Raw genomic sequence first — 226,697 nt, forward strand, 5'->3', positions numbered from 1 at the left:
GGGAGACTAATGGCAAAATTGGGTATAATTGGACTTGACAAAAGAGTGACTGAATGGGTGGCTATGTTTCTAGAAAATATAATTCAGAGAATTACAATACGCGAAGCTTCATCTGTGCCTGTAATAATCAAGAGTGGAATTGCTCAACGCAGTATTATTGGACATTTAAGTTTTCTTATATATATCAATGATTTGTGTAAAGAAGTGGAATCAGAGATAAGGCTTTTTGATGATGATGTTATTCTATTCAGAGTAATAAGTAAGTTACAAGATTGTGAGGAACTGCAAAATGACCTCGATAATGTTGTGTGATGGACAGTAGGCAATGCTATGATGATAAACGGGATTAAAAGTCAGGTTGAGAGTTTCACAAATAGGAAAAGTACTGTCAGTTTCAATTACTGCATTTAAGGGGTAAAAGTTCCTTTTGGGGATCATTTTAAGTACCTAGGTATTTATATAAGGAAAGATATTCATTGGGGTAATCAAATAAATATGATTGTAAATAAAGGGTACAGAATTCTGCACACAGCTATGAGGACATTTAGGGGTTGTAGTAAGGATGTAAAGGAGAGGGCATGTAAGTCTCTGGTAAGACCCCAACTAGAATATGGTTGCATTGTATGGGAACATCACCACGATTACTTGATTCAAGAACTGGAAAAAATGCAAAGAAAAGCAGCTTGATTTGTTCAGGGTGATTTCTGACAAAAGAGTAGCGTTACAAAACTGTTGCAAATTTGAACTGGAAAGGCTTTGGGGAAAGGAGACGAGCTGCTCGACTAAGTGGTATGTTAAATGTAACTAATCTCATGATTAGACCCGTATTGAAATTTGCTATAAATGCTTACAATATAGTGATTATTTTAATCCACCTATTTAATACAAATTGGTTTTGTGTTGCTAGTTCATAATATTACAACACAAATTTACAGGGACATGTTTCGCTTTATTTACAAGCATCTTCAGCCTACATAATTGTCTCAAGGTTAAGACCTGTCATATTTGGATTGTTTTTACAAATTATTTTGCTTGAGTATAAATCCATGTTTAGTAATAATATGTAAAAAACATAGAAATTATATACACATTAAAAGTATGACAATATGAATTACAATGTTGAATTGAAGTAACCCTTAATTCTAAAATACATTGATGTCCAAAGCATATCAACTACAATTTAAATTTTTTTTTTATAAAAATTGTTTTTACAATTACAATGTTGAATTGGAGTAACCCTTAATACATTGACGTCCAAAACATAGTACCTACAGTTTGAAAATTTGGCTAAAATTGTTTTCACAATGCTGTGGTTGATTGAATCAACTGTAATATGGCTTTAAATTTGAGTCATAAATATAAACTGAAGGTTCAAATATATAGGAGCCATTTTTTCTAAAATCCATTGATTTCTGGAACACAGTAACTTCCGATATTGAGAATTTGGATAATAATTGTGAGCTCCAATGCAATTGTTTAAAAACAACTATGATTTGACTCCATGTGTAATTTGAGTCAAAATGACATTCTAAAAATTAAAATCTTGGAACCGTTGGAGACCAGCTTCTAGAATTTTCGAGGCTTACTGCAGTTTGGTGATTTGATCAGTGAAGTATTAGAATAATTAGTTCTTGATTTATTGCGACTTGAATATCCATTGGTAGCAGATTGTATTAATGTAGTTGTAGTTAAAAGGAGGGGCTTCTATTCAAATCTTGATTAGCTGTTTAGGTTTCTTTCGAGGTAATAGAATGAGTGAAGCATCTGGAACTAATGGAGATTAACTTGAATCCTGTTATGTGTTGTTGTGCTTGTAATGTGAGTTTGGTGTTATATTTTTTTCACTTACCCCTTTGACTCCTGCTACAAATTCTTGTGGTCTTTCTTACGTTACTGTGACTAATGTCTGTTGTGGTTCTACTCCTTGTGTTGTACGTGTGGAGGGGCTGTTGTGAGGGGCACGTAGGGGATTGAGAGGGATAGATGTTAGGTGGGGCATTTGCTATTGGCGTACCATGTGGTGGGGAGTTCTAATCTGTTGTCGAGGTGCGGGTAGGGGACGATCCTGCGGGCGGGACGTTAAGCTTTGGCGTATTATGTAGAGGGGAATTCGTTGTCGAAATAGTTTCTGTTGTGAGTGTTTTTAGATTAAATATCCTACAGAATCTGCTTTTATCTGATTTGAAAGTTTGTAACAATGTTGGCAACTGTTCTATTAACGGGCTTTTTATTTCGGCCATGTCGTTCAAATTTTTATCTTTATTAAAATATTGATCCAAATAAATATATATGTTTTCAAACTCTGTCATTAGCTTCCCCTTTTTGATCCTTTTGATTATTGTAAGGTCTTTGTCTATTGAGGTATAATGATGGCCGGTTTCTTAACCACCATAATAGCGGAATCAGAAGTAAATATAGGGAAATTGCCAGCAGAAATACAAAAGGACATTAAATATGAAATAAAAAAGAAATTCCCAAGTTTAATAAAAGAAATGAAAAGCAATCCCGACCAAGCCCTCCTAAAACAAATAAAAGAATTAAAGACAAAAATAAGGGATAACAACGTTATCATAACTAAGGCAGATATTTTAATCAAAAAATTTCTTTAAATTGTAGTTAATATGTTTTGGACGTCAATGTATTTTAGAATTAAGGGTTACTTCTATTCAACATTGTAATTCATATTGTCATACTTTTAATGTGTACATAATTTCTATGTTTTTTTACATATTATTACTAAACATGGATTTATACTCAATCAAAATAATTTGTAAAAACAATCCAAATATGACAGGTCTTAACCTTGAGACAATTATGTAGGCTGAAGATGGTTGTAAATAAAGTGAAACATGTCCCTGTAAATTTATGTTGTAATATTATGAACTAGCAACACAAAACCAATTTGTATTGAATAGGTGGATTAAAATAATCACTATATTGTAAGCATTTATAAGTGGTATGTTCCGAGCTGTCAGTAGAGAGATGGCGTGGAATGACATTAGTAGACGAATAAGTTTGAGTGCTGTCTTTAAAAGTAGGAAAGTTCACAATATGAAGATAAAGTTGGAGTGCAAGAAGACAAATTGGGGCAAATAATCGTTTATAGGAAGGTGAGTAAGGGATTGGAATAACTTACCAAGGGACATGTTAAATAAATTTCCAGTTTCTTTGCAAGCATTGAAGAAAACGCTAAGGAAACAACAGATCCGTAGCTACCAACCCACTCTCCCAAGTTTACAGTCTCTTCATACAACAGACAGAGGATACTGTTAGTGTTATCCTACTCACAGAGCGTTTTAACTGGGTGGTTTGAGCACTGGGAGTCTTCAGCCAGTGCAGTTCAGCTCAGCACATTGAAGGTAAGGGAAGGTCAGAGGCTGCAAGCAGCTCACAGTGTTTAAGGTAAGCGGCTAAATATATGTTTAGATTGGCTTAACGTGTCCTGGATTAGCCTCCACAGTACAATGGTTAACAGTGGTGTGGGTTCCATTCCCGGTACTGCCATAAAAGAGCCGCATAACTTCGGGACATCTCCATCTCCACATTTCAGCAATATATGTAATGGCAGAATTTAAGTGTTGAGAGGGATGAGAATTGAGAAGTGGTGTTTGTTTGAATAATTGTATTGAGTTGTGTTATGAGGTGGAGTTGAAGTTGTAATTGGTATGTAGTAATGTAATTTGGAATTGATCTGGAGTGTTAAGTCTAAGTGAAAGATTGTGGAGTTGAGTGTTGGTATAATAAGTATAGTCAATTAATGGAGTAAGTTGTAATTGGAATGTAGTAAGGTTATTTGGAATAGATTTGGAGTGTTAAGTGTGAAGTGGCAGTATGATATTGGCAGGTTGATGTAGTATTGGTGTCTGTATAGTGAATTTGGAGTGTAAATGAATGATTGTGGAGTTGGATGGAGTTTTTGGTAGGTAATGAAGTATGTGTTTGTATAGGGAAGTTAATGGTAAGATGTGTTTGGAGGTATGTGGAGTTGGAGGTAGGTGTATGCATAGTGAACTCAACAGTGATGGTGGTATGTGTTGGTATAATAGGTATAGTGAAATGGGAATGTTAAGTGTAAGTGAATGATTGCAGAGTTGGATGGAGTTTTCGGTAGGTAATGCAGTGTGTTTATTTATTGCTGAAATGTGGAGATGGAGAAGTGGTGGTATATGTAATGGCAGAATTTAAGTGTTGAGAGGGATGAGAATTGAGAAGTGGTGTTTGTTTGTAAATTTTCGTTTGGTGGACATGGTGGCAAATTTAATGTGGAGTATGGCTTGGTATTTAAATTGATTAAGCATGGTTGAATATGATGTGCAGGAACAGATAAGTTGAAACGTGAGCAGAATACGTAATGGCAGAATGTAAGTGTAGCGAAGACATTATGATGAGGTACACATACCCGGCTGGTGATGTAAGTCTGGACTCAGCAACCCCGAGTGGGTCAAGTACAAAAAAGGTACGAGGAATGGAATGTGCAAAGGATTGCATGTCTAGTCAAGAGGGGCATGAAGGTCTTTGACATTCTTAATACCGTTTATTTTATTTCAACCTTATTATGTCTTTTAATTATATTTTATTTAAACTGCACATTCTGGAAAGACAATAGAAATATTCAGGGGAGACGTTGGACGTAGCATGAAAGGGCCGAGGATGACTGCCATGGTGACTCTCACTTTGGGGGTTACGTTTCCGGAGTATCTGAGGAATTTCATGGCATGTCCAAGGAGTACGTTTGATTATTCTTCTTCTTATTATTTTGTTTGTTCATTTCTGTTTATTGCGTGTATTACTTTTCTTTTCTTTTTTCTGTACAATATGTGGAGTTTGAAAGAGTGAATTTTGGCATAGGCTGGACATTGTTATTTTTCTCATTTAACGGATCAAATGGGTATTTGTTACTGTAGATCTGGAGAAAAATAATAAAGTATCATGGATCATGAACTTCGGGACAAGAGTTTACTCTTACGTTATGCTGACCATGCGTCAGTAAGATGGTTGCTATCGTAAAGTGTGGGCTTCAGTGTCAAGGTGTTTGCGCAAACTTTATACATGACTTGTGCTCTGATTGTTTTAGAACTGCTGTTTTAACTGTTAGTGTTAACTGTTTATTTTGGCTTGAGACACAAATATGTAATAATAATTTCTGGCTCAGTGAGGAAAGCTTTGGGCTTAACGATATGCCGACCTTACTTTCGACCTTTCATCTCTTCATTGATATCTAGACCAATCTCTCCTAGAGGTAGAACTGTTACAGATCCATCCACCTCCGTGTTTTTTATTTTATTTTACCCTTAAATGTTTAGGTAAGACATATAGTTCTGGGTGAGCTTGATATGTAATAGCAACTTGTAGCTCAGTGTGCAGTTAACAGCGACGAACCCTCAGTTACAAGGAAGTAATGTTTAGTCAGAATATATTTTTTTTTAAATGTAAGGCACTGGTTAAAATTTATATAGGCAACGTAATTTCCCTTCATTTAACCACTACAATCCTTGGAGCTATGGATTATCTTAGAAGTCTCAAGTGAACTGAATTCTACCTGAAAAATCACCTCTTACACACAATATTACATCTCTAGTGGCGCATGTTACCATTTAATTATCATTCCTTCTTCTAAGTTATTATACAACTCCTCACGACAACCCAGCGGTCAAGTTTAATTTCTATGTTAGTCCTAGTTTTTCCATTATTGTACTTTAATGGAGGTACACTGCCTGATCAAAAGTATCTGAAGTTGCGAAGGGCGCGTACTGGGCAATCACCGATCTTTGTTAAATTCTTAACACATGTTAAATGAGCTAAGAATAACACAACGGCCAAAACATTTCTTTCTAAAATCAATTCATGCTAACTACAAAAACGTTTATGTTTGAATTGGCGCGCCACAGAGTAGTATACCGCGTGTGCGGTTTACTCGTCCAAGGGCCGCTACTTCTCAACGGGTGTACGATATACTGTAAGTAACGAGGCATCATCAGGAACACATTGTCGGAAATATGATTCGAAAATCTTCTGACTCTCAGCACGTTACGGATTTTATGAAAAGCATTACGTCTCAGAATTATTTTCCCATCCTTTGTAACTGTTTCTGCATATGTGGCTCAAAGTGGGTTCCTAGTGAAATAAAATAACATGCTGATCAGTCCAGTCAAACTGCATTGTGGATACTTAGATTACCTTACGAAATGTATGTTAGACTTACGATGCTTCAGTAGGAGACCACCCTGGTCCTTTAAACATGGCAGCCCATTACTTTCTCTGAATTGGGTCCCTGGGAAATACCTTCATGATAAATCCTTTCTCTGTCCTGTTGGTACAGCCGAAAGCACAACAACCCGGCATTTTCACCAACTCTGTGAACTACGACCTCTATCAGAAGGTGTTTACGATACAGTGCTAGAGACGAATATGGGGGCTCAAGCGCAATTCCAGGTACAGCCAATCAGAAATCAAATGGAGTTGGATACACTGTATCTATATAATCGCTGTAATCTAGCCCAGACTCATCCTAATGGTAGAGCTGTTAAAGATTCAGCCAACTTTTCAAATAAGCATACGTATTAATTTACCCTTACCTTTTATTATGTAAAACAAAGTTTTAGAAATTTTGGGTTGGCTTCATATATAATAACAACTTCTAGTTTAGCGTGCAGTTAACAACTTTGACTTTGACCAGGTAAAACATCTTTAATTGAATAACTCGTACAATGTTGATAAAATCTATTCTTAAGTCTAAAATTTAATTTTTAACAAGATTAACTTACCCACAACTTGCTTCCTATCGGTGTAAAAACATTTTGAGTGGACTCGCTTTTTTCAACCTCTCATAGTAACATAAGTAACAATTATACAAGTTTTTCTAACCGGACAGTAAACTGTTGCATTTTTAGGTGTTATCTGAATGAATAATATATTATGTTTCGCATGACATCAGCAAATAAATGGCAGGGGTGCTGAAGATAATGTTTCACAAGACAGCAGCATGTGTAGACTGAATTCGTATGCATTCTCTCACTCTTATGTCTTACCTAAGAAAAAAGATCCGACAGCTCTCTTATCAGTAGTAAAGAAAAACTACTTCGTATCCAGTTTGCTTCAGAATGTATTGACACTATGCATTATGACGCTTATATGTGAGTATATATAAAGAAATCTTGGAGTATATTTTCAAATTAAAGAACCTAGTTGCTGCTTGACGTACTGGTCCTGCTGGTGTTTTATTTGACAAGTAAGTAAATATTTTACTGTCTACAGCAATTCAGTAATAGTCGTAACATTATTGTTTTTAGAGGTGGAGCGCCACTTGAAACTAATAATGCACTCAAGCAAACCCTCATACGATAGCAGATAAATGATCTCAATTCAGCATTTCATTTTCACATGTGTGCGGTTTTTATTCTTTCAGATTTTTGAAGTTAAGTGGACCTGAGCAGATCGTTTCAGGGTCCAAGGCGCTGCTTGGTGTACTGCTTCTGCTAGTGTTTTCTGTTTCAGGTAAGTGAAGATTTAAATTCAGAGATACGCTTAACATTAGTGTTTACGATAATCAACACTTGACAGATGTACACATATATAACCTTATACAAGAGTAGAAATAAGCTCATATTTTGCGTTCCATTTTAACGTGCGTATTGACGAGTGTACACTTCTTCTCTTATAGTCTGGTGAATTTGAACGTGTTTGAGGAGATCGCTTCAAGAAAGTACAAGGAGAGACCAGACCCTGTGGCTAAAGTGTCTTCAACGAGCTTTAATGTACATATGGGAGCTCCCTCAACAGTAACTCTTGTAAAATGGTTTAAAGTCAATACGCTTTCGTTTTCGGAAGAAATGATGGCAAATATCATGATGCACGATCTGCTTTGAACCATGTGGACATGACAGAACACTAGAAGGCAAAGACATTACACCTAAACATGTCAGGTGCGCAACCTAATGTTTAAGTCAAATGTGCTCTCCTTTTAGTGTTCCATCACCTCCACTTGGTTCGAACCAGAACCTGCTCATGACTCATGTCCTCTTTGTTTTTTTCGAAACGAAAGCCTATTGACCTAAACCCTTTGCACGAGTTACTTTTGAGTGCTCTCCAATCGGTGCATTGGAGCTCGTTGAAATCGTTTGGAAACAGGGTCTGACCTCTCCTTGTTAGTTGCTAATTGGTGTACTTCTGCTAGTGTTCCTGTTCTCAAGTAATTAAAGATTTGAATTTAGTAATGCGCTTGTCATGATTGTTTTTTTATAAGTTCAACAGTGATGATGTACCCAAACATTAATTTATGTGGGAGTAGAAACAATCTCATTTCTTTCATGCATATTAACAAGTGTGCATTTTTCTTTCAGATTTTGGACAATGCAGAAAATTTGGCCGTGCTTGAGCAGATTGTCTGCGGAACTGTGAAAAACCTGTCACAATTACCGGTAGACACGCCACTTCACGTGATTTTAACACCCAGTATTGAAGTAGCATTGTGGCTACCTGCCTATAGGTGAAGTTACAGTCTTTAACTTTTACATATAAATCACTCACTGATGAAGGTGTCAATAAAATGAACAGCCTTGAGCATATGTATGTAGGCGTGAAAAATAAGCAGAATGCATGGAATTTGTATAAGCACATGCTGTGTGTGGATAATATTTTACTTTTGAATAGTAACTATCTGTGTAGGTTTGAAATGGGTCCAGACATTGCGGTCAATGAGATATACTTGTGGCCTTCCACAGTAATTCCCCAGCAGTCATAGAGGATTTGCGGTCACTGCAGTAGGGGGTACTAAAATATTTTGCAATCAAAGCGATCTTGCCAGACATAAACGTTCTCAGCATAGTAATAATATGTTTCCATGCAGCCAGTGTGAGGCTACATTCAGAAGACAGGATTACTCATGTATAAGGTTGTGTTTGAATACATCTACTAGTTTCGACTACTGCAGAACCTCTAAACACAATAATGTTAAGCGTATTGCTAAATTCAAGTGGACAATAAAATCTTTACTTACTTGAGATTAAAACGCAGCAGCAGTACAACAAACAGCAACTAGGATCTTGAATGTAAAATGTACTTAGTTATAAGCGTGAGAATGCATAGTGTTAGCACATTCTCAAGCAAACCCGATACGAAATATTTTTTACTTAGTGTTGAAAAGAGAGTTATCAGATCTTCTTTCTCCGATGAGTGAGGAAATGCATATGAATTCAGTTTAGTCTTGCAAAACATGATCTTAAGCACAACTGCAATTTAATAGTTGATGTCATGCAAAACAAGTGTGAGAAAGCACGACTGGTGTTGGTGATTATTGTTTTAAGAGGAAGTACAACTAAGCAACCATCCCTTATATAACACAGATCAGAAAGAAATATTGTAAGGGATCCGACACTTCTAGAATTGAAGATATCTGTCAAAGGAAGACAATGGCCACGAAGGCCTCGACTGCTCTAATACCATCGGGGTCAGAGAAGAACATAAGTTGACCAAAGGAGGTCGGATAGATGAGCGGGAAGAGCCTGGGACAAGTAAGTGGAAGAAATGCCAGGATTGTCAAACCAATCACGGGCAAGTTCAACCTATTAAAGGAAAAATTTTAGACGTATTCTTTTGCAACTAATGGCTAAAGTGTTATACAATTAAGAGTTGTTTTTTACTTAGTCAAAGTCGTTAAGTTCTTATGTCCCTGTAGTTTCTAAACTGAACTAGAAGTTGCTGTTACATATCACGCATACCCAGAAATTTCAAAGTCATTATTCACTCAAAACAATTAAGGGTGAATTAATATGTATATTTGGTTGAAAATTTGCTTGGACCTTTAACGGCTGTACCTTTTGTATTGTCCTGGTCTAGATATCAATGAATAGGGGAAAAATGAAAAGGAAGGTCAGCATTACGTTAAAACCGTTGTTTTTCTCACTAAGCCAATATTTGCTACTACCTATCAGTCTCTCAAGCTGTAATGAACAGTTTAGGGCAAGAATAACAGTCAATATTCAGCCCCTAACTGTGCATCCCTAAAACAATTATAGCACACATCATGTTAAGGTCACACATACGAGGTCATCGAAGCCCGCACTTTATATATAGGAACCATCTTACCTACGCATAATCAGCGTAGCCTTCGTATGCTCAGAGTCATGTAGAAGTAAACTCTTCTCCTGAAGAAGAGGAGCTGCTTTCTGGCAGCACCGAGTCACTGCTAACCAATACACAGGTTATGTAGAAGTAAACTCTTCTCCTGAAGAAGAGGAGCTGTTTTCTGGCACACGTGAGCCGCACGTACTATGCCAGCATTTCTTCAATCTCTGGCAGCACCGAGTCACTGCTAACCAATACACTGGCGTAGCATATCACATGACTGTCACATCACGACCACATGCTCTTGTTTGTAAACATAGCGACGTGCTTTTTTTGACAGCTGTCATCTTGACGAACCCTAACCTCACTTTTAAGGACAATAGAGCATCGCTTACCTAAGTGCTGTCATCTTCACAGCGCTAAACCTCATATGCACATTGTAGTGCTGAATTTTAAATCCAACAATAGCAAAACATCGCTAACTTCACTGTTGCCATCTTGAAAAGTTCAGTGTTCCAAGCACTAAAAAACTATCAAGCAGATACCGATTTCTGTTGGAGAAACGCAACTCAGTGCACTGCTAATAGGTCGGGATTTTATTCTTTATTAGGTAATTCTAATAAGACATGACCCGTCAGTTCCATTCCCTGTTATGTGTAGCATGAACTTCTTCGGTTCTGAACACAAAGTTTTAAGTCATGATCATTAGCACGGTAACCTTTTTCTCTTTAAGATGAAACAGTTATCAGTTTTCCGCGTACTTGTAGTAAGAATATTACAAATGTTAAGCAGTTCAAGTTGTGACTACTCATAGTAGAAGGACTATAACAAAACCATAAGTCTGGTATATCATTCAATGCAGTTGTTTATTGAAGAATAACCACAGATATACACAACACGAATAGATTACATTACTGTAAGATACAGCTAATAACACTAACCGTTACGCTATGGAGGCGGACAATTTCCATGTTTGCGATAAGAGAACAAGGTTTGAATCTATTTTGTTCTACTGTAACTAAATCAGAGTTCGAAATCTACACAGATTTTTTTTCTTGTTGCATGTGTTTGAATCCTGCAAAATTTATCTCCTTAAGACAAATGTTTCCCCCCCTGCAAAGTAGTAAAATCAATAGGCAACATGTTTCGTCTTGTTCTACAATCAATTCTAGTGTGTGCTAATTGTAACTTGTCTTGATAAATCAAAGTTTCAGGAGGTATTACAATTTCGGAAGCATGCTACCTCTTCGCAGGAAGCCGTTAAGAAGCATAGCAATCTTGTCAGCAGCAAAACGAAAACTGGTGTAGTACATTGTGAATAAATAATTTTATTGCATTTGAAATGTTGTACTTATTGCATTCCTTTGCCTCCTTACACCTACTCATTCTATCTATTAAGGTTTGAGAAAATGAACGAGGCTAAACATGTATAACTATGATGACATCATCGCTGCAGGTTAATAACATGAGCTCACTCTAGCCTTCGCGATGCACGTTTAAACTTGTTCGATAGCAATGCCTTGATAAAGGAGGAAGAGGAGAAGGTCATAACAGCTTATGTATAGCCGCCATCTTGTGTTGTAGTCTCTAAGCTAGGTTTCTTCATAACAGCCTGTGTATAACTGCACAGTAGAATGCATATTTAAACTTGTTTGATAGAGATATGCCTTGACAGAAGAGGAAGTCATAAGAGCCTATGTATAGCCTCCATCTTGTGCAGTAGCCTCTAAGCTACCTTTCTTCATAAGAGCCTGTGTATAGCCACCATCTTGTGCAGTAGGCCTCCTCAGCCAGCTTTCTCCATAAGAGCAGTCCCCATCTGGTCTATATGAATAGAGTATAGCTGTTATCTTGCATAATAACCCTTGCTTCATTTCTCAAATTTCAGGCTGATCAAACTAATAGGTTATAAGTTACAAGATGTGAGCCCCTGAGGCGATTCTCTAATTAAGGTCGATACGAACAGCATAGTAATCCTTACCTCAGTCACTTGAAAGTTAGGCTGGTAAAATTAATAGGACCGAGCTCGATAGCTGCAATCGTTTAAGTGCGGCCAGTATCCAGTATTCGGGAGATAGTAGGTTCGAACCCCACTGTCGGCAGCCCTGAAAATGGTTTTCCGTGGTTTCCCATTTTCACACCAGGCAAATGCTGGGGCTGTACCTTAATTAAGGCCACGGCCGCTTCCTTCCCACTCCTAGCCCTTTTCTGCCCCATCGTCGCCATAAGACCTATTTGTGTCGGTGCGACGTAAAGCAATTAGCAAAAAAAAAAAAATTAATAGGTCACAAGATACAAACTGTGAGCCCCTGAGGCAGCCCTCTAGTTAAGGTCTATACGAACAGAGTATAGCAGTCATCTTGCATAGTAGCCATTGTCTCATTTCTCGAATGTTAAGCTGGTCAAACTAATAGGTCAGAAGTTACAAGTTGTGAGCCCCTGAGGCAGCTCTGTAGAGTTAGGCCTATAAAAACAATGTATCGCCATTAGCTCCTAGTCCAAAGTTAGTCTCATATAACCAATGTATAGCAACGATCTTGCTTCGGGGTCCGTAGCACTAGGAAGTTGTACGCGGCTGCCATCTTGCGCAATCAGCCTTAGGCCATCACCTTAATTCCTATGTCACCCCGGTGCCAGGTTTCTCCATAAGAGCCTATGTATAGCCGCGATCTTGCTCTGACCCAGGTTCTAGGAGTTAGCCTCATAAGAGTCTGTGTATAGCCGCTATCTTGCACAGTAGCCTCTAAGCTAGCTTTCTCCATATAAGCCTCTGTATAGCCACCATCTTGCTCAAGCGCCCTTAAGCCGTCTCATAAGAGCCTGTGTATAGCCACCATCTTGTGCAAGCACCCTTAACCCGTCTCATAAGAGCAGCCGTCATCTTGTGTAGTAGCCTCTAAGCTGTCTCATAAGAGCAGCCGCTATCTTGTGCAGTAACCTCTAAGCTAGCTTTCTTCATAAGAGCCTGTGTATAGAAGCCATCTTGTACCCATTTATGCCTTACACCATCTTCCTAGTACCATGTCAAGTCCTGTGAGGTTAATGCATGGTCAGCGCAACGTTAGGCCTGTGTAGTGAAGTGTAGGTAGGGATTTTATTCCGTATTTGGGGAATTCTGATAATACGCAAAATTCTGCTGAGCAAGTCCTGGGAGGTTAATGCGTAGTCAGCGCAACGTTAGGCCTGCAGGAGTATCGAACGTAAAGAGCTAAAATTCCAGCGCCACATTAGGTACTCAGTATGAAGATAAGTTTCTGCATGTATGTACTCTTGTCGCAAACATGTACGAACAATGAACTTTGTGTCAGCAAAATACTTCCAACTGGCCTGTGCAGTTTTAGCATGCTACGTAAAAAACAATGAACTCGCTATTTCATGTCTTCACACTTTTCCTGTTACAACTTGACAAGTGCCCCCAACGAGACCCGATGTAATATCTGTGTACGTCCTAAATTTAGCCCCGCAGTAGTTCAGACTCAATCTCCCAGCACCAAAGTCCCTTGATCATATCTAGTTAGCTTCAGCCTCAAACTTGAGACTGTAACGCCCTTTAGCGACAAATGAGTGGGTTAACCTAGCACTCTTAACTATAATCACGTTAGTAGTTAGCTTTCTAATGTTAGCAGCCATCTTGCACAAGTGCCTATAGCCGTCATCATTTTCTGTAAGAAGCCGTGTATAGCCGCCATCCTGCGCAAGCGTCCCTAGGGCGTCTCATAAGAGCCTATGTACAGCATCCATCTTGTGCAATTAGATAGCCACCTAATTGCACAAGCGCCCTTAAGCCGTCTCATAAGCAGATGTACATAGATGCCATCTTGTGCAATTGGTGTCAAGAAGGGCATCCGGTCATAAAACTGTGGTTAGGCTCCTCCATGAGGTTAGGTGTGCCCTCTTATGCTAATCTCCATTGCCCGACTACTCAAATAACGTCTCGAGAATACCCATGGGCCTACTTCTCAAAAAAGCGTCGGGAATGGCATCCGGCTGTAAAACTGAAGTTAGGCCCTTCCAAGATAGCGGATCTGTGGTTAAGCTTGCTGTCTTGCACGTAAGAAGTTAGATTAAGCCCCTCCAACATAGCGTCTGTAAGGTTAAGCTCGCTCTCTTAGGCGTCAGTAAGGGCATCCGGCCGTAAAACTGAGGTTGGGCCCTTCCATGAAGTTAGGCTTGCTCGCCTATGCATCAAAAGTTAGGTTAAGCCCATCCAAGATGGCAGATGTGAGGTTAAGCATGCAGTCTTAGCCAGCACAGTCAGTGTGGAGGAGGCCTCTGCGGAGGGCCTGTGGAGGTGGAGGCCGCCGAACCCGTAATTTATACTATTGCCCTGGAAGGATTACCCCATCCTGTTGAGGCTGGAGCACATCATAGAGTACGGAAAGAACGAGGATGCCTGTCGTCCGGTAATGGCCAATATCGGAAGTACATTCATTTCATTTTTACTGAAGAGAATAACTATCGGCTTAATGGTGGGGAAAATACGACATGATAATACCAGGCTCCGAACTTCCACTTCGTAGTATTGCCTAAACCAAACAACAAATATCTACACTGATGGTTCATAAGGAATAACACTAAGTTAGTACTAAATTATACAATCTCGCTACTTCTTATATAAGCATAATAAAATGATTTATCTCTAGTTAACATTTTGAATGCTATATGTTTCTGATTAATATAACCTTTGAATTATGCCAGGCCCCGCATTGTAGTGGTAGTGTGCCTGACCCTTACCCAAAGGCTCCGGTGTCGATTCCCAGCTAGCTCGAATTCCACTCAGCCAACGTTATTACAATTGAGGAGCTATCTGATGATAAGATAGCGGCACCGCTGTAGAAAGCCTAGAATAACGGGCGAGAGGGGCCTTCATGAGGACCACACGACACCTCAAAATTTGCAGACGTTCAGGCTGAGCAGTGGTCCCTTGGTAGGCCAAAGCTGTTCGGAAATGTGGCGCCATGGGGTTTGGTTTACATTCGATGAATATTTAATTATACACGACCGCATTGTATTCTAAATAAACCTTTAGTATATTAGGCCATGTTCAGAAAAAATCGAACATATGGCCAAGATGACAATAATGGGATACAAACACACAACCTGCCGAGTTCTCATCAGATGTCCTTACCCTTTTAGCTGTGGGGGTCTATTCTATTATCAAATCACTCACACAGGTGATAAGGACAACCTCAATATCGCCCCATTAGTCACCTGGTGGGCTGCAGTTGATCATTTATATTATTTGACACTAGCAGTTGTACCCGTTTTTCGCATGGGAATTTGCAGTGTTTCCTTCTGGAATTCTTGCGAAGTAACTCGGATCTGTTCACACGTTAAAGAGACATTTTCCTACGACAGCCTGTGGCACTTACGGGGAACATGATGAAGCTGAACAAAGTCGAGAGAGAATGAGGACGATCTCAGAATTTATTGTACGGTACAGTTCGTGGTCCATGGGTCTCATGTTGCATATTGTACTACTGACCACTGGCATGATGTTCTGACGTTGATAACACCTCCCTTAAAATTTGTCCTTTCAAAAGGTGTAGAATGGCTCCTTAATTTTTCCCATTGCCCACCTTGAAGCGACATTCACGACATGTCCCATGGGACTTGGACTGCAAATACAATTTTTCGCAACCATCTGCGTTATTACACGTCGTACGATAAATACGTACAAGGTGTATAAAGGAACTAAAATAAAATATTCTTGAAGGTTTGTTACATACAGTCTTTTGATAGGCCTAATGTTAACGAAAATATTTGAAAATAATCTTCCTGTAAATACCCACTCCATGTGATTACCAGATGCCATATGCACCTGATACATCTCTGAGTGAGTAGATTCCAAATACATAGTTTGGTTTAAGTACGTCTAGTAGTTTTCCACTTTTAGGAATATACAAACAGATAGACGGACACCAAAGGAAAAGTTCTACCTCAAGTTTCCTCGGCGTTCAGTTACATTAGGTGGGGTTAATTTTTAAGCCGAGATAAATATCCTCTGATTTTTCCTGTTGTGGATCCTTCAAATGACTGTGGACTTGCGAGGGGGTCCGTCACTGGCTGCAGAGAATATTATTATTTTCTCCGTCATTTGAAGAGTAAGCAGAATTATGTACATAACAAAGGTTATTGATGATGACGATGCTTGTTGTTTAAAGGGGCCTAGCATCTAGGTCATCGGCCCCTCAAAGGTTATTTAAAATGAAGGGGCGGGTCATATATAGTCCACATATTTTACATATAATCAACAGTGTAAGATTAAATTTAAAGAACTCGTTTGTTCTTCTTATGAATCCCCCGTCTATTCCGCAATTTTTAAAACATATGAATATCGAAACCTGACCATGGATGATTAAGATTTTATATATGAAGTTTTATAGAGATATAGTCAATAGTGTAAGAGGAAACCCCAGACTGTTCAGAGATTCTTGAATGATATGAATATCGAAACCTGCCTCTGATTGAGTTCACTCTAAATACAAAGTTACGTTGAGATATATCCAGCCGTTTCACCGTGATGTTTGAAAAAACAAACAAATAAGCAAACAAACATATAGGGAAGCTAAAAACCATTGACACAGCTTGAGTTGACCTTCAATGGATAAATATATCAAAATAAGGTAAATAAATGAAACTGCAGACAGCAGAGCCCTACAATATTATTTACAAAATGTTATGTTGAAATGTTTAATATTTATCAGCCATACTACTACAAGGGAAATGACACCAAACAATACATCATTTAAGGAAATGGAACAATTCACTTTGACAATGTCTTACTTGTACCGTATTGCTATCACCGTATTTTGTTACATTTCATTATGTAAACAATTACATTACACTTTCATTCTAGTCACAATGGTACCATAGACTATTATGCTTTCCAGCGTTCAGTCTGCAAGCCTCAGTGAATTTACTAACCACCACAAGCCTCTATTTGTAACTAGTGTTTAGGCCTTGTTTCTTTCTATACCTCATATCCTCCAATCATTACGAACTGAATCTAACCATCATCCTCTTGGCCTCCCTCTACTTCTCTTACCTTCCATAACAGAGCCTATTATTCTCCTAGGTAACCTATACTCCTCCATTTGCCTCACATGACACCACGACCAAAGCAGGTTTATGCATACAGCTTCATCCATCGAATTAATTCCCAACATAGCCTTTATCTCCTCATTCTAAGTACCATCCTGCCATTGCTCCCACCTCCTTGTACCAGCATTATTGCTGCTACTTTTAAGTTTGTTTTTGTTACCTCTAACTTCTGAATAAGATACCCTGAGTCCACCCACCTTTCAAAGTTGGTCTGAAAACAGACAGATGTAAGGATAGTTTTGTTCGGGAGCTGATTTCCCTCCCACAGAATACTGTTGATTGCAACTGCGAACTCACTGCATTATCTTTACTGCAGCTTCATTCAATCTCAATTCCTGGGGGAATATACATTCTAAATACTCAAACTTATCTACCTGTTCCAGCTTTGTATCCCCAATCTGACATTCAATTCTCTTAGATTTCTTACCTGCTGACATGCATTTTTATTCTTGGAAAGGCTAATTTCCATAACATACTCATTGCACCTATTTTCAAGTTCCAAGATATTAGTCTGCAGACTTTTAGCAGAATCTGCCATTAACACCAAGTCATCAACATAAGCCAGACTGCTCACTGCGTTTTCACCGAACTGATCCTTCCATGCCACTTTATACCTTTCAGCAGATGATGCATGTAAACTAGAATTTCTATTATAATTATTTCTTTGACGAAATATTTCACGCAGGGGGTCCTCGCAACTTAACATTTATGTAGGTGTGTGAGAAGTTTTATTATTCCCTGTATTGTTTTTTCATTTTGGCCAGGACGTGTTTACACAATTCCTGGTGTTCAGTATTGAGCCCTTGTTGAAGTTCTCATTTAATTAATCAGTCATCTATTCGAATGTACAAAGAAAATTTTATTTTATTAAGCACTAGTAACTGGCAGGGAACTCTACATTCAGCAGCCCATGTCGCAATTTCTGCAGGGAGTTTTTAGTTCGGGTTTAATTTGCTCGCCAACTAAGTTTAGGAAGAGGAATTTCAACATGAGTTACACAAAGCAGAACAAAGAATCAATAGAGCTCCAACGGCCAGACCAACAGACAACATTCCTGAGGCCCCGCGAGAGCCAACAGGAGCTGGAAATATAGGTTTGAAGTAAGCATCAGGAGCACGATGCGCTGGACCAATGATATGACAGCATCACCATCAATTTGGCTACGCATTGGTTTGTGTAAGTGACGGCCCCGATCAAGGATACAACGGCGTCTTAGAGGACGAATTGATAAAAGCGATAAGTGCATGCACTAGCTGCATTATTATTCAGCGAGATTCATGCAGGTAACCTCTTGAGAAGAAGTTTCCATTTACATGAGTGATCGCGTGGGGGCTTTTAATTTTATTGGATGACCCTCAGCCTGCATTTAATCTATTCAAGTTTTCAAGTATTGCAAGAATGGCATTTAACTTTCGATTTCCAGAGGGAGAGAACAGTTTCATTTAATCATTTCTAGTGCATAGTAGCCAGCCTGTGTAATAGTTCCCGAGGGCATAAACTTTACAATTTCCAGACTTGCATATACATGGAAAATATCTGATCTAGTTGCGGTGAGATAGGAGGACTTGTTCCGCTAGGCTGAATGAGAACTGGTTTCATGGTGAGTGGAAATGACCCCAGCCGTTGTACTCTAGTAACCGGCAGGTTAATCTTGACCTAGTTTCTATGTCATGAACGAGGTGATGTTTTAGACGACATTCAGAAGAAGACACAGCAACGGAAAATACGACATCATGTTCCTACGCCAGGATGGAGACCAATGGATTGATCCAAGTCTTTTATGAAGGCATCACCATCGATATGGCCGGTTGTTTCGGAGGCTGGCGGCTAAATGAGTCACCAAATAGATGAGGATATAATTTTCAATGTAATTATGTGAGTCTGAACGTGTTTTAATATTACAAAAGGAGATCATTTTTTAATATTATATTTCAGTAAATTTAGCTTTTGTCTGGTAGGACTATGTATTATTTAAAATAAATGTTAGGAAACTTGTTAACGTAAATATAATTGTAACGTAGATGTGGACCATTTGCATAAGGTCACAATTTGCTTTCTTTCCATTTTATGCAGATTTTTATCTGACTGTTGGCGTCACTTCTTCCAAGAGTCAGTTTCTTATTTTACCTCATTCATTTTGATTTGTTTCGCTTTGATGTTTGAGACGTACTGTACGTGTCAGCGCTTAAATGTAAATGTAAATAAGGATTAAAATTTAAGTCAGGAAAGACTTGATTAAAGTATTATTAATGGTAGCTCAGAGTGTATGGAAACATGCCGTCACGGTTTCTGGGTTTTCTTGCAGGATGTGTGAATGAGTATGTGTGAGAAGTTGGAGTCTGGATCCACAAATTTTGATAGAGTCATCTTCACGACTATTTGAATATCAAGATGTGTGTAAATTAGTGTTTGATTCACGAGTTGCTCTAACCCAGATTCATATTCCAAGTTCCAAATAATTAGAATCAATTTTCTATTAATTTATTTTTATTATTATCACTAATGCGAGTTTCTCCAGGTGTAAGATGGAGATATTTCAGTAACTTTCCGAAGTTCGAACATGATCAATTATCCATGTGGCAAATTCCTAGTTTCAGATTATTATATTATTACAGAGTTGGCCACTGTATTACCAAGTTTAACTTTACGAGCGCGAATGCTTTGATTGGTGACCAGTGCGGTCTTGTTGCTTTTCATGCGAGGGAGTGTTAGACGACGCCATTTATATTTCTAGTTTTCGGCTATTGTAAAACAAGTGATATGGCTTAGTATGATTTTGAATAAGAGGACACATTCCTCATTTGAAAGGCTTGCATCTTCATATTTTTGTGACTTGCCTCAGGTAGACTATTGAGCAGCGTGTGTAAATGGTTGGACCCTGTGTTTTTATATTTGCTGCATTAATTTTTGAGTCTAAATCTCTGCTTTGGGTATTTCTGCCGTGTGTTGGCGAGGGTGATATGTGCGTCTACCGAGGAAAGTTTATTTTAGCTGCCTATGCATCGTGATGATTTTATTGGTTTTGGTCCATGTCCCTGCGTTTTGCAGTAAACTAAATGTTTTATATCGCAACGTTTCGTTTGGTTTCTCTTTCATGATATAATCGTACTGAGGAATATTTTTGTCTCGTGATCTTTTACAGGAACCAATGTTGAAATATGCTTTGAAAGTTAAAGCCTACTCTGTCATTTTTTCTATGAATTTGTGTCATGTAATTTATTTCAGGAGTCCACGTTGATTTGTGTGTGCCATTATGAAGTCCACCAGTTGATTGATTTTGTGTCATATAATTTATTTAAGGAACCTACATTGAATAGGAAGTGTTGCTTAAAGTGTAAATTTATCTCCTTATATTTTCCGTAGATTCTTTGAGTGAGTGAGTGAGTGAGTGAGTGAGTGAGGATTGCGTAAATGCCGCGTGATTTTCTTAGTGAGCTCTGGAAAATATGACATCATGTTTTTGTTTCCTTGAATGTGTATATTTGCATTTTATATGATTGTATTGTGTGTGGTTCCAACACACAGTGTTCTGTTGAGCTCATGACTGAGGTGTATATATTTGTACGTAGCATGTTTTACCAATCAGCGTGTTATATATTGTACATTTAGTTTAGTTTCCGTCTCCCCTTTGCGCATTAAACCATGTCTCTTCTTAAGGTTAGGGACCCCACTGCAATGTCAAGTGTGCAGAAAAGGGAAACGTACTCATCTAGAGTTAAAAGTGTTAACAAAAAGTAAAGCCAGGAGCGTGGTGCGAGCATCCAAGCCCAAGGTGAAAAATTAATGAAACTTCAAGGTTTGATTTGATATGTTAAGTATGTGTGTCGGCATTCATTGTATATTTGTAATATATTTTTGATTCTCAAGATGGACTTCATCAAGCTGAAATAAAAATTCTGAGTCATGTAAAAATTGGTATCATTTGATATTTTTGCTATTTTTATATTTTCCTTGTTTATTTTAATAAACAGATTTTCCTCCAAGACTGACGTCATGCTTCGCCTTGCTTTATTTCTAGTTTTAGTTGACCTTACTGTGTCCATATTAGTTATATGTCCACCATCATATCCAAGGTGTATGTAATTTTAGGGTTATTTTTTAAAATCATAGTTCGAACTGAGCACCCCTGGGAAGAGCTGACTAGTGTGGGGCAAATTACCTTGATGTTAGAAACGGGAACAGTATCCAGGAGATGAAGCTAGGAGCCAACCAGCAGTGCGACACTCCCAAAATGCAGTGGGAGTACAAAAGGACGTGCGGCTCCGAGGAGCATCTTCAGAACCTGTGTGGCAGCAAGGAAGACCACGGTCGCCCTCAAACCTATGCAGATCCCTACTTTGATAACTGTAGTAAAAATGTAGAATGTTTAGATGTTACCGTTCTTAAGGATAAGTAAAGGCTATTGACGATAGTGTAAATAGCTTCATTTCATACACAGTAATGCCTGGAGATGGGAATTCTTCTCGCTCAAGAGTCTCAAGGACAGCAGTCAGAGACAACAGTGCTGCACTCTCTACTATGATCGTCTGACGGGAAGTCGCATGGATGATGGTAAGTATAGCTGTTGCGCATGCGTCTATCTCAAGTCTCAAGGGGTGATGAAAACATCTGTTTAATCATAATACCATACATACATACATTATCATTATAGACTGTTATGCCTTTCAGCGTTCAGTCTACAAGCCTCTGTGAATTTACTAAATGTCGCCACAATCCTCGATTTGCAACTAGTGTTGTGGCCTCATTTAGTTCTATACCTCTTAATTTTAAATCGTTAGAAACCGAGTCTAACCTTCGTCGTCTTGGTCTACCTCTACTTCTCTTACACTCCATAGCAGAGTCCATTGTTCTCCTAGGTAACCTATCCTCCTCCATTCGCCTCACATGACCCCACCACCGAAGCCGGTTTACGCTACAGCTTCATCCATCGAGTTCATTCATAAATTAGCCTTTACCTCCTCATTCTGAGTACCCGCCTGCCATTGTTCCCACCTGTTTGTACCAGCTATTGTTCTTTCTACTTTCATGTCTGTTACTTCTAACTTATGAATAAGATATCCTGAGTCCACACAGCTTTTGCTCCCGTAAAGCAAAGTTGATCTGAAAACAGACCGATGTAAAGATAGTTTCGTCTGGGAGCTGACTTCCTTCTTACAGAATACCGTTGATCGCAACTGCGAGCTCACTGCATTAGCTTTATGACATCTTGATTCAATCTCACTTACCATATTACCATCCTGGGAGAACACACAACCTACATACTTGAAATTATCGACATGTTCTAGCTTTGTATCATCGATCTGACATTCAATTCTGTTGAATTTCTCACCTACTGACATCAATTTAGTCTTCGCGAGGCTAATTTTCATACCATACTCATCGCACCTATCTACAAGTTCCAAGATATTACACTGCAGGCTTTCGGCACAACCTGCCATTAAGACCAAGTCGTCACCATAGGCCAGACTGGTTACTACATTTCCACTAAACTGAATCCCTCCCTGCCATTTTATACCTTTCAGCAGATGATCCGTGTAAACTACAAACAACAAAGGTGAAAGATTACAGCCTTGTCTAACCCCTGTAAGTACCCTGAACCAAGAACTCATTCTACCATCAATTCTCACTGAAGGCCAATTGTCAACATAAATGCCTTTGATTGATTTTAATAATCTACCTTGGATTCCATAGTCCCCCAGTATGGCGAACATCTTTTTCCTCGGTACCCTGTCATGTGCTTTCTCTAGATCTATGAACCATAAACACACCTGCCTATTCCTCTCGTAGCATTGTTCAATTACCTGGTGCATACTGAAAATCTGATCCTGACAGCCTCTCTGTGGTCTGAAACCACACTGGTTTTCATCCAACTTCCTCTCAACGACTGATCGCACCCCCCCCCCCTTCCAAGATGCCAGCGAATACTTTGCCTGGTATACTAATCAATGAGATACCTCGATAGTTGTTGCAATACTTCCTGTTTCCTTGCTTATAGATAGGTGCAATTACTGCTTTTGTCCAATCTGAAGGTACCTTACCAACACTCCACGCTAATTTTACTACTCTCTGAAGCCATTTCGTCCCTGCCTTTCCACTATACTTCACAATTTCAGGTCTAATTTCATCTATTCCTGCTGCCTTATGACAATGGAGTTTATTTACTATCCTTTCCACTTCCTCAAGCATAATTTCACCAACATCATTTTCCTCCTCCCCATGAGCTTGGCTGGTTGCAACACCACCAGGACGATTTCCTTTTACATTGAGAAGATGTTCAAAATATTCCCTCCACCTCTCGAGTGATTCCCTGGGATCTATTATGAGTTCACCTGAATTACTCAAAACGTTGTTCATTTCCTTTTTTCCTCCCTTCCTAAGATTCTTTATTACTGTCCAGAAAGGTTTCCCTGCTGCTTGACCTAGCCTTTCAAGGTTGTCACCAAAATCTTCCCATGACTTCTTTTTGGATTCAACAACTATTTGTTTCGCTCTGTTTGTTTCATCTACGTACAAATCCCGGTCTGCCTCGGTCCTTGTTTGGAACCATTTCTGATAAGCCTTCTTTTTACGTTTACAGGTTGCTCTCACTTCATCATTCCACCATGATGTTCAACTTTTCCCATCTTTACACACAGTTGTTCCTAGGCATTCCCTTGCTATTTCTACTACAGTATCCCTGTATGCCACCCATTCACTTTCTATATCCTGAACCTGCTTACTGTCTACTGTTTGAAACTTCTCACTAATCATATCCATGTACTTCTGTCTAATTTCCTCGTCCTGGAGGTTTTCTACCCTTATTCGTTTGCAGACAGATTTCACTTCCTGAATTTGAAGTCTGTTAAGATATGGTCTATTATGGATCTGGTACCCCTAGCCTCCCATGTGTAGCGGTGAATAGCCTTATGCTTGAAGAATGTATTCATAACAGCTAAACCCATTCTAGCACAGAAGTCTAGCAAAGGCTTCCCATTCACATTAGCTTCCATATCTTCCCCACATTTACCAATCACCCTTTCGTATCCTTCAGTTCTATTCCCAACTCTCGCATTGAAATCGCCCATTAGCGCTATTCTACCCTTGCTGTTGACCCTGACCACGATGTCACTCAATGCTTCATAAAACTAGTCAACTTCATCCTCATTCGCACCCTCACATGGTGAATACACGGACACAATTCTAGTCCCAATTCCTCCAACTGACAAATCTACCCACATCATTCACTCATTTACGTGCATAACAGATACTATGTTCAATGCAATGGTATTCCTGATAAAGAGCCCTACCCCAACTCTGCCCTTCCCTTTCTAATACCCGTCAAGTACACTGTATAATCTCCTATCTCTTCCTCGTTATCTCCCCTTACCCGAATATCACTTACTCCTAGCACATCCAGATGCATTTTCTTTGCTGACTCAGCCAGTTCTACTTTCTTTCTTCCATAAGCCCCATTAATATTGATAGCTCCCCTTCGAATTCCATTTCGTTCGCCAAGTTGTTTCCAAGGAGTCCGTCGCCTGTCAAATTAGAGTGCGAATCCGTTACTCCCATAGGTTGGCTTGCTTAAAATGTTCTGAGCTCGGTAAATTGATGAAGCAGGATGCTACCCTACTTGCACATAGTCCAAGTGAGGATCTCTCCTCTAACGAGTTATGGACCACCGGTGAATTGTATAGTCCTAGCCGCCTGAGCAGAAGGAGGGCCATGACTCAGAATATGTCCGAGATGCCCACTCCCATTGCATAGCAACTGGTATCCCGACTCTCAGGACCACTTACTAGGCCTCTCAGCGGTTGCCCATGGTTCACGAACTAGGGCGTGACTACAGTAACCCACAAACATGAACAATTAATAATAATATTAATAATGATAATAAAATTATAATAATAATATTTGAATTTGGTTTGACGCAGGGTCTGGCCTCTCCTTGTCAGCCTCATTTATAGCTGTGACAGTATGAGAGATGAATTACTAAAAGCACTGTTCATTTCCTTTTTCTGTCCCTTCCTAAGATTCTTTACTACTGTCCAGAAAGTTTTCCCCGCTGCTTGACCTAGCCTTTTGAGGTTATTACCAAAATCTTCCCACAACTTAAGAACTATTTGTTTCACTCTGTTTCTTTCATTTATGTACAATTTCCTGTCTGCATCGGCCCATGTTTGGAGCCAATTCTGATAAGCCTACTTTTTACGTTTACAAGCTGCTCTCACATCATTATTCCACCAAGATGTTTGCTTTTTCCCATCTTTACACACAGTTGTTCCTAGGCATTCCCTTGCTATTTCTGTTACAAGTGAACTATGTAGTGTGAGTGGAATGTATTTTTTTTTTAAGACTTTATTGGCGAAGTACTATATAATGTTTTGTTTATTATGACCTAACCTGTACTGTTATTTGTAGAGCATAAGATAACGTAATGACCTAACCTGTACTGTGTAAGATTGGTGACGTGCATTTGTAAATAGTAGAATTCTGTTCTATAACCTGTACTGTTATTTGTAGAGCATAAGATAACGTAATGACCTAACCTGTACTGTGTAAGATTGGTGACGTGCATTTGTAAATAGTAGAATTCTGTTCTATAGTTCCTGGAAAGATCCGGAATGTGACATAACTTTTGTACAGGGTGTGTTACTTTGTTTGTAATGTATTCTAGAAAATATTTCTGACTGTTCTGGAAATACGACATTCGCGATCAGGCGTATTCTAGAATGTTAGTCAAAGTTCGCGATCGACAGTAAGGTTGTGATTGGTGAGTCTAGGTGGCGATAGGAAACTCGTGCACGCTGATTGGCCGCCTCCAAGGCCGGAATTTCCTATGTATAGTGAGCGAGGCAGTGTTCGAATTAATTCTGTATCCTGAAATCTGTCGGTCTTGGTCTATCTGTCTGCGAGCAGCCTATCTGGTTGACGTCCCCTAGTTTCCGGGATGGCACTCTCCTCGGGTAAGCACTCTTGAATTCTGTTCCTGCTAAAATTTCTGTAATGTTCCGATTTGCTTTTCATACAGGAGTCTTCCCTAACCTCGCCTAGATTCACCAAATTAGTTACTTATGACGCCTTAGTTTTTCAGCTGGTCTTACCTGTTCGTTTCCGAGGCATTCCCATTTCTTGTTTCACTAAAATATGTAGAATGTAGTTTAATATTATTTCCCTTGGGGTTTGCCTCTGGTAGTTCTGTATCACTTTAGGTACGCTAAGTTTTGGATAACCTTTTTCACATCACTGTATATATCATTGTACAACTGCATTGGTAAATAGATGTATAGTTGATTTGAAATTTGAATTTACACTGCTACGAAATAAGCTATGTATATCACTGAACTTATAGCTCGTAACTTGAAATTGTATTTGGAATGTATTTGTAAAATTATTTTGTAAATAATATTTTTCAAATCCAAGGATCACGGCGATTTATTTTCGGAATCCGCTATCTAAGCCATGTCCATGCCTTTGGTAGGTTCCCAGCCTTTTTCATCTTCCTGGTTTGTTGTTCACTAGTTGGCCCTACTGATATTTACGTACATGTTTTTGATGGAGATCCGCTTAATGCCAGCTAATGTTTTTCCGAGTGTGTAGTGATTTCTGATATTGTGCTCTTACCTTCCCCTTTTAACTGTGTTTGTGCCTTGTTTTGTGTTACCACTGTAGTAGAGGTAACAATTTCTACTACAGCATCCCTGTATGCCACCCATTGTCTTCCTATATCCTGAACCTGCTTACTGTCTACTGTTCTAAACTTCTCACTAATCGTTTCCATGTACTTCTGTCTAATTTCCTTGTCCTGGAGATCTTTTACCCTTATTTGTTTGCAGACAGATTTCATTTTCCCCATCCTAGGCCTAGAGATACTTAGTTCACTACAGATCAGACAGTGGTCTGTATCATCGAAAAATCTCTGGAAAACTCATACATTCCAAAATGACTTCCTGAATTCGAAGTCGATTAAGATACAGTCTATTATGGATCTGATAACCCTAGCCTCCAATATGTAGCGGTGAATAGCTTTATGCTTGAAGAATGTATTTGTAACTGCTAAACCCATACTAGCACAGAAGTCCAGCAAATGCTTCCCATTTCCCATTAGCTTCCATATCTTCCCCACATTTACCAATCACCCTTTCATATCCTTCAGTTCTATTTCCAAATCTCGCCATGAAATCGCCCATTAGCACTATCCTATCCTTGCTGTTGACCCTGACTACGATGTTACTCAATGCTTCATAAAACTTGTCAACTTCATTCTCATCTGCACCCTCACAGGGTGAATACACTGGAACAATTCTCGTCATAATTCCTCCAACAGCCAAATCTACCCACATTATTTGCTCATTTTTGTGCCTAACAGAGACTATGTTGCGTGCAATGGTATTCCTGACAAACAGCCCTACCAGGCGAGTTGGCCATGTGGTCAGGGGCACGTGGCTGTGGGTTTGCAACCGGGAGATAGTGGGTTCGAATCCCATGGTCAGCAGCCCTGAAGATGGTTTTCCATGGTTTCCCATTTTCACACCTAGAAAATGCTGGGGTTGTACCTTAATTAAGGCCACGTCCGCTTCCTTCCAACTCCTAGGCCTTTCCTATTCCATCATTGCCATAAGACGTATATGTGTCTGTGCAACGTAAAGAAACAAAATAAGAAAAAAAAAATCAGCCCTAACACCCGTCAAGTACATTTTATAATCTCTTATCACTTCCTCGTTATCTCCCCTTACCCAACTATAACTTACTCCTAGCGCATCCAGATGTATCTTCTTTGCTGACTCAGCCAATTCTACTTTATTTCTTCCATAAACCCCATTAATATTGATAGCTCCCCATCGAATTCCAGTTCATTCACCAAGTTGTTTCCAAGGAGGCCCTCGCCTGTCAAATGGGAGTAGGACTTCGTTACTCCCATAGGTCCAAGGCTTGCTTAAAATGTTCTGAGCTCGATAAATTCATGAACCAGGATGCTACCCTACTTTCACATAGTCCAAGTGAGGGTCTCTCCTCTAACGGGTTATGGACCACCGGTGAATTGTATAGTCCTAGCTGCCTGAGCACAAGGAGGACCATGACTCAGAATATGTCTGAGATGCCCACTCCCATTCCATAGCAAATGGTACCCCGACTCTCAGGACCACTGACTAGGCAACTCAGCCGGTGCCCATGGTCCACGAACTAGGACGTGACTACAGTAACCCGCACTATGAACCATGAGTGATTATACAATTAAAATAATTTAGTGTGTCACTACACAGTAAGAAGAGACTGCCAGACTGACGAATGCGCAGCAAGCGGGTGAATCATACCTCAGTGTCCATGACCTTGGCTGCTAGCGTTCCTCACAGCACATGCAAAGTCTCCACTACTTGCTGTGATGCTATACAAATTGGTTAGCCGGGACGAACGACACTTTGTGCATATTTCTGCTAATAATTTTTTATTAATTTTTAAGATGAACGAAAGAATTAGCTGAAAAGGCAATAGGGCTTGTACAAAAAGCTGGTTTTAATAATTCCTAGTTTCAGCTGGCCAAAATGAAATAAAAATGTAATATTTTCTCCAGAAAGTGGGGGAGGGGGGAGAGGAACTGCCCCACCTTATCCCCCTTAACCACCGCTACTGCTATACGTTACTAGTTGTATGCACCAATATGGTCAATAGAAAGGTGTGATAAGCTGAGAGTTGGAATTTAAATCTATTGTGTTACTAAATGTATTTGTAAATTGGTTTGTCATAACTAGAGACAGGAATTTGCCTATTTGATTACTGTGTTCAGAAACGTAGGCTTTTGAGATATAAATACGTTTTAGGGTGTTTTTAGCTATATTTCGTTGGTTTTATTGTGCCTATAATGTCACCAGAAATAGTTCTAGGGAAATTTCCATCAGGAGACACAAGGCAACAATTTGGCCTCGAAGCCATCAACCCCTCCAACCTCCTAAGTACCTAAGACATATGTGAGAATCAGTGAATGTCGAACTATGTTGCACAACCCATATGCCCTGTACCTCCCTTTCAATGCGAACTGTTGTACGCGTACGCTTTATGTTCAGAACGTGTTGTGATTTATTGTGAAGTGGAAGAAGAAAATGAAGTATGTTTTGCGGCAATACCCAAAGAAACAGTGCATCACAGGGGACCCCAATTTCACTACGGATGGAAGCGTAGTCTGTCAAGCTTGCAGTAAGGAGGTAAGTTCGTTTGTTCCTTTTTTTTTTTTTTTTTTTTTTTGTGATTGAGAACTATGATCGCACTTTATTGTAGCATATGTAGGCCTATTAGTTTATGTATTGTGGCAATTTGTTTTGTTGCGATGCTGTATTAGTGGTGAACTTTCAATTATTCTTTTATATTGCTAAAATGTAAATCATTAAATTATTGAACGAGGAGTTAGAACGCCGGTGGTTTCTTGTCACAGAATGGATGAAAATTAAATCAGTATTTTGAACTGTGATTCATTTTCTGTGAAAATAGAGCTTTAAACTGAAAAACAATTCTTAAAACTCCCTTTAAAATTGTGAACAGAGTTCGATAACTGCAGTCGCTTAAGTGCGGCCAGTATCCAGTATTTGGGAGATAGTGGGTTCGAACCCCACTGTCAGCAGCCCTGAAGATGGTTTTCCATTTTCATACCAGGAAAATGCTGGGGTTGTACCTTAATTAAGGCCATGGCCGCTTCCTAACCATTCCTAGCCTTTTCCTGTCCCATTGTCGCTGTAAGACCTATCTGCGTCGGTGCGACGTAAAGCAACTTGCAAAAAAAATAATCGTAAATTCTATTAAACTTCTGCTAAGTCTTTGCGAAACACAGGTTGCAGATCCAATGTAGCCCGGCTGGTACGATACCACAGCGTGTTTTACAAGGTTGCCAAGATTATCTTTACAAGACCAGGCCAGCGAAAAGACCATTGGTCTGGATAGGTGAGGTCCGGTTAGTAACCGTTGTGCTTGTGGGGGGGGGGGGGGAGGGTGAAGCAAAGAGAGTCTGAGGGGCGTAAGCTCCCAGGTTGACAAGCCTCTAGCATCCCCTCAAGAGTCTTACTAAATTGTGACAAAAATAAGTTTATGGGCGCTGTCAAGATAATTTCAAATTATGCGGTTTTTAATTTTCAACGAGGGTGGCGGCCTTGTGGTCAAACATGATGCAGGATCTATTGCAGGCAACAGAAAATAGCCTTCATGACAGCTGACCTGGCTGACCAAAGCTGGCGAATAGAAACAAATAAAATGTTCACAAATTTGAGATTTGGGTGCCTCCGTTTTCATTCTTGTTCTTCTTGTTTACGAATCTGGCCGCCTATGGAGCGCATTTAACCTAAGTCTTTCTCTTCTTCTTCTCCCAGAACCTCTTCATCCTTTCACTTCTAATCTTCCTTTCTTTCTCAGGTATGACCAATTTAGGCCTACATTTTGGTGGTTTCTCCTGGAATGTTTTGATGCTGTACACTCGGCTTCTAAATTCTTTCCTGTTTTGAATCATATCCATTGTAAGTCCACTTTCTATTGCATCTCTTTTTACCTCTTCTACCCAGTTCGTCAAAGCTTTCAGTCCCATACCTGCCAACTTTACAAAACCAAAAATCAGGAGATTCTGATGTGAAAATCGGGAAAAATCAGGAGAAATCAGGAGCTACAATTGGTCAAAACTGCTTATTCTACATGACTTGTGCAATACAGTACTATGATATATTTATAACACTTATAGTCTCACAGCCCGACTGCTGCTATACGAGACTACAAGGCTAAAAATTCCACATCTCTATTACCTCACAGAAAGTATGTGAGTGAGATGATTGGCCTCTGATAAGCCTTCCGAAAATAGTATGAACTCATGTTCCACACGTGTGAATCAGTCATGCACTCAGATGCCATTACTCAGTAAATGCATAGATTACGGTATATTGCATCAAGTGCCTGCGCGATCATGTGAAGCTCAATGCTATTTGTATCAAATAACTAGCTGTTGTACCCGTGCTTCGCTACAGTATTCTCAGAAAGACTATCCTTATAGTTTTCCCAACTGAAGTCAACATAGGTCAATACAATAACGTCAGTACAAATGTCACGATTAAAAGTAATGCTGTCATATGGAATATTCGATAAAATGGAAAACAGCATATTTTCTCACTTTTAACAAAAAGTACTACGGTGTCGATCTAACAGATGAAAGTTCCAGAGCTAGAATGACCAGGCCGCAGACAGCCGCAAAACACTCCTGTGTCATTATTGCATTGAAGTATGCACACTGCTCATTCCAATCACTGCCTCAGAGAAGGGATCAAAAAGCTGGAATACTATGACGATCCAGTGTGTTATGTACCAGCAGTATCAGAAAATTTATGAACCAGAGGAATAGCATGCTTAAGAAGAGAGAGATCTAACTCCCCAGCTACTTCCCGCCAATATTCAGGCAGGCTGTTATACTCGATACGCAGCAGTAATATCGGAGATAAATGCAAGCAGCAGTGGCGTATCCTGGAATCTCCACTGAGGCATGCAACTAGTAACCATGCAGTTAACACAATGTATTAAGTAAATTTCAATTCTACTCACCCTAATTACATGTAGGTGAACTCGAGCCAAACAGTTTTACTGTAAGTTTCTGGATTGAACGTGCGTACACAATTCTTGTTTTCTGTTTTTAAATTTACGAGGGTCCGCCTCTGTGGTGTAGTAGTTAGTGTAATTAGTTGCCACTCCCGGAGGCCCGGGTTCGCTTCCCGACTCTGCCACGAAATTTGAAAAGTGGTACGAGAGCTGGAACGGGGTCCACTCAGCCTCGGGAGGTCAACTGAGTAGAGGTGGGTTCGATTCCCACCTCAGCCATCCTCGAAGTGGTTTTCCGTGGTTTCCCACTTCTCCTCTAGGCAAATGCCGCGATGGTACCTAACTTCAGGCCACGGCCGCTTCCTTCCCTCTTCCTTGTCTATCCCTTCCAATCTTCCCATCCCCCGCAAGGCCCCTGTTCAGCATAGCAGGTGAGGCAGCCTGGGCGAGGTACTGGTCATCCTCCCCAGTTGTATCCCAGACCCAGAGTCTGAAGCTCCAGGACACTGCCCTTGAGGCGGTAGAGGAGGGATCCCTCGCTGAGTCCGAGGGAAAAGCCAACCCTGGAGGGTAAGCAGATTAAGAAGAAGAAGAAGAAGAAATTTACGAGGGAAGGTAGAGGTCTCGCGGCTTTAACTATTTGCATCTTTTCATCAAACGAACGGCCAGTAAATGGCTTTTCACACTGATTTACAATTATATCCGTTTTAGACTCATCCATCGTTAATACCACATGTGCGCAAAATATAATAAAACACCGAAAACGACGATTAGCACAGGAACAGCACACACAGAATGAACTCACTAATCAGCAAAAACACACAATGAATTAACTCACTAGTTAGCCACAACTAAGCACTGGAGGTAAGTCACCCCAGTGGGACTGGTCAGTTTCGTCACGTTGAGTTCTCGCTGGGGAGTAATCTGTGTGTCCCGTTCGCTGTAAACATGTCGACTTCTCCAAGTTGCTAACAGATGGCAGAGGGTAGCACGGGTATGGGGTGACAAATTCTGACCAAGTTTCAATTGCAGCGAAATCGTTCGGAGGGTTTCAGAACTACGTCTGCCACTGAATGCAATTTTAAGATTGAATGCCTTACGTCCGTAACTCCTACATTTGCTGTCTCTTTCTTCCGAGAGTGGAGTAGACGGCGAGACTACACCAGCACCACACGTAATCAAGCAACGGAACTAGTACAGTTGCGCGTACCTTTTCAACTTCTGAGAGATGGAATCGTTAATATTTGACCTGAAACAACCTAAAGTCGTAAATGAGACAGTTCTTTGTGTTATCATAACGCATGCAATGAATGCCTTGCATTCAAGGAGAATACGCCCCTGGCCAGCAGAATACACAAAGCACATCATCACAAATAATGGTCAATGTAATGTTATTGTTGATCAATTTTATGAGCTTTCTGTATTGCAGGTCTTCACATTTAGTTATCTTCCGACTCTGCGATATTACAGCATCTTATGTAAAGTGAGTCCTTTCTTTATGACTTCATGTGTTATTATTTAAGTAATCGTTCCTTCATGACGTTTTTCTCATTCTTATAATCATCTTCACAATTTAATCACCATCACCACCAATATTATTATAGTCGGTGCGATAAAACTGAATAAGACATAAATAACCAGACATTGTACTCTCTATAACTTTTGTTATGTAGTAGTTTTCAATATGGCCAATAAGATAGGTAATTAAAAATTAAATTTTTGGCACCTTCCCCTAAACTACCATTTCAAGCAGGGTGAACAAAATTATTTATAGCGTAGACTGTAGTTCCTCACTTCCTAACTTCACATACCGATTTTCATTAATTTCTGTTCACCTATTTTCTCGTAGTTCGGCGCTGATATGGACTTGGTAACAAAAATCCAAATTCATGAATATATCTTATCATAGCCGGTACGGTAAAAATGTATAAGTTAAGACGTAAATGATAGGAATTTTCATAACTTTAATGAAGTAGTTTTTATTGATAGGGCCAATAATAACAATATTTGAGAATGAAATTTTAGGCCTTCCCCTAAACTACCATTTCATTCAGTATAAATACAATTATTTATGGCCTAGATTGTAGCGACTTATTCCCCGACTTTATATACCGATTTTTGTTAAATTCTCTTCAGCCGTTTTCTTGTGATGGGCGTATATACATACATACAGACAGACAGACAGACAGACAGACATTACGGAAAATTAAAACGTGCATTTCTCCTTGTTACTGTGGTCACGACCGGTACAGAAATATTATTCTTTTTAAATTCTGAGCAATGTACAGACACTCTTATTTATATTGAGATAAATTAAAATTTGTCGGAAATGTCTCCTAAAATCTCTAGAAAAGTTACTAGTCGTTATCATTGAAATTCTGTTACTAAATTACTAAAAATGAAACCATATCTAGCGACTAGAATCTGAATCTCTAGAATCGACTAGACTGATGTGAACGAACACGAACATAGCACGCGAGAACGAGAGATTGACAATCGATATACGCGTCGCGATATACAGATTTCAATAATCATCACACATTCGCGCACATTTCTCCCATTAATAAACGTCGATATTTCGTTTGAAAGCGGCCAATGAGCGAAGGACTGCCGGCCACTGGCGTAAAAAAAAAGCTGAAATGGCGGGATTTGAAAACAAATTTTTGAAGTTCACCAAAAAATAAGCAAAAATCGGGAGAAATAATAAAATAATCGGGAGGCGGGAAAAACTGTGGAAAATCGGGAGTCTCCCGCCTAAATCGGGAAAGTTGGTAGGCATGCAGTCCAGTGATGTACTTGAATATTTTCTTAATTATTCATTTCTCATCCATTCGTTCTAGATGCCCATAGAATTTTAGCCTTCGCTTTCGCATGGTGTCAGTGATTTTTCCGGTGTATTTGTTGAGATCATCATTTTTTCTATTCCTCCACTCCCCATCAGCATTTTTCTGTGGTCCTAAAATTTTCCTTAAGATTCTCCTCTTCTTTTTTTTGAGATCTTGAAGCTCACCCTTTTTATTCATTGTCAGGGTCTCTGAAGTGTAGAGACCCTCTGGCTTTACCACTGTGCTGTAGTGTCTAAATATCGCTTTCATTCCTCTATATAAATAAGTATACTGCCAGGGCCATTTTGGTGGGTCCTTGGCAAGCATAAAGGTTGAATCTCTCCCCTATGCTACTCCGGTATCGTTGCACATCTATTTTATTATATTTTTCACCCGGTGAACTCGATACGATACTGCCAAATTATAACTGAAAATCCTTGAGGACATATTTCCAAGTAAATTACTAATTCCCTTGTTCCTACTTTAAAGTTTTGTACTTCTAGAAACATCATCTCTAAAACTCTTTTTTTTTTTTTTAAGTCCAACTGTAGAAATTTAAGATACAGGGACAATGCACTTTATGTCAATTTTATTATTTTTCAGATCAAATATGAGAAAAATACCACATAGATCAACTTAGAAATACTGCGATGCATCTGATATGAGTACAGAAATCTGTAACAATGCAGCCTTTCTACCAGTCCGCTTTGGGCAGCGACCAACAACCATTTTCTTCACACCAACGCACTGCAATGTTGGAAGGTAATACGCCCCCGCATAAACCGGAGCATCTTCAAATTTCAACAAGCTACCGGGAGCAATCACCAAGTTGGAGAAGAGTGGCATGCCCCTGGAGGAGTCATTTAGGACTGTAGAAGAAGTCAGGGGAAGTTTTGCCCAAACCTCTGGGAAGGCAGCCGTTGTCAGCGAAATAAAACCAGATGGAGTGACTTCACTGAAGTTTTGTCCAATCAGTTCATGTGATGTTGAGAGATCTTTCTCGAAAAAGATTACGCACGAGAGGAAAAAAAGATTGTTAACGCAAAACATTGAAACGTTGCTTGTAAATTCCTTTTATAGTTATTGAGTGTGTTATTAAATTATGAGTACTTTTTTCATGCCTATTTTGATGTCTATTTTACATGTTAGTGCCTATTTAAATGCAGATTTTGGCTAATTGCCTATTTTAACCGTTTTTAGTGTATCTGCCTCCTCACACTGTCCATTGCAAGCCTGAAGTTTCCTGTAGAATCCCGTTCGATTCTCTTCTTCTAGAGATGTGAGCGGTCGAGTGGAAACTTCGGCTGTTCGGTTCAATTTGATTCCACTAGGAGAGAGCGAGCCTTGACAATCCCAATAGTGTCAAAACAGTTCAGGTTTCATCCACATGTACAATACGAACTGATGATTGCAGACGACCACTAAAATCGCCCAAAGATAACCTTCTCTAATTCAAGGGATAAACCCTTTTTCTGCACCGTTGTTTACTTCACCTCCATGTACATAGCTCCAAGAGCAAAGCAAGTGATATTTGGAGTAATATGAATTCCGTTACCACGTTGTTAGATTCCATCGAGGTATTAAAACATAAAACTGCAAGATAACCTAAAACATGACTTCCGCATAAATAACGTAGCAGTGTGTTGACTGGCCGCTGTGTACTCTTTACGTTCATGTTAAGCCACGTATACACTTGAGCATTCGTCCCGAACGAGCATGCATTTGCCCAGTTTTGCTCAGATGAGTACAGGGCGAACCGATTGGATCCCCATGCCTCAGCCCGATCCGAATGTTGTGAGCACGTGCTCTGTTCATGCTCAGTGTGGACGGTTGATGACGAGTGGGGTAGCCCGAACAGTATGAACCAACTGCTTCCGCTATCACTATGCATATGCGATCTCGCTCGTGCAAGTGAATGAAGGAAAAGTGTGAAAGATAATATCAAGTTGAAATGGAATTGTCCCGGGATAATTCTCTTATCTCCTGGGGTACTACCACAAGTATCCCGTTCTGTGGAACCCCAAGGACGAGTTCTATTACAATACCTTCACATCATCCTTTAAGCCAAATGGCTTGGCACACTTCAGGTATGATTCTGCCAATGGCTTGTTTTGAAATTTTGAAGAGGTACTGCAAATTCGTGGAAGAGTCTCCTGTAACCAGAAATCGCAGTGTCACAGCTAGGCGTTCCTCGGCAGATATGTTGTGTCCTCTCTCTCAATCGTAGCCCTGATACTATGCAATGTCCATTCAAAATCCTCGGATGACATTCTCGTAAAATTTTTAAAATTGTCATCTGTTTCATGTCCGATCGTTTTTAACAATTGAGCATTGCATCTCTCTTCACACAGTTTTCTTTGCCACCACCGCTTTCTCCTTTTTGTTTTCAAGGAATGCAATAAATACATACAACAATAACTGGCGACGATCAATTTTCGATTCACCATTGTAGCCTCAGCTCAGGCAAAACACTACACTACACCTAAACACAGACGAGGTTCTCGGTCCGCACGAGGTCCGAACACAGTGGAAATTTGCTCAACAGACTGGCATGCGGGTCGTGCTTGTGCGCTCCCGCATCGGCAACGCATGCTCACTCGGGGCGAATGCTCAAGTGTATACGCGGCTTTACGTTCCTCCGTTGTGAACACCACTAATTTTACGGTTACGTTTGAATTGTGAACATTTCTTCGCCAGTATCTACGGAACCTTTGCAACAGCGTACCTAATTTCTCTGACCCGCCTAATTTGGTGGGCGCTACACCAGTCGGCCGTGCAATGAGCAAACCGTTTAATTCGACTGCAACGTATCAACGGTTGCACGATTCACAATTCAACAGCAATCTCTATTGCTGCAAGACGATTATAACATTAAAACATATAGACCTACGGTATCTCGCAATATCAATTAACATTTAAAAATAATACGTAAAAACTATAGGAAGAATCGCTTCTAGCAAAAATCTCCTCAAAAATAGCCTTGTATCATAGATAGACCCGTGACCCAAAAATTATTGTTTTACATGCCTTATAAACTAGGCACTGATGACTTTAAAATCATTCAAAAATATTCTATTAAAAAATCTAACATAAATGCTATATTCTAAATTTACTTAGGAGCAAAAGTTTTGAACAATTTAATATTTTAACATAACATTTAATATATATATATATGTCAAATATATCATTTCGTATCAATTTTATCTAAATAGCTATACAAAAATTATTTTGACTGATGCAGTTTCCAGCAATAAGCACTAGTTTGATGTTACTTTTTATTTTCTCTTAGTTACACTTCATTTAAGTTTTCAGAACTGAATATCTGACGATTGGTGTTTACACATCGAAAACGCTTTTTCTACCAGCAACGAAGCGGTAGTAGCGAACTGATCCCTTGAAAGCTTGACCGTTCTGTGAGAACAGGTCGATCACTAAAAAAGCCTTTAGGTTATGAACTTAATGTGAACTGCTAGTTACTGTGTAACAGTTTGTCACTGACTACTGACGGTAGAGTGCAGTAGGCAACAACTGACTAGCGTAGTTTCAGAATGATGGAAACATAGACGGAAGGAAGTATCTCTACGAATCAGCTAATGGCAAAGTGAAAGTTAGATGGAAATTAATGTAGGACGAACGTCATATTAATTGATTATTAATATCGGATTCTTCTCACAAAAAGAGGAAGAAAAAGAATCACGTTGAAATCAACGAGTATTTCACGGATGTTTACCGAAGAGTTTTGTGTCACTCTTTAGAATGGTGTATTGCTGTGTACCGTTCTGTAAAGCTCAATATGGAAAATACTGTGGAGTTTCATTCCATGAAATTCCTTCCAACGACGAATTGCGTGAAAAATGGCTAGATGCTATATCCAGAGAAGGAGAACAGGAAGGAAGCAGATGGATTCCCGGGGATCGGTCTCATGTTTGTAGTCTACATTTTCGAAATGAAGACTTCAAGGAAAACTGCAAACGTAGGATGTTAAAGGGAGAGGCTGTACCTAGCCTGTTTCCGGCTTATCCGGTACCCCTGCAACGATCTGTGAGGATAAAGAAGAAGAGAAGAACGTCTGCACAGGGAACATTGTTTTCAACATCCTTTGAAGAAGGTAAATAACACTCATATTTTCTTATCAAAATTTTTGAGGGGATAATTGCATGTTTTAATGGGGTGAATTTCCTAACCTAGCCATTACTGTAATAGGGGTCTAGTTCTACTTGAAATCATGCGAGATTGGTTCCTGAAAAAACACATTTGGTTCCCGTAATTAAGATTTATCATTGCTGCCAACTTGACTAGTAGTAGAACTTTAGGAGACCACCTTAGCTAAATATACAGAGACCTGGTTTATTCAACCTCAGTTAACATTTAGCTACAGGTTAAAATAATTTACGCCTAAATAAGACTAACAATCTGTTAAACTATAAGGCCCTGTTTAGTTAGTCTCAGTTAAAGTGACACTAACGCTCTCTTTGTAAACATAGTGTTAAAAATTTAGCAGCATTTATCCAAACATTTCCTAGGAACTGTTAGCAACACAGTGTTAAATCTCACAAGAGTCACAATCAGTGATAAACTAGAAGGCAGTGGTAGAACCATGCAGTTTTTGAACATGCTCCAATGTGCCTTTGTTTAAAAACAGCTGTAAACCAAGGCGCGCAAAGTCAAACATTTATTCAGATTTTTCGTCTTGCCCGTAAGTCTTCCGTTACTGTATAGATCAATATCCCATGGGGGTTTCCTTACCTGTTCCCCTATCGGGCACATCCCAGGTGGCGGATAGGGGGGCCCCCTCGACTTGTCTGGAGGGTCTGAGGGAAATAAAATACTCTCTTGCAGACCAAAAACAGGTATTGCCAGAAATCTTCTTGAGGCATTGTGATTGTTACTAGCCCAAGTCAAGTCTTCGAAGTGGAGGCCTTGTCCACACATGCTAGAGAGGCATCCATGGTTCCTTTACATGAGTGATACGGTGGTTCAGGTGAAGTGGGGCTGGTGATTGAGGTGAAGGCTCACTGCGGGGTGCTGGAACCAACACATCACTTTGTTCTGCGTACCCTGGACGAGCCGCAGGTTGGGAAAGGGGCGATCTCAACCTAGGGGGAAAATCATGGCTTTGAACTCAGTCGTGATAATGCCAAGTGGAGACCACGTGAGTAGGCCTACTGAAGGCTAGGTTCGGACCAGGGGCGGTCCGCTGGAAGGGTGTCTGAGAGGCGTGGTCTCTGCTATGGAGAGCCTGAGTTGTGCGAGGAAAATGTCTGGCTGTATGCCTCACTACAGATGGTGGGAACGACGCTCAGGACCCTAGAAGGGACAAAAACCCTGTGATTGATGCTTATAAAGCTTATAAAGAACCAATTTAAAAAACTGCGACATCGAGGGAAGCCATGTAATAGATAAGAAAAATGTTCCACATTGAATCCAATCAATACGGAATATGAAACTTATAAATAATAATACGGAAGCCAACCAGGCAAAACGTAATGCATACAAATACCAAAACCTAAAAATCAAGCTAATGAACGCAACCAAAAGCATTGCCTTCTTGAAGGAATGCCTTTCAAACAACTTAACACCGAAATTTCTCCAGAAATACAATAACAAACATAGATGAACTGCTCAGACACGCAAAACACTAAACAAGACTAATGAAATTTGGTTAAAAGAAGAAATAAAATTCCAATATCGTAAGAAACAACATCTCAATAATGAACTTTATTCAACACATCTCAAAGTATCCCATGAACTCCCACATAGCTATTGGAATTACTTCCAACAAATTTCTAGAAATAAAATAGAAGATTTAGCCATAAAGAAACAAAACACATTAAACAAAAAACTGGAAACACTGAAACAACAAAGCAAACCGAAACCACTAACCATAACTGAAAATAAAGATCCTTCCCAACATAAATTCCATCCACCCGTAAAAAATCACACACTAACCGTATTTGACGATCTAGAGACGGCCATATTGAGCAAGGGACCCAAACATAACTGGGGTAATGCATCATCCTATCAGAATATAATAAATCCCGTTACTGAAACAGAACTCGCTTTACAGAAAATTCCGTACGATATACGAGACGAAGTTAGACACAAAATCAGTAGAAAGATCCCGCAATATATCAATAATGTTCACAATAATAACCTAAACATGAATACCGCCAATAAATCGAACCTAAACAAACTCAAAAACAAAATAAAACAGAACAATCTACTAATAACAAAAGCCGACAAAGGCAACACTACGGTCATTATGGATAAGAGTGAATACATAACTAAGACTAAAGAATGTTTCCAGGACAACACTTTTACAATTAAACGCCGAGATCCTACCAATAATATACAAAGAAATTTAAAAAATCTACTCAAGAACACACACTTTATTCTTACCGAAACAGAATCTGCTAAACTTATAACTATGAACCCCCAATTACCATCCGCAAGGGCCTACCCTAAAATACACAAAGAAAATGTACCCATGAGACCGATTATAAATTATAAAGCCAGTCCAACCTATAAGTTATCACAATTCATTCAGAAATTTTTGAAAAAGCATTATTTATTTTTAGCAAACAAAACAATACAAAACTCAATAGATTTTTGCAATAGAACCAAAGAACTAAAGATTGAAAAACATCATACCCTTACTTCATTTGATATAACAAACATGTACCCTAACATTCCTATTAAACAGTCAAAATAATTGAATCTAACCTAAAAAAACATAGTAACTTGAGCACCTTAGAAATAGAAGAGTTCGTGATTCTGCTTAAATTCGCCTTAAACAATAACTACTTCAAATTTCATGATACCATATATCAGCAACAAGGATTACCAATGGGATCACCTGCTTCCGGAATATTAGCAGAAATATATATCGACCACTTAGAACACACGTCAATTAATAAAATAGATAATATATATTTTTGGTGTAGATTTGTCGACGATATCTTCGTAATTATAGATAATAGATTCACTGACGCAGATACTATACTAGACAAACTTAACAATTTAGACCCCCAAATTAAATTCACTAAAGAAACAGAAAATAACCGTACCTTGAATTACTTGGACTTAACAATAACCAGACATGACACTCACTTATTTTACAAGAGCTATAGGAAACCCACACACACTTTAAATACCATAAAGAATGACTCCGTTCATCCCAACACACATAAAAAAGCAGCCTATTATAGTATGATACATAGAGCCTTCAATATCCCAATGACAATAGAAGATCGAAATAATGAATTAAAAGTAATCCACGACATAGCCAAATACAATGGATACAGCAAAGAAATGGTCAACAAAATCATCCACAAAATAAAATCCCAACCTAAAACTAAATTAATTAAAACAGCCAAACCAAAAAAAAAAAGATTATGTTTTATTTACCTTCAACAACACCAACATATATACTATAACTAATATCTTTAAGAAGCACAACCTGAAAATAGCATTCAAAACCACACACAACAGCACCAACACTATATACAACACCAAAACAGTCAATAATAATAATAAATACAACCAATCAGGTGTCTACCGCATCAAGTGTAACAACTGTGACACAAGCTACATTGGACGTACAGGTAGAAACTTCACCATCCGTTATAATGAACATGTAAATGCAGTAAAGCACAACCATTTCTCATCAATAGGCCAACATGTTGAAGAATCTAAGCACAACTTCACAGACATCATTAATGACATGATGATATTAAACATAAACTCTAAGGGCCCCCTGCTCAACATAACCGAAGATTTCTATATTACTTTGGATCAATACGCTAAGCCCAATCATAACATTAACGACATTACAGAGAAATAATACCAATGTAAATGGTCCGTTATTGGACATTATAAATTTTCCAGCTAACTCATTCCTGGTTGCCAGCGTTTCGCCCTCGTGTGCTAGGCTGGGCTCATCAGTTGGTACCTAGCACACCTACCAAGACGCATGGCTAGTGCATACCGTGGAGGCCACTGCGTAGGCCAATTGTAGCCACCGGCAGTGCCAATGCACTATGAGACACTCTGTCTCACTACTAAAAATTGATGCCTGCTTGGCCATCAGATAATACAGATGTTGATTGCCATAGGGAATCTGTAATATTTGTTCCGAATGAGTAAATTTATAATACCACTGATGGCCAAGCAGGCATCAATTTTTAGTAGTGAGACAGAGTGTCTCATAGTGCATTGGCACTGCCGGTGGCTACAATTGGCCTACGCAGTGGCCTCCACGGTATGCACTAGCCATGCGTCTTGGTAGGTGTGCTAGGTACCAACTGATGAGCCCAGCCTAGCACACGAGGGCGAAACGCTGGCAACCAGGAATGAGTTAGCTGGAAAATTTATAATGTCCAATAACGGACCATTTACATTGGTATTATAAATTTACTCATTCGGAACAAATATTACAGATTCCCTATGGCAATCAACATCTGTATTATTACAGAGAAAACCAGTATCATTTTTGACAAAGTCATTCCTGCAATAAAAAACGACTATCTCAAATTAGTAAACACACGTCATAACAAACCGACGAATCACAAACCGAACCCCGCCCCTACCTTCACAATAGCCACTCCTCCATCCCCTCCACCAACATCCATCCACACAGCTCACATGAGCCCCAGGCGTACTTGCAGCAGAGCACAACAAATATCCAAACAAATCGGTACACAACCTCCACAGCAACAACAGTAAGTACCTTTTTTCACTTCACACATACACCCAGGCATTCCTTCATACATACGCTATACTCATATTAGCTTTTCTTTACAGATTACGACCATATAACGTGCATAGACTAGAGAAGTGTCACCACCAACTACTCTGATATTAAAACCTATCTTGCTACATCAACTTAATTTTCAAATTTTACTGACAAGAGTTCTGATAACATACTAATACAAAGTATATCAACCATAGAACATTCTCGATATTCAACTTAATCAACACAAGAACTACAAGAGGATTGAAGAATGAATGCAACGCAATATGAACTCAAATTTTAATAGACGTTTTTAAAATATACCATGTTTTAATGTGTTTAATGTGCTATATTTTTAATGTCTTATGATGTGGCATATATATTTTAATGTGTTTATGTACTCATGTCCATGCTCTATCAATAGGTTTTAGTTTATTCTAACCATCACTACTTTTAATCAGAGCTATTTTAACGCAACATACTGCAATATATTTTACTATTTTTTATCAGACATCCGGATGCTCTTAAGTAACTTCTTTGTAATTTAACCCATGACTGTAAATTTGTGTGCTAGCTGATGATGGCCAAGATAGGTCGAAACCGGTACTAGCGTAATAATTCATCCACAATAAATGTATTGATCGGTGGAACATTTTTCTTATCTATTACATTGAATCCAATCAATACGGAATATGAAACTTATAAATAATAATGAACAGGGATCAGCGAGAGGCTATCCCTCCAACAACACCCAAAAGGCCAAGGTCCGGCGATAGTACGCCATCAAGTTCGGCTACGAAACTGCCTGCCAAGAAACAGAAAGAAGAGACGGTCATGCCTTTTTTGGAAAGACTAACTTCAATCAAGGTAGCAATAATACCTAAAAGCTTTCCAGATGGGAAACTGCAGGAGGAAGACATGAAGGAACTTTCATCTGTTCTGATAGCGCAAATGAAACCTCTGTCAGACGGATGCCTTTCAGTCTCCAAGACTGGAAAGTGGAGCAATGGTACTTATCTGTGGAAATTCAGAAACTAAAAGCTGGCTGGAACACACAGTGGCCAATTACAACCCTTGGAAAGGGAAGAATTTGGAGGTGGCGGAAGCCAAGAAGGTGCTGCTGAATACTACACAGGTCATCACCAAGTTTCCTCCTCCATTTGGCAAGATGAAGATTGATGATGTGCTTGTCAGGATACATCAGCATCACACCAAACTTCCGATGAAAGAGTGGAGAGTGCTGAATGCAACAACTACTGATGACACGGGAAGGACAATTATTTTGGTCCTTAATAAAGGAAATTTTGAAGAGCTCAAGAAGAGAGGCCTTAAGGCGAAGCTTGGACTTGCGCAGATCAAATTTGAAGTAATTAAGGGAAAAACAAAACCTAGCATTGGCAAGGATGGTACTGAACAAGAGCCATGGGTAGTTAAGGGCAGAGTAGCAGGACTGGCGGAATCTGGAGGTAAGCTAATGTACGATATTACATCGAATATGCCTAGAACATGTTTACTTGTGAGCTGAAAACTCAAATGCCTTCTGTTGCAGGAACATTGTTCAAAGGACTTAGTGACGGCCAAGATAAAACTTGGAAATTGGGAAGGTCCCAGAGAAATAACCATAGGCTCTGTATACCTACCATATGACTCGACTAATCTGCCCCCCATCAGAAGAAGTTGAGAACCAAATTTGCAACGCAAAGAGTAAAGACGAACACCTAGTCCTTGGAGCAGATGCAAATTCACTCCACACGACATTGGGCAGCACAAACTGCAATGCAAGAGGTGAGTCTTTACTAGAGTTTATTAATGGAAATGAGTTGACGCTACTAAACCTAGGAAACGAGCCTACATTTATAAATAAAAATCTTAGGGAGGTAATAGACATTACACCAAGCACTAGGCATATTGCGAACTTTATTAAAGACTGGAAGATTCTGGAGGAACAATCATTGGCAGACCTCCAGCACATCCAATTTGCAATACATGCGAGACTATGTGGGATTGAGATGTACAGAGACCCAAAAAGAGCTAACTGGGATAGATACAGAGAAGTTCTAGGGAAGGCTGTACAAAAAATTCCAACTAACATGAGAGGATAGAAAGAATTGGATGAGGCAATGTAACTGTTAGAAGAGGCCATTATAGACTCATTCCACGACAACTGTCCTCTCAAAGAAAAGGAAAACGCCAAAAAAGTAAGGTGGTGGAACAACAAACTAGCCAAAATGAAAGAAAGAGGTTAGGATATTGTATAGAATATCATATGGAAATGGTATGTGGGGCGTATATAATAGGAAACTCATTGAGTATAACCTAGAGGTACGGAAATAAAAAAGAAAATCTTGGAGAGTGTTCTGTGAGAAAGTGGAATCACACAATGAAACACCAAGGCTCCAGAAGGTTCTTAAAGCAACTCATATAAATCAGGTGGGGACACTGGGGAAACCTGATGGCTTATATACTCAGGTGGGGAGGGACACGTTGGAGATGCTAATGGCGTATCACTTTCCTGAGGCTGAGGAGATGACAGAAGAAGAAACGGTTGGAACAGAGGCCAGAGCTTGAAGAGCAGACTGGAACTGTGCCAACAGAATAATAAAACACAACTATGTAAATTGGGCAGTCGACGCGTTTCACCCTATAAAGGCTCTGGGGCCAGATGAGATACTTCCGATACTCCTACGGGAAGGACTGGAGATACTTGTCAATGCCCTGATGGACCTCCTGAGAGCTAGTCGACCTTTAGGGTACATGCCGAAATCATGGTCTGAAGCGAAAGCAGTATTCATACCTAAACCTATAAGGGCAAAACCATGCCCAGGCCAAAGCATACAGACCATTATGTTTAACCTCCTTCATGCTGAAAGCAATGGAGAAAATTCTGGGTAAATATATCAGAAGAACGGTGAATCTGAATTCAACGTTACATGAAAATCAGTTTGCATATAGACCTGGCAGATCCACTGAAGTAGCACTCCACCAGTTGGTTTGTAAACTGGAGGAAAGCGTACAATATAAAGAAATTGCACTGGCAGCATTTCTAGATATAGAAGGAGCCTTCAGCAATACAACCTATGACTCTATGATTAGAGCAAGGTGAGTAAATCCGTCGTCAAATGGATTAAATCCACGTTAGACGGAAAGAAGATAAAAGCAACCCTGTTTGACAAAATGCTGACGGTTAGGGCCACCCGAGGCTGTGCTCAGGGAGGAGTTCTTTTGCCACTGCTGTGGAACCTCGTGGTGAACAAAATCAAAGCTATGCTGAACGAACAGAATTTCTATACACAAGGATACGCAGATGACCTAGTGATTGTGGTACGACGTAAGGTGATGAGTGTTATCCAGGACCTCATGCAAAGATTACTCAACCTTGTGGAGAACTGGTGTTGGAAGAACAACTATCAGTCAACCCAAACAAGATAACTCTGGTCCCTTTTACAAGAAGGAGAAAATTAGAGGGAAAGAGATTACTGAAGCTCTTTGGGCAAGATATATATATATGGAAGAACAGGCACTGCACCTAGGTGTAGTGTTAAATAAAAATCTAACCTGGAATCCACATATAGAAAGGAATATAACGGGGGCCAAGAACTTGCTGTATGCATGTAAAAGAGCCGTTGAGAAGACATAAGGCCTAAGATCATCAATGGTATAATGTGGATATCACAATGATAGACCGTTGATGGCCTATGCTGCAATCGTCTGGTGGCAGAATGTAAGTGAAGGAAATGCCGGCAGTAGATTTGATAGCCTACAGAAAATGGCATGCATAGCCATAACTGGGTCTATGAGAACTACGCCACTACGCCAACAGAAGCCTTGAATACTTTACTAGACCTCCCATCACTATGCAATTCCATAAAAGGATAGCCCAGAATGAGTTCATATATATTGGCACAGTTAGAGTGCTAGAATGCACAAAGACCCAATCTAGGACACTGTAAAATTAACAGAGTATTAACAGAGTAAGTTCTACACATTCCTTCTGCTCATATGATACCAAAGTACAACTTTGAAAAACTGTTTGAGACCCAGATAAAAAAAGAAAAGAAGACTGGGATATCAACAAATGAAGTACTGAAAAAGAAGATATAGTGATATAGTGTGGTGGACTGATGGCTCAAAGACTGTGGATGGCACAGGAGGAGGGATCCATGGGGGAAGACCAGAGAGATCAATCCAGATGAGCCTGGGCAGACACATTACAAGCTGAAATGATAGCTATCACAACATGTCTTGAAGAAAATCTGAAAATGAACTATAGGAATAAGAACATTTTCATTTTTACGGACAGCCAAGCGGCCATTAAGGCACTAGAGGCAGTCCGGATAATATCCAGAATTGTATTGCAACTCACTTCTCCTGAAGCTCTCAAAGTACATTGTCAAAATAATATGGGTACGAGGGCATGCAGGTATAGAAGGAAATGAAAAGGCAGATAAACTGGCCAGGAAAGGGGCGGAAACACATTTTGTACGCCCAGAACCTTTAAAAAAGTATGTGTGACTTGCTCTATTGGTGGAAAAATATCTAATTCCCTCCTTGGAAACTTAGAATTTCCTTTCAGAACTTGTATGTGGGATTTCCTATGGACAAGCCCACTACTAGACAGGAAAATGGGTACAAAAGAAGCAAATGGAAAACTGGAAAAATACTCCAGGTTGCAGGCTTGCAAAGGAACTGATAAAAGGACCAAATAGGAAGCATACTTAAAAACTGTTGAAACTCAGCAGAGAAAATATAAGATGGGTAGTAGGGCTGTTGACAGGACACTGCCATCTGAAAAGACACCTACATAGAATTGGAGTAATAAGAGACAGTATATGTAGGAAATGCAATGAAGCAGGGGAATCATCTGAACACATACTTTTCTAATGTGAAGTGCTGGGTAGAATCAGCTTCTCCACTCGAGGACTACCAAGTGAAGAGAGAGAAAAAATCCAGGAAGAACAACCTGCAGCTTTGTGAAGGGAGCAGATATATCTGGGTGGGAATGAAGGAAAAACTTGGTAGCAAATGATTTTAGATGTCAACGCTAATTAGGAACTAATATTCAGAGGCCCCATGAAGAAAAGAATAGAAGAAGAATAGATCACCGGGCGACTTGGCCGTGCGGGTAGAGGCGCGCGGCTGTGAGCTTGCATCCGGGAGATAGTAGGTTCGAATCCCACTATCGGCAGCCCTGAAGATGGTTTTCCGTGGTTTCCCATTTTCACACCAGGCAAATGCTGGGGCTGTACCTTAATTAAGGCCACGGCCGCTACCTTCCAACTCCTGGGCCTTTCCTATCCCATCGTCGCTATAAGACCTATCTGTGTTGGTGCGACGTAAAGCCCCTAGAAAAAAGAAAAGAATAGATCAATATGAAAAACAAAGCTGTGGTTCAAATTTCTCTTCTTTTGAAAATTATTTCCCATTATATACCAACTGTTCTCCCTAAGAACTTCTTAACAAGTGCACCACCCAGCTAACATTAATACATATTTGAGTTAAAGGGTTTTCCAAATTATAATTTAAATAACTTACTGTAAAACTGTTTGTTTAAATGATTAATTTTCCGGTGTTACGTGATGATGAACGAGCAATAGAACATGAGAAGTTCAAAATATTATTTTGTCTTGTTTGTGACAAGAACACTAAAATAGTTCAATTTTGCATTTAATGTTTATCTGTCTGATATTACTGTATTGTTAATGCTCTGAGGGGTATAAACTGAAATTTGATCATATTAATTTTTAACGTAGTATTTTCCGCCCAGCTGGCGTAAATTTCAGAGGAGAACACTAAATAATCTGTTATAGAAAGTAAGCGAACTAATGGAACTGTGCTCAAAGCTAAAACGGACACTTAGCATAAAATTTGTAGTGAATTCAACCTACATACCAAAGTTAGTCAACGTACGATCAAGCAACTGAAACAATTCTATGAAAATCATCTCTTCTCTTTGTAACTCTTTCTGGAAAAGGCTATCATATTTCAAATATTCAAGATACAGAAGTTCTGCATCAAACGCACTTGCAATATTTTGAGCTAACAGAAAATTTAACTGCTTGAACGTGGGCAGAATATTCAAGGTCAAAACAAAAAATTGAATAAATGTTGGCTTCGTGCGGCTTGGTTTATAGCTAACAGTTCCCAAGAAAGGTTTGGATGAATGCAAGAATCTTAACATGCTGCTAAATTTTTAATGCTATGTTAACAAACTGAGGTTGAATAAACCCGGCCTGATAGTTTAACAGATTGTTAGTCTTAGGCCCAGTTTATTCAACATAGTTAATGTTCAACTGCCTGTTACAATAATATAACAGTGAACTTAACCAAATTAGCTCTAAATCAACATAGGTTATGACTAAAACTCTGTTAAACTCTTAGTTAATTTCCTCTTGCTCTATAGACAAATATGAAAGAAAAAAAAATGAAAAAAACGGAGAAAGGAATGCGTTGCTGAAATTTCTTTTCTTTTGGAAATTATTTCCAAGTATATACCTATTATAGAAAGAAAGCAAACTGATGGATCTGTGTTCAAAGCTATAAGTGATACTTGGTAGAAAATTTGTAGTGAATTCAATGTGCATACTGTCGTTAGCCAACATATGATAAAGCAACTCAAAACAAGATTGTAATATCACGATGTAATATGAAAGATCCTGAATCCCTTACTTATGATCTGGTCACGTTTGTGTGTTGCAGTAAGGTGCGGTGATAGTCACGCTGGCATGTAGATGTAGAACCCTGTGTCCCTCTGATAAATAAATGTAAATAACAAATGTATACTTGTTAATAACCGTAGAATGATATAATATTCCTAATTATGTAATAAATGAACAACTTCTCCCACTAAATATTTCATATTTCCTTTTATTAGTTTTAGTTTTTGGTTAGTAATACTTAAATCAAACCAGTGACTGGATGTAGTGCACAAGCAAAGTCCAAAAGCATATGAAGAAGAAGAAATATATGAAATTCATCCCTTCCATTTCTCTTTCTGGAAAAGGCCTACCATATTCCAATTACACAAGTTCTGCATCTAATGCTCTTGCATATTTTGAGCTAACAGAGAATTTAATTGCTTGAGCCTAGACAGTTAGTTAACTGAGAGTTTAACAGATTGTTAGTCTTAACCAATGTTAATGAAATGCTAATTTGGTTAACATGCAGTTAAATGCTAGCTGAAGTTTAATAAACCGGGCCTCAGATAACTTAACTGCTCAAGTTCAAGCAGTTAAATTCTCTGTTAACTCTAGATATGGCAAATGCATTGGATGGAGAACTTCTGTATCTTGAATATTTGGAATATGATAGGCTTTTTTTCCTGAAAGAAAAACAGACTCTTCTAGATTCTCACTGATCGTGATTCTTGTGAGAGTTAACTAACAGTTCCGAGGAAATGTTTGGATAAACACAAAAATCTTCACATGCTGCTACATTTTTAATGCTATGTTAACAAAGAGTGCATTAGTGTTCCCACTCTGATGAGTCTAGTGTCAGAACTAAGATGAAACACTGGTTAATAGAGCAAACGCCTGAAAAGCCTTACATCTTATCTGTTTTTTGACATGCTCTATTGGTGGAAAAATATTTAATTCCCTCCTTGGGAACTTAGAATTTCCATTTGGAATTGCTGGGCGGGCAATAATTCCATTGTGGAGTTTTATCTCCCGTATGCAGTTATCAGACTGTGCCTCTTATATAGGGCTTATGTTAAGTTCACCTGCATACACCCCAGCATCAGTGGGTAGGGTCTGACACATCCCACTCTGATGAGTCTAGTGTCAGACCTAAGACGAAATGCTGGTTAATAGAGCAAACACCTGAAAAGCCTTACATCTGAACTGTTTTAAGATTTTATTATCCACTACTCAAGCTTAATGACATTGTAACAAAGTTTAAATGATCCAAATCTTACCTGGAATTTCTTGTAGAGGAGAGATGTGTTCATTACAACAGCCAGGGACCCGCCAACCCACCCGCAGAAGTACACTTACTTTTATAACCTAATAAAATGTGGCATGCACCATTGTCCCTTAGTTCAGCAGCTACCACCACTGTCATTGGCTGAGATATAAACAGAAATTACATCATTCCCACAAATCAACACACATAGATTCTGTTGCCAACCCATGCAGAATTAAGTCAGGAGGTTAATAAAAGCTGTAAAGAAAACAGTGAGTAATACAGAAGACAATATTTTCCTTGAAAACTTACCTTAATGCACCCTCTTGTCTAACGAGATTGCTGTTTTGATTGGGAATTCTGCGAGGTACCTATAATTTAGTATTCTTTCTACCAAATCGTTAGGCATCACTGCTTGTCCCTTTTTGCCATTGTTGAATGTAGAATGCGCTGCTGCCACCGTAAAGAATTCTTGAGATCTGTTGCCTGGTTCAGAGCCCTGATCTGGGGTTTGTGGCCCCAGGCTCCTTTTGCTCCACCACAATGCTTTTGTATTAGCTGGATCTAACAATGTAGACCAGTGGTGCTGTCCTTATTTCCTAAGTTGGCAGGCGTGTGCAGTCATGGTGTCCAAAAATGTAAACATAGACAGTCATACCGTGCCTAGCCTCCTTTGTGAACCATGTGATCTTACTGCTGTAGGGAGGTTTGTAAGTCCCATTGAAGCAGGTAGCTGAGCGTGAGGTTTACCAATATCATATGTGTATCTGTTGAGAGACCATACTAGTGAATGGTTCATCTAAAGGTGGGTAGCAGCCTTTCAGAAGTTTCAAGGGTGAGAGTCTGGATAATTGACTGTGATGGCCTTGTAATAATGTTTAACACAGCTTAGCTATCTTGACACTGCTAGCTGTGCCTAACTCCCCAGGACATGCAGCTCTCTCTGTTTGAATGAATGATGTACTGATGATGGCTTGCTCCAGGATAAAATATTCTGGAAATAAAATAGTTTGCCATTTGGATCTCCAGGTGGGAACTACACGAGAGGGATAATCGTCAGGAAGAATACTGAGATTCTGTGAGTCAGAACATAGAATGTTAGAAGTCTGAAACATTGTGATAGGTTAGAGAATCCAAAAAGGGAAATCAATAGACAAAAATTGGATGTAGTTGGTAGAAAGGGCAGGATATTTTGTGAGGCAACTACAGAAATATCAACACAAAATCAAACAGGGGAAATGCAGGGGTTTGTTTAATAATGAATAAGAATATAGGCAATGGGTAAACCACTATGACCACCGTTGTAAATGATTATTGTTGTGAAGTTAGATACCAAACTGATTCCCTCCATAATAGTGCAGGTCAATGTGTCTACTAGTTCAGCAGATGATGTAGAAATTGAAAGAATGTGGACGATCCAATACAGTATGAAAAAGGAGCTGAGAATGTAATCGCGATGGGAGACTGGAATGCAGTTTTAGGTCAATGAAGAGAAGGTAATATAGAGGGAGAAATCAGGGTGGGACAGAGAAATGGAATAGGAAGTTGTTAATACTTGGTTCAAACACCACAAACGTGTATACGTGGACAAGACCTGGAGACACTGGAAAATATCAAATAGACTCTATTGTGATTAGGAAGAGATTCAGAAACCAAGTGTTAGATCGCAAAACCTTCCAGAAAGCAGACATGGACTCTGACTCTTTTGGTCATGAAGTGCCATCTGAAGCTGAAGAAATTAAAGAAAGGAATGCCAGGAGATGAGATGTAGACAAGTTGAAGGAGAGAAGAATTAGGCATTATTTCAAGGAACTTGTTGCACAAGGACTAAATGAAAAAAGCCGAAGGAAACACAGTAGAGGAAGAATGGATAGTTGTGAAGGATGTGATCAGCAGGGCTGCTGAAGAAAGGTAAGATTAGGTACGAATCAGTGGATAAGTGAGGAGATACTAGACCAGGCTGGCAAATAGTGAAAGTACAAGATTGCAAATCCAAGGAGTGAAGAAAAGATTTGAGGAAATTGAAGAATGAAGTAAATGGAAAGTGCAGGAGAGCAAAAGAAGAATGGCTGAAAGAGATGTGTAAAGATGTTGAAGTTTGTATGATCCTAGTAAAGGTAGATGTTGCATACAGGAAAACCAAGGAAACCTTTGAAGAAGGGAAAACTAGACAAATGATTATTAAGAGTTCTGGTGGAAGACCACTTCTATGGAAGGAAGACGAGGCAGAAAAATGACGGAATTTATTAAACAATTGTATCAAGGGAAAGAGTAGATGATAAAGTTGTGGAACAAGTAGAGGCTGTCGATGCTGATGAAATAGGTTACTCAACTTTGAGGTTGGAATATGACAGAGCTTTGAGAGACTTATATAGGAACAGGGTACCTGGAATTGATAACAACCTCAAAATTGCTATCAAGAGCCTTAGGAGAAACCAGCCTGGCAAGATTATTTCAATTAGTGTGATACAGGAGTAGCAGCATCCGATTTTAGGCAAAATGTTGTTATACCTACTCCCAAGAAAGTAGGTGCTGACAAATGTGAAAACTACTGCACCATTAGTTTAGTATCTCATGCTTGCAAAATTTTAACATGTACAGAAGAATAGAAAGACTAGTTCAAGCTGAGTTGAGAGAATGTCAGTTTGGGATCTGAAGATATGTAGGAACACATGAAGCAATCCTGACTTTGTCTGATCTTGGAGGATCAATTTAACATGCTAGCTGCAAGGAGGTCTGACCAGATCAACACCCGAGGTAAATATAAAACTTCCCACCAGTCATGACCATGTCTCCTGAATTCACTTGGTGCAATCTAGTAGAGCTTATGAAAACTATGATAGCAGTAGAGATTTTGGGCCATGTCAGTGACACCGAGGGAGTCAACAAAATATTCCGCTTCCAGAATGACACCATATGAGACATACTTGTGCTGGCCCAATTGGATGGGCCATACAACTTTACACAACATTATTATTATTATTATTATTATTATTATTATTATTATTATTATTATTATTATTATTATTAATTTTCCATTAATTGTAGGTACAATTTAGGGATGGTGAATGGAGAAAGGGCACAGCCTCACATACGCGAAAGTGCCTCCATCACCACTTGAAATTACAATATTCAAACATACAATTACATTCTACATAGTGTGCTTATTTACAGTTATCGTATTTACATAAGCATATTTACATAATACTCAAATAATTACACTCACACACACAGACTCTCTATCTCTCTCTCTCTCTAGAATCCCCACATATACTTTAGCTAGGCCGGCTCACTCATACCCGCATACAGTCTCACTTACTCAGGATCCCATAAACTTTCATCTGTCCTGTGACAGAATTAAAGTTAAAAAAAACCCCTCCCTTATTATGCTTTTTGACTTGGTAATCTATATCTTTGAAATTGGTGAAACTGTACTTTCGCCAAAGCATTGGCTAAAATTATTTAATCAACGCTTGCGGGCCTGTTATGCTCTGCACAGTCTCGGAACAGTTATGTACTCACCATCTGATCGCTTATCCTTGGTGCGTGTGCGCATGCAACTTACCTGGCCTGCCCAGACGATTTTAAGCATGGCTTGGTAAAGGGAAGGTTGTTGATCGCCGACTAGAGAAGATGGAGGTTGGTTGTGCTTTGTACTCACACTTTCACGTGAACTCAAGAACCACGATGGACAAAGGATAGAAGGAACTATCCTTCCGGGGCATTTTCCGGAGGTTTGTTTTAATTTCTTCTAGAGTATTTTGGTAACTGATACATCCTCCAAAATTTATTTTATTATATATTGGAACATGTGATTATCTCATAGCCTCGTGGTCTCCTGTATTGGATATCTCATCAGAAACTTCAAGACTGTAAGTTCTGCATTATTTGTTAATCTGGGAGTTGCTTTGAGCTGGGAACCTTGCCTCTTCAACTGCAATTGATCTCGTTTTAAAAGGATTGATTTACGTTTGGTTTTCAAGAAGTTCCAAAACAGTGTTTTGATTCTGGGAGAAATGACTTTCATTTAATCACTAATGTTTACGGAATTCTGGTGTAGAAGCTATGCCTAACATGTTTCTAACCTGTTAAAAGTTTTTTTAAAGGGTTAATGAATTTTATGTTATTCTTCGTTTATATCTTAACTACATTATGATTTTTCTGGGCATTTTAAATTCAAAAATAATAATGTTAATTTTGCTGTGAGGCAAAATAGCGAGGAAGTTCTCACAAGGACTTTGTAATTGCAATTTTTTTCCCTGTTCCTTTTGGGGTTTTATGGTTTTTCTTCCTTATTTTGTCCCTTTTTGGGTTCCTTACTCATCCGTTTTTCTTTTGTTTTTCCCTATTTGCATTGTCGTGCTTGTGTCTTGTGATTGGGTTTTCCTAGTAGGCCTAGTTATGGCGCTGCCCTGGCGGTTTGGTGATGATTATTATTTTGGTGTCGCGTTTTGCATTGTGTTGACTAGATACCCGGTTTGGTGTTCATTAATTTTTTTTTTCTGTTCGATTCCTTGGGGGGTTTATTTCCTTCCTGTACCTTTTTGCTATTTCTGTGGTTATTTGGGATGAGTTTCCTTGTGAAAACTCCTTGAGTAGTAAGTCTCTAATCTAGTAAATATCAGTTTATTGTAAAATGTTAAACTGGTGTACCAAGGATAAGAGACCTTCAAAGGGTATTTAATATGCAAGACCAAGGTCTGTGAATGTGAACAAATTGTTTAAAAGGGTTGTTTAAAATCTTGCAGGGGTATCGGCCGATTCCTGCGCACGCTCGTTAACTGTTAAAAAAAAAAAAAAAAAAAAAAAAAAGATGTTTTGAGGATGTTCAGTTTTAAATTTTGCTCAATTATGTTCCTAAATAAAATCTCATTCTTAATTTAAATGGTATTGTGTTGTTCTTGGAGTAGTTAATCAGATTTTTTTACAGTAACCACGTTCCATGGTTTGTTATCACCTGCACTGTTCATGGTAAGTTCCTTTTAATTTATATTCTTTTCCTTCTTGTTGTGCTGTCTTGGTGATATGTGCTTCTACCTTTGGTTTATTTATTGGCTGTCCGGTCTGGGCGATTTGGGGAGATCGTAGGACTGGTACAGTCCTTCCACTCATACTCAACATTCACACAGTAGAAAAATTACGTTATGCACAGAAGGTTTCGTTATATATACAGCCGTTTTACCATTACATACATACATCTTCATTACAGACTGTTATGCCTTTCAGCATTCAGTCTGCAAGCCTCTGTGAATTTACTAAACGTTGCCACAATCCTCAATTTGCAACTAGTGTTTGGCCTCATTTAGTTCTATACCTCTTATCTTTAAATCGTTAGAAACCGAGTCTAACCATTGTCGTCTTGGTCTACCTCTACTTATCTTACCCTCCATAGCAGAGTCCATTATTCTCCTAGGTAACTTATCCTCCTCCATTCGCCTCACATGACCCCACCACCAAAGATGGTTTATGCGTAGAGCTTCATCCATCAAGTTCATTCCTAAATTAGCCTTTATCTCCTCATTCCGAGTACCCTCCTGCCATTGTTCCCACATGTTTGTACCAGCAATCATTCATGCTACTTTCATGACTGTTACTTCTAATTTATGAATAAGATATCCTGAGTCCACCCAGCTTTCGCTCCCGTAAAGCAAAGTTGGTCTGAAAACAGACCAGTGTAAAGATAGTTTCGTCTGGGAGCTCACTTCCTTCTTACAGAATACTGTTGATTGCAACTGCGAGCTCACTGCATTAGCTTTACTACACCTTGATTCAATCTCACTTAGTATATTACCATCCTGGGAGAACACACAACAATACTTGAAATTATCGACCTGTTCTAGCTTTGTATCACCAATCTGACATTCAATTCTGTTGATTTTCTTACCTACTGACATCAATTTAGTCTTTGAGAGGCTAATTTTCATACCATACTCATTGCACCTATTTTCAAGTTCCAAGACATTAGACTGCAGGCTTTTGGCACAATCTGCCATTAAGACCAAGTTGTCAGCATAGGCCAGACTGCTTACTACATTTCCACCTAACTGAATTCCTCCCTGCCATTTTATACCTTTCAGCAGATGATCCATGTAAACTACGAACAGCAAAGGTGAAAGATTACAGCCTTGTCTAACCCCTGTAAGTACCCTGAACCAAGAACTCATTCTACCATCAATTCTCACTGAAGCCCAATTGTCAACATAAATGCCTTTGATTGCTTTTAATAATCTACCTTTAATTTCATAGTCCCCCAGTATGGCGAACATCTTTTCCCTCGGTACCCTGTCATAGGCTTTCTCTAGATCTAGGAAACATAAACACAACTGCCTATTCCCCTCATAGCATTTTTCAGTTACCTGGCGCATACTGAAAATCTAATCCTGACAGCCTCTCTGTGGTCTGAAACCACACTGGTTTTCATCCAACTTCCTCTCAACGACTGATCGCACCCTCCCTTCCAAGATGCCAGTGAATACTTTGCCTGGTATACTAATCAATGAGATACCTTGATAGTTGTTGCAATCCTTCCTGTTCCCTTGCTTATAGATAGGTGCAATTATTGCTTTTGCCCAATCTGAAGGTACCTTACCAACACTCCACGCTAATTTGACTACTCTATGAAGCCATTTCATCCCTGCCTTCCCACTATACTTCACCATTTCATGTCTAATTTCATCTATTCGTGCTGCCTTATGACAATGGAGTTTATTTACCATCCTTTCCACTTCCTCAAGCATAATTTCGCCAACATCATTTTCCTCCTCCCCATGACCTTGGATGTTCACGACACCACCAGGATGATTTCCTTTTACATCGAGAAGATGTTCAAAATATTCCTTAATGGTTATGAATTTCATGTTTTTGGTCCATATTGAATAATATATGAGTAATAATAATAACAACGTAAACGTTTCCACCTTTTCAATACTAAAATATATTCACAAAATTATAAATTACACGGTACTAGTTTCGACCCATCTAGGGGTCATCATCAGCCGTATTGGAGCAAAGATCACTTTTGGCGAAATCCTAAGAAAATGTTATTTTAAAGAATAACAAGTGAAATGAGATGTTATTATGGTAATAGTTAATAAAACAAGGAATATACATACTAAGAGGTTTTTAACAAAGAATAAAGTATAAATGGGGTGTTGTAAAAATTATAATCATGGAAATCAGTAAGTTCTTGTATTGAAATGACATATATAAAATTATATGTGGCTTAGGAAGAGGGCTTAAGGTGGGGCTGAAGGGTGCGGGAGAAAGTGTAATTGTCTTGGAAAAGTACCTTTGATTAAATTTAGGATTGAGTTTAGGTTGGCTGCATTATTGTTTCTGAGGAAAGTGATAAATAGATCGAAGAGTATGTTGGGTTTCTCTGAGATTTCATTGAGATTGTGACTGGCATTAAAGTATTGGTCTAGGTGTATGTAGTAATTTTCCATTATGTTGAATAAAGGGCCCTTGTTTGCTAATACGAGGATGTCCATGTCTTGTTCAATATTGGTGACATTATGGTTATAATCTTGCATGTGTTGGCCGATGGCTGAAAACCTGTTGTATTTTATTGCGTTAGTGTGCTCGTGGTATCTGATAATGAAGTTTCTCCCGGTTTGCCCGATGTAGGTTTTTTTACAGGTGGAACATTTGATCCTATAAACTCCTGATTTTAAAAAACTGCTGGTCTTGTTGATGTGTGAAGTATTGTATAAAACGTTCATGTTCTTATTGTTGGTTTTGAAGGCTATTTTAACGCCTTGTTTCTTAAAGATGTTGGTTAACTTGTAGATATCATTGTTGAACGTGAAGGTGGAAAATGTTAGAGGTTTGGTTATTTCTTTTTTGAGGGTAGTTTTTGGGCGATGTTTGTGTTTATTGATTATCCTTTCTATAAAATGATTGCTGAAGCCGTTGAATTTTGCGATTCCGCGGATTGTGTTGAGTTCGTTTTTTAGATCTTTATTGGACATAGGTAAGCTGAAGGCTCGGTGAACTAGGCTGTTGTATGGGGCTCGTTTGGGGGACTGGGGGTGCACTGAATCTTGGCGAATGGTGAAGGCTGTTTGAGTGGGTTTTCTGAAAATTTTATAACTGAAAGAATCCGAGTTTCTAGTGATGGTTAAATCTAGAAAGTTGATTTTTTGATTTGATTCGGATTCTAGTGTGAATTTGATATGAGGATCAATATTGTTGAGTCTTAAGAGGGTGGTGGGTGCGTTAATTGATTTCTCATTCATGATTACAAAGACATGTCTTCCGAATCAAATCAAAAAATCAACTTTCTAGATTTAACCATCACTAGAAACTCAGATTCTTTCAGTTATAAAATTTTCAGAAAACCCACTCAAACAGCCTCCACCATTCGCCAAGATTCAGTGCACCCCCAGTCCCACAAACGAGCCATATACAACAGCCTAGTTCACCAAGCCTTCAGCATACCTATGTCCAATAAAGATCTAAAAAACGAACTTAACACAATCCGCGGAATCGCAAAATTCAACGGCTTCAGCAATAATTTTATAGAAAGGATAATCAATAAACACAAACATCGCCCAAAAACTACCCTCAAAAAAGAAATAACCAAACCTCTAACATTTTCCACCTTCACGTTCAACAATGATATCTACAAGTTATCCAACATCTTCAAGAAACAAGGCGTTAAAATAGCCTTCAAAACCAACAATAAGAACATGAACGTTTTATACAATACTTCACACATCAACAAGACCAGCAGTTTTTTTAAATCAGGAGTTTATAGGATCAAATGTACCACCTGTAAAAAAACCTACATCGGGCAAACCGGGAGAAACTTCATTATCAGATACCACGAGCACACTAACGCAATAAAATACAACAGGTTTTCAGCCATCGGCCAACACATGCAAGATTATAACCATCATTTCACCAATATTGAACAAGACATGGACATCCTCGTATTAGCAAACAAGGGCCCTTTACTCAACATAATGGAAAATTACTACATACACCTAGACCAATACTTTAATGCCAGTCACAATCTCAATGAAATCTCAGAGAAACCCAACATACTCTTCGATCTATTTATCACTTTCCTCAGAAACAATAATGCAGCCAACCTAAACTCAATCCTAAATTTAATCAAAGGTACTTTTCCAAGACAATTACACTTTCTCCCGCACCCTTCAGCCCCACCTTAAGCCCTCTTCCTAAGCCATATATAATTTTTTTATATATGTCATTTCAATACAAGAACTTACTGATTCCCATTTATACTTTATTCTTTTTTTAAAACCTCTTAGTATGTATATTCCTTGTATTATTAACTATTACCATAATAACATCTCATTTCACTTGTTATTCTTTAAAATAACATTTTCTTAGGATTTCGCCAAAAGTGATCTTTGCTCCAATACGGCTGATGATGACCCCTAGATGGGTCGAGACTAGTACCGTGTAATTTATAATTTTGTGAATATATTTTAGTATTGAAAAGGTGGAAACGTTTACGTTGTTATTATTATTACTCAAAATATTCCCTCCACCTCTCTAGTGATTCCCTTGGATCTATTATGAGTGCACCTGAATTACTCAAAAACACTGTTCATTTCCTTTTTCCCTCCCTTCCTAAGATTCTTTATTACAGTCCAGAAAGGTTTCCCTGCTGCTTGACCTAGCCTTTCCAGGTTGTTACCAAAATCTTCTCATGACTTCTTTTTGGATTCAACATATATTTGTTTCGCTCTGTTTCTTTCATCTACGGACAAATCCCTGTCTGCCTCGGCCCTTGTTTGGAGCCATTTCTGATAAGCCTTCTTTTTATGTTTACAAGCTGCTCTCACTTCATCATTCCACCAAGATGTCCGCCTTTTCCCATCTTTACACACAGTTGTTCCTAGGCATTCCCTTGCTGTTTCTACTACAGCATCCCTGTATGCCACCCATTCACTTTCTATATCCTGAACCTGCTTACTGTCTACTGTTCGTAACTTCTCACTAATCATATCCGTGTACTTCTGTCTAATTTCCTCGTCCTGGAGATTTTCTACCCTAATTCGTTTGCAGATAGATTTCACTTTCTCTACCCTAGGCCTAGAGATACTTAGTTCACTACAGATCAGATAGTTGTCTGTATCATTGAAAAATCCCTGGAAAACTCGCACATTCCTAACAGATTTCCTGAATTCGAAGTCGGTTACGATATAGTCTATTATGGATCTGGTACCCCTAGCCTCCCATGTGTAGCGGTGAATAGCCTTATGCTTGAAGAATGTATTGGTAACGGCTAAACTCATAATAGCACAGAAGTCCAGCAAAAGCTTCCCATTCCCTTTAGCTTCCATATCTTCCCCACATTTACCAATCACCCTTTCGTATCCTTCAGTTCTATTCCCAACTCTCGCATTGAAATCGCCCATTAGCACTATTCTATCCTTGCTGTTGACCCTGACCACGATGTCACTCAAAGCTTCATAAAACTTGTCAACTTCATCCTCATCTGCACCCTCACATGGGAATACATGGACACAATTCTAGTCCTAGTTCCTCTAACTGACAAATCTACCCACATCATTCGCTCATTTACGTGCCTAACAGAAACTATGTTGCGAGCAATGGTATTCCTGATAAAGAGCCCTACCCCAGATTCTGCCCTTCCCTTTCTAACACCCGTCAAGTACACGTTATAATCTCCTATCTCTTCCTCGTTATCTCCCCTTACCCGAATATCACTTACTCCTAGCACATCCGGATGCATCCTCTTTGCTGACTTGGCCGGTTCTACTTTCTTTCTTTCATAAGCCCCATTAATATTGATAGCTCCCCATCGAATTCCATTTCGTTAGCCAAGTTGTTTCCAAGGAGTCCCTTGCCTGTCAAATGGGAGTTGGACTCCATTACTTCCATAGGTCCGAGGCTTGCTTAAAATTTTCTGAGCTTGGTAAATTCATAAAGCAGGTTGCTACCCTACTTGCATATAGTCCAAGTGAGGATCTCTCCTCTAACGGGTTATGGACCACCGGTGGATTGTATAGTCCTAGCGGCCTGAGCACAAGGAGGGCCAGGACTCAGATTATGTCTGAGATGCCCACTCCCATTCTATAGCAACTGGTATCCCGACTCTCAGGACCACTTATTAGGCCACTCAGCCATTGCCCATGGTTCACGAACTAGGACGTGACTACAGTAACCCACAAACATGAACCACCACGTTTTACTTATTTACAAAAATTTTCAGCAGGTAATTCTTTTATCTGTGGTGGGAGTTCATTCCACAGCCAAGCAGAACAACTAAAGAAGCCTCTTTGATATGATGCTGTTCTCTCAAATGGAGGAAAAAGGGACACACCTTGACCTCTTTGAGCGGAGTGATAGTTCAGCTGTAAGCGGTTGAAAGGGTTGATATGAATGTTACCTGTGAGGGATTTTCTCAGGAAAGCAATATCTGTTTGTTTACAGAGAGTTGTTATGGAGGGCGGTGACCTGGCTTATTTAAATGACCATGTTGAGTAATTAGTCATTCTGCTCGGCATTGAACTCCCTCTAGTTTCATTATGTTCTCCACTGTAGTAGGGTGCCAAGAAGGAAACCCGTACAACAGTATTGGCCGTACTAATGACAAATAGGCTGTCTGAACTGCTTTCTTCCTGGCTCCCAGTAGAGATCTGCGGATGAATCCCAGGACTCTGTATGCTTTGCACCTTATTTCCTCAACATGCTTTTTCCATTTTAAAATGCTGCGAATGTGAATGCCAGCAATTTTATTGAGGTGCAAGGCATCAGGTTTTTACCACACAGTGAAATTTGGTGTTGTAACTGTGATCTTGCTCTAGTTAAGCAGATATATTTACATTGTGATATATTAGACTGGTCCAGGGAATGTTGCCACTCATCAGCTCGATAGCTGCAGTAGCTTAAGTGCAGCCAGTATCCAGTATTCGGGAGATAGTAGGTTCGAGCCCCACTGACAGCAACCCTGAAAATGGTTTTCCATGGTTTCCCATTTTCACACCAGGCAAATGCTGGGGCTGTACGTTAATTAAGGCCATGGCCGCTTCTTTCCCACTCCTAGCCCTTTCCTGTCCCATCATCGCCATAAGACCATTCGTGTTGCTGCAACGTAAAGCAATTAGCCACTCATCAGTTACTGTTATTAAAAGTGTAGTACAGGATCTTCCAGGCGTTCCGTGCATTTACATAAACCAGATGTAATAGAGATTGGGCAATAGTTGTCTACATTTTCCTGTCACCGTCTTTGAATGCGGGAATGGCATTTGCATTCTTCCATTCTTCTGGCACAGTTGCACTGTTCATTGAAATTTTAAGTATTGCACAAAGAGAATGTGCTAAAGATTCTGCGCAGCAGCAGAGAATTCTGGCCAGCACATTATCGGGGCCATTCGCAGCATGATGTCTAGTTCTCTGAAGACTTGTTGTGACCTCGTTAGCAGTGAAGTACAAGCTAATTAGGGGCAGAAAGGGAGGGGTTGTCCTTGTGGTGAACATGTCTTCATCCTTGTCAGCAGTGCTGAAGTTATTTTTAAATTTACTGTTAAATGTGTGTGCTGTTTCTTGGGGAGAGGAAACTGATAGTCCGTTATACTTGAAAACGGATGGAGCACTGTTGCTGCTTTTATTTCTGATGAAAGTCCATAGCTCTTACTATTGGAACTAAGGCTGTAGATATATGAACTGTAGGCATCACAGATTAATGATTTGAGTTTGTTCCTAGCCAGTTTGTACTTCTCCCAGCTACTGTCACTTGGGTCTTCCTTCCCTCATTATTATGTTTTATAGGCAACATATAGGGATGGCAAAACAGGTATGAAAGGAGAGGGGAGCCAAAATTGGTTCACAGCTAAAGTGCTAGGAAGGGCAAGCCCACATGCATGGCATTTGTAAATCTAAACAATGTTTGGATATTTGAGAGATGTTGATTGGAGACTCTGAAGGTGATTGGAATTAGATTCTGGGAAAGGAGGATTATCTAAAATCTGCATAAAAATCAGTCTGCAGTGATTAGGGTTGAGGACTATGAAAAAAGAAGTAGCAATCCAGAAAGGAGTGAATAAAGGTTGCAGTTTGTCCCCTCTCCTTTTCAGTGTTTATATAGAACAGGCAATAAAGGAAATCAAAGTTGAATTTGGAAGGGGAGGTCACAATCCAAGGAGAGGATATCAAAAGTCTGAGATTTGTCTGAATCTGCAGAAAGTCTGGAGAAATGGCTGAATGGTACAGACACAGTCTTGGAGAAGTAGTACAGGATGGAGGGCAAGGTCGGGTGATGCAGGAAATGAAGTCTTAAGGAAAGTAGGTGAATGTTGTTACATGGGTAGTAGAATAACTAAATGGCAGAATAATGACATAAAATGCAGACTAACACCAGCAAGCATGGCCTTTTGTAAGAAAAGAAATTTGCTCACTTTGGATATTGATGTAGGAATTAGAAAGATGGTTTTGAAGACTTGTCTAAATTGTGGCATTCTATGGAAGTGAAACATGGAGAATAATGAGCTCAGAAACAAAGAGAACAGAAGATTTTGAAATGTGGTGTTACAGAAGAAGTCTGGAGGTGGGATGGATAGATTGTATCATGAGAGAAGAGCCAAAATGGTGAGAGGAGAATGATAGGGCACATCTTAAGGATGTGCTCAGTTGGTTTCTGAGGGGAGTGTAAACCATGATTATGACAAACAGATTAGAGATTGAGGAGTGGCAGTGTAAAGGTTAGCACAGGACAGGGTGGCTTGCAATCTGCATCAAACCAGTCTAAGGACCTATGACCCAAACAACTGAACTTCAAGAGGTGCCTGCCGATATTAAGCTAATGTAGTGTAGTAAAACTTTGCCTAACATATGCTAAAGATAATTCATTGGTGATAAATTTTGAAACCCTACATGCACTGTAAAGGAGCTAATGGTGAAATATTTCAAGTTCATTAAGTTTCATGGGATTAACATCAATAGTTGGTAGCATTGTCCTCCATTCCTGTTGCAGTGTTTTCTGATAGATCTAGTTCAGGGCACATTCTGAAGTGCTACTATTTATGAATATGCAAATTTCGACAGATACATCTTGATTTTATGAATTTGAAATGTTTCCTGAACTTAGCATGTATCTGTTCTTCTTTCTTTCTTTTGCTTGAATTTGTTCTTTAATTAACAGTGAGCAAGATTTTTAAACAGAATTTCAGCTTGTAGTCTGCTTAAATCTTCAAGCTTACTGCATTAGGCAACTTTAGGAATCCTACAGGGACAGTAATAAGTCATACTATGTCTAGAGAAGGTAGGGTGATTGCTTCACTTCATTATTTACATCTCTCATTTGTGAGAAATGTCAAAAACCAGCCTCAGATATACTGGTGCATAATGGTTCATTGGGCTTATAATACTAACTGGGGTATACTACCTCATAATTATTAGGACTTCTATCAGAGTGTAGCCCAGTTACCTGTACTTGATCTTCATTTCTTCAATTACTGTATATGCATAGATAAGAACATCATGTAATTTCACAGAAGATATTTCACATTATTGAACAGAAGTGTTGCCTTAATAATAATATGCAGTAAAACAGAAATAAATGGTTAAGGATATGTAAAATTTACAATATGAATACCTTGGAAAGGACCAGTTTTGAATTGCTACCCTCCAGAAATTGTATGATTTTTAATGGTTTCTGAAATATTTTCAATGGAAAGCAATGATTGTACTAATGTATGGAATATTTAGAAAGTTTTGTTTAAAAAGGAAGCTATATTTTCCAGTGTTGACTTTGTCAAATGTAACTTAAAAGTTTTCCATTCTGTCAAACACATGATTTCAATAAAAATTATAACACTATAACATACCTGTGAAACGAATACACACTATTAAATAAGCAAAGACATGTTTCATTCTACAGATTCTATCAAATCACTTAAATCATGCACATATATATGTATAGTATTGTTTATGATGCGTAAACTTGTCATTGATTGAAAGTCTGGTTACTGCTTCCAGACTGTCCAGAAGCAGTGCTTGTAAACAGCACACAGTGGTTCGGCAGATTAGATAGGTACAGTAGTATTTCATTAAGTTAAGACATGAACAATCATTGACAAGTTTGTGCAACATAAACAGTATTGTACATATTTATGCATGATTTAAGTATTTGATAGAATCTGAGGATGTTCTTGTAGAAAGAAACATGTCATTCTTTGTTTAATAGCATGTTTGACAGACTGGAAAGCTTTTAAGTTATATTTAGAAAGATTACACTTTCCTCTATAAAAAATAAATTTAAATAATCATACAAATACACAAAGCAAGTTGGTCATGCAACTGTGAGCTTGCATTCAGGAAACAGTGGGTTCAAACCTCACTGTTGGCAGCCCTGAAAATGGTTTGCTATTTTCATACCAGGCAAATGCTGGGACTGTACCTTAAGACCATGGCCACTTCCTTCCCACTCCTAGCCCTTTCCTATCCTGTTGCCTGTCAATACATACTAAGATCTAACACTATAAAACTGTAACTTTCCCAGGAACCACTAAAGCTTCTGAAACTCTGTTCCAAATTGAAAATGAAAGGAGGACTGATTAGTTCCCCAAAACTGAAAGAAGATTCATCAGAACTTGCATAGATAACATCAGGTCAAAGGAGTCTGGAGACTACTTCCTAATGAAACTTTCGAGAGAATGACCAATTTATCAGCACAGTGAAGAAGAAAAGAATCGTATTTCTTTCACAACTTGTGACAACAAAAATTGATGAATCTTAAAAAGAAGACAGGAGGGGAATGGATCTATGAAATCCAACAAACTTTCAAAGCCATTGGAGTCAAGGCAGCAAATCCTGAAAATAATACAGATTTTTAGCAGAAATGATGCATAGAAGGGCTATATTGATTTCAGATAAATTGAGAAAATTACTATCACAACAAATCAAAAAGTACTGGGCAGATCACAATAAACAAGCAGTACAGCCTTCAAAGAGAAATTGAACGTGGAACAGCTCAAGTGGTCCAATGTGGCCAATGAAGCTAATAATAGTAATAATGACAGACTTACAACCCTAGATAGTAAGAAAATATTAATATGTTTTGTTGCAAAATGCATCAGTAGTGACTTTAATAAATAACAGTATGAAAGTTAGCATTTGTTAATCCTGCAAATCACAAAATAATTGCAACATGCAAAACCAAAGATAACTGCAAGATGTTGTGTTAGCAGGCAGAGTTTCTTCAGTGTATGGTTAGCAATGTGGACTGAAACCAACAGTTGGAAATAACTATAAGCCACTAGCTTCTGTGCCAACGGCCGTAGCCGTGTTGAAACACCGGATCTCGTGAGATCTCCGAAGTTAAGCAACATTGGGCATGGTCAGGAGTTGGATGGGTTGCCATGCGCTGTTGGTGGGGGGTAAGGGAATGGAGGAGCGGAAAGGAACTGGCCACCCTACCGCACATAAACTCCGGCTCAGGAATTCCTCTGCGGAGGTTCGGACCTGCCTTCGGGCAGAACAACCGTTACCTACTAGCTTCAGTAGTAACCTAGATGTTAGGCCCCTTTAAGCAACAACCATTGTGTGCTTCAAGTTATAGTAACAGCCATGAGCCATATATGCTGCCTGCCCAGCAATTATAATAATAATAATAATAATAATAATGCTATTTGCTTTACTTCCCACTAACTACTTTTTGAGTCTTTGGAGATGCCGAGGTGCCGGAATTTAGTCCCGCAGAAGTTCTTTTACGTGCCAGTAAATCTACCGACATGAGGCTGACGTATTTGAGCACCTTCAAATACCACCGGACTGAGGCAGGATTGAACGTGCCAAGTTGGGACAATTCTAATTGGATGGTACAGTAACTGGATCTCTATTAAGCAGTCTATGGTTGAGTTTTAATTGATATTGTCATATGTCATTACACAACAAGGAGTATTAATTAGACTGTTTGTTTTCACCCTTCAGAAATCCATTGACCTCTGCCAAGTTTGAACCTATGATCTTAGGATTCAGAGTCCAACAATCAATCAGTATTCTTGAGAAGGAGCTGTTATTTAGCGATTTCTCGAGATCTTTTGTGGACTCGGATGAATTAATTTTTTTTTGCTAGGGGCTTTACGTCGCACCGACACAGATAGGTCTTATGGCGACGATGGGATAGGAAAGGCCTAGGAGTTGGAAGGAAGCGGCCGTGGCCTTAATTAAGGTACAGCCCCAGCATTTGCCTGGTGTGAAAATGGGAAACCACGGAAAACCATCTTCAGGGCTGCCGATAGTGGGATTCGAACCTACTATCTCCCGGATGCAAGCTCACAGTCGCGCGCCTCTACGCGCACAGCCAACTCGCCCGGTGATGAATTAATATAAACAGCAAATCAGTACCTCACATTGGCCTGTGATTCCTCTTTGATTTAGTCTTGTTTTTAGAATTACTAAACAAATACAAACACATTAACATTATTTAGGTTCACATTGTAAATTCCACATTTCAAAATGACATTTCTTACTGTTGCTGTCCACTTGTAGGTTCTAAAGCTAGTACGGAGGAAGTTGTCTTCATCAAATGTGAGCCAGGATTATCGATGGATGAAGAAGATTCATCAAATTTTGTGAGTGGATATTTGACATTATGAAACTTACATTTATAAGATAAGGGAGATCAGAAAATTGAAGTTTGTGATTCATTTTATATTTTGACTTTTAATGGAGTTTTTTACTAAAAGCAGCAGATGGGAATCCATTGGAGCTTATGCATATTCAGAACTTTGCATTTATACATATCAAAGATCCAAAATTTAACTGTTATATTACCAAGTGACATAAAAATTTGAACTTCATCTTATGTCCCGATGTGGAAATGAAGGTAACCAAACAACATTAAGTGCAATTTTTGATCTGCTGATTTATTGTCATATCATAAGTTTAGTACTGTGACCATATCTGCTAGACATTTTCATACCTTAGCGCTGCTCTCTGTTGTAAAGTAAAACAGTAACGGTCTTTATGTGTTTCCCAGGGTACAAATGTCGAGTTGCCACAAGTAAAGGCTGAACCAGGTTTCGAGAATGAAATTCCAGGCATCATCAAAGAGGAACAGAATAATGTGGTAATCCAATCTCTTCCCTGTTAGCTCTCTGTTTTTTTAGACTAGCTATTATTATCTGTGTTTAATTCTTTTTTTATTGATATGCTTGATTTCTCCGTTTAAATATTCACACTGCAACACTTGTTAACAATGAATGCCTCATTGAATTAAGAATTTAGCTATTGATTCCTCCATTAATATCTATGAAGGTCTTTTCTTCATTTGTGATTCTTTCAGCCCCGTTATCTATCATCATCATCATCATCATCATCATCATCATAGGAACCATACTGCAGTACTCAGGTGTTCACAGTATTTAGTATCAACGTTAATTATGATAAAGTATCCATTTATTTATTTGTGGTCCTTTTCCAATTTTATAATACTGTATCAAGATAAGTTTGCAAGAAAGGAACTAGTGATAATGCATAAATTAAAATCTCTCTTAACATACTCTTGTCAAACAGAACATGCTTCTATGTCTAATTACCAGCCATGTTGCTTACTTTCATAAATAAAGACAGTGCTAAGCAAAATATTTATAACTTACTTAGGCCTACTTACTTATTTCCTGTTGCTCCTCCTGGAGCATAGGGCTTCCGTGAAACACTTCCATCTGTTCCTGTTGTTGGCTAACCTCTTCACTTTGTTCCAAGTTTTCCCCACTGTAAGACATTCCTATTCGATCATCTTTTTCTAGGTCTTCTTCGAACGTCCGCACTTTCTAGCGCCTTGGGGGTTCCACTGTTGTGCACACTAGTCATGTACTAGACACACCAAATCATTAATGATCAGCCTAAACTAGTCTAACTTTTACTATGTGATGTTTTTATGAACAATTTACAATTGTCAACTGAGGATGACCCCATAGGGGTCGAAACTAGTCTTGAATATTTGTAATGTAAAATAAACTCGTATTGATAAGGTGGAGAATTGTATATATATTGTTTTTATGTAAAGTAATATCCATCAATACGGAAATGAAACTTATAAACAACAGTGGAAAAGCCAACCAGGCAAGAAGAATAGCACACAGATATCAAAATCTGAAGATTAAGATCACAAATATTGTCAAAAACATCACTTTCTTAAAACAATGCCTACTTAATAATCTAACTCCTAAATTTCTTAGGAAATATAATAATAAACATAGAAGCACATATCAAACCCAAAACACCCAAAACAAAACCAATCGAATATGGCTGAAAGAAGAAATTAAATTCATGTATAGGAAAAAACAACACCTAAACACACAAATGTATGAAGCGCACCTTAAAGCCTCACATGAGCTACCACACACATACTGGAGCAATTTCCAACAAATAACTAACGAAAAGATAGAAAACATAGCTATACAGAAGCAGAATACCTTAAACAAGAAACTTAACGCACTCAAGACATCACTAAACCAAACCAACCATACACAACATAGACAACATATTACTGTTTCTATTGATAACAACCAACATATTTTCCATCCCCCACTCCAAAACCTAACTAACACAACATTCAATGAAAAAGAAACAATTATACTGAGCAAGGGACCAAAACATAACTGGAAAAACTATTCAGTATTTGAAAACATAGCCACCATTATTACTGAAACAGAAGATGCTCTAAATAAAATACCCCAAGAAAAACAAAATGAAATTAGATACGAAATCAAAAAAACACTACCACAATATGTTGATAAGATCACTCAAAAACCTCAGAATCAAGATATCACAAACCAAACACAAATTAAGGTACTCAAAAATAAAATACAGCAAAATAACCTAATAGTAACAAAGGCAGATAAAGGAAACACTACAGTTATTATGGATAAAGAGGAATATATAACAAAAACAAAAACCTGCTTTCAAGATGAAACCTTTCAAATTAAGACTAAAGATCCCACTAACAGTATCCAGAAAAACTTAAAAATTCTCCTAAAAAACACCAATTTTCTTATGAACGAACAGGAAACTGCAAAATTAACCACTATGAATCCAGGGATACCTACAGCTAAAGCTTATCCTAAGATCCATAAAAACAACATTCCTATGAGACCCATAATAAATTATAGACCAAGCCCCATTTATAAATTATCCAAATACATACAAAAATTCCTCAAAAAACATTATGTTTTTCAAGCAAACAAAACCATAAAAAACTCAATAGATTTTTGCAACATTACTAAGAATATTAGAATAGAACATTTTTACAAGCTAGCTACATATGATATAACAAACATGTATCCTAATATACCCACACAAAAAACTATCACTATCATAGAATCCAACCTTTATAACCACAGTAAGCTAAGCAAATTGGAAATAGATGAATTTATTAAACTTCTACAATTTGCTATCAATAACAACTATTTCAAGTTCCATGACACTATTTATCAACAAAAAGGATTACCCATGGGATCACCAATATCAGGCATAATAGCTGATATATATATGGATCACTTAGAACATCAAGAAATTAAAAAAATAGAAAATATAATCTATTGGTGCAGGTTTGTCGATGATGCATTTATAATCATGGACAACAGACATACTAATGAAAACATAATCCTAGAACAACTAAATAAAATAGATCCCCACATTAAATTTACCATGGACACTGAACACAACAACACCATAAACTACTTAGATATATCCATAACCAGACATAACAACCACCTAACATACAATATATATAGGAAACCTACCCACACATCAAATACAATAAAGATAGACTCCACCCACCCACATGCCCATAAAAGAGCTGCATACTATAGTATGATTCATAGAGCATACAACATTCCACTTTCAAAAGAAAATCTAAATAAAGAACTAAACACAATCCATGAAATAGCAAAACAAAATGGATACAAAAGAGAAATGATAAACCGGATCATCAATAAAGTCAAAAACCAACCTAAAACCAAGTTAACCAGAATCACTAAAAATAAAAAAGAATATGCACTGTTTACTTATAACAATAACCATATACATCCCATAACAAACATCTTCAAAAAACAAGGCCTAAAAATAGCATACAAAACAGCACGAAACAACACCAACATACTATACAATTCCAAATTAGTTAATAACACAAACAAATACAATCATTCAGGAGTCTATCGCCTAAAATGTAACGACTGCCAAGCCAGCTATATAGGACTTACCGGTAGAAGTTTTTTAATACGATATAATGAACATGTAAACGCCGTCAAACACAGACATTTTTCAGCTATGGGTCAGCATATTGACGATCAAAAACATAATTTCACAGACATTAAGAACGACATGCAAATCCTTAACATGAACCCAAAAAGTCCCTTACTCAGTATAACAGAAGAATTTTATATAAATTTAGACAAATATGTGAATCCAAACTCCAACCTAAATGAAAGTATAGACAGAAACAACATCCTTTTTCATGCAGTAATTCCCTTATTAAAAGATTTCTATATCAAAAGAATAAACAAGCAAAAATCGATATGTTCAAATCAACCGCCTCAAAACCCTCTCCCCTCCAACCCCACTCCTATTACTAACACTCCACCTACCCCCCCAAACCTCCCCTCTACCGCCGCTAACTACAATCTCAGAGCTACGCGCACCAGATCCCAACAGGCAGCTACTAAGAACGCACGGCTTCAGCACTTTACGTAAGTAAACGACATACGTTTCACTACCACACTTTCTATCCACAACATTATCACACTTTTATTTCTATTTCCAGACACTCCACCTTGGTTTCTCATAACATACCAGCTTCCAGAACGCACCAAGACGCATAACTTTCATCATATTTGACTAATGCCACCAATCTTAAACATCGCGTCTACGGAAGAAAACATGCTCCATTAACATTTTTAATAACTTTAACATCTGTAGCTGCCAATAGATCTTCAGATAAACAACAGCATTACCTAATTTGCAGTGGATCATTATAATACTAATTACCTATACATCTTATATTTTTATGGATCCACTTTGTTGGAACGATATATATACAAATCCATTTATTCCAAATCAGTGTATATGCTGTACTGCACACTAACAGCACCAGTGTAATGAGTTTTTATACTAGACATGTGTGGCATACATACCACTGTTTTTGATTATATGCCCATTTTTACAATATTTTAATGTCCACATTAGCATATATTTTTATTCAATTTTAACCTCACACTAAGTTTCAATCAGAATGTAATGACTTTACAAAATGAATTTAGCTTCTAGTATGTACAAATGCAAGATGTTGCACTGATACTTAAATCAAAAATGTTCAAGCCTGTGTTCTATTATATCATGTGACTAATCAACAGCCAATTCTGTAAATATTTGAACTTGTCACTGTTAAGTTACACAAACATATCTGTGTTCCATACTATTTAACTTAAAATTGGATAGTAGTAGCAGTAGGTAATATGTGTCTTTATGAACAATGCACACTAGTCATGTACTAGACACACCAAATCATTAATGATCAGCCTAAACTAGTCTAACTTTTACTATGTGATGTTTTTATGAACAATTTACAATTGTCAACTGAGGATGACCCCATAGGGGTCGAAACTAGTCTTGAATATTTGTAATGTAAAATAAACTCGTATTGATAAGGTGGAGAATTGTATATATATTGTTTTTATGTAAAGTTGGGGGTTCCAGTCGAGCGCTGTCCTTTCAGTGGCTCCAGCGGGCTTCCTTAAAGTACGTCCTATCCAACGCCATTTTGTCTCTCTTATCTGCATTTCAATTGGATGGTGATTAGTTTGTTCCCATAGATCTTCATTTGAAATAACATCCGGCCATCTTCTGTTGATGATACGTCTTAGGCAGCGATTCACGAACACTTGGAGTTGTTTATTCCTCTTCTGGGTAACTTTCCACGTTTCACAGCTGTAAAGCAGAGCGGACTTAACATTTGTGTTAAAAAGTCGTAGCTTAGTTTTTCTAGAAATGTTCTTGTTTCTCCATATAGGATACAATTGAACAAAAGCGCCATTTGCTTTCCTGACTCTTAATGTCTTCTTCTGCTCCTCTAGTCATAGTAACCATACTCTCAACATGTATGAAGGAGTCTACTTGTTCTATCTCTTTATTATCTATAGACAATTTATCATCAATCTTGGAATTGACCCTCATCTCCTTGGTCTTATTAATATTTATTTTAAGTCCAGCATTCTCTGCCTCCTCCTTCAACCACTTAATCTTCTCTTCCATATCTCTGAACCGTTGAGCCAGTAGGCAGATGTCGTCTGCAAAAACAAGGTCTTCTAACCTATCTTGTAAGCCCCACTGGATCCTCCTTTTCCGACCGCGATACACTTTCCTCAGCACACTATCCAACACAAGTAGGAAAAGCATCGGAGAAAAAATACAGCCCTGTCAAACTCCCGAGATCACATGTATTGGTTCAGATCTCCCATATGCAGAACCTGACATTTGTAACCCTCGTACATATCCCTTATAATATTCAGAATCTTTTGTGGTATACCATATTTTTCAAGTGTTTGCCACATAACTTTTCTATTTACAGGGTCGAAGGCCTTCTCAAAATCAATGAAAGTCAATTAGAGGGTGTTCTGCCATTCTGCACTTTGTTCCAAGATGATTCTCAGAGTGATTATGAGGTCTACACAACTACGGTGTTTACGATAACCAGCCTGTTCCCTTCTAAAGCGCAATTCCACAACATCCTTCACCCGCTCTAAAATGATCCTTGAAAGCACCTTACTTGGTACCGACAAGAATGTAATTCCCCTCCAATTATCACACTTAGTAATATCTCCTTTCTTTGGTATCTTAACAATCAGGCCTTTCTTCCATTCAGCTTGTAGTTTATTTTTCATTCCAGATCCTTTCCAAAAGGGGGTGCAATAATTTTGCCGAGGTCTCAACATCTGCCTTAAGTATTTCTGGCATGATATTATCCATACCTGGTGCTTTTCCAATTCTTATCTGTTTTAAGGCCTTCTCTACTTCTGAACAGGTTGGAGGATGTAAATTTATTCTTGGATCACTATCTACTGGTTCCATTTGTTGGTTACCATTCTGTTCTCTATCTCCATTGAGCAACTCTGAGAAATGTTCCTTCCATCTCTGTAGCTGTTCTTCCTGGGTGGTCAGTAGTTCACCTCTCTTGTTTTTAATGGGTTTATTCATGATAAATCCTCTCCTTGACAGTTTTATTGTGATACTATACAATTCCTAAGCATCTCCCCTTGCTGATGCCTCTTCTGCCATTTGTGCTGGTTCATCCACCCACTGTATATTATCTTTTCTTATGTTTTTCTTCACACTCTTATCAGCTTCCACATATTCCTTTTGTGCTGCAGCTTTCTGTTGTCTTGTTTTACACATATTAATCTTTGCCTTAACTAGCTTTCTAGCCTCTACTTTTTGCCAAGTATCATCAGACATCCATTCCTTCTTGAGATAATTGTGAAATCCAAGCACCTTCTCACTAACTTCTAAATATGTGTCCCTGACTTTCTTCCATGATCATTCAACATCCATCATAAGTTCTGGTTCAACAGCAAGAGCTTCAAAGCAGTTTCTTAATTCTATCTGGAATTCTTTCCTTTTACTTTCATCTTGCAATTTACCTGAATCAAATTTCTTGTTTCGCCTTTCAAATTTTCTTCTACTTGCCAAAATTTCATTCTAAACTCTGCAATTACCAGATGATGATGACTTCCAATATCTGCCTCTCTTTTATTTCTAACATCAGTCATTGATCCTCTAAACGTTCTACTTATGGCGATGTTGTCTATTTGGTTTCCTGTAACCTGATCTGGTGACACCCATGTAATCTTATGGCATCGTTTATGAGGGAATAAAGTGCCACCCACTACCAAATCATGGCTAGCACAGAAATCAATGAAAAACTCCCCATTTTCGTTACAGTCACCAACTCCATGCACTCCCATAATTTGTTCCAGCCCCTCATTGTTAGAACCAACCTTTGCATTTAAATCCCCCATGACAATAATAATATCCCTCTTTCCCAATCTCTTAATAGTCTCATTAGCTGGCAGTAGAATTTTTCCTTTTTTTCAATCTCTGACATTTCTGTGGGAGCATAACACTGGATCACAGTCACATTGCAAACCTGGGTCTTGAATCGAGCTGTCATCAGTCATTCTGAGATGGGTTTCCAATCAAGGAGCTCCTTTTTGCAGTTTCATTGAACAGCAATCCTACACCTTCTCTATGTTCTGCATCCTCCCCATTTGTCTAGAATACAGGAATGTGCAACTATTAAGAGTGTGTACTTCTCCAAAGTCTGGCCACCGTACTTCACTTAATCCAAGGATATCCAGCCTGTATTCCTCCATCACTTCCACTTGCTTCAATTTACTACTCTCTCTCAGGGTTCTGACATTCCAAAAACCTATTCTCGTTTTACATTTCATGCCAAAAGTCGTCAACTTATTATCCATCTGGTTGTGTTGGTTTCTTTAATAGTTTCTTTAATAGTATAATATAATAATATAATTATACTGGGCGAGTTAGCCGTGCGCGTAGAGACGCGCGGCTGTAAGCTTGCATCCGGAAGATAGTAGGTTCGAATCCCACTATCGGCAGGCCTGAAGATGGTTTTCCGTAGTTTCCCATTTTCACACCAGGCAAATGCTGGGGCTGCACCTTAATTAAGGCTGCTTCCTTCCAACTCCTAGGGCTTTCCTATCCCATCGTCGCCATAAGACCTATCTGTGTCGGTGCGACGTTAAGCCCCTAGCAAAAAAATATATATATAATTCAAAATCAAATCAAAATCTCTTTATTTGCAAATGAGGTGTCTACCTCGGTGGCAAATGGTACACTAAAATACATTATTGTCAAGCACTAAATATTAAATTAACAAGAGAAGAAAATTTTTCCTATAATACAATATTATACAATTTATGCTAACAATGTTTTCTATTAAACACACACCTCATCCTTAATAAATTGATATTGTTTACAAAATTCTACTTATAATATCTTCTGTACTACTTACAAATATAGTCAACTGATATACAGTATGTGGAATTACTTCTAATGACACTATACGACTGGTATAACATAATTATTTACATTGCATATCTTTATTTACTTTTTTTTTTTTTTACCCGTTCTGGATCCTAAGTAGCATACCGACCTGCTGCGTCTTAACCAGAGCCCCTTTTGCCACCACTTTTCAGAGTTCCTGAAGGGCCTTCACAGGTACCGTAGCGGTCCCAGGGCCCTCGAAGTCCCCACTGTACTTCACCCCTACAGGCAGTCCCCTACTTTGGCTGTCCTAACTCCTTAGACCAGGGGATGGAATTAATTTATTCACACACATTTTTTTAATTTACAATAACCTGCACTGGTCGAATGCCCTCTAACACTTCATTTATTTTCTCTGTTGCTGTTTATTCTCTTCTTGAATATCTGTACAGATTTTGGAAAAGGATCAAACACTACCCCTGGTGAACTGTTCCACTCCTTCAAACCCTTCCCAATGAATGAAAATTTACCCCAATCGCTTCTGCTAAAATTCCTTCTAATTTTATATTTGTTGTCAGTCCTGCCGATATAATTATTTTCCAACTGAAGCCTCTCACGGATATCTCCCCATGCTTCTTCTCCTGTATAGGCTCTATATAATCCTATAAGTCTAGTTTTCTCCCTTCTCTTACTTAAAGTTTCCCACCCAAGTTCCTTTAACATTTCTGATACACTACTCTTTCTCCTGAAATCCCGTGTTACAAATCTTGCTGCTTTCCTCTGCACACTATCTATTTCTTTTATTAGGTATTCTTGGTGAGGATCCCAAACACTGTTTGCATATTCCAATAATGGACGAACCATACTCAAGTAACTTTTTTCTTTTAATTCTTTGTTGCATCCTTTAAGTAGCCTCATTATGACATGTAATGATCTGTATGCTTTCCCAACAATGTCATCAATATGACCCTTCCAGTGCAAATTGCTTTCAAATCTCACACCTAAGTATTTGCACTTGCCATCTTTTGGGATAACTACCTCATCCAAAGTATATTCAAATTCAGTTTTAAAGCTCCTGTTTGTAAAAGTTGTAACAGTTGATTTGCCTCCATTAACCTTCATATTATTTTCTTCAACCCATTGTTGGATACTTTCAAGGTCTCTTTGTAATTCTGAACAATCCTCAATGTTGTTTATTTCCTTATAAACAATTATGTCATCTGCATACAATCTTACTTTTGATGTTATATTGTTCCCTAAATCATTTGCGTATATTAAGAAAAGTAACAGACCGATTATACTACCCTGTGCAATTCCCTTCCAAACTTTTTCTTCCTGAGATACAATATTTCCTACTTTGACTTTCTGAACCGTTGAATTTAGAAATGCTTTTATCCAACGTGTAACCCTTACGTCCAATCCTATTCCCTCCAATTTCTTTAATAATATTCCATGTTCCACTCTATCAAAGGCTTTGGAAAGATCTATGGCTATGCAATCTAACTGACCTCCTGAATCCAACTGATCTGATATGTCCTTATTATAGTATAATATTTTATATTTAAGGCTGTGTGAGTTGTTAGCCTACAGCAACCCGAGCTTGTTGGTGGGACTGCCATCTAAGCCTCAAAGCCTGCTGTTTTCTGCTTTTGTAGATCCCTCTTCACCACAAGGCAGTGGTTCCCCTTGTTTCATTAAACCCCATGGGAAGAGGGTTGTCTCGTCTGCCAGATTTCCCATTCCAAAAGTATCTTTTTCCGCTGCATCTGCCATTGAGGACTTCACCAGAGCCCCGTTAGCCGTCACTTTTCAGGGTTCCTGTAGGGCCTTCACACCTACCGTAGCGGTCATGGGGCACAGTCCCTGCTGTACATCACCCCTGCAGGCAATCCCTTACTTCATGCCGTTACCCACCTCCCACCACGTGGATGAGGGGTTGGACTTATGAGGGGCAAAATATTTATAACATATAATATTATTAGAAATGCATGAACTTTGTAGATTTCATCACTATTGTTTTTGGTTTGTAAACAACAGATTATTAGGTGCTCTGCCTACATTACACCGTTCAGTACTCTCATTCACATATGAGTCACCACCAGCATCCTCATCCATAGTCCATATTAGGTGCTCTGCCTATATTACACCGTTCAGTACTCTCATTCACATATGAGTCTCCACCAGCATCCTCATCCATAGTCCATATTAGGCGCTCTGCCTATATTACACCGTTCAGTACTCTCATTCACATATGAGTCACCACCAGCATCCTTATCCATAGTCAATATTAGGCGCTCTGCCTATATTACACCGTTCAGTACTCTCATTCACATATGAGTCTCCACCAGCATCCTCATCCATAGTCCATATTAGGCACTCTGCCTATATTACACCATTCAGTACTCTCATTCACATATGAGTCTCCGCCAGCATCCTCATCCATAGTCAATATTAGGCGCTCTGCCTATATTACACCGTTCAGTACTCTCATTCACAAATGAGTCTCCACCAGCATCCTCATCCATAGTCAATATTAGGCGCTCTGCCTATATTACACCATTCAGTACTCTCTTTCACATATGAGTCTCCACCAGCATCCTCATCCATAGTCAATATTAGGGGCTGTGCCTATATTACACCGTCCAGTACTCTCATACACATATGAGTCTCCACCAGCATCCTCATCCATAGTCAATATTAGGTGCTGTGCCTATATTACACCGTCCAGTACTCTCTTTCACATATGAGTCACCACCAACATCCTCATCCATAGTCAATATTAGGTGCTGTGCCTATATTACACCATTCAGTACTCTCTTTCACATATGAGTCTCCACCAGCATCCTCATCCATAGTCAATATTAGGCGCTCTGCCTCTATTACACCGTTCAGTACTCTCATCCACATATGAGTCACCACCAGCATCCTCATCCATAGTCCATATTAGGCGCTGTGCTTATATTACACCGTTCAGTACTCTCATCCGCATATGAGTCTCCACCAGCATCCTCATCCATAGTCAATATTAGGCGCTCTGCCTATATTACACCGTTCAGTACTCTCATCCACATATGAGTCACCACCAGCATCCTCTTCCATAGTCAATATTAGGTGCTGTGCCTATATTACACCATTCAGTACTCTCTTTCACATATGAGTCTCCACCAGCATCCTCATCCATAGTCAATATTAGGCGCTCTGCCTATATTACACCATTCAGTACTCTCATTCACATATGAGTCTCCACCAACATCCTCATCCATAGTCAATATTAGGTGCTGTGCCTATATTACACCATTCAGTACTCTCATTCACATATGAGTCTCCACCAGCATCCTCATCCATAGTCAATATTAGGCGCTCTGCCTATATTACACCGTTCAGTACTCTCATCCACATATGAGTCACCACCAGCATCCTCATCCATAGTCAATATTAGGTGCTGTGCCTATATTACACCATTCAGTACTCTCTTTCACATATGAGTCTCCACCAGCATCCTCATCCATAGTCAATATTAGGTGCTGTGCCTATATTACACCGTCCAGTACTCTCATCCACATATGAGTCTCCACCAGCATCCTCATCCATAGTCAATATTAGGCGCTCTGCCTATATTACACCATTCAGTACTTTCATTCACATATGAGTCTCCACCAACATCCGCATCCATAGTCAATATTAGGTGCTGTGCCTATATTACACCATTCAGTACTCTCATTCACATATGAGTCTCCACCAGCATCCTCATCCATAGTCAATATTAGGCGCTCTGCCTATATTACACCGTTCAGTACTCTCATCCACATATGAGTCACCACCAGCATCCTCATCCATAGTCAATATTAGGTGCTGTGCCTATATTACACCATTCAGTACTCTCTTTCACATATGAGTCTCCACCAGCATCCTCATCCATAGTCAATATTAGGTGCTGTGCCTATATTACACCGTCCAGTACTCTCATCCACATATGAGTCTCCACCAGCATCCTCATCCATAGTCAATATTAGGTGCTGTGCCTATATTACACCGTCCAGTACTCTCTTTCACATATGAGTCACCACCAACATCCTCATCCATAGTCAATATTAGGCGCTGTGCCTATATTACACCATTCAGTACTCTCTTTCACATATGAGTCTCCACCAGCATCCTCATCCATAGTCAATATTAGGCGCTCTGCCTATATTACACCATTCAGTACTCTCTTTCACATATGAGTCTCCACCAGCATCCTCATCCATAGTCAATATTAGGTGCTGTGCCTATATTACACCGTCCAGTACTCTCATCCACATATGAGTCTCCACCAGCATCCTCATCCATAGTAAATATTAGGTGCTGTGCCTATATTACACCATTCAGTACTCTCTATCACATATGAGTCTCCACCAGCATCCTCATCCATAGTCAATATTAGGTGCTGTGCCTATATTACACCGTCCAGTACTCTCTTTCACATATGAGTCACCACCAACATCCTCATCCATAGTCAATATTAGGCGCTCTGCCTATATTACACCGTTCAGTACTCTCATCCACATATGAGTCACCACAAGCATCCTCATCCATAGTCCATAGTTGGCGCTCTGCCTATATTACACCGTTCAGTACTCTCATCCACATATGAGTCTCCACCAACATCCTCATCCATAGTCAATATTAGGTGCTGTGCCTATATTACACCGTTCAGTACTCTCATCCACATATGAGTCACCACCAGCATCCTCATCCATAGTCAATATTAGGCGCTCTGCCTATATTACACCATTCAGTACTCTCTTTCACATATGAGTCTCCACCAGCATCCTCATCTATAGTCAATATTAGGTGCTGTGCCTATATTACACCGTCCAGTACTCTCATCCACATATGAGTCTCCACCAGCATCCTCATCCATAGTCAATATTAGGTGCTGTGCCTATATTACACCGTCCAGTACTCTCTTTCACATATGAGTCACCACCAACATCCTCATCCATAGTCAATATTAGGTGCTGTGCCTATATTACACCGTCCAGTACTCTCATCCACATATGAGTCTCCACCAGCATCCTCATCCATAGTCAATATTAGGTGCTGTGCCTATATTACACCGTCCAGTACTCTCTTTCACATATGAGTCACCACCAACATCCTCATCCATAGTCAATATTAGGCGCTGTGCCTATATTACACCATTCAGTACTCTCTTTCACATATGAGTCTCCACCAGCATCCTCATCCATAGTCAATATTAGGCGCTCTGCCTATATTACACCATTCAGTACTCTCTTTCACATATGAGTCTCCACCAGCATCCTCATCCATAGTCAATATTAGGTGCTGTGCCTATATTACACCGTCCAGTACTCTCATCCACATATGAGTCACCACCAGCATCCTCATCCATAGTCAATATTAGGCGCTCTGCCTATATTACACCATTCAGTACTCTCATTCACATATGAGTCTCCACCCGCATCCTCATCCATAGTCAATATTAGGCGCTCGGCCTATATTACACCGTTCAGTACTCTCATCCACATATGAGTCACCACCAGCATCCTCATCCATAGTCAATATTAGGTGCTGTGCCTATATTACACCATTCAGTACTCTCTTTCACATATGAGTCTCGACCATCATCCTCATCCATAGTCAATATTAGGTGGTGTGTCTATATTACACCATTCAGTACTCTCTATCACATATGAGTCTCCACCAGCATCCTCATCCATAGTCAATATTAGGTGCTGTGCCTATATTACACCGTCCAGTACTCTCTTTCACATATGAGTCTCCACCATCATCCTCATCCATAGTCAATATTAGGTGCTGTGCCTATATTACACCGTTCAGTACTCTCATCCGCATATGAGTCTCCACCAGCATCCTCATCCATAGTCCATATTAGGTGCTGTGCCTATATTACACCATTCAGTACTCTCTTTCACATATGAGTCTCCACCAGCATCCTCATCCATAGTCAATATTAGGTGCTGTGCCTATATTACACCGTTCAGTACTCTCATTCACATATGAGTCTCCACCAGCATCCTCATCCATAGTCAATATGAGGCGCTGTGCCTATATTACACCGTCCAGTACTTTCATTCACATATGAGTCACCACCAACATCCTCATCCATAGTCCATAGTTGGCGCTCTGCCTATATTACACCGTTCAGTACTCTCTTTCACATATGAGTCACCACCAACATCCTCATCCATAGTCCATATTAGGCGCTCTGCCTATATTACACCGTTCAGTACTCTCTTTCACATATGTGTCACCACCAGCATCCTCTTCTATAGTCAGTATTGTAACCATTACTACAGCGGTTACAATCGTAAAGGGAGGAAAGTAAGTGCAATTACGCAGTACCAAAAACCACTACACACTTAGTGAAACATCGGCTGAAACTGCACGGAGCTCCGCCAATAAAAGCGTTAGTAAATATCATTAGGGCCAACTAGATGACAATAAACCAGGAAGGTGGGAAGGAGCTGGGAGCCTACCAAGGGCATGGAGATGGCTTAGGTTGCAGTTTCTGAAATAATCAACCGTGATCCTTAGTGATCCTTAATTTTCAAAAATATTATTTACCAAACTATTTTACAAATGAATTCCGAACAAATTCAGCCATGCGGAAGGTACCGACACATAACTATAGTAAAATACAACTGACATGTTCTGTTGAGGCATACCAATTATTAAAACACATTTCTTGACAATAGCTTCCTATAAGTTCAAAGAATCAAGCAAATACCATACATTGAAATACAACCCAGGTCGTACAATACAATTTAGAGTGAAGTTAAACGTACCTTTCAAAATATCTGCACAACATAACTGAAAAAGGGTAAAATCAGAAATATCTAAACTTGGCACAGAGGCCAGTTCAACTTGGTCACATACCAAAAACACTTCTGATACGTGGCAGTGGAAAACTAGTGTGTGTCTAGTGACACGGAACTACTAGAGGCAAAACCCCAAGGTAAATTCATAAAACTACAATTTACATGTTTAGTGAAACATGGAAAATGGAATGCCTCAGAAACAAACAGGCAAGCCCAGCTGAAAAGCTAAGGCATCCGAAATAATTGAGTGGTGAGTCTGGGTAAGGTTAGAGCAAACTCCTATATGAAAAAGCAAGCGAACATTAAGTGAAATTTAAGGTGGAACAGAGTGCTTACCCCAAAGTGACCCATCCCGGTAGCGAGACGACGTCAAAATTTCAGACAACCAGATAGATCGCTCACAGACCACAGACAGACCTTGAAATGCTGCCTCGTTCTCTTTAAAAAGGAAACCGTGGCCTTGGAGAAGCCAATCAGAATGCAGGGTCCTGCCTATCGCCACCCAGATTCACCAGTCACAGCTCTTACTTCAGTCGCAATGTTAAAATACTTTCTCGAATACATGCGATCGTGAATCTTCCATTTCCAGAATAGTCAGAAAATACTTTTTAGAATACATAACCAACAAAAGGCAACACACCCTGTTCAAAAATTCATGTGACAACTTTCTGGACAGTTCGAATAAATATAGAAATGAAATCTACTATTTACAAATACCATATGTTACCAAAATATTACACTGTATAGGTTAGGTCGTTACATGGAATACAAATAAAACATATCACCACACTTCAGATCATACAGTAAGTACTACGGAAGGTTTACAAATAAAGTCTTCAACAATCACTTCCCACTTCCAATACATTCTATACCTGTGACATCTTCCTCCCTCCCGAAAGTTGAGCCACGCTTCACCCTTGACATAATTTTACTGGGGAGAAAGCAATCAATTTATAAAACGTTCTCACATAGTATAGACAGTAAAGATACATGATCCTAACCATCATGATTTCTTGAAGTTGACTTTCTGACAATAAACAAAACAAACTGTCACTACACCAAAGGTCCTTTCAGTAGCCTGGAGTTTGCGGTTTACCAATAATTTTCTAAAATAATAAAGGTGTTCATAGATCCACCTATTCAATAAATATCACGTAAAAGTCCACATGGATAGTCACGCTACACTTCAAAACACCTTCTGAACCTTTTACAATTGCTTTGACGATATCTACTCTGTCCACCAAAGGATGTACACTCTTTCCTTCTGCCAATTGTTAGTAATCCAGAACCTTACCGCTTTCTACTCAGACAATGTTCAAGGTCTCCTTTTAGGCAAGGTTATGGACTAAATATCTTGCACCACTTTTCCACACCAGTCACAGTACAGCTAGGCCACAGGTTCTCGCTGATGATGTTTGCCGCCAGCCCCCATTCAATTTCAGTCCAACCCAGGTAGCTATGTAAGTTGCAGTCTAGTGGTATCTTGCACCAAATAAGCAGATGGGTGAGACACCGTCCAGTCCTACTGCCTCCATTAGGACATACGTCACAGGATTGTGGTGCCAGACAGTAGCGCCCAAGGCACAGTGTGTGCCTCCCAACTTGGCACTTTAGGTTGCCGTCAGAAGAATCTGGTCACTGCAGCCACTGTAACATAAACAAACCGCAGCAGACAGGGGAATACTTGAGACCAAATTATGCTGCTGGGCTCAAAGATTTTGCGTAGAGTCACCCAATGGGTGACTTAATGAGTATGCAGTAGGGGCTCTCCCTCACACACCAGGGATATTAGGGCACTAGCCCCGGGGTAAGCACTATAATTCATTCATTTGACAAGTTTACAGTGGGGGGGAAAGGAACTACAGGAGTTTACCCTAAACCTGAAAATAAGGGGAATAAATTCCAAGCAGTGACCCTAAACTAAAACCTACCTAACTTATAATACTAAATCCATTACACAAGAGGATAGCTAAAGTATTTACCTACAAAATTACTTACCACTAACTTACAACAAAACTTATTATTAGCTTATAACTAAAACCTTATAAATTCCTTACTATAAACTTATCATTATCTTATAACTAAACTCTTACAAATAGCTTACAACTAGATCTACATGGTCACCAACAATGGTATTTACCCCTCCCTACCTGACTTACGGTAGATTGACCTGGGAGAGGTGGACTCTGCTGATCCTTTTCCTTGTTGGATCGCTCACCAATAATGTCACCGGGGTAAGGAACTTTAAGATGGTGCAGGGACCTTGAAATCTGGGGGCCAACTTGCTGATAACATGGTCCACAGCACTGCTGACGGGGTACGTTTTAATAAACACCTGGTCACCCACAGACAGATCATGCGGTCTTCGGCCGTGGTTGTAATTACGCTGGACCTTAGCCTAATAATCCTTCAAGTTCTTTTGTGCACGGTGCCAATTAGCTTGGATCTTTTCTGGGCTGGCATCGTCAGGCAGAAGATCATTAATTGACCAGAGATTAGATAGAGGAGAATTTGGAGTAAAAGCCAACATAAACGAAGCAGGGGTTTGCTTGTAGCTTTCATGGAGAGCAGTGTTAAATGCAAACGACAACCAATTTAGTGAGGAATCCCACTTGGAGTGGTCTGAGAAGTGATAAGCGATGAGGGCAGATCGCAGGTTACGATTCACTCTCTCAGCATAATTTGGCTTCGGGTAATACGGGGTAGTGGTTACATGAGCAATGGATAGATCAAAACAGAAAATCCGGAACTGGGCAGAAGTAAAGGCTCTTGTGTTATCACTTACCAAAAATTGACAGGGTCCAAATGAAGCAAATATGTGTTTCAAGCACGAGATGGTGGTGTTGGCATTAGCCATACGAGTGGGGAACAGCCACGTAAAATGCGAAAAGGCATCAACCCACACAAGTATGAAACGATGACCATTCTGAGATCTCGGGAAGGGCCCGATGTAGTCTTTGAACAGTGTCTGCATTGGGCGAGAAACTTGCTCGGAAGACAAGAGACCTAGACGTGTGTTCGGGGCAGGTTTACTGATGTTTCAAATCTTACAGGACTTGACAAGGGTACAGATCTCACTATCCATGGATTTCCAAATGAAGTAGTTACGAATTTTCTCTCTCGTTTTGAAAACGCCCAGATGATCGCCCACTGAGGTTTCATGAAAATATTTGAAGAGAGCCAGGATCAAGTTAGTTGTGACTACAATTTTGGTGTCTCTGCAACTGTGAGCAGGACAACACAGGACACCATTCTTAAGAATGTGGGGCTTAACATGCTCACCAGACTTAATCCTGTTGATAATACCTTTTAACTCAGCATCATCCTCTTGATGTTTGGGTATATCCTTGAAAAGGAAGGGAGAGTCAGTGAGAACTGCATAGACAAAAGCTGATACTTGTTCGGGAGAGGGGTCTGCCAGCTCTTTTTGAGGGTCAGAGCTGCCTGGATAGAACATCCTACTGAGGCCATCAGCCACAACGTTTTCCATGCCATGAATGTGGTGGGCTTCAAATCGGAAGGCTGAAATGCGCACTGCCCAATGTGCTAGACGACCGGTCCTTCATGGCTTGGCCAGTACCCAACTCAACGCCTGATTATCAGTTTCCAGATCGAAAGGAAGATGTTCCAGGTACATTCTGAAGCGTTCTAAAGAGAAAACAACAGCTAAGACTTCCAACTCATAAATAGAATAATTTCCCTCAGCAGTATTCAGGGCACGTGAAGCATAAGAAATAGTATGACGCCCTTCTTGAAATTCCTGAAGAAGAACACCAGATATGCCTGAGCACGAGGTGTCATTCTGAAGGATGAAGCGTTTAGAAAAGTCTGGCATAGACAGTACAGGAGCGTTACATAAGGCAGATTTCAAGTCCATAAAGACTTCGCATTGGGCATCACCCCACACAAATTTAGCATCCTTTCTTCTCAAGGCATTTAATGGGGCTGCATGTTCAGCAAAATTGGGAATGAATTTTTGAAAAAAATTAACTATGCCAATGAATCTGGCTATAGCCTTGACGTCCTTTGGAGGGGGAAAATTCTGGATGGCGGCAGTATGAGACTGATTGATTGAGACACTCCTCCCTGACACAATATGGCCTAAGGACATATGGGGTTGTGTGAAGGAAACCTTGGTGGCCTTGAGGGTTAGACCTGCTTTACGCAGTCTTTCAAGCACTTCGTTGAGATGGACAAGGTGTTCCTCGAAGATTTCACTAAAGATCACTAAATCGTCAAGGTAATTATAAACGAACTTGAACATGTCAGATAAAACAATCCAGTAACCGAGTAAGGACAGCCGCTCCAGTCGCCAACCAAACGGGACGCACTCAAATTCATATAGGTTCCAATTGGTCGCAAATGCTGTGAGATGCTTGGATTCTTCAGCAAGAGGTATCTGGTAATAGGCCTGATTTAAATCGAAGTGGTGAAAATTTTTGCATTAGTGAACTAAGAAAAACAAGAGTGCAAATCAGGAAGGGGGGCAGATTGGAGGACCACCTTACGGTTCAACATCCGATAGTACACTACAGGACAATAACCACCTTGCGGTTTAGGGACCAGAAACATGGGAGAAGAATAGGCTGACTTGGAAGGCCGTATCACTCCATCAGCGAGCATTTGATCAATAATAGCATTTAGGGCTTTCATTTTGGGAGGTGACAACCGATACGGAGGAGAGCGAATGAGTATGTTGTCCGTAACATCAATCTTATATTCTAATACATTGGTGTCACCTAATCTGTCGGTAAAGACATCAGGGAGTTTCCAAAGTTGATTGGCCTGCTCTTTGGGTAAATGATTAAAATCAAAAGCTTTTGGTTCGTCAGAATCTTCAGGAACAGCATGAACATGACAAGGCAGAATATGGGGAGCGATCACACAGCTCAAAGGTTCTCACACAAAATTTAAAATGGAATCTGTTGAACTGTAGGTCCAAAATCATGCCTGTCTTAGCAATAAAATTGGCACCCAATGGAAAATGGCAGGATAAATCTTTTGCCACTAGTACTGGCATTTTCCATGTAAAATCACGGACTCTAATCTTGACCTGTAGAGATCCTACAATGTTCAATGAATTGGAATTAGCACTATGGCAGGTTAAGGACACGAGTTCTAATGTAGGCTAGGTAACTTGCAAACAGTTTTCATAGAATCGTACCAGGTCTCACTCATCAAGCTGACACTACTCCCAGAGTCTAGTAACGCACAGACAGGTTCATTATTTACCTCTATGCATAAATTCGGTAGTTCACAAGAAGGTATGGCAGAAATCCTACAAGATTGCAAAATATGAACACCAGAGTCAGACTAGGAGCAATCATTAGCCTCAGAATTAAGTAAATCATTCAAGGTACAGTCATGATTGACAAGACAACAAGCCATGCTTTGGGGTTTACCATCAGAACTGGCGGTTAGTCATTTAGCACTACTATGGCCTGGGGGTCCAGAGCCAGAAGTTTTACATGGGCACTGCCTAGAGAAGTGCATATTTGATCGACAGTTACGGCAAGAAGAATTGGTGGAAGAGCCTCTACACATGGCAGGTTTTGCATTGCCTAACACCCCAACCTTGGGACAATCCCGCTTGAGATGAGCCGTGGAGCCACAGCTGAAGCACAAATGAGGATTACGTGAGTTGGAAGCAGGTGATGGGGTGGTTATAGAATCCTGAGGAGAGGGCATGCTCATAGGAGGTGGGGCTAATGTGAGGCGTAACTGGTCGGCATATCGAATGCCTTCAGCAGACACTGTAACGGCTTCCAACTGGGCGAACGTTGCTGGTTGGGGTGAAAGAGCCAGATATGATCTATAGTTCGGGGCGAGACCTTCAGTTATGTTGGCAACCATCTGGGCCTCTGAATAGTGAAGCTTGGAGCTTAATATCTTGAACATATTCCGATAATGACTCGTTGAGATGTTGTACTCTGAAATAGTGCTTCTGCACTAATGCAGACAAGGCACACCGAGCTCGATAGCTGCAGTCGCTTAAGTGCGGCCAGTATTCAGTATTCGGGAGATAGTAGGTTCGAACCCCACTATCGGCAGCCCTGAAAATGGTTTTCGGTGGTTTCCCATTTTCACACCAGGCAAATGCTGGGGCTGTACCTTAATTAAGGCCACGGCCACTTTCTTCCCACTCCTAGCCATTTCCTGTCCTATCGTCGCCATAAGACCTATCTGTGTCGGTGCGACGTAAAGCCAGTAGCAGACAAGGCACGAGCAGGAATGAAATATTCAATCACATGTGCATGAAATTATTCTACAGACCATCTTTCAGAAATGGCCCTGACAATATGCTCAGAAAGAGCTCCAGATACTTGCATGTATAGAATGTGAAATATGTGGTCGTTACTGAGATTATACACTACTGCCTGATCCTTAAACTCTGTTAGGAACCGAAGGAAGGAAATAACCTCATCACCTTAGTTAGCTGAAAATGTAGAGACTGCCTTAAACACAGTGGTCAACGGGTGAGGCAGATTAGAGAAAATCTGGGGAAAACAGGTGTAGGGGGTGCCTGGGAAAGCTTAGACTGGTCCAGGAGGCTTACTGAGGCATCGTACCTTTGATTCAAGTGCCCTTGTGAAACGGACGGAGCACAGGTTAGGTTAGGACTAACGTTAGCCTGCAACGTTATGGGCGCAAATAACCTCATTTGTGAAAGGTTCTCACAAATCTGAGAGACCATTGTGTAGGGGTTATGCAACCAAAAGTAGCACTAGATACCGGTGGCACTGAGACAGGGAGTGGTTTTGCACCAGTGCATCAGAACCGGGCTGATTAACAATAGAGGGCAGACACTAAGCCACAACAGAATAAGCAGTTGCCACAGGAAAGTTTGTACAGGTACCGACATGCAAAGGAGATAGATCTTTTGAATGACTTACAGGTATCCTAGTTCCTGACAATGAAACCGAAGATCCCAGGGCAGCATTAGTCACCTCAGACTCCTGAATAACACCAGCACGAGGTGTCAGAGTGCACACCTGATCAGCAACAGTTGCAGCACCAGAGTTAACACTGTCACATATTTCAGATGGGATATACACTTGAATTTCAGAAACTGTGTTATTCAACTTATTGCTTTCAAGCACACCACTAATTCTGTTGAAAATTCTTGAAAACTGTATTAGTAAGGCATGACATTCCAGCCGCTCAACTTCTGGCAGTTCGAGAGACAACAAATCTTTAATTCTGTCCAGGTAATGTAATAACTGCCCCTTAACCCGCGCTAATTGGTCATGCGAGGGCTCAGAAGCGCAAAAGGACACAAGAATGGCGTTAAATTCAGCTAACTTATCTTTAACCATGGCCAAAGACTCACACAACTCGTCCGTAGTTAACTCAGGTATGGTTATAGGTAGGTTAAGTGACTGTTTCAGTACGGTAGTGTCGTCTCTGACATTGCCTGTTGAATTAATTTTTCGGATACAAAGTTCATAATTGAGTTCTGCTTTTCTCAAATGGAAAGGATTAGGAACAGCGCGAGCCATCCTGATGGGTAGAAACAAGATTTCAAGCGATACCGAATCACAACTTTTATGGTGTTTTAGGTTAGGAATGATCACGGTTCACTTTTCTTCGTCCGCAACCTAGCACTTGCTTCTGCTACCAAAATGTAACCGTTACTAAAGCGGCTACACTAAACAAAACACTAAACATCATAAAGGGAGGAAAGTAAGTGCAATTACACAGTACCAAAATCCACTACACACTTAGTGAAACATCAGCTGAAACTACGCGGAGCTCCGCCGATAACAGCATTAGTAAATATCAGTAGGGCCAACTAGATGACAATAAACCAGGAAGGTAGGAAGGAGCTGGGAACCTACCAAAGGCATGGAGATGGCTTAGGTTGCAGTTTCTGAAATAATCAACCGTGATCCTTAGTGATCCTTAATTTTCAAAAATATTATTTACCAAAGGACTTTACAAATGAATTCCAAACAAATTCAGCCATGCGGAAGGTACCGACACATAACTATAGTACAATACAACTTACATGTTCTGCTGAGACACACCAATTATTAATACACGTTCCTTGACAATAGCTTCCTATAAGTTCAAAGAATCAAGCAAATACATCGAATTACAACCCTAGTCATACAATATAATTTAGAGTGAAGTTAAACGTATCTTTCAAAATATCTGCATAACATAACTGAAAAAGGGTAAAAACAGAAATCAGAAATATCTAAACTTGGTGCAGAGGCCAGTTCAACTTGGTCACACACCAAAAACACTTCTGATGAGCAGCAGTGGAAAACTAGCGTGCTTCAAGTGACACGGAAATACTAGAGGCAAAACCCCAAGATAAATTCATAAAACTACAATTAACATAATAAGTGAAACAAGGAAACGGGAATGCCTCGGAAACAAACAGGCAAGCCCAGCTGAAAAGCTAAGACATCTGAAATAATTGAGTGGCGAGTCTAGGTGAATTTAGAGCAAACTCCTATATGAAAAAGCAAGCGAACATTAAGTGAAATTTAAGGTGGAACAGAAATTGAGGGTGCTTACCACAAAGTAGCCCATCCCAGTAGCGAGACGACGTCAAAACTTCGGACAACCAGACACACCGCTCACAGACCACAGACAGACCACGAATTGCTGCCTCGTTCTCTTTAAAAGGGAAACCCTGGCCTTGGAGTAGCCAATCAGAATGCAGGGTCCTGCCTATCGCAACCCAGATTCACCAAACACAACTGTTACTTCAGTCGCGATGTTAAAATACTTTCTCAAATACATACGATCGCGAATCTTCCATTTCCAGAATAGTCAGAAAATTCTTTCTAGAATACATAACCAACAAAAGGCAACACACCCTGTTCAAAAATTCATGTGACAACTTTCTGGACAGTTCCAATAAATATAGAAATGAAATCTACTATTTACAAATACCATATGTTACCAAAATATTACACTGTACAGGTTAGGTTGTTACATGGAATACAAATAAAACATATCACCACACTTCAGATCATACAGTAAGTACTACAGAAGGTATACAAATAAAGTCTTCAATAAACACTTTGCACTTCCAATTTATTCTATACCTGTGACAAATATGAGGCCCTCTGCCTATATTACATCATTCATTACTCTCATTCACATATGAGTCACCACCAGCATCCTCATCCATAGTCAATATTAGGCACTATGCCTACATTACTAAATTTAGTACTCTAATCTGCATATGAGTCTCCACCAGCATCCTCATCCACAGTCAATATTAGCGTTCTGCCTACATTACTCCACTCAGTACTCCCATCTGCATATGAGAGTCCACCAGCATCCTCATCCATAGTCCATATTAGATGCTGTGCCTATATTACACCATTCATTACTCTCATTCACATATGAGTCACCACCAGCATCCTCATCCATAGTCAATATTAGGCACTATGCCTACATTACTCCATTCAGTACTCTCATCTGCATATGAGTCTCCACCAGCATCCTCATCCACAGTCAATATTAGCGTTCTGCCTACATTACTCCATTCAGTACTCTCATCTGCATATGAGTCTCCACCAGCATCCTCATCCATAGTCCATATTAGGCGCTGTGCCTATATTACACTGTTCAGTATTATCATTCACATATGAGTCTCCACCAGCATCCTCATCCATAGTCAATATTAGGCGCTGTGCCTATATTACACCGTTCAGTACTCTCATCCGCATATGAGTCACCACCAGCATCCTCATCCACAGTCAATATTAGCGTTCTGCCTACATTACTCCATTCAGTACTCTCATCTGCATATGAGTCTCCACCAGCATCCTCATTCATAGTCCATATTAGGCGCTCTGCCTATATTACACCATTCAGTACTCTCATCCACATATGAGTCTCCACCAGCATCCTCATCCATAGTCAATATTAGGCGCTGTGCCTATATTACACCGTTCAGTACTCTCATTCACATATGAGTCTCCACCAGCATCCTCATCCATAGTCAATATTAGGTGCTGTGCCTATATTACACTGTTCAGTACTCTCATTCACATATGAGTCTCCACCAGCATCCTCATTCATAGTCCATATTAGGCGCTCTGCCTATATTACACCATTCAGTACTCTCATTCACATACGAGTCTCCACCAGCATCCTCATCCATAGTCAATATTAGGCGCTGTGCCTATATTACACCGTTCAGTACTCTCATTCACATATGAGTCTCCACCAGCATCCTCATCCATAGTCAATATTAGGTGCTGTGCCTATGTTTCACCGTTCAGTACTCTCATTCACATATGAGTCACCACCAGCATCCTCATCCATAGTCAATATTAGGCGCTGTGCCTATATTACACTGTTCAGTACTCTCATTCACATATGAGTCTCCACCAGCATCCTCATCCATAGTCAATATTAGGCGCTGTGCCTATATTACACCGTTCAGTACTCTCATCCGCATATGAGTCACCACCAGCATCCTCATCCACAGTCAATATTAGCGTTCTGCCTACATTACTCCATTCAGTACTCTCATCTGCATATGAGTCTCCACCAGCATCCTCATCCATAGTCCATATTAGGTGCTGTGCCTATATTACACCGTTCAGTACTCTCATCCACATATGAGTCTCCACCAGCATCCTCATCCACAGTCAATATTAGCGTTCTGCCTACATTACTCCATTCAGTACTCTCATCTGCATATGAGTCTCCACCAGCATCCTCATCCATAGTCCATATTAGGCGCTGTGCCTATATTACACCATTCGGTACTCTCATTCACATATGTGTCTCCACCAGCATCCTCATCCATAGTCAATGTTAGGTGCTGTGCCTATATTACACCATTCAGTACTCTCATTCACATATGAGTCACCACCAGCATCCTTATCCATAGTCAATATTAGGCGCTGTGCCTATATTACACCGTTCAGTACTCTCATTCACATATGAGTCTCCACCAGCATCCTCATCCATAGTCCATATTAGGCGCTCTGCCTTTATTACACTGTTCAGTACTCTTATCCATATATGTGTCACCACCAGCATCCTCATCCATAGTCAATATTAGGCGCTGTGCCTATATTACACCGTTCAGTACTCTCATTCACATATGAGTCTCCACCAGCATCCTCATCCATAGTCCATATTAGGCGCTCTGCCTATATTATACCGTTCAGTACTCTCATCCACATATGAGTCACCACCAGCATCCTCATCCATAGTCAATATTAGGCACTGTGCCTATATTACACCGTTCAGTACTCTCATTCACATATGAGTCTCCACCAGCATCCTCATCCATAGTCCATATTAGGCGCTCTGCCTATATTACACCGTTCAGTACTCTCATTCACATATGAGTCTCCACCAGCATCCTCATCCATAGTCCATATTAGGCGCTCTGCCTATATACACCGTCCAGTACTCTCATTCACATATGAGTCTCCACCAACATCCTCATCCATAGTCCATATTAGGCACTGTGCCTACATTACTCCATTCAGTACTCTCATCCACATATGAGTCTCCACCAGCATCCTCATCCATAGTCAATATTAGGCGCTGTGCCTATATTACACCGTTCAGTACTCTCCTCCGCATATGAGTCTCCACCAGCATCCTCATCCGTAGTCAATATTAGGCGCTGTGCCTATATTACACTGTTCAGTACTCTCATTCACATATGAGTCTCCACCAGCATCCTCATCCATAGTCAATATGAGGCCCTCTGCCTATATTACACCATTCAGTACTCTCATTCACATATGAGTCACCACCAGCATCCTCATCCATAGTCAATATTAGGCGCTCTGCCTATATTACACCGTTCAGTACTCTCATTCACATATGAGTCACCACCAGCATCCTCATCCATAGTCAATATTAGGTGCTGTGCCTACATTACAATATTCAGTACTCTCATTTGCATATAAGTCACCACGAGCATCCTCATCCATAGTCAATTAATCGTTTAGGGCAGTCGGCCACATTCTTCTGTAGTTTCCCTGTACCTCAATCTGTTTTTCACTATATATTAATTAACAGCATTTTTAAATCCATTAACTCACTATCTGAACCAAGTCATCAAGTAATTGTGATATATGACCTTTCAGGCATGAAATATGTTTCCTAACCGTAATAGTCACCATGTTTACACTTGCATAAACAAACCATATACACAAAGTTAAACATGTGTCATAGCATCAGGAACCAAAATTTCTCCTTGTCTTCAATATTCCTAAGCATGACAAATGCATCTAAAAGTAAATCACCTGCATCTATACAACTAAAGTTGTGTTTACAACTTATAAACACACACAAGTTCATAAGAACCAGAACCAGAGATAGGAAGTTCATATTCACAAGACATGTGCATTAGTAGGTTCTGAAGAAATGATTACCATTTGAATCATTTCGGCCCTCAGGTTCAAGGCCCGCATCAGTATCTCAGCACACCACCACCGACTGGTAATATGTGCCTGCGGCCCTTGTTGTCCCTATAAACTGAAGGTAATAGATCAGTGTGACTTGAGCAGTCATACAGGATGCCTCACAGATGTAAGCGAGAACCGTACCGTTAAATGAGTGTGTTTAAAAGTGAATGCATTATTAGCATGAGAGAATATAATGCATCCATCCCAGAAATTGCTGCTTGTGTGGGATGAAGTGTGTCGGCAGTGCAAGGGGTGTGCACAAAATGGTTCACAGAAGGCCATAGAACAGGATGAGATGGGTCTCGTTGCACCATCCAGACCACCCCCCATGGAGATCGGCACCTCATCCAAATGGCATTGCAGGACAGATCTGCATTGTCCTCGTCTCTGGCGCAACAGTGGAACAGTGTACACTAACAGGAGTGACAGTCCGTTGTTGTTTATTATCGCCTGGGTTACTGGCGCGTCATCCATTTCTCCGTCTAACTTAACCAACATGCATAAACATGCGAGACTGCAATGATGTATGGAACGACGTCACTGGGGACAGGAATAGCAGCAGATAGTGTTTTTGGATGAATCCAGGTTCTGTTTGTTTGGAAATGATGACCGCATTTTGGTTCACCGCAGACAGGAGGAGAGGCATCATATTGACTGCATTCGCACAAGGCATACAGGGCCAACTCAAGACCTTATGGTGTAGGCTGCTATTGGGTACAGCCATAAATCACAGTTGGTGCATGTCTAGGGCATTGTGACTAGTTTGACCTATGTGAATGACATCCTGTGACCCGTAGCCATACCCTTTCTGAACAACATCCCAGATTCCATATTTCAGCTGAACAATGAGCAACAACAAGTTGCTGTATGAACACATACCTTCTTGTTGCCACAGGACGTCAGACTGTTGCCCTGGCCCACCCGATCACCGGACTTGTCACCAATCGAAAATGTGTGGTTTGTAGTGAAACTATGGGTGCAGTGTTGTGACCCAATGCCAACCATCAAAGATAAACTGTGGAATCAGGTGAATGCAGCAAGGATGGCTATACCCCAGGATGCCATTCGCACCTTATAAACGTCGATGCCATCACGTATGGAACAAGTTATCAGTGCCCATGGAGTACCCAGTGCCTACTAGACAACAGGACACATGCTGAACCTAGGTGTTTGAAATGCTAATCGTTTCTGCAGAACGTACTAATAAACATGTCCTGTGAATATGAACTACCTGTCTCTAGTCTTTCAATGTGTTTTCTTTTTATGAACATTAGTGTATCATCATTTTGATTCCATATTGTTGTTAACTCAACTAAGGTTGAAAGAAGAATCCCTCATTCCAATACTTATTGTTTTTATAGCTAGTTCATGAAAATACAAACATAATCCAGCTTAACTAAAAGATTCGTAGATGTTTTGTTCTTAAAATATGGAACATCTTTAGATAAAAAATGTAAATGTGAAAATTGACACATAGTTAAAAACATGGTGAGAATGAGGTTGAAAGTGTTTTTATATTATGCTAAAACCTCTAAAATATGTCAATGTTCATAATAAAATCTGCATCCATGAATAATTATTTCAGTAATAATGAACATTCAGAGCTGTATATTGATGATTTTTAGAATTGTGGTGATTAGCATTATTGTTAGTATTTCTCTCTCTTATTGTATTTAGTTAGTTAACTGTGATAACAGCAATAAACTTACAATAACAATTTTGCAACTTACATTACACTGATAAAATTCTTCAGTGACACTTGTCCCATTTTTGCATTAACAAATTTTCACAAAACAGTAAAACTTTATTCCTGGAACAGATCAGTGCTGAAATTCAGTGAAACCGAAAATATATGTTGGTTTTATACATGAATGCATAACTGAGGATAGTCTTGGCAGTATTTATACATCAAATTATATTTTTCTGAAATTCGCCCACGGTCATAATGCATTGTAGCCCGCCAAGGGTTAATAAAATAATATAAGTGCTCGTATTTGCACCTCTCATTATGTACTTCAGTTTCCTTCTTCTGATGTTCAGCACAAATCTACACTTGTTAATCATTCTTCTGAGAACTTTGTAAATTTTCATCTAATCTACAATTCCATGTGATTTTCAGCATTTTCACAGAGCTTTCTATTTTTTTTTGTAACATTCTTGTCACATGTACTTTATAATGTTACTTGTGTCTTCTGTGTTAAATAAAGATCCTAAGTGATGTTTTTGGTTTTCCTTAGGGTTTCGTAACAATGGATGATGCTGTGGAGTTTGATGAAAATGGGGGCTCTTTAAATACGTAAGTGATCATGATCACAGACATTTGTGCTTATGGAAAATGTTGGAATGATAGTGTGTAGAATGCATTTGACAGTGTAGGCATTATTTCCTTCTGGTATTGCATATTATATCCTCAATCCCTCTAGGTGTGCGGGTAGCAAAGCACATCCACTCCCAGTGGGTGGGAGCACAGGCGAAGAATCACCCACAGTATCCCTTGCCTGTATCAACAGGCGACTGAAGGGGTGGCCAATGGATGACGAAATTAGAACCATGAGACTACTTGCGATTAGTACCACCATGTGAGGAACATCATGGGTCTACGTTAAGCCAGGAGTACGGTCCGTGCGAAAAAAGTGCCTATACTGTGCTGGAATGTGTCAGTTTCCCTGTGTTCAGAATGGGTCTGCATTACCTATGAGTAGTGCCACATTATCAGAAACACCACGGGTTTGGCTGGTGCCCATGATTAGTACAACTATGTGAAAATCATGGATAGGCTATGTGTTTCCTGAGAGTAGTACCATTATGTGAGGAACACCATGGGATTTTGTTGCCTCTGGGCATTACCATGATGTGTTTTACACTGTGGGTCTACATTGCCTATGATTAGTACGACTATGTGAGCAACACCATGAGTGTATGTACCCTGTGGTTAGTTCCACTAACTGAGGAACACCACGGGAATGCCAGTGTCAGTGATTTAGTCCCACTGTGTGAGGAGCATCATGGGTCTGCATCTTGTGTGTGGTGCTCTTATGTGTGAAATACCACGGATTTGCGTTACCTGCGAGTGGTGCCATTGTGTGTGACATACCATGGGTCTACATTACCTGTGATTAGTTCAAATGTGAGGGGCCTGTGACATGGATTTTGGACCCCTTTAGATAATAAGTATCATCCTATAATTAAGGCATTGTGAATTGGATCCACTGATTGCTTTTGTTTCATGATCATTATTCATCATCATTCATTTTAGGTTATAGTCACTGGATACATTTTGAAGTTTTAAGTTTAATTTTTTCCACCTCATACCATTAGAGGCCAATGACCTAGCTGTTAGGTCCTCTTAAACAACAATTATCATCATTATCAGTAATATACGTCCACAGCATTCCTTGTCTGTCATAACCCCAGGGGTGTTCATCTTGGGAATGTGGGTCAGAGATAAGATGCGACAGTATTTTGAAGAAATGCTTAGGATATTTTTGTGGGGACTGAAAATAAAAGTCATAAAGAGGAAAAGGTGCTAATGAAAAATGGAAAACAATTATACTGTTAAATTTAAAATAAGGTTTGAATGTAAAAATAACAATGATGAAAACAAAGAAACAGATGTTTACAATTATAATTAGTGAAATGAATAAATAATACATTTTAAGAAAATGAACGTAGTAAAACATGAAGGAAAACATTCTTAAAACAACAAACTATACATGTTGCTTACAACTGTGTTTAAAATTGTCATAAGAATGCCCAACATCTGGGTGATTTGCACACGTTTCATGCTTTTGCATTAAACTGTAATTTTTTGTCACTTGTAAATAAACTGTCTAGCTTTCTTCTTCATAACTGAATGTCCTGCAGACCATTATGCATACATACAGTAGCCTAATTTATGTACATTGTTACTCAATTCATTTATGAACATAAAAGTATGTCATAAAAGAAAGAAAAGTGCCACCTGATCAATACTTATTTATTATCACATGTATGATAGAATATCACATGTATAATAGGACCGGTTTTGACCTCTTACAAGGTCATCCTCAGCTGCATTAGAATCTTATGTTTGCATTTTTGTATTATGCCTTATTCTTAAAACTTTATGACATACTCTGAAATTTAACAACATTATGTTGATTAAACTTTTGCTAAGAGTTCTAATGTAACAACATAGCTAAAATTATAACATGTTAAATACTCTTATTACATAATATAGTGACCCATTGTGCACATATAATTATAATAAAATGAGTTCATCTTTATCTAATGCGTAATGAGTATGTGGGAATAGTTTATGATAGGCGTTTGCCTATTCAGTTAAAATAAGCTCCATTCTTATAAATGTTATAAATGGTTCTTTCTTTTATGACATTTGGTGGCTATCAATACGGAACAAAATGAAATTTATAAATCAGGAAGTACCAACATGTCTGATGAGCTACTGTTCTGCAGTCCAAACGACAGCAAAGACTGGCTTGGAACTGACACTCCCTGTAGCTGTAGGCTGACACACTACCGCACTACTTAGTTTGTGACTGTGAAATTAAGTTCTCTACCATAACTTTACCCAGGCCAGTTGTGCATGCGATGTGGATGGAAATGCCAATTTAAATTCTGTGCGGTGGGAGTTACGAACGTACTTAAGAAAGACAAAAACATGCTATCCAGGTTTTTTTAGCATGTACTTAATAGGACATGGACTAAGACTAATGGACTAATGTGCACATATAATTATAATAAAATTAGTTCATCTTTTTCTAATGAGTATGTGGGAATAGTTTACCATAGGCTCCATTCTCATAAATGTTATAATGTTTCTTTCTTTTATGACATTTGGTGGCTATCAATACGGAACAAAATGAAATTTATAAATTAGGAAGTACCAACATGTCTGATGAGCTACTGTTCTGCAGTCCAAACAACGACAGCAAAGACTGGCTTGGAACTGACACTCCCTGTAGCTGTAGGCTGACACACTACTGCACTACTTAGTTTGTGACTGTGAAATTAAGTTCTCTACTATACCTTTACCCAGGCCAGTTGTTGTGCATGCGATGTGGGTGGAATTGCCGATTTCAATTCTGTGCAGTAGGAGTTACGAACATACTTGAGGAAGACAAAAACATGCCATCCAGGTTTTTTTAGCATGTACTTAATAGGACATGGACTAAGACTTCGGAATAAGCCAGGCAAATGTGCTAGAGAGGGATGTCTTCACCAGCCTTGACTGTAATGGTGAATATTTAAATATCTGACCATAGGAGTCCACGGCGGAAGAACATATTAAAATGTGGGGCCTCCTGTAACATGAATAGAAGTTGAAAATATCCTAAAGAACATGAGTAAAGCCATAGCAACAGGCATAGATTTGATAGTGTAAGCACTCATATGACCAAGGTTGCTGGAATTCTAAGATTGCAGTGGTTGTTTAAGAGTCCTAAACACCATTTGGAAAGAAGAAAATCTACTCAAAGACTGAACTAAGTGATTAATGGTTGTGAATTTCATGTTTTTGGTCCATATTGAACTGAGAATAATATATTAATAATAACAACGTAAACGTTTCCACCTTTTCAATACTAAAATTTATTCACAAAATTAAAAATTACACGGTACTAGTTTCGATCCATCTAGGGGTCATCATCAGCCGTATTGGAGCAAAGATCACTTTTGGCGAAATCCTAAGAAAATGTTATTTTAAAGAATAACAAGTGAAATGAGATGTTATTATGGTAATAGTTAATAATACAAGGAATATACATACTAAGAGGTTTTTAACAAAGAATAAAGTATAAATGGGAATCAGTAAGTTCTTGTATTGAAATGACATATATAAAATTATATGTGGCTTAGGAAGAGGGCTTAAGGTGGGGCAGAAGGGTGCGGGAGAAAGTGTAATTGTCTTGGAAAAGTACCTTTGATTAAATTTAGGATTGAGTTTAGGTTGGCTGCATTATTGTTTCTGAGGAAAGTGATAAATAGATCGAAGAGTATGTTGGGTTTCTCTGAGATTTCATTGAGATTGTGACTGGCATTAAAGTATTGGTCTAGGTGTATGTAGTAATTTTCCATTATGTTGAGTAAAGGGCCCTTGTTTGCTAATACGAGGATGTCCATGTCTTGTTCAATATTGGTGAAATGATGGTTATAATCTTGCATGTGTTGGCCGATGGCTGAAAACCTGTTGTATTTTATTGCGTTAGTGTGCTCGTGGTATCTGATAATGAAGTTTCTCCCGGTTTGCCAGATGTAGGTTTTTTTACAGGTGGTACATTTGATCCTATAAACTCCTGATTAAAAAAAACTGCTGGTCTTGTTGATGTGTGAAGTATTGTATAAAACGTTCATGTTCTTATTGTTGGTTTTGAAGGCTATTTTAACGCCTTGTTTCTTAAAGATGTTGGTTAACTTGTAGATATCATTGTTGAACGTGAAGGTGGAAAATGTTAGAGGTTTGGTTATTTCTTTTTTGAGGGTAGTTTTTGGGCGATGTTTGTGTTTATTGATTATCCTTTCTATAAAATGATTGCTGAAGCCGTTGAATTTTGCGATTCCGCGGATTGTGTTGAGTTCGTTTTTTAGATCTTTATTGGATATAGGTATGCTGAAGGCTCGGTGAACTAGGCTGTTGTATGTGGCTCGTTTGTGGGACTGGGGGTGCACTGAATCTTGGCGAATGGTGGAGGCTGTTTGAGTGGGTTTTCTGAAAATTTTATAACTGAAAGAATCTGAGTTTCTAGTGATGGTTAAATCTAGAAAGTTGATTTTTTAATTTGATTCGGATTCTAGTGTGAATTTGATATGAGGATCAATATTGTTGAGTCTTAAGAGGGTGGTGGGTGCATTAATTGATTTGTCATTCATGATTACAAAGACATCATCAACATATCTGGCCCAAAAGAGAATGTTTTCGAATTCGTTGTCAATTTTGGTGTATTCGAGGAAGTCCAGGTATATTTCTGCTAAGATACCTGAGGCCGGTGACCCCATTGCCAAACCATTTTGTTGATATATGACATTGTCAAAAGTGAAGAAGTTATTGTCGGTGATAAGTTTTAATATTGTGATAAAGTCTTGTATCTCTAGTTTGCTTAAGTGGCTGTTTTTGTTTAAATTGTTTATAATTATCGGAATTAATTTTGATACTTGTATTCTTGGGTACATGTTTACAATATCGAAAGAGTGGATGGAGTGATCCGGTTGCAAATTGAACTTGTTTAGTTTTCCTACTAGCTCAGATGTGTTTTTAATAGACTTTTTGGATAAGAATTGATAATTTTTTCTTAAGAAACATTGGATGAATTGTGATATTTTGTATAAGGGGCTCGGTCTATAGTTGATAATTGGCCGGATGGGAATTCCGCTTTTGTGAATTTTGGGAAGAGCTTTAGCAGTGGGGAGTCCTGCGTTCATATGTATGAGTTTGGATTTTTCCTGTTCGGTAAATAAAAATGAAGTGTTTTTAAGAGTTTGTTTAAGTAGTTTTTGAATTTTTTGGGTGGGGTCTTTTTTGATTATGGAAAATGAGCTGTCTGTGAAAAAGTTTTTTGTTCTTTCAATATATACTTTTTTATCCATCATAACTGTTGCATTGCCTTTGTCAGCTTTGGTTATGATGAGTTCGTTGTCTTTAATTTTCTTCTTGAGGGCGTATATGTGCTTTTGTTCAGCAATTTTTTCTCTATTATTGAGGTTATTTGCGGGGTTGGTTAAATTGGGGAGGATATCAGTCAGTTTCTTTTTAACATCGGTTCTAACCTCATTTTGCGTGTCTTCCGGCATTTTGCTGATGGCTAGCTCTGATTCTGTGATCATAGTAGCGGCTATGTTGAGGCTGTTCAAGTTTGGCCAGTTGTGTTTCGGTCCTTTGGATAAAATTAAGTGTTCACTTTCACTTAAGGGCGTGTTAGATAGATTTACAACAGCTGGATGAAACTGCGTACGATCGAACGTGTTACTATTGGAGTTTCTAGTTTGTTGGTTATGTATTGTAAACATGTACCCAAGCATACAAGTATCAAAATTAATTCCGATAATTATAAACAATTTAAACAAAAACAGCCACTTAAGCAAACTAGAGATACAAGACTTTATCGCAATATTAAAACTTATCATCGACAATAACTTCTTCACTTTTGACAATGTCATATATCAACAAAATGGTTTGGCAATGGGGTCACCGGCCTCAGGTATCTTAGCAGAAATATACCTGGACTTCCTCGAATACACCAAAATTGACAACGAATTCGAAAACATTCTCTTTTGGGCCAAATATGTCGACGATGTCTTTGTAATTATGAATGAGAAATCAATTAACGCACCCACCACCCTCTTAAGACTCAACAATATTGATCCTCATATCAAATTCACACTAGAATCCGAATCAAATTAAAAAATCAACTTTCTAGATTTAACCATCACTAGAAACTCAGATTCTTTCAGTTATAAAATTTTCAGAAAACCCACTCAAACAGCCTCCACCATTCGCCAAGATTCAGTGCACCCCCAGTCCCACAAACGAGCCACATACAACAGCCTAGTTCACCGAGCCTTCAGCATACCTGTGTCCAATAAAGATCTAAAAAACGAACTCAACACAATCCGCGGAATCGCAAAATTCAACGGCTTCAGCAATCATTTTATAGAAAGGATAATCAATAAACACAAACATCGCCCAAAAACTACCCTCAAAAAAGAAATAACCAAACCTCTAACATTTTCCACCTTCACGTTCAACAATGATATCTACAAGTTAACCAACATCTTTAAGAAACAAGGCGTTAAAATAGCCTTCAAAACCAACAATAAGAACATGAACGTTTTATACAATACTTCACACATCAACAAGACCAGCAGTTTTTTAAAATCAGGAGTTTATAGGATCAAATGTTCCACCTGTAAAAAAACCTACATCGGGCAAACCGGGAGAAACTTCATTATCAGATACCACGAGCACACTAACGCAATAAAATACAACAGGTTTTCAGCCATCGGCCAACACATGCAAGATTATAACCATAATGTCACCAATATTGAACAAGACATGGACATCCTCGTATTAGCAAACAAGGGCCCTTTATTCAACATAATGGAAAATTACTACATACACCTAGACCAATACTTTAATGCCAGTCACAATCTCAATGAAATCTCAGAGAAACCCAACATACTCTTCGATCTATTTATCACTTTCCTCAGAAACAATAATGCAGCCAACCTAAACTCAATCCTAAATTTAATCAAAGGTACTTTTCCAAGACAATTACACTTTCTCCCGCACCCTTCAGCCCCACCTTAAGCCCTCTTCCTAAGCCACATATAATTTTATATATGTCATTTCAATACAAGAACTTACTGATTTCCATGATTATAATTTTTACAACACCCCATTTATACTTTATTCTTTGTTAAAAACCTCTTAGTATGTATATTCCTTGTTTTATTAACTATTACCATAATAACATCTCATTTCACTTGTTATTCTTTAAAATAACATTTTCTTAGGATTTCGCCAAAAGTGATCTTTGCTCCAATACGACTGATGATGACCCCTAGATGGGTCGAAACTAGTACCGTGTAATTTATAATTTTGTGAATATATTTTAGTATTGAAAAGGTGGAAACGTTTACGTTGTTATTATTAATATATTGGACTAAGTGAGTCATTGTCTCTCTGTTTAAGAAATGAGACAGACAGAAACCCAACAACTACAGGGGCATCACTCTTCAATCTCATGGACTGAAAATAACGGCTCAAATCATGGAACAGAAATGAAGAACCGTCATTGAACCAGAGCTTGAAGAGTAGCAGTATGAGTTTAGCATGAGTAGGGAAACAATATAGTTGATATTTTCTGTAAGGATGATCATGGAGAATAATAATAATGTTATTAGCTTTATGTCCCACCAACTACTTTTACGGTTTTCGGAGATGCCTAAGTGCCGGAATTTAGTCCCGCAAGAGTTCTTTTACATGCCAGTAAGTCTACTAACACAATGCCGATGTATTTGAATACCTTCAAATACCACCGAACTGTGCCAGAATCGAACCTGCCAAGTTGGGTTCAGAAGGCCAGCGCCTTAACCATCTGAGCCACTCAGGCCAGCTGATCATAGGGAAGCTCTGGGAAAAAGGAAAAGATGCCGTCTTCATTTTCCTAGATGTTAGGAAGGCTTACAACAGTATACAGAGTCAAAAAATCTGGGAATGGACGTAATGAAGCAACGTGATGGATTCAGAGCAATACATAGGAGAAGGGATTAGACCTCAAATCTTACTGGACCATGTGCTTTATTAATAAAGCAAAAATGCTGTATGAACATTTGTGATGTTTGGGACATCACTGCATGTATTCAATTATTGAACTATATAATTAATTGATCAGATGTATATGTTTAATCACTGATAAGTCATTTTTAAATTAATATGTATATATATAGGATTTTAATAATCCATTTCACATCATTTCATTTCCATGTATCGCGGCTATAACTTATTCTGAACGAACCACATATTGGGTAAAGTATTTCAACATCATTCATATTAATAGCTTGCAGTAAATTTTGCCAATAGCCGTTGTGAGGTGACCAGAGTTAGCAGGCTAATTTCAGCCCATTTCCAGGAAATGTACGTCATCAAGGTTACGAGAGACCTTACCCTCTCCACCTTCTGAAGAGACAGTTGAAACATTATGAACACCGACTTTTCGAAGTTCGCTACCTGACGCTTTGATTTCGCGGGAAAGTTTAGCCTATGTGAATGGACGTAATGAAGCAACGTGATGGATTCAGAGCAATACATAGGAGAAGGGATTAGACCTCAAATCTTACTGGACCATGTGATATGGCTGATGGAGGGAGACTTTTGAACCTATATACTTTGAAGACAAGAGCTGGAGAGGACATTCTTATTCTGACTCTTAGACACAGAGACACTCTTGGAAGACACTCTTACTATGATTCTACGTCTGCACATCGGAGAAGATTTTAACTTAGTTCACTTCGCATCTGAGTAGTACCGTAGGATACTACTCAAAAGTTACTCTCATTGGGACTTGTTATTTCAATGACAAGAGCTATAGTCAACGGGAGACCAGTTTTGACTAGTACAGGGAAGGAGAGCTTTTATTATGAATTTAGTTACGCTACTGTTCCATAATACGGAAGAATACAAGTGTATTCTCTCCATGAACATAACCCATGGTGATTTTGCTTTTAAAATTAGGACTCATTACCACTTTATGTAAGGGGTACAGTAGGAGTGTTAAGGCAGGAAAGTCATATTACAGCTAGTGTATTATGCACGAAGCAGAAGTAGGACTGGAATCCAACAACAGATGACGCAGCCAGTACGAGAGATCCATCCATCATCAGCTTCAAGATAACAGAGTCTACAAATGGTGAGCTAATGGCATAAGTTACTGCAAGTCTACGCATTACAATTCATGTTCTTAGAGTTCATTTCAATTAATTTTTCTTTTGCTTCCGTAAGTTCAGATTTCGTTAATACGCCGTTATGTCACATTTTTCATCCTAATAAATAGCTATTTTAATTTGTATTTTCAGAAATTATTATTAATGATCCTTAAATTCCAAGTTAGACTACTTAATGATTTGTGTTCCGTCACCTCACCCGTGGAAGTTTTTTGAGTCTCATTACATATTATGATTATTATTATTATTATTATTATTATTATTATTATTATTAATTATCAACTTTCGTTTTCAACCCATAAGCTTGAAGGCTGGCGCCCATGGGATATTGTTTATGGAGAAACAATGAGGTATCATTTATTTATATTAATATTAAAGTGACCTGCCACGTTATAATTTTGTTACACATCTGTGGGCCAAATGGGTACGTCACATATTGTCGCCGCAAGTGATGGGCTCGTAAATCATTAAGTACTTGCATAGAAGGATAAAATCAGTAGTTTTGGGGTAACTGCTTTGTATCCACAGTATATTTTTCTTGTGTGTTTGATTTTGGGGGTAGCATGGCTGAGCAAGTAGAGAAAGACATGGCTCTGCATAGTGGGCACGTGCTGAAGGGTAGTACTTTAAGTAATTCTAAGGAAGAGGTAGATAAATGTGTAGAGGAGGAAACTGATATTAGGAGTGAAGATAGCGAAGGGAATAAGAGTAGGAATGACAAAGTTACGTTAGATTCAGACGATAGTACGATGGTGGGCGATGCGGAGGTTAGCCCTAACATTGAGAGTAATATTAATCAGTTACTTGGAATGATGCAGTTAATGTTAAGTAAGATAGAGGATAGTAAATCTGAAATAAAAAATGAAATGGAATAAAGTAAATCTGAAATAAAAAATGAATTGAAACAAATTAAAACAGATGTGGAACAAACTAAATCAGAAATTAAAAATGAAGTAGAACAAACTAAACGAGAATTAAGTAAGGCATTGAATGAACACAAGAATGAAGCTAATAAAAGGATGGACGAACATAGCAAACAGTTACAATAATTATATAAACAAAATAGAAGAACTGGAAGAGACAACTAACCAAAACAAACAAGAGGTAGAAAAGAAATTTGTAGAGCAGAGGAGTGAGTTGTTGGGATTAATGGAAAAAGAAAGCAACAACACCAGAAAGGAGTTAGAGACACAGGTCACAGGGATTAACAATAAAGTTGAGACCCAAAAGGAAGAAATAAGAGAATTTAAAGAAAAGGTACAAAACAATATCGATAGAGAACAAAGAGAAAAGTTTGCGATAGTGGAAGGCAATACATTGGAGATTAAGACGTTGAAAGAAAAACAGAATACAGTAGTGAATGAAATGGAAAGAAGAGATAAAGATGTAGATAACCGCATAGCGATGGCAGAAGCACACATACGATGAGAAGTAAGAGAAAGGCAAGGTAACACTGAGAGGCAAAGTCATGGAGGGATTTTCAGTAAGGAAATCGAATTACCGAAGTTCAATGGGAAACAAACTAACCCACTAGAATTTCTTAAGATAGTAGAAAAACGGTTTGGGAAACGGATTGAGGAAGGGTTTATGGACTGGGAAGAGGCGATCAACATTATTGATCATGCTTTTGTGGGAGAAGCACGTTCCTGGTTTTTAGTCTATAAAAGTAAGATGAAAAGTCTGAAGGAATTTAAGACGAAGTTCACAGACAAATATCGGAATTAAAATGTTCAAAGCCGTGAAAGAGAAAGGGTGGTATTTGGGAAATTCAAACATAATGAAGGCGTCTCTATGACTGAGTATTTCTTGTCACATGTTATGATTTGCCAGAATTTAGACGGAATCACGGCTGATTCAGATGTAGTCAGATTATTGTTACGACATTTTCTGGACAGGGTACGCGAAGCAGTGTGTATGCAAAGTATTAAAACTATTCAGGAAATGGAGCAGTTATTATGGAGTTTTGATGCACTAGGAAACATTGGGCATACAACAGGAAACTCACATAATTTTGTTCCTCACAGTGAACCAAGGGACAATAGGAGACAGCAAAACTACGAGAATCGTAATCAGTTTCAGCCAAGGAATAACGGCAGGGGTGAAGCACCTGAAAATAGAATGGGAAATGCCCAACAAGTCAGAGGACAAGTTACTAATGAGCCAAGTGTAGGTACACGATCGCAACCTTTAAACTAAATGCAGGCTGTAATGATGGGTCAGAATTCCAGCCTTACCAGGAAGTAGTTAGAAATTGTGTTATGAAACTATTGCCATATGACCTAGATGTTAAGGAAGATCTTCTGTGTGAACCAGATCATAATTATTTAGATAAGGGTGATGAAGTGGTTAATCCTGTGGTTCAATTAGAAGTATGGGGGTGTATGTTAATGCGTTAATTGATACAGGAAGTCAGAAATCATGTATTAGCTCAGAATGGTATGACTCTTTAGTTAAACAGGGTATTATGATGGGAGAGATGCCTGTTGAATCAACATTCATTATTACAGCTGTTGGTAAAAAGTCGAAACAAATCTGCAAGCAGGTTGCGGTGCCGATTTGTATAGAGGGTTTAATTTCAGTACAGATATGTTTGGTTATTCATCACCTGGTATTTGATCTCATCTTGGATGTGACTGGTTGACTTTGAAATTGACTCAGTTAGATTACAATGATGCAATGGTAAATCTGAAGTGGGATAATAAGTATGTCAAACTCGAACTGAAAAATGAAATTCACAGGAAAACGAATGTTTGTGCTATGTGGAGTGTAATTGAGGTTTCTAGATATGAGGAGGAACCCAGTGAGGGTTTTAATTTATGCCAGTTGTGGTTGAAAGACGATCAGAAGGATGCCTTATTTGAAGCTGCGAGCAACATTAAATTAGAGGAAGTCCAGAGGGACGAATTGCTGGCAGTGTTATGTGAACACACTGAGATTTTTTCTAAGAGACCCGGTAAAACACATGTTTATGAACATTCTTTTTCAGTGCTAGATGACAGTCCTTTCAGCGGGCCACGGTATGCTATCCCACACAAATATGCCAAGGCAGTTGACGATCAAATACAAGCTATGTTAGCCGATTGGATTATTGAAGTGTCTAATAGCCAGTATTTAAATTCTTTAATCGTTCTGCCTAAGACTGATGGGAGCGTCAGACTTGCATTGACACGAGAAATATGAATAGACATATTTGTGCTGACCAGTTAAAATCGCAGACAATTGAAGAGTTAATTCAGGACATTTAGGGTAAAAAATTGTTTTCATCTGTTGATTTAAGAAGTAGTTTTTGGCAGATTCCTTTAAGAGTGGAGGACAGGCCGCTGACAGCATTTAGTCATAAGTATAGCTTGTATCAGTTTGAGTGCGTTCCCTACAGGACGAAGACAACTTCTGCAGCCTTAATTAGAGCATTAAATATCGCATTAGGTGATGATACAGGAGTTTTCACCATGGATTTTATGGATAATTTGGCTGGGGTTTTATATCAAGGACATTATCATATACATAAGAAACTATGACCTTGTGCTTATAAATTATCTGACGGCAATAGCATTTTACTGGGATCGTACAACAATAGGAGTTTACATAAATATATTACGAGACAGGTGGACTTTCCGTAGAGCTGGAATATAGGTGAGTGGGCCAGGCCACTCTTATCTCTTATATAATATCGACTGTCGCAGCGTGGAGTGACCGCTCTCTGGAAGGTGGAGTTTCCCAAGTTTTGTTTTGCTTGCTACACGATGTGTGTGTATACGATTGACACGAGTTCATTACCAAGGTTACGTCTGTTCTCTTTATGTAATACCATGTATGGGTAATCTAGTATTTGATTTATATATAATGAGGATCATTAATATTGCAGAGTAAAATTTGTAAATTCCCTGTAGACTATATGATGTCTTCATAAAGACTTGCAATAATTTTACCCTAGGCTTAAACCACGTGAATGTGTTAGCATGTATAAAGTGATAGTCATACAGCAAGAACGTATAAAACACTTGAAAGAGTAATAGAATACATTTTGTTTATGTAAATTTTGTACAGATCTAAATTGAATTGTCAAGTGTTGCATACACTGGATTCATAAAATCAGCAAGAGATGACGAACATTTGGGAAAGTGAGACATCAGAAATTCGCTAAGTTATTATATTGTGTTTTTTAAAGGAAATTTTGAAGTGTTATATATTATTTGTTATAATTAAGTTGTAGGTGGAATCATCAAGATGTAATTTTGTAAAATATTGTTATGTTGTATACAGTAATGAATGAATGTAGAGTTGGTTTAAAAAACAAGTGAAACGTAAGTGGCAAAGTGTAGGTGAGCCCTCAACGAAGTGCTACTTGTTTCAGGCTCAGAGGGGCGAATGTCATGCTTGGGACATCACTGCATGTATTCAATTATTGAACTATATAATTAATTGATCAGATGTATATATTTAATCACTGATAAGTCATTTTTAAATTAATATGTATGTATATATATATATATAGGGTTTTAATAATCCATTTCACATCATTTCATTTCCATGTATCGCGGCTATAACTTATTCTGAACGAACCACATATTGGGTAAAGTATTTCAACATCATTCATATTAATAGTTTGCAGTAAATTTCCCAATAGCCGTTGTGAGGTGACCAGAGTTAGCAGGCTAATTTCAGCCCATTTCCAGGAAATGTACGTCATCAAGGTTACGAGAGACCTTACCCTCTGCACCTTCTGAAGAGACAGTTGAAACATTATGAACACCGACTTTTCGAAGTTCGCTACCTGACGCTTTGATTTCGCGGGAAAGTTTAGCCTATGTGAATGGACGTAATGAAGCAATGTGATGGATTCAGAGCAATACATAGGAGAAGGGATTAGACCTCAAATCTTACTGGACCATGTGATATGGCTGATGGAGGCAGACTTTTGAACCTATATACTTCGAAGACAAGAGCTGGAGAGGACATTCTTATTCTGACTCTTAGACACAGAGACACTCTTGGAAGACACTCTTACTACGATTCTACGTCTGCACATCGGAGAAGATTTTAACTTAGTTCACTTCACTTCTGAGTAGTACTGTAGGATACTACTCAAAAGTTACTCTCATTGGGACTTGTTATTTCAATGACAAGAGCTATAGTCAACAGGAGACCGGTTTTGACTAGTACAGGGAAGGAGAGCTATTATTATGAATTTAGTTACGCTACTGTTCCGTAATATGGAAGCATACAAGTGTATTCTCTCCATGAACATAACCCATGGTGATTTTGCTTTTAAAATTAGGACTCATTACCACTTTATATAAGGAGTACAGTAGGAGTGTTAAGGCAGGAAAGTCATATTACAGCTAGTGTATTATGCACAAAGCAGAAGTAGGACTGGAATCCAACAACAGATGACGCAGCCAGTACGAGAGATCCATCCATCATCAGCTTCAAGATAACAGAGTCTACAAATGGTGAGCTAATGGCATAAGTTACTGCAAGTCTATGTGTTACAATTCATGTTCTTAGAGTTCATTTCTTTTAATTTTTCTTTTGCTTCTTTAAGTTCAGATTTCGTTAATACGCCATTACATCACGTTTTTCATCCTAATAAATAGCTGTTTTAATTTGTATTTTCTGAAATTATTATTAATGATCCTTAAATTCCAAGTTAGAGTACTTAATGATTTGTGTTCCATCACCTCACCCGTGGGAGTTTTTTGAGTCTCATCACGTATTATTATTATTATTATTATTATTAATTATCAACTTTCGTTTTCAACCCATAAGCTTGAAGGCTGGCACCCATGGGATATTGTTTATGGAGAAACAATGAGATATCATTTATTTATATTAATATTAAAGTGACCCGCCACGTTATAATTTTGTCACACCTCTGTGGGCCGAGTGGGTACGTCACACATTGTCAGAGTTGTGTCCAAATAGGGAATGGATATTCAGAGTCGTTTGAGTCTAGGCAGGGTGTACAACAAGGTAGCACACTATCACTTCTTCTATTCATATCTCGTTGATGTTCCCGTGCTTTGCTATGAAATTCTACATTGTATACAGAATTCTAGGATAGGTAGTGTACACATTTTGAGCAGGACTGTATTAAATTGCATAGCTCTTAACGTTACCCTAGAAACTCGCTGAGCAAGTCATCAAATGTCTTTTCTCATATGAAGAAGAGGTTAGGGAATTTTCATTGTAATATTAGGCCCGCTTGCCTACCATCAATCACAATCACATTGGGGAGTTTTCATCATAATGGTAGACACTCACTCTCCACCTGCCTTTTTACATCCTCAGAAAGACTATCTTAGTGGTTTTCCCAACTGGAACGAACATTCATTACAATGACATCAGTAGGAATGGAGCAATAAAAAGCAGTGCTTTCATGTGAAATACTCGATCAATAATGAAAAGCCACACATTTTTTCACTTTTAACGAACAGTACTACACTACATGTTATAATTCTTATTATTGGTCCATATTGAATTGTACAATAAAGTCAAAGAAATATTAATGTTTATTTGTTCCACCTTTTCAATACATAAAAAGTGATTTTAATTAAGAATTAAAATCTGTGAATAAAATTATAGGGACATGTTTCGCTGGCATCTTCAGCCTTACTCTGAATCTGAAAGATAAAAAATCAGGATCCTGATTGTTCTTCATTGTGGTTGGTTTTTAAAAAAAATACAAATGAATGTGAGGATGATGTAGGAAATGTGCTTCAAAAGGTGAGCGAGACAGTAGTTAAGATATACTTAAAAATAAAGTCTTACTAAAGTCTTACAAACAAATAATCGTAATTTATACACTTTCTTGAATGTCCTTGTCTAAAAATGTGGTAACAAGTTGCATATTGGTAGTTCTATAAGAACGTAAATTGCTACGTTGAATCTTGTAAAGCGGCGCCCTGTGTTGGTTGAGGGCGTTAGAGGAAAGTTTGGATCCTAAACAGTTTAAACATCAGGATAATGATGAAGAATGTTGCTGATTATTCCAAGTGGAGTTTAAATACATTTCAAAGCTAGTAATGAGACATTTCTGCCGCTCACTCAAATTATGTTGTAAGGGCAGTTCTATAAGAACACAAATTGTTACGTTGAATCTTGTAAAGCGGCGCCCTGTTTTGGTTGAGGGCGTTAGAGAAAAGTTTGGATCCTAAACAGTTCAGATGTCAGAATAATGATGAAGAATGTTGCTGATTACTCCAAGTGGAGTTTAAATACTTTTTAAAGCTAGTAATGAGACATTTCTGCCGCTCACTCAAATTATGCTGTAGGGGTGAGGGAAATGCTTCATACTTCAAGTGGGGTTTAAATAACTTATAAAGTGGTTAGATTGTTGTAAATCTCGTGTGAAGAGATAAAACTGTAGTCTTCTTAAAGCACGAGTGAAGAAGAATGCTCAATGGTAAGCAGCTGTGTTAAATATTAGCTGGAAGGAGCGACTGTAGCTTCTTGTATAGAGTAGAAAGGGAAATTTGGTTTGAAGTCTGTAACAATAGGAGATTTACGTATTAAGGAATGAATTTGAAGGAAAGGAGAGTTCAAAGAGAAAAAAAACCAATGTGTGTAAAATCACTTTACCTCTTTATTAATGTTAAATTGGTTAACGTAAAGTTGAGTTGGAGAGAAAACGTTTTGTGTATTTTCATTTATTTCGATTGTAATAGTGTTGAATAGTTGCTATGGTAGTGGTGAAATGACTGATACTTGTGCTACTGGTGTTACAACGATGTGTGATTAAAGGAGGAGAGGGTCTAAGCAGGGTGCCAAGTTTATATGCTATTGGCTGCAGCGGGCAGCGAGAAATGAGTTCAATTCTCAGAACAAAAACAAAGAGAAATGCTACCGACTGCTTCAAATAAACACAGAGCCAGCTTGTAGTCAATCCTTTGTGAGGAGATAATTCTGCCGCCCTCTCAAACTACGTTGCAGGAGCGAGGGAAAAGCCTGACACTAAACTGCCATAATAATAAAGTTCTATAAGAACTCAGTCAATTCCACTAAAAGGTGTCTTGTAAAGGGTTGAGGGTGTAAGAAATCAAATTATAGCTTAACAGTCTGATGAAGAAAAGATTTTTTGATTATTCCAAGTGGGGTTTAAAATTATTATTTTTAAAATTCTCATGAAATGGGATAATTCTGTAATCTTCTTAAAGCACGTATAAAAGAGGAAGGGTGCTTGATGGCAAGTATTAGTGTTTATAAGTAGCCACAATAATATAGTTCTATAGGAACACAGTCAATTCTACTAAAAGGCATTCTGCAAAGGATTGAGAGCGTAAGAAATCAAACTAGAGCTTAAATGGCTTGAACCTTAGAACAATGACGAAGGAAAGATCTTCTGATTACTCCAGATGGGGTTTAAAATAAAATTTAAAGTTGCTAGTTTGTTGCCGATCACGTGTGAAGAGTCCTATGGGCTTTAAAATAAAATTTAAAGTTGCTAGTTTGTTGCCGATCTCATGTGAAGAGATAAGTCTAGTCCTATGGGGTTTAAAATAGTCGGAGGACTAGACTTATCTCTTCACACGTGATCGGCAACAAACTAGCAACTTTAAATTTTATTTTAAACCCCATTTGGAGTAATCAGAAGATCATTCCTTCATCATTGTTCTAAGGTTCAAGCCATTTAAGCTCTAGTTTGATTTCTTATGCCCTCAATCCTTTGCAGAACGCCTTTTAGTAGAATTGACTGTGTTCCCATAGAACTATATTATTGTGGCTACTTATAAACACTAATACTTGCCATGAAGCACCCTTCCTATTTTATACGTGCTTCAAGAAGATTACAGAATTATCCCATTTCATGATATTTTAAAAATAATTAATTTTAAACCCCACTTGGAATAATCAAAAAATCTTTTCTTCGTGAGACTATTAAAGCTATAATTTGATTTTTACACCCTCAACCCTTTACAGGACACCTTTTAGTGGAATTGACTGAGTTCTTATAGAACTTTATTATTATGGCAGCTTACTGACAGGCTTTTCCCTCGCTCCTGCAACATAGTTTGAGAGGGTGGCAGAATTATCTCCTCACAAAGGATTGTCTACAAGCTGGCCGTAATATTTATTTGAAGCAGTCGGTAGCGTTTCTCTTTGTTTTTGTTCTGAGAATTGAACTCATTTCTCGCTGCCCGCCGGAGCCAATAGCATATAAACTTGGCACCCTGCTTAGACCCTCTCCTCCTTTAATCACACATCGTTGTAACACCAGTAGCACAAGTATCAGTCATTTCACCACTACCATAGCAACTATTTAACACTATTACAATCAAAATAAATGAAATTACACAAAACGTTTTCTCTCCAACTCAACTTTACGTAAACCTATTTAACATTAATAAAGAGGTAAGTGATTTTACACACATTGGTTCTCTTTTCCTTCAAATTCATTCCTTAATATGTAAATCTCCTATTGTTACGGACTTCAAACCAAATTTCCCTTTCTACTCTATACAAGAAGCTACAGTCGCTCCTTCCAGCTAATGTTTAACACAGCTGCTTACCATTGAGCATTCTTCTTCACTCGTGCTTTAAGAAGACTACAGTTTTATCTCTTCACACGAGATTTACAACAATCTAACCACTTTATAAGTTATTTAAACCCCACTTGAAGTATGAAGCATTTCCCTCACCCCTACAGCATAATTTGAACGAGCGGCAGAAACGTCTCATTAATAGCTTTAAAATGTATTTAAACTCCACTTGGAGTAATCAGCGACATTCTTCATCATTATTCTGACGTTTGAACTGTTTAGGATCCAAACTTTCTTCTAACGCCCTCAACCAAAACAGGGCGCCACTTTACAAGATTCAACGTAACAATTTGCGTTCTTATAGAACTGCCCCTACAAAATAATTTGAGTGAGCGGCAGAAACGTCTCATTACTAGCTTTGAAATGTATTTAAACTCCACTCGGAGTAATCAGCAGCATTCTTTATCATTATTCTGATGTTTAAACTGTTTAGAATCCAAACTTTTCTCTAATGCCCTCAACCAACACAGGGCGCCGCTTTACAAGATTCAACGTAGCAATTTACATTCTTATAGAACTATCATTATGCAACTTGTTACCACATTTTAAGACAAGGACATTCAAGAAAGTGTATAAATTATGACTATTTGTTTGTAAGACTTTATTAAAACTTTATTTTTAATTATAGCTTAACTACTGTCAACCATCTCACTCACCTTTTGAAGCATATTTCCTACATCATCCTCACATTCATTTGTATTTTTTTTTTTTTTTAAACAACCACAATTAAGAACAATAAGGATCCTGATTTTTTAATTTCAGATTCAGATTAAGGCTGAAGATGCCAGCGAAACATGTCCCTGTAATTTTATTCACAGATTTTAATTCTTAATTAAAATAACTTCTTATGTATTGAATAGGTGGAATAAATAAACATTAATATTTCTTTGACTTTACAGTACTGCGCTGCCGATCTGACAGTCTAAAGTTCCAGAGCTTGAATGACCAGGCCCCAGACAGCCGTGCTCTGTGCATCTATTTTGGGGGGAGGGGAGGGTCGAATAGTGGAGACTCCAAGGACAAAAACTATGCCCTTTAAGTAATCTGTTTCCTAGGAGTTCCTGATGAGTTGGAAAATCTCAATTCACTACACTGGCGGCGGAAAATCTATCTGACTTGGAGGCCAAGCCAGAGGAGAAACCCCATCTTCACTGCTAATTTGGAATAAAATGAATGAAAAATTTAATAAAACTGAAGATGAAGAAGCTCTTTTTAAGAAACAGCTCCTTTTAGGATTGAATTTTGAGTTATTTAATGAATTGTAGTGCTATAATTTGGAATAGGCCTAAATTGTAATTCTAGATCAGGTCAGACTACTACTACTACTGAGTCTCTGCGTTAAGTGTGCACACTGCTCATTCAAAACAGTGCATCAGAGTAGGGATCGAATAGCTGGAATACTATGATGAACCAGTGTGTTACGTACCAGCAGTATCAGAAAATGTATGAACTAGAGGAATGGCATGCTAAAGAAGAAAGTTTTCTAATTTCCCGCTATTCAGTCAGATTGTTATACTTGGTATCCAGCAGTATTCCCATCTATCGGAGCTGAGTGCCAGCATAAGAGACAAAAAATATCACAACAAACAATGGTCACTGTAATGTTATTGTTGATCAATGTTATGCTTTGGATATTGTAGACCTTCACATTTAGTTTTTTCCCGACTCTGAAATACCACTCTTATATTAGTTGGTATGGTAAAAGTGAATAGAAAAATGATTGGAAATTGTATTCTCTATAACTTTTGTTATGTTCTACTTTTCGATAGGACCAATAACATAGGTACTTAAAAACGTAAATTTTAGGTGCCTTGCCCTAAAGTGCAATTTCATCCAGGGTGAATAAAATTGTTTATAACATAGACTGTAGTTTCTTATTCCTCTACTCTATATATTGATTTTCATTAAATTCTGTTAAACCATTTTGTCGTGGCTCAGCGTTGATATGGCCTTAGCAACAAAAATACAAATTCATGAATATCTCTGTTATCATAGCTGGTATGGTCACAATGTATGACATAAAAGATAAGAAATTTAATTCTGTATAACTTTAGTTACGTAGTATTTATTGATAGGACCACTAATAATATAAATATTTGAGAATTAAATTTTAGGCCTTCCCCTCAACTACCATTTCACTCAGCGTGAATAAAATTATTTATAGCCTAGATTGCAGTGGTTTATCACCTTACTTCACATACCGATTTTCATTAAATTCTTTTCTGCCGTTTTCTCATGATGCGTGTACCTACAGACAGACAGACAGAGAGAAATTACGGAATAGTAAAAAGTGTATTACCTTTTTACTGGGGACATGACCGATACAGAAATACCATTCTTTTCAAATTCTGAGCAATGTACAGACAAAACTATGATTTTATTTATATAAAGATGAAGAGAGTTCAGAGACTCAATAACAAAACAACAACAAATGCTCTTGCGTTTGCAATATAGGCTGATAGTGAGGCTGAAATACAACAGAAGCTGAATGACTAGAATGCTATGTTCAACCAATTTGGTCTCAAGATAAACAAGCCCAAAGCAGCTGTGTTGCGTGTTAGTCTACAGATCATCTGGACTAACATCACTCTCGATGGATCAGAATTAAAAGAAGTACATCAGTTACGTTATCTTGGCAGTGTAGTAACAACAGATAGCGAACCATCTACAGAAATCATGAATAGAGTACAGAATGGAGTACTTTGTTACCATCTTGTGGGAAAACCTTTTTGGGATAAGCAAGGTACATTAACATCAAACTTAATAATTTACTAATTTACAGGAGCTTCTTTATACCAGTTACTGCATATAGTCTAGAAACCTGCATCCAAACCAAGAGAAATATCAGCATGTTAAAGGGTATGCTTGTCGGCCAGCGCAGCTGGTAGAAGGGCGAGCTGAAGGTCAGACACGAGCGCATGGCAACTCACTTAGCTTGGGGAGAGCACCCGCATGAATCGCATGTAAATAACAAGCACACAAAATAACGCAAAATCAAAGTATTGCAAAATAATTTCTCACCTTGTCACAGAAGATGTCAAAAAGGTCCTCCACCTGCATCTACATATTTCTGGCTTCATCTACAGACATTTTCATTCATATGCATGAGTTCATCTATCGGGATAGCCTCAATTTCTCTCATGATTTTGAGTTCATCTGGAGTGTGAAAATGGGATTGTTGGCGGCAGTAACTGCAGACAGCATAATAGGGCCTATAGTTTTTGAAACCACAATCACTGGGCAGAGATATAGGAATGACATTCTCATACCATTTTTTTTTACAATTGATGGAGAGTGAATGCCAATCTGGATATTTCCAGCAAGGCTTGGCAACCACGCATACGGCTAACAAGTCATTAAGTTTGAGGAAATTTTTGACAGTAGGGTAATTAGTAAACCATTGCGGCCTGCAAGATCTTACGGTTAGCGATTTTTATGTAAGGGGAAAAGTGAAAAATAAGGTTTATGCAATAAACCCTCACACTCTAAAATGTGATGCAGACGTGTGTTACGTAGCTTACATTAAACCATCTTTATTATTTTAGTGCCCGTTTTTGCCATTATAAATGCCTATTTTAATTATTTTGCTGCCTATTTCTTAAATGTTAAGTGCTTATTTGCCTGTCTATCATAGCAAAATTAAATGCCTGAACTTCCGTGCTCTAGTCATTACTTACGACCCATCCACTCTGTTGCTGCCCGTGTCACTTGTCCAGCTGTTGCTCTCAGATAACCTGGAAAAAGAATTTTCGACTTCACAGTCACATAACTAAAATCCAGAACTTCTTTATGTGTATCGTCCAATATTGATATTACGTCTGTATCGCTAATATGCTTTTGTAATGCCATTTCACCAGAAAACTGCATCATACAAAATGTGCATTATGCAACTGTCACTAACAAGAGTAAAATATTGCAAGAGTTCAAGGAACAACTTCTCCTATCTATGAGCATATTTGTTTACCTCCCGAGTTAGTAAGGCCACAAAATTTGAACGGAACGTGTATGTTTCTGCCTGCAGTAAATTAAGATAATTAATTATAAGGGATAACTTTCCTATATTTGATATAAAAGGTTCATAGATTTCATACGACTTAATTTTAATTTACGATAGGATGAAGAATGCAATACATCGGCTCTGACTTATTTAGGGATTTTGGTCATTTGTGTGGCTGTTAAATGGTAACACATGATCGTAAGGGTAACATAAAGCATTGAATTTGCATTTTACTCAACCAATATATCCAACACAGTCTTGCCTAAGTCACGGACGAAGGAGGTCGCAGTGAGCTGTGGGTCCCGGGAGGGGAGTGGAGTTCGAGAGTGTGGAGTGTTGGAAGGTCGCCGAGAAGTGGGCCGACAATGATTGGTATAGAGCAGTACAGAGTGACGATAGGAAGATGGCAGAGGAAAATGAAGAAAGAAGAAAAGAAGCCAGGTGGGTGTAAAATGGATATGGAGAGGAAAGGAGAACTATTGTTATCGGCAGCAGTGATTATAATTTTACTATGTATTGGGGGGGTCGAGTTGAACCCAGGCCCGTCATCTGGTAGAAATGAGGATAGGGAAAATATGGACGCAATCAAAAGAGCTGTAAGAGAGGTGTTGACAGAAGTTTGCCCTTTCGGGCAAATAAAAGAGATGATTGAAGAACAAACCAGTAAGATTGAAAAAATGGAAGTATGGATAAGAGAAAAAAACGGACGACATGGCTGCACAGGCGAGAAATAACACCGAGGAAGTGGTAGCATTAAGGGAAAAAGTAGGACGACTTGAAGAGGAGAATTGCAAGCTGAAAGCAGAAGTGGAAGCAAATACTTTATACAGAAGGAAGAAGTGCTTGTTTATTTATGGAGTGCCTGAGGAGACGAGAGAAGGCAAAGTACTTACAACTTATAAAGTAGTGGATCTAATACAGGGGAAAATGAAAATAAATTTTAGTGAAGTAGATATTGACGATGTGCAGAGAGTGGGGAGAACTAGAGGCAACAGGCCTATAAAGCTACAATTGTTTTCAACGTTGATGGCGGATGTTGTGTTAACAAATGCGGGAAACGTACAGAGAGAGAAAATGTGGATAAAGAGAGACGTGGGAAGTGACGCGATCAGAAACGAGAGGATACTCAGAAAACACAAGATACTGGCTGTAAAACAGGGGCTGAAAGCAACTATTAGAGGTCAAAATCTAGTGGTGTCAGACAGAAGCTGGAAGAGGATCTGGTCTGTGGATAGATTGATGGATTTAGAATTGAAGTTAAAACAAGATGAGGAAAAGGAGAGTAGTGCAATAAACTGTAGGCAAGTGAGGCGAAATACAAATAACAGTGTGCTGAGGATGGACGTAGGGATGAAGTCAAAGCAGGCCGAAGAAAAAGAGAGTAGTGCAGCGATTAGTGGAGATGATAGGCAAAATACCAGAAGTATCAGTGTACCGTGTGAAGAGAGGCAGGGAGAAGTGCCAAGTGCTAAAGTGACCAATAACAGTGTTCGGAGTGAAGAAGTGCTGGTAGAGAGGCGAAGTGAGAATATGGCTATTTGCAGTGAAGAGGGAAGTAAAGGAAGTGTATGCAGTGAAGTAAGGGAAGAGCAAGGTAAAAAGGTAACGGCAAGGTTAAACTTGGGGAGCCTCGACCAGAGTAGGGCCAGATACAGGAACAGAGATCTGACAGAAATGTGGGGTACAAGTGGATATGAGAGGGGGGTAGTTACTAGAAGTAAAAAACAGTAGTAGGTGGTTTGGTTACTGAAAGTAGAGATGAGAAGTGAGAATGGTTGGTAGGGTTTGGACATTGGTATATAGAGTACTTGTGTAGGGTATGAGGATTATTCAATGCTGAGAAGTAGTGATATTTTGTCTGTTTTGGTTTAGATTACATTGTAGGAGACGTAAGTGCTGAATATGTATTGTTATGTCTGTTAACTAGATTGTAATTAGAGAAGTAGTGCATAGCGGTCTATGTGTATGTGTGAGAGTAAGCAAATTGTGGTTTTGCGGTCCTGAAGTGGATCAAGCATGGTTAAGCAAGAATAAGTTGCGACAGGTGAGGTGTAAGGTAAACATAGGCATGGTTGGCCTGAGCACACCTAAGCAGAGTAGGTCAAGCAGAAAAACAATGGAGGTGTGGGAATGCGCTGAGTAAACAAGGACAATTGGTGGAAGGTGTAGTCTTGCTCCGGGATCGCATATGTGATATTTTAAGTTTATTATTTACTGTAAGTAAGGCAAACAGTTCATAGAGGGAATCTACCGTTGGCCAGTTGATTATTAATATTATTATTATTACTATTATTATTATGATTATTACCATTATTTTATTATTATTATTATTATTATTATTATTGACATCACTATTATTATTTTATATGTGGGTAGGGGGTATTTTATATATAGTTATTTATTGATTTATTCATCTAATTATTTATTTGACGTGATAGTGTAGGGTGGCTTAGGAATTGAGTATTTTTTTAGGAGGGAAGTATGGACGTGCCATGGGGAAAAAAGGATGGCTGCCGTGGTGACCTATATTTGAAGGCACGTTTCCGGAGCATCTGATGGACTCCATGGCGCGCCCAAAGGAGTGCAGGATGGCATGTGGTTTTCTCTCCCTAGTCATGTATAAAGACGGAGTGGGGGTGGGTCCATTCCAAATGAAGAAGGGGTGGGAGGGGCCCACGCAGATTAGAGTTAAGAAGATAAGATGGGAATAGAGGAATAGGAGAAGGGAGCGGCGCCAGTTAAGTGGATGGGCCGCATTGGATTGGTGAGAGGGAATCACATTGTCATCTGTGAGGATTATGGGGGTCCATAGTTAGACTCCAGGGAGAGGGCCGGCCATGTCATCGACGGGAGGGTGGCCTTTCTCTCACCAAGGGTGATGACATGGCCGGATAGTAGTAGTAGTAGTTAGTTAGTATTATGCTCTATTGTGAACATGTATTGGGGCTAATCGCCTGTGTTGTTCATAAATAAATAAATGCCTAAATGCCAATATATCCAACAGACCTATGAAATAGTTTTATTTTCGACAAATGGAATGTTGTAGTTGTTTGAAGTTGTTATTGGGGTAATTTCTTTTTGGTTGGGTTATGAATACAACAATTTGACCTTGCTGTCAGTTTAGTTTAGAGTTTAGTTTGTTTCTTTGGTATATCGTGATTTTGTTGTGCTTGCGGAACTATAATGTTGCATCTTCTCATTACTCCGTTGTTGCTCATGCTGCATGCTGTAATCTTTTTCTCATAATGGATGGGCCATGTTCAAGGCCGAATGATTCCGATATCCTTGAATTTTCAGATGATTTAGACAGTACTAGTGTTGTTGTTGGTTTTTTTGTCAAAGCGATTCCCGTTATGTGGGAGGTGGCGATTTTACCCCTGAATTTTCTTTCCGCACAGTCACAGCTGCTCACCGTGCATCGGACCATGAAGAACTGACATCGATGACAGTTACATGTACATTGAATAACTGTGTATCATTCTTCATGAGTGAATTGCAGCACACACGTGATATTGATATCAAATTTTTTCACAATTAAGTATTCTTTCTTTCAGGTTGAAGAGTAAAGAAGAAAGACACAATAATGTCTGATCTTTCTGTAATTGAAAACCAGTACATATTTTTCAAAAATTATTTTCAAAATTTAAAAATTATTTTGGCGTTATCAATAATAATACGTCCAACGTCATTTCTGAAATCCTCAAGGTTTTCTATATTAGTGTGATTTATTTTATTTGAATATGTGTTAAACTGTTTACATGTTGATTTTTTGTAATTTGGTTGCAAAATCAAAAAAATTACTTTGAGCTGCTTTGAGCAAACCCCTGCATACAGGCTGAGTGCAAAAGGGTTAAAACAAAGATCCACCCACTCAATTTTGAAAGAATACCGTACCTAAAAAGCGCAAAGATGAAAACATAATGGTCACAGTCCCCAAAAGGGAAAAAAATTAAAAGCAGTCATAACAAGAAAGGCATCAAAGAAGACAAGGAAATAAATTTCAGTGGCCACTTATTTGAGTTTACACAGATACTTGATTAAGGCATCTGCATTTTTAGGTTATTCAGATAAAAGTTCATGTTAAAACTGCAGTCGGGGCCGATGACCTTCGATGTTAGGCCCCTTAAAACAACAAGCATCATCATCATCAAAACTGCAGTCGATCCAATAATGTAAATATTATAGGAAATGCATGCAGTTTTGACATAAAATAAAAAAATTCAGGCTATCTCATGATTAAAATCTATAGAATCATCTATAATTAAGCCAGGAAACTTAAACGTTATAATTAATAAGACAATATAATAAGTTAAAAATCAATTCATAATCACCACAGGTATTAAAGGCATATCAGTAAATTGAAGGCTAAACATTAAAATAAATTAAATGAAGGAGAAATCATACAACCAAACCAACTAAACCTTCCGGAAAGGAAAAGTGAAAAATTATTGCAGCAGTAAAAACAATTGAATAATTACATCAGCTGGAGTATGAACATAAAGGCACAATTCCATGATGTCAAACTAGGTGATCTGAACTGACTGCAGTAAGGTAAAAGGACATGTGAATTTAAGATAATACAATTAGATATTTCCATACGTTAAATACCACGTATATCCAGTAAACCTGTGATACAACAGATACACTAAACAGAGTTCAAAAGTAATATATATATATCAAGTTTATAACAGCAACAAAAAAGGTCATTTGCCTCAGAAGACAGGCAGCCAAAGTGAGTCTTCAAGTGCCATTGGAGAAAACGGAGTTCTTCACCAACATCAAAGAAGCTAGCAGAGAGAGACTACTAGAACGGGGGGAAAATCAAGAGGACTGAGAAATTTAATTATCTCAACGAATGGATGAACCCAACTTACCAAAAAGACCATCATTATCCATGAGAGTCAACAAGTTGAAACTGGCCTATCGACTGACAAAGAACACTTATAACAAGAAATGCTTGTCACGCAATCTGAGAACGAAGCACTACATGTCAGTCAAACGATCAGAAGCTCTGTATGCCATGGAATGTCTTTCAATGAACCGAAGAGGTCTGACAAAGAAACTGGAAGTCAGAGAGAGGAGAATTCTCAGGAAGATCTTAGGTCCGGTAAAGGAAATAAAGAATTTTGTAGATGGCAAAAATCCAAGCTCTACAAACACATAGCGATGCTCTCTGACTGTGCCAGGAAAAAAAAAGTAGCCTTGTCTGGCCGTATAGTAAAACTGCGTTCTTAAGGACTGACCAATCGCCGGTTCATCTTCTGGTTCTGGCAGAGCAAGAGGATTCGTACCACCTGGCTGACAAAAAATTAAGGACAATCTTCAAGGTAGACGGTCTGTATGACATACCCTGAAAGAAGTCGATGGATTTCAGGAAAATCCCAGAAGAAAGGTACCCCCTAGATAGTTGAAAGAAAGGAATTACACCAGCAGAAAATGCGAGAATACTGGGCAATGATCAAAGCCCAGCAGTTGAACAAGCATTGTCCACATTAGGCCCATTTGAAGAAGAAGAAGAAGGAGAAGAAGAAGAAGAAAGGTTGATTTTAAAGCATAAATTCAGTTGGGAAGTTCAAAAGGATTAAAATAGAATAAATTTAGATATTATTAAATCCATTTTCAACAGGATAATGTGGTAGTACTGTGATAGTACATATATCACACCGCCGAATTATATGTAGAAGTTATAGATATTATTGTCAGTATTCGATTTATTATTATTATTATTATTATTATTATTATTATTATTATTAGCAGTATTTCATTTGTATATTTTGCCATTTATATTGGTAAGCTGGAAGATATCCACATATGTAGGTATGAGTAATTTGTTTTGCACGAGTGGGAAAACATTGCTTTAATAACTCTGGTAATTTGAATGAATCATATGGCTACCCCAGTGTTTGTTGTGATGTACTTGTGTCGGGAAATTCATGAGTCATGTATATATCCCAGCCTGATGAGATGAGCTTGTTGTTGTACCAGGGAAATTTGATGATTCATGTAAAACTCCAGAGTGTTTGTTTATAACTTGGGAGAGGTTCACTCATGATTGGCTGGCAAGCACCAATCCAGACGTATCATCTGAGAGGAGGGGGATGTTGATGTCTATAAAGGTTGATCATACGGCGGCAACCAGGAACATTGTAAGGATGATTGTAGAGGTGATTGTAAAGGAACGAGAAGGAAGATAACTACAACTACAACTGACGCACTGTACGAGAAGGAAGTGGTGCTGATACACGGTACTGGAGTGACACGGCTGCAATGGACTGGACTTCAAACGTTCGTGGAGCGTAGTCTTGTTATGTTCGTGGAAAGTGGCTGATTGTGGAGAGTGCTTGCGCATTAAGTATTGTAGCACTTGTGGCGGCCTAGCATTATATGTTGGTGAAAGCTATCTAACACTTTCCATAAATTTATGTTGAGGATCGACAGACGTGTGTATATATCTTGACAACAAGTGTTAAAATATGTGAACACAGTAGTACAAGGTACAGTATCTGTGTGATGTGATAACTGCCGATTATGAGAATCGGTAAGTCGAATTGATATAGAGACAGTGAAGGGTATTTATCTTCATACATGTACATTGTTCATCAGACTATCTACAAATGGTAGCTTAGTTCTCGCTTTCATTTTCCCACGATTTTCATTATTATTGTTGTTGTAAATATGGAGTCTTCCAGCAATATTTTATGTGTGTATTATATGTATAATGTTGTATGTTGATGAGGTGCTCATGCACGGAATTTGTTAAGAATATAGTTAGCTATTTTAGAATCAGTGTTATTGATGAACCTAGGTGCAGTTCCTACCTAATTAGTCGTTTTCAGGAGGTTAGGTAAGGCCTGCAGCAGATGTACCAGTACGCAGCATTATGTACACGCCCTGGGATATACAGTTTATCATGCTCTTATCTAAATTCGAGGGATCCATTCTGGTGAACTCTGGCGCCCATACTACGGACATTTCGGTTAATTATGCTTATTAATTTTATTAAGTTTTTTAGTAATTTTATTTATATATTTTTATTCATGATTATATTTATGGTAGCTATCAAAAAAATGTTTCAGTACCAATTAAACATGGTGTCGTAAACAACTTCTTTGCCTTTCTGTGTTTTCTTCTTTTTTTTAAAAAAGGAGTATGTGGATATTTTCTGCCACAGTTTGTACTGCTAACTGAAAGAATGTTTTTTTTTACATTCCTCTTCAAATACAGCACAACAGTGTAATGGAGTTACAGTCCAGGACAAAATTCTTTTTTTGAATTCAGAGTTTCACAGAAATGTTAGAAATGCCAGGCAGCATCAGATTACTAAATAGATAAAAAAAATATACGTACTGTATGATCGAGATAATTTACCAAGATATTTTATCCAATTCCTCTATTTTTTAATGTTACCACACAGTGACATTGTTTGTAATATGAAGTCTATGGAATTTTTAACTGAATTATTGTTGTAAAAGGTGTAATATTTCCTGAAAAAACTGCTAATAAATTGAGATATTTTATAAGTGGGGCTGTTTTTAAAATTGACTGTTGGTCTAACGGGTAACTTTTTTATGAATTTTTGGTTGAGCTGTAGCAGTACACTATTTTCGATTCATGACGTCACTGTCATTAAGTATGAAAGATACGTTTTTCAGGATTTGTTACAAATTTTTCTGCATGGAATTGGTTGGATCTCTATTGAGTTTTTATAATGTGATGGAAGTGGCAACTACAATGTTGCAAAAGTGACATTGGGAAGTCTTGGAATATACTTCATATTGTGCTGAAGAGTGTCCTTGTGACTTTTATTTATTTCCTTTATTGAAAAATTCTCTACAAGACATCGCGTGATCTGATATTCTGTTAGTCCTCCATCATGTAATCATCCAAGACGGCACTGCTGATGTTATCCTATGGCTGGCATGCATTTGGCAGAAGTCATGTCTGGATTTTCCGGGCTTGTATTGAACCCTTAACTTACCGTTCCATTGTTGGTCGGCCACAGCTGCTACAGTTGAGCAATATTGAACTCTTAAATCTTGGGGTCGTTGCGGGATTGTATCGGTCACGATCTTAACCAAACGATGGGGTTCAGAAGAGAGCCTAACTACTTGAAATGAGGAGCAAATATGTGCTTACTAACATTTATTACATTCTTAATGGCACAAAAAAATTATTTATTTTATAAATCCTTGAACAACAATTAATTAATAATTATGAAATGTTTCAACGCAGTCACATTGCCTAGCGTCTGTATTTTCTTTTACAATATCGGAGAGTTTGCTTCGGTGAAAGTATGAATATCATAAATTAGTGGACGGCGAAACTGAAAAAAATGAAAGGAAAACCTGAAAAATCGGGCACCTATTAATCCAAACGATAACTGAGAGTTAATCCACACGATCCGTGGAAAATATGACCTTCAACAAATAAAAGGCCTAATTTACTCTCAATTAAGGTTATCCACCAGTCGAATACCCTTTCGGATACGGAACACCCGCCGAATGGACCCTTAATCGAACCAAATTGACTATAAGTTGCTTTGGATAGGTTGCGAAATATTATTGGAAAGCATGGTGTTCACTACAAGGTAACAGCAACATTCACAATTGAAACAAAATTCCACCATGTATTTGTCATTTCACGACACCCTTAAGTGATAAAATAATCCCGATGCTGAACGTGAATCACCCAAAGAGCTGTTCAGAAGGAACCAACAACAACACGATCCGCGAGGATCTTACGTTACGTCGTTCTGAAGGAACAGAACTGCAAAATGCAGGAAACACTTATTCATCACGCATTTAGAAGAAATGCCAAACACTGAAGTTAATTAAAAAGTAGTAAATCACTCGAAAAATATTATTATAAAACCGACTTTCAGGTTAAGAGTGGTTACGTTACGCTTAATAAACTTACAAGTCCACAGAGAAAAATTACACAAATTACAGAAATTAAAGAATTCTTTCCTACTTGACAATGACTACCATCACAGATCCATCTACTTATTGTTTGTCCCAACACACTACCTACAAAGCTATCAATTAATCGAATTCAACTACGTGTAAAATGAAAGAACGACAAAATATATTACTGGCTGACGAATCGAATCCGTATTCGTAACTCAAGTCTCGCACTAATACATTGAGTCTCAATATGCACACTATCAAAGCGAAACGGACGTCAGAACGACAAAACAATTAAGTCCGTAAAATAAAATAAAATATCGAAGTTATTTGAACTCAACACGCATGGAGAATTACAGTAAAATATTCAATCACCGTTAGGTCCGTACCCAATGTTGGACAACCCTCATTTGCCGATAGCGGCCCCATAATCTTAGGGAACACCTTCCAGCTGTTGGGAACTGCGCGCAATATTGGCCTCATTATTACCGATCTAACCCTCTTCATATTTCGTATTTTACTGTAGACGCTACCTTCGCCCAGGTCACTTCGCAAAAACATCTAATCTAAGACTTGAGTATGTACAGCTGACATCCTAGACCTATCGTCGGGCCTACTTAACATCTGTACACCCCAACACTAACTTCTATGTACACGTATATTCCTAATTCTATCGTTGAGCATGAACTAGGACGTATCATCAACAGTATACTCCTACGATAACATGTGACGTCCTAAATCTACTGTCGGGCGGAAACTGGGTCGTATATGCTTCCCCTAGCATATCAGGCGAACCCGCAATTTCAAACAAACTCTGGTATTTTTAACTGCAAGTATGGTCGAAACGAATAACACACAACGAAACAACATTTGCCACAAAACGAATGCAAGTCGAAAATGCCATAAGTTTCTACCTTGTTACAAAAACAACGTGACTTGAAAATAAATATCACGAGACGAACAATCCCCCAACGCAAGCACGATCTCAGCTTGCGCAATGAAGTTTGCGAAAGAATAATATCTTCCAACACACGTCTACATTTAGTGGATGTCGTCAAAAATAATAATCATCACCAGCGCATAAAACCATACTATAAATGTAGGATGAAGCCCTCAGACTGCCTAACGTCATTTTCCAAATATACATATCCATGACTATCCAGTGAAATGAAATTCAATAAATTTACACAGTCAAACATATCGCTTTAAAAACGTCGAATATCTCATTCCACAAATGCTCCTATTTACTGATAAATTACCGCCTTGTAATTTATGAACTCTACTGAATGGAAACTCGTCCATACAACCAAACAACACCAACCATGTACACAAAATGCTCTTTTATCCTTGAGGTCATATTATTCTAGTATCCATTACTGACTTTACGTAACTAGTCGCTTGAAATTTTACTACCAAGAGTTACCCACCAAAATCGTTTTTCACTTGGGATCTTATTTGACATTTACTGTGCGTCATACAATAATTATCTCGGACCGACCTTCTCCAGGTCCCAGCTTTCGGATTGTTAGCGGAATATACTACAGCCTGCCACATAAATCTCACATTTAATATACAGCCTGTCTCAAAAATCCTTCCTCGCCAAACATAGCCTGTCTCAAAACGCATTCTCCTCGCCTCCTCACGGCGGTATTAGGTAAAATCCAGGCTCCCTTTTGCCTTCAACTTTTCTACCATTCTCATCTCCTCATATATAAATTCTTCGCTCTCAATCCATTTTTCTTATATTTCAAGATCCTTTTCAACTCTCAATCCTCTCATGAAAAACAATAACCTTTATAAAATACACCTCTTTATTTTACTGTTACTACAACTTTCGGACCTCGAGAATACAACAACACACCGTGATTTTCCATATCATCGACATACACGATGCCACAAAATTTTACTTCCCATGAATAAAACATAACTTCATCGGATTTCACTGGATATTTTTCTAAATGCCCGCAATCCTTGTAGGACATATTTGTTAAATCCACTTTTAACATAGGAAAATTTTATCCCGCGGTAGACATTTTTATTATTATTATTATTATTACTATTATTATTATTAGTTTCGACAAAAAAATTCTGAATTCAAACGATATTTCAAATTAAGACACTCGCCACGACTACTTTAACATGATCACCTTCCTGATTTTCCTCACTTCGGACAATACCTCGATGAACAATAACACAAGATTCAAACGTCGCATTTTATAGTTTCTTGATGTGAATTTTACAAAACTAAAAATTTTCACACGCTGACCAAAATTATAATATCTTTTCCTGATCATTACAAAATATCAACCCGACACACGCAGTGAAAAAATTGGTTGGGACAAACAACATTCTTACTACAACATTGATTAAAATTTACAGACCTGTGATCTTAGCCGTCATCCTTGGAGTTCTGGATGCATTTAGCCAGCACCTCTCGTCTAGCCTACCATAGCTAGGTTATACATCTTCTTTATAAATATAACTTAAATTACACAACACTTTATAATGCGCATTTTTGACGTGATCACCCTTGTGACGAGCTCGCTTCTCAAATGGCGACTGACTTGTCCACCCTACCAAGAAAGACCAGGTATCCCGACAGATAAGAAACCAGACACTGTAGCTCTCATCCAGACTTTAACAAATATTATACGCACGCACTGAATACAAAGAGGAACTCAATTACTTATTCACCACATATCTAACTCTTCAAAGTTCCTATTATCGGCAGCTCAGAAATTTTTTTATCATCTTCCATTCTAACAGTATATTTGAACCATAGCCACGAACATATAGTAAGTTATTTGGAGACCAATTTTTTACACTTTTCTGTCGACGAGCGGCGTGAGCTCCGCTGCTTCAGAAACCAGACAGACACTGAGAAATATACGGTGGGTGGTTTCTTTTATACTCTTATGAGGTGACGCTACTCACACTACGGAGTTTGGTTATGCAATACGCTAATTTCGCGTCCAATAGACCGATTTTTCTGAAATTCGTTCCATGACTTCGGACATACTTGCAATTTATTTAGGCGTTATTTTCATAATTTTCCCACACTCGTAACAGACGAAATAAATTATTTCTGCCCGGGCGTTTCGCGGGTTTTCTTCATTCATTGACCTCGGCACGTGTAAGCAGTCCGCGGATCTGACGCAGATTAGTCTCTAGGCTTAACTGCATTTATATTTACCCTGGGGGTTCTGTCTTCACATAGGGTTTAAGAATAATTTAGAATCTTTATTTCAGGATTTACTGTGTTGCCAAAATCTCTCGTTACGAAGAATTCCGTAAATATGAAAAATTGTTGAATATTCGCAGTCCACCGAAGTATCACGGTATTTCACGAGCTTGCGGCTGGGCTCGACACGGTGAGATCGCTCCCACGAGACAGCCAGACTCACGAAATGGCCGCCCTCAAACAAGTAACTTTTATCTGAAATAAATATTGAGAAAAATAATAAAAAAATTCCTATCGTAGAATTATGGGTTCATAATCCACCTACAACGACGAAATGTTTACCCAGTAAGGGGAAATATTTGTATATATATTCCTTCAAAATTCTGAACTGTAGATGGGAATTTTGATACAAATGAACCAAGATTCTACGTAAATTTTCCCAGTCGATCTCATTCTTGACGTAGGGCTCTGTTACTTTCACGTATTTTCCTGTTTCCTTCTTCAAACATTAGAATAGCGTTACATATGTCATCAACAAAATCTCTTAGGAATGAACACTGTAAACATTCAGGGTCTCCCTCTTGATTACTCCACCTGCTTGCTTATCCTTGGAGTGGTGCCTCGACCTGTCTTTCTCTCGGCGTGACGATCATATTTACGGGGTGTAGTTCTTATTTATTTATTTATTTATTTATTGTCTTGTTTTATATGGCGGGACTCAGGCTATGAAGCCTGCTATTCTGTCCGACCATACATACACCTACATGAAGAGTTAAATATACACTAAATTATCTACAGTTTAATATCTTAAGGTAGCAATTAAATGTTTTAATTAATCTAAAACTTAACTATGATCTAATCCTACTATGTTATAAGAAATCATTATTATTTATTAACCAGGTTTGACAGAGTTTCTTAAAGCGGAGGTGGTTTGACACGCTCCTAATTTCAGCAGGTAGGGAATTCCAAATTCGGCTGGCGGCGACTATAAATGATCTACTGTAGCCAGTTGAGCGGTGAATGGGAATGCTTAGTACTGCGGTGGATGATGATCTGGTAGGAATATTAGAAGGTGATGCTAGGTAATGGAATTGTGTGGCAAGGTATTCAGGTGTGTTAAGGTTCAGTATACGATGTAACAGGGAAAGAGTGTGTAAATTTCGTCGCTCTCTTAAGCGTAGCCATGAAAGCCTAGCAAATGCGGGAGAAATATGGCCAAACCTTGGTATATCTGAAATAAATCGAACGCATGCGTTATGTGCCTTTTGGAGCTTGATGGAAAGTGAGGCATTCAGGTTACTGTATACTACGTCACAGTAGTCGAATATTGGCATTGCCATACTTTGGATAAGCAGTTTTCTTACATTTTGGGGGAGTAAATCTCTGAGATTTTTAAGGGAATGTAAGGAATAAAACACTCGCTGACATATACCTGTTACATGATCGTTCCAACTAAGGTTTTTATCCATTATCATCCCTAAGTTTTTAACTGTGTCTTTGAATTGTAACTGAGTGCCTCTTAATGTTACTGAGTGGGTATGGATGTCTGTAAGTCGTGCGTGGGTTTTTTGGGTAGCTAAAAGAATACACTGTGATTTTTGGGCATTGATCTTTAGTGCATGGTCATCGGTCCACCTACATATTCTTTCTAGGTCGTCGTTCATATTATTTATTGCAGTCGGTAAGTCACGAGGGTGTGCATGTGTATATATCTGTATGTCGTCTGCGTACACATGATATTGACAATGTTTAATTACTTGTGTTAGTCCTGAAATGAAGATCGAAAATAGGAGTGGCGCTAGCACTGACCCCTGTTGTATTCCAGTCTCTACAGATTGCCATGAAGAGAAATTTTCACCTGTAGATACACACTGCCGGCGATCAGAGAGATAGGAATACATCCAGGATAGTGTGCTTTGTGAGAAATTAAGAGCACGTAATTTTGCTATTAGTATGCCCGTGTCAACGCAGTCAAAGGCCTTACTAAGGTCTAGAAGAGTTAAAACAGTAACTTCTCCCTTATCCATAGCTACTCCTATGTCGTTTGTAACTTTAAGCAGTGCAGTAGTTGTGCTATGATTGCTTCTAAAACCAGACTGGTATTTGTCAAGAAGCATATTGTTATTTAAATATGCGGTTATTTGTCTGTGAACTATTTTCTCCAAAATTTTGGACAGAAATGGTAAAATGCAAATGGATCGAATGTCTTTGGGTTCCACGGGATTGTTGGTCTTGGGGAGGGGGCGAACAATTGCATATTTCCAAAGGGAAGGGAATATGCCGGTTATCAGTGAGGTATTTATGATGTGGGTTAGAGTTGGTAGGATTACATCTAGAGTTTTTAACAGTAACTGTGGAACAATCTCGTCACATCCTGTCGCAGTTGTCTTTATTGATCGTGCAATTTGTCTTACTTCTGCAGGAGTTACGAGGGAAAAATATAACTGTTCTCCTCCATTGTTAGTATTGCCATTGTGTAGAATTTTGCTAATCGTCTGTTCTTTTGTTGTCTCGTCAATGTTAATGGGTCTTGTAGTAAAGTATTGGTTTAAATCATCCAGTGATATTTTAACGTCAGCAGTATGTATTTTATTTCCGCCTATGCCCATTTTTTTAACGGTTTTCCAGATTGTTGTCGTGTTTCGGGTTAGCAAAATGTTCTGTGAGTGTCTTATTTTAGCATTCCTTACGGCCTGTGTGGTTCTGTTACGAAGGGTCTTGTACAGGTCAAAATCGTTTGGTATTTGGCTAGTTTTAAATTTTCTGAAAGCTTTGTCTCTCTCTGTCATTAAGTCTCGTATTTCCTGCGTCATCCATGGAGCCGCAGGGCGTGTTACACGAGCAGTGCGTTTTGGCACGTGTTTATTAAGGAGAGCTAGCAGTTGTGTGTTTAAGAACTCCACTTTATCATCTATATTATCTAAAATATGGATATTATGCCAAGGTATGTTTGCAGCATCTTCTAATAGGGCTTCGTTATTTATACGTTTTAGATCTCTGAATGTAATTAATTTAGGTCTGTACTTGGGGCATTTAAGTGAATAAGCTAAATAAATTAAGTCGTGATTGGATAGTCCGCAAGCAGACATTTGCCCGTGGGTCAGTACTCTGTCAGGGTTATTCGTCACAATTAAGTCCAGTAATGTATGTGACGTGGCTGTGTGATGTGTTGGTTTAAGTGGCAAAATTGTCATGTTACAAGATTTAAATATGTTGATTAGTTGTTTAGTCTCAGTCATTTTGTCGTTAAGGATGTCAGTATTGAGGTCTCCTAGTAATAAAACATGCTCATACCTGGGTAGGAGGTCAAGTAAGATGTCTTCAAGGTCGGTGATGTATCCAATCTTTGGTGGGCGATACACAACACTCAGTAAGCACTTTACACCTAAAGCCTCAATTTCAATGAACATGAACTCGGGCCTTGCGCAGTATTCACTAGTTGTTTTGTAAATTATTTTATATTTTAAGTCGTTCCTAATATACATAGCTACTCCGCCGCCGGCTTTACCTGTGCGATCATTTCGGATCAAGGTATAATTTTCGAGGTGGACAAGAGAATCTGACAACCACGGTTTCATCCAGGTTTCTCCGTTCATGACGATGTGAGGGTTGACATTAGCAATAATGTTACGGAGTTCGTGGAAGTGAGGAATTAGACTTTGAACGTTAGCATGTACTACCTGCAAGGAATTTGGAAAGTTGTTAAAAGCATTTGTAAGCGGATTAGTACTAGGGGGCTGTGTAGGTATGGGAGCGGAGATTCCGCTCAGCTGACCACCAGTAACCTTGCCGAAAATAGAAGCATGTTCAGCACTCTCGCTTTGAGTTGCCAACCTGTACGCTATCTTGCCTAGTTATTATATGTAAATCTAATGAAGATATAGTCTAAAAGTAATAGTTTGAATAGTAATTATAGTCTAGTAATTAAAAGTCTAGTGTCTAAGTTAGTTAAAACTGTAAAATGTGTAGTGTCATGTTAGTTTCAGTCTGTCGGTTTATTTGATCCTGTCCAATTCCGCTCGGCTCGACACACGATATTTCACACCATTGTGCTTCACAATAATCGTACCGTCTATTGTCCAACAATTGGACACAGAAAATCTAGTGATCGCTTCTTGCAACAGTTTCATCCTGATTGACGTGAGGTCTTCTCTAATTGTTTTGCCCGTTCCTTTCAGTTTCTTTTTAGATTTGAATAGTTCGTTCCGTTTGCGGTACGACACGAACTTCACTATTATCGGACGCGGCTTATCTGTACTCATCTTGCCTACCCTGTGACTTCTGTCTATGTCCTCGTGCGTTAAATGTACTCCAATACTGTCAGCTAGCTCAATGACAATTTTGTCCGTGTCCTCACCACTCGATTCCCGCACCCCGAACACACGCAGTGATTGCCGCCGTTGATATTGTTCGAGAGCATCGGTTTTAGTTTCGAGTTGCTCCCTGAGGTCTGATATTGTCTTATCTCTGGCTTCGAGCGCTTCCCTCATCTCCTCGATTACTTTCGTATTAAAATCTATCGTAGCTTTAAGTTGGTCTATAACGGCCCTGGCTACCTGGTCTTGTATGATGTTTGCTAGCGTGGCGAGTGTTTCCTTGTCTCTCAGAGCTTCCTGTAGGGCGCGCTTCACTGGGCTGTCCGTTGTTACTACCTTTCCTTTCCCTGGCATGGCTGTTTACAAGAAGGATTATGTTCTTAATTACTTGTGATACACTTTGAACTGGCTGTTCGTAGCACGGTAGTTTTACTTATCACTTAGTTGACAGTTCCACACGTAAATGCCGATCTTACACCTTCAAATCACTGATAAACCTGGAGACTGAAACACACGCTACTAAGCACTGGTCGCCATTTTGCTGCTTCTTCTTCGGTGATCATTTCCCCTGCTGGTAATGCGGTGTCATCATGTAGTGGAATTCTTTCTTCTCCCCTATGGTAAACCTTCAAATTCGCTGCATTGAATATAGCTTCTCGGCTACCATCCAGACTCTGAATTTTATAGGAATTATTCCTGAAACTTTTGATCACCTTGAAAGGCCCAACACATAAGGGAGCAAATTTAGCATAGATATTTCCCAGTGGTTTCGACATCATGGATCTCCTAACAAGCACCAATTCGCCTTCCTCTAAGAGACGGTGGAATCTCCTGTTCCTCACCCTGCGTAACCGGCGGTCTGCCTGCCGACGTAGATGTTCTGCCGTACTCTCAATGCATAATTCCTGTGACGGCCGGGGATCGTTTGGACATTGGACCACACCATGCCAAGATCTCACAGGATATCGATTGAAATGCACGACAGAGGGAATCCTCCCGGTAGATTCGTGTACGGTGTTATTTACACAAGTTACTATTAGGGGTAGCACATCAACCCACTTAAAATACTCTCGGGCGCAGTAAATTCTGCAGTATTTTGCAATCACTTGCATTACATTCTCGCTAGGATTTCCCTCGGGATGTCTAACGCTGCACAAGATGTGATGGATTTCCATGTTTTGAATGGCAGTTCTAAACTGTGTAGAAGTGAACTGGGGACCATGATCTGTCAGAAGAAATTTCGGTGTGCCCATTTGCGGAATGATATTACGAGATATGCACCTCAAGACAGGCTTAGTATTAGCTTTCTGCATTGGAAACAGTTTCGTAAATTTGGAGAATACGTCGATGGTTACCAGTACGAACTTGTTTCCATGCTTTCCTTTCACGAGGGGCCCATAGATATCCATCGTGAACAGCTCTCTAGGTTGCGAAGGTAAGAGAGGAATAGACGCCTGCCTGATCAAATAAGGGTTTGCCTTAACCCGCTGGCATGTATCACATGTGATGATGATATCCCTGACATTTCCCTCAAATTCACCCAGGTGAACGTTTCTTGGATAGTTGACAACTTTATCGATCCCTCCATGACCGATAACCCTGTGTACGTGCCAGATTAATCCCTTCTGAAGCTGCGGTGGTACCAAAATTCGGGATTTCACGTGATCGCTGTCCACAAATTTTACCAACGTGTTATTCACATACAAGTAGTTGTTTGATAGCTTTTGGATGGCAAAGTAACGTGGATCATCAGCCGGAAGTGTCCCTCGGAGGAAAGAAATCATTTTTCCGCAGAAAGGATCTCTCAGTTGTAAGTCTCCTAATCGCCTCAATTCGGATAGAAAATCGTGGTCTTCCTGGACTAGGTCTAAATGATTCACGACATGCTCTTCCTCGTTAGGGTTTCGGCTTAGCAGGTCAGCCAAGATATTCGACTTTCCGGAACAGTGCTCAATTTCGAAATCGAATTTTTGAATGAACAGCGCCCACCTGGCCACTCGCTCACTAGCAACAGCGGTTTTCATAATGAAGGTTAGTGCTTTATGGTCGGTTTTATTGATTATGTGAAAACAAATCATTTTCCTCCAATGCTGCAGTGCCTGAACAATAGCCAACATTTCCGACTCGGTCACGCTGTATTTGATTTCATGTGATCTTAAATTTCGGCTGTAGAAAGATAAATAGTTCATATTGTGAGGCTGGTCCGAACAGTCCTGATATAGGAGTGCCCCGATTCCTACGGTTGATGCATCAGTCTGTACGATAAATGGTTTCGAAATCATGATAATCTAGCTTGACGCTGATTAGCAAGAGCTCTTAAGTCTTTCTGAATGCCTCCTCGTGCTCGGGACTCCATTTCCATCTGTTGTTCTTGTGAAGAGAGCTCTGAAGTGGGGCCACAACCTCCGTGTAATTTAAGCAATGATCCGAAAAAAATTGCACTTTCCAAAGAATTGCCTGACGTTTTTAATTTTGAGTGGTCTTGGGAACTTGTCTATGGCTTGGAGTTTCACCGGATTCGGGCGAACTCCCTCACCATCAATGATATGGCCGAGAAACAGGACCTCTTTTTGACAAAAATGCGATTTTTTAGATTGATTTTGAAGCATGATGTCCTTAAATTCTCCAGTAGTTTCCTCAAATCCCTGATATTTTCCTCGAAACTTGCTGAAGCTAGCAAGATGTCATCGACATAACGAGTAGTAGCGGCCTTAACTTCATCAGTGAGACATCGATCTAGGGCGCGTATGAGAGCTGCACCGGCATTCTTCAGTCCAAAAGGGACACGATTGAAGACATACGTCTGCTGGTCGAAAATGAAACCAGTAAATAATTTAGACTTGTGTTCTAAACCGATGTGATGATATGAGGATGTCAGATCTACGCTAATGAAGCGTGATTTCCCTCTGAAACGTTTGATAATCTCTTTAATAGGAGGAGCTTTGACATGCTCGGAGATTAAGCGTTCCTTGAGAGCACGTGCGTCCAAACATACGCGCAGAGACCCGTCCGGTTTTTGAACCCCGACCAGCGGATTTAAATATGGAGTGGGATGTTTCGAAATTAGTCCGTTCTCCTCCATTTCCTTAATAATCTTGCAGCTTGAGCATAATATCTGTCCGGTATAGGGTACGGTCTCCTCTTAAACGGTGTCCAATCCGTAACAACTAGCGCATATGTGATGTTAGGAATTAGACCCGGTTTGGAATCGAACACAGATATAAATTCCATGAGGAGAGCTCTAAGTTTTTCTTTCTCTTCTTCAGTACCAGGACATTCCGCGACCTTTAACCCTATTAAGGCCTCGTAATCGGTGTCAACCTCAGCCTACAATACGTCATGTAACTCCTCATGATGAATCCCTTCGTCCTCTATACTGTCACTTTCACCAGGGACTCCCTTTATTGAAATTTTGAAATCTACACATTGGGCCTCCTCTTCGCCATATTCTAATGTTCTATCTTCTCCCAATTCCTCATTTAGCGTAACGACTTCTGCTCCCTCTTCTTTCCTGAACTTTATTTGGTTCCTGCTTAAATCAATGACTGTGTTGGTCTCACGGATAAAATCGGCCCCTAAGATTACATTGTAGTGCATCTTGGACATGAATACAAATGTATGAGTGAAAGTGGAATTTCCAATTCGTACATCTAAATATGTTTGTACCTTACAAACAGCAATTTTGTCATGAATGACCCCTCGAATTTTCACATTTGACACCGGAATAACTGGTAATTTATTCCGTTGCCACAAATCGTCAAAAAGAGCTTGGGAAATGATACTGATACCAGTATCCACCAAACTTTTGATCTGGAAATTGCAGATACGGACATTTATTAAAGGCAGTTTCTTTACTTGGTTGCTCTCCTGTTTCAGGTGGTGTTCCACCAAGTCATCAGAAGTAATGATCCACGAATCTATCTGTGCGACCACCCACTCATCTCACGTCTCTCCTTCAGAACCTGGGCTTAAAGACTCTAAAAAATTTCCTACTGGGAAGGGCCGACATTGACTCTTGCTCAAAATTTGGCGCAAATGGGTTCAAACCAGAGTTCCGCTGGTCTTGCCGATGTGCCTTCTGGAATTCCAGACTTTCAGCCCCGAAACAATCGGTGTTAACTTGCTGGCGCTGTATGGCTCCCTTCCATTTCTCTCTCTCGTGGTCTTTCCTTAACCCATCGGTGTATTGAGCACGTTCGCGGTATCTTTCATCGTCATCACGGCGGAAGTTCTGAGTTCGATTACTTCCCCAGTCCCTGCGGTTACTGCAACCACCTCTAAAATTCCTGCGGTCTTCTCCGCCCCCATCGTATCGCCTCCAATAAGGGTTACTCCTCTGCGGATAGTTCCAGTTACCCCTACGCCTTTTCCAATCCTCATTTCGTGGATGCGAGGGTTCCCAGTTATTACGAAACTCACGCCTTCTCTCGGTTGACTGTGGATTTCCCTGCTCCGGTGCCTCTTGACCTCCCTCGGGAACCTGACTAACGGTATTCACATGCTGTTCGTGAAATCGTCCCCCTCTGGGTGCTAATTGATTGTGGGTGTGATCCAGCTGTCTACGGATCATTTCTGCTTGTATGGGCGTCTCTACCTTTGATGCAATGAGCATCCTTTGCACTTCGGGAGGTAGTTGCTTGTGGATGGCCTGGACCAACTCCTGCTCCGAGGTTGGCGCCTCAAGCTCTCTAAATTTCACTAATTGTGCTGTGAAGTATTCGCTGAACTTAGTAGGGCCTATTACAGTGTAACGACGTGAGTATAGTTCTAGTCGGAGACTTTGCTGAATTTCCGTGCTCCAAAACTTTGGAACTCATCAATCGTGTCAAAGTGGTATCGGAAGCATTTGAACCATAAGAGTGGTGCCCCCTCTAAGTATCTTTCAGCTACCCTTAACTGACGTTCTTCAGGAATCTTGGCGTCCCGGATGTACTCCCTAAGATCCTTAAGAAATCCCTTTGGCGTGGTATGTGGACCTCCATTAAATTTCTTAGGCTGGTCCTCATGTAACCTAATCATGTTGATAACATTCGTGACCCCTGAGCCTTGAGATCGACTGGTCTCAACATTCAAGCTCTGGCCGTTATTATTTACGTGACTGACATTTGGCAATTGACCACTAAAGTCAGAGTTAAGAGCTGTCGAGGTTTGGCTCAATACCTTGTCCACCTTGGACTGCATATCTACTACGCTGCTAATCCAGCTGCTCACCTCGCTCTTAATGAATCCAACCTTCTTGTCCGTTGCTTCCTGGGCTAACGTGATTTCTCTTAGGTCCTGTTCCATACTATTGTTCCTGTCGTTGAATTCCCGGGTATGTTCATTTTTGATTTCAACTAACTCCTCTTGGATTTCCTTAATTAAAATTTCGGAATCCTCATTAGCCACTTGGAGTTTACTAATTGCTTCTTCATTAATTTGTAATAGTTTCTTCTCCATGGTTTCAGTTTTTGATAATTTGCTATCCAATTCCACACTAATTTTGTCTATCTTGTTATCCAGTGACTTAATGTCCGCTGATAAGATTTCACGTTGTTCTTCCACTATGGTTAGCGTTTTCCCCTTTTCCTGATCAATGGAATTCCGTATCTCTACGACCTGTTGTGTAATGTCATCCTTAAATTCGACCTGGCTGTCGATCAGCTGTTTGTGCGCTGCCTGGCTTTCCAGTAAATGCTTGTCAAGTTCCTTCATCTCCTCCTGACTATCGCATAACCTACTGTACATGTCATGGCGTTCGTTGAAACGCTTGTCCATATCGGTTTTTAAACTGTCATGGATTTTGGAAAACTGTCTATCAAAGTCGTTCTTTAAATTGACCTGCACTTCCGTAAATTGTTTATCAATTTCATTCCTAATCTCCATTTGGCTATCATCAAAACGCTGGTTGAGTTTACCTATCTCACCCCTAAGTTCCTCCTTAATTTCCGTGCAAATAGTGTGTGTCTCATGAACCACGACCTTTAATCCTACCTTCAACTCATCACTAGACTCTTTACAACTAGCCTGGGTATCATCAATCCTACTCTTTTAATCGTCACTTCGAATTTTCATATCCTCCATCTTACTATCCAAGTTCTCATTTGTCTTACTATTTAAACTCTCGAACTTACTATCCAAACTCTCATTATGAACCTTCATGTCCTGCCTCAGATTATCATTCTGGATTTTCGTGTCCTCCATCTTACTATTCAAACTATCATTAATGGCTTTCATATTGCTACTCATTTCTTCCATCCTCTGCATTAGCAGATCCATTATCGCCTGACCTTCCATCTCACAATACCACAAAAAATACAAGAATGAGTACGCTGGCTATTATGCAACCAGAATACTCCAGACTACTAAGGAAAGAATTCACTATCTACTGCGTTTTCACATACAAACGCCATTATAATTTAATACCAAAACTGACAACATTCCAACAGTTGCCTTATTAAAATTTTATTTATGTGGCTTGTATTACAAATTGTTTAATAAAAAGAAAATTCTGAAGTTAATAAGTTACTCTGGATAAAAATCTCAAATAGTTTCGCTTCCATAAATTAATTAATTAAAGAACATGTTAACGCATAAACTTTGAATGTAATTCAGCTTTACCACTTCCAAAATTTATTTTTGTAACAATACCTAAGCTTCAATAAAGCTCTAAGTACTACTTTCCTAAAATGCATTGTGACTGTTATTATTATTATTATCTACCAAGTAGTTAAGCTCCTCGTTAAACGTGATAATATCTAGCACTCTCATTGGGTATAATTCGTTTAACTGTGGCTCATCGATAGTCCTCATCCGCTTGTATTATTTATAATGTGGCTTAGGCCTCAACATTATTTCAAACTTTCCTAACACTTTTTGACAATATATAATTCTATTATCGTTATCGTGGCATCATATCGTTATCGTGACTTAGGCTCCTCATCGTTATCGTGACTCAAGCCACCACGCTGGAGCGGCATTCTTACTGAAGCCTTAACTTACCGTTCCATCGTTGGTCGGCCACAGCTGCTACAGTAGAGCAATATTGAACTCTTAAATCTTGGGGTCGTTGCGGGATTGTTTCGGTCATGATCTTAACCAAACGATGGGGTTCAGAAGAGAGCCTATTGAAATGAGGAGCAAATATGTGCTTACTAACTTTTATTACATTCTTAATGGCACAAAAAAATTATTTATTTTATAAATCCTTGAACAACAATTAATTAATAATTATGAAATGTTTCAACGCAGTCACATTGCCTAGCGTCTGTATTTTCTTTTACAATATCGGAGAGTTTGCTTCGGTGAAAGTATGAATATCATAAATTAGTGGACGGCGAAACTGAAAAAAATGAAAGGAAAACCTGAAAAATCGGGCAGCTATTAATCCAAACGATAACTGAGAGTTAATCCACACGATCCGTGGAAAATATGACCTTCAACAAATAAAACGCCTAATTTACTCTCAATTAAGGTTATCCACCAGTCGAATACCCTTTCGGATACGGAACACCCGCCGAATGGACCCTTAATCGAACCAAATTGACTATAAGTTGCTTTGGATAGGTTGCGAAATATTATTGGAAAGCATGGTTTTCACTACAAATTAACAGCAACATTCACAATTGAAACAAAATTCCACCATGTATTTGTCATTTCACGACACCCTTAAGTGATAAAATAATCCCGATGCTGAACGTGCATCACCCAAAGAGCTGTTCAGAAGGAACCAACAACAACACGATCCGCGAGGATCTTACGTTTCGTCGTTCTGAAGGAACAAAACTGCATAATGCAGGAAACACTTATTCATCACGCATTTAGAAGAAATGCCAAACACTGAAGTTAATTAAAAAGTAGTAAATCACTTGAAAAATATTATTATAAAACCGACTTTCAGCTTATGAGTGGTTACGTTACGCTTAATAAACTTACAAGTCCACAGAGAAAAATTACACAAATTACAGAAATTAAAGAATTCTTTCCTACTTGACAATGACTACCATCACAGATCCTTCTACTTATTGTTTGTCCCAACACACTACCTACAAAGCTATCAATTAATCGAATTCAACTACGTGTAAAATGAAAGAACGACAAAATATATTATTGGCTGACGAATCGAATCCGTATTCGTAACTCAAGTCTCGCACTAATACATTGAGTCTCAATATGCACACTATCAAAGCGAAACGGACGTCAGAACGACAAAACAATTAAGTCCGTAAAATAAAATAAAATATCGAAGTTATTTGAACTCATCACGCATGGAGAATTACAGTAAAATATTCAATCACCGTTAGGTCAGTACCCAATGTTGGACAACCCTCATTTGCCGATAGCGGCCCCATAATCTTAGGGAACACCTTCCAGCTGTTGGGAACTGCGCGCAAGATTGGCCTCGTTATTACCGATCTAACCCTCTTCATATTTCGTATTTTACTGTAGACGCTACCTTCGCCCAGGTCACTTCGCAAAAACATCTAATCTAAGACTTGAGTATGTACAGCTGACATCCCAGACCTATCGTCGGGCCTACTTAACATCTGTACACCCCAACACTAACTTCTATGTACACGTATATTCCTAATTCTATCGTTGAGCATGAACTAGGACGTCTCATCATCAGTATACTCCTACGATAACATGTGACGTCCTAAATCTACTGTCGGGCGGAAACTGGGTCGCATATGCTTCCCCTAGCATATCAGGCGAACCCGCAATTTCAAACAAACTCTGATATTTTAAATGCAAGTATGGTCGGAACGAATAACACACAACGAAACAACTCTTGCCACAAAACGAATGCAAGTCGAAAATGCCGTAAGTTTCTATCTTGTTACAAAAACAACGTGAACTTGAAAATAAATACCACTCGACGAACAATCCCCCAACGCAAACACGATCTCAGCCTGCGCAATGAAGTTTACGAAAGAATAATATTTTCCAACACACGTCTACATTTAGTGGATGTTGTCAAAAATAATAATCATCACCAGCGCATAAATCCATGCTATAAATTTAGGATGAAGCCCTCAGACTGCCTAACGTCATTTTCCAAATATACATATCCACGACTATCCAGTGAAACGAAATTCAATAAATTTACACAGTCAAACATATCGCTTTAAAAACGTCGAATATCTCATTCCACAAATGCTCCTATTTACTGATAAATTACCGCCTTGTAATTTATGAACTCTACTGAATGGAAACTCGTCCTTACAACCAAACAACACCAACCATGTACACAAAATGTTCTTTTATCCTTGAGGTCATATTATTCTAATATCCATTACTGACTTTACGTAACTAGTCGCTTGAAATTTTACTACCAAGAGTTACCCACCAAAATCGTTTTTCACTTGGGATCTTATTTGACATTTACTGTGCTTCATACAATAATTATCTCGGACCGACCTTCTCCAGGTCCCAGCTTTCGGATTGTTAGCGGAATATACTACAGCCAGCCACATAAATCTCACATTTAATATACAGCCTGTCTCAAAAATCCTTCCTCGCCAAACATAGCCTGTCTCAAAACTCATTCTCCTCGCCTCCTCACGGCGGTATTACGTAAAATCCAGGCTCCCTTTTGCCTTCAACATTTCTACCATTCTCATCTCCACATATATAAATTCTTCGCTCTCAATCCATTTTTCTTATATTTCAAGATCCTTTTCAACTCTCAATCCCCTTATGAAAAACAATAACCTTTATAAAATACACCTATTTATTTTACTGTTACTACAACTTTCGGACCTCGAGAATACAACACACCGTGATTTTCCATATCATCGACATACACGATGCCACAAAATTTTACTTCCCATGAATAAAACATAACTTTATCGGATTTCACTGGAAATTTTTCTAAATGCTCGCAATCCTTGTCGGACATATTTGTTAAATCCACTTTTAACATAGGAAAATTTTATCCCGCGGTAGACATTTATATTATTATTATTATTATTATTATTATTATTATTATTATTATTATTATTATTATTATTATTATTATTATTATTATTAGTTTCGACAAAAATTTTCTGAATTCAAACGATATTTGAAATTAAGACACTCACCACGACTACTTTATCATGATCACCTTCCTGATTTTCCTCACTTCGGACAATATCTCGAAGAACAATAACACAAGATTCAGACGTCGCATTTTATAGTTTCTTGATGTGAATTTTACAAAACTAAAAATTTTCTCACGCTGACTAAAATTATATCTTTTCCTGATCATTACAAAATATCAACCCGACACACGCAATGAAAAATTTGGTTGGGACAAACAACATTCTAACTACAACATTGATTAAAATTTACAGACCTGTGATCTAGCCGTCATTTTGGAGTTCTGGATGCATTTAGCCAGCACCTCTCGTCTAGCCTACCATAGCTAGGTTATACATCTTCTTTATAAATATAACTTAAATTACACAACACTTTATAATGCACATTTTTGACGTGATCACCCTTGTGACGAGCTCGCTTCTCAAATGTCGACTGACTTGTCCACCCTACCAAGAAAGACCAGGTGTCCCGACAGATAAGGAACCAGACACTGTAGCTCTCATCCAGACTTTAACAAATATTATACACACGCACTGAATACAAAGATGAACTCAGTTACTTATTCACCACATATCTAACTCTTCAAAGTTCCTATTATCGGCAGCTCAGAAAATTCCTATCATCTTCCATTCTAACAGTATAAATGAACCATAGCCACGAACATGTAGTAAGTTATTTGGAGACGAAATTTTTACACTTTTCTGTCGACGAGCGGCGTGAGCTCCGCTGCTTCAGAAACCAGACAGACACTGAGAAATATACGGAGGGCGGGTTTTTAATACTCTTATGAGGTGACGCTACTCACACTACGGAGCTTGGTTATGCAATATGCTAATTTCGCATCCAATAGACCGATTTTTCTGAAATTCGTTCCATGACTTCGGACATACTTGCAATTTATTTAGGCGTTATTTTCATAATTTTCCCACACTCGTAACAGACGAAATAAATTATTTCTGCCCGGGCGTTTCGCGGGTTTTCTTCATTCATTGACCTCGGCACGTGTAAGCAGTCCGCGGATCTGACGCAGATTTGTCTCTAGGCTTAACTGCATATATATTTACCCTGGGGGTTCTGTCTTCACATAGGGTTTAAGAAAAATTTAGATTCTTTATTTCAGGATTTACTCTGTTGCCAAAATCTCTCGTTACGAAGAATTCCGTGAATATGAAAAATTGTTGAATATTCGCAGTCCACCGAAGTATCACGGTATTTCACGAGCTTGCGGCTCGGCTCGACACGGTGAAGTCGCTCCCACGAGACAGCCAGACTCACGAAATGGCCGCCCTCAAACAAGTAACTTTTATCTGAAATAAATATTGAGAAAAAAATTCTCATCGTAGAATTATGGGTTCAGTATGGTGTGGTCCAGGAGCATACGATGGTAGTGACATTTCACGTAAGACTGCATTTGGCATTTTCAAATGTTCTGACTTACTTCTATGGTACCAATAAAATGGTCCGTTACAAGACATTATAAATTTTCCAGCTAACTCAATCCTGGTTGCCAGTGTGTCGCCCTCTTGTGCTAGGTTGGGCTCATCAGTTGGTACCTAGCACACCTACCAAGATGCTGTTTATTGTCGGATTTTTTATTATGGACACTCGAGTTTAGGTTTTAATTCGGAACGAACCAATAGGCCTATTGCAATGCTAGTTACACCAATACTTTCCTTGTTTAATTCTGCATTAGCGTATATAAGACACATTGTTTTCGACGTTCATTAAATATTTTTATTTGTGGTTGTAATAAATATTGCCCGGGTTTTTTGCTTCTTCTCTAGGAAGCGCTCACTTAGGAATATATACAAGGAAAACTACTTGTCTGATGGTAATGAAATTATTATATGTTGTAACCACATGTATCTGTAGTGTAATACTCACTTTACAATATTTTTCAACCATCCCGGAAAAAGTTCTTATCATTTTTCTAAACCAACTTTTTCTCAGCTCAGGATAATCGAAGAGCAGCGAACTCGGGCTTGTTTTGAAGCACTCGGTCATGGTTATCATAAACTACTACAACTGTAACCGTACAGTGTGGTACCGAATTTATGAAGAGTAATATTGAAAGGAGGTTTTGTGTACGCTGGACCGTGCGATTAACAGCAGGCCGGGTGGTGAAATCGGATGCAGTGTTGCCGCGTTCAGTAGTAATCACGCGCGCAACGAACACAGCTTTTCGTTTACTTTCAACCTTTAATTTTATTTCTTCTTATAACTTCCACAGTTTCTGCATCCCAACATGCCTAACTTAGACAAATTAGAGACCTAAGAGCACAGGGCTACAAGATCATCTTTACAGACAAGACCTGGTGCGGACAGAACCATACTATGAAATATGGGTGGCAAGAAAACGTGGTTTAAGCTTTAGAAAACAACTTTGACAACTACAATCTGTACAGAGGGTACATTGAGCAAATTTATGGATGGCGGTGAGGGTTCAAAACACCGTCTGGAACAGGGAAACCCATCATAATACACATCGGACGTAGAGAAGGTTTTCTTGACGGTGCAGAACTTTGTTTTATTGGCAAGAAAGGAAGTGGTGATTACCACAATGAGACAAACTCGACTCATAATGAAGAATAGTTCACGGAAGTCCTGATTTTATTGCCTCAAAGGTCGGCGGTCGTTATAGATTAAGCTCCATATCATACGATGGTGATCCTTCATCTAAAAACCCGAACTATCGTCGCCATAAGACCTATCTGTGTCGCTGCGAGCAAAAAAACCAATATGTCATGGCTGAAACCTGAATTTATATCTTGAATAACATCAAAGAATATTTCACTACCACTTGGAGTTCACGATTATAACAAATTAACTAATTCAGATCTGATTGTCCTTATTTTCAAACACCGTCAAAGAAGCTGGAACAACTGCCTAAACGACTTCGACCAGATGTACAGGCTTGTTTGGTAACCAGTGGCCCATTGTGAACTTAATCCAACCGAGCTCATTTGGGATCACGTAAATGGGAAATTAGCAAAAACAAATGTGGCTAACACATTATAAAATGGTAGAGGTATGGAAGCAATTAACGCTTTATGCCGAGAAGCCTTACGTGCTGTGACCCCTGAACTCTGCAAAACAATGTACCATATTAAACACGCTAAGGAAATTGAAGACCACTACTGGGAAAAAGGTGGACTGTCTGAAAATGTCCCTTATTTTGAGCCAGTCATTATCAACATGAATGACAGCAGCACCGATTCATCGGAACACAGTGATTTTTCAGGCGAAGAAAATTGATAGAATTAAATATTGTAAATATATGTTAATAATAATGCAAATAACTCTTGTAAAAATTGTCAGTGTGATATTTCTAAATTAGGAAGTCAACCATTTTTAAACGTGCCATTCATGGTCCAAGGCCCTTATGAGAAAAGGTGAGAGGAAGTGGAATTTATAAGAGGAAATAAAATTAAAGGTTGAAAGTAAACGAAAAGCTGTGTTCGTTGCACGCGTGATTACTAATGAACGCAGCAACACTGCGCCCGGCCTGCTGTTAATCGCACTGTCCGGCTTACACAAAACCTCCTTTCAATATTACTCTTTATAAATTCGGTACCACACTGTACAGTTACAGTTGTTGTAGTTTCTGACAACCATGACTGAGTGCTTCAAAACAAGCCCAAGTTTGCTGCTCTACGTTTATCCTGAGTTAAGAAAGAGTTGCTTTAAAAAAATGATAAGAACTTTTTTCGGGATGGTTGAAAAAAGTTGTACTTGAGTATTACACTACAAATACATGTGGTTATAACATATAAAAATTTCATTACCATCAGACAAGTAGTTTTCCTTGTATATATTCCTAAGTGAGCGCTTCCTAGAAAAGAAGCAAAAATCCCGGGCAATATTTATTACGACCACAAATAAAAAATATTTAATGAACGCTAAAAACAATGTGTCTTATATACTCTAATGTAAAATTAAACAAGGAAAATATTGGTATAACTCGCATTGCAATAGGCCTATTGGTTTGTTTATAATTAAGGCCTAAACTTGAGTGTCCATAATAAAAAACCGACAGTCGTGCATACCCTGGAGGCCACTGCGTAGGCTACTTGGAGCCACCGGCAGTGCCAATGTACCATGAGAGGCTTTGTCTCTTTGCCAAAAATTGATGCCTGCTTGGCTATCAGATGATATAGATGTTGATTCCCATAGGGAATCTGAAATATTTGTTCCAAATGAGTAAATTTACGATACCAATATAAATGGTCCGTTATTGGACTTTTAAATTTTCCAGCTAACTCATTCCTGGTTGCCAGCGTTTCGCCCTCGTGTGCTAGGTTGGGCTCATCAGTTGGTACCTAGCACACCTACCAAGACGCTGGCTAGTGCATACCGTGGAGGCCAGTGCGTAGGCTTACTTGGCTCTTGGCACTGGCACTGCCGCTAGCTCCAAGTTAAGGGAAATAAAATAGGTGTTCATCATGCGAATATAATTGATTGATGTTGATAAATGGACAAGGATTTAAAGGTTGACAGTTGCATTTCCAATATAATATTTTCCGAAGGATACTGGCATATTGAACGTGTGAATGGTCGTCAGAATATTAACTCGTGATACGGTAATGAAAACAATTTCATGCATTTGATCGGTAATTGCGGTTGGAGGATTCTCAACATCAAGTAACTCCATTGGATATTGTGAAATATCACATAACTGTAAATAATATTAGTGTCGTATTGAACCGTATCCCCTGTCATAAAGGTGGGCTAGCTTCCGCGGAAAGAGCGTGTGGAGTGGTTCGATATGACTGGGTGGAAATAAATCAAGCTACACTATGAATTAAACAAAATTAGTATCTGGACGGGATCTACGATCATTATTCTAGTGAATAAGAACCCAAAAAAGCAAAGATGGATTTATTCAATAAAACATAGATATCAATCGTACTAAATGTCACAAATAAAGAAAATTAAACTAACCAACGACCTCTCTGGGCCAAAGAAAACCTGTGCAGAGCATGTGATTTGAAAAATACAATAATGAGACATATCTACACAAGTAATGAAAATCATTTTCTCCGTATTGAAAGAATCTTAAATTCATAATAATATATGAAATTTATTTTAACTCAACCTATTCAATACAGAACAAGATGTTAACATATTAGTTAAACATCATTAAAAATAATTGAGACTTGTTTCGCCCCTTGTGTGGGCATCATCAGTCATATCAAATACCTCAAAATTCTACCGGACGTCTGGTTGGAAATTATAAAAATATGTAGCATGAGTGAATACATTAAAAAAAGATTTACAAGATCTTATCATTAACGAAATATCAAATTGATTAAAAATGTTACACTAGTGAACACGTTGGTGAATTTTCACTCAAAACAAGGCCATCGTATGTACAGTATTGCCAATAATGGTAGTTGAAGTCTTTTTTGATGCTAAGTTCTAAGACAGTTTAAAATGTATATACTAATATTGGGAATGAATGCAGAATACATATAATTACAATTTACTGTATGCGTATTTTATATCGTAAAATAATATGGAAAAATTTGTATTAGTTTCCATAAAAGAAAAAAATTTTTGGACCTCATTATTACGGTCCTGGTGCAGTCTAATCAGAAATGGCTTCAAGATGTGAAATTTTGTTTGTGATTTATGACCAGCTCGTGTAAAAATGTTGCATTACATCGTAATTCAACTTGGATATCTATGTTGACTAATTATATTCTAGACTCAAACAAAATAGTTCGTCGAAGTATCCAGGGGCTTTTATTTTTATTTAGCGTATGGCTAATGATACAGCGTCTGTTGTTACAAGATCTACATTATATAAATTTGTCCAAATTGTTTATATAGTCTATAGCCTCTGGAGTCGCAAAAGCAAAGTCACTAGCGCTGCCATTGAATTTTCTAGTCCTGCATTCTTGGATGATGTGCTTCGCTGTCTGTTGTGTAGCGCCACAGTCACACTCAGGCGTTGTGGAAGGCTGCAGAGTTCGGATCCTGTTCAGTGCAGACCATAGTCTACGAGGGAGCTTGAAACCAGGTGGCGCCGTCTTCTTCACAGAAGGCATTGTCGGGCAGTATTTTTCGTTGAGTCTCTTCTGCCATTCAGCAGAAGTTTGGCAGTTGTTGTTCCACAAGTTCATGGCGTCTCTAGTTGGTGGTTTTCTCGAACGCAGGCGATTAATATTCGCATCGCCGATGTCATCATGTACGGGAGTTCTGGGTTATTCACTATTTTACTGAATTCTCTTGGGAGAGCATCTTTACGTCTGACTTAACACTGGTAGCCACTGCGTGGGAGTTTATTTGATTGTGCCAGTGATGGGACGCATTGTAGTGTTCAGCTAGGTATCTATGATGTTTGTGTGGGCACTATTCAGCCAAACAGCATCCATGGGCTAATTTTGTTTGAGTCTAAAATATAATTAGTCAACATAGACATTCAAGTTGAATTACGATGTAATGCAACATTTTTACATGAGTTGGGCATAAATCACAAACAAAATTTCACATCTTGAAGCCATTTCTGATTAGACTGCACCAGGACCGTAATACTGAGGTGCAAAAAAAATTAATTTTTCTTTTTAAGGAAATTAATGCAAATTTTTCCATATTATTTTACGATGTAAAATACGCATACAGTAAATTGTAATTATATGTATTCTACATTCATTCCCAATATTAGTATATACATTTTAAACTGTCTTAGAACTTAGCATCAAATAAGACTTTCACTACCATTATTATCAATACTGTACATACGACGGACTTGTTTTGAGTGAAAATTCACCAACGTGTTCACTAGTGTAACATTTTTTAATCAATTTGATATTTAATTAATGATAAGATCTTGTAAATGTTTTTAATGTATATTCACTCATGCTACATATTTTTATAATTTCCAACCAGACGTCCGGTAGAATTTTGAGGTATTTGATATGACCAATGATGCCCCACAGAAGGGGCGAAACATGTCTCAACTATTTTTGATGATGTTTAACTAATATGTTAACATCTTGTACTGTATTAAATAGGTTGAGTTAAAATAAATGTCTTATATTATTATAAAAATCTACACAAGTCGGGTGACGACCCAATGAACAAACATTTATAACCACAGGGGAAACATACTTGGATACGCGTTACATTCGAGTGGTTTATCGCCGCCGTTAAACTTTCTAATTTCATATCTAACGTTCGCAATATTTAAATTGTCCAAGAAAATGCCACGTTATCAAGAAAATACACTATTAGGCAAATACACATCAACATGATATAAACACAGTCCGATGCAAATATATTCGGACACAGGGATTAAAAAAACTCTTGTTCAAGCCATCCTACTTTCCCTTCCAAAAGAATAACACAGACTCAAAATATGCCCCGAGCCATATGCAAATGAGAATTGTTTAGAAACTTTACAACCCAGCGACTACCTTACGAGCTAAAATAAACGTACATTTAAACAACGTTGGTTAAGTAAAATAAACAGTAAAACACAGGTCACAACACCAACAGAAAAACATATGTAGGGCTACACACACACACACCTGTAAAAATATGCATAACATGGGATATCTATCGGGGTTCAGCTACAATATGTGGGCGTTGACCAATTGCGCCTGGCCTGGCACAATACTTCCGACTTGCACTTTCACTGAAAGGAATTCACACAGCTGTGACACACAAACCTAAACACGACAAGCTGGCAAGGGGGTGCAGGTTTGTTGGAATTGTTCTAACAGGATGGACTCATAACATACTCTCTGAAGTGAGGCTAGCTGTCAGCTAATTCCTTCATTCGTTCACTGCTGGCTGATCCCAACCAGCTTGGCCTGCCTGGCTTAGGTCTCCGTACCAGAGGCAAGGTTCCCTTTCTCACAATAACAAGCTCGGCTAGTACTTTCAATTAGCCCACATCACCAGCCGGCGAATTCACATACGATAATGCCTCGATCCCAGGACATACACTGACTGACAGAGCAAAATCAACACCAAGAAGGAGTGGTCAGAACTTTATGCCAATTGCAGGGTAGACTGACGTCACTGAGGTATGCTCATGATGTGAAATGCGCCGCTGTGCTGCGCACGTAGCGAACGATAAATGGAACACGGCGTTGGCGAATGGCCCAATTCGTACCGTGATTTCTCAGCCGACAGTCATTGTAGAACGTGTTGTCGTGTGCCACAGGACACGTGTATAGCTAAGAATGCCAGGCCGCCGTCAACGGAGGCATTTCCAGCAGACAGACGACTTTACGAGGGGTATGGTGATCGGGCTGAGAAGGACAGGTTGGTCGCTTCGTCAAATCGCAGCCGATACCCATAGGGATGTGTCCACGGTGCAGCGCCTGTGGCGAAGATGGTTGGCGCAGGGACATGTGGCACGTGCGAGGGGTCCAGGCGCAGCCCGAGTGACGTCAGCACGCGAGGATCGGCGCATCCGCCGCCAAGCGGTGGCAGCCCCGCACGCCACGTCAACCGCCATTCTTCAGCATGTGCAAGACACCCTGGCTGTTCCAATATCGACCAGAACAATTTCCCGTCGATTGGTTGAAGAAGGCCTGCACTCCCGGCGTCCGCTCAGAAGACTACCATTGACTCCACAGCATAGACGTGCACGCCTGGCATGGTGCCGGGCTAGAGCGACTTGGATGAGGGAATGGCGGAACGTCGTGTTCTCCGATGAGTCACGCTTCTGTTCTGTCAGTGATAGTCACCGCAGACGAGTGTGGCGTCGGCGTGGAGAAAGGTCAAATCCGGCAGTAACTGTGGAGCGCCCTACCGCTAGACAACGCGACATCATGGTTTGGGGCGCTATTGCGAATGATTCCACGTCACCTCTAGTGCGTATTGATGGCACGTTAAATGCCCAGCGCTACGTGCAGCATGTGCTGCGGCCGGTGGCACTCCCGTACCTTCAGGGGCTGCCCAATGCTCTGTTTCAGCAGGATAATGCCCGCCCACACACTGCTCGCATCTCCCAACAGGCTCTACGAGGTGTACAGATGCTTCCGTGGCCAGCGTACTCTCCGGCTCTCTCACCAATCGAACACGTGTGGGATCTCATTGGACGCCGTTTGCAAACTCTGCCCCAGCCTCGTACGGACGACCAACTGTGGCAAATGGTTGACAGAGAATGGAGAACCATCCCTCAGGACACCATCCGCACTCTTATTGACTCTGTACCTCGACGCGTTTCTGCGTGCATCGCCGCTCGCGGTGGTCCTACATCCTACTGAGTCGATGCCGTGCGCATTGTGTAACCTGCATATCGGTTTGAAATAAACATCAATTATTCGTCCGTGCCGTCTCTGTTTTTCCCCAACTTTCATCCCTTTCGAACCACTCCTTCTTGGTGTTGCAATTGCTCTGTCAGTCAGTGTACATAGGGCTACTGCCTATCTCGTTATATATCTGGCCTCACTAGCCATTTCGGGCTGCACGAGCCATTTGCTCAACGTAACATGGGTTCGACCCCCACTAAATTCAGCACAAATGGGCGCTCTGGCCTCTTGGCTTCAATCCCTAGGTAAACTCTCCTAGTTTTGACCCTTTGTTATACAAATATAAGCATCCTCTAGCCTTACAACTCGCGTCACATAAGTTCGACCCGTATCAATTCCAAAATCTACTTTCCCTGCATATCTAAAGATCTCAATTCAATCGACGGTGTCCACAGCTCTGTCGCACATCATAAAATGATGCCTGAAATGCATGGTGCGTGCAGAGATGACAATAAATAAAGGATAAAAAACATCCCTCTGTAATCCTGATAACATGACACTCTCTCCCATGCGATATCTAAGGCTTAAGGCCTAAAAATTGTGTGAGGATGATACCCAATAAATCTAAAATGAAATAGTAGTACACGCAGACAAAAACATGTCACCAGAAAATAAAAATCACACAACACTAACTATATCCTAATTCTTCCCTTTAATTTCCACCTATCTATATATCACACTCATGTCCCAAGCTAATACATGCTATAGCTTATGAACAAATTTACTTTACTGAAGTTAAATCAAGACAGACGCCTCACTGGCTGACTTTAAATATGCACAAATATGTACATAGAAATCTCATTTGCCTATAGTACAGTATATATCTGATAACTACAACACGCTAACAGACATTAGAAAGCTTAGCTTTGACGAATGGAATCAGCAACGGCGGTCACATGACCGCTGGTGTCATTCAGGCCTTAGCCTGACATCTCAGCGATTTCCAGGAATCGAAGCCTCGTCCTCTCGAGTCCAAAGATGGCCATGATTCTCCAGTAAGCCTTGGTATCCTCCAATGTAGTTGTGGAAGTCTCCTTCTTCGCCGTTTCTTTATGCTTTTTTTTGCTAGGGGCTTTACGTCGCACCGACACAGATAGGTCTTATGGCGACGATGGGATAGGAAAGGCCTAGGAGTTGGAAGGAAGCGGCCGTGGCCTTAATTAAGGTACAGCCCCAGCATTTGCCTGGTGTGAAAATGGGAAACCACGGAAAACCATTTTCAGGGCTGCCGATAGTGGGATTCGAACCTACTATCTCCCGGATGCAAGCTCACAGCCGCGCGCCTCTACGCGCACGGCCAACTCGCCCGGTGTTTCTTTATGCAACGAGCACATGGGTTCCACCCCTAATGATTAGGTTGCAATATGGCAACAACCAGTGCAACAGAGATATAGTTAAATATATGCACCATTAGATTACGGGAACCAATCGCGGACAGTTTCCTGTCTTTCACAACGGAAATATGGAAGACGGTACGCACACTACATACTCGCATTCCGCGCCCGCGTCCCGAACATTCGTTGCTAACGTGAACAAAGTACATACGTGAGACGCCTCAAATATAACAGTGACATCACTCACAGTCTGAAGTTAGCAACTTATACAGTCATTCACCAGCCCGCACCCTGGCGACTACTCAATTACATGTTTTAGACAGAGGTAACTGTCCAGATCGTTGTTTATACTTTAGAAAACACCCTAATAAAACAAACTGAGCTTCTAACACAGCGCGGCTTCCCCTTTTCCAAGTTCTTTTATCAACCTTCCATCGTCCGTCCGGCCAAAGAGCTTCGCCCCGCTAACACTCCCCTTCCGGTCCACCGGCCAAACAGGTTCAAACTAGGCTATAGGTTTGAACGTAATACACATGAAACAGGCATAATTACACAATATTATTATTCACAGGCATATGACAATTCAAGTCTCGTTTTCTCCATACGAACAGACTGTGGAATATGGCTCCGTGACGGACATCATCTGACAGATTCCATTGAAATTTTGTACCAGGTTAGGTAAAGTTGTCTCCATTGCGCTTTAATTTTGCCAGCTCCGGAAGCTCGGCTCTCCCCACTCCAGCTCGTGGTTGGTTGACAATTCTAACCAGCGGATAGAATCTCCGCGCCTACATGTCCCACGGTTTCGTTCACACTAGAAAAATTTCCGTCTATCCATGCTTGGTACCGACTTCACACTAACTAGGCGCAGTATAGCTTCCTAACAGCCATTGTCCTCCTACATGCAATAATCCATTTTTTAAATGAACCCTGAGTGTTACTCATAATAATATGGGGCATATGGCGATATGTTACAGTATGATGTAATGCATCAAAATCAAATCAAAATCTCTTTATTTGCAAATGAGGTGTCTACCTCGGTGGCAAATGGTACACTAAAATACATTATTGTCAAGCACTAAATTTTAAATTAACAAGAGACAAAGAAAATTTTCCTAGAATACAATATTATACAATTTACGCTAATAATTTGTTCTATTAAACACATACATCATCCTACATAGTACTTCCTATTGATTAGTTGATTAGTACGCATGTCTTGTAGTTATTATTGGAACTTCAGATATTTCCAGGAATATCTACGGACTGTTCCAGATGCTGTAGGACAATGATAACTCCAAATCATGATTATCTTTGTCGAAGTTATGTAGCTAGATATTTGGTTTATTAGGTGCAGCAATTTTTAGGATTCCATGAGTATGCTCTTCCTGTTCTGCAATTATTATTTATTGGAGATGAGCTACGAGTTTCATTTTGAATTCTATGATCATGTTGTTATTAGGTTTCATGACGTTGAATGCAGGTTACTGACGAACACTCAAGTTGTTATTTAGGTTTTCACTAACTTGTGCAATGAATTTTTACGATATATTAATAGACAAGATTAAGGACAAGATTTTGGCCAACAAATGACAGATATAAATGTTTTCCTATCTTATTCTCGTTGGCGGATGGAAACAAATAATTTAAATTAATAATCGGATATTTTAAGCCTTCAGCAAATTGTCATGTTGGATTTGATGAATTGTTTGAGATATTAATTTAACGTTAAATTGATCACCAACATGTTTCTTTAATTGTACGATATTTTAATGCATTGCGTGCTAAGAACATAACAAACAATGACAGCATATAGATATTTATTCAACTGCGTTGATTGTCATGTTCAATTTCGTTTATTATCCGATCATGTTGTTTTCAGTTATTATTGTTAGTTATGTTTTATTAAAAGATGGTGTAATTAAATCGGAATATCCTCCAAACTAAAATACATTCTCGATGTTCTTATATATTGTAGATAAAGAATTAGGATACGTAATCTTGTGATGTCAGTAAGAGCCTGATGGTAAACGTTGTAACATGTGACTGGTATTCAACAAACTTACACACCCGTGAGTGGATTTTCATTTATCTCCGTTGACACCAGCCGTGGTAGACCCATAATATTATTTGAACATTTCAGTCAGAACCGTCCAGGAACGGTCATACATTAATGCCGCCCAATGTAAGGTCAAAATAGGTAGACCAATTTTGTTGCAAAGCAGGATTATTATGTGAAAGGGTGGGACAAACATGTTTTCTCTATGTATCCCCATAAAAAAAGATGCCAGTTTTAGTTCTTCAGTGACTTGCCTTATGAGGGAACTAGTATTGAGCACATATCGAAACATTTTAAAATCTTGCTGGAATCATCCATGTCCTGTAGAAGCTCACAAAAAATGAGCTGTATGGTATAAAACCAGATTACGAAACCCAGAATGTTCTAGGTTGGTATTAGGCTCGAATTTGGTTTAAATGTCTTGTGAATGAGGTATTAGTGTTCGAGTCTTATCTTGTCTTCTCAGGATTTGTTTCATTGTTACATCACCTCTAAATTAAATTACTGTAACATGCACATAGTTTTACAGGCAACTTGGTCTTAAAATGAGCATTATTTTGCCAGTGTGGCAGCGAGCTCATCAGCTGGAATACCACACCTTTCCAAGACGCTGTTCAGTACACTATCAAGACACTACAACAAGCCTCCTTGTAGGACAATGCACTAGGGGAGATAAAAATATACCCTGCCCAAGAAGCACCCAGAAGCCTTTATTGAGCTGATTACAATATAGGATGAAAGAGACAAGACCGTTGGAAGTTACAGGTGGAATGTTGATGCCAAGTCAGTAGGGAATCGCACCCCCTGGCGCAATGCATGCATGCCCTTGTGCGGTTTGGAATAGTGTCCAACATCCTTTGGAGGCAAGTCATCCACAGTTTTTGCAGCTGTCTCCCAGATCCCGCGGGTTGGTAATCGGACGGATTCCCTTTCCAATATCCTCCCACATATGGCAATGGAGAGGACCGGGGATCTTGCTGGCCACGAGAACGCCTCAACATGCTCTAGGCAGTCGATAGGCACACATGTGTATTTTGTTTGAACACTGTCCGAAGTTGCTGTGCCATAAGTGATACAACATGCAGACGTAGAATGTCTGTGACGTATCGCTGTGCTGCCAAAATCCACCGAAGCACTATTAGAGGTGACCTGAATGCATATCCTATGGCTCCTCACACCATGATGCCAGGAATTACACCTGTGTGTTTTCCACAATATGACAATATGGGCAGGATCTGCCTTCTGCCCTCGATGCTGCCAAACACTCACACGATAGTCATTGGAGGTTATAGAGAAGCAGGACTCATAACTGAACTTGATGCAATGCTGGTCATCCCCTGTCCATGTCTCCCAGGCAAAGCACCACACCAAACACAGGCGTCAGTATTCTGGTGTCAATGGCAACCAACACATGGGGCGGTAGGACCCCAATCCGGCGGTTGCAAGTCATCGGGACACTTTGTGGAAACTCGCAGGATGTTGTAGAGTCTCCAGTACATGTTTACGGATGACGGATGCAGAAGTTATGGGATCCCACAATGCTTGGCACACCATACGACGGGTGATGTTTCTTGATCAACTTGAACCGGCATGACGTTATTGTGTGCCCTCATGTACCCACTGAGTCCATCATCAGGCCACTGTGAGATCTGAATGGCCCACGTGCCTAATGCTGTCCCCCAGTGTGTGTCTGCAAGGCATCGCGGGTGCTCACACCAGTTGACTGGTAACAACAGGACGGTGCCATCGTAAATGCATTCTGGTTGGCGTTCTACGCATTACAGACCCATGCAAATCTAATCATTTACTCACACATCAATGTTGTGCATGTATACCAAAATGGGAAAATATTGGACCACTCCTTCTGGGTGCTTAATGTATTTTGTCAGGCAGTGTATATGTCTCTTTTTGCTGTATACACCTGCTTTCAATTTTGGAATCAAATACAGAATAATAAACTACTAGCATTAGTTTTTATTGTAAAGCCTAGGGATTGGATTTCATAACGACTTTCTCATTGATGCCAGTGATCATTTACAGATTAATGTCATATAAAAAATCAATTTGGTATTCAGACATTGCACAAATTTACTATCAATAACCATAAATTATGTAAGGTTCACTTTGCTCCACTCCTTTTAAGTCAAAATTCAAAAAATGCATAATTTCTATTTTGGACATCTATTTGAAGGATGCTTTCATGCAAAAACAAAGTTGTATTTTATTTCATCATTGAGTGAGATGTAAATATCAAATATGCAGTTTTTCAACCCTTTGTACCCCTTGTAATTCGAATTTTTTAAAATACCAAAATCACATTTTAGGTATTTATGCAACCTTTATTACAGCGGTTACACCAAACAAAACACTAAACACAGTAAAGGAAGGAAACTAAGTGCAATTACACAGTACCAATAACCACTACACACTCAGCGAAACATCAGCTGAAAACTGCGCGCGTCTCCGCCGACAACCAATATCAGTAGGGCCAACTACATAACAATAAACCAGGAAGGTGCTGGGAACCTACCAAGGGCACAGAGATGGCTTAGGTTGCGGTTTCCGAAATAATTCGCCGTGATCCTTAATTTTGAAAGATATTATTTACAAATGGATTTTACAAATACATTTCGAACAAAATCCGCCCTGCGGAAGGTACCGACACACAACCTACGAATTAAATGTTCTGTGATACACACAACTTGGTGATTCTTCGATAATAGCTTCCTACCAGTTCAAAAATTCAAACCAACTATACATCTAGTTACAAATCCAGTTGTACAATGCAATTTAGTAGTTTAAAAGAAACGTAATACACTATTAAATCTAGAATGAAGTTAAATGTACTTTTCAAAAACTCTGACATACAATCAAGAGACACTGAACTACCAGAGGCAAAACTCCAAGGTAAATATATTAAACTACAATTTACATATTTATCGAAACAAGGAACGGGGAATGCCTCGAAAACAAACAGGCAAGCCCAGCCGAAAAGCTAAGGCATCTGAAATAATTGAGTGGCGAATCTAGGTGAGGTTAGGGCAGACTCCTATAGGAAAAAGCAAGCGAACATTACAGGAGATTTAAGCAGGAACAGAAATCAAGAGTGCTTACCCGAAGGCGACGTCAAAACTTCGGGCAGCCAGATAGGCTGCTCACAGACCAAGACCGACTAGTCAGACGACGGACAGAACAAGACAGACCACGAAATGCTGCCTCGCTCTCATTATAAGGGGAACCCTGGCCTTGGAGTAGCCAATCAGAACGCATGAGCCCCATATTGTCACCCAGATTCACCAATCACAACTCCTACTTCAGTCGCGAACTTTAAATAAGTTTCTCGAATACGCACGATCGCGAATTTCCATTTCCAGAATAGTCAGAAAATGCATTCTAGAATACATAACCAACAAAAAGCAACACACCCTGTTCAAAAATCCATGTAACAACTATCTCGATACTTCCAGTAAATACAGAACAGAATTCTACTATTTACAAATACATATGTCACAAATATTACACTGTACAGGTTAGGTCGTTACATGGAATACAAATAAAACATTATCACCACACTTTAAAAATAAGGTCTTCAATAAACACTTCCACTACATTGTTAACCTGTGACAATTTATATGAGGAATATTTTAGTGCAAGAATGAAATTGTGTTTTCTTTTGTGGCTGAGAAAATTTAAAAAAGGTGTTTTTTGAATATAAACCTTTTAACGCTATGAAATCAAAATTTTATAAAGCATACTGATATATCCTAAAAATTTCATGTCACTAGGTTTAATGGTCTCAGGAGGACGTTTATGAGTCAGACGGGACCTTTTTATAAAACATTCTGATATATCCTAAAAATATCATGTCACTAGGTTTAATGGTCTCAGGAGGACGTTTATGGGTCAGACGGGACTTTTATATATATATATATATATAAGAAGGTTTTCATCGAATGAGATCAATTCACAAAACTTGCTTGAGAACCTGAATACTATAAATTTCTACGAATTGATATTAGCAATTAATGAAAATCAAATTATGGGTGCATTTTAAAAACTTAAATTGTAATGCATGTTATATGACTTATTCATTGTTAAATTCTGCCATACTCTCATAGTTTTAGAGATAACTGGGCAATACATTTTACAGCATCAAGAGTGCATCAGTATCACGGAATGCTGGCCAACAAGCCACAAAGAATTTGCGGGAGAAGGAGAATCCTGTACAGAAGAAGAATGCAGAGGAAGGGACATGTACACCAGGGAAAGAAGCACTACAACATCCAAATTTCAAACGACAGAGAGGTCAATATACTTGCACATCCTGTGGAAAGATCTTTCCAGACCGATTACTTCTCAGAAGACATTGTGTAAACCCTAACTTAAGACCATATTTATGTACCATCTGTGGGAGATCTTTCTATCAGAGTGGGCATCTGAAGGCCCATTCTGTTGTTCATTCGAAGGCTAAACCTTCCTGCACCAAATGCAATAAGAGTTTTACTCAGATATCGTCTTTAAGAAAGCATCAGATAGTTCACATGGTTGAGAAGCCATACTCATGCTCTGTATGCAACAAGTCATTCAAACATATCTCTTATCTGAAACAACATCGTTCCATACACAGGAACTGTTAACCTTCCTTTTTATATGTATATTGAGATAGTTATTCTTGAGTTATTATTGAGATAGTTATTCTTAAACATTTTCACGCAGGAAAGTATTTTGTAGATCATGTTCGGCTAGTTCGCTCGGTAAAGTTTTATTATTATCGCAGGGGCACTTGGTGATGACTTGGCGCTAGGTGCAGAGAGAGGTCCTGTCTACAATGTGTTTAAAGTCGTCTCTTGAATTGAATTTTAATCAATAAAGGTCTTTGTATATCACCATACAATCATGATGGTTTCAGTGGTGTTGTGTCCTAAAGTGATCCTTCAGACAGTTCCAGACCTCTCCCACTCTCACTCTCCGCCTTGCTGTTAAACTCTCCCATCACGCCTGCAACACACACAGTTAGGCACAGCAGACCTTCCACAGCAGCACGTGGATAAACCAACTTAAGCCAGCGAGGATGTAAGTTGCTTTACTATCGCTATTCATCCCATTTTTTTCACACCCCCCCCCCCCCACTTTTTTGGTTCTTCTGTTTGGTGCAGATGTGTTCTTTCAATACCTTAACTTTTATCAACGTGGTTTGAGCATGATTTCACACAACGTCCCACACAGCACAAGTCAAGATTCCCCAAACTCGTAATATACTATTATAATGTCTAAATCAACATGATCCATTTCAAGAAGGGTCCAAGTTGGTGCTTTATTTTACAATCAACGAAAGATTTTTTAGATAATAAGGACTTCATATTTTAACATTTATATTATTTTATCCATTTCGTGTTATGTGATACTTTTATCTTCTGGTTTTAATTTGATATTCAAGATATAGCTGATGTCGTCAACGATATAAGAACAAAACAGGTACTAATTGATTTCAATTAAATTGATGTTTGTATTGTGAACTTCTGTGAACTATCTTATAAGCTTTAGAGTGACAATATGGAAACATGAAGTTTATATTATGAAATCCTTATAATTTGTAAGTTCCTCATCAAGGTATAACTTAGTGAAAATTTATGAGTCCCGAAACATTGGAATTCTTCTACAATATGTGCAAAAATTCATTCATTCATTCATTTATTTCAATTAATTCCAACGAGCCTGCAGGCTCATACATAGGAATTGTACAGGACATTACAGTTTGTGTATATAAGATAATTAGTAAATGGTTGAACATATAAACACATACAATATATAAAATATGTACATCATCAATATGAGGATTACAGGGAATTATTTCTGACTGTATTTACATTTATGTAACATGAAAGTTGCAAAGGTACAAGAATGGATTATGGAGTATTTTCATTTACATAAGAGTTGCTGAAGTACAAGAATAGATTTCAGATTATTTACAATTACATAACACAAAAGTTGCAGACGTACAGGAATTGATTACAGAGTATTTACAGTATATATACATAACACAGAGTTGCAGAGGTACCGTACAAGAACAGATTACAGAGTATTTACATTTACATAACATAAAAGTTGTAGAGGTACAAGAATAGTTCCGGACAGTTTGCAAGATTGTTTGGGAGAATGCCTTAAATGACATCTGATATTTTGACTTAAACAGCACTGTACCCTTCCCAAAAATAATGCTTGACTCTTTGTTTGAATTTTGCCAAAGTTGGTGCTGTTTTTATCTCCACAGGGATGTTATTAAATAACTGGATCGCAGAGAACTTCAAGCTGTTTATACCATATTTATAAGAGCAAACATTGTATAAGGCAAAGTCATTTGCATGCCTAGTACTATATGGATGGTTGTCAGAATTCAGAGTATATGTAGTGTTGTGTTGTATAAATTTATGTTTTATTTTATACATGAGTACAGCTGTATTGAATTCTGCACTCATGCTTAGGGGTGGTATTTTAGCACATAGGTATAGATATTTTATTGGTGTTAAGTAGGGAAGATTAAGTATATTTCTAACAGCTCTATTTTGTACTACCATTAGCTCATTCAAGTCAGACTTCTTACAGCGCATCCAGATTACATTCAAATATTGTAGGTGACTATGAATTAAAGAGTAGTAGATGTGTTTTAGAAGATGTTGTGGTATAAGATAACCAAGTTTCTTTAAAATTCCTGCAACAGGTGTGATCTTTTTAGTAATGTATTCAACATGGTCTGTCCAGTCCAAGTGCCTATCAATCACCAACCCAAGATATTTGACAGTTCTAACTAGTTTTATTTCAGTATTCTGCATATATATTTTACTGTGTGGGATTTCATTCTGACCTTGTTTTGTCATTATCATATAATTAGTCTTTTGCACATTAATAGTTAATTTATTTGCTTGAAACCAAAAGCACAGAGTATTGAGGTCTTCCTGCATATCCTTAACAATGTAGTCTATATTACTACCAGTATAGAACAAGTTTGTGTCGTCGGCATACAGTGTGATACGTCCTTTCAAGCGGCAAGTTGCAATATCATTGATGTAGACTAGGAAGAGAATCGGCCCTAATACTGACCCCTGTGGAACGCCATGCGTTACCCTAATTGCTGAGCTCCTACAGTTATTCAGCACTACATACTGTTTACTATCGGACAGATAATTATCAAACCACTTCAATGCAGCACCACGAACTCCTGCTCTTTCTAATTTAGCTAACAGTCTTTCATGGTCCACTGTATCAAAGGCCTTCTTTAGATCTATAAACAACCCACCAGCAAAACTATTAAAATCTATTGACTCTTGCAGCATATTTATGAGATCTACGGTTGCTATTTCAGTGTTAGAGTTCTCACGAAAGCCATATTGTGCATTGTAAAAGAAATTATTTCTGTTTAAAAAAGTTAGAAGTCTGTTTTTAACAATAGTTTCTAATATTTTGGAGATTATGGAAAGAATACAGATAGGCCTATAGTTACTAGGATTCCTCCCGTCCCCACCCTTGAAGACAGGAACTACTTTAGCTACTTTTAGCTCACTAGGTAATGTACCAGATGCCAAGGATTCGTTAATGATATCTGTTAGCATCCCACTTACAGAATCCTGGAATTCTTTTAGAAAGTTGGCAGTTATACCATCCTGCCCACAGCTACTCTTGTTTTTTAGATTTGATATTATAGATCTTACTTCTGTTTCATCAGTTGGATATAGGTAAAATGAGTTCAAGTAACTAGGAACTGCAAGTGTTTCAGTGCTCTGGGGAGGGATTGCTGAAGCCAGGGTTTTAGCAATATTTGTAAAATATAAATTTAATGATTCCCATATTTCCTGACTGTCTGTAATTATCTTGTTATCTATTTCTAGAGATGTACAATTATCGCCTTTTGTTGTTTTTCTGTTATGTATGATTTCATTGATTATTTTCCACGTTTCCTTTGGGTTCTTGTTATGAATTCTAAATTTTTCAGAATAATATTTGTTTTTTAAGCTCCTTTTTAGATTTGTCACATTGTTTCTACACCTGCGATATTCCTGATTGAGATTGATGTTATTCTTTAGGGTGGAATTTTTAAGTTTTGCATGTAAAATGTCACGTCGCTTAATAAGGCTGAGAAGTTCAGAAGATATCCATGGCAGGCTACCATTTCTTTGTGTTCGATGACTTTGTGCTTTCTGTTTTTGTGTACCAAGCGGTAGCTGGTCAATAAAGGAATTATACATTATGTCAATTCTACTAGTAGTGTTGTTTATGACTTTTGTGTTATGTTCAGTGATATTACTACTTTCAGGTCTATCATTAGTTGCTTTCAGCCTTTTCAGTTCAAGCGATTGTGATGGAGATTTAGAATTTGGCAAAAGAATATCAAATATTAATATATTATAGTCACTTATATAGCTACCAACATTTGATAAATAATAATATATTCCTGAATTATTTATAGACACATGATCTATTAAAGTGCTTGTGGTATCACATATTCGTGTTGGATATACATTATTGCATTGCTTGAAATCATAGCAAGAAAGCAGGTTCATGTATTTTCTTTTTAGTTGGTCACTAGTTAAGATATCAATATTCGTGTCACCCAAAAATAGGCATAAATTGTTAGTTGTTTTACTTAGAAAATTTTTGAGGGATGCTAGTAATGGTATGGCATTATTCCTATTTGGGTTATATCCTGCAATTAAATCAATACTTTTATATTTACTACTACTAAATTTATCCCTATAAATTTCAACCCATATCAAGCTATGATCAAGTTCACAATTCATTTTCACATTTGCTTTCCAACAGTGCGAAATGTAAATACCTAAGCCACCTCCAGCTTTGCCGTCTCTGTGTGAAAAGATGCTTCTATAATTTGGTATATTATAGTATTTCGCCTCCTCACTTTTTACCCAAGTTTCTGTCACAACCAATATATCTACCTGGCCTATAATGTGCAACAGAATTTCTATTTCCTCAAGTTTGTTTCGGATACTCCTGCTGTTTAGGTACAAGCACCTAACCGCACTGTAAGATTTTGACGGGCCAGTAGAGCTGTTTCCGTCCAGGTGAGAAGCAACTGTATATGAACTGATGTTCTGTAAAACAAAATTATTTATGGAATCGTATTGTATTTCATAAGAGCCTAATGGAAAAATGGAATATTTGTTGTAACACTTAGGTACTGCCATTAACGAGTGTTGGTATGATATCTTGGCTGTGCCGTTACACTTGTGTCTTCGCTCTGCAACTTTCTAATATCATCAATGCTCCTAATTCGCACTGAACGATGGTTTTCAGTCCTTCTTACGTAGATTTTGCAGTCCCTTGTCCAAATATATTTATATCCGTGTTGCCGTAGATCCCTGGCCATCTTGTGGAGATATTTATTCCCCGATGTCAGATGTTCGTTGATATATACAGCTCGGTTAGCTGCTTGGATACCTAAATCTTTTGAGCTTAGTGTTGATTTATTCTTCCTTGCTGCGAGCAGCTGATCCATTTTTAACCGGCTGCAAAATTTTACAAGGAGAGGAGGAGGGAGTTCCTGCTTCTTTTGGGGTAGACGATGACACGCATCAATATCACTGTCGGTCACTTCGACACCGAGCGCATTGCCAAGTGCTTTCACAACTGCGACTGGATTCTCGTCACCAAGTTGAGGCAGTCCATGAATATCTACGTTGTTCCTCCGGACGTACTGTTGGAGGTCTTGATTTTCCTCTCTAAGCTTAGAGACTTCTTCGTCTGCTATTGTCTTTTCCCTTTCGAGGACAGCAACCTTAGACTTCAATGCCGCTAAAATTTTGCAGTGCACTTGGACAGAGTTTTGACTTATAGGCGCGACTTCAACGTTGCACACAGTGAGCTAACACCTCTGAATTTCCAGTGTATATTAAAGTATAGAGAGCTGTCTCAGTGCCTTTTATATAGGTACAGGTCCTACGTCATAATTTACATCATGTTGAATATATCTGGTTTCCCTGGATATATTTTAATAAGGCTACCATATTTAGGTGAAAAATCCTCGCATATTTTAAAACAAATTTTTGAGGTACGAAATTGGGGTACAGGTTTCATTTGCATGAAGGCTGGCAAGTTTTCGATGTTGGATGTACAGTTACGCTTTGTGTAACCGCAGATGGAAGAAGACTGCCCACATGTCATATTTAACCCTCAGACACTCAGCACGCCGATAGATCGGTGCGCAAGATTATTACCAAAACACTCGTGCCGATCCATCGGTGTCGACTTATCAGGCTACTTTAAGTATTAAATGTTGTTTGTAGTGTGCAGCACAAGTTAACTACGGTATCTTTGGGTTATAGTTCATAGTTTACTCACCAGATTGAGTCATTAGACTAAGAAATAATTTGCTTGAGACAAATGAAAAATGCACACCGTGTATGCTTACATCCTGGCGCTGAGAAGTTTCAATTCAATAAGTGTCTTCGTGTTTTGATTCGTAATACAAATTCAGCCGAGCAGTTTTCCTTTATTTAGTTTTCTGTGATATTCTGTTAGTATTTCTAAGCTTTATTCGCTGTTTTTCCAGTGAAGTGTAGTTAATTATTCCCTTGTTCAAAGTGTTTGTTGTTTATTTTTGTGCACATTTTCAATAGCTGGACCAAATTCATCACTAAATGATACTGAAGTATTAGATTATTTAGATGAACTAGATAGCGATATTGATTTTATTGCCGAAAGTGACTCTGACTACACGGAGGACGACAGTGATTCAGAAATTAGGCATACAGTTGCTCATGACATATCAGACAGTGAAGATGATGACTACAGGAGGACGACGACAGTTACTCTGAAATTAGGCCTACAGCTGCTCATGCCATATCTGAAAATGGTTTTCCGTAGTTTCCCATTTTCACATCAGGCAAATGCTGGGGCTGAACCTTAATTAAGGATATGGCCACTTCCTTCCCATTCTCAGGCCTTTTCTGCCCTTCATTGCCATAAGACCTATCTATGTTGGAGCAACCTAAAGCAACCAGCAAGGAAACAAAAACAAAGGCTACCATGACAATTATTTTATGTCAGTACCACGTGTTTGCCTTCTCTATCAGCTGTGTGCATTTATAACTAGAACTGTTAGGAGGAACAGAAAACTTTTGCCACAACAACTTAAAAATATTTTTTTCTGTTGGACCGAAAGTGTACTATACAGTAGATCTGATCCACTTCTAGCTTGTGCTTTCTGTGAAAAGGACTCTAAAAAAACATCCAGTCATCCTTCTGTCCAGTCATGCTACAGCTAAGAATCAGAAAGTTCCAGTATCCCACAATCATTTCAATCGGAAGACCAAACCAGAAATAATTGCAAATTATTGTACCGGGTGGTACGCCTCTACACCGTTTATTTAAAAGTTGCGCCAGTTGAAACTCCTCTTCTGGAGGAAGGTTGAACTTTATCTACTCCATTAATTCTCTACTTTCTCAGAAGATGTCACCACGTGGAAAATTTTGAGTTTTTGAACTGTGTCACTTTTGATGTGTTTTTGTTTAGCTTGAAGTAAGAAGTGTGAACTTTCTCTTCTAGAGGACACTACTGAAGATCAACAATAGTGCAACCTAGTGCGGAGTCAAAGAACTATTTTGTTGAAGAAATTTTTATTTCAAATGTTTGTTCTTTGCTAAATTTCTTTCTGTTATTGTTTAAGTTGGCTGTATACCCCTCTCTTTCCCCTTGTTTTGCATGTAGCCAATCCCGAATTTCTTTAATTAATTTCTATCCAATCAGATGTATCTTCCCCCAACTTGAATCGATTGCGGGGTCCTAGCCAATAATATAATTGTGGGCGGGTGTTTTCATTCCCCTAACGCCTAGAACCTTCCACGAGAGGTTATAAACTGCTGATTTTTGGGTCTCCGGGCCACTTCTGTTCCATCTTTCAGTGTATTAAGTACATCGCAGGAGGCGGGTAGCGCCTCTTTCTTCTGCAGCGGTCAACAATAAGGTAATGGCCGATTAATAAATTCTTTCTTTTCTTGCTCAGCAGTTTAACTCTCGGGGCGGGTGCGAAGCGTTCTACCATGTAACCTTTTCCTAAAATGTAACTACTCTTTTCTTCGATTCTCTTGTAAAGCTACATTCTGGGATAGAGAGTGCTAACCCTCTCGAGCTCCCACTCATATTGCTTTGAGGTGAACTTATTTTTCTCAACCTATTCTTCGATAATGTAAAACAAATTGTTCTTTTCTAAGTCACCTCTGTAGTATGGGATTAGCCCTTGCATCAGTGGCCTAAGAGCCAAAGTAGGTCTTAAAATCAAAGTGTATTAGGAGTGCAAGTTCGCCTCCTCTCAAATTGTTTTAGAGGTCATTTAATTAACCTGCTTTTCATTTAATAGACCTCAGTAGATTGGGTATTTTACCCCTGTGTTTATGTCCGTTGACGGACAACTTGAAGGTGGAGTTTGGTGTGGCCTGGGAAAGGCTTAAATGAAAGAGCGAGTGGCTCTTTTGGAAACGGAGTGTTGTGTGCCTCGAGGAGGCTTTACTGTGTAATTTGGAGCAAGTGCTCCAGGGTTTGATTGGGGTCTTCTGCCCCTTTGTTAAAATTGGTATATCGGAAAGTTGGGCTAGTTGCTCAAAAATTGTGAACTCAGGGCTCGAAGCCCAAACTCTGTAACCCCTGCAATTGTACATTTCAAATTGTGTTTCGGCTACTAAGTACCTGTTCTTTGTTATTACTTAATATTGAAAAGAAAATATAACCTTGTTAAATTTTACGTTAACTTTGATTCCGTAGTTTGAGACCCATTCACGCCCGCACCTTCCTACACCTCTACCTACCATCAAAACGCGGTAACAAGTGGTAGCAGAGCGTGGTTGAATGGGTCTCAATTTAGCCCCTTTTGACGGCTAAACACTGTTTTGATCCGAACTCTAACCATTTTCTCAGTTGCTGGAAATTTTTTATTGAGGTTGTTCAAAATTTTTCCGTCATCATGCCCGGCCCTCGCGATGTTCTCCTCCTTAACTATTTGCGCAAAGAGGAGTTGATCTACGAATTAACTATTAGAAACGTGCAATCTGGAGGCACGGTTGCTATCGACACTAACAAACTTAGAGAGTCCCTTGATTTGCCCATTTCCATCCCCAATTTGGGAGAGAAAGAAATTGATGACTCTCTTTCCACGATCGTCGAGAATATTTCTGGGCTAGCATCTGTAGTTAGTTTTTTGATGAAAATGATCCGTCTCCTAATCAAATTAAGCGGGTGCAAGGCAGACTATATCACTTTTCAAATAGAGTTAATGATCTGTTGTCTCTAAAGGTGAATGACGTTCAGAGGAAGGAAGCTAATACGCTCCTTGAAACTATTTCTGAATTGTCTAGTAAAGTCACTCAATTGTTAACTGGGGAAGTTCCTCCCAAATCTGATCAGCCCACCATAGTGAATGCAGGTAGTGAGGAAGCGCCTCCCAAGGGAGAAGTCAATAGGATAACCGTTGCTGCTCAAACTATCCCGGCCCCATTGGACACCGAATCTGAACGCCGTGCATCGTTGAGTAACATCCGTTCTGAATTAACTTCCTTACCATTGAAACCTTTACCTACTATGTCACCCGGGTTTAGCAGCTTGCCTCATCCATTGGCAATGTTGCTCAGAGGTATTTCTAAGTTTTCTGTTAACACCACCAGTGATGTAATTTCATTTTTAAGATTTCTAGTTGAATTTCAGGATCACGCCCTTGTGTTTTCTCTTTCCCCTTGTCAAATTTTGCAAATTATCTATCCTTATGCTATTGGTGTTCTCTCAGATAAAATAGTAAGAGCTATTGCTGAACAGTCATCTATTGAAGATTTTCACGCACACTTGCTTGCAAATTTCATTCCTGCCCGCGCGAGGTCATCTCTGATTCAGAAATACTATTATCGGGTACAGCGCTTGGATGAAAACTTGGCTGATTTCATACAGGACATTAAGTTTTATACTAGGGTGTTTGCTCTCCACTTCCCTGAGGATCAGATCGTGCAAGCTATTGTTGAAGGGATCTCACCACCCTACAGGTCATATTTGTGTTTCGCGGCATGCCCGCAAACTTTCTCGGAACTTGAAGCATTGGCCGTCTCAGCGGAAGGAGTTAGATACGCCGATTCCTTGCGTGTCGCGAAAGAACCCCCGCCTTCCTTTAGTAACACTCGGCCTCCACCTCGCCGATCAGTCACCCCTCGTAAATGTTATGCTTGCGGGTCGCCTGACCATCTGCGCAATAAGTGTCCTCTGATCAAGTCTAGTAGGGCAAATAATGGAGCTGGTTCATCACAGGGCTGTTTTAAATGTGGGGCTTTCTCACATATCGCCAAGAATTGTCCCAATTCGAATAGCACCCCCTCCTGCTCAACTTCTGGGGTAACTTCCAACAACAGTCAAAAGTGACTAGTGGCTTCGGCTGAGTCAACTAATCCATCTTCCCAAGGCTCAGCCCCTGGCAAAAAGGTCGAGAATTCAGGGAACGATAAGTCTTCGAATACATCTTTTGAATGCCCCAAAGAGTGTCTTAGGATTGCGGCGGATATCCCCGCACCTGTTCCTTTTCTTAAGATTGAGATAAATAACGAACCTATAACAGCTCTATTAGATTCAGGCAGTGTTTGTTCCATTATTTCGGCTGAATGGTACTCCAAATTGAAATCTGTTTGTAAACTACCTGTCTATGACTCTTCTCCTGTTAAATATGTTTCGGCTAATACATCTCCATTAGAAATTCTAGGTTCTTTACTGGTCAAAATTCGTATTTTTAAGTTTACATGGAAAATCAAACTGTTTGTGGCTAAGCACTTGTCTTGCCCCATCATACTGGGAGCGGACTTTATTTCTCACACTGGTCTTGTGCTCGATCTCCAGTCTAGGTCGTGCACATTCAAATTTGCTTCTAGTTGTAAAATCCCACTATTAACGTGTAATTCTGGGTCATGTTTCTCTATTTCGCCTACCCAGGATGAGATGTTGTTAGACCTTAGACATCTACCTGAGGAGCAGGCTAATAGTATTCGTAAATTATGTCAGTCATTTCCAGAGGTATTCACTGATACTCTTGGTGTTACTGATCTTATTGAATACAAAATTGAGGTCACGGATTCGATTCCTGTCCGTTTTCCACCTTATAGGCTATCTCCACCTAAAATGAAGGCTCTGAAAGAAATCATCGATCAGATGTTGAAGGATGGTATTATTAGGCCCTCTAAGTCGGCGTATTCATCGCCTATTTTTCTAGTCCCGAAACCCCAAGGAGGCTTCAGGCCTGTCATTGATTACAGGGCTCTCAATCGGAAGGTGGTGTTGCAATCTGTGCCCCTTCCTGACCTTCATTCTTGTTTTTCATGGTTTCGTAAGGCCAAGTTCTTCACTATCTTGGACTTGAATCAGGCCTATAATCAAATTCCCCTTGCCGAAGAGTCTAAACACCTTACAGCGTTTGCCACGGACTGGAATTTATACGAATACAACCGCGTGCCTTTCGGCCTCCCCACGGGGGCAGCTGTGCTCACTAGGCTACTAGATAGGGTCTTCTCCGACATCAAATTTGAATACTTATATCACTACTTGGATGATGTCGTCGTGTTTTCGGAGACCTTCGAAGAACATCTAGATCATCTGCGAGAAGTTCTGAATCGCCTTCGTAAGGCTGGGTTAACTGTTAAGTTGTCCAAGGTTGCCTTTGCTAAGCCCTCTATGTCTTTCCTAGGGCATATTGTGTCACCTGATGGTGTAGCTGTCGATCATTCTAGAACACAGGCCACCGGGCGAGTTGGCCGTGCACGTAGAGGCGCGCGGCTGTGAGCTTGCATCCGGGAGATAGTAGGTTCGAATCCCACTATCGGCAGCCCTGAAAATGGTTTTCCGTGGTTTCCCATTTTCATACCAGGCAAATGCTGGGGCTGTACCTTAATTAAGGCCACGGCCGCTTCCTTCCAACTCCTAGGCCTTTCCTATCCCATCGTCGCCATAAGACCTATCTGTGTCGGTGCGACGTAAAGCCCCTAGCAAAAAAAAAAAAAAAAGAACACAGGCCATCCGTGATTTTAAACCTCCCAAGGACATTAAAGGCATCGCCAGGTTTATTGGTATGGTGAATTTCTTCAGAAAGTTCATTCCTAACTTTGCTAATAGAGCGGCGCCCTTAAACCTTCTTCGTAGGAAAGGCATCAAATTCGAGTGGGGACCTTCTCAACAAGCCGCTTTTGAAGATCTGAAATTAGCTCTCTGTAATGCCCCTGTCCTTGCTATGCCTGATTTCTCAAAGAAATTCATCGTCCAAACGGACGCGTCGTCGTCAGCTGTAGCTGCAGTCCTTCTTCAAGAGACTGAACTAGGGAGGCGACCCATCGCCTATGCATCTAGGACTTTGTCGGCTCAAGAAGCCAAGTATTCCATCTATGAGCTCGAAGGTTTGGCAGTCTTATTCGCCTTAGAGAAGTTCCGTCTCTATCTGGAACATGTCAAATTCGACCTGGACACAGATAATCAAGCCTTAAGCTGGGTCTTAGGTAGGCCGCGTCGTACTGGTCGTATAGCCCGTTGGGCCATTCGTATTTCTGCCTTCCAATTCGATGTCAGGCATATCAGAGGTACTGAAAATGTTGTTGCTGATGGACTCAGCCGTATGTTTTCAAACGAGGTCGAGACCCACGAACCGGTCGACAGTTCATCACCTTCCGAGTCCATACTATCCGAGGTTAATGCCATCCTAACAGATGCTCCCATGCTTTTTAGAGATATTGAGAAATACCAACGTGAAGATCCGACGCTGGCTCCGATAATGGAAACCCTTTCTTCTGGGGAACAGGTTGTCCCTTATGTTCTGAGGAATGGTGTTCTATGTTGCCCATCGAGGCATGATAAGATGATGAAAGTTGTCGTTCCAGCCGTTCTGGTACCTATGATCTTCAAGTATTATCATGAGACCCCATTAGGAGGGCATCTTGGAATCTTTAAAACCCGTGAAAAGATTCGTGAAATGTTCATCTGGAAAGGTATGGACGGTGAAATCCGTGAACTTGTAAAAGCTTGTAAATCATGTTTGCTGAGTAAACCCACCATGTCCACCAAGGTAGGCCTTTTGTCTTCGCATCAAGCGTCGCGCCCCATGGAACGCCTGTATATTGATTATGTAGGACCCTTCCCCCAGTCAAAGGGTAATGCCAACAAGTTCATCTTTGTATGTGTAGATGGTTTTACCAGATTTTCTTGGTTATTTCCGACTAAGCTGGCTACCGCTCAGTCCACCATTACCTGTCTAAATTCCATTTTTGCTTCTTTTGGTCCGTGCCAATATATTGTATCTGATAATGCTAAGGCGTTCACATCAAATCTTTTTCGTAAATTCTGTTTTGACTTGTCCATCTCTCATGTAACTACTTCTGCTTATTACCCTCAACCATCTCTGGCTGAACGGGTTAACCGTAATCTCAGGTCTGCACTTATTGCCTATCATCATGAAGATCATTCCAGGTGGGACACGTCCCTGCATTGGATAGCTTTTGCTTTGAATTCGGCGGTTCATGAATCTCACAAGTTTACTCCAGCTTCTTTGATGTTCAAGTTTGTTCCCAACTCGCCGCTCTCTAACCTCTGGTCTCTGAATGACATTCTACCTGAGACAATAGATCCGGATAACATTAAAGATCTTTGGAAGAAGGCTAAAGCCAATCTTAAAGTGTCTCACGAAAAGGTTAGGGAAAGGTATGATCGTGGACGGAGATCCACCCCTTTGAAGGTAGGTGACCAGGTTATGGTCAAAAATTTTGTTCCCGCGGGCAAGCTTGCCCCCAGATTCCATGGGCCATGCATCATTCTCGATTTTCTCACACCGGTTACATTGTTAGTAAGCAATCCAGCCACCGAGAGGATATTTAGGGTTCACCTGTCCCAGGTGAAACCGGTGTAAATTTTGTGTCAACTTGCTTCATATAATTTGATAGGAATATGATGGTTATATTTTTTTTTGAGTTCCACCTTTAAGGCATTCTGCTCCTTCTATTTTATTTTATATGTAAGCATTTCTTGTAAACCTCCCCCGATTGTTAAACTGCCATCCTGTCCTTGTCACGGCCATTACCACGCTCCCGTCTCCTGCTCCACTAAATACAGTGGCTGGCTTAGATGAAATGCCATGGATATCGCCACGCCGCTGGCCCCTCAATCTACATGCCTGTGCCCTCAAAAAAAAGATGATGGTCCAACACAATTTTGCCGCCGAGCTTTTATGTTTCAGTGCCCCCGCAGCCGCGCAGCGCCGTGCAGCAACTGGGGAGGGGGATGGGCCCCCTCCTCTCCAGCGAGGACGACATGTGTACGGCGAGCCGGAGCTCTCCTCCCGGCCAAGGCTGATGTGCGGCGCACGACCTGCTACTGGCCCGCAGCCTGTATATGTTCACCGCGGGCGCGGCGTATTTCAACACCTCTGCTCCCCTCATAGTGCGGGCGAGCGGTATCTCAGGGTACTTGAGGGGTCCGAGCGGCCTCCTTTGGACGCAAGCTGCAACGGCCGGTCTGGCCATCCAACTTAATCTACATCAACTACATGGACAGTCACCATAAGCAATAATTACACTTGGGAATTCAACAACAATATTTGGTGGACATTGCAAAATTTTCTTCACTTTTAAGTAGTAAAAGTTTATCTTCAGAAATTCAAATTCTACAAACATAAAGACTTTCATTCACCTGCAACAACTACATTTTGAAACTGAATTAAGAAATCTTGTAAAGGCTCCTGCTATCTATCTTCATATCAACATCATTACTTGGACTTTGTTTCAAACTGATCTCATGCGTCACCCCTGGAGGAACTTTTGGGGGGGGAGGTCTGTACCGGGTGGTACGCCTCTACACCGTTTATTTAAAAGTTGCGCCAGTTGAAACTCCTCTTCTGGAGGAAGGTTGAACTTTATCTACTCTATTAATTCTCTACTTTCTCAGAAGATGTCACCACGTGGAAAATTTTGAGTTTTTGAACTGTGTCACTTTTGATGTGTTTTTGTTTAGCTTGAAGTAAGAAGTGTGAACTTTCTCTTCTAGAGGACACTACTGAAGATCAACAATAGTGCAACCTAGTGCGGAGTCAAAGAACTATTTTGTTGAAGAAATTTTTATTTCAAATGTTTGTTCTTTGCTAAATTTCTTTCTGTTATTGTTTAAGTTGGCTGTATACCCCTCTCTTTCCCCTTGTTTTGCATGTAGCCAATCCCGAATTTCTTTAATTAATTTCTATCCAATCAGATGTATCTTCCCCCAACTTGAATCGATTGCGGGGTCCTAGCTAATAAAATAATTGTGGGCGGGTGTTTTCATTCCCCTAACGCCTAGAACCTTCCACGAGAGGTTATAAACTGCTGATTTTTGGGTCTCCGGGCCACTTCTGTTCCATCTTTCAGTGTATTAAGTACATCGCAGGAGGCGGGTAGCGCCTCTTTCTTCTGCAGCGGTCAACAATAAGGTAATGGCCGATTAATAAATTCTTTCTTTTCTTGCTCAGCAGTTTAACTCTCGGGGCGGGTGCGAAGCGTTCTACCATGTAACCTTTTCCTAAAATGTAACTACTCTTTTCTTCGATTCTCTTGTAAAGCTACATTCTGGGATAGAGAGTGCTAACCCTCTCGAGCTCCCACTCATATTGTTTTGAGGTGAACTTATTTTTCTCAACCTATTCTTCGATAATGTAAAACAAATTGTTCTTTTCTAAGTCACCTCTGTAGTATGGGATTAGCCCTTGCATCAGTGGCCTAAGAGCCAAAGTAGGTCTTAAAATCAAAGTGTATTAGGAGTGCAAGTTCGCCTCCTCTCAAATTGTTTTAGAGGTCATTTAATTAACCTGCTTTTCATTTAATAGACCTCAGTAGATTGGGTATTTTACCCCTGTGTTTATGTCCGTTGACGGACAACTTGAAGGTGGAGTTAGGTGTGGCCTGGGAAAGGCTTAAATGAAAGAGCGAGTGGCTCTTTTGGAAACGGAGTGTTGTGTGCCTCGAGGAGGCTTTACTGTGTAATTTGGAGCAAGTGCTCCAGGGTTTGATTGGGGTCTTCTGCCCCTTTGTTAAAATTGGTATATCGGAAAGTTGGGCTAGTTGCTCAAAAATTGTGAACTCAGGGCTCGAAGCCCAAACTCTGTAACCCCTGCAATTGTACATTTCAAATTGTGTTTCGGCTACTAAGTACCTGTTCTTTGTTATTACTTAATATTGAAAAGAAAATATAACCTTGTTAAATTTTTACGTTAACTTTGATTCCGTAGTTTGAGACCCATTCACGCCCGCACCTTCCTACACCTCTACCTACCATCAAAACGCGGTAACAATTATAATAGATTCATGGGAGGAATTGGCACATCTGACATGGTGCTATATAGTTAACTGGATGAAAGGAAAACTGTAAGGTACTGGGAGATGATAGCTAGGATGGTGTTGAACAGCTACATCCTATACAAGGAGAATTATGACCTTTCTTTTTTTTTGCTTTACGTCGCACCGACACAGATATGTCTTACGGCGACGATAGGATAGGAAAGGCGTACGAATTGGAAGGAAGCGGCCGTGGCCTTAATTAAGGTACAGCTCCGGCATTTGCCTGGTGTGAAAATGGGAAACCACGAGGAGAATTATGAGGGGCCTGGGAAAATTAATCTAGGCTCAGTTATGCAGTAGCCATTATTGTACACTTGGGGGAGGAGTGGATGGTTACAATCTCATCAGTAATCGGTGATCTGCGAGGACCACAGGGGTTAAGGAATCTTCCAGGGAAAAAGGAATCTCAGTGTGTAGTTTGTAGTACTAAGGAGAAAAGGAGGAGATCAAGAACAGTGTACCAACAGTGCAATAAGGGCCTGCATGGAGAGTGCTACCCCAGACATAAATGCTGAACTCCAAGTGTGGCATGTGCTGTGTATCAATTACATTTTTATCGTATTTTATCAATTTGCCATACCTTGAACTTCATTATGTCAAATTAAAGAAAAATTCCTGTTCTTCCTTGTAGGGTAGGTTTACACAGAGCAAGACAATGAGTAATTCAAGTTTTTAAACTTTAAAAGTAATTTTTTGATTATTTTTTTCAATTTTGATTATTTTTGTGAGTGTCCTGTTATATTGAATAATGTACAGACGTAAGTGTATCGGTACTTTTTTTCATTTGAATATAATTTAAATTGCTGGTATAGCAAATGTTTAAACATTAGATGTACATACATACATGCATACATACATACATACATTATCATTATAGACTGTTATGACCCCACCGCCGAAGCCGGTTTATGCGTACAGCTTCATCCATCGAGTTCATTCCTAAATTAGCCTTTACCTCCTCATTCCGAGTACCCTCCTGCCATTGTTCCCACCTGTTTGTACCAGCAATCTTTCTTGCTACTTTCATGTCTGTTACTTCTAACTTATAAATATGATATCCTGAGTCCACCCAGCTTTCGCTCCCGTAAAGCAAAGTTGGTCTGAAAACAGACCGATGTAAAGATAGTTTCGTCTGGGATCTCACTTCCTTCTTACAGAATACTGTTGATCGCAGCTGTGAGCTCACTGCATTAGCTTTACTACACCTTGATTCAATCTCACTTACCATATTACCATCCTGGGAGAACACACAACCTAAATACTTGAAATTATCGACCTGTTCTAGCTTTGTATCACCAATCTGACATTCAATTCTGTTGAATTTCTTACCTACTGACATCAATTTAGTCTTCGAGAGGCTAATTTTCATACCATACTCATTGCACATATTTTCAAGTTCCACGATATTAGACTGTAGGCTTTCGGCACAATCTGCCATTAAGACCAAGTCGTCAGCATACGCCGGACTGCTTACTACATTTCCACCTAATTGAAGCCCTCCCTGCCATTTTATACCTTTCAGCAGATGATCCATGTAAACTACAAACAGCAAAGGTGAAAGATTACAGCCTTGTCTAACCCCTGTAAGTACCCTGAACCAAGAACTCATTCTACCATCAATTCTCACTGAAGCCCAATTGTCAACATAAATGCCTTTGATTGGTTTTAATAATCTGCCTTTAATTCCATAGTCCCCCAGTATGGCGAACATATTTTCCCTCGGTACCCTGTCATATGCTTTCCCTAGATCTACGAAACATAAACACAACTGCCCATTAGATGTAAAATCATCAAAATAACTGAGTGTTCTGGGTTGCACTAGTGTATCACTAATATTATTAACTTATAGTATTTTATCAGTTTACAGTACCTTCAACTCAATTATGTCAAATTAAAGAGAAATTCCTGTTCTTCCTTGTAGGGTAAGTTTACACAGCAAGACAATCAGTAATTCAAGTTTTTAAACTTTAAAAGTAAATTTTTTATCAATAATTGTTTTTAATTTTGATTATTTTTGTGTCATATTATAGTGAATAATGTGAGATTTTTTAAATAATGTACAGACATAAGTGTATCTGTGCATATTTTTTCATTTAAATATAATTTAAATTGCTGGTATAGTAAATTTTTAAACATTTAGATATAAAATCATGAAAATTACTGAGTGTTTTGGGTTGCACTAGTGAAAAGGGGCTGAGTGCAAAAGGGTTAAATGGAAAACAATTCAGACTTTTAATTTAAAACTTCATTTACATTTTTTAAATATTTGTTTACTGAGTAATTTAAATTCAAAATGATAGAATGCATCTTTCGGAATGGGCAGGGGTAGCTTTCTCCGCTTTCTTTCACGTCGGTGTGTCAACAGTGTGTTTCATAGTAGCTAAGTTTGAGTGAAAAGCATAATCCTTTTGTATTCAGCGTCCCAAGAGACGGCACAATATCACGTAACAGGCAGTGTGCAGAGAAGCAGAATCCACGAGCACTGCCGATGCCGACAGTTGGTGGAAGAGCGTGGCTCGTAATTATAATCAATTTGTACGCACCAAACAATTTTGTCGATGCCAATGAAACTGCATTGTCTTTTATGCCTAGCCATAATGAATGTTTTTAAACGAGTTGGGGTCACTATACTGTGTTGCAATGCAGAAGGAAGTGAAATACTTCCTCCCCTCATCATGGGAAAGCACAATAAGCCACAATGTTTTAAGGGCATCGGTTACATTCCGTGCAAGTAAAAGACATAAAAATTGCCAACAGTACAGTAATTGAAACAATAAAGCACTTGCACAGGGGAGCCAGCGTAATTTGTCCTCATCTTTGAATCGTGTATCTTTTTTTCTTTCATTGCATGAGGTTATGTTTGCTACTGAGTTATCCAAGTGCATTATTTGAATACCGGTACTGTAAATGCACCTTGTTGGATACTTTATGGGGAAAAAATTACATGGCATTTGAAAGGTTTAAACTGTGAATTATTAATGTAAGTTGCATGCAGTAACGGGTCTTGAATATTTCGTGACATAGCACGAGTTAACAATTAATTCAAAATCACGTAATCCGAAGGCATATTTTTGCATCCCAATGAGGTTTTACTGTACCACAAAACTAACATCACTGTTCGCCGATGTGTCTGTTTCAAGTGTTTACATTTCACGAAAAGAATTATCCACCACCAGTCATGTTAATATCCGAGTAAAGGGAGACCACGTGTGAAAAGAGTTTTAGACATGGAGTGTGGCAAATTTGTAAGCAATTTACGAAAGGGTTCTAATGAAGCGAATCTTCCGATCTTCAGGGAACTGAACCTATTGCAAGTTTAGATTAATAAAATACCTAGACCTACTTGCTAATTTTCATGGCAAATATATTTTACATCAGTGATAAAGTATTTTTATCATCTCAAATATGTTCAGGCAAAGCAGCTATAACCATAAAGTTACACGTTCATATTTGCGTAAGGACCACGTGGACCTCGCGGAGTGATATGAGATGTTTGTTTATGCCTACTTTACTCCCTCGATGTAAGAAATTTTAGTTCGTTTTATTTCTTCAAAATGATCCTTCCTAAAATTAGGGTGCAGGGATTATTCGGCGGCGGGGAATATTCGCGTAAAAACGGTACTATGTATATACAGTTCAGAAATGCTCTACAGAATACCGCTACTCCCATGTTGATATCTCAATTGGTTCGAAAGTTAGCAAAATTTCCTATATGGAAACTTCTAGATCTTGTGACGCAATTTGCTCTTGACCAGACGCAGGCTCTGAGGCTACGTGCTGGATTGCGTCAGGCTTTCTAGTCACTCCTGTGAGACTTTGTCATTGTGAATGCTGTAGCTGGACTCTCTGATATTTAGAAAATATTCGCAGTGTATATTATTTAAATACTTTTATGTCCGGCCATTCCCGGTACAGTATGCGACAAGATATTTTTTCTTAAACATTCCTGTCCAGTTTTTATGCAGCAAAGTTTCTCTTAAAAAAAAGCTGTAACCTCTATTTGCATTAATTGTTACAAATTTTATTTTGATCCGTACTGACAGTTATGAGTTGCAAAATAAAATGTTAATTAACGGCAGGATAATCAACGCTTGTATAACTCATGGTGAGTTACTCGTATTTCGGCTTCTTTCATGTCATCATCAGCTGACAAAGCATGGTAAAGGATAATCATTCTGTTATACGGTAGACTGAAAGACATACATAAAATATACCTTGAAAACATATGAACCTTCATGAGGACGACTTAAAAAATCAATGTACGTAAAATAATTGACCCTTCTTCGATGTCATTAAAAAACCGTACATGAATTTTGTGATGAGTGTGTGAACACTCTGTTGTATTATAAGCTCTCATTCGATCAATTAACATGAAGGAAGGCGTGTATTTTCATGCAGTTTGAATTTCAAGAATGTGTGTTGTTCAGAGCGGTTACATCTCAATTAAGAAATTTTCACTTCTGATTGAAGGACTCAATTGAACCAATGTCTATGTTCTGTTTCCAAATTTAATATGCCCTTCACATCCAACAAAACACACTGTTTTTGAACAAGACGTTCTCTTCATCAAGGAGCACTAAGTTTTAAGAATTTTGTAATATGTACTGTGTTTTACTATTCATCTAATTGTGATTACTTTGGTAAAATAGTAATTCTCATTTAAATGATTTCAGTATTTGCAGTTTTATTAAATTAATGATAATAACTTATTGCCGCCTATATATTTTAAAAATAAACAAGATAAAGTATATAAAATCGATATTAATTTCTTTAAATTCTATAAATGAAAACTGCATCTTATTGCTGGTTACTGGTGGCTCTCAATTGTACTTAGGCAGTCAATCTTAAGATAATTAAACTGTATTAAGAGGATGTATTGCAAAATTGAGTTTGCACCCCAGAGATAAGTTATGAGGAGATTTTACCAACCTGGATTAGCATTCTAATTGGCATTTTGAGTCTGGATGCCTTTGTGAAAGACCTATGCACCTTGATAATCCTCTGTTGGCTGCAACCAGATCACCTTGATACTAAACCCAGTATTCCCTCAACAATTCTAATACCAATAAATATATTGTAATGAAATTTCAACCAGACTTGCCTCATTTTGTAAGGAATACGTCATGTGCTAGAAATGGCCATCATTTGCTACCAGACAAGACTCAGTCCGGTGCACTCTATTCTAGGAAGACGTTGCCAGTAGGTCCACTGTCACTGCCTGAATTTCTCAAATTTGTTTAGACCATCCTCATGGTTGTCCAATAAATTCCTCTTGGTTTCCAGATACTTTGACAGCACTCTAAAGGTGGATTTGTTCGTCAGATGCCAGCCTCCAAATGTTCTCATAAATTGTTGTTGACCGGGCGAGTTGGCCGTGCGCGTAGAAGCGCGCGGCTGTGAGCTTGCATCCGGGAGATAGTAGGTTCGAATCCCACTATCGGCAGCCCTGAAGATGATTTTCCGTGGTTTCCCATTTTCACACCAGGCAAATGCTGGGGCTGTACCTTAATTAAGGCCACGGCCGCTTCCTTCCAACTCCTAGGCCTTTCCTATCCCATCGTCGCCATAAGACCTATCTGTGTCGGTGCGACGTAAAGCCCCTAGCAAAAAAAATTGTTGTTGATATGATTTTATCTAGCATAACTGGGGCAATAAACACTCACTCGTCCAGAGTATACTGATTAATTTTCTGATTATCCTATGTGAACACACATGCATACAGGTAAGCTGGTAATACCCGAGCTGGCGGCTAGTTATACACTTGAATGTATTCTTGTTTTAATTAAGTGCTAAACACATTTCTCAGTCCCTGAACATATTCTTGTTCAAGTTTGATTGCAATATCTTGACTGGTATTGGAATTATTAAGGGAATGCGTAGCGAGAGGGAGACTCGATACTTTCAAGCTCTTCCATTTCAGTTCAAAAAAAAGAGAGTGGATGAACGCTTGCTGGACTTGTGTCATTTTTTTTATAACTTAGAAGTAAGAAGCAGAAATGTAGGAGAAATGATTGATGGTACAAACTGGTGGGAGCAGACGGGTATTTGGAATGAGAGATAAATAATGGCATGTCGCCTTCAGGGAGGCCTAGTGTATGCAGCCTGCACATCGAGGAGGATGAGGCCCTACCTGTGATGAATTCTAGTACACAGACTCCGAGCATTCGAGACATTAGATTTAACCAATAGAGGTTAAAATCCCCGACATGTTTGGGAATTGAACCCGGGAGCCTTTGGACACTTGATAGATGAGACTGTGCAAATAAAATCGCTTTGGTACTGGGGTCATGTGAGCCAAATGGAGGAAATTAAGCAAGACCACATAATTTGCAGCACGTAGACGAATTTGGAGGTAATCACAGAAGCTTGTAGATTGAATCCTGAAGGACAGAACTGTCTATGAAGAAGTTGATTTGTGGGTACACATCATCTTAATTCTGAACTTAACCATCATTTTTTGCTATTGTCTATGCATACCTGCCAACCCTTCAGATTTTCCCGGAAACTTTCTGTTTTTTAACTCGTCTTCCGATTTTACGGTTTATTTTTACTTCTTTGTATTTTTGACCAATATAACCTCCAGTATGTTCAATACTCTTCCGTAGGATAAATTATTATGTGCTTGTGTAATTTACCTCATTTTCAAGCGTATTTATTTGATGCTTTCATTAGCGAGAGTATTGTGTTTCCCGCTCACTACAGCAGCATGTGTGCTTTACGTCCGGGAATTCGGCAATCGTCCTACAAGCGAGAGAGGCCAGCGACTCCACTAATCGCGAGTTTCTTATTGTGTGGTTCATGCTCTCTTAACGTCGTTTCTGTGTGTACTTTCGTTGGAGTTATATGGCACATGGTTCTGTGCTTTTCCCACTGTTAGTATAAGACATTTGTATTTTGTTTTCTATGTGGTAGTTTTGCGTATTTCAGTGCATTTCTGTTCATTCTAGTTCATAAATTTAATGACTTGAATGTATTTCAGAGAGTTTCTGTATTTTTTCTTCACACAACAAACATTTTCACTGATACCTATAAGATAGAATTTCCTTACATTTGATATTATAATAAAAGAAACTATTATACATTTTGTTCCATGTGTCGCTGTGATATACATTAGTATGCATGTGCCATAAATTAGAATGATAGGTGCATTTGCTTGTAAATATTTTTATGTTTTCTTCGTTTAAGATTTTAAATGTGACCCAACTGCATCCGTAACTGTACCAGTACGCTGAAGTAATAACCCTTTTGGACCTGAAAGAAAACTGGAGGCGTGAAGTTTTGTTTGTATGTCAGAAACTAACTACAGTGCTCCTAAATACATATATTGATACTTTATTTTACAAAGTAAAATGTAACAAACGAAAAAAGGACCCACTTATTGCACATACAATTCAGCTAAGTACATGCTCAAATGTTCTATTTTATAGTGTGGAATGATTTAAAACAGTTAAAATCCTTGTTCAAAAACAAGTATACGTTACACTTCGTATATCGTGTACGAGTTCGGCTTTTGCAGTCCTTTTGGCGGCAGGACCTTGCCGAATTTAATTCATCAACTACAGGCCAATGGTCATAGCCATCGAGTATCTTGTCCACAGTAGGGATTTTCGCAACCCTAGTTCTTGATGAGTCTGAAATGGAGCAGTCATCTTCTCGTGAATGTCTATGTTTTTTTGGTTGGTGCAGCAATTAGGGCTTCTGAGACAGCTGTTCGAAACCCAAGTAAATCCAAATTATCCTTGGCAGGAATATGACCCTTTCTGCAATCCTCCCGATACTCCATCCATGCATTTACCAAGGCGAGGTCCAAAAATACAGGGATACCTTGAGGTTATAGGAGTGGAATCGTGGTTGAGAGAAGAGGTGGGTAATAGAGAAGTATTTCCAGAAGGGTACATAGTCTATCGTAGAGACCGAGGAGATAAGAAGGGAGGCGGGGTGTTTATTCTGGTGAAGGAAACTGATTGTTCACATGAATGGTTTACCGATGAAAGGGATGAAATATTAGGGATAAAATTAGTTTGTGATAATATGAAGGAGGTGGGAATTATAGGAACATACAGGCCTGGAAGAGAGGAAAGAGACATGGAAATATTTGAGAAAATAATAGATTATACTCATAAAAACAATAATAATGATATGGTAATAATTGGGGGAGATCTAAACTTGCCTGAAGTTGAATGGAATGGAGCTGCAAGTGAAGCCCATGAACAGAAACTGGCAAATAAGTTAATTTGGGAAGGAGGATTTACACAAGTAGTACAACAACCAACTCGTCTCAATAACTTACTAGATGTATTCTTGGTTAAACCATGGGAAATTGTCGTTAAAACTGAGGTAATTGAAGGAATAGGAGACCATAAGGCTGTAACAATGAATGTAGGACTCGTGACAAAAAGGCTTAATAAGAGGGTTACACAAGACAAGAAATTGTACAGAAAAACTAAAGTTGATGAATTTGGGACTTACCTTAAATCACAATTCAATTGTTTGTTAAGTGAAGGGAGTAATGTGGATACACTTTTGGCTAAATTTAAAGGAATCATTTGGGAAGGAGAGAAGAGATTTGTACCTGTTAAGAAGGGTAAAATGACCTCAGACCCTGTTTATTATACAAGGGAAATAAGAAAAGAAAGAATAGTAAACAGGAAAATCAAAGAGGGTAGGGAGAGTAGAGAAACTAGAAAACAGCTAATGAGGGAACTGAATAGAGTGAAAAAGGAAGCAAAGGAGAATTATATGAATGGCATATTTCAAGAGGGCAATGACCATAAAGGGAAATGGAAAAGGCTGTATTCATATTGTACCGGGCGGTACACCTCTACGACGCAAGTTCAAATCTTGCGCCAATTGAAACTCCTCTACAGGAGAAGCTCTGAACTTTACAAACTGAACTAATTCTACGGTTTATCAGAAGATGTCGCTGGGTGTTTTTGATTCACTTTTGTTTTTCATGGATCAAGAAGTGTGGACTTTCTCTAACAGATGTCTCAACAAAAAACTATTGCATACACTCTGGTGTAATGGAGTGTACTCTCCTGAAGAAATATTGTATTCCCAAGTGTTGTTTTTACTAAATTTTGTTCTGCGGTTTGTAGGTTGGCAACATTAACCATTTCTTTCCGCCTGTTTTAAACTTAGCCAATCTCGAATTTCTTTAATTAATTTTCAGCCAATCATGTATGTCTTCTTCGATATGGATATGTAGCTTTAAGCTATCCAATAAAATCGGGGGGGTGTGTCTACTCATTCCTGAAAGGTCTCGAATTTTCCACGAGGGTATTGCCCCCGTTTTGCCGGGCAGCTCAGCCGGTAAGCAAAAGTTCCCAAGGGTGGAACGTTCGCTTACAGGCGACGCTAAATTATAGGGGTCAGGGACAATCTAAGGACTGACGACAAATGAAAACACTAAAAAGAAATGGGTTTTAACATTTATTAAATAAAATATTAGCACTTTCCAGATTCTAGAAATATTTTCAAAATCTTGAAATAAAATTATTTAATTCTTCCCTGCCGGAATTCTTCCGCAGTTCTCCATTAATTTGAATTCTGTAAACAGACGAAATTAAGCCTTAATAAATCGTCCTAAGAAATTAAATAAATTATTATTTGAGAAAATCCTATCTCAAAATCTCAAAATATGAATTATTTTCCTTTTCTTGAATTATAATTTAAATTGACAATACTCTGCGGTTCAATTAAATTGTGAGTCAAATTGCTATCTCACACGAAAAATCCAATAACTCCCTTCTATTAATTAAATATTATTTCAATTAATTATTTAAGCTTCAAATTACATAACAAAATTATTCTGAAATCAAATATCTAATTCATTTGATTCTTATTCTTACGTCAATTGACCTAGTGTTGTGCACAACTCACAATAAAGGCTTAAAATTCTCGCATTATAGCGTTACACATTTTACATTCTGTGAGCTTAGTTCATTGACGCGATCCTTGCTTAAGTATTTTCTTTCGAAGCAAAGATCCTAATCTATCTTATTCCGTCATAAAATCACTTAAAGATTCATAATTGAGCCAAATATGCTCGCCACAAAACAACAAAATAATCGAAACTTTACGCGCTCAGCGTACACATAACATGACGAAATATAACCATGAAAGTCATAATTATAAGTAAAATCAGTCATTCATCCATCTCACATTCAAGCTTTGGTCCACGGTAATATTATTAAATAAATTTATCGAATCCTATCTTTTGACTTTTATTTTTAAATTTTATTTGAAATATGAGAACCTCTCTCGATGACAATATCAAACAAGGGCTACCATTACAATCGTCTGACGTGTGATTGTGACAGGATTACCACTTTTCCAATGAAATGAATTCCACAACGTTGTTCCAGGATAATTTTGTAGTAGAAATCGTCACTAAAAATTCCATAGAACTGCCTACAGTCACAGATAAATAAACATTCGCGCATACGGTCTATGAGTCACGACTACGTTATTTTTAATCTCTCATTATCACAAATTATTGATCAACATGTGCTGCACAAGAAGAAATTATGTTCAAAAACACACTCTCTTCCTTAATTGACTCATGTAATGGACACACAAATAAAACCTATCTTAAGATCCATTTGCAAGTCTCAAAAATATCAATAACAGTAAATGCAAAATTTGTGGACATTCAAGCCACGACCAATATTCCAGGTCAACATCTACTTCAAAATAGCACACATTAATCACTTATAAGCACAGCAATAATTACACTCATGACCTTTAAACATTCTATTAGACCGTAATAATGTCAATTATTATTATTATTATTATTATTATTATTATTATTATTATTATTATTATTATTATTATTATTATTATTATTATTATTATTATTATTATTATTATTATACGCGCGCGGTCGCGTCATCGCAGGCTATGGTTTAATGAAATCATAGATGACTCTATTCTATTTCGAATTTATGGTAAACCACAAAACATCAAGGAAAAATCCTAAATTCACAGAACACGTCGATATTCTGTCCCAAATAATTCAAAAATTATTCCATCATTAATTTATAAATTAATAATTATTATCGCGTGGGTCAAATATTTTTAACACTTTCCTAGACTTAACATGGGACAGTGAGAACATGTCACGAAGCACTCACTCATACAAAACATATTATAGGTCCCAAATACACTCTCATACACATCAAATCTACCAACACCAGTGAAAGAAGAGTGAAAATCCTAACTACGAAGACTATTAGAAATGACTTTAAATATTCAAGCAAGGACTACGTCTACATAATTATTACAACAGAGAAAAGAGAAAAGTATAATTTGAAATCTTAGCTGTAGTAGACTTGGCTTCTGGACTCGGTTGATGATCAATGAATATTTAACCAAAATCCATCTCCGATGTTATTCTCTCCCGGGCTGAATTATGCCTAACATTTTAAAGATACATGGCTGCAGCAGGCGAGGACTTAAGACAAATACAAACTCCTTCGTAACGCTGAAGTTCCATTCTTCCAAACTATTTTAGGGTTGCTGGGGATCTTGCGTCTTCTGGTGAAAGCTGAAACTAAAAGATCTGTCTTAGAAAAAGTACTCAACACACACTCGATTCTTCAAGATGGCACAGTTTTACCTACTTTTTAAATTCTCTTCAGATTTATAAAACTAAGGAAATCTGAACTGCGGCGTTTCCGATATTTTTATGTCCCAAAATTTCCTCAGAAGCAGAAAATTTTTCGTCTTTCCTTAAATGAATACTGGTAATATTCCACGTCGGATACGTCGTTTCTAGTAACACATGTGCTCGAACAATTATTCCCGTAGACAACTGAGCAACTGCGCAACTGAGCGAATGCAAATGAGCAAAGAGAGTGCGTCGAACAGAATGCAACTGAGCAAAGAGAATGATTTCCTCAAGTACATGGGTATTTATTTCTTCAAGACGTAGGTGTGTTTGTTAATTAATTTTTATTGGCTGAGATTTTGCGATCGGGCTAACCTTGCGGTCCAATTGGTTAAATATCATGACGTCAAAATCTCAAAGTATTGATCGCTTTTAATCAGGTCGGGTTCCTGTCCACGTGCCACCCTTCTGCTGTCTGCAACAAGGCACAAAAAAAACCCAGACTCGTATACACGGCACGGGAAAAGCCTGTTTCCCCTGCTGGCTAACAAACAGTGCAGAGTTGAAATCACCTGCCTGGATGATAAATTTATGCATGGTTCCACACTAGAAATAAAATATTCTTCCCATGCAAACCAATAACCAATTTTCAAGGGTGCTTTAAGCTTTAAGCTATCCAATAAAATCGGGGGGTGTGTCTACTCATTCCTGAAAGGTCTCGAATTTTCCACGAGGGTATAAAAACTGCTGATTTTCTTGTCTCCGTGCCACTAGTATAACATCTAATTTAGTTTGTGAATATGTAGCAGGGGGCGGGTCGCACCTCTTTCTTCAAGCAGCAGTTCTTCTACAAGGTAATGGCCTTTTAACATCTTTATTTCTTGCTAGATCAGCAGTCTAACTCTCGGGGAGGGTTCGAATCCTTTAATATGTAACCCATCTTTTTAAAATGTAAATTCCTTTTCTGTCTATGTAAAATCTACAAATATCTTTTACTGTAAAGCGGGGATAGAGAGTGCTTCACCCTCTCGAGCTCCCCTTCATTTTGAAATTAAGGTGACCACGTTTTCGTAACCGTTTCTTCTCTTCTTTAATGTATTAAAGTTTTCTCATGCGGGTCACCTCCATAGATTGGGATTAGCCCCTGTATTATCGCCCTAGAGCCACTTAGGTTTTAAAGTGTAGATTTAGGAGTGCAAATTCACGCCTCCATCCTTTTGTTTTGGGCCAGTTAAATTAACCTTGTTTTTGCACATTAAGGCCCGGTAGATTGGGTACGAGATACCCCTGTTTCTTGATGGCAGTTTGTGTAAAATTCCGTTATTGCCTTTATAGGCTTGAAAGATAGAGAGCGGGACAGCTCTTTATAGTATTGTGGAAAAGTGCCTTAGAGAGGCTTTAGATGTAAGATTGGGAGCTAATGCTCCATGTAATTAAGGGTGTTCTGCTCTTTGGTATTTTTGTTGTTGTGAGCTGAGAGCTCAGAAATTATACTTGGGGCTCGAAGCCCAGATCTTGTAATAACCCCCGAAATATAGTGATTTCTTTGTACCTGACTTTGGCTTGTTGTTGACTTGTTAAGTTTACAAATTCTATGTCACCATTGTTAAGTTTTGAAAATATAACCTTTATTAAAATTTTAAATTAACTTTAATTCTGTAGTTGAGACCTATTCCAGCCCGCACCTTCTTTCAGATGATATAGATGTTCTTCAAAGGTCTCAGAAAATACGACATCATCAAGATAATGATACAATTACTCAAATTTGATGTCGGAGAAGACCCTATCTAGCAGTCTCGTAAGCACAGCTGCTCCCGGGGGGAGCCCGAAAGGCACGCGGTTGTATTCATACAAGTTCCAATCTGTGGCAAAAGCTGTCAGGTGTTTAGATTCCTCTGCTAGCGGTATCTGATTATAAGCCTGATTAAGGTCTAAGATGGTGAAAAATTTAGCCTTTCGAAACCATGAAAAACAAGAGTGAAGGTCTGGAAGGGGCGCTGATTGTAACACCACCTTCCGATTGAGAGCCCTATAATCAATCACAGGCCTGAAGCCCCCTTGGGGTTTCGGGACTAGAAAAATAGGCGAAGAATACGCCGACTTGGAGGGTCGAATAATACCATCCTTCAACATCTGATCTATGATTTCCTTCAAAGCCTTCATTTTAGGTGGAGATAGCCTATAAGGTGGAAAGCGGACAGGAATCGAATCCGTAACCTTGATCTTGTATTCGATAAGGTCAGTAACACCAAGAGTATCAGAAAAAATTTCTGGAAACGACTGACACAACGTACGAATACTATCAGCCTGCTCCTCAGGTAGATGTCTTAGATCTAACAACATCGCATCCTGGGTAGGCGAAATAGATGAACATGACACAGAACTACATTTTAATAACGGGATTTTGAAATTATTAGCAAATTTGAAAGTGCACGACATGCTCTGAAGGTCGAGCACTAGACCAGTGTAAGACATGAAGTCCGCTCCCAATATAATGGGGCAAGACAAGTGCTTAGCCACAAACAATTTAATTTTCCAAGTAAATTTGGCAATTCTAATTTTGGCATACAGTAAACCTGCAATTTCTAATGGAGAGGAGTTTGCCGAAACGCATTGAACCAAAGACGAACAATAATCAGGAAGTTTACACACAGATTTTAATTTGGAATACCATTCAGCCGAAATAATGGAACAAACACTGCCTGAGTCTAAAAGAGCAGTTACAGGTTCATTATTCAATTCAATCTTGAGAAATGGAACAGGTGCAGGGGAATCCGCCGCAATCTTAAGACATTCTTTGGGACCTTCAAAAGATAAATTCGAAGACTGAGTTTTCCCTGAATTTTCGTCGGATTTAACCTGGGCTGAGCCTAGAAAAGAGGAATCTGCCGACTCAGCCGGAGCCACTAGTCACTTATGATTGTTGGTGGAAGTTGCACCCGAAGTTGAGCAGGAGGGAGTGCTATTTGAATTCGAGCAATTCTTTGCAATATGAGAAAAAGCGCCGCATTTAAAGCAGCCTTGGGATGAACCTGCTCCATTATTTGTCCTACTAGATTTAATCACAGGACACTTGTTCCGGAGGTGATCTGCCGAACCACAATCATAACATTTGCGGGTGGTGACGGTTCGGCGAGGTGGAGGCCGAAAGTTACTTGAAGATGGAGGGGGCTCCTTCGCAACACGTAATGTGTCTGCATACCTAACCCCTTCGGCTGACACAGCCATAGCCTCAAGTTCGGCAAAAGTTTGAGGGCGCGACGCAAAACACAAGTATGACCTGTAAGATGGGGAAATTCCTTCCACAATGGCCTGTACAATCTGGTCTTCAGGAAATGAAGGGCGAATACTCTGGTATAGAATTTTATATCTTGGATGAAGTCAGCAAGATTTTCATCCAGGCGCTGCACTCTATAATAGTACTTCTGTATTAAAGATGACCTTGCCCTAGCCGGAATGAAGTTAGCTAATAGATGGGCATGGAAGTCTTCTATAGATGATTGCTCGGCGATCGCCCTAACTATTTTGTCTGAGAGGACACCAATGGAATACGGGTAAATAATCTGAAGGATTTGACACGAACAAAGAGAAAAAACAAGGGCATGATATTGGAACTCAACTAAAAATCTTAGGAATGAAATAACGTCGCTTGTGGAGTTAACGGAAAACTTAGAAATACCCCTGAGCAACATTGCTAACGGATGCGGCAAACTACTGAACCCGGGTGACATAGTAGGTAACGGCCTATGGGGTGTGGAAACTGTTTCAGAGGGTGCATTATTTAACACAAAGGGTAGAATGGGCGTGCGACGACCGGACTCCGTTTCTAATGGGGCAGATGTTCGTTGGGTAGCCGCCGCAGTACTACTTCCTTCCTCTTTAGAGGAATCCTCCCCACTTACAATATTTATTACCATAGGCTGGTCGATTTTTGGAATAGCAGATCCAGATAACAAATGGCTAACTTTACTAGACATTTTAGACAAATTTTCGGCAAGGGCACTAGCTTCCTTACTCTGAAGGTCATTTAACTTGAGACAATAGATCACACACCCTATTATAAAAGTGGTACAACCTAGCCTGTACTCTTTTGAGTTGATTAGGAGATGGATCACTTACTTCAAAAAAACTAACTACAGATGCTAGCTCAGTAGTATTATCATTGATCGTGGAGAGAGCGTCGTCAATTTCTTTCTCTCCCAAAGTTGGGATGGTAATCGGCAAATCAAGGGAATCCTTAAGTTTGTTGGTATCTATCGCAACCGTGCCTCCAGAATGAACATTTCTAATGGTTAATTCATAGATTAATTCCTCCTTGCGCAAGTAGCCGGGGTGGAGGACTTCGCGAGAGCCGGACATGATGACAAAGATTAACAATTTTGAAGAATAAGAAAGAAAAGTCCAGCGACAGAGAAAATTGTTAGAGTTCGAAAGCAAGGCAATGTTTAGCCGTCAAAAGGGGCTAAATTGAGACCCATTCAATCACGCTCTGCTACCACTTGTTACGGAGATATCCGTGGTAGTTAGAGGTGAAAGAAGGTGCGGGCTGGAATAGGTCTCAACTACAGAATTAAAGTTAATTTAAAATTTTAATAAAGGTTATATTTTCAAAACTTAACAATGGTGACATAGAATTTGTAAACTTAACAAGTCAACAACAAGCCAAAGTCAAGTACAAAGAAATCACTAGATTTCGGGGGTTATTACAAGATCTGGGCTTCGAGCCCCAAGTATAATTTCTGAGCTCTCAGCTCACAACAAAAATACCAGAGGGCAGAACACCCTTAATTACATGGAGCATTAGCTCCCAACCTTACATCTCAAGCCTCTCTATGGCACTTTGACCACAAAACTATAAAGAGCTGTCCCGCTCTCTATCTTTCAAGCCTATAAAGGCAATAACGGAATTTTACACAAACTGCCATCAAGAAACAGGGGTATCTCGTACCCAATCTACCGGGCCTTAATGCGCAAAAACAAGGTTAATTTAACTGGCCCAAAACAAAAGGATGGAGGCGTGAATTTGCGCTCCTAAATCTACACTTTAAAACCTAAGTGGCTCTAGGCCGATAATACAGGGGCTAATCCCAATCTATGGAGGTGACCCCCATGAGAAAACTTTAATACATTAAAGAAGAGAAGAAACGGTTACGAAAACATGGTCACCTTAATTTCAAAATGAAGGGGAGCTCGAGAGGGTGAAGCACTCTCTATCCCCGCTTTACAGTAAAAGATATTTGTAGATTTTACATAGACAGAAAAGGAATTTACATTTTAAAAAGATGGGTTACATATTAAGGGATTCGAACCCTCCCGGAGAGTTAGACTGCTGATCTAGCAAGAAATAAAGATGTTGAAAGGCAATTACCTTGTAGAAGAACTGCTGCTTGAAGAAAGAGGCGCGACCCGCCCCCTGCTACATACTCACAAACTAAATTAGATGTTATACTAGTGGCACAGAGACAAGAAAATCAGCAGTTTTTATACCCTCGTGGAAAATTCGAGACCTTTCAGGAATGAGTAGACACACCCCCCCGATTTTATTGGATAGCTTAAAGCTACATATCCATATCGAAGAAGACATATATGATTGGCTGAAAATTAATTAAAGAAATTCGGGATTGGCTAAGTTCAAAACAGGCGGAAAGAAATGGTTAATGTTGCCAACCTACAAACCGCAGAACAAAATTTAGTGAAAACAAAACTTAGGAATACAATATTTCTTCAGGAGAGTACACTCCATTACACCAGAGTGTATTGCAATAGTTTTTTGTTGAGACATCTGTTAGAGAAAGTCCACACTTCTTGATCCATGAAAAACAAAAGTGAATCAAAAACACTCAGTGACATCTTCTGATAAACCGTAGAATTAGTTCAGTTTGTAAAGTTCAGAGCTTCTCCTGTAGAGGAGTTTCAATTGGCGCAAGATTTGAACTTGCGTCGTAGAGGTGTACCGCCCGGTACACATATATCAGGAATCAAAAAGGAAAATGAATCCAAATTCCTACAATGGTGGGAGAAGGGGTTGAACACTATTTAACAGATACTGAAAAAGCAAACCTATTTAGTAGGGAATTCAGAGATTCAGTAGATGATTGTCAGGAGTTGGAAACCGAAACAGAAGATATAGAGGGAGAGAGATAGAGAGAAACAAGAAGCTTCTCATTCACAAATGAAGATATTTTCAGAGAAATCCAACTGCGTCAGCAAGGAAAAGCAGCAGGAAGTGATCAAATTACTGGGGAGGTATTAAAGACAATGGGGTGGTACATAGTGCCTTATTTAAAATTTCTCTCTATGTCATAAATAATAGTGTAATACCAAAGGAATGGAAGGAATCTATAATATTACCAATTTATAAAAGAAAGGGTGATGAAAGGAAACCAGAGAACTACAGACCAATCAGCCTGACCAGTATAGTTTGTAGAATACTGGAGAGTTTAATATCAAAGTACATCAGAGGGATATGTATGATAAAAATTGGTTCATGAGGAGCCAGTATGGATTTAGAAAGAAATTTTCTTGTGAGGCACAACTGGTGGGATTTCAGCAGGACATATCAGATCAGTTGGATTCAGGAGGTCAGTTACATTGCATAGCCATAAATCTTTCCAAAGCCTTTGATAAAGTGGAACATGGAATATACATACATACATACATTATCATTATAGACTGTTATGCCTTTCAGCGTTCAGTCTTCAAGCCTCTGTGAATTTACTAAACATCGCCACAATCCTCGATTTGCAACTAGTGTTGTGGCCTCGTTTAGTTCTATACCTCTTATCTTTAAATCATTAGAAACCGAGTCTAACCATCATCGTCCTGGTCTACCTCTACTTCTCTTACCCTCCATAGCAGAGTCCATTATTCTCCTAGGTAACCTATCCTCCCCCATTCGCCTCACATGACCCCACCACCGAAGCAGGTTTATGCGTACAGCTTCATCCATCGAGTTCATTCCTAAATTAGCCTTTATCTCCTCATTCTGAGTACCCTCCTGCCATTGTTCCCACCTGTTTGTACCAGCAATCTTTCTTGCTACTTTCATGTCTGTTACTTCTAACTTATGAATAAGATATCCTGAGTCCACCCAGCTTTCGCTCCCGTAAAGCAAAGTTGGACTGAAAATAGACCGATGTAAAGATAGTTTCGTCTGGGAGCTGACTTCCTTCTTACAGAATACTGTTGATCGCAGCTGCGAGCTCACTGCATTAGCTTTACGACACCTTGATTCAATCTCACTTACTATATTACCATCCTGGGAGAACACACAACCTAAATACTTGAAATTATCGACCTGTTCTAGCTTTGTATCACCCACCTGACATTCAATTCTGTTGAATTTCTTACCTACTGACATCAATTTAGTCTTCGAGAGGCTAATTTTCATACCATACTCATTGCACCTATTTTCAAGTTCCATGATATTAGACTGTAGGCTTTCGGCACAATCTGCCATTAAGACCATGTCGTCAGCATAGGCCAAACTCCTTACTACATTTCCCCCTAATTGAATCCCTCCCTGGCATTTTATACCTTTCAGCAGATGATCCAAGTAAACTACAAACAGCAAAGGTGAAAGATTACAGCCTTGTCTAACCCCTGTAAGTACCCTGAACCAAGAACTCATTCTACCATCAATTCTCACTGAAGCCCAATTGTCAACATAAATGCCTTTGATTGCTTTTAATAATCTGCCTTTAATTCCATAGTCCCCCAGTATGGCGAACATCTTTTCCCTCGGTACTCTGTCATATGCTTTCTCTAGATCTACGAAACATAAACACAACTGCCTATTCCTCTTGTGGCATTTTTCAAATACCTGGGGCATACTGAAAATCTGATCCTGACAGCCTCTCTGTGGTCTGAAACCACACTGGTTTTCATCCAACTTCGTTTCAACGACTGATTGCACCCTCCCTTCCAAGATGCCAGTGAATACTTTGCATGGTATACTAATCAGTGAGATACCTCGATAGTTGTTGCAATCCTTCCTGTTCCCTTGCTTATAGATAGGGGCAATTACAGCTTTTGCCCAATCTGAAGGTACCTTACCAACACTCCACGCTAATTTTACTACTCTATGAAGCCATTTCATCCCTGCCTTCCCACTATACTTCACCATTTCAGGTCTAATTTCATCTATTCCTGCTGCCTTATGACAATGGAGTTTATTTACCATCCTTTCCACTTCCTCAAGCATAATTTCACCAACATCATTTTCCTCCTCCCCATGAGCTTGGCTGTTCACAATACCACCAGGATGATTTCCTTTTACATTGAGAAGATGTTCAAAATATTCCCTCCACCTCTCCAGTGATTCCCTGGGATCTATTATGAGTTCACCTGAATTACTCAAAACACTGCTCATTTCCTTTTTCCCTCACTACGTAAGATTCTTTATTACTGTCCAGAAAGGTTTCCTTGCTGCTTGACCTAGCCGTTCCAGGTTGTTACCAAAATCATCCCATGACTTCTTTTTGGATTCAACAACTATTTGTTTCGCTCTGTTTCTTTCATCTACGTACAACTCCCTGTCTGCCTCAGCCCTTGTTTGGAGCCATTTCTGATAAGTCTTTCTTTTTACGTTTACAAGCTGCTCTCACTTCATCATTCCACCAAGATGTTTGCCTTTTCCTTTCATTACACACAGTTGTTCCTAGGCATTCCCTTGCTGTTTCTACTACAGCATCCCTGTATGCCACCCATTCACTTTCTGCTTACTGTCTACTGTTCAAAACTTCTCACTAATCATATCCATGTACTTCTGTCTAATTTCCTCGTCCTGGAGATTTTCTACCCTTATTCGTTTCCAGAAAGATTTCACTTTCTCTACCTTAGGCCTACAGATACTTAGTTCCCTACAGATCAGATAGTGGTCTGTATCATCGAAAAATCCCTGGAAAACTCATACATTCCTAACAAATTTCCTGAATTCGAAGTATGTTAAGATATAGTCTATTATGGATCTGGTACCCCTAGCCTCCCATGTGTAGCGGTAAATAGCCTTGTGCTTGAAGAATGTATTCGTAACAGCTAAACCCATACTAGCACAGAGGTCCAGCAAACGCTTCCCATTCCCATTAGCTTCCATATCTTCCCCACATTTACCAATCACCCTTTCGTATCCTTCAGTTCTATTCCCAACTCTCGCATTGAAATCGCCCATTAGCACTATTCTATCCTTGCTGTTGACCCTGACCATGATGTCACTCCATGCTTCATAAAACTTGTCAACTTCATCCTCATCTGCACCCTCACATGGTGAATACACGGACGCAATTCTAGTCCTAATTCCTCCAACTGTCAAATCTACCTACATCATTAGCTCATTTACGTGCCTAACAGAAACTATGTTCCGTGCAATGGTATTCCTAATAAAGAGCCCATCTCCTATCTCTTCCTCGTTATCTCCCCTTACCCGAATATCACTTACTCCTAGCACATCCAGATGCATCCTCTTTGCTGACTCAGCCAGTTCTACTTTCTTTCTTTCTTTCTTCCTTCCATAAGCCCCATTAATATTGATAGATCCCCATCGAATTCCATTTCGTTCGCCAAGTTGTTTCCAAGGAGTCCCTCGCCTGTCAAATGGGAGTGGGACTCCGTTACTCCCATAGGTCCGAGGCTTGCTTAAAATGTTCTGAGCTCGGTCGATTCATGAAGCAGGATGCTACCCTACTTGCACATAGTCCAAGTGAGGATCTTTTCTCTAACGGGTTATGGACCACCGGTGGATTGTATAGTCCTAGCCGCCTGAGCACAAGGAGGGCCAGGACCCAGAATATGTCCGAGATGCCCACTCCCATTCCATAGCAACTGGTATCCCAACTCTCAGGACCACTTACTAGGCCACTCGGCCATTGCCCATGGTTCATGAACTAGGACGTGACTACAGTAACCCACAAACATGAACCATACATGGAATATTATTAAAGAAATTGGATGGAATAGGATTGGACCTAAGGGTTACATGTTGGATAAAAACATTTCTAAATTCAAGGGTTCAGAAAGTCAAAGTAGGAAACAGTGTATCGCAGGAAGAGAAAGTTTGGAAGGGAATTACACAGGGTAGTATAATTGGTCCGTTACTTTTCTTAACATACGCAAATGATTTAGGGAACATTACAACATCAAAAATAAGATTGTATGCAGATGACATAATTGTTTATAGGGAAATAAATAACATTGAGGGTTGTTCAGAATTACAAAGGGACCTTGAAAATATCCAACAATGGGTTGAAGAAAATAATATGAAGGTTAATGGAGGCAAATCAACTGTTACAACTTTTACAAACAGGAGCTTTAAAACTGAATTTGAATATACTCTGGATGAGGTAGTTATCCCAAAAGATGGCAAGTGCAAATACTTAGGTGTGAGATTTGAAAGTAATTTGCACTGGAAGGGTCATGTTGATGACATTGTCAGGAAAGCATACAGATTGTTACATGTCATAATGAGGCTACTTAAAGGATGCAATAAAGAACTAAAAGAAAAAAGTTACTTAAGTATGGTTCGTCCATTATTGGAATATGCAAACAGTGTTTGGGATCCTACCAAGAATACCTAATAAAAGAAATAGATAGTATGCGGAGGAAAGCAGCAAGATTTGTAACAGAGGATTTCAGGAGAAAGAGTAGTGTATCAGAAATGTTAAAGGGTGGGAAACTTTAAGTAAGAGAAGGGAGAAAACTAGACTTATAGGATTACATAGAGCATATAGAAGAGAAGAAGGATGGGGAGATATCCGTGAGGGGCTTCAGTTGGAAAATAATTATATTGGCAGGACAGACCACAAACATAAAATTCGAAGGAATTTTAGCAGAAGCGATTGGGGTCTATTTTCATTCATTGGTAAGGGTGTGAAGGAGTGGAACAGTTTACCAGGGGTAGTGTTTGATCCTTTTCCAAAATCTGTACAGATATTCAAGAAAAGAAAAAAGAGCAACAGAGAAAATACATGAAGTGTTAGAGGGCAGGTTATTGTAAATAAAAAAAATGTGTGTGAATAAATTAATTCCATCCCCTGGTCTAATGAGTTGGACAGCCAAAGTAGGGGACTGCCTGTAGGGGTAAAGTACAGTGGTAACTTCGAGGGCCCTGGGACCGCTACGGTAGCTGTGAAGGGCCTTCAGGAACTCTGAAAAGTGGTGGCGAAAGGGGCTCTGGTTAAGACGCAGCAGGTTGTTATGCTACTTAGGTTCCAGAATGGGTAAGAAAAAGTAAATAAATGCAATGTAAAGTTTAATCTTATACCAGTTGTATAGTATCATTTGAAGTAATTCCACATACTGTATATGAGTTGACTATATTTGTAAGTAGTACAGGAGATATTATAAGTAGAATTTTGTAAACAATATAAATTTATTAAGGATGAGCTGTGTGTTTAATAGAAAATTGTTAGCGTAAATTGTATAGTATTGTATTATAGGAAAATTTTCTTCTCTTGTTAATTTAATATTCAGTGCTTGACAATAATGTATTTTAGTCTACCATTTGCCACCAAGGTAGACAACTCATTTGCAAATAAAGAGATATTTGATTTGATTTGGGTGCATTTCTTGGCTTTTAGCCATGTGCGATAGCACTCCATTTGCTGGTCATAAATATCAACACCACCCATACATGGATTGTAGCAGCGTACAACAAAGGGACTTGGTACCTCATTATATTTTCCCTCTTTCTTGGACCATCTTTTGACATTTGCCACCAGTTCTGCTCCACTACATGTCGACAAAAGGGTAACACACTTGCTATCTCGCCACTTCACAGCTACCATCTTCTCATCGTTTCTACAAAATTCTTCATAGTCACCCTGTCTAAGCTTTGAACCATGACTGAAATTTACCCCTTTTAACCAATTAACCGTGATGGTGCCTGTGCCCTCCAGATTAAGTTCTATCAACTTATCCATCAGTCCCACAGTTGTGAAGTAGCAATCAAAGTATACATAACTACCAGGTGGAAGAGTCTGTACTAGTCGCAGAACTACTGAAGGCCCTAGTCCCAAATGCCTCTCTGGTACTACTACTAACCCAAAAGCGGTAGTAATAACAAAATTCTTTAGTCCTACTTGCCTTGGTTTATTCTTCACATACTGTCTGAGCTTATGCCGCCCAGTAAACGGGATCATTTGTTCATTGACCGAGTAGGACTTGGATTCGCGTGGGATGGCAAGACATTTCTTACGAACAGTGTCAATAATTGGTTGCACCTTCCACAGTCTGTTAGTTGAAACTTCTTCAGAATTCACTGCAACAGTTTTCACAAAATGTAAACACTGTCGAAGATCAAAAAACCTGTCTCTAGCCATTGCATATGCCACTACGCCCAATCGTACATTATCACGCCAATACATTCTCATTTGCGGATACAGAATATTTCCCATAACTATATTTACTCCAAAGAATTTTTTTTAATTTCGGATGCACTAGTTTTCAATTCCTTTTCATTATTAGACAGTGAATAATTGTTTGTATAGTAGGCAGTAGTTTCAAAAAAATCATCTGGAAATATTCTGAGAAATATTCCAAAGGCCTCTTGACTGTGTGATCCTGTAAAAATGAAAAACTGTCTGAGGCCATTGAATAATTACAGTTAATCTACAAAATACAATTAAAAAGATAGAACTAGTGCTTACCTCTGTTTCCACGTAATTAATAGATGATGGTACAGGTTATGATAAAATAAAACTTCTGTCTCTTGAGGAGTGGTCTAGAATTTGGAGTGGGTGCTGGTAATTTTGGCGATGGTACTGCATTAGGTTTATCTCCTTCACTATCACTTTCAGAGTTGCACAAAACTTCTGGTCATTCAAAAAGACCAGTAGAATCATCATCACCATCATCAGAAAGACCTTCAGTTTCAGAGTCACTTCTTTCTAGCAATTCCAGAATTTTCCCTTCGTTATTTTCCAGTGATTCGAACTCTGAAATATAAAATAAATGAGGCATGTAAATGAGTACTTTCGGCCTTACTGCTACCTAGTTCTGTGTGCTCATGTAAGCAATGTCAGAACATAAAGGATTTATTATGAAAAATTATTTTTTAATTTCGTGTGGCTATTTCTATTACAAGTAATGAAAATCATTTTATTTTCCATTTTGAAAGAATCTCAATAATAATATAAGAAATTTTATTGGACTCCAACCTATTCAATACATTACAGGATGTTAACATTTTTAGCTAAACATCGTTAAAATGGAGACATGTTTCGCCCCCTATCTGGGCATCATTAGTCATATCAAAGCACCTCAAAATCACACCAGACGTCTGGTTATGACTTATGTACATAATATGCGAGAGAGAGTACATTAAAGAACACTTACAGGGTCTTATCTTAGACGAAATAACAAATTGACTAGTTACACATAGTAAAATACGTTAGTGGTTTTTAATATTAAAACGAGACCATCACATGTACAGTATAACAATGAAGGTAATTAAAGTCTATTTGATGTTGAGTTCGAGGGTAGTTTTACGTAGTATATGCAAATGTTGAAAAATAAAATACAATTTTCAATTACTATACACTTATTTATAATTGTTAAAATTGATGAGGAGCAACATTCCAATTTTGTCTATTCGTGATTTTGGCTCCAACCAAAATAATTCGCCCAAGGATTCATGAGGTAGTCACCTCCATTGGCCACTCTCTATATGGATGGAGTGCATAGTGACAGTGAACTGCAGTTTTTATTGATTAAAAATGAGGCTGTGATAAGACAGAATTAAAAACAACAATGGCTTCAAATGAAGACAGTTAAAATGTCATTAGATTCTTCCTAGTTGACTAGAGGTTTGTGTATATTTTTGTTGTTGAAGTGTAGAAAAGTCAGTTGTTGGTTGAATGGGCAACGGTCGAAAACGTTGCGCAGTGCAATCGGTGTTTGAGCTGTCTTACGTATGAGGGAACCTGAAATGGAGGATTTGTCTTTAATTAGTTAAGTGAAATGACGGAAAAAGAGATGAAAAGAGGGGGGAAATCATTGAGAAATGAAAATGTGAAATGAGGAGGGAAATACCTTACTGTTGTAATGTTTCTGTATATATAAATGATATCAATAAAGAACTGGAATCAGAGATAAGGCTTTTTGCAGATGATATTATTCTGCATAGAACAATAAATAAGTTACAAGGTTGTGAGCAACTGCAAAATGACCTTGATAAATTTGTGAGCTGGACAGTAGGCAATGGTACGATGATAAACGGGGTTAAAGGTCAGGCTTTGAGTTTTGCTAATAGGAAAATTTCTCTCAGTTTTAATTACTGCGTTAATGGGGGGAAAGTTCCATATGGGGACCATTGTAAGTACATAGGTGTTGATATGAAGAAATATTTTCATTGGGGTAATCGCATAAATGGGATTGTGATGTCCCCTCCCCACCACCAAGTGACATACTGCAGGAGTAGCAGAATGTAAACCTGTCAGCTGAGTTCAGCAAAATAATGTGTTTAATAAAGGTTAATTTAAGTTTTACTTGTGTAGCATTCATATGCTGTGAAGCTAATTAGTATCGGATATGTACATTTATTGTTGATACAATATCATGCTAGTGAGTTAATAAACCTAATACAATACTGTATATGGTACACAAGCATTAGTAATTTTCTTATTAGAACAAGTTTAATCTTAGCAGTCCAAAAGCAACGTACGCCACATCTCACATTGCATTATCAAGTGCCATCTGTTGAGGGTTAACAAAATGGCTCCACAATCTTCTAGTTGCAATTAGCTCTGTTGTTCTATTCTCCCTCTGCTTGTCTTACCTTCCATGGCCAAATTTCTTATTCTTCAACATGACCTATCCTTCTCCACTTGTCTAGTGTGACTCCAAAACGGAAAGCCGCTTACATGCACAACTTTATCCATCAAGCGAGTCTCCAATTTCTTTGCTGTGAATGTCCTCCCACTGTTGTTCTCAGCAGAGTTAAGAAGTAACTTTCTTAGTCATTTTAACAAAAAGTAATGTTTACTTGTAATTTATTTCTTGAAATAAAATTATAAATGATAACATTATACTAATTACTATACATCACACGGAAGCAGAAATGTGAAAAATGTGCTGGTACCTTTTCTCATGCCTCTTCTCACCATCACCCATCACAAAAAGCAATCTGTTCTAAATTCACTGATTAATTAGGCCGTAGCAATATCGGATGCAGTAGGAGACAGTAAACATCACGGGAACCCTCAGAAGAAATGGCTACTGCTTCAATAACATCCAATGAGTTTTTAGAAAATTAGAAAAAACAAAAAACAAAGAAAAGTCTGCGTAGATGAAGACGAAGGGAGGAAGAATAGACCCACCCAAAAACAGCGATACTTCCGTACATTAGGAACACTAGGGACAGGATCAGCAAGATCCTAAACAAATATGAAAAAGGCTACACTGGAAGTTAAACGTCATCTACCACCAGTAAAAGACGTAACAAATTACAGGCTCCTGAAGTCTACAGCATTGAATGAGGCTGCAAAACATGTTACTCAAAAACCATATCCGGCACACCAAGAACCGAGATACAGATATTCCAGCTGCAGCCAAGCATTCCTACAAAGCAGGACATGAAATACCATTTGAAAAGTCCAAGATTTTAGCAGCTATCCCCTGGAATCTTGAAAGCAAAATTGTGAGGCTATTGAGATTAAGAAGCGACCCAGCAATATGAATATAGAAGAAGGATATAAAATCATTAATTCTTGGATTCGTATCCTACATAGATTAACAGATGCAGACCACAACAATCCTCAAGTTACATAACAGCACTGACTGTGTCATGTAACAATCCAGAATTCTCATAAGACTACCGGGAGACTTACATCAGCCAGAGAGAGTAGGATTGTAAGACCAAGGTCAGGAAGCACTCTTGTAGTGTGATTGCTGCCTGGGAGACTGATTACCTCGAATCAAGTAGGAGTATTTCAGTCGCCTTGACAAAGAATACTGCAGTCTATTCGAAACACAGGCAAACTGTATGGAATGTACAGAAAACAACAACATGGTTCAACCCACAAGAAGAACTGAATAAAAGTAATTTGTGATCGTACTTTTAGATAATATTTGTCAAGTAACTGTATTTGAGCCAAGTATACTTTACTTGTATTCTTCTCATCACTGAGTTATACTAGCAATCAGTCTCAGAAACACTTTCTTTACTCCTGTGCAGCATAGATGTACTTATTTACACCATTCCTATGGAAAGTGGTCATTTACATTACCAGTGAGATGATCATGAAATTCTGAAATGAGTAGGCTACCATAAACTTTTCACATTAGTCAACAATGTTTAATTTCATAATATGGTGAATTTACTTATTTTAAACTAAATGAATTTAATTATAAATAATTTGATTTGTCACAACAAAAGTCATCCTTGTTTGATCCAGCCATTGACAATTTCTTGTTTTGTAGTTCATGTCCTGGTATGAAATGTGTATGGACATGGAGTTATGTTGAATTAAAACAAAAATTAATGTTATTTGAACCAGAGAACTGTACATTAAGCTACCAGAGTTGTAATTTTTCATTTATGATTTGTTTTACATCCCGACAAAGATAGATCTTATGGTGAAGATGGTATAGTAAAGGCCTGGGAGTGGGAAGGAAGTGGCTCTAGTCTTAATTAAACCAGAGTTGTGAACGTGGTCCTCTGGTCTTAGTTTAATGAAAGTAATATAAACTTTATGATAAATAAAATGAATTTCATTTTAGTTCATACTGATAATTTATCACTCTTACAGAAATATTGTGTAAGAAGATGCGGGTGTGAATGGGTGGACAGAGAAAAGATAAAAGAATAAATTAAAACACTAAATTTTGAAATTTTATTTCTTCCCTTTTTACTTTTTCTGATTTTAAACTTTAATAAATAATCTGAATGAACATTAACAAATAACAGTTAAATGGAATAATGATTAACTCATCAGCTCTGACCACAACATTAATAATGGTGTATGGGCTCCATAAAGGCCTGGTGCAGGTCTATTTCTAGCAGACGGCCTATTAGGCGACCTGCATGTCTCTGAAGATGAGGATGATTTCTAACGTTGAATATGCCACACACACCCAGCCCCCGAGCCATGGGAATTAACCAATTAAGGTTAAAATCCCTGACCCAGCTGGGAATCAAACCCAGGACCCTCTGAAGTGAAGGCCAGTACGCTGACCATTCAGCCAACAAGTCCGACACCACAACATTGACTGAAAGTCACAAATCAGGTACAATAAAGAAGGTTTTCAATACAATAGTTTAGAAGTGAATGAGCTCCACTCAGTTACACTTTAGGAGACTGAGCTCCAGTCCTGTCACTCAAAGGCACAAGTTTCTTATCCGATAAACTTCAAGACAGTGTTCAGCTCGTCACACTCATCCAAAACGGTGGCAATAAGTGCCCATTCTTATTGTAGAAAAGGAAAGGAGGCGAAACACTTGCACTCATTTTGAAATACACTTAAAATCCTACCTGGGATTATGGCCTGATGTTAGAGTGGCTAAGCCTAAACTACAGAGGGTGACTAGATGGTGAAATATTAAGTACCAAAAGGCTGGAAGAATTTAGAGTTTAGAAAATCATAGTCACCCCCATACAAAGTTGAATGAGAATTAATAGAGGGTGAACACTTTTTATTCCTTCATTTACATATTTTCCAGCAGAGTTTTGAATGGAGTCCTTAAACATGTCTGAAAATTTACATTTAAAATATGATATTAAACTTTAGAAATTTACATTAAGAAAGAATTTTGAAACCTTCCCCTCAAGTTAACTTTCTGGAGCTATCAGATATTTAAAAGATGTCTGCCATTATCTTCAGCTGGTGGGCCTTTCGACGATGGGCCCTGCCTCCACTGACACCGTATAGACTCTGGACTGAAGTGATGAAGAAGACAAAATGACCCAAAAGCATCTAGTGTATATAGCAACTCAGGGGAAAGTTTACCAAACTCTCTTGACCTAGGCAGAATGCCTGTACACGCCCCCAATTTTAACTGGCTACAAAAATATATACAAAAATTCCTGATTGGTTCATAACTTCAGAGAGAAGGAAGCAGTAGTAGCGCTGACACCTCCTCAGCAGAAACACTCATTGTATACCAATATAGAAAACACAAAATTTAGTTGAAAAATTAATAGTCCACCCTCCCACAAAAGGGGGCACATAAGTCAATAGTACAGACATCTAAAGAGTAAAGGTCCAAAGTTCTTCAAATACATAGTTCAGGATACTCCTCAGATATGGCCTTCTGTCAGATGCGCAGATCTTCTTCTACTACAGCTTTTCCCCACACTGTGGGGTCACGGGTGTGAACTGGGTCACACATATAGCTTTTGGCTGTGTTTTTCAGCCAGATGCCCTATCTGACACAAACTGCGATGTGATCACTATTACATTTTTCTGTAGTTGTTGGTAGTGTAGTTTGAATATGAAGAGAAAAGTGTTCAGAAAACCACAAACACCCAGTCCATGAGCCAGAAAAATAAATCAGAAGTTATTAAAATCCCCTACCCAGCTGGGAATGAAACCTGGGACTCTCTGAACCTAAGGTCTCAATGCTGAGCATTGAGCCAATGAGATGGAAGGACCTTTTTAATATTGTACATAATATGTTAATACAGGGCTGAGTAATAAATAAGTCGCAAACATGTGTGTGCCTTATATCATTTGAAATTACTTGCGCAAGTTTTGCCAGCAGATGGCAGCATATGTATGCTTGTCGTATGACATCTTGCAGGGACTCAGTCAGTCAGAGGCTGTTAGTGTACGATGGCACATGTGTTGCATGACTGTACACGAGAAAAACAGCGTGCAGTTGTGCGTTTTGGGGGGGGGGGGGCAAAGGACCTTCCACACAAGAAGAGCATCGCGAAATGCATCCCGTCTGTGGTGAAAACTGTTTCTCATGGAAAGCTGTGTTCAATTGGATCCAGAAGTTTGACCATGGAAGGAAAAGCATCAGAGATGGGGAGCATCCTGTTCGTCCTGCAGAGGTGTCAACTGCAACCACATTGCAGCGTGTGGATCAACTCAGTGATTTTCATCTGTTTGGGCCCCTAAAAAAATAATTTGGGTGGTCATTTTCATACAGATGATGCCGTAATCTGTGAGGTTCCACTTTGGCTGTGACAGCAACTTGTAAAGAGATGGGATAAGTGCCTTAATGTACATGGTGAATATGTGGAAAATAATATATATGTTAGAAAGTTACTTTATTATTTTTGCCTCAATTCAGTTTTGCGACATTTATTGACTCACCGTCGTATTACATCGGGACTAGTTTTGATCCTTGTTTTCTGATGTGATATATGCAGATTACTTGTGCTGGCAATGCAGACACACCAGATGAGCTGCAATCAGGATTAGAAACAATTCAACAAGTTTAAGTTAGGTGTTCGTTGATTCATGATATCTCGGACTATCCATCGAGCAGAGATCAAAAATCAGAGACGATTTATAAAAAACAGTGCAGTAAAGTAGAAAGTAGCAAAGAGGAAGATAAAATTGGAATTCAAGAGCACCAATTGGGGCAAATGTTCATTTTTAGAATGAAGAGTAAGTGATTGGAATACATTATCAAGGGAAATGTTCTATACATTTTAAGTTCATTGAAAATATTTAAGAAAATGGTAGGTACACAATTGATGGTGAATCTATGATAGCCTTAAATGCAGATCACTGATTGATTCAGTGTCATTTAAGTAAAAGAAAAAGGCAATTATGTCACAGTACAAAATAAAGATCATTTTCTCTGAATGTTCCCTTCTAAAAAGTCAATTAAGACTTTTAAATTCAGAATTCTATCACCATTGAAAAGATGACATCATTAGATTTTTGCTGTGGTACTCTTTCAGTTATATTCTCGCAATAACAGGGAAACTGGGTAGAACTAGGCCTTAACACATAAATTATCATGAAAATAATAAGTAATATGTATAACTATCAGGTATTTCAGTCTGCAAGCCTCTGTGTTTTTACTGAACACCACTAAAATCTTCTATTTGCAACTGGTGATGTGGCCTCATTTAGTTCTATACCTCTTATCTTTAAATCGTTAGAAACTGAGTCTAACCATCGTCGTCTCTGTCACCCTCTACTTCTCTTACCCTCTATACCAGAGACCAATATTCTCGTAGATAACCTATCCTCCTCCATTTGCCCCACATGACGCCACAACCAAAGCCTGGTTTATGCTTCGTCCATCAAGTTCATTCATAAATAAGCCTTTTTCTCCTCATTCCAAGTACCCTCCTGCCATTGTTCCCACCTGTTTGTATCAGCAAACATTCTCACTATTTTCATGTCTATTACCTCTAACATATGAATAAGATATCCTGAGTCCACCCAGCTTTTGCTCCCGTGATCTGAAAACAGACCGATGTAAAGGTAGTTTCGTCTGGGAGCTGACTTTTCTCTTACAGAATACTGATGATCGCAACTGCGAGCTCACTGCATTAGCTTTACTACAGCTTGATTCAATCGCCCTTACTATATTACCATCCTGGAAGAACACATAACCAAAATACTTAAAATTATTGACGTGTTCTAGCTTTGTATCACCAATCCGACATTCAATTCTGTTGAATTTCATACCTACTGACATCAATTTCGTCTTCGAATGGCTAATTTTCATACCACACTAATTACACCTATTTTCAACTTCCAAGATATTCGACTGCAGGCTTTCGGCACAGTCTGCCATTAAGACCAAGTCGTCAGCATAGGCCAAACTGCTTACTACATTTCCACCTAACTGAATCCCTCCCTGCCACTTTATACCTTTCAGCAGCTGATCCAAGTAAACTACGAACAGCCAAGGTGAATGATTACAGCCTTGTCTAACCCCTGTAAGTACCCTGAACCAAGAAATCATTCTACCATCGATTCTCATCACAGCCCAATTGTCAACATAAATGCCATTGATTGATTTTAATAATCTACCTTTAATTATATATTCCCCCAGTATGGCAAAAATCTTTCCCTCTTTACCCTATCATATGCTTTCTCTAGGTCTATGAAACATAAACACAATTGCCTATTCCTCTCATATCATTTTTCAGTTACCTGGCGCATAGGCCTACTGAAAATCTGATCATGACAGTTGTCTGTGGTCTGAAACCACCCTGGTTTTCATTACATCTAACTTCCACTCAACTACTGATCGCACCCTCCCTTCCAAGATGCCATTGAATACTTTGCCTAGTATACCTACTAATCAATGATATACCTCAATAGTATTTGCAGTCCTCTCTATTCCCTTGCTTATAGATAGGTGCAATTACTGATATTGCCCAATCTGAAGGTACCTTACCAACACTCCATGTTAATCTTATTACTCTATGAAGCCATTCCATCCCTGCATTCCCACTATACTTCAGCATCTCAGGTATAATATCATCAATTCCTGCTGCTTTATGACAATGGAGTTTATTTATCTTCTTTTCCACTTCCTCCAGCATAATTTTACCAACATCAATTTCCTCCTCCATATGAGCTTGGCTGTTCGCAACACCACCAGGCAGATTTCCTTTTACGTTGAGAAAATGTTCAGAATATTCCTTCCAACTTTCCAGTGATTCCCTGGTATCTGTTATGAGTTCACCTGAATTACTCAAAACACTGTTCATTTCCTTTTTCCCTCCCTTCCTAAGATTCTTTATTACTGTACAGAAAGGCTTCCCTGCTGCTTGACCTAACCTTTCCAGGTTATTACCAAAATCTTCCCACGACTTCTTTTTGGATTCAACAACTATTTGTTTCGCTATTTCTTTTACCTACTTACAATTCCTGTCTGCATTGGCCCTTGTTTGGACCCATTTCTGATAACCCTTCTTTTTACGTTTACAAGCTGCTCTCACTTCACCAAGATGTTTGCTGTCCCCATCTTTATAGACAGTTGTTCCTAGGCATTCCCTTGATGTTTCTACTACAGCATCCCTGTATGCCACCCATTCACTTTCTATATCCCGAAACCGCTTACTGTCTACCGTTCAAAACTTCTCACTAATCATATCCATGTACTTCTGTCTAATTTCCTCGTCCTGGAGATTTTCTACCCTTATTTATTCGCAGGCAGCATTCACATACATACATACATACATACATACATACATACATACATACATACATACATACTGTACCGGTTACGACCTGTACATGCTGTATTTTTTATGATTAATTGTATTCAATCATTACGCAAGACGTTCAGAGCTAAGTTGGTTTGTTTTCGTTCGAAAGAGCGAGCAGGCTAGCCGCCGACAGCTGTGTGTGTGAGACGTAGCTGCAGGGACAAGATAGACTACCCGCCTGACACCACGTGTAGCCTAGATGGCCTGGTATGTTCTGGATATGAACGTCACGCCTTCGCGAACATTCCATTGAAAAAATTCAGAACTTCTCTTATAATTATCACAGTGACTTGAGCCATACGTCATTTTGAAGAGGGTAACACAAACGTCTCAAATTGTGAATCTCAAGAAAATCCGTCAAGGGATTCGCGAGATAATCAGCCACAAGTGATCACGTTATATGATGACGTAGGAGCCCCAAACCGAATATAAGGAGAGCTCACTTTATCCAGATCAGACAGTCATAGTTGAGTGTTCAGCTTGACCCTCCACGCTGCAGTGTTCGCCGAAGTGCTGACAGAGGCTATCTTCGAATATTTAAAGTCTTCATGTGGGACTTAAACTCTGACAGGCGTGTTGAATTTGCACATTTTGCATGTGTTGGAACTCTGATTATGACAAGTCATGTACTGGACTTAGGTGACAACAGTAAAGTATAACTTATATTCTGTGTGCATGTAGAAACTTCTCGATATAACTTACTTTCGTTCTTGTGGAACTGAGTTCATTACCACATTACGTGTGTGGAACTTAGTCCCTGAACCAGTATTATTAATTTAAATGTGACACTACTGCGATATACTAGGAAATGTGATATTTCTTTTTACATGTCAGTCAGCAGAACTTCATCTCTGAACAAACATATAATTAATTTCAATGTGACACTACTACGTTATACTATTAACTTGACATTTTGTTAAGTTTCAGTCAGCATAATTTCATTGGGATTTAGAGTGTTCATGAAGGTGTTCGAACTTTCACAAGAATGTTAATGCAAGTGATTACCATAATCGTGTGCTACGACACCAAGTTTTCACTCCGAACTCAAACTGTGTTCTTAATCCCGTTCAAACAAAATTGTGTAATATTTCTTCTGAACAGTGTGTAAATTATTTGTATGTGACTGACAGCGGTGTCTTTGATAAACTCTCGAACATCACCTATTTTATTTAATGTCAAGTGCGCCTAACAACGAACTGTGCTTTTCATTTCAACCTTATTTCTTCGTCAAAATGTTTACTGTTGTTTCATGACTGACAGCAGTGTCTTTGATAAACTCTAGAGCTGTCATGCATTTCTTTCAATGTCAAGTGTTACTTTATTTAGTGGAAAATTACCACGAACTGTGACAAGTGCGTGAATAATTTTCAGTTTCATTAGTTCCATTCATGAATTGTGCTTTATTTTCTTCCAATCTCGATGCTAACCGCATCTTCCTCTTTATTGAACTTATAAATTCTATCTACAAGATTAAGAGTGAATTCGACTGCATATCCCAACCATATTAAATGAAATAGTGCTGTTAAACCAAAGTGTCGGGGGACTGTGTAATTCTGGACACTCGTATAAGTTATGTGACGAGTGATTACCCCGCGACATCGTCGAAGAACGCCAGAGATCGTCCAGAACGTGAAAAGTTCGAGACTCAAACCCTTATCCAATCAACCTGGGCGTTCCGGCCTTATCTCAACGTAATATTGGCAACTTCCAGAACGTGTTCCATCCCCGTTCAGCCTGGTGAACTGGGAGCACCTGTCATCAAACAGCGATGTTGAAGACAGCGGCTATCAACAGTAAGGTGATGTGCACTTTGAAGTGCATTTTCTGAATAAAACTATTATTCAATCAATTTAAAAATTTTCTTGTAGATAGGACCCTGCCTCTTGTACCAAGCCCTAGCTAGAAACCACCCAGAATTGCCCTGAGACCTACTTCGTGCTAACTTTAAAATTAATTCTTAAAGTCGGGCTATTTTACTGGTACAGAGAGGAGGGTAATATACGTTGCACCCTACACGTTGGGACACGATAGCTAGGTTAACAGTGCTATCAGTTAATAGACAATCACAACACCCTGGGCTTGGTGTTTTTCTTTTTGCAAATGAAACTTATGCCCTGGACGTGGCAAATAATTTATGTGTTCTATGTGTTCTTGTCATACGATTGATTTTTCTGTTTGTCAATGTATGCTGAACTGAGTGCTTTTGAACTTTTAAAGCCACTGATATTTCCACTCAAAATTGAAAATTTCTAAGTGTCACATTCTGAGATATTTAATTTGCCATAAATATGGATAATATACTTGCAGCTATTGAAGCCCTTAGGCTTAAATTAGAACAACGTATTACAGATTCCAATACTAATCTAGAGCGACGGATCGCAGAGACTAATAATAATCTTTCAAGCATAGCTGAATCCAATGTCCAAACATGCGCTAATTTAGAGCGACGTCTCGCTGAAAATAACAGCAATGTTTCTAGCATAGTTGAAGCTAATGTTCAAACTAACGCTAATCTTGCCAACCTAGACCAACGTTTAAACAATTTAACTCAATCAAATGCAGAAGCTAATGCTAATTTGGCTAAGGTAGAGAAACGTTTAAACAACTTAGCTGAATCAAATATAATAGAATTTAATGCAGCCAGTGGCCAAGAAATAGTTACAATATCGTACATTGCACATTCACTACAAAATGAGGTCAACGACGTTGTTCTTTCCGTATATTCTCGAAGATGGTACCGATCGCATTGTTTCTTGCACAATTTGCAAGTACAGTCATTAGTAGGGTCGTGATGTCTTGTCTTGTCGCATATTTTGTGATGGAATCCATGCACAGCGAATCGCGTCACGATATGTTTAATTTAATTTCGCACAATGTGCATAATTTAGAGGACATACTCTTAAGCATTTCCGCAGAATTTTGTCAGAGATATTTCTCTGCGCTTACATGTCATTACGTGATATCTGTCACATGGGTTATCACAAAGTTTTCACACGCATAGTTCATCCGGTTTGCGGTAGATGTCTCTCGTGCAGATACGGTGGTGAAAACCATGAACAGCAAAACGCGTTATGAAGTGTCTGAATGCGTAATTGGCTTTTTATCCATTCTCTGTTGACCATAGCATCTGTAGCGTAAAATTCAGGAAATATTTCTTCTCTTTTTCCTCGCAGTTAACGGAGTAGACTCTAGTATGCTTCTCTTGATGGCTGGCAAAAGTCGTATCTCAAATCCCCAATGTAGAAGGATTCTCTGGCGAGAACATATGCCAGACGTGAGGATGTATATTTTGAAATACACAAGGCCTTTTTCGGGAATCTTGCTTTTAATTTTTCGATTTCCTTCAGATGCTTCTTTCTTAATTGGTCCCAAATTAAAGTCAAACCATATGTCACTATTGGAGTGATTTTTAACTTGAAAATTTTTAACGCGGTATTTAATGATAAGTTCCGTAAATTCGGTATACTGTTCATAGTTGATAAAGCGGCGATAACTCTCTCCCGAACATGGATACTGTATACATTTCTGTGAGTCTGTAATGTGATTCCCAAATATTTGTAATGTGTTACGATCGATAGTGTGTCTCTTTTATAGATAGGCGGTTAGCTGAAGCTGATGCCAGATTAGATAAGCGCTTTACTGAAATGAATGCGAACTTAGAATCACGCTTCAATCAAGCAAGTGTTAGGATAGAAGAAAGATTCACAGAATCCAATAAGAAAATTGATGACCAATTCGCTGAAATCCGTTCTCAACTGACTCGTAATGTCAAAGAAATGAAAAACACTATTAACGATCAAGTTATAGAAGTTGTTAGGGAAGATGTGGAGAAGGTTCTTCCTTCAATCCTACAGATTTTGCAGGACATTGAAGATTTCAATACAGAATTTCAGGAGTCACAAGGTCAGCTGTCACAAATGCCGGCTAAGATTGTTTCTGTCCAAGACACTCTTAGGGACACGGTTAAGAATGACATTTCCAGAGTTGGAAACGAAGTCACTTTATTAAAAGCTAAGCAGAGCGAGTTTGATAAACGGTTCACTCAACAATCCGATAATACGACCACACAAATTAGTCGTATTTGTAAAGATGTTGGTGAACTTAAAACTGAATTAAAGAATGATGTCAAACAAGTCGAAGGAATAGTCCAACTCCAGTTGGGAGATGTCCAGAATAATCTCGATTAACTAGCTACTAAAGTCGTTAATCTTGAATCTCGAGATACGTCCAGACCTACTCATAGTTCGATAGAGGGAGTCAGAGAAACGTCATACCAGACGACTATTGTTAAAGTCCAAAATTCCTAAATTCTCCAGTAAAGAAGATTACACGGCTAAAGAGTTTCTGATTAATGTAGAGGAATATTTTCAAGAGCACAAAGTTAATGAAGATAGATAACTAAGAACAGTCGCCTGATTATTAGAAGGCAAGGCCCTTTCCTAGTACGCCGTCTTCAAATTTAATTTTAAGACATACTCTGACTTCAAGAAGGCTTTAATTGACCGTTTTTGGAACGCAGAAACTCAGCACCTTATCAAACTTCAACTGTATTCGAGAAGGTACAACACCTCTCGATACGCAGATTTTTTATAATCTCAGTTGAAGAAGATGCAGTATTTAGACCCTCCTTTGCCAGAGAAGGAACTCGTCCGGGTCATTACTTTACAGAATCCTTCTCACGTTGAAGAGATCTTAGTAGCAGCGAACATTCAGAACTTGGATCAATTAGATGCTGTATTACGACGTCTTGATACTGCTCATGCGCAGGGTACTTTGAAACTAAGCAACAGTAAGGACGTTGCCGCCCATCTAGTTCAGGTTAACACTTCTGAACCATCGCGACGAAGTCCTGCATGAGCGGATAGAAGGGAAGAGAGAGATACGCAGTCTTCACCTACGCGGAATAGGGGGTATACGAAACGCCCATACCGTGGCCAGGCGCCATACCAAACTAAACCTACCTGGTTAAAACAAGAGAAAAAACAAGAAGAGAGTAGAGATTCAAGCAATTACGACTTTCACAAACGGTGGAAGGAAACGCAGGACTACCTCCATCAGAAGAAACAAGAGGGTCATCAACCTGGAGCGACTTCTCTCGAATACCAAACCATCGCGACGAAGTCCTGCATGAGCGGATAGAAGGGAAGAGAGAGATACACAGTCTTCACCTACGCGGAATAGGGGGTATACGAAACGCCCATACCGTGGCCAGGCGCCATACCAAACTAAACCTACCTGGTTAAAACAAGAGAAAAACAAGAAGAGAGTAGAGACTCAAGCAATTACGACTTTCACAAACGGTGGAAGGAAACGCAGGACTACCTCCATCAGAAGAAACAAGAGGGTCACCAACCTGGAGCGACTTCTCTCGAATACCAAGAATACCATAAGAGAAACAACACCTTTGGTCAAAATCCAGAGTCCACAGGTGCTGTTGCCAAAAATGAACTTAAATTTTTCGGAAATAAGATTGCCTGAAAATGAGGTGGCCGGGTCATTCCATGTGGACATAGTTAATTATTGGCACATTGATGATGATAATTTAGTATTTGAAGACGAACTACCCATTCGTCAACATGTCCAAAGAAGTTTACCGATAATCAATATTACCATTCGGGAATTTCAAGTCTCATCACTAGTGGACTCGGGAGCGCAAGTTTCCCTAATATATGATAAGTTGATAACATTAATCAAGGACAGACATAACATTCTCATTTTGCCGGTAGCACAAGTTAAGATTAAGGGCATTATTCCTGACAGGAATATCAAATGTAAGCAGCAAGTCTTCCTTGAGTTTGCTATCAATGAAGAAGTGTGTGAGAATATTTTTCTGATAGTCTCGCCTATGAAGTTTAACCTTATCTTGGGTTCAGATTTTCTGTCTAAATATAAGGCTACCATTGACTACTCGGCCAACACTATTCATCTAAATAGGACTAGATCTGTAGAGTTACAGCTGGTAGACGGTGAAGATTTTAGACTTCAAGGGATTGATTTACCCCGTACACAAGTCGATGGAGTGATTGGCGATGCCGCCCCAGTCGGCCAGGTACAGAAAAAAAGAGGGTGATCCCGATAAAGAGGGACCCATCGATGAAATTTTGAATGGCAAAGGGCCTAATTTCCTCACCTGTAACTGAAGCCCCAGATTGCCACCCTAACATACCAGCGGCGGAAGAAGAGATTTATCAGACATATCCGGACGTCTTTGATGAGAAGCCTGGAGAGATTAAGAATTTTAGACACCACTTCAACGTCAAGGATACTTTGCCCTATAAACGCACGCCATACCCGGTGCCTGAGAAAAATAAGGAGGAAACCAGGACACAGATTCTTCACATTGAGGCTGACGGAATTATCTCCAAGTGCGTTACGCCCTATATTAATCCGCTCACAATAGTAAGGAAACCCAACGGTAACCTGCGATTATGTTTGGACGCTCGAACTTTCAATGACCGACTGGTACTTGAGTACGACCACCCTCCTCCGCTTAAAGATGTCATTAAGCGATTTTATGAAAAAAAATATTTTTCACGCATGGACATGACATCATCTTACTTCCATAATGTAGTGGACGAGCACAGCAGACTCTTGACTGGATTTCTTCAATGGATAATGTGCTTCTGATCAAAAATACCGGTGCTTTGAGTGAGATGAAATCAAAAGAAAATTCTCATAGTATTTTCTTTTTCCCTGAGAGGGAGGGGTATGTACCGGTTACGACCTGTACATACCGTATTTCTTGATGATTAATTGTATTCAATCATTACGCAAGACGTTCAGAGCTAACTTGGTTTGTTTACGTTCGGAAGAGCGAGCAGGCTAGCCGCCGACAGCTGTGTGTGTGACGTAGCTGCAGGGGCAAGATACGCTACCCGTCTGACACCACGTGTAGCCTGCATGGCCTGGTATGTTCTGGATATGAACGTCACGCCTTCGCGAACATTCCATTGAAAAAAAATCAAAAAATCACAGCGACTTGAGCCATACGTCATTTTGAAGAGGGTAACATAAAGGTCTCAAATTGTGAATCTCAAGACAATCCGTCAAGGGATTCGCGAGACAATCAGCCTCAAGGGATCACGTTATATGATGACGTAGGAGCCCCAAACCGAATATAAGGAGAGCTCACTTTATCCAGATCAGACAGTCATAGTTGAGTGTTCAGCCTGACTCTCCACGCTGCAGTGTTCGCCGAAGTGCTGACAGAGGCTATCTTCGAATATTTAACGTCTTCATATGGGACTTAAACTCTGACAGGCGTGTTGAACTTGCACATTTTGCATGTGTTGGAACTCTGATTATGACAAGTCATGTACTGGACTTAGGTGACAACAGTAAAGTATAACTTATATTCTGTGTACATGTAGAAACTTCTCGAAATAACTTACTTTCGTTCTTGTGGAACTGAGTTCATTACCACGTTACCTGTGTGGAACTTAGTCTCTGAATCACTATTATTAACTTAAATGTGACACTACTGCGATATACTAGGAAATGTGATATTTCTTTTTACATATCAGTCAGCAGAACTTCATCTCTGAACAAACATATAATTAATTTCAATGTGACACTACTACATTATACTATTAACTGTGACATTTTGTTAAGTCTCAGTCAGCATAATTTCATTGGGATTTAGAGTGTTCATGAAGGTGTTCGAACTTTCACAAGAATGTTAATGCAAGTGATTACCATAATAGTGTGCTACGACACCCCAAGTTTTCACTCCGAACTCAAACTGTGTTCTTAATCCCGTTCAAACAAAATTGTGTAATATTTCTTCTGAACAGTGTGTAAATTATTTGTATGTGACTGACAGCGGTGTCTTTGATAAACTCTCGAACATCACCTATTTTATTTAATGTCAAGTGCGCCTAACAACGAACTGTGCTTTTCATTTCAACCTTATTTCTTCGTCAAAGTGTTTACTGTTGTTTCATGACTGACAGCAGTGTCTTTGATAAACTCTAGAGCTGTCATGCATTTCTTTCAATGTCAAGTGCTACTTTATTTAGTGGAAAATTACCACGAACTGTGACAAGTGCGTGAATAATTTTCAGTTTCATTAGTTCCGTTCATGAATTGTGCTTTATTTTCTTCCAATCTCGATGCTAACCGCATCTTCCTCTTTATTGAACTTATAAATTCTATCTACAAGATTAAGAGTGAATTCGACTGCATATCCCAACCATATTAAATGAAATAGTGCTGTTAAACCAAAGTGTCGGGGGACTGTGTAATTCTGGACACTCGTGTAATTTATGTGACGAGTGATTACCCCGCGACATCGTCGAAGAACGCCAGAGATCGTCCAGAACGTGAAAAGTTCGAGACTCAAACCCTTATCCAATCAACCTGGGCGTTCCGGCCTTATCTCAACGTAATATTGGCAACTTCCAGAACGTGTTCCATCCCCGTTCAGCTTGTGAACTGGGAGCACCTGTCATCAAACAGAGATGTTGAAGACAGCGGCTATCAACAGTAAGGTGATGTGCACTTTGAAGTGCATTTTCTGAATAAAACTATTATTCAATCAATTTAAAAAAATTCTTGTAGAAAGGACCTTGCCTCCTGTACCAAGCCCTAGCTAGAAACCACCCAGAATTGCCCTGAGACCTACTTCGTGCTAACTTTAAAATTAATTCTTAAAGTCGGGCTATTTTACTGGTACAATACATACATACATACATCCATCTTCATTATAGACCATTATGCCTTTCAGCGTTCAGTCTGCAAGCCTCTGTGAATTTACCAAATGCCACCACTTTGCAACTCATTGTGTGGCCTCATTTAGTTCTACACCTCTTATCTTGAAATTGTTAGAAACCGTGTCCAACAATTGTCATCTTGGTCTCCCTGTACTCCTCGTACCCACCATGACACGAGTCCATTATTCTCTTGGGTAATCTATCCGCCTCTATTCTCCTCACATGAACCGACTACCAAAGCTGGTTTATGCGTACAGCTTCATCCAATAAGTTCATTCCTAACTTCGCCTTTATCTCCTCATTCCATGTACCCACCTGCTGTTGTTCCCACCTATTTGTACCAGCAACCATTCTTGCTACTTTCATGTCTCTTACATCTAACTTAAGAATAAGATATCCTGAGTCCACCCAGCTTTCACTCCCATAAAGCAAAGTTGGTCTGAAAACAGACCGATGTAAAGATAGTTTCGTCTGGGAGCTGACTTCATTCGTACAGAATACTGTTGATCACAACTGCGAGCTCACTGCATTAGCTTTACTTCAACTTGATTCAATCTCACTTACTATATTACCATCCTGGGAGAACACAGAGCCTAAGTACTTGAAATTTTTGACCTTTTCTAGCTTTATATCACCAATCTGACATTCAATTCTGTTGAATTTCTCACCTGCTGACATAAATTTTGTCTTCAAAACGCTAATTTTCATACCATACTCATTGCACCAATTTCATCTTCCAAGATATTAGACTGCAGGCTTTTGGGACAATCTGCCATTAAGACCAAGTCATCAGCATAGGCCAGACTGCTTATTACATTTCCACCTAGCTGAATCCCTCCCTGACAGTTTATACCTTTCATCAGCTGATCCATGTAAACTACGAACACTAAAGGTGAAAGATTACAGCCTTTTCTAACCCCTGTAAGTACACTGAACTAAGAATCATTCTACCGTCAATTCTCCCTGAAGCCCAATTGTCAACATAAATGCCTTTGATTGATTTTAATAATCTACCTAATTCTATAGTCCCCCAGTGTGGTGAATATCTTTTACCTCGGTACCCTGTCATAGGCATTCTCTAGATCTACGCAACGTAAACACAATTGCCTATTCCTCTTGTATCATTTTTCAATTACCTGGAGCTTCCCAAAAATCTGATCCTGACAGCCCCTCTGTGGTCTGAAACCACACTGGTTTTCATCCAACTTCCACTCAACTACTGATTCCACCATCCCTTCCAAGGTGCCAGTGAATACTTAGCCTGATATACTAATCAATGACATGCCTCGATAGTTGTTGCAATCCTTCCTGTTCGCTTGCTTATAGATTGGTGCAATGGGTCCAATCTGAAGGTACCTTACCAACACTCCATGCTAATCTTATTATGCTATGAAGCCATTTTATCCCTGCCTTCCCACTATACTTCAGCATCTGAGGTCTAATTTCATCTATTCCTGCTGCTTTATGACAATGGAGGCCATCGAACTCTAAATATTCAGCATCACTTGAGCATTCGGAGCCTGTATCAGCACATAATTCGCGAACAATTTCATCCCTGTCTAAACTCGTGCGATCCCTGGACGCTACCATCTTGCATGGCTCTTCAGTCTTTGTAAAAATGTTGTCAGGAAATGCAAAGAAAAGCTATGATATGTAGAATAATCTAAAAGAAATGCGACTGTCGATTTTGTAGAACCAGACATAACAGAGTTCTGTCACCTTTGACCTAAAAATAGTTCCAGTATATCCCAAAAGATAGCACTAAGCTTCAGCCTGCTGTTAACACGAGATAACTTGGGACCAGTCCGCAATGCTCAACCAGGCAAACACGAGTTTTCTTGGAAGCGGTCCGCAATGTGTTAAAAATAGAATGACATGTTTGTTCATGTAATAAAATCATTAGATTCAATCAAATTACACTTATGTTTTATTATTATACTGGCTATCCACAAAGTTGCTTTCCCCAAACTAGTAGAAAGAGGTATCAGCATGTTGTTTGGTTTTATGTACTAGGACTGGTAATAGTCCATTTCATAGTGGCTTGGAGTGGTAGCCCTGTTTTTGTACGACTGTTGTTTTGGAGCACCGCATCACTTTGATGTTTTTGTGAGGGAGTTATTGGATCAGCATTTTGATGAATGGATGGGTCATCGTGGTATGGCAGATTGGCCACCAAGTTCCTGTGACCTCAATGCTTACAACTTCTTATTGTCAGTGACAAGCGTTGTCTGAGGAACTGCAGGATATGGGTCACTTGAAACAGCTAATTGAATAATCATTCGAGAGATTCAATGGCAATCCCTGACTGTGTCATGACATTTGCCGATAAGATTTACCTGGTGCAAGGACAGTTGGAACAGTATTCAAAACACAGATGACAGTTTGAAAAACAATAAAGATTCTCTGGTTTTGTCACAGTCATATAAATTATTTTATTTCTTCACTTAGGGCTATTGGGGAAAGCAACTTTCATGTCTTTCCTGTATTGCTTTATTTTATGAAATGATCAATATTATTAACAAGTATAAAAGCACCATGTTAATATTTAGAAAAGCTGTACACAGACTTTAAACATTTGTACACAATATTTATCATTTCATAAATTTTTCTACAAGTGTCATATTCTCATTGGAAGTTGGCAGTCAGTCTGCTTTAAATAAGCCAGCTGATGATGAATTGGACCACTGGGAGAGGATTTTTCAACCTCCGAATACATCGTCGCTCAAGACCTATTGGAGGTGGCATTTATTGTTATTCTCGTGCACTGCATACACACATCGTTCTTTGCGAGACATTGTGAGCATACAACAATAACACCAGAGCTGTAAGTGTCCAAGCCTCCGCACCATAAAACAAACTGAACGAGACACAACACTTAAGGACCAGGTTCTAAGGTGAAATTTAAGGTTCAGACTATATAATAATTTTTAAAAACTTAATTGATTTTATCTGATTATGTTCCGACTAGAACAGAAGATGTCATTCTGTTTTAAATTACATTATATCTTTTTCCAGTATAATCTGTTATTAGAAGTTTTTACTTCAAGTGATAATAATAATAGCATCTGACCTCTGGAGAGGCCTGGTGCAGGTCTTTTGATCTGACGCTTATAGGTGATCTGTCCATCGTGATGAGGATGAAATGATGATGAAGACGACACATACACCTTGTCCCTGTGTCAGGTGAATTAACCAATTATGGTTAAAATTCCCAACCCTGCCAAGAATAAAACCTGGGACCTCGTCACCAAAGGCCAGCATGCTAATCATTTAGCCATGGAGCCACACTATATTTCAAATGCTGAATTAGTTTCAATGAACTAAGTCGATACTGGAAAAGAAATCAGGGCTTTCACTTAAACAACATCAA

The 226,697-nt window shown here is 39.0% G+C and overlaps 1 protein-coding gene across 2 annotated transcripts; it reads left to right on the plus strand.

The window, feature by feature from the left end:
* Positions 1-38,041: 38,041 nt before the first annotated feature.
* LOC136881980 (zinc finger protein 415) lies at positions 38,042-165,495 on the plus strand. 2 transcript variants are annotated; one of them, XM_067154458.2, is made up of 5 exons: positions 38,042-38,634; positions 68,647-68,729; positions 69,137-69,226; positions 98,653-98,711; positions 164,662-165,495. In XM_067154458.2, exons 1-5 carry the CDS (start codon positions 38,283-38,285, stop codon positions 165,146-165,148), a joined length of 1,071 nt encoding a protein of 356 aa, XP_067010559.2. In that variant the 5' UTR covers positions 38,042-38,282; the 3' UTR covers positions 165,149-165,495. The 2 variants fall into 2 exon arrangements, with proteins under 2 accessions (XP_067010559.2, XP_067010560.2); XM_067154459.2 differs by lacking the exon at positions 164,662-165,495 and adding an exon at positions 98,839-100,184.
* The last annotated feature ends 61,202 nt before the right edge of the window (positions 165,496-226,697 follow it).

The sequence above is a fragment of the Anabrus simplex genome, chromosome 10, assembly GCF_040414725.1.
Source record: "Anabrus simplex isolate iqAnaSimp1 chromosome 10, ASM4041472v1, whole genome shotgun sequence".
NCBI classification, from domain to species: domain Eukaryota; kingdom Metazoa; phylum Arthropoda; class Insecta; order Orthoptera; family Tettigoniidae; genus Anabrus; species Anabrus simplex.

Excerpts from the sequence above, each read along its gene's own strand:
- LOC136881980 (XM_067154458.2), top strand. The coding sequence starts at position 38,283 with ATGGTGTATTGCTGTGTACCGTTCTGTAAAGCTCAATATGGAAAATAC. Across the intron at positions 38,635-68,646 it reads TTCAACATCCTTTGAAGAAG|GTTCTAAAGCTAGTACGGAG; the intron begins GTAAATAACACT and ends GTCCACTTGTAG. Across the intron at positions 98,712-164,661 it reads AATGGGGGCTCTTTAAATAC|CATCAAGAGTGCATCAGTAT; the intron begins GTAAGTGATCAT and ends TACATTTTACAG.